The 234859-nt window shown below is 51.2% G+C and overlaps 9 protein-coding genes and 2 long non-coding RNA genes across 15 annotated transcripts; 2 read left to right on the forward strand and 9 right to left on the reverse strand.

The window, feature by feature from the left end:
- Nucleotides 1-6097: 6097 nt before the first annotated feature.
- Nucleotides 6098-8412, forward strand: LOC119257020 (uncharacterized). Its single transcript, XR_005127960.1, has 3 exons — nt 6098-6177; nt 6592-6661; nt 7950-8412. It is a non-coding gene; the product is annotated as an uncharacterized LOC119257020 (long non-coding RNA).
- Nucleotides 8413-11872: 3460 nt separating this feature from the next.
- Nucleotides 11873-52974, reverse strand: CCDC25 (coiled-coil domain containing 25). 2 transcript variants are annotated; one of them, XM_054701076.1, is made up of 10 exons: nt 52870-52974; nt 48534-48581; nt 44503-44542; nt 39967-40018; nt 34652-34727; nt 31661-31764; nt 31159-31361; nt 30416-30461; nt 13699-13868; nt 11873-12286 (listed from the first exon to the last, which is right to left on the reverse strand). In XM_054701076.1, the coding sequence occupies exons 1-10, from the start codon at nt 52895-52897 to the stop codon at nt 12259-12261; spliced, it is 795 nt and encodes a 264-aa protein (XP_054557051.1). In that variant the 5' UTR covers nt 52898-52974; the 3' UTR covers nt 11873-12258. The 2 variants fall into 2 exon arrangements, with proteins under 2 accessions (XP_054557051.1, XP_037382402.1); XM_037526505.2 differs by lacking the exons at nt 11873-12286; nt 13699-13868 and adding an exon at nt 24960-25766.
- Nucleotides 52975-56005: 3031 nt separating this feature from the next.
- ESCO2 (establishment of sister chromatid cohesion N-acetyltransferase 2) lies at nt 56006-69733 on the forward strand. Of its 2 annotated transcripts, none has more exons than XM_037526509.2 (11): nt 56006-56048; nt 57042-57110; nt 57849-58671; nt 60026-60119; nt 61692-61749; nt 62236-62362; nt 63323-63454; nt 64750-64839; nt 65539-65682; nt 67491-67666; nt 68238-69733. In XM_037526509.2, exons 2-11 carry the CDS (start codon nt 57058-57060, stop codon nt 68368-68370), a joined length of 1830 nt encoding a protein of 609 aa, XP_037382406.1. In that variant the 5' UTR covers nt 56006-56048; nt 57042-57057; the 3' UTR covers nt 68371-69733. The 2 variants fall into 2 exon arrangements, with proteins under 2 accessions (XP_037382406.1, XP_037382407.1); XM_037526510.2 differs by lacking the exon at nt 56006-56048 and adding an exon at nt 56701-56744.
- Nucleotides 64295-70287, reverse strand: LOC129146800 (uncharacterized). Its single transcript, XR_008554058.1, has 3 exons — nt 70192-70287; nt 65143-65251; nt 64295-64751 (listed from the first exon to the last, which is right to left on the reverse strand). It is a non-coding gene; the product is annotated as an uncharacterized LOC129146800 (long non-coding RNA).
- A 1138-nt stretch (nt 70288-71425) lies between these two features.
- LOC119258272 (tripartite motif-containing protein 75-like) lies at nt 71426-72820 on the reverse strand. Its single transcript, XM_037526709.1, has one exon. It carries the CDS (start codon nt 72818-72820, stop codon nt 71426-71428), a length of 1395 nt encoding a protein of 464 aa, XP_037382606.1.
- Nucleotides 72821-77684: 4864 nt separating this feature from the next.
- Nucleotides 77685-79079, reverse strand: LOC119258273 (tripartite motif-containing protein 75-like). Its single transcript, XM_037526710.1, has one exon. The coding sequence runs from the start codon at nt 79077-79079 to the stop codon at nt 77685-77687; it is 1395 nt and encodes a 464-aa protein (XP_037382607.1).
- Nucleotides 79080-89961: 10882 nt separating this feature from the next.
- LOC119258274 (tripartite motif-containing protein 60-like) lies at nt 89962-91359 on the reverse strand. Its single transcript, XM_037526711.1, has one exon. The coding sequence runs from the start codon at nt 91357-91359 to the stop codon at nt 89962-89964; it is 1398 nt and encodes a 465-aa protein (XP_037382608.1).
- Nucleotides 91360-92066: 707 nt separating this feature from the next.
- On the reverse strand, nt 92067-92308 carry LOC119257021 (DNA-directed RNA polymerases I, II, and III subunit RPABC5-like). Its single transcript, XM_037524747.2, has one exon. It carries the CDS (start codon nt 92301-92303, stop codon nt 92100-92102), a length of 204 nt encoding a protein of 67 aa, XP_037380644.1. The 5' UTR covers nt 92304-92308; the 3' UTR covers nt 92067-92099.
- A 3232-nt stretch (nt 92309-95540) lies between these two features.
- Nucleotides 95541-106682, reverse strand: PBK (PDZ binding kinase). Its single transcript, XM_037526512.2, has 8 exons — nt 106580-106682; nt 104373-104449; nt 103004-103097; nt 101429-101571; nt 100239-100408; nt 98495-98624; nt 97261-97437; nt 95541-96194 (listed from the first exon to the last, which is right to left on the reverse strand). Exons 2-8 carry the CDS (start codon nt 104428-104430, stop codon nt 95995-95997), a joined length of 972 nt encoding a protein of 323 aa, XP_037382409.1. The 5' UTR covers nt 104431-104449; nt 106580-106682; the 3' UTR covers nt 95541-95994.
- A 21420-nt stretch (nt 106683-128102) lies between these two features.
- SCARA5 (scavenger receptor class A member 5) lies at nt 128103-190820 on the reverse strand. Of its 3 annotated transcripts, XM_037526514.2 has the most exons (10): nt 190807-190820; nt 189956-190146; nt 182703-182819; nt 174896-175024; nt 150824-151498; nt 147662-147742; nt 145834-145932; nt 143726-143782; nt 131608-131802; nt 128103-130062 (listed from the first exon to the last, which is right to left on the reverse strand). In XM_037526514.2, exons 3-10 carry the CDS (start codon nt 182812-182814, stop codon nt 129926-129928), a joined length of 1485 nt encoding a protein of 494 aa, XP_037382411.1. In that variant the 5' UTR covers nt 182815-182819; nt 189956-190146; nt 190807-190820; the 3' UTR covers nt 128103-129925. The 3 variants fall into 3 exon arrangements, with proteins under 3 accessions (XP_037382411.1, XP_037382410.1, XP_054557052.1); XM_037526513.2 differs by lacking the exons at nt 189956-190146; nt 190807-190820 and adding an exon at nt 186505-186865; XM_054701077.1 differs by lacking the exons at nt 182703-182819; nt 189956-190146; nt 190807-190820 and adding an exon at nt 178546-179152.
- A 4497-nt stretch (nt 190821-195317) lies between these two features.
- NUGGC (nuclear GTPase, germinal center associated) lies at nt 195318-221479 on the reverse strand. The gene is made up of 18 exons (XM_037524748.1): nt 221437-221479; nt 218418-218522; nt 217291-217399; nt 216933-217155; nt 216313-216540; nt 214966-215175; nt 212963-213138; nt 211826-211844; nt 211478-211567; nt 207598-207703; nt 206280-206413; nt 203456-203620; nt 202553-202710; nt 201085-201223; nt 199986-200094; nt 198456-198592; nt 196550-196640; nt 195318-195499 (listed from the first exon to the last, which is right to left on the reverse strand). Exons 1-18 carry the CDS (start codon nt 221477-221479, stop codon nt 195327-195329), a joined length of 2415 nt encoding a protein of 804 aa, XP_037380645.1. The 3' UTR covers nt 195318-195326.
- Nucleotides 221480-234859: the final 13380 nt, after the last annotated feature.

Here is a 234859-nt window from a genome sequence, read left to right on the forward strand (position 1 = left end):
CGTAAGGGGGTGGAAAGGACACAGATAAAGGGAAGGGCCTGCCAAACTCTGGGCTAGTGCCCTCCGCCAAAAAAAACTTCCCAAAGAAAAGGGAAAAAAAGGCAAAGAGAAGATGAACCAGCGAGAACCTGCTCTCCTTCAACTGCGATTTTATTTAAGACTTTTTCTTTTTCAACCTCCTCATACCTCTTCCTAACCCACATGGGTGGGGGTGCAAGGTGGAGGCGGGCCAACCTCAGAGCTAACCACTGTGTTTTTTCAGAGCCGCTCAGGAGGAGAAATCTTCCCTGAAGCTCAACACAGCCCAGTCCGGGGAGGCCAGGAAGGAGGCCGCCGCGGCCCTAGAGACCTCTTCCTCCACCTGGTGAAGGGGGTGCAGGCATTGGCTTCAGAGCTCTTTAAAAACGGCGCCTACGCATTTGCTTGCTTTTCTGTGTGATACAGTTCACAGGTTTCTAAAAGGGAGGGGGCAGGGGAACGCTGGTTAAAGAGGCACCTCCCTGGAATCTGGGGTTCACAGGAAATATGTGAAACTGTTAATGACCTGAGCTAACCAGCAGGAAAGGCCTGGAAATCAGGAATGGCCCCCAGGCGCGTGTCCAAAGGCTCTGAGCGACAAATATGAGGCCCGGTTCTGGAAGTGTCAGGGCTGCTCATCTCTGGGCTTGGGGGTCCACGGGTCCCCTGGTTCTAGGCCACAGCTTGACTGGAGAGGACAGTGGGAACAGCTTTGTTTGCTCAGAATCTGGAAAGCAAAGCGGGAATGGGCTGCGAGCCAGGCCGGGGGTGGACGGTGCCCAGAACGAGGAAGTGAAACAGGAGCTGCTGATCAAAAGAGTGATTATTCCCCGCGGTTCCGCGCCAGGCGTGTGGCCCAGTGCACGCTGACAGCGCCCCGAGCTGTGTCCGCTGTGGCCTCATCATCTTCCCACACCGTGGAGGAGTGGGCAGAACAGGTTTCCCCAGGCCCTGACTTGGGACACAAAAGTCCTGTTGTGTTTGGATGTGGATGTGTGGGTGCTGAGGAGACACCTAATTGCTATTGAATCTGGGAAACCCTATGTTTGGGGGGGGCCTGGACAGGTCATCTTAAGGCCCCAGGGTCTCACACCTGGGATGGGAGAGGCCCAGGTGTGAGCTCTCAGTTCTGCTCAAACTGACGGTCTGGGTCCTCCCCAAGATCAGCTGGGACCACAGAGTGACTCAGGAACTTAGCATGAAGGACACAGACGTCTCGAGACCCGGTGTCTGTATCCTTCATCCAGAGAGACGCAGCCTGTCTGGTATTAGGTTTCCCTGGAGACTGACCTGAAGTTGCTCTGTTACTCTAGAATTGCCGGCACCTTGCTGAGCTGGACCTTCTCGAACAAACCATAGGATTACGTGCCTCCAAGCCCCACAGTGCTGGTAGCTCGGGTCGGCTTCCTCCTGTCAATCAGGCGACAGGCCAGCCTCACCTGTGCACAAGGGCCAGCCGGCCGGCACGTAGACAGGGAGACCGCACCCCCCGCGCTGTAAAAGGTGAGCATCCATTGAAACTGCAACTCTGATCCTAAACCACATGCACGTAACGATGTGTGTTCAAGATACTTACTGCAGCAATAATAGCAAAAGATTGGAAATGAACCTGACTTCCCATTAATAGGAGACTCATTACATTATGATAAACCCAGAGCTGTTCCCTGGAATCCGCCAGGATTGGTGCCAGGACCCCATAGGTGCTCAAGTCCCTAGAGACACGACCTAGCAGTCGCACACCACCTGCGCACACCCTCCCTGTAAGTTACATCACCTCTAGATCACTCAGCAACCTAATACAGTGTAAGTGCTGTGTAAGCCAGTGCTGTGCTGTACTGATTAGGGAATAATGACAAGACGTCTGTACGTGTTCAGGACAGATGCCACCCCCGCGGGCCTCACTGTGTGGGATCCCACCTGAGGCCGGTTGAGTCTGTGGACGAGGAGGGTCAACTGCATATGAGATAGAAGAAATGTGGCTGCTAAAAATTAATAAGGCCGTTCTCTCAGTAGTCCTAAGGAAAAAGTCCCAGATACACTTCAAAAGTTAAACATTGAAATAGCAAAGTGCCAAAGAGCATGTACTGTATGCTGTCGTTTGTTTGAAAAAATCTAAATCTGGCTGCTTTCACCTGCTGTGACTGTATTTGGAAGGGTCCACGCAGTTGCCTCTGGAAACCTGGAAAGGGACCCGTGGAAGAAGCAACAGGTGCAAGGAAAACCTACGTTTCTCTGAGTATTTTTTTCTTTTGGGATTTGTGAATGTGATAGCAGTTGTTTGCATTTTCAGATATAAACAGAAGGCAAGCAGCCCGTCCCCGTCAAGCAGTGTTCACATCTAATCCAGATGGGGGGCGCTTAGCCATGGTCAGGACTCGCCAGGGAGTGGGGCTTTCTAGGGGCCACATTTTTTAACCCCTCCCCCCAGCTCAATCTCTCTCCCTTAGAACTTTGGCTTCTTTTCCACCCCACATTACACATTTTTCTCTTTTTTTTCAAGCTCTCTGCTCCTTCCCTTCTGCTTGCTCTTGCCATGATATCATGCCTCGTTTCAGTGTGCTTTCCTCACATGCCAGCATTTCCAGGCTCATGGCTCACTTTCTCCTGGTCATCGCTGATGTCGGCACAGTCCCGCAGCGGCACAGGTGAGTGGCTTCTGGGAAGGCCCTCTGCTCCACTAGTCCTGCCTCCGGGGGTTCCTGTAAGTTTCAGTGCTGAATTCCCCTTTGTTACCTCGGGTTATACTTCCTCCTGACATCATCCACAGTCCCTTCTCCTGAGAACTTGTGCCCACTTCCTTGTGATTTCTGACTCCCTTTCTGCAGGTTTTAATGCCTAAAATCTCTGATCCTTTGGGTGCGTTCTTCCAGCCTCCTCTGCACTCTCCAGCCCACCCAAGTTAATCGGGTTCCTGGGGGGAGGTTATGAGAGGGACCCCACACCTGCTAAGTTGCATCAAGGCCTGTGGTCTCCTTCACCCCACATCTTCTGCACTTTATTCCCACCTCACAAGTCAGGGAACTATAGGAATTTTGACCGGGTTTCCTACTAGACATCCTTCTGGGGAGAGACCCTTGTATAGTGAAGAGCTCCGCTCTGAGCCCGAAAAGTGTTGGTTTGAATCCTTGCTCTGTTATTTACCTGCTGTGTTTTGGGCCGGTCACTGCAAATTCATTGGGGCCCAGCTTTCTTTGAAAAATAAGTCTAAGAATCCTTACTTCATAGCGTGGTAATGCAGATGAAATGAAATTTTAGTCCCTTGACTCAGAGCCAATGCTTAGGAATGTAGTTCTCCTTCCCCGGACATCGTCCAGCGTCACTCTGCAACTTCACTGCCCAGAAACGGTGCCCCAGACACGCTCACTGACATGTGTAGGGACATCTCCAACAGGTGCTGAGCCTGGTCTCCTCTCAGCTCCCAGCAGGATCAAATCACCAGAAGCCATGATTGTAACTAGAAAAGGTGGACGTCCATGAAACACAGGCATCAGCGCTCTGTGCTTGGCCACGGTTCTGTGGACTCATGTGCGGGAGCACACGCTGGAATCACAGGGACCTTCTGACCTATCTGGTTGGCAGGGTCCTCCCGAGGTCAGGGACACCAGTCAGCTCAGTGGAGTCACCACCAGCACCGGAATGGCAGCCTCTGCTCCTGGAGAGGATGTGCCTTTCAGGAAAAGCCATCCTCAGTGATAATAAATCTTCCGGTCGCAGTCATAAGGGAAAATCTTGATAAATTGGACTCTATTAAAATCAAAACCCTCTGTTCTTGAAAATCTTTAGGAAAATAAAAAGGCAAACCACAGACTGGGAGAAAATATCCATAATTCATATATTAGACAAAGGACTTGTATTCAGGAGTATAAAGAAGGTTTACAATTCAATTTGAAAAAGACTTTCAACGCCATAGAGGGGGCCAAGAGACCTCAACAGACATTTTGCAAAAGAAGACACACAAAAAGTGTTCAACCTGATTAATCATCAGGGAAATGCAAAGTAAACTACAATGAGATAATCACTAAAATGAGCCAGTTTTTAAAAACTACAGTACCAAGTGTCAATGAGGTCGTGGAGCAACTGGAACTCTTGTGTGTCATGCTATGATTGTGGAAGGGCACAGCCCCTTTGAAAAAGGTGGGAAATTTCCTGTCAACTTGAACACATACTGAATCTGTGAGCCAGCAATTCCAACACTAGGTATTCACCCAGAAGACATGAAACACATCCACACAAACACTTGCATGTGCTATTCACAGCTGGGCGGGATCCATAATAGCAAAGGAAAAATAACACAACTCAAGTGTTCATCCACAGGTCAGTGGATAAAGAAATTGTGGGAGATCATTCTCCCCAGTAACACAAGGAGCAAGCGGTCAACACGCACAATATCTTTGTTGACTCTTAATGCTGAGTGAGGGGAGGGGATACAGAAGAGCACGGACTGTATGATTCCATTTCCATGAGGTCCTGGGACACGTGAAACTACAGCTACAGAAATCAGGTGGGAGGGTCAGGCTCCCCTGACCACAAAAGAACACTAGGGAAGTTTCCAGGATGACGGAGAGGGTGTCCCGTGGATGTGTGTACATTTGTCAAAACCCATCAGGCCACGTGTACCTGGTATTGTGTATGATTTAGACCTCCATGCAGTGGGTTAGAAAAAAATCCATTTCTAGCCCCATCACCCATGCAAAACCAGCTCTCCTGCCAGGAACTCGTCTCCCCCTGCGCCAAGCTCCCCTGCCTTGGGACGCCCCAGGAGACTTCTCACCACAGGCTGTGGCAGAACTGTGTCTACGGATCATGAGCTTCTTGAAGGACTGGGGCTGGTGGAAGCAGCCGTGCAGGCTTTTGGTACCAAAACCGAGAGTCCCCAGCAGATGTGCTATTGGCCCGAGACCATGGTTACTGCTAAAGTGTTAAGGTTCCCGAGAGCTCGGGCTGAGCATCCCACCCGGGGCTGAGTATGCACAGTCAGGGTTTGTGGAAAGCTTAGAATATACGGGTTAGTGGGGATTTCCAGGCTCTTCTACTTTGGAGGCCAGAGACTTGAAGCCAGGGACAGTGGCAGATCCTAGCCCAGAGGCTGAGCTCACTGGTGTCCTGCCTTTGGCTCCAGCCTCTTCCACGCTGCTGAGTGTTCTGGAAGGCAGGGAAACAGCTTACTTCAAGCCCTACTTGAGTTTTATGGAGCAGAGTCCTCCCAAGTCCCATCCCAGGACACCCCCCCACCAACCCGCCAAGGCCTGGCCTGCTACATCCCTGCTGCTCCCTGAGTCCTCTGACGCCCAGCAGCCCCAGTTCTGCCCCGAGGCCTCACAAACCTGAGGCTGCCAGGGATTCGTCCTGACCTCTGAGGAGCAAGTTGCTGGGAAAGGGCCTTTGTGCAAACAAAACAGCCTTTGGGTTCTCCAGAGGCAGCTTGTTTTCCCCTCAGATCCAGGATAGAAAAATAACCGGTGGGTGGGAGGAAGGGGAGAGGAGAGAGAGCCGGGGAGAGACCCTGCCTCCCAGACCTGGCCTCCTCCTCGCCCGGCCTCCCTCGCCAGAACTCAGGGGGAGAGGGCGCGGGTGGGGGGCGCCTGGACATGCCCCCGGCCCCCTGGCTGCTGTCCAGACCAGGTCCAGGGGCCTGGGGAGCCAGAGGCAGCAAAGGCAGGCTTGAGAAACTGTTTCCATCCCCACCCCCAGACTTCTCTCCCTGGTGTCTCTGCCAAGGTCCCTTCTTGGGCGGAAAAAGGCCTCCTGGTCTCATTTCCACAGGGCTGCGCCGGCCTCTCTGCTCCCCGCCTGGACAAACACGCTGACCTGCTCCTCTCCCTCCCTCCCGGCCTTCCTACCAACCGGTTCCCAAACAGAGTGTTTTTCCCGCTGCAGCTCTCCCTCGCAGCCCTGCCAGGCCCCGGAGCCCAGCTGGCACCCACATGAAAGTCCTTCCTGCCCAGGACCCACACCCGCAGCCTGGCCTGGCGTCCCTGGACACGGGGCCGCGGAAACTTGGCCGCGCGACGCGCTGGGGCAGGAGGAGCCGCTGACGCCGCCACGGAGAGGGAGCCCGGCCCGGCCCCGGCCTCGGCCTGCAGCGGGCGGCACCTGCGCCTGGCGGGGAGCGCCTGAACGTGGCAAAGTGCTGGGGCAGCACTTTGTGTGGTTATGCAGGTGTGTTGTTACTGCGCGTTTCCAGAGCGTTAGCAGAAAAAGAGAAAGCTGAGAAGGCGGGGTGAGGCCCAGGGTGGAGGGGTGGGGGCTGCTGGACACACGGGTCCTGGTCTCCACGTGGTGGCGAGGCCGCTGCGGCCGCCCGGGTCCCGCTGGGTGTGACCCAGGGCAGGTCTGCAGGCAGGTGCAGCCTGGGGGAAACTGAGGCCCAGGCGAGGGGGTGGGGAGCTGGAGGGGGGCCTTCAGCTCCCTCCCAGGACTCCCGTCTTCTAAAGAACCTCTACTCCCTGCTGGAGACTCTGTTCTTCGAGTGGAATCTGGGGAAACATACACCGAATGTCAGTGCACTTATGGGGTGACTTCCATTTTTTTGCTTGGGTTTTGCTCACCTATACTTTTTAATTTTTTTTACAGGGAACAAAAGTTACTTGTGCAAAACCATAAAGGAAGACAAGAGTTTAGATGAAATGATCCATCATGGAAGGTACTTAGCCAAACAAGGGGTTGACGTCTACCAGTGGGTAAAGGTCAGATGTTATTAGCTAAAGGCAAGGAGAAGGGCAGCAGAGGAAGGAAAGAGGAGGTGAGGGAGCACCTCAAGTGCGGGGGGTGGGGGTCAAAGCAGAAGGAGCAGGAGGGAGGAGGGGCCCGTAGTGTGTGCTGGCCTCACAGTCCCTGGGGCTGCCAGGGCCCTCAAGACGCCAGCGGGGGCAGCATGGAAGCAGCAGCCACCTGCCCTTCTCCTCGCCTCCCTGCTGTCCCTTCCAACAGCTCCAAGTCCCCGGGTGGGGTCAGCTGTGGGGCGCGAGGGAGTTAACACGAGCATTTACAGGACCGTTCACGCTAATGTGGCACGTGGAGGGAAAAGGAACACATGAGCTCAACACAACAAAAATAAACTTTTGGAGTATATAACAAAAAATTTTAAATTTAAAAACCATTTACAGAATCCCTGCATGGGATTTGTTTCTAGTTTGAGGGGCTCTCTCTGTCGCTCTCTCTCTTTTCTCTCTCTCTCTCTCACACACACACACACACACACACACACACACACACCCTCCTGAGGGAGGACAGCCAAGCTGAAGATGGGAGACGGGTCTCTGCTGCCAGGAGCCCCACAGGGCGGTCAACCATCCTTGGTGACATCATGTTTTCTGAGTAGATTTTTGCTTCAAAAGCCAAAAACGAATCTGAGCTCTCAGGCCTGGCTTCTCCGGAGAGGGCAGGGCGCTCTGAACCTGGCCAAAGTGGAACTCACACCCCAGCTCATTAAGGCAGCACTCAGCAAGGGGCCTACCACCCACCTCCCCCAAAAGTCCTCACAGTGTGATCTCTCAGGGCAGAGAGAGTGCGGGCTCCGGAGGGAGCTGAAGAGGGAAGGGAGGGAGGGGCTCTCCAAGAACAGGGATGGGCTGGGGATGACCCTCCCCAGCCCAACCTGCCTCCCTCTGAGGCCCTGTCTTATTTTCAGGCTCTTGACTGACAGGAAGTCCCTGCAGGGGCTGGCAGACCCCATCGGGGAAGCAACTAGAGATCATGCTGAGGACCAAGTCATTCGGGGTCCTGGATATTAGTCACCTTGGGGGCAGTGTCTCTGAGCCAGAGGCCAGGACAAGGCTCATAGCCGGGCACACCAGCTCTGGAGCACGAGGGCCTGGTGTGTGTCCCAGCTGCGGTCACCGGAGTCCCTTGCTTGGCTTCTCTGAGTCTTACTTTCTGCATCTGAACATGACACTCCAATCATTTATTCATATATGCATTTGTTCCACAAGGTTCATCAAGCACCTACTACGTGCTGGGCACTGAGAATCCAATACAATTTTGTTCCTGTGCCAATGGAGCTTGCAGCTTAGTGGGAGCCACCAGCGCCCCCCCAGGATGTGTGTAAGCGCATAGGCCCATCCGGCAGGCAGCCTCCAGCCCTTGCCTCTTGCCTTGCTGCTCAGGTAGGAAGATGGAATTTGGAGAAACTCAACAGTCACCAAGGAAAGAACTTCAGCGATTAATTCCGGGGGTGAGCGGTGTCCAAAGAAGCTGGAAAGTCTCCTCCCACCGCCCACCCTGGGAACCCCAGACCCGAAGGAGCAGCGGGGCTCTCTGTGTCATGGAAAGCTGCCCGGTTTCCCCCAAATGCCCTCGTGTGCCCAGAGGCATGGGGTGCTGGCCCAGGAAGGCAGCCAGAAAGTCCAGCTGGGTCGTTTGCATGGCAGGCGCTGACGCCCGGCTGCAGCCAGCTCTGAGTCATGTGCCTCATCACTTGGCAAGGTCTCACCCCCTCCCGAGCCCCTCCCTTCCTGCAGGTGGTGGGTGGGGGGCCAGTGCAGCTCCCTCTGGGGCGCAGCAGTCAGGATGCCCCAGCTCAGCAAATTCACTGGTATGTGGCTGCAGAAAATCAAAGAGACTTCTCTGAGGTATGAATAATTCTCCCTCCCCTGCTCCTTCCTATAATCTTACAGCTCGGGGCCAAGAAAAATTCTCTTCAGGGAAGGAATTGAAAAAAATCTCTCTTTACATCTGCGTGTCGTTTTACACACACAGGTCCTTCATCTGTAGTATCTCAGCTATTTGAGCCTCGCCAGCACCTTTTAAGTTTGTTATTGGAGGCTGTGAATTCCGAGCCCCCTCCACCCCCAGCTCCCCTCAGAAGTGGGGGCCAGCCAATAAGGGAGGCACCAGAGCAGACTGGGCAGAAATCATCAGGCACATCGGATTTAGGGGCGCATAGAAATGTAGTTATTATTGGAAATTTAAAGCAATGAACAACTGTGCACCCATCCCCCAGGTTTTTTAAAAAATCCAAGTCTCAGCCACGCTCCTTCCAACTTCATCAGTGTCCACTCCATCCCGGCCTCCAACATGGAGCGTTTCGGAGGAAACCCGCGCCATCACCAGACACTAGTGTTCAAACTCCCCCAAAACGCTCACTCTGCATTCGGTTGTCAGGGGACCTGCGTTTCTGAATCTACAGGTTCCTGCTTCCTCTTTTTCCTTGTAAACGTTCAAGAAACCAGGTCACTTTTCCTGTAGCGCCCCCCACCTCCCCCTTCTGGATTAGGCCAGTCATATTCTCAACATCCTCCCTGCCCCAAGCGCAGCTGTGGGCCCCTGGGCGTAGAAGATGCGACTGACACGCGTCAGGAGCCGTGTGTGAAGGTGGAGTAAGTGGGAGGGAAAGTGGAAAATCAGGCTGGTTACTGCTCGTCAGGCTCCCACCGTCGGTCCCCTCCGCCTGGCCTCTGTGGGCGGCGCTAGCCCAGATTTTGTGCACAGAGGGACGACGATGAGCATAACATGGGGAGGCTCCCGCCAGCACCAGGGCAGCGGTGCCGCCAGAGACGCGGCGAACACGGTGCGGGAGGCTGCTGCTGGCAGAGGAATCCCGACGGCTGCGGCATCACTAAGTCGTGGTGATTTGGGGGCCACCATGGCATATACGGCCCGACCTTGACCGAAATGCTGTTTATACAGCACATGGCTGTGTTTCCTGTGGGCTGAGCGTTAACCTCTAGCTGTGCGCTGTGGTTTTGAGCAAGAACACCCCATCGGGGAGGCACCACTGGGAGGCACATAATGTCGCTGGTCTCCCCTTTGTGTTAGGGGACACTGATGATCACTCTCTCGGTCCACTTGTTCCGAGGGGTTGGCCGAACGTTGGCCGAATGCTAGCTCCAGGGTTGCCTCTTCCCCTGGCAGCTGCAGTTCCTCCAGAGAGAGCCTTTTCCTCCCAAGTGATATTTACCTCGAGGCCCAGTCTCTATAGCAAAGGCAGACTGAATTCTTGATCCCCTTTCTTTTTATAGTTGGGTCCCCCACTCTCTCATCCAAAGACAACCTGAGTTCTATTATTTTTATTGTGATTATGAACCACAGGTGTGAACAATTTTGATGCGTTTCAACCTATTACACTGTCCAGTCTTATTTACGGTCACAGTTCCATCTCTGGGGTCCTGCAGTTACTTCCTGCGTTCTACTGACCTGGCCTCGGTTGTCCTTTTTTTTTTTTTTTAAAGATTTACTTATTTGTACAAGCTCTCGGGTACATGCCAGAGGCGCAGGAGGGTGAAGGAATTCACCAGAGACAGTGCGGGGAGCAGAACAGGCAGACAGACCGAAAACACTGCTGGGAGGAGCAGCGGACCAGACAGGAGAGGTCTGTGGTGCCATGTGGGTATCTCCCTTGGCTGGCCAGGGATCAAACCGCGCTGCAGAGGCTGCGCTCAACCCGCTGCTTCACCGGAGAGGCCCCTCAGTTGTCTTTTGATAAATTCCTTGTTTTCATGCATAACAGAATGTTGCTGGCCTATCTTGTATATTTTGTCAGGGACCTGCAATCCAACATTCTTTAAGAAACTCTGATCTTTTTTGGTGGGAAATGATACTTGGATTTCATCATCTAGGATTTCATCACTAGGCATCCACTGGACTGGTTGACCATTATTGCCAACTCTTTTTAATGGGTAGAGCTAAGACATATATTTTAAATGTTATGTTTTTGTTTGGAATACATTTTTCAAATTTATGTAAAAGTTGTAATTAAAATACAAATAACTTTCCCTCCCTCCCAAACCATCTGAGAGCTGATTGCTGGCATGAATGTCCCATAATCCCTAAATATGTTTAGCTTCTTTCCAACGAACAAAACATTTTCTTCCATAAGAAAGTACAACAATCTAGATCAGGAAATGAAAGTGGATACGTCACTATCACGGAAGAGTTGTTGTCTTAATGATACATGATTGCATTTGCTGGTTAATGAACACACGAGCAAGGTGGGAAGAAGGACGGAGCTGACAGCGAAACCTGGCACAAAAAAACCACACAGGCCACAAAGGAAATATTCCCTCTCCAAACCCACCGTGTTCTGGGGGTGCTGGAGTGAACTTCTCCTGGGATCCAAAGGTCTAACCTGGGGGTTGAAATAGGGTGTTTTTGCAACCCACCCTCCATCTTCCAGAATTATCAGAATCAAAATACGTGGTCAAACTTCTAGTCTTCTACTGCTTAGCAGGTGAGCTATGATCTGTGTGATTTAAATTGCATTTCCTCTATTTTCAGTAAAGATCATCTTTTCACATGGCCATTTGTGTTTGACCTTTCCTGTGTCCTTAATATCCTTCGACTTCCTCATTTGGGGAGTTTTCTATTGTTTTTGGGAATAAGATACACCTGCCATATTTACTTTATGGCATGATTTGGTTATTAGTGGTACAAACGTTACAATAGCCAGAAATAAGAAGCTCTAAATGGTAAGGGCTGGGGCCTGGAAAGTGCAAGATGAGTTGGAACTTTTTTTTTTTATCCAGAAATCAGGAAAATGATCAAAGAATGATAGCTGATGTCAAAAGGGCTTAGGAACTAGCTTGAAGGGGCTCCTGCTAGGCAAATCTGGAACAATTTAAACATCAAAACTACTGATATTAGTGGAATTTGAACTACTGAATAAACTACGGAATCCACATTGGCAGAACAAACACCTGGGGGAAAGAGAAAATGTTTCCTGATAATAAGGTGCCAGATAGTAAATTCAAAAGAAAGCTGGAATTAGAAAAAAAACACTTTACAGGCAGCATAATAATTACTTAGGCTGAAAACCACAATGGATGCTAAACTAGTAGGTGAAGTGAGTTATTAAATAGAATAATTACACATTTTCAAAGATCACCATGCTTGGAACAGAGTGTAAATGTGAATCAAATATGTCAATTATTGCTACAAATATGCATAGTTACAGTGGAGCAAACTGGCAGAGCCCACCTTTAAAAACATTTATTGAAATAACATTGGCTTACGACACCATGTAAGCTTCAGGTAGACAGCACTATATTCCAACATCTGTCTACACAACATCATAATCACCGCAAAAAAGTCCAGATTTATCCACCACCACATAATTGGCAGCTTTATTGGTTTGACCCACTCTGACCCCCTCCTCCGGTAACCATCCCTCTCGTCTCAGACGCCAAGAATTTGTTTTGTGTTGTTTGTTCATTTGTTTTGTTTCTTTAATTCCATGTAAGAGTGAAATCATGAGGTGCTTGTCTTTCTCCGTCTGACTTATTTCGCTTCGCATAAGACACCATCTTAATTAAGTGATTGAAATGAACAGCACCTGGAGTGGAACAAGGCCACATCATTATGAAACCCAATGGGGGTGCAGTGAGATATTCCTGGCCCCCAAGTATATAACCTGGGTCAAATCGCAAGGAAATGTTACATAAACCCAATTGCAGAAGGTCTTACAAAGACTAATTTAACCTTTAAAAAAAAAAAAAGTCCTGGACTGTTCCAGATTGAAGGAGACTAGAGAGTCGTGCCAGCTGGGTGTGGATCCTTTGCTAGAATATCACTGGGCGACTGGTGAAATACAAATGGGAGGCCTGGAGGGAAGTTCTTTGTATTCTTGCATCTTTTCTCTAAATTGAAATTGCTAATTGAATTCTCTAATTGAAATTGCTCAAAAAAATAATAAGAGATGCAGATGTAGGTACAAATACTGAGAGAGGGAGGAGTGACTTTTCTAATTTTCTCCTACCTTTTGGACTTGGGGTCACTGAGAGCACAGAACTGCCCTTGATTTCCTTGGAAAGGTCTCCACCAGGCCCTGCTGGCACCCGGATGGCAGCCAAGCTTCAGAGGCTTGTACTTTGGGTCCCACCGACTCTGGGAACTCTATGCCAACTGAAATTTAAAATGACCACTAGGGAACTTCCTCCCTGGAAGCAGACGACATCTTGAGGTGTTCAGCTCTCCCAGGACACCAGATTGCACCTCGCACATTAACTTTCTTCTCTTTGCTCCCATCCACTCTGGCGCTGGCCTGAGAAGATCAAGCCATCTGCTGTATCTCCCGGCTGTATCCTGCTAAGGGGTGTGAGTGTCCCAACTGCTACATGCATCGTCAAAGGCTCAGATCCGTCCATGACCCCTGGTCCTCCCCTGAATTGACGCCAGCAAGTCTCAGAGGCCATTCCGGAGTCAGGCCAGTTGGCCAGTCCCTACCGCCTCGTTGGCCAGTCCCTACCGCCCTGGTTAAGACTGAACACAAGTGAGTATGTATCAGAAATCCCTCCTCGACACGGAAGATACTGCAGATTCAGTTGCTAAGGTCTTAGTTGTCCAACAAAGATCCTTAGACTGTGGCCAAAATGCTTCTTGGTAATAGGAGAGCCCTCGGTTATCTGTGCTGTGGCCAATACCACCTGCCGTCCCCGCATTAACACTTCTGGGGAAGCTGAAACTCAAGTGAACAGACCACTCGGCTAAAATGGTGACTCTTTTAGTGGGGTCTTTCTCCGACTTACTTGATTTCGGTTGGTTTGGGTCTTGGGACTGTGGCTCTGAAGTGCACAGCAAACACGGGGACTGATCCTGCTGACTATAACATAATAGCCCCTGGGGTGCTGTACACCCTCCAGAGCCCTTTGTGCATATTTCAGCCACTAACCACCCAGTAAATGATCTTCCTAAGATGGGGATGTAAGGAAAGAAGTGACAAGAATGACCAGCTTAAAGATTTCAAACCTGAAAGAGTGCTCTGTAAAAATCGCAGGGGCTGAGCAGAAACGCCATAACCCATGGACACCACGCAGAGGAGCAGATCCCGGGCGCTTGAGCGCGGTCCTGGCAGTGGTGCCGGCAACCTTGACTTCGATAACCTCTCTCAGCTGAGTGAGCGTTTGATCGGAAGGGGGCTATACAAAGAAATCACAAAAAAGAATTGTAAAAAGAAATTGAAAAAATGTAAAAAGAAAAAGACAGTAAAATTATAAAAAGACAGTCCCAAGATGGAGGTGCTTACACTCAGTCCACCAAGACTTAACATCAAAACGAACTGGTTTTCAGCTCCTCTGGCAATGTGGTCTTAACTGGTCAGTTTGGAATTTTCTGGTCAGCAGCGATGAAATAACTTCCTCCATCCCCAGAGGAAAATGAGATCATCTGCCGCCAGACCATGTGCCGGGCCCCGCAGGTAATTTACCTAGAGCCTGAAATAACTCCTTCTTCTCCCCTCTTGCCCTCTTTGTGCCAGTGAAGCTGTTCGCTTTGCTCAGCCTTTTGGAGAGTCTCTAAGTGCCTCAGGGGAGCTGCCCACCCATGACTCATTTAATAAAGCCAATTACATCTCTCAAGTGAACTCAGTTGGACTTTTGACATTTAACAAGTTTTCAGGGACAAAGAACAAGCAAGCTCGGTTCTGTCCACGCAGGGAGAGAGGGGAGAAGCGGGGACGGCCATTTCTCAGGATGGAGGTGAGGCCTGGCTGTGCGAGGCTGAGCACACAGTCAGTCCTCATTCAATGTGCCCAACAGCAAGGGGCCTCAAGGCCCAACAACACTCGCCGGCGCAGAGGAGGTGCTTGCAGGGCACATTTCTTGTTTATTGATTCCCCTGAGCTTCCTGTATTTGTGCACTGCAGGAGCAAATGTTGCATTGGCAACTTCATTGTCTCCGTTCCAAATGGCCTTTAAATAGCCCAGCCTCCTGACTCACTCAGGACTCCTGCCACGGGGGTTAAGGCCCGCGGGTTAGGGAGTAAAGACGCAGCCTTGCGCTCCTGGAACCAATCGCCAATCGCGATGTACTCTGAGAAGTGCCAACCTAGAGATCGTCACAGTCTCGGAACACGGGGAAGGAGCAGGTAACTCACACGCCGCTGGCGGGGACGGCGTCCGTGGGGTGCGCAAGGCAAGCCTTCAGGGATAAGCAGGGGCGGTCAAAAGATGAGAGGGGACCAAGGCTGCCCTCCAGAGAGGACTGAGCCACGCTGGGGCGCTGTGGACATGGTAAGAGATGCTAGCGGTCTGGGTGAGGAGGACACGGACCTCCTTTGGCCCATGAGAATCAAGAGGTGCTGAGGGCCCCCCACCCCCGTAAGTCTCCAGCCTTGCCCAGGCAGGTGGAAGAGCCCAGTTGAGGCGAATGGCCCCGTACCCTAGCGGGAGGCAGAGGCTGGGAGGAGCCTGGCCCCCAGGTGAAACCCTTTGGTTCTTCACGTGAGCAGCAGGCGCAGGTCCTCGCAGCACCTTTTATTTTGGAGCTCAGAGGGGCCAGAGAGGCATCCTGGGAAGGACCCCTATCTTCCCCTGACCACCATCCCAGCCCTTGTCAGGGCCTGCCTCTCCCTTTAGGTTTCCAGTAATGCCCAAGGGCAAAGTCCCTAGCTCTGGGGAGGGCAAGGATTGCCTCCCCCAACTGCTCCATTTCTTTCCTGTCCAGTCCGGCTGCTGCAGGGCCTCGCTGAGCCAAGGCGGCAGGAACAGCGCCTCCCACTTTGGGGCCTGGAGGGCCCAGGAGGAGGGTCACTCGTGCGCTGCTTAAAATTGGGAGGATCCCCACTTGGAGGAACCTGAAGTTGAGCAATGGGGCAAGAGTCCTCTTTAAGGAAGAGAACAGTACAGACGCAAGCTGGGATGGAGGCCCCGAAAGGGCCTATGCAATGAGGGGACCCCACCCGTCTCTGCTAAGACGCTCACTGTACCCCACGAAGGGGGTGTGGGGCCTGCAGAGAGAGAACGGCCCGGGAGGCCTGACCCCACTTCTAGACTGTGGCTCCTGGATGATCAAATCAGGGCCTGTCTCTGCCCTGACTGATCCCCAAGGCTCTAGGTTCTTTTTGCTCTGCCTCTGCTCCTCCAGGCCTCTCGCCGCCCCTGCCCTCTCCTCCGCCCGCCGCCCCTGCCCTCCCCTCCGCCCACCATTCCATGAGCAAGGCCATTTAAAGATCCCCCCAGCCCTCTGCTCTTTTTTGGGGAGCCCCACGTCACCTTCCAAGAAATGCAGTAAGCTGTATTCATGTCACCCATTAGATTATATTGGGATTTGCTATAAAATTTGAAGCTTTTTTTAAAAAATGTTGATTTTGAAAATTGTATCCATTCATCAGCTATTTCTTGAGCGCCGACTAGGAGCCGGGCACGGTTCTGGGACCGAGGTAGGGAGTTAACAAAAACCCCGGCCCCGGGGGAGTCAGGGATCAAGTCCAACACATAAATAAAAAATACATATAGCGTGGCAGTTGGTAACAAAGGCTGGAGGGGGGAGCTGCGGGGGGAGAGCCAGAAACACAAAGAAATAAAATAAAGCCAGAAACAAAACAGAAAGAAACACAAATAGGCGACAGGGCAGGGCTGGTCAAAGGCTCCGCAGCCCAGGCGGGGCACAGGCACTGGGTGGTCCCGGCCTTTTGTGTGGCCGCCGAGGAACAGCTGAGGGGCGCCTGGTGGTCTTGGGCGGGCTGAGCGGGAGAGGCTGGCGGGTGAGGGGGCTGTCCAGGTCATGCAGGCCTCGGGGGCCCCCTCCGCTCGGGCAGGGGTCCACTTGCAGGGGTGACTCCTCCGCAGCCCATGTGGGCTGAGCTTCCCAGGGAGCAGAATGTTCACGAACGCTGCGTCTCAACACTCTTGACCTCTGTGGACGTTAGTTACATGCCTTGGGCTGTGCTGGTTGCTACTTGGATTTGGAAGCCAAACATGTTTTCCTCGCCTCACACGCTTGGTCTGTTCTGGGAAAACTCATGAGCATGGCGTGGGAGGAGACCGGGCTGTTGCGAGCTCCCCTCGGGGCAGGTGCCCCTGGGCTGAACATGACACAGGCCTGCTGGCCCCAGCTGGGGGTATGCTCGGCTCTCCCCAGCTTCTGCACCCACAAAGGGAGAGCACCTTCATCACCCCACCCGGTGGGGGTGGCTCGAGCTCAGTGAGGCTGCATCTGTCCCCACACAGGCCTCCCAAGGGCGCCCTCCCCCTGCTGTCCACAGCCCCCGCCCTTGACCTGCAGGCCCCTGCTCCCCTGCACTGCCCAACCGGCTGTCCCCTCCCTGAACTTCCAGAGCTGCTGCCCCAAGGCCGCTGCATTGCAGCCAGATCACTGCCAATTTCCACCCATTCTCCACCTCCACCGTCTCTCCTTCACCAGACTGGCTTTCCCCTGTCCTCCGGGGATAAGCCGCTGCCAGTGCGTTCTATGGCCATGCAGGAAACTCTGCCTGTTCCTGCTGCAGCTCCAGACCCTTCACCTGCTGCTGTCCGCTGCTTCTCCTGTGACGTCCATCCCGTTCTGGCACGTTCATCTCTAGTGATCTGGCACTAAACGTGGATCTGGCACCCCGACTGCCAGTGCTCCCCAGCAGGGGAGCCCCACCGGAGCCTGAGTGCACCCCACAGCCTCATCCTGCTACCTTCAGCAGCAGCACGAGCCCCAGGCCACACGTCACCCTGCTCTGCGCGTCCCTCGCTCACCCTCTGCCTTTCTACCAGGACCCACTGGCCTCTCCAGACCCGTTTCCCACACCTCCCTCCTTCCATCTGAGGCCTTCCCTGGGGCTTGGGCCAGCCCCGGGTGCTGCCCTCACACAGGGCCTCACTCAGCGGGCAGAGCGGCTGCACCTGCAGCCCCGCGTCTTCCTCCCCCGGGGCCTTGTGCTGGCAGGTGGACCGAGTTATCATTCCCTGCTAAACGGACCAGTCACCAAATCCTCCTCACTCCCACTTCCTCTTGGCACCGGGCTGGCTTCTCGGAACAGTGCGCTCTTTGTTCCTGTGACTCACTCACCTTGCCCCTTCACCCCCAAATTCCTAACCCCTCTCCCGCTGCCAACTGCCAAAAGTGACCTCATCTACCACTTTCTGGAAATCAGTCACTAGGAGTTTCGTCCCTTCCCGTCTGCTCAGGACTCGCCTCCGTGTCTCCGGGGGCCCATGGCTTCCCCTCCCCGCCCACTGCTGCCCTACATGCCCAGCTGAGGGTCGCCAGGTGCTGAAGGCTGCTGAAGGGGGCACCCAAGTCTTATCTGGGAACTCTGAGGAGTCAGGGAAAGCAAGACCGGAGATCAGAAAGCATGATTCTGATTTTCCAAAGGGGAAGATGATTTCCCAAATCGGCAGGCTCGGTGAGCTCGCACCCATCTTAGCCCAGGGCCACAGTTCCAGGAGCCAGCGCGAGTCCTCTGTGCCGCATTTTAACAAGGTGGCTGGCCTGGTCCCTCAGGAGAGGACGTGATCGTTTATCCAGGTATCAAGCCAGGTGTTTCTGGTCCCAGGTGAGCAGGTGGGGAAGTAGGCCGAGGGAAAGTAAAACAGGGACTGGTAGTAGCTGGTAAGTGTGCCCCCGAGTGCCGAGTAATCCACGATGCAGCAGGGATGCTTCTAGAAGTCTGCAGAATCCCCTACCTGAGGCCTACCCTTTCTATGTTTTTCCAAAGTTTTAGGATGGCAATACGGGAGAAATGTTCACAAACAAGCAGGTAATATTTGTAAAGCGGATGATGTGAGAGGGAACAGTCAGAATTCACTCAGTCCGTACCAAGAAGAAAGCACTAACAGGGGAAATTCACTGAGAAAGAACATTGAGTGAAAGAAGCAAGTCAGAGAAAAACATCACCATCAGGTTGCATTTAGACCAAGACACAGGCCCAGTGGCGTGGTTTTGGGAAACACACACAGGGGAGAAACCGAAGGCAGCGAGGGGCAGGCCGCACAGCGGCAGGAGACGGCCGGGGACCGGGGCGGCCCGGGCGGGGGCTGTGTTACTTAGTCTGGGCAACAGGACACAGTTCTTTGTGTTACTATCCTTGAAAAGGAATACATCTTTCCACGCAGTCGTTGGGGTGTTTGTTACATTTTACAGTAAAAGGAAATAAAGGAAATAAATCTAAAATCCTAAAAAAAAATCCCCAAAGTGCCAACAGTCTAGACAACAGAACGGGTGGAGACTCGGATTCCACGGCCAGTGAGTCCAGGCAGCATTTGGAGAAGGGTCTCGACCAGGACCCCAACCAGACTGGGGAGCAGCTCTGCTGGGGGTTGAGCTGGGGCGTGACCTAGTGGTGCAAAGGGGCCGCCCTCTGTCCTCAGCCCAGCTTTTCCTGCTCATGGGGTGCGCGGGAGCGGCCTAGGTCCACGTGACAGCGGTCTTCAAACACTAAGGCTGCTCCATGGAACAGGAATTCATGGCCCGGGTGGCCCCAAAGCCTGTGAAGGGCAGACGTCAGGCTGGCTGCGCTTCCACAGTCACTTTGCAGCCGCCAAGGAGCTTTGATGACCATGGACTCCCGGCTCCGGACGCGGCGTGCTGAGGCTGGAGATCGGGTCGGTGTGGAGGGCTAGGAGAGCAGGTCTGGCCGTGGTGCACCTGCCCCGGCCCCGCCTGGGTCTGCCACACCATGAAATCATACAGTTTGATGAAACCGGAGCACGAAAGCCACAAGCTGACTCTGAACCAAGAGACTTGCTTTTCAGCATCAGCCTTGTGTCCAGACAGCCATTTGCTTGTGAAAGCTCAGGCACTGTCCTGCCACATCTTCTAAGACTTCAACTACAAAGAGCTTTGAGACCCCCCTGAAAAGCACGGATTTCCAGAGCGCCTCAAGATTCTCAGCACCGGGGTCCCCTGAATCCCGCGTTCACCCTATCTGACCACCCGCCACACTGGACTCCCGGCCAGAGGAACACAGCTGGATGGAACCTCAGCCCAGCTACTCCCTCCTGCCACCTGCTGGCCCATCCTTCAGCTCCTGTCGCTCCAGGCCACCCCTGGTGTCCACTCCAGCAGGCCTCGGTCACCCGGAGTCCCGGGGGGAGGAGCAGAGAAGGACCCTGCTATGGGGAAACCTGGGATGACTTTAGTGGCTCTGACTCAAGTAGGAAATCGTAAATTCACAGCCGGTGAGGGCGGAGGGGACCTCAGTCCTGGTTCTAGCCCAGAGCCCTCAAACTGAGGCGCTGTGGGCAACATGCAGCCCACAGAAGGGCCTGGTACAAATCTGACTTAAAAACCGGATTCATGTCATTTCCCACTGGCTCTTCCCCAGTCCCGAGGCCGAGCGCAAGCAGTTGAGTCCATCCGCATTCTAGTCCCCAGGGTCATTGTCTGGCGCGAGACCCCGCTCTCCGGCGCTGGGGTCAAGCGATAACCCCTTCAACTTGCCTCGCGGGCCTCCCCGGTGCCGCAGCGGGTTGAGCGCAGCGCTGTGAAGCTGCCCGCAGCCTCTGCAGCGCCGGTTCCATCCCGCCGGCTGGCGAGAAGCCCACATGGTGCGCGCAGACCTCTCCTGTCTCCCCGCTGCTCCCCTCAGCAGTGTATTTCAGTCAGTCTGCCTGTTCTGCTCCCCGCTCTGTCTCTGGTGAATCCTCTCACCCTCCCGCACCTCTGGCCTGTACCCCAGCTCTTGTATAAAAATAAATAAATCTTTAAAAAAAAAACAACTTGCCTCGCTTGCTTTCCCGTGGCCCCCTCTGGAGGATCCAGCTGCTGGAGGTGGGGGGCCGAGGGGATGAGTTGGAGGGGACAGAGTGAACTAGAGGGTGGGCTGACGTTTTAAATTGTGTTTGTGATTAAAGTTTTGATTTCCAAGAGAGGGGTTGTTCATTCCCATACGGAACCTGTAATTCTTGTAGGAACCGTTCTTGTGTTCGAAAGGGATGAGGAAGTCCCGGAATGTCATCTGGTCATCAAGATGTTATCCAAGGATGGGGAGGAGCAATTGGAGCCTGTTGAAGGTGATTTTCCTCCCGTCCTGAGAAGGTCAGGGCTTCCAGCAAATCAGTTAGTTATTCAGTGACTTCTATAAAACCTTATTTCCCCTGGCGAGTGTCCCTGGAGCTGAGACGAGGCTGCCCCCTGGGGGAGAGGCCGCCAAAGGCCCTCATTTCCATTCCTGCCTGACCCCTATGCCACTGGACGTAACCCCTGCTCCAGCGCTGGTCCCCAAGTCCCACTGGACGGAAGGAGGTTCAGAGCGGACAGGAGACACTTTGCAGAAAAGCAGCAGTTAGTGGGCCTCCTGGGTGGCGCAGCGGGTTGAGCGCAGGGCTGTGAAGCTGTCTGCAGCTTCTGCAGTGAGGGTTCGATTCCCGGCTGGCCAGGGAGATTCCCACATGGCGCGGCAGACCTCTCCTGCCGCCCGCTGCTCCCCTCAGCAGTGTGCTTCGGTCCTTCTGCCTGCTCTGCTCCCCGCTCTGGCTCTGGTGAATCCTCTCACCCTCCCGCGCCTCTCGTCTGAAACCCAGCTATTGTATATAAAAAAAAAAGCGGCAGTTAGAGCTGAAAACCCACCGTCTAAAGGTAAAATCTCTCCCATAAAAAACTGCACATTCTCGCCCACGAGACCTGTCCCCCGGGCCTTTCTGAAGCGTGGACGGGTCCAGGACACGAGGCTGGCGAGGAGCAGGCTGGGGGCGGGAGGGCGCATCAAAGGGACATCTGCGTCGCCCGAGGGCAGTCCTGTCCCCACCTCCTCCCCTTCCCACCGGGTACAAAGTGAGATGAAAGGAAGTCACTGCCTTGCCCTGGGTCTCTCGCACTGAGCGCAGACTTCAGGGGAACACGGCAGTTTGCTGAGATGACCGACCCGTAACTGTAACGCCGCCCCGGCAGGGGCCGACTCATCATGCTCCGGTTTCTCTCCACAACCGCCTGAGCCCCAGCGGTGGGGGTGACGCAGGGCATCTTCTCGTGGGGCCAGTGCCTCTCTCCGCCCTCCTCAGTTGACCCGTGGCCTGTCCGTCCAGGCAGGGGGCGGCAGGTTCCGCCAGCAGAGCTCAGTGCAGATCCAGAGCCTCCAATAAAAAACAGCAACACGTTGCCCCAAGAAGGGGAGCTGGGGACACTTCACCTTACACCTGCTGCTTCTTTTAAGTAGATTTTATTTTTTAGCTTCAGGTTCACTGCAAAGTGGAGAAGGGACAGGTCCCTTCCCCCAGCCTCACATCACGCAGCCCCCGACTGTGCTGTCAAGAGCCCGCCCCAGAGCAGCCCCGTCACACTCGATGACCCACGGTCACCCGTCACGGCTGACTTCAGGGTCCACGCTTCGTGTCCCTCAGCTGTGGGCTTGGACAGGCGTGTAAGTGACACCTATCTCCCGCGGCAGTCTCCCACATACTGTGCTTCCCCCCAGTCTACCCTACGGCCTATCTATACCTTCTGTTTCTGAACCCCGTGGACCTGGTCATAAAAAAAAAAATAAAATTCTTCCCGCCTTGAAAGCCCAGGACATTGCAGGGGGTGACGCCCGCAGTGGGGGTTACGGCCCCTTGGAGGGAGGAGTGACCGAGCGGAGGGGAGGCTTGTTCTCTTGCCCCCTTGAATCCCTGATCCGTGAACGTGTCTGGGCAGACGTGAGGGAAAGGAAGGAGGCGCAGGTCCCCAGGGGGCTGCCGTGCCCGCCAAGCCTTCGCTGTTACAAAGCCCTGGTCACAGCTGCTCTCAAACATGGCGGCAGGAGGCTCCCCACCAAGGCAGAAGATGGATGAAGCAGAAAAGGCCTCCTCTGGGGCTTGGGGACAGGGACGCAGACCCTCTCCTGCCTTCCTGTTGAAGAGGAAGCTGTTTGGAACCAGGGGGAATGTAAGCCCTGTCCTCTTCCGACCGTACTTCCCTTTCAAACGCTCTCCTTAAAGCCAGTCTAGTTCTGAAGCCAGGCAGAGCCTTGTCGAGACACGATCCTCAGTGGAAGGTCAACTCTTCAGTTCTGAGGGTCATGATGTAACACAGCTAAGGGCTTCACCACTGAGGCGCTCTGGGAGGCCGAGCTAGAGACGAGCACTGCCTCAAAGAACATCTTCCTCTTTACCCTTTTCAGTAATTTTAACCAGTGGGTGGTGGATTTGACCACCAGGCCAAAAACCAACTGACCAGCCCTTCGGCCGGAAGGACCCCACTTCTCATATGCATACCCCAGAAACCATAGCAAATGTTAGCCTTCTCTCTGCAAGGCGAGCAGCTGCAGCAGAAACCAGCACTCATGAGCGTGGCCGCGTCCGGGGAGGGGCGCATCAGGACACTCGTCTTTATGACCGCGGTGCTTACAGGGTGGGTGCTGTGGGAATGAAAAGCAATGCAGACTTGAGAGTTCCTTCCTCCCCCTTCTTTTATCAGCCTGCACATACTGACACTCACTCCCCGGAGCTGAGAAATAGCAAACTCCAGCGGGTGTCTGGGTTCACGTCCCGGCCTCCAGCCTTGGCTGCCCCGGCCGGTGCACATGGAGCCGAGCGGGGCACCGCAGGCAGCGTGGGAGCTCCTCAGGAAGCACGGATCTGAGCGAGGCACGGCTTATAACATCACCCACCCACGTCCTGGAACTTTCCTGCAGCTTAGGACATGTGCCAACAAGCACGAGATGACCTCAGTCTGGCCTGTCGCACTGAAGTCGTTGCCCAGAAGACAGGTCCTTCTCTCCAAGGAAGGCGGGGAAACTACCCCACAAGCAGCCCGAGGTGGGGGAGATGCGCACTAGAGGGTTGGAGAGCTGGGAATGTGACTTGGAGAATTTAGGAGGGTGGCCTTGACATTTTAAACCGGTGTACGCCATTATGAAACATTTAAGGGTTCCTGGGCCCCTCACACGACGATGAAGACAGAAGTATTTACCTGTTTACCTGTAACGCGGGGCCCGGAGCAGGCCTTCAGAAGCAGTGCAAAGTCAGAGGTGACTGCTAGAGGCCAAGTCTCCCCATTTCAGATGTTTGTGGCTGGGGGTCCAACACGAGCCCTGGTAGCCAGGGGGCAGGGCTGTCTCACTGAAGCACAGACCCTGCTTTGTCAAAGTGTGCGTCAGGGAAGGGTCACCCACTTTGACCCAGGAGACCTGGAGGCAGACGCAGCCCTGTGACCCGCTGGCTTGAGCCTATGGTGAATGAGGATTTAAAAAAAAAAAAGCTGCAGCACCCTCAAAAGCAGCACAGGGATGAGGGCCACCTGTTTCATAACCAGCAAGTTCTAAGAATTTATATAACAATGTCCTTCCTTCTAAATAAAAAAATGATACTTTTATTATATATTTTTAAATCACAGGACTCCAGGGGCTAACAATCATCACACACACGCACAGACACACACACTTTATCACTAATTTCTGGAATCATCTCCCCCGCCCCCTCTCAAAATTTGGCCTCTGAGTTATGCTCCAGGAATTTTCCGGCTCAGCTGCCTCCACCAAGTCAGGATAAATGGAAACACGAAGGTCTTCTGGCTTCACCCACAGTCCCCAAGCGCGGCGACGGGAAGGCCGTCGGCTGGAGGCCGGTCTGCTGAGTCAGCACAGTGAGATGGGACCGGCTCGGCGCAGGCTCCCGGGGAGGCCGGCTGTGCGCGGAGGGCCCCCGGCCTGCAGCCTGGTTCTCTCCTTTCACTGTTGGGTTTTGTCTCTTTCTACGGGGTTGCCTCACCTGCTGCAATAAAAGTGTGTCTTCTGTTCAGAGTCACACTGGAGGGCAGGCGGCTCGAATGAGTAGTGCCGTTATATGTTACGTCACTGAGCCTACAATTGAGAAATCTGAACTCTGGGGTTACAACTCAAGATAAATATTATTTCAGGGTAAACAAACACATTACTTGGCTGGCCAGCAGAACGCTCAATTCTTTCAAAAGCCATAACCGCATGTGGATTTCTGCTTTCTGCCATTAGCCCAAGACAGACGCCTGGTCTCTGCACCTTCACTATCACTCCGAGAGCAAGCGCTTCCCTTCCCGCTCCCCTCCTCAGCACCCAGACTGACTCCAGGGCCCAGGAGGTGAAAACACATGGCCTGGGCAATTTGGTGCTCAGTTCAAGCTGCCCAAGGCCCAACCCTGATTAACACCGACTACTTCTTTATTTATTTTTTTTATAATTATCTTTGTTTTTTGTTTTTAAAGATTTATTTATTTATTTATACAAGCACTGGGTACGGTCAGAAGCGCGGGAGGGTGAGAGAATTCACCAGAGCCAGAGCGGGGAGCAGAGCAGGCAGAAGGACCGAAGTACACTGCTGAGGGGAGCAGCGGGCGGCAGGAGAGGTCTGCGCGCCATGTGGGACCCTCCTCCGGTGGCCGGGGAGCAGCCGGGGATCGAACTGGCATTTCAGAGGCTGCGGGCAGCTTCGCAACCCAGCGCTCAACCGCTGCGCCACCGGGGAGGCCCCCGACTACTTCTTTAAACGTGTTGATACCCAGGTGGCGGCCTCGCGGGGACAGCAGGCTTGCGGGAGCTGGAAGCCAGGACAAGCAGATGACCCAGGACCTCCCTCCTGACAGACGCAGACAACACAAGGGACAGGGAATTTGAGGGCAGCAATTTTCTGAAAACACCACCGTCATCTTCCAAGTCCATGAGCCTTTCCAGTCAGGAATCGGGGTGGGGGTGACACGCACATGTAATGCTCACGATATAGTCTTAACAGAATAAAGACATTTTAAGAATATGAAACGCTTTTTAAGACATCTATTTTCAGGGGCAAACCACAGTAATAGAAATACTCTAAAGAGCTGGTTCGTTCTAAAGTCTTTTCCAAGAACAAGGGCAGCCAACTTCCAGGAGGTACCAAGACATGTTCTGGCAAAAATATTTTCACTTTCCTAAAGTTAAATGCTGTCTTCAAGTCCAACAATATTACATATATACATATATTTTGATCCTTTTCTGTCAGCAAAAAAGGGGAACAATTTTTTAAATGCCAAAACTGATTAATATTTGTGTAGAAGGAAGGTAGTTTCAGTTGTTTATAACTCAGACCACAGGTGTCATCAAAATATCAGCAACTGTCCCTAAATTCACATCTGTCAAAGGTCCTTCTCTCCACTCACATGAATTCGTCTGAATCATTGCCATCCTGAGGAAACAGAAAGTGAGAACCATAAGAGCCTTAAAAACAACTCAATTAGAACAGCAAACAATTAAAAAACAATTCAGAATTAGTCGTAACAAACAAGCCCCCTCATGCCTCACCAGAGGTCAGAAAGTACAGACAATTCCCTCATCGCATCTCCACCTTCAGTTGTAGGTGGTTCAGAAGAGCTGGAGAAGCAGCAAAATTCACTAAGCTGTCATTCTGCAGCTTGGATGACACAGCAAACGTGACGGCGACTCCGAAACCACAGAGCGAAGCCCACTGATGCCGCAGAGGAGGCCAGCATGGGTGCTTGGAGGCCGGACGCCTCCTTGAGCAGACCACAGCGTGAGGCCGAGTGAAGGCTGCCTCCGTGTCTGACCAACAACGCTGCTCCTACCCCAAGTATTTTTGGCCTTCAAGGTGGTCACCTATTTGTGACTTCACAAGATGGTTTTTTTGGACAGGAAGTCATCAGAAGGTTTCACGCAGGTGAGTTGCCAAGTCAGCTGACTTGTCAAAATCTTACATGATGGTACATGTCTAAAGGGCCTGGTTTTACAGTGTGACTCAGAAACAAGTCCTGAAGATCAAGGACAAACGTAGAGCCCAGATTCCTTTCCGAGCTACTGTACATCCCAAAAAAACACTCCAAGTGCCAGCATTCACATCTGTGAGAGTTCTGGTGCATTTGCTTGGAAGTCACAACTTTGACCTTGTGACTTGTTTCAGCCTCTCTCTCGTTCCCATTGCTCCACACCTGAGCTGTTCAGGAGTGGGGGGTGACTGTGGTACAGAGGCATGCCCGCTTCTCTCCTCCCTCACAGTTCTTATGAAGATGGGCAGGGGGAGAGGAGATACAGGTAGAAAACAATGGTTTCTGAGAAGTCTGGTGTTATCTCCAGTTTCACTCTGCAGCTTTTGCCATGCTTCTCTTCACACTGAGCACAAGACACGGAGGACTGACATGACTGTGGGAGTTAACTCAGGTTTCCACTCAGAACTATAACTGCCCTAGTGTTCTTTTTTTTTTTTTTTTTTTAAAGATTTATTTATTTATACAAGCACTGGGTATAGTCAGAAGCGCGGGAGGGTGAGAGAATTCACCGGAGCCCGAGCGGGGAGTAGAACAGGCAGACTGACGAAGTACACGGCTGAGGGGAGCAGCAGGCGGCAGGAGAGGTCTGCGCGCCATGTGGGACCCTCGCCAGTGGCCGGGGATCGAACCGGTGCTGCAGAGGCTGCGGGCAGCTTCGCAACCCAGCACTCAACCGCTGCGCCACCAGGGAGGCCCTGCCCTAGTGTTTTAAACCGAAGGCTTAGAAGCTTGAAAGAGCCGACCCATACCTTTGAGGGTGAACTTTAAACCCCAAAACACTGAGGGGAAGACAAATCTGGACTGGTGACAATGCGCTCTCGGGTCCAAAAAAGGCCGTGAGCGGGTTTGCAGGGAGTTCTTGGTGCAGGGACCTGTATTCTGGCAGGACAGTAACTTTCAACTACATGGATCTGAGCCCCGAGACACTCTCGGGATAACTAATAAATACCCTTTAGGCTCCCTTGTGAGAGGGCGTTTGTCAGCATCACTATTAGGCCTCTCATCTCCCGCTTATGGAACGATAAGGAAATGAAGGGACGGTAAACAGAACTGTGGTTCCTGATACCAAATTGAGGCAGATTAGACAAAGTGTTACAGATTGAAGACAATGATTCAACTGGAAAGCAAAAATTCAAAATTAAAACCAAGTAGGGGGTGAAAATCTGGTATTTTCGTGATGGATGTGTGTATGCGAGGTTAACATCACGTCCCACCTCACGCAAGCACCAGCCCTAACTGAGAGCCAACCCCCGCCCCGCTGGGAGCCTGGACCGCAAGGGCCTCGGGAGCCGGGGAAGGGGCAGGGCCGCCTGGGCGCTGCTCAGCTCCCGGCGCATTCAAACGCGAAGGCAGCAACAGAAACGGTTTGGAATGGTGGGACCCGGCAATGCTGCACAGGAAGACTGAAGCTGGGGCAAAATTAACCCAGACGAGTGTGGTGCTTTGAAAAGCGCGAAACCTGCTAGTGAGCTCGTCGTCTCTGTCAGAAGAGACTGAATCAGGGATGCTCAGGCAGAACGCCTGGGGCTGCCACGCCCGGGAGACCGCTGCTGGTCAGATGGCCGCCCCCCATCCCCACAGCCAGGTGAGGTGAGAGTGAAGACACGAGACAGCCATAAAAGCTACTGAGTAAAAATGGACCCTCTCAGTGAACCAGTATGAGACAATTCACCCAGCACAGTTGTCTTTACTTACTGGTAAATGGGAGCTTTCAAACAGCAACTTCTAACCATACCAAAGAAAAAAGAAATTACTTATAATGCTGCTGGAAGAAAATGTCTAAGGTAACAGGTGAACAAAACAAGCAGCATCTGTTCACAACACCCTGTTATCTGTGGGCTGGGCTCCAGTTACAACATTCAGGATTCCCGAAACTATCTGTGGTAAAAACTAGTTATAAAAAGTATCTAACTCAAGGATAATATTATCCTAAGTCTTTTTTACTGTTCCTTGCTTACATCCATCCCTGGATTTGGGTCAAAATGCTGCATGACCTTTCCAATGGAGAGGACTGGCAATGGAGAAAAGTGTTTGTTATACAAAGTCAGAAGAACAATATGACTGTGAGTTTTGCAACACGCTGTACTTGCAGCTACTATTTTGGTACAGTAAAGCAACAGCCTTGCAGGAAAATAAGCAACAGCTGAATGAGACACTCAACTTCATAAAATAAAATAATGCCTTTTCTTCTTATGCATGGGGAAAGCTGTAAGAATTCTTCCACTGAGAGAAAATAAAACACTCATTGTAAACCTTCCTCCAAAACTTGAACCTGACTCAAATGTGAAGCTCAGGAACAGGGCAGCAAATTCCAGAGGGAAAGAAAAAGCAGGGGGGTTCATTACCCTCTGGTCTGCAAATATGATTTCTTAATCCGGGAACTTTTACAGTTATCACTGTAAGACAGTGGTTGCATATATATATATACAAGTTTATAGGGGTGTGTGTATGTGACAGTGTATGTATGTATGTAACTCTGTGTGTGACTATATGTTTATACATCTAAACTCCAAAACATCCAAACTTAAAACCCCTAACAATGGGAATGAAAATCCTAACATCACAGCATTAAGTGCCAGATTTCTAATGGAAACTAGCCAGTAAACAACATAAAACTTCAACAAGCAACTGTAACCACAGCACAGATAATTAGATTTGGGGTATGTGAAAACTTCTGTTCAACTGTTAAACAATTTTAAGAACTCTGAGACCAACTTCTAGAAAGGATTTAAATACAACTCATCTTTTGGTACTGGTACTCTGTGGGAAAACAGCAACTAAGGACGGGCTTATTTAAATTTTAGAAGAGCCCCATTAGTTATGTCTCCCTTTTAATGCCAAGGAATACTCCTTAAAGAGGTCAGAGAACTGATGAGGCTTACTCAATTAGTAAATGAAAGTTTAAGCCTCTAATTCAAATTTTTAATTTAAGGCTCTATAATTACATAATGCCACTCTGGAATTTTTCAGGAATAAATTATAAACATCTCTGATTCACAAAGGAGCTTCACAAATTTAGTTATTCATAGAGCCTTACACATTTGAGAAGGATCTATATACCAAAAAAGTACCAAAAACCCTATTAACAATTGCAATTCACTAAATATGGGATTTGACTAAAAGATCTTTAAGGGACCTGAAATTCTATTAGTTGTTTTCAAGTATCTAAAGCAGTGCTGTTCCACAGTACTTTCTGTGATAATGGACATGTCCAATCTCAGCACTGTCCAATATAGCAGCCACGAACGAGCCATATGTGACTAGTGACCAAGAAACCGACTGTTAACTTAAATTTTCATTATTTTAAATTTAAATAGCTGCATGCGATTAGTAACTAGTGCACTGGACAGTACCGATCTAAAGCATCCAGTTGGTAAGCTGTACCATAAAACATGCACTACACCAAATCTATCCACCCAGCCTCAATTTTCATCAGACTTGATAGTAAGTAAATCATGACATTCCCAGACACTTCAAAATCAATCTGGGGAGACAGTACTTGTGAACAGTAAGGCCCTGAGCTAGCGCTCGCAAAATAATTAAGTGCTAAGGCCAGGGTCTTAGCACCGTAACACAGGCCACTGCTTCTCATCATGTCCGGTTCAGAGGCGCACTAAACCTGCAGGTAAGATCTAAAGGTCAATACTTGGTTTTCTTTATAGTTGAAGGTGTTAATTTTGTTTTCACACATGTATAATGTAGAATCTACAGCCACGTCAGACAGAACATTGTTAACAGGCACCTGTTAACAACCAGAAAAGAGGGCGAGAAACAAAGCAAGCCCTGGAACACTAAGGGCCCCGCCGTCTCAGCAGACGAGGCGTGACAGTCTCCTTCCACCAGGTGACCTGATTAAAAACAAACACAGGAGAAAGTCCACGGGGAGGAGGGTGATGCCCAACAGAAGTTGCCCACATGTGCGGCAGCTGCTAAATCCTGTGAAGCTGTTTCCAACATGCAAATCAATACTGGCTCAAAACTGGACAGTAACTCACTCATCACAAACTCCTGGTTTATTATTTTAAGGTACAGGAGAGCAAGAATGTAAGCATACCTGATTTGAAGACATATTCTCAACTTTCATTAATGACGAATAGCTCCTGGAGGAAAAACACATTTAAAATAAGATTATCCAGTCAGCCAATCTTTTGTGGAATTTATCTGGCACTGCTGAGGGTCATCAGCAGAAAGGCGAGAGTTGTGGATTCTGTGTATATGTGTTTAAGAGGATTCAATCCATCCCCGCGCACAAGCAATTGCAACATAAAAAGGCCCTATGATCAGCCGATGGGAGAGGAAGCATCGTTAACAGCTGGCCAAGGGCTTATTCCCGGCCACGCCATAGCACCTCCCCGCCACTCTGGGAAGCAGGTGACACGACTCCAATCTTTCTGCTGCGGGAAATGATCAACAGCCAAGAGCAGACCTGATTTGCAGCTAAGCACACTGCGGCTGTACCTATTCCCGGAAGCAAAGGAGCATATGCACCCATGTGGGCAGGGTTACCAGGGCACCCCTCTCAGAGGGAGAACTCAAACCGAGCCCGACAAGTGGGTAGGAGGCGCGAGGGGCGGGGTAGATCCAGGGAACGGGATGGCAGAGACAGAGGTGGCACTTATGACGACACTGCACAGACCAAGCCAACTCGCGTGGGGCCCTTTTCTAGCCCCCGTCAGGTTCTGCGCTGGTGTCTCTCACTCCCTCCACCGTACACGGCTTTTGAGGGTTGACCCCCGACTGGAAACGCAGAGGACACTCCTCCAGCAGGTGCGCGCGGATGGCGGAGCGGCAACACACCTGAGCTCGTCCATCTCCCTCTTCTTCTTCATCTCCTCCTTTTCTCTCCTTTTCATTTCCTGAATCTGGGCTTTCTTCTCATTCCGCTCCTCCCGGTCCCTGCACTCCTTCTCCGCGGCCAGGTCCGGGAACCGCTCTGTCTTGGTCTTTTCTAACCGGTTCAGGATCTCATTCACTTTCTTCTCCACGGTCACCATTTTCACCTTTGAGGGAGAGAGGGTGAAGTAAGAGTGAATTTTTTCTCTCCAATTCAGCACCCAACTTTTATTTTACTTGAGCTGCCACAATGTGGGGAAAATTACCATTAAAAATGTTGAACCTCTATTAGTTATAGTAAGTCTGTATTTATCATTGGCTTTCCCGCCCAGAACCGGAGAGAGGCTTTCCAGGGGCTTGGGAACCCAGCTTACTCCCCTTAAGAAAAGGTGGGTGGTGCTGGGCCCGCCACACCACAGGCACCAGGGCAGAGGAGGCCCCGCCCAGCGCGCAACAGAGCACTCACGTCCTTCTGCCTGTGAAAGCCTATCTGCCCCACATCCATGTCGGCTGTTTTCTTCAGGTTGGCCCACGGCGTATAGACCACAGTGATGTTGTTCATCTTGCAGCCTGCCAAGAGAGACCATCTCAGACGCAGGCAGGACCCCGAGTCGCCCTCCCTTACCCCCTGGCAAATGACCCCCCTCCAACAAAGACAAAGGCTCAGTAGGTCCAGGCCAGCAAGTGTTTCAAGCCACAGAATCCTCTTAAACACATACACACAGAATCCTCTTAAACACATACACATACAAAATGGTAAAGGTGACAGGTAATTCAAGCAAAGGACTACAATGGAAAAGCAGGGCCCATGAACTAGCTTCACGGACTTCTGAGACTCTCTAAAATTGAGTACAGGGCCTCCCCGGTGGCGCAGTGGTTGAGCGCTGGGTTGCGAAGCTGCCCACAGCCTCTGCAGTGCCGGTTTGATCCCCGGCCACCAACGAGGGTACCACATGGCGCGCAGACCTCTCCTGCCGCCTGCTGCTCCCCTCAGCAGTGTACTTCGTCAGTCTGCCTGCTCTGCTCCCCGCTCTGGCTCTGGTGAATTCGCTCACCCTCCCGCGCTTCTGACTATACCCAGTGCTTGTAAAAATAAATAAATCTTTAAAAAAAAAAAAAATTGAGTGCAAAATTTATTATATGTATTTCTTAAAAAAACAAAAGGACTAATGGACCAGCGTCTCAAAGGAGCTGGTACAGCCTAAGCAGCGGGACAAAGCAAAAAGTCCAGGCCTGGGACGCAAGAGGCCTACCTGCGACCCTGGCACTGCCCTGACCAGCTGTGTCACCGCAGAGACCTGGCTCTAGAGCTTCTGCCAGAACATGAGGAGAATGGACTGGTCTAGCTGACCCTTAGCCTGGGTCCAGATGGTGATGACAGGAAGGCACACAAAAGAGAAGGCAGAGGGAAGGGTACAGGCAAGTCCACAGGCGAGGGAAGAGCAAATGCCATTGGCAGGAGAGTGGAGCATGTGAAGCTAAGAGGTCCGTCGTCAGCCCAGGCCACCTTAAGTTAACACTCGACTGCACCAAGGCGGAGAAGGGGCAGAAACATGCAAGAGGTTTTAAGGTGAATATGGACAGGCCGACCAGATTCTCGGGGTACAAACACAGTGAACCCAACTCCCTGGTTCTAGGGCCTGACGGTGGTCACCAGGGAGCAAAGTGTCCTAACGGCACAGGGACCCCTGTGGAACACGCAGGACAGACGCCACAGCACACTCTTCTTCACTCCATCCCCTCCTGCTGCCTCACAGGAGGGAGACTCCAGGCCTAGCACCTCCCCCTGGGGAGTGAGGGTCACAGGGATGGCTGAGCAGGAGAGAGGGGCCATTCTGGTCACTCGCCCCTCCTCGTCTCTGTATCCTCTAGGGTCAGGAAACTCCAGAGAGGTTAAGAAGAAAGAGGCTGGACCAAGAACAGAGCGGGCAAAGGTCTTCTAACAAAGTCGCATCTGCTAGCCAGGCACATGGGGAGGGGAGATGAATGAATGAAGGTGCAACACACAAGGAAAGAAGATAATGATTGTTTTGAGTTTGATTATTTTTTTCTCCAATAACTGAAAATTTTCACTGGAAATCTTAGAAACTGTTCTGCTTGGAAAAACAGAACATCCTAGAACAAACTGAAGTTTAACGGCTCTCAGAGCTGACAACCAGTGGCTGCACAAGGTAAGACTCCGCGGGGTGGCGCGGCGCCTGGCTCACCACTAAGGCTGCCCCGCTAGGACCAGGAAGCACTGGCTGGTGGCGGGGAAGGGACAACGCTGCCCAGCTCCCGTCCGACAGTTGCCAACCCCCGGCACCCGTCAGCTACGCATCTCATCCGTGCTCACCCCGTTCCTTCTACCCTTCTGGGGCATCCTTAACTGCTAACAAACCACACGAACCCTTATTCTACCTAGACCTCGGTGCCATACCTAAAATCCAATTATTAGTTCAATTGTTCTTACAGAACACCATCTCCTGGCTCTCCTAACCCCCACCTACACCCCAATAATTGTCCTTTCTTGACCTGTAACTCACTATTAACAGATTAAGTTTTGTGCAGTAGAAGTAAGTACGCGCCGAGCTGTACAGGCTCTACCTAGAACACATCCCTACAGAACAGGCTGGCTGTTCTCAACCCTCTCTCTCAGGCACATGAGAATATCCCAGAGAAACTCACAGGTTACCTTTCCTCAATTAAACAAGAATCTCTGGGAGATGGCTCTCAAAAACAAATGATTTTGAGCCCGCGGCCTCTGCGGCGCCGGTTCGATCCCCGGCTGCTCCCCGGCCACCGGAGGAGGATCCCACATGGTGCGCAGACCTCTCCTGCCACCCGATGCTCCCCTCAGCAGTGTACTTCAGCCCTTCTGCCTGCTCTGCTCCCCGCTCTGGCTCTGGTGAATTCTCTCACCCTCCCGCGCTTCTGACTGTACCCAGTGCATGTATAAACAAAAAACAAACAAATATAATAAATAAATAAAAACATGCCTCTATAAAAAAAAAAATAAATAAATAAAAACAAATGATTTTGAAATCTTCATAATCTCAGCAAGAGAAAAAAGTACATTAGAGGAGGGACGAGAGGCAAAAGTAGCAAAGAGTGATATAGAGACTTCTGAGTTCTAGAACCTACTGACAAGTGATAAAGATCTCAAACAACATTAAAGATAAAGCCATGAGACTTATCCCTTGGTAAGTTACTAACATCAGCTATTTTCCAGAAGTCTTTCTACAAATGTTTAGGGCAAGTGGATTCAGACAATCTTCTGTCAAAGGCAAGGAAAACAGGGCACAGGAGCTGACATCAGAGGGAGGGAGGATCAGCTCTCAGTTCTTTGGCAGGCAACAGACAGAAACAGCAGCGAGGCGGAGCACAAGTCAGAGTTGGTAGCACGGCCTCTAAACCACAATGCACTTCAGACGCAGAAGTCAGGGTGAACTGTGAAGACACTTCTAGGAAAACTGACCTTGAATGCTGTTGGCCTTCACAAGGTGGGCACAGTCCATCAGCACGTCCTTGGGAATGTCCTCTATCTTCTCTCCCTGAAACAAAAATAAACCACATGCCACTATCTGTTGCCGATCAATAGGTAGCACTCCCAGGCTTTGCTCCTTAATAGGCACAACTTTATTTCAGGTAGGGGCTCTTCAATTGTAAGTCAGAACACTGAAAATGATGCTATGGGGGGGTGTTTATTTACAAGTGAAGGCAGTTATATGGAAAATACTGATAGCAAAACAGTCACTGGAATTATATCTGAGAGATTTTTTTTCTCTTTCTTCTCTCGTCCTTCTCTAGAAATCTTGAGGGAAATAGTGCCTACCTTTGACAAAGGAAGGTCTTCTCAGCTGAGGGTCCTATGACCTGAGTTTGGGGTCTCAAATTTCTGCTAGACCATCGACCCCCAGGCTCACTCAGGAAGAAAGTTCTTTGGTGCACTAGACCTAGCCATTCACCGAAAGGGAGAACTAATACGGCCTCATTTTCTCAACAGATACTGTGTCAGGGTCAAAGCTGAATAAGCAAAGCTATTCCAAGGTAAAAGTAGTTCAGAGGCAAGAGCAAGAGGAAATCAATTCAGCACTGCGGCTGCTAGGCATGGGTTACGGAAGCTTCCGTCTGGGAATGAAATGTTTGACCTAACTAATGCTTGCAATAATCGAATTTATTTTATTATACTTTGGCTTATTTTGCTTTATTTTGAAGGCTTTTTATTTAAAATGACGAGAATCTCTGACATGCATTCTGACCCACACACAAGCCGTACGGAATGTGGCACTGCTGCGGAGATCTGGCTGCAGCGATAGCAGTTCTGCCAGGCCTCGACCTCGGCCTGTGCAATTTCCTGACCATTTATAAGTTTCTGAATTCAACATCAGTCCCTGGAAGTCAGCAGTGTGAACACCAACCATGAAGCACACAGAAGCTGGTGGGCTCTATACTAAATAAATCAAAGTGAACAGTCAAAAAACAAAACAGGAGCTATTCTGGAGTACCCCACATGCCAGGCACATGGTAAACAGCCACGTGACATGCAAGCATTATCCGCCCTGAAGCTGAGGGAGGCAGAGAAGCAGCCCAGCACCCATCACGACTAAGCAGCCTCGCCAAGAGACGACCAGGATGCAGGTCAGGCTCCAACAACCGCTGCAGCTGCGGCACCTTGTGAGCCTCCTGGTCCAGCTACAAGGCCCTTCGAAGGAGCCCTTTCTTACTCCCTGTGGCTGTCAATGTTCCTAAAGCCATCTCCTCCTTTTTCGCTACTTCTAATATAAAGTGAGCAGGCCAAGAAAAAAATCATTCGTTCTAGCATTTTGCAGAAAATTACTGTAAAATTTGGAGTGCGGCGTCTTGGGAGCTCACAGTATGTAGAAGCCAGAATTCTGACTTGGGCTTTGGGGCATGTCTGTTAATGTCAGAACCCTCTAGTTAAGTGGGATTTTTCACAAGTTTTCAAAACTCAAGAAAGCATAAGAAGACTGTAGAATACCTGTATCTTCTATGGTTTGGGTTGAATTCAACAAAAAAGTCACTGCATTTAGTGCTCAATGTGTGCCAGGCATCATTCTAAGGGCCCCACGTGCCAGTTCATTTAAGCCAATGGGACGGGGTGGTGTGGTTTGGTCACTGCCACACAGCTGGTCACTGGGAGAGCCCAGGGCAAGGCCAGGGTCTGGCTGTAGACTGACCCACTTTCCTTAGTCCTACTCCACAGCGTACTTGGCACCGACTGAGCACAAAGGTCCTTGCAGCTGCTGCAGGCCATGAGCTCACGCTCCTAGGAGCACTCTGTCACCTTGAGCACACCACGTGCTTCCCAGAGAAAGCAAGCTCACACTCCTGGAAGACCAGCTCAGCCCGAGGCACTGTGAACATGGACTACCACCATTTCCATTTTCCAACAAAGCAGAACCCAGAGAAAAAAAATTTAATCTGCAAAAGGAAAATGAGTAACATCTGATGCTATTTTCTCTGAACTTAAATTATTCCAAAACATGAAGAAGCTGCCTAGGAGAAGGCCAACGTTTTGTCATCATCATTGCTCCAGCAGAGTTCATGGTCTTCATCTTTCCCTTCACGATACAAAGCCCAATAATATGCACAGTACGAGTAACGATGGCCACAATGGCCAGCCTTGCTAAGTGAACAAAGAAAATATTGGAAAAAACAAAAATTGAATAAAAATACATTAAAAAAAGAAGTAATGGGCCTCCCTGGTGGCGCAAGGGTTAAGACGCAACTTACGAAGCTATCTGCAGCCACCGCAGCACGAGTTCAATTCCTGGCCAGCCAGGGAGCTACCCACATGGCGCAGCAGACCTCTCCTGACTCGCCCTCTGCTCCCCTCAGCGGTGTACTTTGGTCAATCTGTCTTGTTCTGTTCCTCAATCTGTCTCTGGTGAATCCCCTCACACACCCCCACCTCACCGCTCCTCTGGCCTGTACCCCAGTTCTTGTATGCATAAATAAATACATCTTTGAAAAAAAAAAACCAAAAACTAGAAAAAGGAAAAAAAGTATCACAACAAAAAAAGAAAAAAATCTAAAAATACAAAGAATAAAGGAAAAAAAACAGAACCACAATGAAGTAGCAATTTATATTTATTAAAATGGTTGAAGACTACTACCATAAGATCCTAAAAAGTTGATGAAAAACCTATCTGTATCAGACAGCATTTTAAACTACCATAGCACGATCATGAAAGGCATTACAGAAATGTTTCTATCATTTGACCTAGCAATTCCATTTCTGAGAATTACCCTAGAAAAGTAATTCAAGACAGGGCCTCCCTGGTGGCGCAAGGGGTTAAGATGCAACCTATGAAGCTGTCCGCAGCCACTGCAACATGAGTTCAATCCCCCGGCCAGCCAGGGAGCTACCCACATGGCGCAGCAGACCTCTCCTGTCTCACCTGCTGCTCCCCTCAGCAGTGTATTTCAGTCAGTCTGCCTGTTCTGCTCCCCACTCTGTTTCTGGTGAATCCTCTCACCACTTGCACCTCTAGCCTACAGTTCTTGTGTGCATAAATAAATCTTTAAAAAAAAAAAAGAAAAGTAATTCAAGACAAACTCTCGTGAGGGAGCGTCATGCTGGAGCTACATTCTGTCATGCTGGAGCTACATTCTGACGGGGAGCCTGTCTACTCACTGCGGCCTATCATCTACCCCAAAAGTGCCAGTCAACACAGTAACTGAGAATAATAAAGTTTATAAAAAGTCACTTTCAAAATGGGGGATGCCATGGTGGATAGTAGATGGTCGCAGGTACCTGCCCCCCAAATGTCTGACACGCGGCAGAAAGGCGGGGTGGGGGGGGACATGAAGCAGCCCCAAGGAGCTCTGGGAAGCAGCATTCTCGCTGGAAACGCAAAGCACAATGACAACTGCACGTCACTGCAGCGTGCTGGCTGACGAGCACCACGTGCACACATTCTGGAGAGAAATGAGCAGGGGTGGTGGGCGGTGGCAGCCAGGCTTCTATCTGAGGAGAGTGACAGGAAGCAAGGCTCAAAGGGCCTCTGTAGTGAAGGTTAGTCAGACACAGCAGCACGAGCTTGTGTCTTGCTGAGTGTGGACACAGATGGAGACACTCACATCTGCGTGTACACGAACTGGCACACATGCATACCCAGCACCATCCACTGAAGGCCCAGCAGCAATGATGCCCAGATACTGGCTCCCAGATGCCATTCCCCACTGAAGGAACCAGTGTCACCTGGAGCCACCTGATTCTAGGGTCTGGGCCGGGCAGCCTCTTGGGGTACCAGAAAGCGAGGAAGTGCTCAAAAAATAGAAGGATGGAGCAAGGCAAAGGCAGGCAGGAGACAAGCTGGACCAACTCGAGCAACAAAGCAGCACAGCACAGGAAGTCCTCGATTAACGGGGACAGTCCTTGAGAAGGAGCTCTAGGCTAAGTGACAAACAAGAGCAGGTCCTCAAGTAACATAACGTCATTGCCACATGAGCCTGGATGTCTCACCCTCGACGTTACGATGGAACATTGAGTAAAACATTATTTGAAGAGCTGCTTTACTGAACTGTCTGAGTTCAGTAAAGTGAGTCTTTATTGACTCAAATAAATAGCTGAATCAATAAATGGGGGGGAGGGGAGATAAATCTTCCCGACACAAGAACTGCAAATAAACGTAGATTCTCCCCAATCCTGGAAGCGGAGCCCCGCCCCACCCCCGCCTCTGAGAGTGGGCTGGGCTCCGGGACTTGCTTCCCAGGAACAGAGTATGGAAGTGGGAGAAAAGCAGCTCCATGGGGGAAACCTGGCAAACGCTGCCCTAGCCGGGCATCAAGGTCAAGAGCATCAGTGACAGGTCTGTCAATGCCTGTGCCCCCTGACATGAAGGGCCCACACGGGCACTGCACCCCTGTGTTGTTCTTCCCCCAAACCCTGAACTCCAATCAGGAGAAAACATCAGACGAACTCACGCCGAGACTCTGCACAACACCTGACCATACCTCTCAAAGAGCCAAGGTCACGCACAAAGGGAAGGTGAGAAGCTGCCACAGACCGGAGGAGACCAGACTGGCACACGTGACGATGAAACGCAGGTGGGGCCCTGGACTGGCCCTGGGCCAGGGAGACACTGAGGGAAGCAAGTCCAGCGCTTAGCTGGCAGCAATTTATCGCATTGGTTTTCGTAGTTTTGACAAATCTACATGGTCATGTGAGCTGTTAGCAATGGGGGATTGGGCCCGGGGAACATGGGGACTCGGCACCATCTTTCTAACTTTTCTATAAATCTAAAATCATCCCAAAGCAAAATATTTTTAAAAATAAAAGGAGCCATACACACAACAAGCATAAACAGCCTGTAATCCAACTGTACAAATGAATGTAAAGACAGACTGGAAAGAACACGGGTATCCTGTCGCTAGAGAACATTCGCTCTTTCCCCTGAACCACTTTAAAGCCTCCCACAAGCCCAGCAGCAGGGGCCACGGCGTGCTCTCTGTGGGGAAGACGCGAGCGCAGCGGCGCCAGGCAACGGAAGGGAGGCAAAGCCAAGGAGACAGGCGCCAGGAGGCCCCGGCAGGACACGGTGGCGCTTCGGGCCAGAATACAGGCTCTGTCCCCGCCCAGTCTCCAAATCCCCCCAAATTTCCCTTAGCGAGTCTGCAGGTCAGGGGAGGGTGTCTCTTCATGGCTGAGTTTTAGACTTCCATACATATTTGTTACTTGAAGGAACGCCATTGCAGAAAAAAGTAGAGCCACGAGAGGATGCCCATCACTAAAGAAGTCACCAAAGCACGTTTGAATCCGGTTACCTTATGCAATCGGAGGTATACATGAGCCGAGGAGAGTTTGTCCACATGAAACCTACAAGGAATGAAAACCACTTTTAGCAAGAGATACGAGACAACCAGCTCAGGCCACTGGCACTTACTGGCATTCCTATGCGCACGTCCTCACTCAGTGCCACCCAGATGCTGGGCACCATGGAGCACAACACACAGGCACAGCCGGGCCTCCAAAAGGCCCCCTAGGAACGCCGGGAGCACTGCAGCTGTGTGAGTGTGAGGGCCAGGAGGGCGTTTCCAAGCTAGACGCAGCTATCAGCAACCAGGCACAGAACAGGGGTTGGGTGGGGCCTACAGAAGCGAAGGACTTAGAGAAAACACAGGTAACGAAATTCCAGGTGAGAAGAGAAGGGAGTGAAAGAAGCCACTGAGAGGCTGAGAGCCCGGCAGGACCAACAGGAAAAGACCTCACAGTTGGAGCAGCACCAGTTTGGAGAGAAAGAGAAGGGGCTGGAACATCCTGAGGTTCAAGCAAAGGCAAAACAATCCAAAGAGAATGTCAAGCAGAGAGTTGGGGGGGGGGCTGGAGAGGAAAGCCTCAGGACAGAAGGCAGACCAGCACAGACGGGGCCCACAGAAGGACAGCAATGACCCACGAGCCCTATACTCCGACCACAGCAGTGACCCACGCGAGAATGAGACTGGTCTGTGACACTGTCCTCAAAACACTCAGAATGCCCGCCCGGCCCACATCCGAAATTTACCTTTCATGAGGCGCCAATCACCCACCAACTTAATGAAATCTCTTCAACTTACTTCCTTTTCCACCAAACGCAACATTTAGGGATACTAGATTTTTCATAGTTACAATCCACCCAGCAAAGCCGACATCTTTCAGCACCCAGAGAAGCCCCAGCCTCACACAGGGGACAAAGGAACAGACTGTCGCTCTGAGATTCCGCTAACTTCAGTCACCTCCTCCTGAGTCCCTCCCTATCCTGTATGAGGAGTGTTGGGTAAGACCCCAAGGAGGCACCGTTACATCCCATTGTTTCTCGAGACATGTTCTTAACCCAGATGTATTTTCTGGAAGTGAAAACGGACACAGGGTGAAGTCATGTTGTCTCTAGAGCACTCTGCAATGTCACCCTGGATCGATAAAAATACTAGGCATTTTTGGCTAACAGTCTATGATGACTCAGGTTTTATTCTGATCTTGACTGAGAGCCACAAGTAGACATAACATGCTTGAATTATTTTTCTCCAAGAGATTTATTTAGGGCCTCACCAGTGGCGCAGCGGCTGACCGCTGGTCTGCGAAGCTGCCCGCAGCCTCTGCAGTACTGGTTCGATCCCCGGCTGCCAGGCGAGGATCCCACATGGCATAGTAGACCTCTCCTGTCTTGCCCGCTGCTCCCCTCAGCAGTGTATTTCGTCAGTCTGCCTGTTCTGCTCCCCACTCTGGCTCTGGTGAGTTCTCTCACCCTCACGCACTTCTGACTATACCCAGTGCTTGTATAAATAAATAACTAAATCTTTTTTTTTTTTTAAAAAAAAAAAAGATCTATTTACTCATTTACATTCAGAGATTCCTGGTTATTGTTTCCAATTTGGTACTTTCCACCAGAAAAATGTGTTTTTGGTACATCTAGAAATTACATCTCAATACCCTTTTTCAGGATGTCAGGGAAACACCACGTTAGTAAGTGAGCTCAATTGAGCGGCAGCTTCTCCACTCCAGCGTCTACTTGTTTGAAACTGGTTCTCCATTTACGACCCTTTCCTGCAGAAGCACAGGGCCTCCCCTGTAGCGGATGTTTCTTAGTGGTGTCTGATGTAGAATTCCGTCCAAAGAAATATCAAAAAAACGCAACATATAGCTAATGGAGCCGCACACGCGCGAACTGCTGGCACGCGGCCTGTCACTGCCTAGTGGACCAACTTTAGCTAGGCTCTGCAAATGGCAGAGGAGGGCAGCCGGGGGCTGTGGCTGAAATGCAAACCAAGAAAAACCAGGTCTGTGAACAAAAGTGTCGTGAGCAACTTCCATCTTCCTCCCGCCCCAAAATCAGTGCCCTTGCTGGGTGCAGACCAGAAACTCCACAGATGCACCTGGGTGGCAGGAGGACACGGGACGCAGGATGCTAGGAGCTGGGTCCTCTGCTTCCCTCGCTGAGGCAGTGAGGTACACAATTTCTATTTTTCTTTGTTTAATTAAAAGTGGATTTAGTTCCACTCTCACTAATACTAGAAAAACCCTTCACTTGGAGGTAGCCCGGGAGGTCTCCTGGAGAAAATGCAGATGCTGGTATTCAGAGAAGCGGCGGTGAAATCTGCCCTGGGATGTGGGCCCAGGAATGATTCCAGGATCTGCAGTCTATAAGCCAGAATGGATCTTGAAATTTAGGGTAATTCCAGCTTACATCAAACCTCAAATAGCTTCTTTGAAAGGTCAATCACTTCCAACAATAGTGGTTAACCTCAAGACGACTTGAGTGCCCACATGGGCATCCAGGTCATCTGTAGACACGGACTTGTAACTGACATACCAGGAGACAGTCGGCCTTGATGAAATGCAAACCCTAACCCTACAGGTGGGATATGGTAGTAAACTAGAAAATTTCTCTTCCATTTCATTTTTCCCTTAATGTCAGATAAAAGGCTGTGGCAAAGTGAATTTCATGGGACACCTGCAGATGTTACCTTTCCATGCACACACTTCTGCCTCCCACCTGACCAGGTAGAAGTTCTCAGCAGGTGACTGCATTCCAGGTACATCTCCCTGACCAGCATGGAAAGCTATGGGTTTTAAAGACAAAGGATACAATCCAGTCGGGGTGACAGGTGCTCAAAACAGAGGCCTCCCAAGTGCAGTGACTGTGAGAAAGGCCCTGGAGGCAGCAGAGAGCTACTTAGTTAGGAAGTCAGCAAGCTTGACTGCAGGTTCTTGGGCACAACTACCGGGGACCTACCAATAGCACAAAGCAGTCACTGTCCCCAGGGGCTCACTTCTAGCTGAGAGCTCTAGGAAGGCAGGTAGCACCCAATCCAGAGTCCTCAGCACAAGCAAACTGCCCACCCACACTAAGGGACCCCAAGGAGTATCCCCCCGATGATGTACTTGAATTCAGAACAGGGGCCTTTGTAATTGGAGGGGCGCAGATTTTAAAGTCTTGAAAATCCCTTCTTACCAGGGAGGCCTTCAGGAGTCCCTGCAGACTGGCCCGGGGTCTGGGCAGAGCCCACACAGGGGCAGCCCGAGTCCCTCTGTGGAGCAGTCCTTCCCAAAATGTTCAGGCTTATACCTTTTCTAAAATGCAGCAGCCGAACTGTGACTGCAGGGAAATAAGTGAAGGGTCTGGGCCCACAACCCAGAGAGAGAAGAGGTCCAGAGAAAGTCGCAACAACAGCCCAAGGAAAGAAAAGTGACTTGCGGCCCATAAGTGGCCGAGCCAAGATGGGAAGGGGGAGCAGTGACTCAGAGGTAGAGGTTGTTGGGGGCAGCCACTGCAGAGCAGAGGTGTTCTGGTGTTCTGGTTTCCCCTAGCCTTAGTCACCTATCAGAGCAACGGGGGTGGAGGGAGCAACCACCTCCCAGGGCTGTTTTGCAGTGAAATGTACCGATGAGGGAAAACAGCTCAAGGTACTCGGCAGGTGGTCATGTGCCGCATACATGGTCACTCTGACTGTCAGCAAAGCCAACAGGTCTGGACACTGATCCTCAGAGGTGGCACTTGGCAGGGGTGTTCGTAGTGAGGAGACCACATCCTGCTCAGCAGGTGGAATGAGACTCCAGAGGAGACATCGCAGGTCAGGGGGGATGGAGGGGGGCTGGGACAGAAAGCCAGCACGCTGCGTGGGAGAGCACTACAAGAAAGCAGGAGAGAAAGACCGACCGGGCGCCCACCCACTCCTAAGAGGGCCTGGTTTAGTGGTCAAGCCCATATGGCAAGATGATTTCTAAGACAATAAAACAAAACAAAACAATTTAGGTAAAGTGAAAGAACTTTTTTCTGTTAATTTGTTTTGGTTTTTGGAGTGGCTTTGTAGCAGCCTCCTTAGGAGGAGGCTGAGTGTACATATCATTATTTTTTAAATTTCCATGAATTATGTTAGAAAGAAAGGGCAAGGAGAAGCCAGAGCTAAATCCAGGAAGGAGGTAAGAAGACAAAGGACGCCAGTCCGTCTCCGAACAGCCGGGTCTGGTCAGAAGCTGTGTCTACGCGGGAACTGGGGTCTATTTTCTTCACAGATTCTTACGAAGCCCATGTAAATGCTGTGATCTCAGTAACTTATTCTGAGCAGACAAAAAGGAGGTAAAAGCCTATATTCCAGAGCTCTTTGCGCTTAGGCCTGAGATCTAAGCCAGAAGTATCATTACCAGTTTTCATGGTAATTACAAAGGGAGGGAGCTGGCAGTTACCTGTTCACTGTTGATGGCTCATAAAAATACATACCCCAAGTTCGAGTCATAGAGTCATAGAGTCATAGAGTCAGGTGGGTGGCCAAGTATAAGAAAGTAAATAATGACTCACAAAATGCAGAACCAACATTGTTACTTACCAGATATCCTCCGGCCAGCCATGCTTTATTAGATCTTCATCTACAGTGAGATACAAGGGACAGAGAACAGGTAAGGAAGACTGTCTAAGGAAGCTATTCCAGAGTTTACAGTCAGCTGGGGAGGGGAGAAATACCAGTCCTTTCCACATGTTTTTTTCTCCTTTAATGGAGAAAAATAATTCTGAGACACTTTGGATGTCTGAAAACATAGAAAAAATCATAAAAAGCTTTTACGAATATAATAACCTTTATAATTTTTTAATAAAAATACTTACAATCAAAGTTCAATTATATTTCTCTTTGAGAATAATAAACACTGACAATTCAGAGTAGCTGAGAAACTAGATGATATCTTAGGAAACTGCTTCACTGTAACGATCCATGTTTAAATAGTTTTGCAAAAGGGTCTCCCTGGAAGACACAACCTAGGAAGCTGTCCACAGCCACTGCAGCACAGAGTTGGATCCCCGGCCAGGGAGGTGACCCACATGGCGCAGCAGACCTCTCCTGTTTCGCCCGCTGCTCCCCTCAGGAGTGTATTTCAGACAGTCTGCCTGTTCTGTTCCCTACTCTGTGTCTGGTGACTCCTCTTACCCCACACACACACCTCTGGCCTGTACCCCAGTTCTTGTATGCATAAATAAATAAATCTTTTAAAAAATATAGTTTTGCAAAAAACTATGGACTGCATTTTTAGTTGTTTAAAAAAAAATCTCAAACATAAAATTCTAGAAAATTAGGGAACAAAACAAATGAGTATAAAAAGAACATAAAAATCACCTAAAATTCAAACAAAAATGAAAATAAAATCGAATAGTCAAGAGTCCAAAGTATCTATCTCTGGGGATTAGAACACAAGTACTGAGAAAGGATGAGGGCAAGTTGATGTTTTTCGTTGTGAGCATGGTTATTATCTGAATTCTTAAAACACCTGTTAGACAAAAATAAAATCTGAAAAAGTTCTTTGGAAACAATGACTACTTAGGTGTTGTATGGATAAGCTTTCCTATTGCTGACATTTGTGCTAATTATGTTTCAATAAATCTTTTTTAAAAATATATTCCTGATTATTTCCTTCAGGTATATTTCTAAAAGGTGAAGAAGTACTAGTGCAAAACGTATGTACATTTTTAAGACTAATAATACATATCACTATAGGTGATTATATTAATATACTCTAAGCCCAGGCACATTAATAATTAGTAACTAATTGTATTTAACACAAAAGCATTACTTAACATATCAGCACCAAGCTAAAGATTATAAGGCAAAGTATAGAATAACCCTAAGTACAGGGTAATTTTAAGTGTATCCAAGAAAGCATAATACACTTAACTTGAGCAAAGTCAAAGAGATGATAAATCTGGGCAAAATTTTGCAAAAAGTTTTCTTAGTAATTGTCTCTTCACAGACACCGCATGTATTCTGAAGGGCTTTCTACTTGCTTAAGTGGGAAGCTGAGCAAACAGTCAACAGGAAATCAGAAAAAGTAAAAGGAAATAATGGAAACCACTTTTCCTCAGTCAGGCATTGTTGGCTCCCTGGTGACACCTGCTGGCTGATGGAAAGCACAGACCTGACAGCCTCACAGGGCAAGTAAGTCAGCCCACCTGACCCTCATCTGAAATCTTCCAGGCCCTTAGAATTGTGAGGTGAGCGTGTGGCACCGTCCTTACAAACCAGGCTGTGTCTGACTGACCCCAACAGTTCCTGAAAGTGGGTTTCCCATTTTTGACAACAAACCACCACCACACAGCATGCTAGGAATAATCTCAATGTACATCTGTAGACCCAAATTCTACTGATAAATACCAACAATGGACATTTAAAGAATCCCACAAGCCAACCCATGCCCACCCACTCCTGAGGGAGCCTCCCAAGCGCTCCCTCCTCACACTGACTCTTTGTCCTTCCACTCGTAACAGCATTTGCTACTGATCTTCCTTTACTCCATCCATTTTTAGAAACTTTTAGAGCAGTATTAGGTTCACAGTACAGCTTGGCCCTGCTGGTTTCCGTGTGGGTGTCCACCTGCAAACGCTCACCGGCGGCTTCTGGGGACCCACCATATGGCCCCAACAAGCTCCCACAAGAAGTAAACTCAGCGGGAGAAAGAGAGGCAGGGTGGGACCGTCACTGCAGGGACTACACAAGGCCCACCCACGAGCAGCAGTGCAGACACAAATATCCATATGTGCAGCTCTGTTCAGGCGCCCCTAGGTGACCTAACTCTCAGGTTCCCATCCTTGACATGACAGGAGGCAAAGCAGACCTGGCAGGCTGGTGTCTCATCTCCCAGAGATACCTGAGTCTCGTGGCTGTGTCCTACTGCTCAACACGACACAGGGAGAGCGCACACCTGCCTCTGCGGCACGCACCAGAAGGACACCATGAGATTAGACACAGACTGGCTATGACAATGCGCGGGTTACCGGGAGACATGTATAACCCAGTCCCCACACACTGCATGCAGCCTGCTTCCCATGAAGTCACACCCAGAGTCAGAGTCGTAAGTTCATTAAAAGGAAAAACTTTAAAAATGGGAGTTGTTTTGTCTTGTTTTAATTTTCTCTTGCTAGAATGTAATAGTCTCTCGCTGAGACTGAGTCTGTGTTATGGCAACCACTGTTACTGCCAGGTGCCAGCATCTGTCTGACTTATAAATAACTATGTGTACGCAGAATACTATATACAGTGGTAACATTTATATGCCACTATACACAAACACAATTGCTGTAGTTACATATAGTTATATGTAATTACATAATTGTATGTCACTGCTATCACTACTGTGCCAACTTTTCACTCTTGGCCTAATGATTTCATGAATGTGAAATATTTCAATCTGAAAAAGAATATTATACTTGCCTCTTTTAAAGGCATATGAAGGTTACATTCAAACTATTGTCCATCTCAAGCTGTACCACAGATGCTGTGGTGAATGGGACAGCTGCCGGCTACTGAGGCCTCAAACCCTAGAGGGATCCCAGGGAGGGAGGAGGCGGCCCTGGGCAGTGAAAGAAGTTCCAGTGAAGGTAACTGGCATTTGCTGAGTGCCCGAGAACCAGGCACTTCACCCAGCCTCTTTTATTTATTTAACTTCCACCGCCGTGCAGGTTCATTCTCTCTGTGACCCCCTCCTCATACCTAGGAAACCTGAGGCTCAAAGAGATGGAGTGACACAGCCAGTCTGCCCAAGAGCTGGGGCCTTTACCTAGGTTGGCCTGACCCAAAGCTCCTTCCAAATCATCACCCACCCCAGTGAGAAGAGCAGCTGCGTTTCCAGTCTTGAAGAAGAGTGTGACTCACGCTCCCCAACTCTTCTCCCCCTCACACCCGAGACCGTGCGGTAAAGCCTCAAGAGTGCGGACAGTCTCTTCTGTCTCCCGCCTCATTTAGTCAAAAAGGCTACTTTTCCCCCAAAGCAGTGTCTTTGTTTTAAACTTTAGTTCAAATTAATTGCTGGATCAAAAAATTAATTTAGGTCAAGAATAGTTTAATGAAGTAAAACAGAAAAGGGCATAGCAAATAGTATGAGTGGTTTTTATAAATTTGTTTTAGTTATATAATTTATATAGTATGAAAAAAATGTATTTCATTCTGAAGAGAGTGGTCAACAAACTGAAAAACCAGCATGTCATGATTCCAAAAGAGTCACCTTCAGTCCCAAAAAACCATGCTAATCTTAAATGTGGCAAGATTGTGTAGAAAATGATCTTTTCAAAGTCAAAGCCACAGCTTGTTTTTATTTGAGCTAATAAATTAACACAGGTCAACTTCTGATTCACACTACCCTAAATCAAGTAACACCACAAAATTCTTTGTTTCTAATCAACAACAGGTAGGCCTGTCAGCTCAAATACTGATAAGACTCAATTCTGGAGAACTCCGCTGAAGGGTCATATTATTATAATGAGTTATTTAATAGAATCAACAGGTTACTTCAAAACTCAAATCCAACCATACGAGGGGAAAGACAATGAACACTTACCTGCTAGAAATTTCAAAATCAAATGCTTTTGGAAACTTACTTTCATATTTATCCTTTCCCATGTAAATAGTGTAAGCAGATGAATTAACTAAGACAAAAAAAAAAATAAAAACCAGTTAGATAAAATTCATCACCAACCAAACTGTTTCATGAGAAAAACAAGTGACAAGGGATTAGATTAGAGGTTGACAAAGTGGTCCATAGGAACAAATCCAGCCCTGGTTTAGGCAGTCCTCAAGCTAAGAAATATTTTTACATCTTTAAAGAGTTGGGGGGGGGTAGGTGGGAGGGAAGCAAATAATAAGCTACCAAAACTGTTGGCAGTTCACAAAATCTAAAATATTTACTATCTGGCCCAAACGGCAAGTTGCCTGACCTTATAAATAGTGACTTTCCTACTTCCTCAGGGATTTAATTTAGTGAATTGCAGTTCAGGTTTATGTACTTGCCTCTTAAGAAATTTAAAACAAAAAGCCTGAACATTTACCTCAACTATTTAAGAATAGATTCTTTTACTAAGCCCATTTTTTTTTTCATAATCCTACTTAGCCAAAATTATTTTTCTATTACCATCTTATTAACAGCTATTTAGCTACAAATTATAATGGATTCCCTACCCCATTAAGGAGAAACACAGCTCATAAACAAACTTCTAAATCAGCTGCTCCAGACCCTGATTATACAGCATTAGACTCATCCCACTAAGCTAATGGTGTGAGCAGGAGACTTGCCTTTTTTAAATATTCTCCAAGTGATTCTAATGTGAAGTCAGCACAATCCTAAATCAAATGGAATATTCTGGGTATGGCTTACCTATCAAAGGACACTTGCCTTACTGAGGCAGTGTGTCTTAACATGGCATCTTCCATCTGGAGTCAGTCTCCTAACTGGCTCAGCTACCAAAGCTCAGCTATCCAAGCTCAGCTACCAAAACTTACTACATCTGGCTCTCAACTCCTGGGGCCCTCAGTCTACACAGCCTGACAAGGGTGAGCAGGCAGGGTTCTCTCTGAGCACAGATCTAAGATTAAGTGTTCAGGAACATACTCTTTCACATATAAATCCTTCAACCTGGGCCTCCCCACACTTTCAATAATGAGAAGCTCCCCAGATTATCCATCGCAGTCGCCTCTCCTGGGGAAAGGCCCTCAGTGAGCAGTCCCAGTGACTGCAGTTCATAATTATTTAGAAGTAGCTGTTGAAAGATTTAACTTGAGAGGATGTTTGAATTGATGATTGCTGGTGGACATACCTGTCTATAGCAAGCACTTTATTAGTTGGTAAGGCCTTAGCGTAGCAAGGAATACAGGCCAGACGTGCAGAGTAAAACCAAAAAGTGTTCAGCTTCTCTGCACAACCTGGCAATACTTCAGGCGTTTACCTTTTGGTCCTATAATGTCACCTTCAGGAGTATATCCCGCAAGAGTCCACCAAGCACTGATGTTCTTTTTACAGACTAGACAGTCATTAAGACTGGATAAATACATTAGAGAACACCCAAATACAAAATGCCATGGATCCACTAAAGAGGGCAGGGGAAAAATTAAATAGAAGAGCATTTTTACATATCTATACAAAGACTCAATATGGAAGAAAAAAGGATGATTGTACATATACATGTTTACATATATTTTTAATATAAACACCCAGTTTCTTTATACATATGGAAAGACATGTATCTGTAAGTAATATTTAACTTGGTTAGCTCACTTACAAGATGGCTTTTGTAATCAGAACAAACGTAATCTTCAAAATATCTTTTTAAAAGTTGTCTAAATTATAACCCAGGAAATGGCAGATGACTGGCCAGCAGATCTGTAAAATGAGGTGACGAAGAACATAACTGCTATAAAGCCAAACTGAGAGGCATTCACAAAATAATTCTTCAACGTCAGGATGAAAGGGGAATAAAACCTAATAGGATTGTTGCAGTGTTGGTTTCTTTCCCAATTTTGATAAAGGTCTTTTAGTAAGGGAATGTCTTTGCCTTTAGAAGATAAATGCTTTTTGCTTTTTACAAAGAGCTCAGGAAAGAAATATATGGAGAGATGAAGATAAAGGGCAGAGAGAAAAAGGAAAAGAGATAAGGCAAATGTGGTAAAATGTTAGAACTTGGGGAATCTGAAAGAATACAAAGGAAATCTTTTACTATTCTTGTAAATTTTTGAAAGACTAACAGAAATTTTTAATTTTAATAGAAAATTAAAAGACGTATGATTACTGAGTGAGAAGTCTTCAGCCCCTATCTTCGGTAAAGGGATAAAGGAAAATAAGCTGAATTAGTCTAGTGCTTTTGTTATTCTCACCCAAATGACATTATTGATTAGTATAGGAGCACCTGGAGAGGGATTCAGGTGTCACAACCAACCCAATATAGAAGCACAATAATAACTGTGATTAACACAATGATATTAAATAAGATATTGAGTTATTAAAAGGTACTAAAAGTACAAATGGACTTAATGAGCCAAGTGTAGGTATTTTCTGGGTTCGTAAGTCAGATGGTCTTAAACTTGACGCTGGAAATACAGTAAGGCTAATGTTTCACTATTCCATTATGAGAAAGCACAAATAAAAATTGAACAGATTTTCAGCAGAGATACTAATCATTAAACAAAAGAAAAAACTTTCTGTAAGATTTTCTTCTCATCTGTTTAACGCAGTAAACAAGAAGTTTGTATGCAGTAAGCCAGGAGTTGGTTGAACAGTTTAGCAAGTTCTATTTAGTCATATCCTCAAGATTTCTGTATTGCAGTATGTACAGTTTCACTATTTCCATTGCTTTTCGGTTTTAAAAGGCTCACTGACATGCAGTTCTGTCAGACATGGAAGACATTTTTCCTGCACTAAGTTCTGATGTTGTAATGGAGGCCAGTGAGAAAAATAGGACCACGCATGTACTCTGCTCCACAAAGGGCACCGGTGTTAGGTATGACTAGTACTCCAAAGCATTTAGAATGGCTTTAGGGAGAACATAGCAGCCAGCAGAGCACGTTAGTACCTTTATGCTCAGCCTGTACTTCTTATCCATTGCTGGACTTGGGTGCGTGGGTATCTACGTTTTGGAGGACCCATGACTGAAGAAGCCTCAAAGAGATGCTTTCAACAAAGAGAGCAGGACAAAGATGAAAATGATGTAAGGAGCTTATAGTGATCTTTCAGACTAGTTTGAATTGTTTCTAGTAATTGTAATGAAGTGGTTAAGACAAACTGAATCTACAGAGACAGAGAAATAGCTTACTGCACACGGTGGGGCTCTAAAACTTGGCGGTGTGACAATGTGATGGAGCAGGAAGAGCCTGGGCCTGTGAGTTACCACTTTCCTGGGTGCAGTGTGCAAGTACTGCCTATTCAAACCATGATCACAACATGGGGCTGGTTCCACTTGTCTCACCATAAACAAGCAAGCAGCAAGAGTAGCAGCAGTGTACTATGAGGAAGTCAAGAAATGCCATTCATTTATTCAACAATTATTTATTAACTATTACGACCCGGCACTATTCTGGGAAATAGACCCTGTCCCTGCCCTCAAGGGGCTTACACGCTAGCTCAAGAAGACAGCATTTAGTAACATATAAGAGCGATGCCAAAGGTATACTAGGAAGTTAAGGGGGGGGGGGGTGGAGAGGCCGAAGAGGTGTATCTAAGCAATCTCTGGGCGGGCACTAGAAAGGAAGGCACTGAAAAAAGACAGGCCAGAGTTGGCATAAACAAGAAGTTAAGTGGGAGCACGTCAGAGGCAAAGGGAACATCACAAGCAGCGAAGCAAGTCCAGGGATAGCATTTTCTGGGAATGAGAAGCACCCTTCCCTTGCCTGCCAAAGAGAGATGAGAAACATCATCGCATGTCGCTTTTCAAGATCCGGGACAGCAACTCTGCCCAGCGAGCGGCTGTGTCGCCATTCCAGGGTGATTTCTTTTCTAAGCGGCCTTCCGTTGCACCCCTGGACCTACAGCCCTCTCGAGCCGGGCCAGGTGCGCTTCCGTACGGCGGAGCTGCCGGCAGGTGTGCTTCCCTCCTCAGGCTGGCTGGCTCTCGGGGCGCAGCCAGAGCTCGGGCAGGAGAGGAAACACCCAGCACAGCCGCGGGGCGGGTGCGGAGCCGCCGCCAGCCGTGCCCAGGTCCAGGTGGCGCCGGGAGGTCTGTCCGACTGCGGGCACAGCGCGGCTCCGGATGCAAAGCCGACAGAAGACGGCCCCTGCCCGCCGCCCGGGCCTGCGGGGGCCGCGGGGCGCAGGGTCGGGCCTGCGGCGGGGGCCGCGGGGGGCAGCGGCCGCCGACGAGGCGCTCTAGGACGGGTCCCGGCTCGGCGGCGGCCTGGGGGTCCCGGCTTCGGAGTCGCGCAGGAGCCCGGAGGGCCGCAGAGCCCACTCACCGCTGCTGCTGGTGAAGTAGAACACCATGATCCCGGCGGCGGCGCGCGGCGGCTGCTCCACACGCCCAGGCTCCGGACTCCTCACGCACGGAGGCCGCCGCGGGCCGGGGCTCCTCCCACACTTCCGGCCCCGACCGGAAGTCCCGCCCACTTCCGGCGGACGTCATAACCCGGCTCCGTCGGCGCCATTTTTGATCCTGGGGCGGAGGGGGCGGGGCGGGGCGGGGTCAAGGATTTGGGGAGACGGAAAGATGGCTTGGAGCTAGGCCGCTTGGTGGTGGGAAAACAGCGGGGAAACTCCCTCAGGAAATAAAAATGTCGCTTTTCAAGATCCGGGCAGATGCTGGCGGATTAGAGTCAGGAGCCCCGCTCAGTGGGCGGTCATGGCTTGAGGCTTCACCCCCAGTGATGCTCCTGGGGGCGGAAAGCTCTGGACTTTTTGCAGCCAGGCGGTCCTCGTCCTTGGCACTTGTTAGGAGCTCATTTCATTTATAAAGAATCCAAATTCCTTCACTATTCTCATTCTAGTCCCGAGCCGGAAAGGCGCCTGTTGGGCTCATTCTGGACTTCACTTTCTTCATCTGCAAAGTGAGGGTGATTAGAGCTGCTAATTAGGTTGTTTTGCTAGGCTCAAGGAAGTTTCTAGGGTTTAGAATAGTCAGCACTTGAGAGAAGTGAGTTGTTGGGGATAATCCCCAGAGGTATGCCTCGAGCAGTTTGGAGGGGGGTCTCGGTCTTCGAGTCCAATGTTTGCCATCCCTTATCTAGGAGATTGGGCAAATTCCAAACTTCCAAATATGAGAACCGTTACCACTGTGAAGTGAAAATTAACCATATGGTTGTGAAACTCCCATGGCTCTTAGCCTTGTTTCTTTTCATTTGAAACTGTTATATTGATGGAAGCTAAAAGTAAAAAATTTAGGATGGAGGCCTCATAAGACTAGAAACTGGAAATGGGGGTAAAAATAATTAACATAGTCATTAAATCAGCAATAGAAATGAAAAACCCTTAGGCCCCCAACTGCCAGTGCAGTATCAGACTGCTATAGAAAGTATCCAGAGGTGGGGGTATGGAGATTAAGGGCTATTATGAAGACTTTCTGGTCTTTATAAGCCAACCTAGTCACACCCTGCAAGTAATTAATTTAACAATAGATAACAATTCTACAATGGAATGAACCCCTCCCCAAAGAGAAGAAAAGTATACCAATATCTGCTCTAGCAAAATGCACTCTCCTCCCCAGACTGCCTACCTATAACTATGAAGGTTTTTTTTTTTTTACAAACTTTTTGCTTTGCAGCTCTTTCTGCCCATTTGTGTCTGTGCAAGCATCCTTTTCTTTCCTTCATTAATATAATAAACCTACCCTTTTGGATATAACTGCAAATGTCTCTGCCTCATGGGGGAATGCCTGTCTGTGCCACTGAAAGAGAAACGGGTAAAACTTCCCTCAGAGGTAACCCAATTGGCCCCGTTCTGTGCATAAAACACGACATCACTAGGAAGTTGACTGCATCAGTTAAGTAAATTTATTTGGAACTAAAAATATGCCAGAGGCTGTACCAGCAGGTGGAGATGAGATCATAGTGTTATAGGACAGGGAGAGGGTCAGCCCAAACCCCGCAAACCTGCCTATTCTACATGGGTTCTGCCATCCGCCGCATCAACACAAAACATATAAGACTTTAATGGGAAGGAACTTTAATAAAACTAGGAAACAATACAGGTAAGGCAAAGAGTCTAGTTTCTAAATGAAGCACCCAAAGTTACCCGTCCCCTCGTGGGTAAAAGTCCATCCAAATGGGATTGGCCCAGAGCAAAGCCCCAAAGCCTACCCCAAGTCGAAAGCACCTTCCAGTGGGGACCCACAGAAAAGGGTCAGAAACAACCAGACAAGCCCGGAAGGAAAAGAGCAAAATCAACATCAAGATAAAAACTGCCATTGTCACCTCCCCATGGGTCTCACCCACATCTGTGTCACCCAGTCTACGACCAAAAGACAAGCGCTGTTTCTTCACGTGTCTCTAGGCTCCATGCGCCTCCTCCAGGTCTCCTGGCTCCATCCTGCTTCCTTCCTCAGTCTCTTGTCCAGCTTCTCCTCTTCCTGCTCAGCTTCACCCTCCCTTGGGTGGGGCAGGGAAGCTCCCCCTTTCCTGGGGACCACCCTGTTACAATCCCCCCTTTTAATTTTTATTCCACCATATCTATGGTGGCACAGATCTCATGGTGTAATTTTAGGAGACAGTCTTTTTTTAGGGTTACAATGTGTGTAAGAGAAGCAACAATTAGTCAGCAGCATTGTCCATGAATGTCCAGTATGACAGTGGGATAGCTAACAGTGAGTGCTTTAGAAACTGCAGACTTCCAAAGCCAGAACCTAGCTATATCCTATAAATTGGAATTGTTGCCAAGCCCTCAATTTTATTCTCTGTAAAATGTGAATGATAAGACCTATCACAAAGGTTGTGGTGCGAAGGCAATGAAATAAAACAAAAACTGAAAGAATTCCTGGCACATAGTGTTACAGGGCAACCCCGATGTGAAATTCCGTGCCCTGTAATAGCAGATATTAGTGCCCTAATTAAATTTTTTAAATTTAATTTTTTTTAATTTTTAAATTTAATTTGAAAAATACAAAATGAGCTAGAAACCCAACATATTACTAGTGAGAAAGTTTAACCACCAATCTTCTTTTTCGTTGTTGCTGTTTTTTTTGTTTTTTATATTTTTTTCTTTTTTTAATCACCAATCTTCTAATATGAAAAATAACTGCTTATTTGGAAAGACCACTTTACAAAAACTTGTAACACCAAGGGTCAAGGTATACCATCTCCAGGGCAACAGCCACTTTTTCTGCCGAAAACTACATTTCCCAGAATGCACCTAACCAAGACCACAAGAATGGAGCCCGGCGCTGCCTCAGGGGATTGTGGGAAGTGTGGTTTCCTCGTGAAGAGACCCTTTGGGCTTCCAAGGGCGGGAGAGTCTTGGAGCCCTAGCCCCGGGTGGGCGGGGCCGCGGTCGGGGAGGGACCAATCACCGCGCCAGACCTTGGGGAGGTGCCGAGAAGCGGCGAATCAGGTCGCAGCGGCCTCCGCCAGGCCTGGCGCGCGAACGTTTGAATACAGTGCAGGAGCGCCTGGCTCGGCGAGCGGAGGCTGCCGGCTCCGGGGCGCGGGTAATTGCCTTTGGGGGGGTCGAGGCGTGGGGTAGGGAAGTGGGGAGTCTGGGGGGGGCCAGGAGGCTGCATGTCCAGGAAAAAGGGGAGAAGCGCTGGGCTCTGGTCGGCGGCTGGGACGGTCCCCTCCGGGCCGGGGGCTCCCTCCTGCCGACCCCCAGATGCCCCGTCTCTGCCCCGGCCTGGGTCGGGGTGGGGGTGCCCCCTCTCCGCTTCCAGCTCCAGCCCGGGCAGGTCGGCCTCCACAGGAGCTCCCTGCCGCCCTGGCCTCTCAGTTCGACCCTTCGGCTTTGAGGTCAGGCCTGTGTGGCTGTGAACGAGGACTGCTCGCCCAAGGGGGGGACGAGCTCGCCACGAGCAGCGCCCCGGGGTGGGGTTCGCTTCCTCGGCCCCGCGCCGCGGTCAGGGGGCGGGCGCCTCGCCCAGAGCCCGGCTCGTGAGACGGGAGAGGGTTGTGCTCTGCCCTTTCCTCACAGGACGTGGGGGCTGGACAGGCTGTTGATGAACCAGTGAGACCCACCACAAGATGGGGTGTGAATCACGTGCGGGGGGGATGGGAGGCCACATGAGAGCTGGGGTAGAGACAGAAAGGTCCGGGGACAGCGACCGCACAGGGACTCACGAGCAAGGGCAGTGACCAGGCAGGCTTCCCAGAAGATGGTGCTCAAACTTGGGAGGAATTCCTCCGGCTTGGGGGTAAGAAAAATTCTTCCTCCTCGGCAGAATCGTTTTCCAGCTTAAAACATGTCCCATTCCCGCTTTTTTTAATTTCTTGTTCTTAATTGCTACTGTGATGGAGTGTGTTCTTTTCTTTTTTTCCTGAATGATTTAACTATTAAAGGGGTGCTTAAAAGCAACGCTTTTCTTGAACTTTTATGGGCCATCATCTATCTGGAAACTTCTTTATTTAGAGTTTTAAAGTATAATTTTGATATAGTGATTTTTACAGTCATTTGGTGAGTTTGGTTATTATAATTTTCCTGTCTCTTTTAGGAGCTCAGTGAAGAAGATGTCAGCTTTCACCCCAAGGAAAAGGAAGCAACGTTCTTTGAACCGCGACAAGTGAGTCTCACCCTAGAGGTGCAAACACTACAAAAAAAAATTAGCTTTCTGGTCTATCCTCTATCTCTTAAATTTCCCATTCTTCTATTCTCATACTCCATATGGTTATAGTGATATTTTATATTCTAATTCTAGACTGTAACAATGTCAGCTTTCATAACTAATTATTTAGAGCCTTTGGAGGCAGAAAAGAGAAATAAAGCTATGTGTTCTCTATGGCTTGGAAATGTATGTCAAATCTTTCATTACCTTGCTCCTTTCCACTCTCCCAGTATTTAACAGTATTTTGCATACAGTAACAATTCTAGAAAGTGTGCACTAAGTACTTAGTCCATGTGATAGAAGAAAGAAATTACTCCCCACAGAACAAGACTCTCAGAGGTCAGTTTATTATATAAAATTAATCATTTAGGTGAGCAAAGTTAAAGTATATGGGTTATAATTTGTGTATGGCTAAGACAAATAGGTTTTAAAACATCTACACACATATATCAGAACTTCTTTGTAAACTGTTTTTACATAGACATTGGGACTCTCACTTCAATATTTGAATGCTTCATTTGGTAAAGACAATTTGAGAATCCTGTTAATAGATAACATGTATGGATATTTGGCTGAGAGGATGTATTGTTTTTGATATGAGTTACTACTTAGGTCTGGTTACTACTTAGCAGTAGGTTGACAGAAAATTGAAGCAAATAATGATACTTATTAATGGACTTTGTTTTTTTTGTATAGCCTGTTACCAGATAGTCCATCGAAGAAATCACTTTTGGACTTGAGTGAAAATACATTTCTATCTACTGAAGAGTACACTAGCCTAAACAGTGATAAAAATGAGGAAAAGGTGCATGGCTCTCAACAAGGTCATTTCATCTCAAGTCCACTCAAAACAACTGAGAAAAACAGATTGCCATCTGCAAACCAAGGCTCACCATTTAAATCTGCTGTGTCTACCGTATCCTTTTACAACAGAGATAAGTGGTACCTCAATCCACTGGAGAGAAAGCTGATAAAAGATTGTAGATCCGCTTCTCTAAAAGCTACTGAAGATACACCTTTACCCAGTGGGACAGAAAATAAGCAGAGAAAACCAGTCTGCTCCAAGAAGATGAACAAAAAAACACAGAAGAGTTTAACTGCCAAGCACCAACAGGGTTATAAATGCATCAAGCCTATCTTGAAGAATTCTAAAAATTCCAAGCAAAGTCGAGTGACCTATAAGCCAGTTGTAGAGAAAGAGAATAACTGTTACTCGACTGAAAATAATCTAAATGCACCTCGAGTTCTAAGCCAAAAAGTCAAACCCCCAGTTACGCTCCAGGGTGGGGCAGCGTTTTTTGTTAGTAGAAAAAAATCCTCTCTTAGAAATTTGTCTCTTGAAAATAAACTATTACTGGAACTCACCCAGAAGAATGTAGCCGAAGATTCTGATGTAGAGACTGTCAACAAAAGAAAAACTTTTGAGACAAAGCAGGTGCCCAAGTGCTTGTCACTAGAACAGGAGCTGAACTTGGAACTGCTGAGTGCAAGCAGTAAAAATGAAGAGAAGTTAATAAAGGTAAAGAAATCATCCATATACATAAACTATATAACATAGTCAAACAAAGTTATTGCTTTTATGAAGCTGAATGGTGTAAGTTAATCCCTATAAAGAATTTAGAGGCAGGGTGTCAAGATGGGACTTTTCTTCCTTGTTTGGCTTCAGAAAACCGACCAACATTTTCTTGCCATTATGGTGTCTATGTCATTAAATTCCCTCATGCATCACTCTTTTCTACCTTATTTCCTTCTCTGAGCTTAGTTTCCAGGGCCTGGATGTTGGGTTCTCAGTTGCTAGTAGTCTGAGAAGCTCAGCTTCTGTGCACCATAAATTTGTTAAATACCCACTGCTAAGATTCATCTTTCCTGAGAGTATTCTGCTCTCATTGGGAGCCACATAAGCTCTCCCCAAGTCATGGTGGAGCCCTGAGAAGTGGCAAATTGCAAGGTGCAATGAGACGATATGGTCTTGAATAGGGGTTCTGCTTAAGTGAAAGATTTCTTCTCTTCCCCAAGCTGTCTGTTGTCTGTCTCATTAATGGTGGAAGTGAAATGTGCCGGGATTTCTTCTGCTTGGCTTTTCCCACTCCCCTGCTACATGGCCCAAAAGTGGGAATTAGAAGCCTCTGTGCAATGTTCTTTTTCTCTCGTTGGCTGCCTGTTTCTAAAAACATGTGACAAAACGGCTGTTCCTTTCTACTTTGGTGGTCGCTGCGGAAGTTTTTGCCTCCCCCCCCCCCCCCATGGGACCCTCGCCTGTGGGCCTCGCAGCCCAGTGCTCAACCACTGCACCACCAGGGGAGGCCCAAGTTTTTGCCATTTTTACTAATTTTGTTAGTTCAGTTCATTATGATAAAAGGGATATTGTGGGATCTTCTTCCTTACTAGGAAATATGCTTTTTTTTTTTTTGGTCAGGGTGACCTTTTTTTTTTTTAATTTGCTTTGTTTACTCATATAAGAACTGGAGCCAGAGTTGTGGGCGATGAGAGAATTCACCAGAGCCAGAGAGGGGAGTAGTTGGGAGACAGGAGAGGTCTGTGCCATGTGGGTCAGCTCCTTAGCAGGATCGAACTCATGCCTCTGTGGCTGGCAATAGCTTGGTAGCACTGACTTTAACCCCTGTGCCACCAGGGAAGCCCTGACAAGGGTGACCTTTTACAGACTTAAATATGTGCACACTATCACTCAAACAGTTATGTGTATTTGGTATAGAGAAAATTTCCTAAAAATAGCCTGAAATTTGAGAATTTACAATCACATTATGAAATGTAGTCCACAATGAACAATGTATTTTGCCTTAGAAAAAAGATCTGTTGGGGCTCATTCACTGAATTTGAAAGTGATTTCCTTTCATTTTACTCGTTATTTTCAGAACTCATTAGCTGGAGTACTTCCTTCAAAAGAATGCAAACCTGAGGAAAGTAAGCATTTTTCTTCAGAGGATTCCGTCAGTGGCAATAAGGCAGGTAAGTAATCGAAAATTTCTCAAAGCAAGTTTATTATAGGGCTTCATTCATGTGTCAATGTGAAATTATATATACGATATTTTGGCTCTTTTTTTTTTTTAATTCAGTATTTGTACCTGTGTTTGTACCTGTGTTTCTCTCAGTGGCACTTTTCTGTGGTAAGCACTGCAGCGCATTTTGAAAGGGAGACCTTAGGCTGGAATTGAAGCAAAATACTGACGCTTCATGGCCTGGGTAGTGGCCGAGTTCTTTAAGCTCCCTAGAACTAGGTATTCTATAAAATCATCCCTACCGTACTTTTACCCCAAATAATAGGAAGATGTAGACACAATTTATTTTGTATCAAAGCCTACTAGTGAGCAGAATTGGCTGAGCCATAGAAAGGACACTGACTTGGGCATCAGGAAACTTGGGGGTTCTTCTCTAGGTCTCCCACTAACTAGCCATGTCATCTGGGGGAAGGGATCCCTAAAGGAAAGGGTTAGTTTAACTTTTAGATTCCTCTTCATCCTGAAATCCTATGGCTAATGGGTTCCTGTCACACGACATTCTCGGCACCATTGTTACTGTTAGTTTTTTAGTGTTGGCCATTCTGTTAGGTGTGAGCTGGTAGCTATGCCTGCAACTTGGCATTTCCCTAATGCCAGGTGATGCCAAGCATCTTGTCATGTGTTTATTTACCATGTGTATGTCTTTGGTGAAGTGCTGTTCAGCTCTTTGCCCATCTTTAATTGTTAGACTTAGGGGCCTCCCCGGTGGCGCAGCGGTTGAGCACTGGGTTGCGAAGCTGCCCGCGACCTCGGAGGCGCTGGTTCGATCCCCAGCTGCTCCCCGGCCACCAGAGGAGGGTCCCACATGGCGCGCAGACCTCCTGCCGCCCGCTGCTCCCCTCAGCAGTGTACTTCGGTCCTTCTGCCTGCTCTGCTCCCCGCTCTGGCTCTGGTGAATTCTCTCACCCTCCCGTGCTTCTGACTGTACCCAGTGCATGTATAAACAAAACAAAACAAACAAATAAATAAATAAAACATGCCTCTGTATAAAAAAAAAAAAAATTGTTAGACTTAAAGGTTCTTTGCATTATCTAGGTGCAAACTGTTGAACTGTGATTGCAAATATTTGCTCCCAGTCTATGGCTTGTCCTTTTATTTCTCTTTTTGCAGAACTGAAAGTTTGAACTTGATAAAGTCTAATTTGAGTACATTTTTCTTTCCTGTGTTGTGCTTTGGGTGTGAAGTGTAAAAGCTAATCACCAAACCCAAGCTTGTGTGGATTTTTCTCTTAAATTTTCTCCTGGAAGTTTTAGAGTTTTATGTAAGATGTTGACTATGTGTCCTTTGCCTCTCTGCATTGAGTCACCTTTGCCTCTGTGAAAAATCAGGTGACTGTATTGCATGGATCTGTTTCTGGGCCCTGTTCTGTCCTGTCTATCCTTTTGTCAATATCATACTGTCTTGATTACTGGTAAGTCTTAAAATCAAATAATGTTAGTATTTTTGCCTTATTGACCTTTAAAATCTAAGTTTAATCTGGAATTTATTTTATGATGTAAATCATCATTATTTCCCCTACCAGCTTCTGCTGAGTCCCTTGTCTACCCCATCTTCAGCGTGTCTTCAACCAATACAAAAAGGTAGGAGTTGATCTTACTTTAATGTTCTAGGTTTTCTTAATTATGTGAGCCCTTTGGGACTCTTTATTAGCATCTACTCATTGTCTGACACTGCAGGGATTTCTTCATACCATGTGGTAACTATTGTCCTGAGGTTTGATAAAGAAAAAAATTCAATTTTTAAGGGTGAAGGTGAAGTCAACTTGAGAAATCATGCGTGTTTGTATGTTATAGAAGTGACAGTCCCTTAGACTTGGAGTCAGAAGGGCAGGATTTGAGCCTCACCACTCTGTTCTGTACTCTTTACTTTGCTTAAGTACATACTGATCTCTTTGAAGTAGCCTCAGCTTTTTCATTGTTGCCACCTGTTACTTCAAATCATTATGGACAGAAAGCCCTAAAATTGCAAGGCGCTCTGTGGATGTTCTGTATGTATCTCTGTTTGTATTGTGATTCCCCCAATATTTAAAAATTGTTAAATGATGTTAAACAACTTTCTATTTCAAGATCTCTAGTCGAAGAACAGTCTTCTGTGGGGTCCATTGTACCCACCAACGTCTTGAAACAGATCAATACCCAGAAAAGTTCTAATGCCAGAGATACAAGTAAAGAAACAAAAGACCAGCTTGTCATTGTGAGTAACCGCCTCCCTTCCCCGGTTCTCACATGTAGGCCGTGAAGTCATTCCCCTTACCTGAGCATAGTTAAAGTGGGTTGTGGCTATATTCTGGCTTTTGCAGAAGCCAGCTTTGTTGTAGTGGCACCATTTAAAGCTAATCAAGCAGTGCTGGTCAATGGTAAAAACTTCGTAGAATACTCATAAATGAATTGTTGACGATCATTTGAAGATTAATGAGAATAGCCATATTGTATTAGACCTGAATTTGCCAAAATACAACCACAGACCAAACATGAGCTGAAAATGGTTTTTACATTTTTAAAGAGTTGCAAAAGATAATGTGACCTGCAGAGTCTAAAATATTTACTGTCTGGTCCGTTGCAGAACATGTTTGCCCACCTGTATGTTGGACAATTCAGAACCTGGTCTTTCCAGGGGCATTAAGCAATGGCCTCTAAGAGAGAGCAGAGTTACAAGCCATAACATTGAATATTCCTGAGTTCCATGGATTCCTGAATTCATCTGTGGATTTATTGAATCTTTGTTCTGTATTTTGATCAACTTTTGGGACAGAATTTTAATATTCCTAACCAATTAAAAAATACAAAATTCTTAAGGGTATTTTTGAAATAATACTTAGATCACACATTCAAGAGCTTTGTAAAGAAGTTCAACTGCTCGTCTTAGCTATAATTTTTATGATTTAATTTTATTCCTACTTAAAACCATGTGTCTAGATAAGGAATCTTGATTTTGATAGTACCATCCATTCAATCTATCAATTACTGCGTTTTTTAAATCTCACTCCCTTTTGTTTGGATACCAAGGAGGTTGTGGTAACCAGACTTTCACTTAGTATCTCACTTGTGCCAGCATCAAAGAGAAATGAGAAATTTCAGCGAGTGTGTACATGAACTCAATCTAGAGCTATTTGTGATCTGTTTAGAAAGGTTTTTTTCCTCCCCTGAATCACAGGATGCCGGTCAGAAGTATTTTGGTGCCACTATGTGTAAGTCCTGCGGCATGATCTATACGGCTTCCAACCCCGAGGACGAGCTGCAGCATGTCCAGCATCACCACAGGTTTCTGGAAGGAATCAAGTATACAGTAAGTCCAGAGTCTTTCCACTGTCCTCAGAGTTAGACTGCCTTCAAGGTCATTTCTTTTGCTTAAATATTGGAAGTCTATATATCCATAAATATTTCATCATTTGTTATATCTTTGACCTTAATAGTTGAGAATGACAGTATTGAAAAGCTACTGCTATTTCAAGCTTTCTGATAGAAAAGCAGGGCGGCCCTAGGTTGAGGGGGCACCTTGCATCCTCCCCTCTAGCTTTCTGAGCTGAGCAGTCAAGACACAAAACTCACGGCTTGAGCAGACGCCCCTCTCACTTGGTCTCACCTGTAGAGACGCCCTTCCAACACCAGCCTGTTGTTCCTCCAGATGTTCTTGTTTCCAAGCAGCGAGGTTCCACCTTTCCACTTCAAGCACATCTTGTCATTGGCCTTTGTGAATGTACCTGCTCCTCAGATGCTTCCTTTTCTCTCTCTCTTTTTTCAATTGAGGTAACATTGGTTTACATCATCGTTTGTGTTTAGAGATATAGGACCTCCCCCTCCAGGTGTTGTTACTCCACCACACTCACCACCAAGGCTCCCACAGGCCACGCATTCCTTTCCCACTTTGTTCTCACTCGTGCCAGCATCCTCTAGTAGCTGTCATTGTTCTCTCGTCAGCTCTCCAGAACTTGTTAGTTTGGCTTTATCTGACCTTTGTTTTTCTGTTTCCATATAAGTGACACCATCTGGTATGTGGCTTTCCCCTCTGACCTCTTTCACTTAGCACCTTCTCCAGCTCCGTCCATGTTGTTGCAAATGGCACGTTTATCTTTTTTGATGGCTGAATAGTATTCCATTACAGATATAGACCACATGTTCCCTTTCCGCTCGTCTGAACTGGGGAATAAGCTATTGTCATAGGGGTGCATAGACAGAGGAATCTCTGTCAAACAAGTCTCTTGAGCTCAGTACTGGTGCCCTCTTTTGAGTAAGGTGAGATGCTAAAGTCAAACTGTGCTAAGCTGCTGAAGGAAGAAAGCACATAGCCGTCGGGACCCCTCTTTCCAGTCTAGTAGGCTCTGAGTAAGCCTCCCCCAGACCTGCTTATCCCACTACCTCCCCATCCCTCACAATGCGCTGGACTTTGCCCGGTCTCCTGGGGAGGTGTCAGCCCCATGGGGACAGACAACCTGGTTTTAGGTATCTTTGCTTTAGTTGGATTTCATCCCATCATTTTTATACCATTCATTGTTTAGCTTTTGTCCTCTCCAGAAAAAATTATTTAACGGCTTGTTTTTTGTCTCTTCAGAAATTAATTTGTGATTTATTTTTCCTTTGCAGGGCTGGAAAAAAGAACGTATCGTAGCAGAGTATTGGGATGGGAAAATCGTGCTGGTCCTCCCACGTGATCCAAGTTACACCCTGAGGAAGGTGTGGAGCAGTAGCTTTCTAGTCTTTCTCCCCCTGCTCTCTCCACTCATCCCCTCTAGGAAATCAACTTGTGTGGAAGTATAAAATGCCTATAGAAAAACCCATTTTAGAGCCTCCCCGGTGGCACAGTGGTTGAGCGCTGGGTTGCGAAGCTGCCCGCAGCCTCTGCAGCACCAGTTTGATCCCCGGCTGCTCCCCGGCCACTAGAGGAGGGTCGCACATGGCGTGCAGACCTCTCCTGCCGCCCACTGCTCCCCTCAGCAGTGTATTTCGGTCCTTCTGCCTGCTCTGCTTATCTTTTACCTTCACGCACTTGTGGAAGAATCACTAGACTTTCCATTGCTAACGTGGGTGAGCCAGAATCTGTTTCTGATGCTGTTGTGACTTGTGTCTTGGGCAGGATGTGTAGCCACTGTGAACAATAAAGAAAGCAGAAACAAAATCTGTTTTGACACTTACTCCTTATGTCTCCCAAGAACCTGAATTTCTTTCTGCTGAAAGTGATCTTTAAATTGGGTACTTAAAACCCTGTTTTCCAAAAGGACAGATATATGCAACATGGTGAAATAATGGAGGGGCATAATTTTAGGAAAGAGATAAAGGAAGTTAAATGATAGTAATAAATTTTTTGTGTATTGATTCATTTTTTTTATGATGCTTTTTATAACAAGTTCACCTCTTGGTTTTTAACATCATTAGGTAGAAGATGTGCAAGAACTTGTCGATACTGAATTGGGTTTCCATCAAGTTGTTCCCAGATATCCAAACAAAACCAAGACTTTTCTCTTTATATCTGATGAAAAGAAAGTCGTTGGCTGTTTAATTGCAGAGCCCATCAAGCAGGTATGGCCCATGTTTTTTTTTAGTTATTGGTATATTTACAAGCAAAAGTAGTTGGGAAAAGTCTCGGTAAGTATTTAAGATTACTACTGTTAATTTTTTTTCCTATTAAAATATCCTTGACTTTGGATAAGTGAAATTACTTATTTCTCTTATATTTGTTTTCCTGGCATCGTATATGCAGGAGAAGTCAGTGTTTAATTCATATTCTCTCCATATCTAGACTGTATGGTGATTTTAAATAAGCAAATTTAAGAGCCCTTTTATTGAGCATATGGCTAAACACAGGTTAATGTATTTGGCAAATTAATTGTTACTTGTCCCTTAATTAGAATCTACTTTTTGCTTTTGAAATGCTTAAGAGGGTAATCTCTTTTAAGTATTGCTTCTTTAGCTAGAAAGAATTACTGTTCAATTATGTTCTTACCAAATCTATAATATCCCACATTTATGTCTCCTTTAAAATATATGTATTTATCTGCCTAATACATCTGGAAATGATGTTAATAGCATAAATTTATCTTATACCTTTTTGAAAATGCCTCCCCCCCATTTCTTTATTTTCCTGATTTTTTTTATCATATATGTACACACATATATTTTATCTTGTGTTATCAGATATCAGAGAGAAAAAAAACTGTATTGTCAGTAAAAGAGGCCAGTTTGACCTTTATTTGTTCTTTTTTTTTTTTTTTAAGATTTATTTATGCATGCCAGAGATGAGGGGGGTGCTGAAAGGATTCACCAGAGACAGAGTGGGGAGCAGAACAGGCAGATCTACTGAAATCCACTGCTGAGGGGAGCAGTGGGGGATACAGGAGAGGTCTGCTGCGCCATGTGGGTCAGCTCTCTGGGTGGGTGGCGATAGCTTCCAATGCTGAGACTTAACTCCTTGCACCACCAAGGAGGCCTACCTTTATTTGTTCTTCAAGTATATTATTTATGTAGTAATAATAACAAAATATAGCCAAACCAACTTATGCCTATTCTATTCTTAGCTCAGAACCAAAGGTTTCTTGATGATAGTTAAAATAGCTACAGTGAAGAACAGTGACTGCAGCAAATGCTGGCAAAGACACAGGGACCTGGGGGAATGTAAAATGTTAAAGACACTCCAGGGAAAAATTTGGCAGTTTCTTCATAAATTAATCATACAAGAAAGCCTCAAAATAAGGGAATTATGGAGATAGGGAACAAATTGTGTTTGCCTGGGGGTGAGGGAGGGGAAAGGTGGGTATGGTTATAAAGAGATAACAACAGGAAGGAGACTTGGTAGCTTTGTTCTGGCTGTGGTCAGGGTTGAACGCACATGTGTGATGAATCGTCATGGAACTTGCACCCAGGTGCCCAGGAATTACTTGGTTTGGGTGATGTACTATTGCTGAGGAAGTTTAACCATTGGGGGAAGCGGAGTGAAGGGTACATGGTCCTCTGTACTGTTTTCAACTTCCTCCAGCCAAAAGTTAAAAAAGGAACTTAAATGCCAACCAAATTTCATAGCTTATATGCAAAAATCTTCTTGAATGTAACCAAGTTTGTAGGTTATCATGTGCATTTTAGATGGAGAAAATGGAAGTTTGTGTACTTTACTCAAAGTCAGTCTAATTTATCCAGTTTTTTATAATCAATATAAGAAGCTTCATAATGATATGGGGGGCCCTGGAATAAGGGGATGTCAGCACCACCTTTGTTTTTTAAATATTATGACTATAAATGGGCAAAAATTCAAGAAAAATCAAAGAATTTTAACAATTTTGTGAAGATACAGTACGATTACTTTTAGATGCTTAAGTTTTTGTATATCATTGCAGGCCTTCCGTGTCCTGTCTGAACCAACTGACCCAGGATCCACTAACTCAAAAGAATGTCACAGGGCTTGGCAATGTTCAAATGTGCCAGAACCTGCAGTCTGTGGGATAAGTAGAATCTGGGTGTTCAGACTGAAGAGAAGAAAGCGCATTGCAAGACGACTGGTAGATACCCTCAGGTAAGATATAAAATAGAGTAAAAGGGATCTACACCCAGAATAGCATTTCCAGAACCTCTCCTGGCTCATGAGCCAAAGGGAATAATGTTGGTTAAGATAATTCTGTATAAATTCTCTAAATCAAAGTGAAGCTAAGACAAGTGTTGCCATTGAAAAAAATTGATGGTGGCCCTCCCCTGGTGGTACAGCGGTTGAGCACTGGGCTGTGGGACCCCGCAGCTTCTGCAGCGCCAGTTCGTTCCCCGTCCGCCGGCGTCAGATATTAGTGACTTCAGTAGCCACACTAGAGCTCATATCCATTGCTTCTTACTGTGGACCACTGGGAGTCGGCTGATGGTCTGTACGGTTCCTTTTTTCTTCCAGCAGGATTTTTTCTGGACTTAGGTTTTCTCATATATGATGTCATCATTTGACTTCCATCCCTAAATCTAAGGCATTGAGCCATTTTATCATTTAATTAAAACAATGTTGATTTAAGTGTATTTAAAGAGATTGAAATCTTAAAATAAATTCTAACGCTTAATCTGAATTTTGGTTCCATTGTTAAACCATCTTTTCCTCTTTTTTTTAGGAATTGCTTCATGTTTGGCTGTTTTCTCAGCACGAATGAAATAGCATTTTCTGACCCAACACCAGATGGCAAATTATTTGCAACCAAGTACTGCAACACCCCTAATTTCCTTGTGTACAATTTCAGTAGTTAAAGCCGATTTCACTGTTAACACAGTTACTGTGTGGAGTTGACAGCCCCGTAGCACATAATACAAACTAACACATATGAAATAAAAGACAAAAGATAAGCGGACACACACCCACACACAAACCTGCCTGGTTTTGTTCCTTATGCATTGAAAAGTCAGGGATAAGTTTGTTAACTGGGCATTTGAAGAAAGGAAAAATCTTTGAATCATATACACTGACTAGCACTTTGAAACCTTAATTGTGAAGCTTTGTAGCCACGACTGGAAAATGACTTTGCCTCCTGCTTGAGACATGATAAACCAAGTGCTTCTCCCCAGAAACAGCCTCACCCCTCTTTAGTAAAGTACACTTTAGGGTGAGGGTTATCTCGTGCACAGGCAGTGAGAAGCAGACAGGCAAAATTTCTATGCCCAAATTTTAAAGATAATTCCTAAATTTTAAACACAAAATTCTCATAGGTACTTGGCTGAGCAAGTTAATTTGATTATCTTTAGAAAGTGTTTTCAAATTCTAATTTATAACAGGAAAAGATGGTAAAGAATGTGTAAACTTTCCACATCCTTTTATGTAGAAGCAGAAGTCTATAACTTCATGTTTTAATTGTCTAAAAACTTTATAATCAAAAGCTTTGCCTGTCATCATATTTAATTAAAATTAATTGCACTACCCTCATTAATTTTTGGTGTTAGATAGGCTAATTGTGCTACATAGAGAACTTATTGCTACAATAACAAAATGAGGGCTGGTTGATTATAGCTTAATTTTTCTCCCTATTTGAAAGTACGTCTTATTCTGAGGCATCTGGAAAAGTACTGTCAAAATGTATAATAACAGAACCAAAATTAGTAAATAGATACATCTAAGCTGGTGAGCCAGAGAAAAATTGCCATGTGAGTACACCAACATATATGCTCTCGTTTGGTGTGATTCTTGGAGGGAGGCCGACTTTAAAAGGCACGTTGTGATTGTAAACCATTTCACTAATATCTGGCATTAAGACTCATTAGTTTTCCAGGCTGAAACTAGAATCTGTTCATCCGCGTTCTTTTATTTGCCTGTAGGTTAACACTGTTCCCAAATTTAAAGGCTTGAGTTCTGAAAAGAACGTGTGGAAGTGTTAAAATATGTTTATGCAAACACTTTAATGCTATTTTCTGCACTGTTGTTCCTTAAACATTGTTTTAAATATCTTATTTAAAAATTTTTATTAACATTATTTTGTTTGCTCAATGCTTTTGTGATGGATCAATTAAAATACTTATTAATACTGTCTACTCTCATATAATTAAATGCTGACTTTCTTGTTAATTATGTGGTTATAAAATTGTGGTTATAAAAAATACAGCTTGCTCTTTGAAAAGAAACAATCACCGAAGTTGGGTGGGGTAGCCTCTGTGAAAATGCCCAGCTTGCCTCCTCCACATCTTCACAGCTAAGCTACAACACAACAAAATCAGCAGTACCTGAGATAACTATCACCTGAAGCTGTGATATTTCAAACCCCTGCATTACCTCACCCCAGGGCCAAAACCAAGGCAACTGAATGTGCTCAATTATCAATGCTTATGTGCCTGAAACTTAGTCAACCGGAGCAAGTGCCCGAGTACAAGCAACAGTTCCTGACTCGCGGCCCTCTCTCAACTCCAGTCCTCAACAGCCATTGCTACATCTCGTGCTCAGCCACAGCCTGGAGGCTCAGGATGGGCGGAGCAGGCGATTCCACAAGGTACTTACAGACACCAGAGGATGCTAACGCAAAGGTCAGAGGAGGATAAGGGAAGGTGTTGTGGGAAAAAATAAATTAAAAAAAAACACACACTGACCTTGCAAGAATGCAACTCTCCAGTTCTGCGGGTCCCTGGTCTTTGGCTTCCATCTCTCTCCTCTGCTCTTTCCTTGGCTCCTGAGCCCTAGTCTCCATCAAACTCTAGCAGCTGGATGACTCGGCAGGATCTCTGTGACCCGAGCGGGCGGGGCAAAGGAGTCCTGGACCCCTCAGTGGCTTTTGCAGTCTTTTATTGGGATTTACCAGTGTAGGGTAATTGATTTTCAGGCTTTTCTGCCCTCCCGCCTTTAGGATTGATGATGGATCCTTGTGGTCCCGAATGCATGCCTGATGGCGGCACCTGGGGTAGGTTGTGGGCATGCGTAAGTGGGTACACCTGGGCTAAGGCTGGGCTTATAAGGGCGGTGTCACAGGGATACCAGGAGAACCATGAGCAGAGCGAAAAAAGAACCACAGGAGAAGCAGAGACCACCAGAGAAGGCCGGAGAGCCCAGACAGAGTGAAGACTTGCTGGGGGCTGGGAGGCCTGCCAGCCTCCCGGCTCCCCAGCACCCCTGCCTGCTGTGTACCTGGCAAATCCCAATAAAAGCCTGCAAAAGCCATCAAGGGCTCCAGGACTCCTTACCCTGTCTGCTCTGGTCATAGAGATCCTGCCCTGTGGCCATTCCTACCACTACAACCAGGTCCACAACAGGCTGGGGGGCCGGGGGGGCCAGGAGGCTGGCGGGCCTCCTAGCCCCTGGCGAATCTTCACAGCCCAGGTGAATCCCATTTACGTATGCCCACACCCCACTCCTAATGGCGGGAGGGCAGAAAAGCCTGACACTTTACTTACCCTACAATGCTCAGTGCTTGAACTTGACATTTGAGATGTCACCCCAGGTAAGCAAAACACACCCCTGAACATTGAGTTGTGTCGGGACTACTGATCACGGACACACCAGGAGGAGAAATGGTTTATTCCTCACTCTGAGGCTTTGTGGAGGGCAGGGGTCTCCTGGGCTAAAATGGTCTACAAGGAAGAGGGTCTTATATATCTGTGCCGGGGAGGGGATCGAAAACCACAGAAAGGACCTTCCGCGAGACCTTCCCCTAAGCCCAGTGAAGGAGGTTCAGATGAGCCTAACAATTTGCTCAGATGGAGATAGAGACCGGCAGGGTGAAGGAAAAACACCAGATATCAAAAATGTATTCAGATTGTATTTCTACAACGTATTTATGGAATACATTGGTCCTAAATAAATAGAACAAAAACAGAAGTTTTTAGGGGTTCAGCATTCGGTGACTAGAGTCATGGAGAATGATAAAGAATAAGGTTCAACAGAGAAATAGGGCACAAGCCTGTCTGTGAACGTGTCCCTCAGGATACACAGATGGGATCTGGTACTCAAATTGTAAAAGGAAATCTCTCCCAGCTCGTAGTCCAGGAAAACGCCAACTCGAATGCGCACTATGCGGGGATTGAGGTGTGTCCTAGTGGACCGCTGAAACTGCCAGCAGCCATTGCAGGGGGAGGGAGGTGCCAGGGCATCCCTGGGGAAAGATTCCTTGCACACACCCAGGGACCACACACCCGCGCCTCGGATGTCCACCTGCCAAAAGTGCCTGCCGGCCTCGAACCCCTGAGCGCTCAGGACAGCCTCGTGGGAGGTAAACGCCTTGGGATGAGCAACGTCGATCGGTGCCACCCTTTTGTGGGTAAAGATGGCGGATTTCCTGTCTGGTGAGATAATGAGATTGCGGTGCGCGGTCTCGGGGTCTAGAGTCAAATCCACCTGAAACTTGTCCAGGATGGTTTTCAGACCAACATATTGCAGGGACAGATTGCAAGTCTCCTCCAGGAACTGATATTGATAGGTTGCTGGGACCTCTAGCTTAAAACACCTGTTCCATTCATGCTGGATGTTTGCAGTCCCCGTCAGTAACCCCAGGTCTGTCTGCACACACTGGGCGGTGACTGCACTGAGCAGACTCTTGAGTGTGGCGCCATAGTCTGACATCTGGTTTCCACTTTCAGTGACTTTCATGTAAACATGAGACATTTCCATCAGCACCCGGGTATCAGTGGCATCCCTCTCCTTATCCAGGTAACTCTTACAGTGTGCGAATTCAAAGTACAACTCACTCCTTCGAGCTTCCACCGTCTCTCTCAGTTCCTGCGTTTTGGAGACCTGCGTGGCTAAGCCCCTCTCAGCATCTTCCACCTGCTTCCTGAGGGGCTCCAGGGAGCTCTTGAGCTTCTCCCTGTGCTGAGCAGCAGCTTGCTCCAGGGGTACCAGGGGGTGGCCCCGGTGGGGGGAGGAGGCCCCACACTGGGCACACAGCAGCTCCAGGTCCTCCTCACAGAACAGGGCCAGGGCCTGGTGGTGCTGGGCACACAGGGCCTCTTCCTCCTGCCTCTTCCTCTTGTTCCTGGCGGGGGGCAGCTGCCTCAGGAGGTCCGTCAGGGCACACAGCTGGGGGTTCCTGAGGACGTCCCTGGAGGGGCAGTGGTGCTGGCAGACGGGGCAGGGGAGGACATCCTGGAGGCCTTGCCAGCGCTGGCGGAGGCAGGGCCCACAGCAGTTGTGGCCGCAGTCCAGGGTCACCGGGTCTCGCAGGGGGTCCAGGCACACGGGGCAGCTGGCCTCTGCCTGCAGCTCAGCCAGGGAGGCGGCCAGGTCCATGGTGCTGGGGGCGTCTGTCTGAGGAGCTGCCTGAGGAAGGCCTGGCTCTGCAGGAGCGGGAGGAGAGGCGAGGCCTGGCAGCATTCTGTCTGCTGCTCACAGGCTCCCAGGAGGGTCCAGGGGCTGCAGGAGTGTGGCCGCTCAAGCTGCTGCTGCTCCTTCCAGTGATTATAGCCCCAACTCCCTCTGTGACCTCACTCAGTGGCCTGATGGAAGCTTCTATGTGGTCCTCTTCTTAGGAAAAAGTCCAGCACAAGTGTGAGTGATTTACACAGAGTAGGGAAACAGATGGAAAATGCAGCCGGCAGACAAGTGGATGGAAGATGTTCCAAGTTCCTGCAAGAAAACAAGGAGAGCGGGTGAAGAACAGACACATTAGAGAAGATAATGGACGCCCCTGACAGTACTTTTTCAGGGTTCTGTTCTACCTGCAAATACACAAGTCTCCCCAGAAAGATAACCGTAGCCTGCGGGGCGGCGGTGGATGAACTCAAAGGCTCGGCGTCAGGAGGTTCCCCTGGGAAAGATGCACAGTGGGGCATCTGCACCACACCCCGTGGTGGGGCTTGTGTCCAGGACGAGCGAGCAAGAGTGGGGCCTGACTCCCTGGGTGCGCACACGGGGTGCTGCTGGCCAAGTAATGGAAACACAGGTTAATAACAGGGTGATGCCTAGGGGGAGGCGCATCGCTGGTTTTTTGGTGTTTTTTTTTTTAAATCCCTGTTGGTTTTAAGGGGCAACAATGGTGTTACAGTTTCATTTAACAATCACCGTTTAGGAGACACAAAAAACCCACAGCTGTGGTCAGTCCTCCCCCTGCTGACTCCTGAACACACTATGCCCTACTCTGCCCCCCAGAAAATCTCCTAATTACTCCATAGGGCACCTCTGTGTCTCTGAAACAGGGGCACACAGGGCAGAGAGCAAGCAGGCAGGAGGCCGACAGAAGGATGGAGCAGCCGCCCACCTACCTAGGCTCTGGACCAGAGAGCTGCCAGCAAGCCCCGAAAGGCCAAAAACTAAAACCAAGGGCTACGGCAGGACAACACCCACACAACAGGGGCCTGTGGGCTACAGCCTAACAAGGACGGAGCTGAAGAGAGGACAGGTCACCGTCTGTGGGCCTCACCCACACACACAATTGCAAGAGACCTCAGGCTCCAGGAACATCAACCACGGGGTTTATTTTACACACGGGAAACAAAGCTCACTGTACCCACAAGTGGTGACCGCCTCACCCAGGGAGTGTCCGGGATGGTGGCCACTGGTCACCAGGAGTGCTGGACAGCACTGGCCAGGAGGGATGGCCACTACTGTCCCGCAGATGGGGTGTCAGAGACACCCAGTGTTCACAGCTTTGTGAGTTGTTGGCCCACACCAATAACAAAAACACCACCTGGTGTCTTTGAGACACCAGGCCTGGGGCCTTTGGTGCTCCTCTCAGGCCATGGCAGAGACAGGACGGGAGGCCCAGTCTCTGCAAAGGTCGTCAGCTTCTCTTCCCTCCTGGAGGTCGGCTGCTGGATGCTTCTTTACTTCTTCGGAGGCCAGGAACGAAGCCTTCCCCCTGTGTCTTCTTCCTTTGGAGGCTGGAGCTGTCTAGCTCCCTTCAGGGGCTGGTGTAGCCCCTCAGCTCCTTCCAACCCCTCCTTATATCCCTTCAGGGTGCCCCACCCACAAGTCTCATTGGACCATTAAGCAACAATCAGCTCCTAGCTCACACCTGATTGGTCCATTCCACAATCCAAGCCGTGCACTGTTGCATGTCAGTGGTGGTGCAGTGGCCTCAAGGGACAAGAAGGCAGCTAGCTGCTGGGCTCTGAGGAGCAACTGCCACGACTGACTTGTGGAGGAGGAGGGTCAAGGAGCACCACTGCTCCTGCCGCTTCCCTGCTGAGGCCACTGGGTTCTGGTAACACAGAGGGCAGCTCCTGCATCTCTAAGGCCTCCCGGGCCCTCCAGCCACACTGGTTCCCCATCCCTGCCTCACCCTGTGGGTGGGCATCCCATCAGATCTCCCTCCCCATTGGTGCTACTTGGTGGCTCACCTGGGTTTGCTCCTGAGCTCAGTGTTCAACTTGGGGCTGGGCTGGGCTGGGTGCTGGGGTGCTGTCAGGGTTCCCAAGGCTAGGGTGTTATGGGCTCCTCCTAGCACATAGCCTGGTCTCCAGGTTCCAGAACAAAGACAGAGTAGGTCTGCTCTCTGCGGACTGTTCTGTGCAGAATGTGAGGGGCTCAGCTTTATATACCCTGTAGGGTGTGTCCTTTACTCTGTAGGGTGTGTCCTCCCCCATTGGTTAGAATCCAAATCCCATCAGTTTCCTGGGGAATTTTTGGCCGCAGGGCACTACCCATCATCCTCTCTGATGCATCTTCCTGCAGGGTGTGGTCACTCTCTCCTGTCCCCCGCCCCGCCCCCTTCTCACCCTGCACTGGGTCTCCTCTCTCTGTGCTCAGCAGTGATCTGGTTTCTGGCCACTGGGTAATGAAATGGCCTCGTGTTCATCACGATGAAATGGCAGGACAGCCCTGACCTGAAGCTGTTGTTTTAATACCTCCTGACCCTTCAAGCAGGGGTGTCCAGCATGTGTGTGTGTGTGTGTGTGTGTGTGAGTGTGTGTGTGTGAGTGTGTGTGTCCACTGTCTGATTCACAAGGTCATCTTGACCTCTCCGTCCCCTCAGGCTGGTGGAAACCAGCTCTGATATCTTGGGGTGGATTCATCGGAGCACCTTCTGCGTGGAAAGTTCTACTTCAAAGTATTTAACCTACATTAAATAAAGAAGCAAATCCAAAATATGTGAAGGTTCAAGAACTGGCCTGGGTCTTCAGTGTTCTGAAAGTAAAAAAATAAAAGATTCAAGAATGTGGGACCAAATGGAGAAGTGAACACAGCAGCTTAATAAAGACATTTTCCTCCTTAATTAATATAATTACTCCATGATTTCACTTGACCCTTCCTCATTTTTAAGACATGAAAGTTTAGTATTTAGTATTTAGCAGTGGCTGGCGTGTGCTATGAGCTGCTGGGCTGCCCACCAGTGCCCGCTGCAGTGGGAACAGAACCAAGGTGGAGGCGTTAGCATGCAGTTTTGCAAAGACTGGGAAACTCCAGTTGCCTTGGATTAAGGTCCAAAGACTTGTGACAGAGCCAGAGGAAGATGCCACAAAATAGATTTCTGGGAAAGTAAGTAAAAATTTTAAGCAATTACCTGTAAATTGTAGTAGAAAATGTCCTCTCTTTCCCCTTGCTGGGACCATTATAGCCCATCAGAGACAGTAACACTCCCTTCAGGGACAATCCCTCATCAGGGACATTTATACCCCATAGAGACAGTTGCACCCCATCAGGAGAGCTGCACCCCATCAGGAGAGTTACACCTCAGCGGGAGGCCTGGGTCATTCCCCCAGGTCTGCTCAGTTCCAATCACATGTGCGTCGTTCACAGAGTCCTGGACAGGGGCTGGAGGGCAGATCACAGAACCCCACGTGCTGAAGCAAAATCTCACTGTGTGATGGACGGGACACCCTGACATGTTCTATGCAGGCTCCAGGGCCCTCCTTCCCACCCAGCAGGGAGCTGTCAGCTGCGCGCCCCTAACCCACTCTCTGCCCTGAAACCAGACCTCCAGCTTCCATCGCGGGCATTATTCACCTGTTCTGGAATCTCACCCCATGTGAGTTCTTGAGCTAGGACCTGAACCAACATCCCATCTGCGGTCCCCACCTGCAGAGAACAGCACCCCAAGAACAGAAAACACAGTGGGAGGACTTATTCATGGGGGTGGCTGTCCGTTCTGGGAATAGGATCGGGTTTTCCTTCAAACAGCTTCACTACAACCTATAGCAATTTTCCAGAAAATGCCAAATAGACTAACTTGTGAAATTTTTAAAAAAGAGAACTATCCATAAACGTGGCATTTCATGTATCAGAGCAGGGACATGAAAAGCAAGGTTCTCTTCACTCCAGCCCAGCAGCTGTCAGGCCGCCTTCAGCTTTCCACCCTGCGGCTCCTGCTCTCTCTAGGAACACTCCAGTCGCTCAAAACATATAAACACAGAAAGTTTTATTTCTAGCTTATTTTATAAAACAAATGTTCTTTCTCTATGTTGGAGATTTTTCTTCTTAGATTTCTGCCTATATAGACGAATTTCTTCTATTGATTTTAAACATTCAGCAGCTCATCGAAGCAGAGAAAATGAGCTGTACTCGTGGGAGTTTTTGAAAATTGGAGAGTGTTACGCTTCCATTTTTTGTTAATATTATGTTACAGGGAATTTGTAAGATTCCCACACCATTCCCAGGAGAAATGGGGAATCACCCTTATGATAATATAGAATTTTCAGCAATAAGGGCTAGAACAGTCTCCTTATCGCATTTGGAGAGTAAATGTATCATGCTGCTGGGATCAGAATGCTCGCGGGGTTCATGGAGACGGTGCATAGTCTGGGCCGCACTCCCTGCCCCCCCACCGCAGGAAACATGCATCCTGCTCAGTTCTCAGGCCTGGTGTCTGGGCTGCTGATGTCACAGACACACGATGGGGGGGTGCGGGGGGCAGTGTAGAAAGTTTCCTTCACTGTGAGGCTTTATTTACAGAGCAGGGGCCACTGGCCTCAAGTGGGTGACAGGGAAGAAGTCACTACATTGGGTAATTTGGAGTGAAGAGTCCTGGGGCCCCCCCCCCTCGCCCCACGCAGCCCATGAAGGCGTGTCAGGATTCCAGAGGGTGACAGAGGGTGAGACCAGGGGCAGGTGGGGAAGAGAAGACACAGCACTCCGACACCAGATGCGGACTCAGACTCTATTTCCAGCACTTCCGTGAACAGAGGGGGAACACGGGCACACACGTGTTTCTAGGGGCTCAGCACACCTGTGTGACCAGAGTCATGGCAAACGGCAAAGGAGACCGTTTAGCAGAGAAATAGGGGATGAGCCTGTCTGTGAAGGTGTCCGTCAGCGTACACAGATGGCATCTGGTACTCAAATTGTAGAAGGAAATCACTCCCAAATCATAGTCCAGGAAAACGCCAACTCGAATGCGAACCATGTGGGAGTGGAGGCGCGTCCCGGTGGGCCGCTGAAACTGCCAGCAGCCATTGCTGGGGGAAGGTGCCAGGGCATCCCTGGGGAAAGATTCCTTGCACACACCCAGGGACCACACACCCGCGCCTCGGATGTCCACCTGCCAAAAGTGCCTGCCGGCCTCGAACCCCTGAGCGCTCAGGACAGCCTCGTGGGAGGTAAAAGCCCTGGGATGAGCAACGTCGTTCGGTGCCACCCTTTCGTAGGTAAAGATGGCGGATTTCCTGTCTGGTGAGATAATGAGGTTGTGGTGCGCGGTCTCGGGGTCTAGAGTCAAATTGGCCTGGAACTTGCGGACGATGGTTTGCAGGCCGAGGTAATGTGTCGGAGGACTGAAACTCTCCTCTTCCAGTGAGAAAGAATAGGCTGTTGGGGGCTCCGGGTGAGCGCGCCTGCTCCGCTGGAGGTGGCTGCTTCTGACCCCCCTCAGTAACCCCAGGTCTGTCTGCACACACTGGGTGCTGATTTCCCAAAGCAGACTCTTGAGTGTGGCGCCGTAGTACAACCATCGTTTTCTGCTTTTAAAAGCTTTTTTGTCAACAGCTGACATTGCTCTCACAACCTGACTCTCAATAGCATGGTGCTCCTTCCCCAGGAATCTCTTAAAATATTCTAATTCAAAGTACAACTCACTCCTGCGAGCTTCCACCTTCTCTCTCAGTTCCCGTGTTTTGGAGACCTGCGTGGCTAAGCCCCTCTCAGCATCTTCCACCTGCTTCCTGAGGGGCTCCAGGGAGCTCTTGAGCTTCTCCCTGTGCTGAGCAGCAGCTTGCTCCAGGGGTACCAGGGGGTGACCCCGGTGGGGGGAGGAGGCCCCACACTGGGCACACAGCAGCTCCAGGTCCTCCTCACAGAACAGGGCCAGGGCCTGGTGGTGCTGGGCACACAGGGCCTCTTCCTCCTGCCTCTTCCTCTTGTTCCTGGCGGGGGGCAGCTGCCTCAGGAGGTCCGTCAGGGCACACAGCTGGGGGTTCCTGTGGGCATCCCCGGAGGGGCAGTGGTGCTGGCAGACGGGGCAGGGGAGGACGTCCTGGAGGCCTTGCCAGCGCTGGTGGAGGCAGGGCCCACAGCAGTTGTGGCCGCAGTCCAGGGTCACCGGGTCTCGCAGGGGGTCCAGGCACACGGGGCAGCTGGCCTCTGCCTGCAGCTCAGCCAGGGAGGCGGCCAGGTCCATGGTGCTGGGGGCGTCTGTCTGAGGAGCCGCCTGAGGAGGGCCTGGCTCTGCAGGAGCAGGAGGAGAGGCGAGGACTGGCAGCCTCCCCTCGGCTGCTCACAGGCTCCCAGGAGGGTCCAGGTGCTGCAGGGAATGCGGCCGCTCAAGCGGCTGCTGCTCCTTCTGTTAGGGGGAAGTGATGTCCTGAGTTAATCCCATACAGGCTTTGTGGACTCCACCCCCACTCCAGACTAAAGCCATCAAAACACTGGGAAAGACAAATCCCATCACCACCAAGGGAGGGTGGCTGGGACCTGAGGGTGGAGTTGGGCAGCCAGGTTGGATATAAAAACCAAACACGTGGGCCTTGGGGTCGCTGTCTGGCGATCGCTCGCCTCCTGGCTTCACCGCTCCTGGCTCGCATCCAGCTCTCAGAGCGCCATTTTGGGATTCCAGATGGGCGGATCGGGTAGGACTTATTTAAAACTTTGTCTCCCACTTTTCTCCCTGAGCTGTACCTTTCCCCATTTCCTCTTCTCTTGTAAATAAATCTTTTATGAACCTTTCGCGTGTGTCTGCAGTAGAGCATTGATAAGTCCTTTTAAGCACGCGGGTGAGGACCCACAGTCAGGCACCCCGTTTTGTTTCGGGGTTGCTTTACAACAGTTTGGCGCCCAGCGTGGTTTCCAAGTTACACCCGCGGTGGACCAGCCCAAAGTAACATTCCTTGCGTTGGTCACCATAAGCGCACTAGTTCTGCAGGACTCGCAGTGTAATATTTGTCTTAAGTCCTGAAAAGTCTGTTTTTTTCCCTGTGCGTACAGCCCTTGTGGGTGCGTTTTGACTCAAATATGGCCTCAACCATGAGCCTGTACAGTTTCATCCCTAGCCTGAGTTCTTTCAGTTTCCTTCCGGCCTTGAATTTGAGTAGCCTTCTTCCATTAAATATCACCACCAGTTTCATTAATGTAAATAATTTGATGAAGCCTGGTGTATGGCACGTGATTTTACTACTGTATACACACATGGGTGGTTTACAAGCCATCCCTTTACAGTCTGTGCTTCTGGGTGGTTTTTTGGTAATATGTGTAAGCGCCATTTGCTACATTCTTGTTTCTGTGAGAGGTAGATGTTCTACTTCACATACTGAGAATGTGCAACAACACATTCAGGCTCTTCACTTAGCCATGCAACAACAAATTCAGGCTTTTAAAGTGGCCATACAACAACAAAATCAGGCCTTTGATTTAACTATTAAGTGCATGAGGGATGAGAACCGTAACATCTTTGAGTCAGTTTATAAAAGCGTACAAGATCAAGCCTTTAAAAGTATGCAGGACGGGATAGAGGCCGCCCTCCATAAATTGGATATGGCGGAGGCTCGGCTTATGGCACAGAGAAAGGATAGACCTTCCCCTTTCCATGAGGACTGCCAGCGAGCAGAGTTAGAAGAGGAGGAGCATCATATTTTAAATACTTTAAATACATCAGGACAAAATCCTCTTCCACGTGACAAGGCCCCTCCCGTGCAGACCCCTGAGGCTGCACAGCCTCCACTGCCCTCTGGGGAGGACACTAAAATGGCGTCTCCTCCCCACACTAGACTCGGCACCCACTTTGGCAGGAAGGATCACCCTGAGGCAGGACAGTTTCCCCTTCACCAGATGCCAATGGGCGGCTTAAATGAACATGGGAGACCTGCTGGGTACTTTTGGTCGCACCATCCGTTCAGTGCTGCGGACCTCCTAAATTGGAGGAGCTCTGTTCCCTCGTACCGGCAGGCTCCTCAGAGGATGGCGAACTTGTTTGCCTCTATCTTTGTCTCCCACCGCCCTAGCTGGGCAGATATACAGTCCATGCTGCATACTTTATTAACGCTGGGTGAGCAGAGGATGGTATTCAGGAAAGCCAGGGAGGAGGCTGACCGTCTCCACCAACAGGATAGGCAGTCCCCAGAGCCGGAGGTTGTTGTCCCAGAGAGAGATCCTGGATAGGGCCCTAACAATGGAGGAATGGCGATGTTGGATCTGTATAAAAAATGTTTATTGGTAGGACTGCAGCAGGGGATCCCCAAACAAAAAAACTTTAACAAAATATTGCAACTCGAGCAAGGAGCTAATGAGGATCTGTCAGAGTTCCTTGAGAGGATTATTCAAACTTACACTAACCACACGGATATAAACCCAGATGCCCCAGAAAATGCTCGTCTGATCACTATGGCTTTCATTACCCATAGTGCCCCAGACATAAAGAAAAAGTTAGCTAAGTTGGACGGCGTCACAGAGATGAGTCCGTCCCAGGTAGTGGACCTGGCATTTAGGGTTTATAATAATAGAGAGGACAGGAGACCGAAACCTGCAACTGTTTTCTTACAAAGAGAACACAGAACAGGGTTTCAGGGAAACAATAATGGACAGAGACGTGAACCCCTAGGAAGAAATCAGTGTGCTTTCTGTAGGGAAGAGGGACATTGGAAGTACAGTTGTCCCAGGTTACAGGGAAGTGGCAGATACAATAATTATAGAAGGAAGGATAGAAGACAGAGAACCCCAAGATATGATGATTCACGTAGGGGTTACAGGAGGGAATATAGAAGGAGCACACAGAACCAGGAACCAAGGAGAGAGGAAAGAAGACAAATGTTAGCACAGAGTAGAGGCTCAGATGATGACAGGGAATACAGAGAGAGAAGGAATCGAGGGTAGAGCCTCAGGTGAAGATAGAAGGGTAGAGCCTCAGGTGAAGATAGAAGGGAATACAGACAGAGTAGAGGGAATCTAGAGCCAAGTGCAGAGGAAAGGAGAAAAATGATAGTTCACGGAGAAAGTTCAGATGCAGAATAGGGGTGCCCGGGGGCTCCACTAGATCTAGAGAAGCCCATTAGAATAACCCCCTCAGAGCCCCGGGTAACACTCACTGTGGGGGATCGTCTCATTGATTTCTTGGTGGACACTGGAGCGACATACTCAGTTTTGAATTCAAAATTAACTAAAATGAGCAAAGAGACTGCAGCAGTCACTGGGATTACGGGAAGGCCACAACAAAAAGCCTTCCTGCAACCTTTGGAGTGCCGGCTGGGCACCACACAGCTCCAGCACAGCTTCCTATACATGGAAGAGTGTCCAATCCCTCTACTTGGTCGCAATCTTTTAAGTAAGCTCAACGCACGAATTATATTCTCACCAAAACATCAGAGGTTTCACCTACAGGTGCCTCCAGAGCATGCTCTGCGGTTCCAGATGTTACTTACTCAAGATGTTCCACCAAAAGGTGAAATTTTACCTCCAGAAATTGTTGAAAGAGTAAGAAAATGGGTATGGGCTGATGGAACCCCAGGACGTATGAAAAATGCTGAGCCTGTAAAGATAGAAGTGATAGAGGGGAGCAGAACCCCGAGGAGGAAACAATACCCCTTAAAGGAGGAGGCCTTGAGGGGAATTGAGCCAGTATTGAAAAGGTTCCTTCAATCTGGACTCTCTCGGCCCTGCCGCTCACCGTACAACACTCCGATGCTGCCAGTGAAGAAACCCCATACAGGCGAGAACCGTTTAGTCCAAGATTTAAGGGCCATGAATGACATTGTTCGAGATTTACATCCCACCGTGCCTAATCCCTACACCTTATTAACTGCCATACCTGGTGACTTGGGGTGGTTTTCGGTATTAGACCTGAAGGATGCCTTTTTCTGTATCCCAATAGATGTCCAGGATCAACCGCTTTTTGCCTTCGAGTGGCAAGACCCTAAGTCCAAGAGCACTCTCCAGTATTGCTGGACTGTGCTTCCACAGGGGTTTAAGAACTCCCCAACTATTTTTGGGGAAATACTGGCCAGGGATCTCAGGAAGGTTCAATTAAACCAGGGCGTCTTGTTGCAATACGTAGATGATTTATTGATTGCAAGTCCAGACTACAAATCTTGTCTGGAAAATACCATAGTGGTAGTGAACCACCTGGCAGAATGTGACTATAAGGTGTCACCCCAAAAGGCACAGATCTGTAAACAAACGGTGACGTATTTGGGGTTTGAAATTAGGAAAGGCAGACGGAGCTTAATGACAGAAAGGAAACAAGTAATTTCAGCCCTTAAAGTCCCCAGCAACCGGCGACAGTTGCGTGGATTTTTGGGTATGGCTGGGTTTTGCAGGATTTGGATTCCTAACTTTGGATTAATAGCAAAACCCTTGTATGACGCTCTCAAAGGCCTGGACTCTGAACCTTTGTCTTGGACCTCAGAATGTCAAAAGGCCTTTGAAGAAATAAAAGTAAAGTTGATCTCAGCACCAGCATTAGGTCTTCCAGATCTTAGGAAGCCATTCAAACTTTATGTACATGAGAGACAGGGTGTTGGCCTAGGAGTACTAATCCAATTGTTGGGACCAGAAATGCAGCCCGTTGATATCTGTCCAAACAATTGGACCACACCACTAAGGGATGGCCTCCATGTTTGCATGCAGTAGCTGCCACTTGTGACCTCCTACATGAGGCAGAGAAGTTTACATTGGGTCAGCCCATCACTGTGTGTGTGCCACATCAGGTCTTGACATTGCTGGAGCAGAAGGGTGGACTTTGGTTGACTGCCGGGCGAATGGGAAAGTATCAAGCAGCTCTGTTGGACAATCCTAAGGTGAAGCTGCAGGTTTCTAATTCCCTGAATCCCGCCACACTGCTTCCAAGCAATGCAGATGGACCTGAGGATGATACTTTAATCCACAACTGTTTAGAAACCATAGACACAGTGTATGCCAGCCGACCAGATCTAACGGACCAGCCTCTGCCAGACCCAGAGTGGGAGCTATTTACAGATGGCAGCAGCTTCATGGACCAAGGCCGTCGATGTGCTGGATATGCAGTGGTGACGCTCCAGAACACCGTGGAGGCCAAGGCTCTTCCGGCAGGTACATCAGCGCAAAAAGCTGAATTAATAGCCCTGACCCGTGCCTTGGAACTCTCAAAAGGTAAAAGAGTCAATATATTTACTGACTCCAAGTACTCTTTTATGATTCTCCACATGCATGGGGCCAAAAGGAGCGGGGACTTCTTACTGCCAGTCACAAGGACGTCAAACACCCATTAGAAATCCTGGCCCTGTTAAAGGCAGTAGCTTTACCATCAGCTGTTGCCGTGATGCACTGTCCTGGCCACCAAAAGGGTGGGTCTGACATGGCAAAGGGCAACAGGGCAGCCGATCGGGTAGCTAAGGCCGCTGCCCGTTCTTCCCATTCTGCCCTCCAGGGTGCACTCATCCCTCTTGTGGACCTGACTCAGTATGCTCCCGAATACACCGAGCGGGATGAGGAGAGAGCTCGTGCGTGGGGATTTACTGAGTTTGACCCCAGCTCCACTTGGAGAGTAAACTCCCATGGGGTGATCCTCCTCCCGGAGGCCCTGGTATATCCGGTGCGAAAACATCTTCACGAAGGATCTCACTATGGGAGAGATGCCTTATTAGAAACAGTGCGCCCATATTTGAAGGGCTCGTATTTACACAAAATAGCACAACGGATCACCAGAGGTTGTGAATTATGTGCCAGGAATAACCCCAAGACTAACTCCCACCCTAAAGCCATTGGGGTTCAATATCGGGGCAAGTGTCCTTTTGAGGACTGGCAGGTGGACTTCACACAAATGCCTAGAACAACAGGCAACTTCAAATACCTGTTGGTTTTTGTCGGCACGTTCTCGGGATGGGTGGAAGCATTTCCCACAAAGACGGAAAAAGCTTCCGAGGTTGCCAAACAGCTACTGAAAGAGATAATTCCTCGCTTTGGGTTGCCGGACTCTATCCAGAGTGATAATGGGCCGGCATGTGTCTCTGACGTCACCCATGCAGTGAGCAGTGCGTTACAGATCAACTGGAAATTGCATGCTGCATGGAGACCGCAGTCTTCCGGGCAAACAGAAAAGATGGACCACACCTTGAAGAAAACCTTGGCAAAACTGTGCCAAGAAACACAACTTCGTTGGGACCAGGTACTATCCCTTGCCCTCCTCCGCATAAGAGTGGCACCTAGAAGTGGGCTACAATGAAGCCCCTTTGAGATTGTGTTTGGAAGACCTTTTCAGGCCTCAGTTCTGAAAGCCAGTCCGGAAATAACACAAGATTGCCAGATCACGCAATATGTGAAACACATCCAGGAGGTTCTGGCAGTGATTCATAACTTTGCAACCTCAAGGATCTCTATGCCTCCTGATCAACCATTGCATCCCTTCAGACCTGGAGATCAGGTCTTACTGAAGACCTGGCAGAGCGGGGATGCTCAAAACCAGCTGTCAGAAAAATGGACTGGTCCCTATGATGTCTTGTTGAGCACACATACTTCTCTGAAACTTGCAGGCATAAAACCCTGGGTACATCATTCCAGAGTTAAGAAAGCCCCAGGAGGAACTGACCCAGAGACGAAGTCCCATTGGTCTTGTGAACCCATTGAGGACTTGAGATATTTGTTTAAGAAACAGACAAAAACTTGAACATTACTGACTTCTTTTCCAGGTATTGTTGCAGGATACCCAAGGACTCATTTTTTTTCTGAAGAAACCCTGAGAAAACTAACATGCTCTAACCAATCTTCTTCCTTTCAAAGTTTAGGAGACGTGAAATAACATCTAGGATCATGCATATGCTGCCAGTATTTTTTTTTTTACACAGAAAGGCGTTCAATCTTGATTTTGGTGTTTCTTTTTAACTTTTGTTTTTAACTTTGAGATTTTTTTCTCTGCTTTTTTTTTTGTTACTTTGGCCTATGAGTGAAACTGCAGTTGTATGAGATATCCCACGCGTGATACATGGTACCTAAAGAGCTCTTTGTGTCTATATGTTGTATGTCTGTATGTCCTTTCCTTGTGTCCTTGTCTTGACCTCCAGTGGTTGACAAATTGGTACACATGGTGCCCAAAGACATTGGAAAAAAAAAAAGTCTCCAGTTATGAGAAAAACTAAAGGTTATGGTTTGATTGTCAACATTGTGCTACTGAACTAAGCCGGTGCCTTAATAGAGATTGAACATTGTTGTTTCTGTTATTTTTATGATATTTATGGCAAAGCTTCCCAGAAATCTAAATTTAAGAACAAATTTGGTAGCCTGTCATTTGGCTGATGCAAGGAAATTTTGTGGAACCTCAGTAGAGCTCCTGAGACACTCCACAAAGTTTCTCCCTTTCCTCCTGGGAAAGGCATTAGATGAATTTGTTCTATTTGGCTCACCTAGTGAAGTAAAACTAGAAGGGAAGCATTGTCACTTGGGAAATCGGGTAACACCATGACCTGATATGGATGTAAATTGTCAATGATGATTGTCACCTTGTAATATTGTATACTTCAATTGCTTAATATCTACAGGAATTGTTTCTGGAAATATAGGGAGAAAAGGTCTCAACAGATTCCTATTGATGGAACTGTTGAGAGTAAAACTTTCCTACTAAGGACTGAATAGACTTGGAAATACACCTGACATTTACTAAGTTTTCCTTGACATAATACTGATGATTTTTTTGCATTTTGTTCTAAATCCACAAAGTTTTCTTGTTTTGGTGACCAGGATCTGCAGCAAGGTTGTAATTTTTTTTTCTTTTTTTCCAACAAAGCTAACTTGTGTTTACATTTTCTCTCCCCTTGATACCAACACAGCATAAAAATAGTGGTAGTAATCTTTTACTACTTATCTCAGAGTCTGTTTTTGCATAACTTCCATAGGGATTTTGTTTAAACTGAAAAAATTGGACATAAGTTTCATTGTGTGGCTTTGAGTGGAGTTCTTCCAGAAAGTTGAAACAGGGCTGAACCAAGAAGAGGAGAACCTGTTTGCTTTGTTGGTAGGGCTCCAGAGACCTCCAAAGAAGGTGAGGAAGCTGCCTCCATTGGCAGGACTGGACAACCCGGCCAATGAAAAGTCCCTGGTACCCTCGAGAAGAGGAAAGCCCAGGTGGAGTCTGATGAGACCAACTTGTTCCAGAAGCCTACACAGACCGGATGTCAACAGTTTGCTCTGAGTCCTATATGGAGTATTCCAACGAAGCCAGCTAAAAATTGCTGCTTAGTTATTCTGCCCTGTGATTTTATGCAAAAATAGGCAATATGGTTTATTTATTTATTTATTTTTTTAATAGAGGCATGCTTTATTTATTTGTTTGCTGGTTTGTTTGTTTGTTTTGTTTATACAAGCACTGGGTACAGTCAGAACCGCGGGAGGGTGAGAGAATTCACCAGAGCCAGAGCGGGGAGCAGAGCAGGCAGAAGGACCGAAGCACACTGCTGAGGGGAGCAGCGGGCGGCAGGAGAGGTCTGCGCGCCATGTGGGACCCTCCTCCGGTGGCCGGGGAGCAGCCGGGGATCGAACCGGCGCCACAGAGGCCGCGGGCAGCTTCGCAACCCAGCGCTCAACTGCTGCGCCACCGGGAAGGCCCGGCAATATGGTTTAAAAGTGGATTTAGTTTGCAAACTTTTGCTATGCTGTTAAAAATAAATTTGGGATCAAGGTTGAGAGAATTTGTTTTCACATAAGTTGAACCATTTTAAGATTTTTTTCCTGTGATTTTTGAGATATCTGCTGTCTTGTTCTGGCTAATGCCTCCAGATGTTTTCTTTCGGCTGGGACTGATGAACTGGTTTTCCAGGAATGGAGGACTTTTGCTTTCCACAATGAACACTACCTGGAGGGATTCGTTTTCTTTCAGACTGGAACCCTGGAAAATTTTCATCTGAGACTGTATCCCAGCATCCATATGTTTGATCTTCATCACCATGGAAATGGTGGCAAAAAGTGAAAGGGGGGAATTGTTAGGGGGAAATGATGTCCTGAGCTAATCCCATACAGGCTTTGTGGACTCCACCCCACTCCAGACTAAAGCCATCAAGACACTGGGAAAGACAAATCCCATCACCACCAAGGGAGGGTGGCTGGGACCTGAGGGTGGAGTTGGGCAGCCAGGTTGGGTATAAAAACCAAGCACGTGGGCCTTGGGGGTGATATCACCTGCCTCCTGGCTCCTGGCTGGCGGCAGCTCTCAGAGCACCATTTTGGGATTCCAGGTGGGCGGATCGGGTAGGACTCATTTAAAACTTTGTCTCCCACTTTTCTCCCTGAGCTGTACCTTTCCCCATTTCCTCTTCCCTTGTCAATAAACCTTTTATGGACCTTTCGCGTGTGCCTGCAGTAGAGCATGGATAAGTCCTTTTAAGCGCGCGGGTGAGGACCCACAGTCAGGCACCCCGTTTTGTATCGGGGTGCTCTACAACAATTCCAGTGACTCTGCAGCCCCAGCACCCTCTGCTCGTGGCCTCGGTGGCCTGCTGGAAGCTTCTGTGGGTCTTCTCGGAACCTCAGGGCGCAAGCTGGACGGAACCTGAAAGACAGCGACCCCCGTCAGGTCCAGGGCGGTTCTCACCACACTCCCCCCGCGCAGGGACGGCGAGGGCTGGGGCCGGGCCTGGCTCCCCACGCGCCCGGGCGGGGCTCCGGCTCCGGCGAGAACCCCCAGTCGCAGCCCTTCCCGGGCCCTCCTGGCCGGGCGGAGCCGGAGCCCGAGCCGGGCGGGCACCCAGCGCGCCGGCGGGACGGAGCCGCCCCTGCAGGTCCGCCCGGCCGCGGCTCCGTCGCGCCCCGCCCCGGCGTCCTGTCCCGCCGCGGCCCCCGACGTCCCTCTCGGGGCTCCCGGACACTCGCCCTGCGCCGAGGCGCCGCCCGGCCGCGCGCGGCGGGGTCGCCCTCACCTGTCGGGGTGCGCCCGCGACGCTCTGCTCGGGGCGGGGGGCGCGGGGTCCCCGGCGGGGCGCCCGGGCTCCCCCAGGCTGCCGAGCCGCAGCCGGCGCCCGCGCGGGCCGGGCGGGGAGGGGGGGCGCGCCGTGCCGGGAGGGGCCGGGCCGCCTCGTCCGCCGCGGGCGGGTCTCCCGGGCCGGGATCCGCCCCAGGACCCTCCCGACGCCGCCCTCCCTGCGGGCGGGTCCCGGCCCGGGCGCCCCGCCCTCCCCACCCGCGCCCGATCTCCCGGCGCAGCCCGGCCCGGCCGCGCCCTGGCGGGGGGTTCGGCTCCTCCCGGCCGCCAGCCCCGCCCGCGCCCCCCGGGACCGGGGCCTTTGTGTTCCCAGACTCTGTCCTGGTCTGTGTTTTCGGGGTCCACAAGCTCATGGTTTCTGAAGACAAAAGAAAATGGTGTGTCTTATGCTAATTGGAACAGAAAATTTGACCCCATATCCTGGGATCAGAACGTCCCCAGAATTCCTGAGATGACACATATTCAGGTCACCGTCGCCCCACACAGGGAACATGCACCCCACTCAACTGGGTTCTGGTGCCAGAACTGCTGATGCCACGAATGCACCAAGGGGCCTCCCTGGGGGTGAAGAGTTTAAGTCTCAGCGCTGTCATCACTGTGGCCTGGTTCAATGCCTGGCCAGGGAGCTACCCACATGGCGCAGCAGACCTCTCCTGTCTCGCCCACTGCTCCCCGCAGCAGGGGATTCAGTAGACCTGGCTGTTCTGCTCCCCGCTCTGTCTCGTGAATCCTCTCAACCCCACACCTCTGGCCTGCACCCCAGTTCTTCTATGCAAAAAAAGAGAAAAAACAACCCACCAGGAGGGGAGAGGGTTTCTTTCTCACTGTAAGGCTTTGTGTGGAGGGCAGGGACTTGCTGGGCTAGAATGGTGAAGGGAGTGAGTCACAGGACTGAATACTTGGCAGGGAGGGTAGAGGGCTTCACGGGCAGGGCCTTCCCACTGGGTAACCCCTCTGAGCCCATGAGGGAGCATCAGGTTTCCTGACAATTTACTCAGGTGGGGGTAGGAGGTAAGCACTGGGGGAGAGCCCAGGAGGAGAGAAGACACGAGCCCTCAGACATGAAATGTGGAATCAGACTCTTTATTTCCAGCACTTTCCTCAAACCGAAGAACATGAACATGTTTACAGCAGTTCAGCTCTCATCTGTGACTAGAGTCATGGAAAATGATGAAGAACAAGGTCCGAGGGAGAAATAGGGGATGAGCCTGTCTGTGAAGGTGCCCGTCAGCGTACACAGATGGGATCTGGTACTCAAACTGTAAAAGGAAATCTCTCCCAACTCGTAGTCCAGGAAAACGCCAACTCGAAGTTTTGCTGCCACAGGGGAGTGGAGGCGTGTCCCGGTGGGCCGCTGAAACTGCCAGCAGCCATTGCAGGGGGAGGGAGGTGCCAGGGCATCCCTGGGGAAAGATTCCTTGCACACACCCAGGGACCACACACCCGCGCCTCGGATGTCCACCTGCCAAAAGTGCCTGCCGGCCTCGAACCCCTGAGCGCTCAGGACAGCCTCACGGGAGGTAAACGCCTTGGGATGAGCAACGTCGTTCGGTGCCACCCTTTCGTAGGTAAAGATGGCGGATTTCCTGTCTCGTGAGATAATGAGGTTGTGGTGCGCGGTCTCGGGGTCTAGAGTCAAATCCACCTGAAACGTGTCCATGATGTTTTGCAGACCAATGTAATGTGGGGAGAGACTAAAAGTCATCTTGCATTTGTATGAATAGGCTGCTGGGGCCTCTAGGTTAGCGTACCTGCTCCACTGGAGGTGGCTGCTTCTGACCCCCCTCAGTAACCCCAGGTCTGTCTGCACACACTGGGTGCTGATTTCCCGAAGCAGACTCTTGAGTGTGGCGCCGTAGTCTGACATCTGGTTTCTGCCTTCAGTGACTTTCATGTAAACATGAGACATTTCCATCAGCACCCGGGTATCAGTGGCATCCCTCTCCTTATCCAGGTAACTCTTACAGTGTGCGAATTCAAAGTACAACTCACTCATTCGAGCTTCCACCGTTTCTCTCAGTTCCTGCGTTTTGGAGACCTGCGTGGCTAAGCCCCTCTCAGCATCTTCCACCTGCTTCCTGAGGGGCTCCAGGGAGCTCTTGAGCTTCTCCCTGTGCTGAGCAGCAGCTTGCTCCAGGGGTACCAGGGGGTGGCCCCGGTGGGGGGAGGAGGCCCCACACTGGGCACACAGCAGCTCCAGGTCCTCCTCACAGAACAGGGCCAGGGCCTGGTGGTGCTGGACACACAGGGCCTCCTCCTCCTGCCTCCTGCCCTGGCTGCTAGAGGAGGGCAGCTGCCTCAGGAGGTCCGTCAGGGCACACAGCTGGGGGTTCCTGTGGGCATCCCTGGAGGGGCAGTGGTGCTGGCAGATGGGGCAGGGGAGGACGTCCTGAAGGCTTTGCCAGCGCTGGCGGAGGCAGGGCCCACAGCAGTTGTGGCCGCAGTCGAGGGTGACCGGGTCTCGCAGGGGGTCCAGGCACACGGGGCAGCTGGCCTCTGCCTGCAGCTCATCCAGGAAGGCGGCCAGGGCCATGGTGCTGGGGGCGTCTGTCTGAGGAGCTGCCTGAGGAAGGCCTGGCTCTGCAGGAGCGGAAGGGAGAGAGAGGAGAGAACTGGCAGCCTTTCCTCTGCTGCTCACAAGCTCCCAGGAGGGTCCAGGGGCTGCAGGGAATGTGGCCGCTCAAGCTGCTTCTGCTCCTTCCGGTGACTCTGCAGCAGCAACTGTTGGAGTTGCAGCCCCAACACCCTCTGGTTCTAGTGCTGTTCTAGTCTTTACTCTCCAACCTGAAATTAAACCTTCACTGTAGTCTTATTTCTGGGAAAATTTCGAGATGGAAATTATAGACAATGGACAGAAATTAAAGTTTTAGAACACGGACACTGGCTAGAAGTTTCCATGTTCCTGACAGCAAATGAGAAGGAGGTTTAGAAGGACATACACATTAAGGAGAGAACGTGCAATAGACATCACATCACTTTTTCCATAACTTTCGACCATAACTTTTTCCTAGCATTAACTACATGAAGGACCAAATTGGTAATTATAATCAATGGATCGATGATATCTGAGGATTTAAAAGGCTAATCTGATTTTTAGGAGACCATACTTCTATTTTATTATTATTATTATTATTATTTTGGTTGAGCCAGGCCTTTACTGGAAGGTTCCCTCCCCAGTGGGAGGTCGTGCCCACGGGGCTGCAGGAGGCCCCATGGCTCAGACACCCCGTCCACGGGATGGGCTCTGGGCTGGACAGGGAGGGCGGTCAGTGGTCACTTCTCCAGGGGTGCATAGTTGAGCAGCTTCTCAATCAGGTCCACGTGGGTCAGCAGCATGCGGCGGCAGCAGTAACGCTTCAGGCCCAGGCCGTCCAGGGCGTCCCCCTCGGTGTACCCGGCCTGCAGCAGCCCCAGGTAGGCGTCCCACTTGTTGCCGACGATCTTGCCGCAGGTGAAGCAGCGCACGGGGATGATCATGGCGGCGCCGCTCTAGGAGACCATACTTTTAAAATGCACAGCACGTATTTGTACACTACACCTTGTGCTGGGTAGGATTTGCTTCCCAAGAATGAGGCGTTGGGGACAGTGGGACCTGACTTCCTACATGTTCGTATGCTCCCGACTGAATAACGCAAGCGCTTGGGAAGGGAGATGTCTGATTATTAAAAGCCTACTTTTTAAAATACTGACTCATCTTTTCAATTATTTTACTAGACACTTTATTTTACAAAATATCTTTTAGGGGGCACACAAACAACACACTCAGTGGCGTCATCTCACTCTCGCCTCCTCCTGTGTACCTCCTCCGCCATCCCCTCATGGAAGGGCTTCCCCTCATTCCTCACGGAAGCAGCTTCCCTCCGCTCTATGGCCTGCTCCCCATTACAGCCTGACCTTCCAGGATGCAGGCCTCCCTGGTCACCCAGTCCCTACTAGGTTGGTATGGTGACTGGCTCACCTGTGTCCCAGAATGCACTCCCAGCAATGCTCAGCTTGGGGTTGGGGTCTGCGCAGTGCCGGGCACTCAAGGCTGCAGCGCTGGGCCTTGGGGTGCTGGGGATCCTCCTAGCAGAGCAGCCTGGTCTCCAGGTTCCAGGTCAAAGACAGTCTGCTCTCAGGGAGTGTTCTGTTCAAATTGTGAGGAAGCTCAGCTTTATATACCCCTTGAAGGCATGCCCCCCTTCCAGTCTCTCATTGGTCAGCATCCAAATCCTATCAGACTCCCAGGACACGCCTGGGTCCTGAGGACAGGTCCCATCATCCTCTCGGATGTCTTGTGCAGGGTGGGGCTCGTGCCCCTCTCCAGTGCCCCACCCTTTCTAATCCTGCACTCAATCTCATCTCTCCATAAACCCTCTTTCTCACCTTTCCATTTTCTTACAAGAAAAAAAAAATCTTGTTTTTCCCGCTGTTTGCTTGCTTTTGAGTCATGTTCTGCAGTTCTCAGCATGCTGGGGGGCCCCACCAACTGGGTTACCCTGGTCTCCAAGGTTGTCCTGTTTTGTTGCCTTACAGTTAAGCTTGGGAAACATGATGCTGATACTCATAATTGTATCATAAATAACGTAGCTGTCAGAAAGATCAGGAACTTATTTGCCTTCGAAGCCTACTGCTTGAAAACATTGTCTAAAACAACCTGTTTTGTCAGCTCCATACTAGTGCCGAATTGCTTTGAGCTTTCATGGGACAAAGCTCAGTAAACAATAACTTTTTTTTTTTGTTTAAATTTATATTTATTTATTTATTTATTTATACAAGCACTGGGTACAGTCAGAAGCGCGGGAGGGTGAGAGAATTCACCAGAGCCAGAGCGGGGAGCAGAACAGGCAGAAGGACCGAAGTACACTGCTGAGGGGAGCAGTGGGTGGCAGGAGAGGTCTGCGCGCCATGTGGGACCCTCCTCCGGTGGCCGGGGAGCAGCCGGGGATCGAACCGGCGCTGCAGAGGTCACGGGCAGCTTCGCAACCCAGCGCTCAACCGCTGCGCCAATGGGGAGGCCCAACAATAACTTTTTTATTTTAACCAAAAGTAAACTCATATTGCAGTTTAAAAAAAAGCAAAATAAAATGGAGCTGGGAAGTCATCACAGAGAAATTGTATGACCTGCCTCCTTTGAACAGGGTCAAAGACTTTTTTTTTTAGGAGATGAGTTTTTTTTTATTTAAAGATTTATTTATTTATTTATACAAGCACTGGGTAGGAGTAGGCTTTTGCAGAGGTCAGGCATTTAAGTTATAGCAAGCACTGGGTACAGTCAGAAGCGCGGGAGGGTGAGACAATTCACCAGAGCCAGAGCGGGGAGCAGAGCAGGCAGAAGGACCGAAGTACACTGCTGAGGGGAGCAGCGGGTGGCAGGAGAGGTCTGCACGCCATGCGGGACCCACCTCCGGTGGCCGGGGAGCAGCGGGGGATCGAAACGCGCTGCAGAGGCTGCGGGCACCTTCGCAACCCAGCGCTCAACCGCTGCGCCACTGGCCACTGGGGAGGCCCAGGGTCAAAGACTTTTGAACTGGGTGAAAAGCAGCTTAAGAACCATCAAGTAAAAAGTTGTTTGACAAGTCATCTGAATCATAAGGACGCGTGATAATGGACAGCTTAGCTGGAGCTATCAGTTCCCTTTTTAAACTTTCTAGAGTCAATAACCAATTACGTAGCATCAAGAACAGTTAAAGCTTCACTCTCATTTACCTTGTCTTCCTCTTTTTCTCTTATACACCAAACTTCATCACTCCATAGGATATGTAACTTTTTCACCTAAGTTTTTGCACCTCAAATTGCAATTTTTGATCCCCAATAAATGAGCTTTTAAATTGTCTCCCTAATTTTTGGGATGACGGGAGCAGACACAGGAATTGAAGTCGGAGAGGGCGCAAATCTCTCTCCGGGAGAAAGTGCCCAGTGGAGCAGGGCAGTGGGAGAGTGCAAAATGGTGCCTGCCAGGGGGTTCCCGAGAGCATCCCCGCAGGCCCGTAGGTGTGTGCTGAATTAGACGGCAGCCCTTGGTTGACATTCTGATGAGTCTTTCCCAGAAAGTCAGGGCATGTTTCAGTACTGCAGCCTGATGAGTCTGCCAGGCTTCTAAGGGGCTCTCAGTCCACTGGACTTACGTTTGTGACCCTGCTGGGTCTCAAAGCTGGATGTGCTGCGGCCTCTTCTCTCAGGGGCACATCTTAAAAGCTGAGGTGCCCATTGGAGTCCAAACCCTTTGCTCCTCAGGGAGCTCTGGGTTTTGACTTTCCTACTAATGGTGGGTGCTGTACCCTCCTACATGCTTGGAATGGGACTGTCCTCATTTGCCTGACAGGAGTTGCTCGGCTCCTTTTAAATTTTTTCCATAGGAACTTGCTCCACATGCAGCTGTAGATTTGGTGTGTCCATGGGAGGAACTGAATTCAGGATTTTTCTACCTCAACATCTTGAACCACAATCCTGATATGGTCTTGATGAAGTTTTTGTTTTATATGTTCCAGGTTCTTACCAATAATTTTTAATTCTGTATCATCCCATCAGTTTCTGTATTTTTATACCAGAACTATTAAATGCCAAGGATAAAGGTTACTGAATAAAAAATAAGAAAGTAACTTTGGCACAGAAAAATTAATAAATTAAAGCAAAACCCAAAGATATGGGGAGACCCAAGAGAGCAAGATAAGCTGTAATCAACAAATGTCTGGAAATACCCCAGGAGCTACTCTAAGCTTCCAGAGAACATATTTAATAATAAGCACATCAGCCAAGAAAGGCCAGCAAAATGTTTAATGTTTGAAACATAAACAAATATAGACTTATTTTATTCTGCGGTAAGTGCTATTTTCAGAAAAAACAATGAAAAGAATAAAGAATAAAAAGAATAAAGAATAAAATAAAAAATTATCAATCTAAAGTCATGTTAGGTACAGAATATATAGCAGTCTATTGCTAGCGTTTTAAATCTGCATGAACAACTTCAAATACTTGAGCAGCTAGATGCTTAAACGTTTTAGAAAACGCACTACATAGTAATTACACCAGAAAGTTATTCAATATTAACAAGGTGCTATGGTCCTAAAAGAGGCTTCCAAAAATCTAATAATTAAGATCATCGCAGAACTATATAAATGTGTGATGGTCAACAGAACAGTTCTCTAAGCGAGTCAGACTTGAAGTGGAGGTCTGTGACCCGAGGGAATTACGGGCTGTCCATCTCCAAAGCTTCAACAATGTGTGCGGCTGATGGACGGTCTTTAGGGTCTTCATTTGTGCACACGGAGAACAGTTCAATTACCTTCTGGTACGATTCATCCAGTTCTTCCATGTTAATAGGGGGCCGAGTTCCCAAAGCTGCGTAGTATGCTTCATCATCAAAGTCACTCTCATCAAAAGTTTTATCTGTTCGAGAGAGTTAGAGAATATAACCATTAAACAATTCACAGACTTGCTGGTAAAGCTTAGTGACGGCTCAGACTCACCCTCCGGAACAAGAACATGCCTGCAGCACACTCTCTGCCAGCCACGCGCGGTCCCTTCGATTGTCCTGCCTTGGTGTGTGGCGTATGTCAGCTAGTCATGTATTTATAGGCTGCCCACCCCTCCCACACGGTGATGGCTTTCCTATCTTTTTGAGGCAAGGGAAATTTTAAAGATAACTTTTTGTTAACTATTGATAGTGAATGACTCTGGCTGGAGGAGAAACAGGGGCAGCTGAGATAGTGGGACTTAGGCATACAATAAAAAGGAGCCAATTATTCAGGAAGCTATTGCTAAACAGACAATGTGAAAGACAAGGACAGAAAAGCCCTACAAAGGTGGTCCTGAAAATAAACTTCTGAAAAGAAGTGTAAAGACAGGCGCACATTTAAGGCAAATGGAGATGCTTATGGACGCCACCCTGTGCACCTAAAGCCTCCAGATTTCATCAAGGGCGCCTGGTACACCGGCTCTGAGAAGTCGCCTTCCTCTCCCCAGACCCATGGACACAAGGAACCCCGCGGGCCAGACTCCGCCAACTCTGCGAGGTCACTCGCCTGAGCTTTGCCAAGGGTTTGTTACCTTCCCTTTTGGCCACCAACTGAACTGTATGCTTGTATTATTGTAATATGGATTCCCCTCTGCCATAAATTCATATGCAACTGGCTTGAGTTTAAGTGAAATTTTCCAGCTCCTGGGAAGTTAGTATTCTAGAGATCCCAAACCTGGATAGAAGCTGGATTATCTCAATTTACCTCCATATCCCAGGCTACATCTCATTTATGAAATTAAACCTGAGACAGTACCAAATTGAGCATCAGTTTTAATATAATCTGTATCTCACATCACTAAATCAACTTGCACTTTAATTTTAATTTAATAGAAATATGAATCTCACACATTTTAAAATTTGCAATAAAATATGTTATAAGCTAATCTTTAGTTCAAACTGAAGCAATTAGATTTTATGTTAAATGTACAGTCATACCTTCATCGTCATCATCATCTGGAAGATTAATGTGTGGAATTGACAAAGTCAGCATTTCCCACAGAGTGAGGCCAAAAGCAAATATGTCTGCCTTATTGGTGATAACACCATTCTCCTCCAAAGCTTCCTTGGGTTTCCAAGGCTCAGTGCCAATATAATAGGCCTCAGGGTCAGTCACTGAAACAAGAAAACACTGTTAAACGGACATAAGGGCAAGTGACTAGAAATCACTAAGACAAACAAGAAACCCCAGGAAAAATGGGCAGATGACGTAACAGGTAGTTACAGTGCTGTCATCAGTGTGAGAGAAGTAGCGCTTCCACGCGCCCAGAGCTGCTCATCTGGGGAAAAGGAAAGAACCGAATCATATACTAGCTTTTCTGCCCCGGGTTATAACAGGTAAATTGGCATTTTCACTTAAAATGTAGAGTCGATTTGTGGTGGTGTTTTTTTTTTTTTTTTCCAATGAAAACACAAGTTTTCAAAATTCCAGAATTTTGATTGGGATTGAATGGAATTTGTAGATGATACATTTATTACAAAGGACATAACTCAGGAGCAGCCAGGTGAAAGAGATGCATCGGCCAGGTAGGATGTAAAGGCACAGAGCTCCCAGGCCCTTTTCGGGGCCTCCCCCAATCTCTACATGCAACCTACAAGCTCCTCAAGCATTTTTTAGATTCCTTAGAAATGTGAAGGTTTTCATTCCGATGAACACCAGATTTTTGATTTCCAGCTCTGAGGATGATGAAGGAGAACCGCTAGATACTTCTACTTTTTATAATCAGGTTTTTCTTCTGTGACTGAATATATATGGTCAGTTGTAACATTCCACCGCCTAGAAAGTGATCTCATTATTTACTCAGATAGCCTAGATCTTACTGTTGCCTACTTAGCCTACTCAAGTATTGGGAAAATTATGTTAAGAAAACCTATTTTTACTGAGTTTGGCAATTTTCTCTTTTACTCACTGGAGGTGCCAACCTGATAGCAGTTATTTAGCCTAGAGTCATGATGGTTCTATCTTTCGTAATGTACGTTCTAGACAGCATTCGCTAACCTTTTCTTTACACATATGAGTGTGAGAGAGACAGGGAAGGAGAGATCGGTTTTATTATACACTTTTATAGTTTTTGATATTTTAAGAACATGAACTTACCTATTTAAATATGGAAAAATTAGAAATTTAAAGATGGAATAAAAACACTATGTAAGAAGTTAGCCTACTACTTACCAGTCATATTTTCATCTAATGGTAGTGAGACTCCTACATCACAGATTTTAATTGTTTCAAAATCACCTTTAATAACAACATTTGAAGACTTTATGTCTCCATGAAGTAGTTTCTTTTCTTGATGTAGATACTAAAGTAATAGAAAAATAAACACATCTGAGCAAAAATACAATAAGAAAAAAAAACCTTTTAAACCAAAACAACAATTTGAACCCCCTCCTAAACTACAGGCTGTATCCACCCATCACTTCAACTTACTGGAAGCTGGAGAAGGCAGCAGCATGCGTGAACCCAGCCTGCTGTTCCTACCGTGAGCCTAAGACCCATGGGTGTCCGAGGACTTTGTAGAAAGCTCATTTTTAGTTTCAAACCCTTCTCACATACTTTACAACCAAAAGATGCCACTTCAGATTTCAAAATCTACAAGTAAAACTAACAATATTTAAAAATAATTTGGGAATCTTCAAAGGAGGCATACTTTCCTCCAATTTTTGACTCAGGGCTACATATAATTCACAAGCACCACAGGAAACACGTGTAACCGAAGATTTTGTTTTGGTTAACCCTTTCTTGGAACTGACAAGTAACGACATTTATCCACAATCAAAAAGAATCTCAGAACTGGGCCTCCCTGGTGGCGCAGCGGTTGAGCGCTGGGCTGCAAAGCTGCCCGCAGCCACTGCAGTGCCGGTTCGATCCCCGGCCACCGGTGAGGGTCCCACATTGTGCGCAGACTTCTCCAGCTGTGCCTGCTGCTCCCCTCAGCAGTGTACTTCGTAGGTCTGCCTGTTCTGTTCCCCGCTCTGGCTCTGGTGAATTCTCTCACCCTCCCACGCTTCTGACTATATCCAGTGCTTGTATGAATAAATCTTAAAAAAAAAACCAAAAACAAAAAACTCAGAACTGTTATTTGTTTATCCATCAGCGTTTGTGCATCTGTGAGCTGGGTTTAGAAATAAGGCAGAGGGCCTCACTGGTGGCGCAAGGGGTTAAGCACCGCACTATGAAGCAATCTGCAGCCTCTGCAGCGCAAGTTCGATCCCCGGCCGGCCAGGGAGCAACCCAAATGGGGCAGCAGACCTCTCCTGCCTCGTCTGCTGCTCCCCTCAGCAGTGTATTTCAGTCAGTCTGCCTGTTCTGTTCCCCACTCTGTCTCTTGTGGATCCTCTCACCCCCTGTATCTCTGGCCTGTACCCCAGCTCTTGTATGCATAAATAAATAAATCTCTTAAAAAGAAAAAAAAAAAAAAAGAGGCAGAGACCATCATTGGTATAGAACGTGGAACTCTTACTATATTTTAATTTAAAAACAATGTGTTCTACACACATACTAAAATATGAACAAGCAATTTGGACTGTTATTATGGAAGCCACTTGTGAGTCATCCAACAGTTTTCTGGAGCCACCATTACTTGTCTGTCCAAGGCAAAATAATTTGTGTCACACATTTTTTCATTTGACCTACACACGTATATTTATGACATCGAAACTTAACATCCCAAAAAGCAGTCTTTAGGAGGCAGGGTTTTAGAAGACAGGGGGTTAGGCTACACTGCCAAGAAAAATGAATAAATGTGTGCTTTTAACTGAATTAAAATAAGTATTATCAGAGACTCTACAAAGATTTTAACCTAAGGCAACTACCTCCTGCAGCAGAAAAAAATTCCACTTAGAAATTAGGAATATAAATTGTTCAGTGTCTTCAAGTGCCACAACAGTCCTTCAGAATATAAAGGTACAGGTACCTGTAACCCTCTTGCCATGTTCAAAGCAACTTTTAAAATCACAGCTGCTGGAAAAGGACCATGGTCATCTTTATTTCGTTCTTCTATTAAGTCATTCAGAGACTTTTCCCCTCCATATTCCATAGCGAGACACAGACTTCCATCACTGGCTTCAGTGAAAGCACGATAACCTTAAAGAAAGCAAGACATTTCCTTACTAGAAGAGGGGAGAACAACAGTACTAAGTGTTTTTCAAGAACATGACTGAAAACACATCTGGACAAAAACTGACAAATTATGAAAGACCTATTACATACAAAACTAATTCAGTGGGTGGAATTTACAAAGCCTTCAGTGTTGGCCAAGAGCATCACAAATTATAATATTTAGTACTCTGTGCCTCTGTAAATACAATGGCTTTACCAGCCCTCCTTCTATTTCCAATGAAAACAAGGAAATTGTCTAAAAATCATTTCACGGAGACGGGGAGGGTGAGAAGGAGGAGAAGACCACAGTGGACTACGGCGGAGGACCAGGGTGTGTTGGTGGTGGGAAAATTAGTGACCACACCCAAGGGGAGAAATCCTAAACTGTCTCAAAAAAAAAAAAAAAAAAAGGGGGCCTCCTTGGTGGTACAGGGGTTAGTTTCAGTGCTATCAAGCCATTGCTATTGCCAGACGCTGCAGCATGAGTTCGATCCCTGGCCAGGCAGCTGACACACATGGCGTAGCAGACCCCTCCTGTCTCCCCGCTGCTCCCCTCAGCAGTGTGTTTCAGTAGATCTGCCTGTCCCCACTCTGTTTCTGATGTATCCTCTCACCCCCTACCTCTGGCCTACACCCCAGTTCTTGTATACATAAATAAAAAGAAATCTTTAAAAAAATGTAATGAGGACATAAAACAATGGTACCTCATTAAAAAATAACATTAAAAAATAAGACTTAAAAGTCATTTCACGTTCTTGAATTCAAAGTTCTAACACCACAATGACTGTAGCTGTTTCTATGACATTTTAAATATATTTGAGCATCTAAAAAAAAAGTTATATTCTAATTTTTATTCCCAAATGTTCATATTAATGTGATTCTTGCCAAACTCTACCATCTCTTCATTTTTATTAGTGAAACCAATGAAGAGATCACATAAGCTGTTCTTAGATAAGTGTTTATTATATTTTACAAGACACTGCTACCAAGCAAATTTAAACTTACCCACTATGTTTGGGTGATGAAGGCTTTTCAAAATCTTTGCTTCATCAGTTAGTCTTTTTTGATACACACTCTGATGATGATCATCACACCTAGGATTAATCTTTTTCACAGCCCAAGGAGAATGAGACAAACCTCTTGGAGATCTTCAAAAACATTAATCAAAAAATATGTAGACAAATGAATAATGACAGTACATTTTAAATTACTAAAAAGAACTAAATGAAATGAAAACAAACAAACAAACAAACAAAAAAAAACCTCGATAGTAATTTGTTTAAAGACTTTTTTTTAAAGATTACCAGCACCTCTGGTGCATTTGCTCTTTAACTGGGTAAGTTCTGCAGAAATGCGAAACTCAAGAATGTATCCCCTGGTTTTCATGGAGAGCTACCATATGTCCTCAACCAAAGAAATGGCAAGAAACCAAGAAATCGTAAGACATAAAACAGAGGAAAAATGGAGGATCCAATTCACCAGGGAAGCAAAGGAAACCCCTAGGTTACCACGAAAGGAGACTGGGTGACAGAGCCGCATGCCCCGGTGTGGTACTGGCCAGGCATGAATTGTCTGGTAGTTTTCTGATTAATTCATATGCAATACAACAATTTGTATTCAAGAAGCTTTAAAAAAAAAGAAAAAAGGCAACAAAACCCCAAAAAAGATTAGCCATGAACCTGTGAATTTTTTTTTCTCAAAATGACTAAAATGACTTAATAGTTTTCAGACACTAAAGCACAACTGTTCACAAAACAAATTAGTAGCACATAAACACACAAGGGGGTGCTTAAACTACACAAAGGCCTCTGGAATACCCACTTACAGATAATAGCTACACTATCCTCAATTCATTCAGCTTGTTATTAAAGAAAGCGTTTCTATGTGGAAATAATATAAGCCTAGACAAATCTAACAGGGTTAGCTGGGTTGGAATAGTAAACTAGATTGATTCCAAAATCAAGTTAGGATGCATGTTGACATTAAATACAAAACTAGGTACAAAGTGTTAATTAAAAGAAACAACTTTAAAAATTTCTGTCTGCTGGTGTCTGTCTTATTAGCTATAATCATCTGTTCTACTGTTTCATTTCAACACAACTTGCCCACTTCATAATCATGTATTTACCCTTTTTACTCAACAGCGAATGCCAGAAGAAGTAAACACTTTACTTCTGTTAGAAGACAGGACCTGACACAGCATGTCTCCAGAGAGAAGAGGCGGCAGCCAGCGATAGCTGCCAACACTGCTGTCTCTAGGAGGTTTTCTTCGTGAGAATACTTTGTTATTTCCACACAGGAACCCATTTCTTCTACCCCTCTCCCATCCCACACAAGCCAGGAAAAATTTTGTGGTAAATTACTTCTCTTTTAGTAATCCATCAGGAAGAAGTCAGGGCAAAGTACACCAGGCAGAGCTCTGGCAAAGTCATAAAAGTTCCGAGGACTGGAACATAGCAGTTAGGTAGGCTCAGGAACAAACTCCAAGTGGAAATTTTGAATTTTCATATTCCTTTTTGTCTCTAAGTACAAAGAAACTATGGTTTCATGTAAAAAGGTTAACCTGAAGTCTTTACTCACCTTTTCATAAGGTAGACATTTACGCCAGTACCAAAGCCAAGCTTCTGCATAAATGGAGAGGCAGGAATATTTATACATGGAGTTGAACATAACGCTAAATGTCAGAAAGAGGAATGAAAAATAAAATTAGCATTTGAAAAGGCCTCTACAAATGTACCCTGACATTCCCAGTGCACTTTTGGTGGGCATTAATTGGTATGGTCTTTTCAGAGAGTAGTTTCACATCACATCACATCATATCATAATGTTAAGTGGACACTCTTAGAACAAGTCTAGATTTGGAGTTCTGTCTCATGGGATCACCGAAGCAGAAGCCAGCATACAGACTGCTTTCATATGGCTCACAAGAATTGCTTTTACATTTTTAAAGGGTTGTTAAAAATAAGGAAACTATGCAAGAGTGTCCCCTTCTGGCCTATAAAGCACGAACTATTTATTATCTGGCCCTTTGCAAAGTTGGCTGATGACTGCAAATGGAATCAATTAATACATAAAATACATCACTACCAAACTGGCTTTATCCCAGGAATGAAAAGCTAGTTTAACATTTGAAAATGAATGTGAATGTATCACATTAACAGACTAAAGATGAGAAAAATCTCATTTCAGTCAATTTTATAAAAGCTCTTGATAACGTTTAATATCCATTCATAACAACCAGAAATAAAAGAAAAATTCCTCAACCTGATGAAAATCATCTGTGAAAAATCTTCATCTAGCGTAATATTTCACTGGGAACAAGTATGACCAATCACAAGTCTTCTGCTCAAAATATACTGGCCCCACTGCCACAGGAGAGAAGAAATACAGGGGGGTAGAGGGAAGTAAAGCTATCTCTGTTTAGCCACAACAATACAACTATGCACAATATTTTAGGTATTCTATACTTAGAAAGTCAATATGCAAAAATCCATATACTAGAAATGAATATAAGATTTTTCTTGTTATTTTCTAAAAATTTTATAATTCTGGCCAATTTTGTATATGATATGAGCTAAGGATAGATTTGCTATGGATATCCAATCGCTTTATTTGTTGAGAAGATTATTCTTTATCCACTGAATTGCCTTTGAAAATATCCTTAACAAGAACAATACACACAGAAGAGGGGAAGGTAACATGGTTCCTTGATGGTTCAAACTAAGCTGATTCTTCACCAGGGAGAAGCCCAAATCTGTGAGTGTCAATAAAATTGGCCCATAGATGAGCAAACCGTGGCCTACAAAATAAGTCTTGTCTGTTAAGATCAACATTATAAACATTTATGCTAAAATTATTTGTGTAAGACATATACCAAAGACTTAAATGAAAATACTAAGACTTTCTAAAAGCAGTAACAATGAAGAGAGGTTTTAAACTGCGACCTTACCAGATTTCTTTCTTTCAGAAAATTTGCTTGGCGTCTTGAAATTACTGATTTCTTCCATTGTAGTATTACTCTAGATCCTATGACGAAAAGAAATTGAAAAGTTATATGGCACTTATAAATACAAACCTCATTCATGAAGAAAAAATTCCTATAGCAATATCACTCATTTATCATATAAACATAAAATCTGAAAACTGAAGACTGCAACAAATTTCAGTCCAATTTTATTTACAACCTAACCACATCTGAAAGAACTGGAAAAAGAATAAAACCAAAATCAGAAGGAAGACAATGGTAAAACATAAGTAAATGAAATAGAAACAAAATGATACAAAAGATCAGTGAAACCAAGTGTTGGTTCTTTGAAAGGATAGACAAAACCAATAAATTCTTCCTTAGAAGAAAAGGAGAAAACCCAAATAAAAAGAATCAGAAATAAGAGAGACAAAAGTACACCAGATACCACAGAAATACAAAGGCTCATAAGAGATTGCTATGACCATCTAAATGGACCAATTTTTGGAATCAAACATCCTTCCAAGACTAACCCAGGATGAAATTGTTTGAAGAGATCAATCACAAACACAGCAATCAAAAGAGTAATCAAAACTCTTAGAAGAAAAACCCAGGACCAGACAGCTTCACCAGTGAACTCTACCACCTTCCAAAGAAGATCTACTCTTTACCCTTCTCAAACTTTTCCAAAAGCTGAAGGAAGGAAAGAGGGAGGAAAATTCCCAAAAACATTTTACAAGGCCAATATTACCTGATCCTAAAATCAGACAAGGGCTTAGGGTATTTTAAAAAGAACAAACACTGTTTAAGAAGCTATATTAAAAAAATAAATGGGATTTGGCAAGCTAATCAAGAGTCCTGCTGGCACCAACGTCAATGACTTTAGGAACCTAAACCAGCAGGGTAGTAACGACACACACACAGGGGTACTACTGGCAAAGCTAAGGGGAAGCAAACAGCAGAAAAAGGAAAACTAAAAGAACAAGAGAAAAAAGCAAATACAACGAGAAAAGAGAAGCAAAACGGAGGAAGGAACGAGAAGTCTGATCAGATTATTTCTGAGCCCCTGCACCACTTGTTAGGGGGAAAGGATGTCCTGAGCTAATCCCATGCAGGCTTTGTGGACCCCACCCCCACTCCAGACTAAAGCCATCAGGACATTGGGAAAGACAAATCCCATCACCACAAAAGGGAGGGTGGCTGGGACCTGAGGGTGGAGTTGGGCAGCCAGGTTGGGTATAAAAACCAAACACGTGGGCCTTGGGGGGGGCTTGCTATCGCTCGCCTCCTGGCTTCACGGCTCCTGGCTGGCAGCCAGCTCTTAGAATGTCATTTTGGAATTCCAGATGGGCGGATCGGGTAGGACTCATTTAAAACTTTGTCTCCCACTTTTCTCCCTGAGCTGTACATTTCCTCATTTCCCCTTCCCTTGTAAATAAACCTTTTATGAACCTTTCGCGTGTGCCTGCAGCAGAGCATTGATAAGTCCTTTTAAGCGCGCGGGTGAGGACCCACAGTCAGGCACCCCGTTTTGTGTCGGGGTTGCTCTACAACAAACTGACGCCTTCGGGAAGATTCCCTCGGGAGAAGCACAGACCGCTCACGCCCTGATCCCGGCGCCCAGGGAGGGCGGCTGTTAAAACCCTTCTTCCACTTTTAACGAACGCCCAGTCCCCTCGCTTGAAAACTGGAAGCAACGTTAGTGGAGGAACTCGAAGAAATCTGCGCCCCTTCCCCCGCCTGGAGCCCCAGCACCGGCCACAGCCTCGGGGAGAGCCGGAGCCGGGACGCGCAGAGCAGAACCCGCAGGCTCCCAGCAGGTGCGGCCCCGAGGTGCCGCCCGACCAAGACGCCCCACCCTGGCTCTCGCTGCGCCCCGCAGTGAAGCCCCCGAAACACAACGCAGTCCGCCAGCTCGCGGGGGCCCAGCCGGGGTACCCCAGACTGCCAGGCTTCGCTTGGAGGCCCCTTTCCCCCTGAAACCCCCGCCCCAGCCCCTGACTGCGATGTGCTTTCGGGTTTGGGTCCCCAGGATGATTCCTGAAGCTACTCCCAGCGGAAAGCCCAGTTCCCGGCGCCTGCCCCCCTGAACCCCGAGCTGTCAGCGCAGCGAGCAGAGCCCAGGCCTCTGGGGGCGCTGCCCCCGCCCCCGCCCCGGCGGCGCGATCCGGGCCGAGGAAAGCCCCCCTTACCCGGGTCGTGCGGCGGAGACGCGCCCCGGTAACGAGAGGTCCGGACCACGGCCGCCTAGAAGACCCGAGCTCCCGCCGCCCCGCGCAGCGGCCCCCCCGGCGCCGTCGCCAACAGTCGCGGCCGCGGGCGCCCGCCCTCTTTCAAAACCGCGCGCGCCGTGACGTCAACGGGCCGACTACGGGGCGGCGCGAGGGACCTGCCGCGCCGAGCTCGCCCTTCGCGCTCCGGGCCGAGGCCCTGGGCCCGCCCGCCGGGTACCCGCGCGCTTCCGAGGCCAGGAAGGGGAGGGAAGGACAGGTGAGGACAAACTGACCCCGCGGCGCGGGGCGCCCCTCAGAGGAACGTCTGGCTTCAGGAGAATTTGTATGCTGGCGTTTAGAGCTGCCATGCTCCGCCAGTACACTTTGCTCGGGACTTGTAATGATTATTTATTTATTTATTTATTATTTTTATTTTTTAAAGATTTATTTATTTATGCATACAAGCGCTGGGGTGCAGCCCAGAGGTGCAGGGGATGAGAGGATCCACCAGAGACAGAGTGGGGAACAGAACAGGCAGGCTGACGAAACACACTGCTGAGGGGAGCAGCGGGGAGACAGGAGAGGTCTGCCGCGCCATGTGGGTATCTCCCTGCCCGGGGATCGAACTCGTGCTGCAGTGGCCGCAGATAGCTTCAAAGGTTGCGTCTTGTCCCCTGCGCCACCAGGGAGGCCCTGTAATTTTTTTTTAATATGAATTTTTATTAGCGTCCTTGCAACACTAACTAAAAATGAATTGGCCTAGAGCAGCGGTCACTTTTGACTGAGGAGAAAAATATTTAGAAATTTTGCTAACTTTTGTAACTGCCACATGAATGTTCATTTATTCAACAAATATGTCTAGCGCCCCTACTATGTGTCCTTTGTGTTTGGAATGCCCACCTCATAGGAGAAACTATGCTACTTACTGACAGAGGCTAAGAGGAGAAAATTTGGGATGGAGGCATGGAAAGACCAGAAACTGGAGGTGGGGGTGGAAATGAGTAACAGTCGTTAAAGCAGCTCTAGAAATGAAGTAACCTTAGGCGTCAGCTGCTGTAGCAAGTGTCAGACGCACAGAGCAGAGGTGGAGATGTGGAGGGTGAGGGCCATTTGTAGAGAGTCCCTGGTCCTGACAGAGTAACCCAGTCACACCCTCGAAGTAATTATTTAACAATAGATAAAAATTCTACAAAAGTGGGCTTCCCTGGTGGCGCAGGGGTTAAAGACAGCGCTATCAGAATGTCACCAGCCACTGTGAGAAAATAAAATGATAATAACTTTTTTTTCCTTTCTTCTTTACTGATATTACATTTGAATTCTCTTTGAGGCCAAATGGTGCTGTTGATTGACTGAGAGAGCAATGGGAACATTTAGGGGAGAAAAAAGGAGAAAAAATTAAAAAGTCAAATGTTGCATTGGGTAACACCACACTGATAAAGAAACGGGAGTCGTGGAGCAGGCTACACAATGCAGGATGCTGCTGAAGAGCAAGATCCCGGCCCTTTTTGTTGATATACAGCGTAAGGGGGAGGAGCAAAAGGAAAGGGAAGGAGATTAAAGAAAGGGGAAGAATGTAGAAGATCAGGGGTCATGAGTCAGCCCTCCAGGCACGTCTCATCTGCTTGATGACTCAGTATTGTCATTGAGATCACTCCCTAGATCCCCAGCCATGGTTTTAATCTTATCAACAAGGCATCCACTGATCAGCTTCTGGGGTCTTTTGTTATATATACATCAGTCCTCACCCCCCCCCACTCCCCCCCATATTCCCGGTTGTACCACGTGATGCATAGCCTTTCCTGCGTGATCCAGCTTTGTGCTCTTGTTTGATTTGAAAGGCATCTTGCATGTTGGGTTCCTGTACCAAACTGAACAGGTCATTTTGACCTTGCTTAAGATTTAGAACTGTAGGTAGCAAAATGGTGGCCGAACAGGCCACTTAGGAGTAGCAGACCCACAGTCAAAGTTTTGTTACATCTGTATATCCAACCAGTCAATTCGACACATCACTAGGGTACTAGGGATAGGCCAGTTGGTCTGGGAGGTGACAGAGTTGATAATTTAATGTCTTAGCAATGGTCCTTGAATCCATGTTTGCTGACTGCTATGGATTGAATATTGGTGTCAAGCCCCCCACCCCATCTATATATGGAAGTCCTGCCCTGCACTGTGATGATGTTAGGCGATGGGACCTTTGGGAGTAGTAATTAGGGTCAGATAAAGCCCTGGGGCAGGGGCTCTGGCCCAGTGGGATTAGCGTCCTTACAAGAAGAGACACTGGAGAACTCTCATGCTCACATGCACTCTCCCCTCTCCCCTTCCACTGCCAAGAGAGGAAACAATGGGAAGGCAGCTGTCTGCACACTGGAAGAGAGCCCTCTCCAGGCCTGGACCACACCAGCACCCTGACCTTGGATTTCCAGTGTCCAGAGCTATAAGAAATAGACGTCTGTCATTTAATTGTCCTGTTCGTGGTATTTTGTTATGGTTGTTAGAGCCGATTAAGACACTGACCAGCTCTGGAAGGGGTAAAACTCCAGCACTGGGATAGGGGCAGAAAAGAATGAGAAGGAAACTGAAGAGTCTCAGTCCCGCACACCTTCTAATTCTTGCATTTGCCCGTTTTCCCAAAAGTTTCTCTTTTGACTCTTAAAAGCACATGGCTCTCAAGCCCTCCATTGTTCAGCAGACTTGTTGAAAATATGGAACCACTCTATTCTCCTCCCTCTGCATTCAAATGTCCACCAACAGTAGCAAGACTATGCCAGTGGTTATTTATTTCTACAATGGAATACTCTATGGCAGTGTCACTGTTGGCAGGAACTCAGACTAACTTCATTATGTGGTGCAAAGAATCCAGACACAAAAATGTGATATTGAGTAGTTCTACTTACAGAAAGCCCAAAAACATGCAAAATAAAATCCTAGTATTTGGAAGTGCATGTTTAACTGGCAAAAAACATTTTTTATAAAAAACCCACCAGTGATGACTGTAAAAATCATGTTTCATGGTCATGTTACAGGGCAGGGAGAGGGGCAGCCCAGACCCCCCCAAACCTGCCTGCTCTAAATAGGTTCTGCCATCCGCTGCATCAACACAAAACATGAGACTTTTATGGGAAGGAACTTTAATACAACTAGGAAACAGTACAGGAAAGGCAAAGAATCTAGTTTCTAAATCAAGCACCCAGTTACCCGGCCCCTTGTGGGTAAAAGTCCACCCAAGCAGGATTAGCCCAGAGCAAGGCCCCAAAGACTGCCCCAAGTCTAAAGCATCTTCCAGTGGGGACCCACAGAAAAGGATCAGAAACAACCAGACAAGTCTGGGAGGAAAATAACAAAATCAAAATCAAGACAAAAACCGCCATTGTCACCTCCCCACGGGTCTCACCCACATCTGTATCACCCCGTCCACGACCAAAAGGCAAGCACAGTTTCTTCACGTGTCTCTCGGCTCCATGTACCTCCTCCATATCTCCTTCTGGCTCCATCCTGCTCCTTCCTTCCTCAGTCTCCTCTGCAGCTTCTTCTCTCCCTGCTCAGCTCCACCCTCCTTTGGGTGGGGCAGGAAACCTGGAACCTCCCCCTTTCCTGGGAACCCCCCTGTTACAGTCACTTTGGAGGAAGGGAACATGGCATAATTGGGGGAATAGGATGGAGGTTGACATGAGGCTTTGCTTTGATAGATTGTTCAAGTGAACATTTTGTTTTGAGTTCTTTTCTTAATTGTTGTATTTCACAATTAAGAAGATTTTTGAACAAATAAAGGAATGAGAAAAACGTGTGTGATGGACAGCCGGCGTAGGGAGTCGACCCTGGCTGTGATTTGGCTCTGCCAGTGACATGCACTCGGTGCAGTTCGGAAGAGAGTGAGATGGAGGCTCCTCCTGCCCCTTCATTTCTTTCCCCCTGCAAGCAGGGCTGTGAGGTTGGGGCACTAGTATTTGTGTTCTCGTGTGTTGAGCCAGCAGGTACATGGCAGGTTCACTATTGATTTGGGCAGGTGGATAAAGGAGAGTCCCGGAGCCCTCGGTGTATTTTTCAGTCTTTAGTGCTCTCTCTCGGGGAACCAGGCACACCAGGCAGGGAGGCTGGAGTGCAAGCAGGCGGGCACAGGCCAGGTGGGGGTGCTGGGAGGTAGGCAGGCAAGCAGCTGAGCCTCCCCGCCCCCCAAAAATCTTGATGCTCATTCTCTGACTTCTCTCTGGCTTCTCTCTTGCATGTCATCTCATGGTCTTGCCGCTTCTGTAGTCACACCACTCGTCTGCTCACTGCTGCCCCTGCTTTTATCCCAGCCTCTAGGCTCAGGTGTGCACATGTACACATGCACACACACCCCAACTCTAGGTACCCACAATCGGGCACATGTGTCCCGTGCCCACACTCCCAAGCACCTTCTGTTTTAACACTATCAAGGCCGCAGGTGATAGCCTAAGAGGCTCGTGGCATAAAAAGCCTGGTTTAATTCATTTACCCTACACCGTGTCTAGTCACTCACTTGGTGGGTGTTGAAAGACCCCTGCAGTGGTCAGTGGTGCTCTCTGGACCCCTGGATCACGGCTACAATGGGTATCCTTGAACCTGACATTCCCAGTCTGTCTTCCTGCCTGGCTGGCAATGAGCATGGTGACCCTCATACTGGGAAGACAGAGAGCAGAAGACCGGACACTGAGCATGTTCCACAAAGAAGAAAAAGGGATCAGTTGGACCTCATCACAGTGAAAAATTTGCACATGTGCATGCAAACTGAAGTGTATGTGAACATTTAGAATGCGCTTATATTCAGACACACAAGGGCTAACCTAATAAAGGGGGTCGGGGGAGATTTTGTTTTGTGAAGAGGGTGAGAAGACAAACTCCGGACCAGGAGGAATTACTGGTGAACCACATTATTTGCCAAGGATGTGTATCTGGGCTGTTACATCAGAACTCTCAAATTTGAACAGTAGAGCAAGCAAACAATCCAGTTAGAAATGGCTGAAGATGGGGCCTTCCTGGTGGTGCAGGGGTTAAAAACAGCGCTATCAAGCTATCTCCAGCCACTGCAGCAAGAGTTCTATCCGTGGCCAGGGAGCTGACCCACATGGCACAGCAGACCTCTCCTGTCTCACCCGCTGCTCCCCTCAGCAGTGTATTCAGCAGACCGGCTGTTCTACTCCCCACTCTGTCTCTGATGAATCCTCTCACCCCCCCCCCATACCTCGGGCCCACACCCCAGTTCTTGTATGCATAAATAAATAAATCTTTAAAAGAAATGGCTAAAGATGTTGTAATCGACGGGTTCGTGACCTCCAAAGACAGCAGGTTCTAATCTCTGAGATCCGTTTGCTCATTGGGAAATAGCGTGTCTGCAGATGGGGTGAAGGGGAAGGCTATTAAGCAAGGAGCCTGTCCTAGATTATCCTGCATTGCCCTGAGTGGGCCCACAATTCAGTCACGGACTCTCTGAGAGGAGGCAAAGGAGAAAGCAAAGTGAAGATGGAGAGATTCCAAGATGTTGACCTTGAAGCTGCGTCCTGGCAGCCACAAACCAAGTCCTGCCAGCGGTCTCCAGAGCTGGAGGAGCAAAGACCCGTTCTCACCTAGTTTCTCACACTCTTCATTCCGAGAGGGTCCTGCCAAGGCCAGCTGCTTCTCCCTCACGATGCTCCTGACTCGCCTACTTGTTCTAACATCTGATCTCACAAAGAAGCCACCTTGCCCTAATTTTTGTCATCTGCTTCATGGACACATGTGTGTGAAGTGGGGCTGGTAAACACTGGCCAACAAGGCATCTTATCACAGTTTGATTACACTTGGCTTCATACTCGGTGCCAGGAGGGGCAGAACGAGGGTGTGTCCGTTCAGAGGGAGTGGCGACTTTGAGCTGGAAAGGTTTGAGGATGGAAAAGAGAAAGCAGGCCTGGGAGCCTCGCACTGTGAGCAGCTCCCTACTGCTGGGGGGCGGCCAGAGGGTGTCATGTGGCCTTGGAGCAGAGGGGCAGCAGGGGCCCTGCTTGCAGCTGCTTGTGGGAAGCTGGACTCCACCAGCCTTTTCTCATCCTCCATGGCTAAAGATTTCCACTTGCAGCTGTGACTTGCTAGGAAGGGGGTTTCTGCTGGGCCTGGGAGTAAGGGACTTGGACAACAAAAAGCACTTTGGAAAACATGCTGGGATGTGAGCGGCCTGGAGCTGATGAGTTCCGTCCTCCTTTGTGGCCCAGAGAAGAGAGAAGGTGTGACAGCGAACTTGACCCTCCTCAGGGAAGCCGCCCACTTGTGGTCTCGCTGGGAGGAGGCTTCATCCTCCGAGACTGCGTAAGGTTCTGGGCTGGCCTTGACAGCTGGTCACAATTCCAGTGCCCTGATGTTTTTGCTCCATGGTGTTCTTTGCTCCGTAATTCAGCTAGAAAACATGGTCTTGATGCTTCACTTCTCAGGGTGAGTCAATACAGGGAATAACAGGCCAGAGATTTGGGTGGTGCACATTCCAGCCCTTGGACAACTCCATGAAATGTATCGGGAGGTCCTGGCGGCTCAACAGAGGGAAGCCCTCCTGCTTGCTGTATGCTGGAAACTTCCTGCCACTACGGCAACAGCATCCACTGAACAGACAGTGTGAAGAGAAAAGAAACCGGATATTCTCAAGACGTGGAGATCACAGGTTCTGGCGCTGTCCGCGTGGAAGGTAGTTAGGTGGAGGAGCTGTCCCGCAGCGCACACATGTGCCACATATTAAAGCCCATGAGGCTGAGCCATAAAAACAAGCTTGTCACCACCGCACTGCACTGAGCAGAGAGCACTTTTCCAGCCATGTGATGTACCCAGTTATCTTAATTGCTCCACAGGGCTCAGAGGGCTAGGTAGATATCAGAAAGGAGGGGCCCCCCAAGGCCCAGTACCTATGCCCCTTCACGTACCTGTTAGTATTCTCAGCACCATTCAGGCATCCTGAAGCAGAGAATAGGCTTAAACTAGGTGGGTTGCTTGTGAGAAATGACTGCTGTAGTGAACAGGAGTTATTGATTGATTCAAATTGTGAATCTGAAGTAGGTAGATTTTTTTGAGGTTCTTTCTTCCTTGTGGGTGGGAAGAAGAGGGATTGAACTTTAAGAATTGCTCGTGAGAAGCCCAGAAGTGGGCAAACTCCTGTTCACTTTCTTCCTCCTTCTCTTTCTTATTCATTTGTTCATTGAAGAAATGAGCCTGAACCAGCTGCTGGAATCAGAAAATGGAAAAATACGCAGGGCATTGCTGAGTGATGGAGACATGGACAGATGACAAACCGCAGCTTGTCATTGTGTATGTTATTCTCCATGCCGCCCTCCACTCCTGGAGGCATCTTGGCAGAGAAGCTGGGTCACCCTTGACGCCTTACTGCTCACGAGGTCAGTGTTATGACACCACTAAGTCATAGACATTTTGAGACCATTGTCATAGAAATGGTCCATTGTTAAGCAAAGCATGTGTATGTGATTGGGTATAGTGAAAGTTACACCCTGCCTCAGGGAGGGTGCACCCTGCCTCAGGGAGCACAGGGACTAGTTAACATAAGGATACACCACAATGGGGAGAGCTGGTAAGGAGAGCCTGCTGTGCTTGAGGTGAGGGCAAGGTTTCATGGACGGGGGTCTTGAAGGAGTTTGCTCGACCATCCTGATGAGTGGGCGGAAGGGGGGCGTGGGTGGAGGTAGAGTGTGTGGATCCGGGAGAAAGGATGTGGAAAAGGTGTATTCTGCAGCATGGAGGGATTACCCTCTAAATGCCAGTTAGAGCAGGTTGGTGGATAGTTATTCTACAGAGATGGCGTCATCTATATCCTGATTGATTTTCCCTCTACCTGTTCTAATCAACCTAGAGAAGGGTGTTAACATTTCTGATTATGATTGGAGATTAGTGTCTTTCTTTTAGTTCTTTAGTTTTTGCTTCATATATTTTAAACTTTAGGTGGAGGTGTACTTTTCACATTTTTTCCTGTTTTTCATCAGTATGTACATAATGTCTGTAGGGTAAGAAAAAAATGTCAGGCTTTTCTGCCCTCCCGCCATGAGGATAGATGATGGATCCTTGTCCTGAATGCATGCCTGATGGCGGCACCTGGGGTAGGGTGTGGGCAGATGTAGATTGGATTCACCTGGGCTAAGACTGGGCTTTTAAGGGCGGCGTCATGAGGATGCCAGGAGAAGCTGAAAGAGAAGCCGAGAAGCAGCAGAAGCCCAGGGAGAGAGAGAGAGAAGGTCGGAAAGCCCAGAGTGAAGACTTGCTGGGGGCTGGGAGCCTGCTGTGTACCGGGTAAATCCCAATAAAAGACCCGCAAAAACCACTGAGGACTCTGATTCCTCCTTTACCCGGTCTGCCTGGGATCAGAAAACCTGCTCAGTGTCCATTCCTGCCCCTACAATGTCCAATTGTCTCCTGGTGAGGTGAGTTATTCATGTTCAATTCCTAGATTCACTAATTTATTGGAGGTTAGAAAATGGTAATGTTAGTGTGCAGACTGAGGGGCACCCTGGAACCCCCCCAAACTTGCATGCTGGGAAGGGGTTCTGCCACCTGCCACATCGAGACAAGCCGACTCTTAGCGGGAGAGACCTTGAATCGGACCACTGTGCACGCAGAGAGAAGACAGGATAATGTTCCCCAGCGAAGCCCCCACAGTGCCCGTCCCCTCGCAGGTCAATGCTCAGCCAAACGCGGCTGGCCCGAGGCAGGCTGCTGAGGCCCTAAAACTTGCCACAAATCTGAGGCACCTTCTGGGTGGGAGACATAGGAAGGGGCAAAAGGGACGAGGTAAGTCTGGGAGGGAAGAAGCAAACCCAAAGCACAGATGAAGACCAAGGCTGCCGCCGGCGGCTCCCGCGGGTCTCTCACCCACCCGGTCCCTCCACGCGTCTGTCTCCACGTGTCTCCTTCACCGGCGTCCTCGTCCAGTGCCCCCCGGTCCTGCCCAGCTTCCCTCGCCACTCAGCTCCCCCTTCATTGGCGGGCAGGGACCACGGAAGCTCTGCACGGGGCCTCCGCTCTGGCACAGTGTATAGCTCCGTGGCAGCGACGGCTGAGTCCCGGCGGGCCTTCCCGTCCCTTGGTTGCCTTCCCAGGCCTGTCTCGCTACACCCTGTACTACAAAGGCAGAATGAACGCTTCGTCCCTTCCGCTTATCATAAATAATCCTGTAGTTCACAGAATGAATGGGTTGCCAGGCCTCCTGCAAAGGCGACCCCCTGAGGTTGCTTTCAACGTCATTCTAAAGGCTTGTGCTCGAGCAGGGCGGGTGGGTTTCAATTCAGGGCGCGGCTGTCCTTGCTGCCGTGGTGGCGGGCGTCCCCCCACCTGCTCCTGGATCTTGTTTACGGGACCTTAATAGCTGTTTGATAGCTTCCCTTTTAATTGATATGACAGGATATTTCAGACTCATCTCAAGATATTTCTAAACATACTTGGATTCAGCCATTTCTTTACCAAGCCCCCCCCGCGTGTGCCTCTCAGCAGGACGTGCTGTTTCAGGACGTCCATCCAGGATCGTGAGGGCGATGGCTTGCGCTTGGTTCTGCGTCTGGGCTACCTGCTTCTTAAGTAGACTTTGGACTAGCTCTTTCGTTTTAGCCACCCCTTCACCACTGCTTCCGAAAGCAGCTCTTGCCCCTGAGTCCCCTGCTTGTTGGGATTCTGCCGTGTTCTCCCCTCCGTGCCAGGCACTCAGCGTTTCCATGTCTGCTGAGTCACGCACACTCCCCGATCCATTTTTCCAGTTTCAAAGGTGTCCTGTTGCCCCTCCGCTGCCAGCCATCGCCGGTTTATGGCTCTGAGAGCCAACATTGCTTCATTCTGGTCTCACCAGGCCTTTGCGGGGGAGGGAAAGTAGGGACATTGATCCGATTCCTATAGTTAGCTCTGAAAGTCTCTCCTTTATCTTTGCATTCCTGGTGCTGGTAGAGGCCTGGCTACTCCCCAGGATGCCCTTTGGGGAGGGGGCCGCCCCCACTGGCCTTGCTTGTGACGAGATCGGCCAGTCCTGGACATGCTGCAGCCAGTTGTCCCTGGACGCCTTTCTCTGACTGTTTTTGCATATTCCTTGGCAATCGCCTCATCGTTAAGGTCTTAGACCCGAACCGGTGCATCCCCTAGCACCCCTGTTTCAACACATGTCTGCCTGGTCTGGGCTTTATGATTTGCCAACATCAGAACTCTCTCTTGGTGATTAGCCTGCTGCTCGGGGACTTGTCCCCAAAGCTTGACTCGGGGCCCTGACACCGGGTGGTCCCTGGTCAGCTGTCAGCTGCAGCAGAGCCCTCTGAACAAGCCTGGCTTTTAACAGGGTACCTTCGCAGACGGGAAGAAAAGCTGAGGACAGAACCACTCTAATCCCTCTACACAGCGTGAGCCGTCATCAGCCCACATCTCCTTGCTTGATGGAATCTGAGCACCACTCCTCAGCCTCAAGTCCAGGGAGAAGACTGCCCCTGGAGTCACTATTTATCTCAAAGCATTTTGTACCGTGAGCAAAAGGAGAAAAAAAAGATACTTGCAGCACCTGTTTTGGAAGGTGATTTGCTTTGTCAGTTATTCCTTATCTTCCGAATAGTGGATTTAGATTTCTCTCCTAAAGATGAGAGAAAAGAAAACTTTTGTTAATCCCCTGGGGGAGCAACATGGAGTTGAAATGGCCAAGGAGGCTCTGGTGACACATTCCACTTCCCTGCAGCGGACGCCGTGGAGGGGACACCTTGGCCGCAGAGTTTGCAATGCCGGGATCCAAGGTGACTCCTCGAGTCAGATGCGACACGTTTTCCGTGGAACTAGATTCTGATCTCCGCCGTGACTGCCCGCGGCCACGCAGTTACTGGAAGCCCACAATGCCAGCTCTTTAAGTGGCTTTGGCAAGGCCTTTGCTAGCATTTAATCACAGCAAGAAGGCTCCAGAGACTTTATTAACTGTAGAAAGAATTACAGATATTAGTCTAAGCTGGATGACGTCCAGAGCAGCTGCACGGCCCTTCAAGGAGAATTTCTCAGCACTATATTATGCTAACAGAGAAGTGTCCTGGGATTTAACCCTAATTTAAGTTAACAAGTGTTCCTTATTCTACAAAACATCTATATTCCTGAAATTTGTTGTGTAAATCTGGCCTCTCATGCCCAATCCCTGTTCAATATCTTATAATTTTTAAAAATACTTAATTTCTATTTATGGCTGAGTGTCAATGTACATACTGTTTTCTTTCAATCCCTCTTCCTTCTGCGAGTTTCTTTGGCAAGCATGTGAATAGAAGAAACGTAAATCTTAGCGGCGTCTTTATTAAAGATTTTGGTAAAATGAATATTCTCTCAGCATTCTGAATTTTTACATATTGACATTTTGGCTTCACTCAGAATGTACCAAGGGGGGAGGCCTGCCTTGCCAAGCGAGAGCCTGTTGAGCTTGTCATTTTAATTTAACTTAGAAATTTTGATGATCCCAAAATGCCATTCTTCATTGTAACAAAGTTTACACACTCTGCTGCAAAAGGAGCAAAGTAAAGGGGAATGAACGACATTTTAGATGGCTGATGTATTCAATTGAAAAGATTTTTCTTAATTCCAAGATGATGACCTTTCTTTAAGGATGCTTAGATACCCTCTCAGCTCCGAACGGCAATGGTTTGCATAGTTGCTTTCTCACAGGTGGCCAGTTGTAAGCGCAGGAATGGGCCTAGGGCAGGTTTTCTATGACCCGAGCAGACAGGGTAAGGAGGAGAGAGTCCTCGGTGGCTTTTCAGGCTTTCATTGGGATCTACCAGGTACACGGCAGGCAGAGGTGCGGGGGGGCTGGGAGGCTGGCAGGTCTTCACTATGTCTGGACTAAGCAAGTCTTCACTATGTCTGGGCTCTCCGGCGATCTCTGCTCCTCTGCTTGCTCTGCTTCTGCTGGCGTCCCCATGACACTGCCCTTAAAAGCCCAGTCTCAGCCCAGGTGAATCCCATCTACCTATGCCCACACCCTACTCCAGGTGCCGCCATCAGGCATGCATTCAGGACCACAGGGTTCCCTCATCTATCCTAATGGTGGGAGGGCAGAAAAGCCGGATACTTTTACCTTACCTACACCCATATACCAAATATTAAAAATAGACCACCCTGTAGTCTTCCAATATACACGTATATATATATATATATATATTTTTTTTTGTAAATTAACTGGTCAGCGGGACTCATAAGCATGGAAGGTGAATGGGTTTATTCCCCTTCCAAATGTATCAGCCCTCAGTGACTAAATACGGGCATGGGGAGGGGTGTTTCAGCCAAGCGTCATTCAGCTAATGAGATAACGATGCTCTTCCTCTTGAAATCATATATAAAAACAGTTCACTGCTGACATAGCTGCAGTCAGTATATTTTCCATGAACCATTACATATTGTTCCCAGTTATTCCAATGCTTGCTTTGTGTTTCTCGTTGTAAATTTTGTAGATTGCTAGTTCCCTGGGTAGTGGCTTTCCCCATGCCGTGCAACAAATTACTCAATTTAGCAGTTTTAACCAATAGACACTTAAAGTCCCACCTCTGGAAAGACATCGTGAGTTCCACAGTCTCCATTTATTCTGATTTACTTTGATTACATGTGCTGGGCTGATATCTGCAAATCTGACTTTTATGGTAAAGATTGCTTGTACGAATTCATACTTGGCGCCAGGAATGGGGGATGTTTTGGTCTGAATGTAGCCCCTCAAATTCGTGTGCTGAGACTACAGCCCTCATTGTGATGGTATTTGGAGGCAAGGTCTTTGTGTGGGTGTGTGTGTGTGGGTGGGGGGAGGAAGGGCAGATAGGTTTGGGTTAGGTCATAAGGTTAGGAGGGTGGGGTCCCGTGATGGAATTAGTGCCTTTATAAGTGAGATCTCTCACTCTCTGGGAACACAGCAGAGGCTCCGTGAGCAAGAGCACAGCAGGAGGAGGCTGTCTACAAACCAGGCGCCGGGCGCTCGGCAGACACAAATCTGCTGGTGCCTTGATCTGGAAATCTATGAGAAATAAGTGTTTATTATTCAAGTCCAGACTCTGGTATTCTGTTATAGCAGCTTAAGAGATTAAGTCAGGACATCAGAGTAGAAGCCAAATCTTTTATTCTAATTTTGTCATTTACTAGATATCTTAGTCCAAAATGCCACAGACCTGTGGCTTATTAACAGCAGAAATTTATTTCTCACAATTCTGGAGGCTGGAAGTCCAAATTTGGGGTGCAGCATGATCTGGTGAGGGCCCTCTTGTGGGTCACAGACTTCTTATGGGTCCTCTCAGGGTGGAAGGGACATGGGTGCTCTCTGGGGTCCCTTCTATAAGACCCCAACTCCTGAGGGCTCTTCCTTACCACCTGCGCACCTCCAAGAACCTCCACCTTCTAATACCATTGCATTGAGGGTTTGGGTTCCAACTTGTGGATTTTGGGGGACACAGCCTTGGGGACACAGCCTTCAGAGCACAGCACCAGCGGTGTGACTTGAGGCATTTCCCCATGCCTAATTGTGCCTCAGTTTCTTCATCAGCATAAGGGGTGTAATAACACCTGTCTTACTACCGCTGGATGGATTTTGAAAACCAATTCAGGGTGCTACTTGCTGAGGAAGCCAGCTGGGCATGATGGAGACCCCAAGTGCAAGCAGCTACCTGTGCAAGCAGTCCCCGAGCACAGCAGACAGTTGTGTGTAGACATCAAGGTGCAAGAGAGTTCTTACTAGCAACACTTTTCTGTAGAAAGTCTGCTCCTTCTCTCAAGCTATACACGTTTTGCGGTCATAAAATATTGGAGCTGGCAGGGAAACTGAAAGATCATCTCCTACAAGCCCTTCATCTCAAATGTAGGAATGCGAGTCCCAAAGAGGCTCAGCAGCTTGCCCAAGGACGCACTTTTAGCGAGTGGCAGATGGAGGGATAAAGCCCTTATCTTCTGCTTTCCGGCTGCGGAAATTTTCCACTGCCCCATGCCAGACACACACAAGTGTCAATTTCTGCATTTCTACTCATATAGCTTAGCCTTTGCTTTAAATGGTGATGTTAATGAATTCCATGAGTCAGTGCTTATTTTCCAGATTCTGCCAATTAATTGTGGTTTGGGGGTAATCCATTTCAAGGCCCTGGACTGTAAAGTGTGGCGTCAGCTGTTTTTCGAAGGTAATTTATTCCAAAACTTGGACCAATTACACCTAATGTAGTTGAGGGTTAGCTGAATTTCTCTCTAAATGTCCTTGAATTAAAATCAGTGGGCCTGATTACCCCCCGTAGCACGTTACAGAGAGTAACTGTGATGTGGGGGACTGGGGCTCTGTGGCCCCTGGGGAGAGGACCCCCTGGGGAGTGTAAAGGTCAAGTTTAAGGCCACCTGCGGTAACCTCGTGGGCCATTGTAGGGTAAAGAAAAGGTCAGGCTTTTCTGCCCTCCCACCATCAGGATAGATGATGGATCCTTGTGGTCCTGAATGCATGCCTGATGGCGGCACCTGGAGTAGGGTGTGGGCAGATGTAGATGGGATTCACCTGGGCTAAGACGGTGCTTTTAAGGGCGGCGTCACGGGGACGCCAGCAGAAGCTGAGAAAGAAGCCGAAAAGAAGTCGATGAGAGAAGCCAAAAAGCAGAAGCAGAGAAGGCCAGAGAGCCCAGAGAGAGTGCGGATTTGCTGGGGGCTAGGGGGGCTGCCGGCCCCCCAGCACCCCTGCCTGCCATATGCCTGGTGAAGCCCAATAAAAGACCTGCAAAAGCCACTGAGGACTCTGACTCCTCCTTTACCCCGTCTGCATGGGATCAGAAAACCTGCACAGCGTCCATTCCTGTCCCTTACAGCCATGAACCCTAGCGAGGGGCAGTCAGCCTTCTTTGTGATGGCAACCAGAGGTGACAGTAGGTAAAACCCACTGACCTTGACCGACAGGCCTGACCCACTGACCTTGACTCCACTTTGGCAATCTGGGGGAGTTCTACTACCTGGGAGACACCACCTTCATCTGGAAGCCAGGAATCTTCCCCAGCCAGCAGTGCAGCAAGGAGAAACAGGAAAATGTATTATGGGTGGTAGAAAATTGCCGGCTTAGCGATTGGATGATCAGATAAATCTTCAGTGGCCCTTGAGCTCATCAGAGGAGGCAGGCTAGACTCGCTCTGTGGATCTAAGAGGTGAAGCCATCAGAAAGAGTCAGAGCTGGAAAGCCTGCCTCACCCATGCAGCTGAAGGTCACAGACCAGAAATCCAGGTTTAAGGAAATGAAATTATAGTTATTTTACGCACATGGTGGTTCCTGCCTTCTCTCTGCGTGCTCGGCCTCCTCACCAGGAAAGCAAGGAGGTGGGGTGAGGTGATTTCTAACACCTTCTCCACCTGACCCCTGCAGACGTCCTGCTCCAGGGTGGGGGGTTGTGGCCAGGCAGCCCGGGGGCGCTGCCTGGGAGACAGACCCACTGAGGCTCGGCGGTCCTGCCCCAGATCTGCTGAGTGAGAACCTGCATTTGAAACAAACCCCAGGCCACGCGTGTGCAGTGGACTCAGCTGTAGAAATCCGGGCGCTGCTGACCGAGACTTCCCCGAGGCTTCGGGGCGCTTCTCTCAGTGACCTGCAGGTGGCGCCCAAGAGCCGCCGTGAGCTTTCTGCAAAGGTGCGAACCCCGCGTTTCCCTCGAGTCTTGCCTTGGGCCCTGCTCCCCTCCTGCCCAGGCTCCCTCAGCTCGTTGGCTCATTACCCAGTAAAGGTCCAGGGAGATGGACTCAAGGTGCATTAGAAGCTGCTCACGCACAGTGTCTGCTCTTCCAGAAGAGCCCTGGACTTTCTCAGCAGGAGCCTCGTGGGGAGTGAGCAAAATACCCCAAGTTCTGTTTCCTCAGAAATTCAGGCAAAGGCAGTGAAACCAGCACTGTAACAAAGTAATATAATGAAGTAGAAAGTGTTCCAACACTTATTTGTTTATTTAATCATGTATCTATGCAGGCATGTGTGTGGGGTTTTTATCAATCAGTTCCCTACAATTTTAAATTATAATGACAATTTTTCTAATACACCAGTGTTGATGTTACTATAAACATGTTATTTGTATTGGCCTCTAGATTTTGTGAAGCACTTTCAATTTAACATTTCTTTAATTTTTTTTTTTTTGGGTGTAGAAGAACTGGGGTGTAGGCCAGAGGTGCTGGGGTAAGGGGATTCACCAGAAATGAGATACACTGCTGAGGGGAGCAGCTGGTGAGAGGGAGAGGTCTGCTGCGCCATGTGGGTCAGCTCCCTGGCTGGGGATCGAACTCAGGCGGTAGCACTGAGACTTAGCCCCTACGCCACCAGGGAAGCCTCCTAACCAGTGTTTTAGCCCTCTCAGCATGAGCTGTGCACACACATGTTGATCCTGAGGTCCGAGCTTCATCCAGTAAGTTGTGAAACTAAGACTTGGATCCCGTTCCTCTGATTCCAGATTCTATAAACTGTTTTGCAAAGTAGCCACCTCAACTGTCATCGAATTTCTGCTCAATGAATGACATCGAACTATATTCACTATTGCAATTTTTTATTTGGGGATTTAACAGTTTTACCTACCAGTATTTTTCTACCAATGCAATTTACCAGCAAAATCTAATCAGTATTAGAAATGGAATTTCCGGAGACGTGGTTGGGAAGCTGCCACTGGGCACAATGCACTTTAGAAATAATAATATGCTAAAGCACCTTGAGATGGGGCTATTTCCCTAGAAAGCAAAGTCAACACTGACTTGTCCCTACTACCCTCTACACATCCCTCAGTTCTCGCTAGTGCAGAAAGGAGAGGATTTTCTTCCTTGCTCTATGTCTTCTTCCCTTTCTCAGATATTAAGCTCCTGCCCTTGGGCAGACCCACTAACAGGTGCCATGACACTGGACAACCCGTTCCCACGATCCTGGAGCTGATGGCCTCGTGGGAGAGGCCGACCCTGGACAGATCGGGGCGCTGACATGACGGGGAAGAGCAGGAACATGCAGATGGTACTAAGAGGACATACCCGAGGGAGAGCATCGGGGAGGGCTCTCCCGGAGTGAAGGACAGTAAGAGGGGAGAGGGGCAGTGGAAGGAAGAACTCCTCTGCAGGGGAGACAGCACGGGCTTGTCAAGGGCCCTCGAATCTAGAGCCCGAGATGGGCCCTGGGGACAAGAAACGGCTGGAGAGATGTTCTGGGGTCACCCTGTCAAGGGCATTATGATCCCAAGCCCAGTGCTCTGCTCCCCAGTCATTTGTGACAAGTCCATCTGTGAAAACGTTTCAGTGGGTGCGCCCTGCGGCGTTCACAGCTTAGCAGAGCTTAGACATTCACACAGGGACACACGTCTCCTTTTTTTCAAGCTTCAGGATTAAGCATAGAACTAAAAGGGAGCAGACCTCAGAGGAGCGCTGGCGCCTCCTTCTGTCCCGCGGCGATTCATTCGTGATTTTCACGCCCATATTCATTCTAATAACGCGCTCAGACTCCGGGTTTTCTGAGCCCATCACCACATCATCTGCAAATACTCAGTTTTGTTTTTTCTTTCCAATCCTCACACTTTTTATTTATTTGTTTGTTTCTCACTGTGCGGGCCCGGAGGCCTGGCACATACCGCAGACGCAGAGGTGGTGGCGTTTTGGCCACGTTTCTGCCGAGAGGGGAGGCTGGCGGGGTTCGCGCTTAGGAGTGTTTATCACAGGCTTTTGGTAACACCCTTATGCCAAGTCCCATCCACCCTAGGAGGTGCAGCAGTATTACAGTCAAATATTGACCCTCTTGTTGTTGAGATTACATAGGCTTTTTATCCTTTAATCTATTCATGTGGTGATTTGCATAAGTAGATTTTCTAAGTGAAGGCAATTTCCATTCCTAGCATAAATTCCACGCTGCACGCGGCACAGCGCAGAATGCTTTTTATATTTTGCTGCTGCTTTTTGCTGATCCACAGTGTCGAGGGTCTGCCTCTATGTCGACGGGTGGGATTGGCCTGTGATTTTCCCCTTTCCATACACTTCCAGTCTCGAGTAGTGAGTGCTTACCAGTCTCACCACCTGCAGACTCTGTTGTTTAAAATGTCATTGCACTTTCAACTTCAGGATGCTACTCTGGCCTTCAGAAATACTTGAAATGTCGTCTTCCTTTAAAAAACGCCAGGGCAGGACGCTTGTTCTTAGCGCCCCTCTGACTTGCCTCGAAGTCCCTTTTTGTGTCTTCTCTTTTTCTTCTTGATCGGGTTTGCTTCAAGCTGTCCATAATGTCTTTTTAAAGGTCCACATTCAGTTTTATTGGTCTGTGATGATGTCCACTGTGCGGACACACCCACTGACCTATCCACTCACCGATGCTGGACACTTAGGTCCTTCCAATTTTTGTGTATCACAAAATTGCTGTGAACATTTGCATGCAAATCTTTGGGTGAAACTGTGCTTTTGTTTCTCTTGGATGAAAATGCCTAGGATTGAAATGGCTGAATTTAAGGAGCTGCCAAGATATTTTCCAAGGCGGCTGTGCCATGGTCATTTCCACCAGCTCCGGTGAGAGTGATGCGGCTCTGCATTTGCTCCACGCCCTTTCCGACACAAACTTTGTCATTATTTTTGCTCTGAACAGTCCATTATCTTTTGAAAAGATTTAAATGCAGTTAAAAATATGAACCCATGAAGTGACTGTTGCCATCTAGACTTAACTTTCGTGTAGCCTGGATCAGCGGGGTGAGCAACTCAACTTTTGCGTGTCTGAAAGAACCTACATATCACCTTCGTGTTGGACAGGAGCTAGTCACTGGGTTAGCCATTCTAGGCAGGCAGGTGTTTTCTCTTTCTGTATTTGAATGATGTTGCATTTCTATATTTTCACTTACATTGTTTCTGAAGAGAAACCTGCTGATATTATTAACTCTGTTCCTGTCACATATGGTTTCTCCCTCATGGACTGCATTTAAGATTTTCTCTTTATCAGTCATTTCAGGCAATTTATTTTTATTTTTTTAAAGATTTATTTTACTTTTTATGCATATAAGAACTGGGGTGTAGGCCAGAGGTGCAGGGGGTGAGAGGATTCACCAGAGTCAGAGCGGGGAGCAGAACAGGCAGATCTACTGAAATCCACTGCTGAGGGGAGCAGCAGGGAGACAGGAGAGGTCTGCTGTGCCATGTGGGTCAGCTCCCTGGCCGGGGATGGAACTCGAACTTGTGCTGCAGTGGCTGCTGATAGCTTGATAACACTGAGACTAACTCCTGTGCCACCAGGGAGGCCCTTCAGTCAATTTAATTACAAAATACCTCGGTGTAGAGTTCCTTCATTTTACACATGCTTTAAGTTTGTTGAATTTTAAGGACCTATGGGTCTCTAATTTTCACCAAATTTGGGGAAGATTCAGCCATTATGTCCTCAAATGTTTTCTGACTTTGCCTCTTCCTTGACCTCCAATATATATGACCTCCCCTATATATGTATTTGCCATTTGATGTTTTTCTATAGTTAACTAACATTCTACTCATTTTCCCTATTTTTTTTTCTCCTTGTTTCATTTTGAATTCAAGGTCACAGAGAGAACCTTTCCTCTGCAAGGTCTTACCTATTAATAGCAGTACATTTTCAACCCATTTCAGTGTTTCTGTTTTGACTTTACTAAATGGGTAGAAAATGAATGGTGTAGGGTAAGTGATGAAATAGTCAAGCTTTTGCACCGTTGGCCTCTGTGGCTATCATCTGTGGCCTTGAATGCAAGAGGAGCTTGGGAGCATGGGTTCGGGGCACACGGGCCTGATGGTGGAAACCTGGAGCTGGTGTGGGCATGCGCGTGTGTGCACACCTGAGCCTGGAGGCTGTGGATCTAAGGGCTGCATCACTCACACAGAAAACAGCTGCAGCAGAGAACAGCTACGGGAGGATGAGTGGCTACAGAGAGGCAGGACCACGAGATCACACCAGAAAAAGCCCAAAGAGTAAAGATTCACTGGGCCTGGGAGGCCTGCAGTCTCCCACCCCTGTCCCCAGGCCCCTGCCCGCTCTAGGCCTGGTTGCCGCATTGCAATGGCTCTGGATTTTATTTCGGGGAGTCATTCTAACATAAGCCTCACTGAGGGACTGCCCCTCACCACTTGAAAGGTCCTAAGTGAAGGCACCATGTCCAAGGAGGTCGGCTGTGTTCATGGCACAACTGCCAGAATAACTCCTCGAACATTCCTTTGCTCATACAGTGGAGTCTCTCCGTCAGAAAATACCACTGCCCAGAATTGTGGGATGAGAACTTGGCAGTAGGAGAGGGTTCACACTACTTGTGAAAATATCTCTGATTCTAATTAATCTCTGGATTTGTTTATATAACAAGATCTAAGTGGATCTTCAGAAATGAGTCCTCACAAGAAGTTTCCAAAACCTTGGTGGTGGTGGTTTCTCACAAATCCAACTCCTGTCCTTTTTCCTACCCCCACCCTTCCCCTACCTGAACCCTGCCTGCCCTTTGCCTCTGCTGCCCAACACTAAGCTACTCCAGAAAGGTCTGGAAAGATGTGCTTTTAAGATACGTTTCTTAATTTTCTGGTTTGCTATGCTCGTGTGTAACTATGTCTCAGAAACACATGGAGGGGTAAGACATTGATTATAACTACATAGCTTAGGAAACAAGCACGGTATAAATAATAAAGGGCTCTTTATCTTGATTTAGGAAATGTCACCACATTGGCTATGATTAGCCTGCGCTGTGGGGGGACCTGCCTGGCATTCTTCTTCGCATAAAGTCATACAGCTCCAAATGTCAAACAACTTCCTGCTTAGTCCCATTTGTGACTCAAGAATAAATAAGTCTGTCAATTGATTTTAGAGATGGAAGAAATTATAGTCCTTTCCACGCATGCAGCCTATGGAGTGGCTTGGCTTAACTCCAGCACTTGTAGGCCCCCAAACCTGGTCCTCACAGGCAGGCAATGAGGGGAGGGCAAGAGTGGTGATGTGTAGACTCTAGAGAGGGCAGGGAAGAGAGGGCTGTCCCTCTCCATGGAGGCTGTGGACAGAATGGGGGCCCTGTCCACAGGTGGGGCATCCCCAGGTGTTTTAGGGGAGGAAAGATGGAGGTCTCCATGGTGGATGTCCAGGAGGCCAACTTTTCTCTTTTGACATCTTTTAGCAAATTGTTAAGGTCCTGACAGTAGGTGTTCCCAGGGGTGCTGGCTGTGAGCGAGTGAGTTGCCAGGATGGCACCATGACCTGGGGCATCGCACACCCTCCTTGGGTCAGGGTCTGGGAGCTCCTGGCCTCACAGATCTTGACTAACTCTGGAAAGTCTCTTACATGTGAATGGAACTTCCAAGGGCAGCAAATCCCTGAGGTGACTCCAGGAGCAATTGTCTTAGAAGGTGGGCCTCGATGTGGTTCTGTTGCTTCCAACCCTGTCCTTAGGTTGCCACATATGGCTGTGACACTCTGTTCCACCACGCTCTCAGTCTAAGTTGCCCTTCCTACTAATTGCTGCTGAAAAATGATCAGAACACCCAGATTTCAACAGTCCTCCCACAGGACTTGTCTTCTCATCAGAAAGAATGTGACAGAAGTCTTAGCAGTGACATGTTTTCAGCTTTATTGAAATTTTTTCTTACAAAAAGGCCTGATGTATTTTAGGCCAGGCCTAATTTCCTCTAGTCCCTGAAATACAGGTCCATGGTTATTTCCATGCCCTCTTAAGTAGGATTGTAAACCAGTAGACTTTTATTTTAAGGTTCAAACACTTATCGCTGTTGTTTTCATTTGATGGAAAACAAGACTTTTTTTTTCCTCCCCAAAGACCAACTTATATGGGTCCTCCTTACTGGGGCAAGTGGGTGTTTTCCAGAACCATCTTAGGAATTTATTGCATTCAATGTGACATCTCTCCACCTGTAGCATTTTCTTCTTTAAATGCAAACTTTGCGATGCGCGGAGCCAACGGGGAAGAGCGCTCTGTCTACATGCGCGCACGTGCGTGGTCGGCCCGGGACAAGAGAGGCACGGGCCCTGCGTGTTGCCTACACATAGCAATGGCAGAAAGAGTCTCTGGTCACTAGGGCATTAATGAATATCGAGTATATTGTAAGCAAAGAACAACCAACAGCACAGACTAGTTTAGGATCTTTGCTGGTCTGCATCGGAGGAGCCCCAGACAAGCTGCTGCTCACCCAGCTTGCAGGCGTGTGTGCACCCCGGGTCTGGCTGAGCCTTTTGGCTCCCTAGGTGCAGTGGGTCTGTGCGCACTTGTTGCCATGCAGCCCCAGTCCTGGAGCATGATGTGAGCGGCTCGGCCCCTTCCTCCTGTCCGAAGCAGAACATGACCTCCCGGGGGAGGGCGCGGGATGAGGACTTGCAGATTCCTGTGCCCATCCTGCTCCAGAGGTTAGAGAGAATCCATTTCCTGACACCTTGGTAGGATCCACCAGGACACATGTTCGCTTGACCCCAGGATCACACCCAAGAAGCCTGGAATGTTCTATATCATGCCCTCCTAACAATGCAGAGGACTTGACTTGAACGGTGATGCCAGGCACTGAGCGCTGGTCTCCGCTTCGCCCAGACAACCCTGTGTCGCCCTCCATACCCCCTGTGTGCCTGGCTGACCTGGGAACAAGCCGTGTCTGGTCTCGCACTCACACCTGAGCATTGTAGGTTTGTAACTCAGTCACCCGCGTGCACCGCGAGCTGCCTGCTCAAGCCCGGCCAGGCGCGCTGCGGTGGACACAGAGGTCAGTTGTTCTCAGTCTTCTGGCTTGCAGGCCAGGGCGTGGGCAGTGCCTCCAGCAGGCCGTGTGCACCCAGGCGCCACGGGGCCTGATGCGTGCGTGCTGGTCTCGCAGCACACACACATCGCCCGCCCCCTCCACGTCTGGATCGGCTCTTGTGTTTCCCTCTTGTTCCTGCAGCTGCCTCTCTAAGTCACGTCAGCAAACTAACATCGGGGGGCAGAGGCAGAGCAAAGAGGGGAACGGGAGTCTCTGGGTGTTGCCCGTGGCTGGAGAGATGTCAGGACGCTTGGCCTAACAGGTCTGGGAATGATCTGCAAAGAGAACCCTCTGGTACTCCCTCCCGTGCCTAGGGCTGCGTTTCTCTTCGACATCCTGTCAGCGTTCACGTCGAGCCACAGACGGGAGGAACGAGGCCTCGGGAGCCGGGCCGGGTGTCTAGGAGGCCAGGCAAGGGGCCCCCCCGAGTGGGTCCTGGGGTAGGGGCAGGAAGTAGACGCAGAGTGGCACCTTGGAGATGTCCACGGGGACAAGGGCAACAGGTTGCTACTGGCCCGGGAGGGGGGCGCTGCTGGGCTGGGCGAGGCAGAGCTGGTCAGGGTGACCCGAGCGATGCCCCCGCCCTGGAGAGCAGGAAGGAGGCCGGCTGCGGCCCCCAAGCTGGGGCGCCCCCCGTCAGTGTCGGCTGCACGTCACTCCCGCGTCCTCGGCGTGTCCGCAGTTCGATACCCCCCATTTGGAGAAGCTGCAGCGGAAGATGGTGTCCTCTGTGCCCTTGCAGGCGACGTCATCCATCCAGATCCTCCCGGTGCCTGTGGAGACAAGTCACGGAGGGTCTCAGCAGGAGGGCGGGGTGCTCTGCCGCGTTGGCCCTTGGCGAGGCTGTCAGGCCTTCTTGGCCATTCTCGAATCTAGAGCTTCCCACCTGCCTCCTCCCCGCCACCGAGACCTCACTGCGGTTCTCTAGGCTCAGTTTCTCCACTGCAGAATAGTAACTGCTGGGGCGATCGCAGCCTCTCCCGAGTGTCTCCTGTGCGATCTTCCTCGGTCCTCTGGCGCTAATAAACCCATCTTACGGGTGGGAAAACCGAGGCTCAGAAAGCGTTCAGTGCAAGTTGCTCACTTGTAAGTGGGCAGAGTCTGAACTCAGGCCCAAGTCCAGCCGTCTGCCAGGCCCGCACTTTATACGTGACACTGCACGGCTTTGAGCTGTGATGTCTTGTGACATTTGTTTGATGAGAGTCAGGCAGGCCTAAGCAGACGGACAGTGTCAGGCAGATTTTGGGTTGTCCCTGTGCCCCTGTTGTCCCTGTGCACAGGCAGGCCAGTGCCAGCATTACCTCCCATCTCCTGAGGCTGAGAGCAGATGGTCCCATGCTACAAGCCCAAACCTGTGCCTCGGAAGGCCAGCCCCGGGACTCAGCAGCGTTCCCAGACAGGTGATGATCCGCAGGCGTGTGCTGGGCCGCGGTAGGCAGGTCCGTGATGTGGTCAGAGGGACCTCGGCACCGCCCGCGGCCTGGGGAGGCGCCCCGCTCCCCGTGACTCCCCGTGCTGCATGGCCCTTGCCTCGCGGTGCAAAACCCACACCCGTCCACCTCCCTGTCTGCAGGGAACACGTGCAGACCAGGTTTGCTCACCTCCATGCCCCATGCAGCCTAGTCTGGCCCTCAGCTGTCTAGAAAGTGCTCAGGAAAGGGGCTTGGGGGACATGGACCTTCTGCCAGGGAAACTTCCTGTACCATCTGCAGGAAGAAGGGCTTGAACGCCTCAAAAGGAAAGCAACCCAACTGGTGAAGGCTTTGGAAATGTTGCCATCTGAGGACAAGATGCAGGAGCTGGAGCTGCTCACCTGAAGATGAACGGGGCATTGGCATGGGGCCGGGGAGACCGTGGGGGGTGAGTGAAGCAGGTGCACGCATGGAGTTGCAGAGCATGCCAAGGACAGACAAATTCGTAATAAAAGGTGACCTAACTGCTCCTCCACAGAGAAGGTGGTGTGTGGATTTGGGTCTTTAAGCCAAAAGCCTGAGCTGAAACGGCATTCTCAGGCATCTGTGCGCCTCACAGCAGAGAGAAAAAGGGACTGGCCTAAGTGGGAGGGGCCCAGACTGGACCCTGAGACCAGTGTGAGGTGGAGGGGGCCTCTGACCAGCAGGCAGGAAAAGAGAGGAAGCCGAGGCAAGGAGAGGGGGTGGCCCAGTCACGGGCCATGTCCACAGGTGGCCGGGGGACAGCAAGTGGCCGTGGCAGGGGTTGCCGGAGCGGGGCCTGGTGACAGGAGGCGGGTGGCCACGAGGGGTCTCAGGAAGGAGGCCAGTGCTGGGGATCCGGGGCTCTCCCTCCCAGCGCCTTACCTTGCCCAAACCGCGCCGTGCGGTACACCTGCTCCGCGCCGCGGAAGCCCAGCATGCGGCAGGCCACGTCGCCGTCCTTTTTGTCCCAGCCGTCGTCACACACGGTGCCCCAGCGCCGGTCGTGGTACACCTCCACGCGGCCCTCGTGCGGGCCCGAGCCGTTCACCAGCCGGATCAGCATGGCCTCCATGCCACCTGCGGGGCAGCCCGGGGTCACTGGTGCCCTGGACACAGTGGGCAGAGGCTCCCCCCCAGCGCAGGAAAGAGGGGGGGCTGCAGCCAAGGCCACACTGGCAGAGTCATGGCGACACCGTGATTTCTTCTCCCCACCTTTTACCTTTTGCTTTCTTTTTTTCAAGTATTATTTATGCATATAAGAACTGGGGGGCTCCCCAGTGGCGCAGCGGTTGAGCGCTGGGTTGCGAAGCTGCCCGCAGCCTCTGCATCGCCGGTTCGATCCCCGGCTGCTCCCCGGCCACCGGAGGAGGGTCCCACATGGCGCGCAGACCTCTCCTGCCGCCCGCTGCTCCCCTCAGCAGTGTACTTCGGTCCTTCTGCCTGCTCTGCTCCCCGCTCTGGCTCTGGTGAATTCTCTCACCCTCCCGCGCTTCTGACTGTACCAGTGCATGTATAAATAAATAAATAAATAAATCTAAAAAAAAAAAAAAAAAAAAAAAAGAACTGGGGTGCAGGCCAGAGGGAGGGAAGAGGATTCACCAGAGACAGAGCAGGAAGCAGACCAGGAGGATCTACTGAAACCCACTGCCGGCGGTTGGGGGGGCGCAGCAGGGAGACAGGGGAGGTCTGCTGCGCCATGTGGGGCAGCTCCCTGGGTACCTGCGCCTCGGCACTTGTCCCCAACTCTCAGATCCAGGGCTTCTCCCCATAAAGGAGGAGCATGGTTATTGGCCCGTGGGGTTGGCAGATGCTGCCCGCCCCCAGGGCATCAAATGATTGTGACAGTTGTCACCCCCCGGAGCCACCCAGATGGCACTTTCCTTCAAACACTGTCTCACAGGACGTGGCCCTAGTTATGACTTTTTGCCTCCTTTCCCCCACGGACGGACGGGCTCTGCGCGTGCCTCCCTTGGGAACATGCAGGCTGAGGGGTGATCTGATTATGGAGCAAACAGCCCCATCCAGGCAGCCAGGCAGCCCCAAGGGGCAGGCCCTAAAGGCCTCTCCGGCCTCCTCTACCCTGGAGCTGCGGCGGCAGGCAGACCCTTCCCAGGCCTGACGATGATGTCCCTGCAGGAACTCTCTTGGGGATCTCCGGATGACTCCACAGGACCCCCTCTCTGGTCTGACGAGGACGTCAGTGACTGTTAAGAGGTTTGGGTTTCTGTGGGCAGAGGGTTTAAACTCTGCTTTTTCCCAGCAGTTTCGGCCTCAGGGCAAAGCTTTCTCACCAAGCGACCAACCCACCAACCGCGCTAGGAAACATTCACACCCACAGCTGTGTCAGCCCCCACATAATCAGAAGCGGTGCCTGAGAGGCGGCCTGGCCTGGTTTGTGAGCCCCCTGCCTGCCCCCAAAACACTTCCTGTAAGTCCCGGGAGCTTCTTCCTCAGATGCCCACGCAGCGTGGCCCCGGGGCCATGCGGGGCCCCTGGAGATGGAGGAGGCGGCCCTCTCCGCACACGCGAGGGGAGAGGGAGGTGGACTCCTGACTGCTCCAGACTCAGGAGCCCGGGGCCGGCCCAGCAGTGGGGGGACGAAGGGGCACAGAGGTGAGGGCCCTCAGGTTTTCTTGACTACGTGGACCCCCTAACAGCTTCCCCGCCTTGACCGGCAGGCCCGGACGGCCTTGTCTGCCTCCCACCTCAGCAGCCCTGGCTCCTCCTTCCTGAGCTCCACGCCTGCCCACCTTCCCCCTGTGGGCACTGCTCCCCGTTCCGAAGGGGAGCCCCGGGAGGGGAATCTCCCACCTTTTCTCCCATTACCGGGCCCTGCCCCGCAGACGGCAGCCCGCCTGGCCTGTGGCCGCGGTGGCGAGTTGGGGACGGCGGCCACAGCGCCTGCTCTGCGGGAGGAGCCTGCCGACCTCCACGTGTTCTGAACAGGGACATTCAAAGTAGTTGGTCCCTCCCCAAACCTGAAGGCCAGTGGGGGTTTTTCTAAGTGGAGCATTTGCCCCAGTCTCTAGCCCACCGAGTCTTGTACCCCCTGCACCCCTGCTCCCCCATGGCAGGGGTGCCCTGATGCTCACGGGCCAGACCTCTGCTTCTCTGTTGCCATGGCCCCAGATGGGGCAGAGGGCCTCCCCTTTAGACAGGGAAGCGCCAGAGAAGAGCTCCTGAGGTCAAGCCCAGACCAGCACTTTGCCTTGCTGGGGGGCCCTAGGGAGACAGCTGATGTGGGGTCCCAGGGCAGGGGCCGGCGAAGGGCCAGCTGCTTCCCCACCAGGCTCTCCGGAGCATCTGTGGCCCTCATGGCTGCTTGGGCCCAGCCACGAAGCCGCCACCTCATTCCCTGACCTGCCACCACCCAGGCCGCGCCTGGGGCCACCCTCCTGCCGCGGGACCCCAGATCTCCCCCAGTCCTGACCCACTGTAAAGAGGGGGCGCTGAGGTGCAGCCGGGGTTGGAGAAGAACAAGGCATGGTGTCCCAAGAGGAAGCTTTGCCTTTGGGCGGGAGAGGGGGAGCCTTAGAACAAGCTCCCCCACGCAGATGCAGACCTGGCCCTGGCCCAGCACTCAGCCTCTTTCAGGAAGTCGCCACGCGGCCGGTCGCCACGCGCTGCATCACGGGCGCCCCTTGTGACGCCCACCCCTGGCCGGCAGCACCTCACGCGGCGAGTAAGGAGCTCGCGCGTCTTACTGAGGCCGGTCGAGGGCCCATAGCCTGAGCAAGGCTGGCGCCTCGACCGCTTGTGTGCCAGAGCAAGCTGCCGGCTGGACAAAGGAGCTCAACCCGCATCGGCCTTAAGGTCCTCTGCTCTCCCCAGGGCGCAGCTCCTGGCCCCTCAGCACATCAGGGCCCGGGGGGCCTCCGCGCAGTCCGCTCTGCTGCCAGCAGCTCCTGCTCGCTCCTGCAAGTTGGAGGCGACTTGTCAGGCGAGGCAGCTCCGGGGCGGTCCTGAGCGTGTGCTGGGGCGAGGCCACGCTGGGGCCCCGGCTCAGAGCTTCCTGCGTATGCATGTGGGGATGCCCCTCTCAGGACATCGGGCTTTGCGCTTGTTGCTTGTAAGTACAGATGGAGGAAAGCAAGGGAACCCCAGACAGGGTCTCCGGTGCCCCCCAGAGCCGCACGGCTCTGAACCCCTGTGCCCAGAGCTGGGTGGGGCCCTGGACTTGGCCTTGAGTCTCCTCTCCCGCTCGCAACGGAGTCTCTCTCCACCCCTGCCTCTGGCGAGGGCCCCGGCTCTGGGAGCCCAGCAGGGAGGGGGTGTCCGGGCAGCTCCAGTGTTTCTCATCCAGGGGTCCCCTCCTGATTTCACTCCGGCTGCTTCCGGTCTCGTGGCTGTAACTGGGACTAGGTGGGTGGACCAGCGCCCTCTTTCTCCAGCATCTGGGGGACGCGCAGGCCAGGGGGGTCTCCAGGGCAGCCTCGTGGCAAATATGACCAACTCAGAACCAGCTTCCGGGCTGGGGCTGCCTTCGAACTACCTGCTTCCTGAGGGCCACACCTGCCTCAGAGCACCCCCAAGTGCAACAAAGCGACATTCGGGGGCTACGCCAGAGAGGCGGCGAGTCCGGGAGGACAGTGACGCGAGAGAAGGTGCGCTCAGCTCCCACCCCCTGCCCGGCACTGTGCAAAGGGCCTCCCGGGGCAGCTTCTCACTTTTTCCTCCATGAATTTCTGATGATGGCCCAGAGAAGTCGAGTTATTTGCCCAGAGTCACACAGCTGCTGCAAGGTGTCCAGGGACAAGAGCAAAGGTCTTTCATCCTCAAACCACAGAGCCCAAGACAAGCAGTTCCCCGCGGCCGTCCCGGCATGGGAGTGCCTTCCCCCACCCCCGCCCCTCGCAGTCGCGGGGATCAGTGTCTCTTGTGGGAAGGGGAAACATCTTGGGCTTGAAGCAGTGGTTCCCTGTCCTGGGCTGCAGGTGACCTGGGGAGCTTTTTCGGGTACCACTGCAGGGCTGGGGGCTGGGGATTGTCTTCCCACACTTCACCGGGGCCGAGACGCGCAGCCACATGGGACAGATGCAGGGACACCTGGGCTGCACACCTGACCAGCTGTCAGGCCGGGCAGGAGGACACGAAGACTTCTGTAGGGTAAAGAAAATATCAGGCTTTTCTGCCCTCCCGCCATCAGGATAGATGAGGGATCCCTGCGGTCCTGAACGCATGCCTGATGGCGGCACCTGGAGTAGGGTGTGGGCCTAGGTAGATGGGATTCACCTGGGCTGAGACTGGGCTTTTAAGGGCGGCGTCGCGGGGACGCCAGCAGAAGCAGAAGCAACAGAACAGAACTACCAGAGAGAGAGAACCACAAAAGAGTAGAGAACAAGGCCAGGAGAAAACTCCGGAGAGCCCAGATAGAGTGAAGACTCGCTGGGGGCTGGGCGGCCTGCCAGCCTCCGGCCCCCCAGCACCCCTGCCTGCCGTGTGCCTGGTGAACCCCAACAAAAGCCTGAAAAGCAGCTGAGGGCTCCAGGACGCCTCCTTTACCCTGTCTGCTGGATCAGAAAACCTGCCCTGTGCCCCTTCCTGCCCCCTACGGGGCCCTAGAACACCCCAGAACCTGCTGGGCAGTGTCTCAGCAGGGCCCTAGGGGCCAGGGAACCGCTTCTAAAGGAGAGGAGACGGGGAACGCACAACACGAAGCATGGGGCTCTGGGGTTTGTTTATCCTGCTTCCCCACGGCCAGAGCAAAACAAGCCGGAGGGAGGGAGGTGGAGGGGAACAGAAATAAACAGGCGGCGGGGAGAGCAGCCTCTGACGCTGCAGCTGCGGAGCAGAGCCGGGATAATGCGGACCAGCTGCCCGCTCCGGAAGTCGAACTTTCCTTCTGTGAAGAAAGAGCTCCCCGTGCTCCTGAGGGGGGGCGGTGGGCTCCCCCTTTCTAGACATGACACCTCCCTTTGCCCTGACATCCATGGGAAATGGGGCGCATGTGGGAAGGACAGGAGCCATCCCACAAGCCGAAGAAGGACTTCCCGGCCAGCGCTCCTGGAGGGCAGCGCTCTGACAACGCGGCCTGGCCTGGGGGCGCCGCTCCTAAAATGCTATTTCCTAGTGGTGTTTTGCTCTTCCTTGAATCTAGTCCCTCATGCCTCTTCAAAGCACGCTTGCTAGATGCTCTCACTAGTCTTTGCAGCCCTTGGAGGGGTGGGGTGGGGGCTGCACCCCCTGCATAGGTGGGGAAGCTGAAACTCAAGGGGAGGGACTTTCTCCAGGTGACGTGGTGAAGCGGCCACCCCCGGTGTCCGGCGCTGCTGCTGCGGCGCCAGTACCGCATCTCGGATTGGGGGCCACAGGTGCTGCGGCTTTGCTGGGGACTCCGCTTTGGGGGCCACGGGTGCTGCGGCTTTGCTGGGGACTCCGCTGTGCTTGGCACTCCGGATTCCGTCCTTTTGGGTTGGGGCGCGTTCAGTCTGCGTCTTGGTGGAGCTGTTCACCGAAGCACCTGGGAATGGCCGAAACAGACATGGCACGGCCGTGGTGTGATGGAAGGTCCACAGAGGGGCGGGTTTGTCACCATCCGCTGGGCACGGCGACTCTGCACGTCCTTTGGCAGCCGGCGCTGTGCCTTGGCTGCTGTTTCTTCGCTGCCCTGCTCACTCCTGGCTGCAAGAGCGTGTGTCCCATCAGAGTAACTGAGGCGCGGTCCCTGCCTGGCCCCGAACCAGAGGCTCGCCCGGGGCAGTGGGCGGACGTGGCTCCCTCCAGAGGCGCCAGTGTCACACCTGCATCTTTGTGACTTACTGAGCGGGAGGTTGAGTCCTGCGTGTGGCTTTTGCTCCTGGGCTTCTCAGCGGGCAGGGAGGTCACCGAGTGTCGCCAGGCCATTGGGAAGAAATGCTGCCGAGCGGGGAGAAATTTGGTGGCGCAGACTCCTGCTGGGTCCCCCGATAGCCTGAGGTGGAGCGCCCTGCAGGAGGCCCTGGCGCCCACGAGGCGCCCTTCTGAGGCTGTGCAGACCCGCCGCCTTTACCGCAGGATCTCACACCGGGGACGAGGAGCCCTTCCCCGGGTCCGGCTGGAGACTCCATCTGATGCTCGCCCGCCTCACATCCCGGGAGACAGGAGCAGCCTCGAGCGCCCCTCTCCCCGTAGCTCCGTGGCCTTGGGCATGTCATTGAACCCCCCAGAGTACTTTCCTCACCTGCTGAAGGGGCCGACAATGCATCTTAGAGACTTTCTTAGAGACCTTCTCAGGCTGTGTGAGCTCAGTGATGGTGGGGGGGGGGTGTCGGGGGTGGATCTCAGTAAATAGTGTTATTTACTGTTCCCCTGAGGATCAAGGTGGGGGTGCGAGGCTCTGTGTCGAGTGCTCCCCTGGCATTGGAGTCAGGGAGGCAACCAGCCATGACCCACCGACCTCAGCACCCAGGACCTCCCGGGGCGTCTGCAGGCTTCGTCTCCTCGCTCATCTCTCTGCCATCAGAATTCGACCACAGCGCTCCTTAGAAGAGAGTTTGAAGTCCATTGCCAGGGAAGCAACTCTTCTAGATAACTGGCTCCAAGTGCACCCGGAGGGCGTTTCCATCTTCAAAAGACAGCGAGGTTCACGCAGTGGCCACGAGCGCTGAGCCAGATCCGTCCCAGATGCAGCGGGACCTCCCGGGTGTGATCTGCAGGGCCTTCTTCCAGCCTCACCCCCAGGGGCAGAGGACAGTGTGTGGGGTCACGGGGATTTAGGACAATTCCGAAGTTTGTTTGAATTGCTCTCTGAGTAAACAGCTAAACCATCGCTGGTTTTAATGCACGTCTCAACTTTAAGTGTTCTTGTATAAAACCCACATCAAAGACCCACAATTCAGCTCTTCTGTGGTTCAGGGTGTTGTTTGTGTAGAAATCTCTTGTTCACCTTCGGCCTGAGGTTTTATTACTGAAAGTTTTCTTGCAGGGCAAATCACAGAAACCGCTGCGTGTTTGTCAGGGAATCAGGAAGGGCAGCTGTGGGGGAGCTGCTGCCAGGCCCCCCTTGGGAAGGACAGACACGCGTCAGCCGAGGTGGGCAGTGCGAGCACGGAAGGCCTCCACACTCACCGTAAGATGGCCAAATGCTCGGGGACCAGCGGAAACCTCCCCTCAAGCCCACAGCCACCCCCTAGACGGACAACCAAAGAAGCAAGCCTGCCCAGGCGCCACTTACTCCCGACCCAAGCTGTGGACACTCGCTGCCCAGCTGGGCCTCGGTCAGCACACACAGCGGCCCCTGTGCAGGCCACTCAGGAAGATTTCCTCTCTGAGGTTCTGCATTCATGGATTCGACCTCTGATGCCGTGGGTTGAACCTGGGGATATGGGGTTCCTGGGGAGAGCCTGCAGCACCGGAGGGGCTTGGTGTCTGAGGGGGTGGCCCTGGAGCCAGTGCCCTGTGGCTACCGGGGCATGGCTGTAGTTAACTTCAGGGAGAGAGTCAGAAATTGAGGATTTTTAACTGTGGGGGAAATGAGTACCCCTCAGCCCCGCTTCTTAGGGTCCACACTGTATCTGGAATACCAGGCTGGGGTGTCCTGTTCGTGACCTCTTAGCTGCTCTCTAAAGCACCTCGGGGGTTTCTCCCGTTCCGCCTGTTACGAGATATGAAGGCAGCCCATCCGCGGGCTCCCCAGGTACGCGGGGCTCCCCAGGTACGCGGGGCTGAGCGTGGACTCTGGGCCAGACAGAGCTGCCTGGGACCTGGCTGTGCCCCAGGGGAGCGCCGGCGACCTCGGGTTCCTCCTCTTCTACCCCCAGGGTTCCCACATCATCTCCACAGGTGGTGCCTCCTCAGAGTCACACGGGACCCGGCTTCCTCATGGTACGGGCCGGCGTGGTCAGCCGTGTCGTAGCAGCGGCGAACTCTTCCTAGGGTGTGCTTGGCCTCCAAGTCGCAGCGTGGCTGGGATGTTAACGCCATAGTCACAGCTGAGACACAACCGTGTAAGGCGATGCGCCTTCAGTGAAAAATAGTCGGATGAGCCGCGAGGCTGTCCCCACGGGGCACGCGGACGAGGGTCTGCGGGAAGGCCCCGCTGCTCCGCCTCTCCAGACTGGGCCTCGCTGACCCCGCGCCACCTCACCCCGAGCAGACGCCGCCGGGCCCCAGCGCAGCCACAAGGCGGGGTGGGAGGAAGGGGCTTCACGGACCCCGAAGACTGTTGCAGCCTCATCCAGAGCAGAGACAGGAGCAGCAACGCGGCTCAGCGGAGGGCTGCTTGGAACCCGCCTCCCTCGTTTGCTTTGCGCTTGCACCACACACTGGGGCACCCGCTATCCCTTTCACACCCCCTCCCCTTGCTCTTGAAAGCTCACGCAGACGTTAAACACTCTTCACGTTTTCTGAGGCGGCACCGATGCCCATCAGCACGCGCCGGCTGAGAACTCCCCTGGGCGCCTTCTGCCCGTCTGTGTCCGCGGGAAACCAAGCGGAGGGACGTTCTTTAAACAGCCCGAAACTGTATCCTGCTTCGCATTCATGCTGGGGGACTGCAACTCAACCAAGTCCACGTCCCGCCCCTCGCTGCGAAAGTAGAATTTATTTTTCCTGCAGATGAGCTTCTGGGAGGGACGAGCACATCTTTCCCACTGGAGCTGTGTGTCTGTACCTTTCTTGTCCTCTGGCCAAGACTCCCCCCAAACCAAAAATTTAACGGAATGACTGATGTCACCCTGGCCTGGGAAAGAAACAAAGCAAAACCCAACAGCAGGCCCTGGCCTTCCCGTGGCACCGAGGTCAGGGGGTCCCGATTCTCGGATGGGGCCGCGCCGGCTGCAGCCGGGACCAGGGCTCTCTCCCTCTGCGCTGGTGCCGGGCAGTGGGTTGGTGGGGCGGCCTCGGGGGTGAATCCAAAGCCCCGTCCGACTCGACAGTCCTAAGACTCCCGCCCCGACGTGGGCAATCCACCGCAAGATTTTATTCTGAAAAAAACATTGTAATTGCGCTCTTCAAGGGGAACCCCTCCTGCCAGTGACCTGGAAGGGGAGCTGGTTTTCCTTGTCAGTCCCTCTAATGTGGTAACATCCCCACCTGCTGGATCGTCAGGCTTTTGCCTCTGGGTGCCTGATTGGGAGGCGCCGGTCAGGGGCCCTGGCTCAGGCAAGAGCTGGGTTGCCAAAAAAGCTTGGGGGATGCTCCTCCCCCACAGTATTAGTTTTAGAGAAGAGTAGAGCTGGGGTGCTGAGAACCCCTTCTTCCTAGCTATTAGCGCCTCCAGTGAATGACTAAGAACCCCCACCCAGGGGCACTCAGCTGTGGTCATGATTACCACACTTTCCCGAAAGATGATCCCCGCCTCTGCCCTCCAGGCTGGTCTCCGGGATCCAGTTAAAGCCCCTGGGACCTGAGTGCCTTGGAAACTACCAGGGAGTGTGAACACAGCAGGGTGGGTGGGGTTTGAGGCAGGCCAGGGTGGGGGCCACCACGTGGGACAGACAGATGTCAGCTCCCCTCAGTCTTGGGCCCTTAAAGCCCCATCTCCAGGCCAGGGACTCACTAGGGGTCGCGAGCCCACCCCACCCGTCAGGGCCGCAGCCCCAGGCTCTCATTCCAGAATTAGCCTGATGACTTGGCGATCAGCTCCCCACTCCCGGCTTCCAGAAACGGGGAGCTGGGTGGGTGGCCTCCTGGATTAGCGTCCAGCCATGCCTCCTGTCCAGGTAGCCGTCTGCCGTGTAGCCCACCTTCCACCTCCCTCCCCGCCACGGCACTGCAGGGTCCCACGGGCAGGCAGGAAGGAAAAGCCCAGAGCTTGGTGCAAGGGCTGGCCTGGGCCCCGGCTCCAGCGAGGGAGCAGCCTCCAGTGAGGGAGTAGCCTCTCAGGGCAGGAAAGAACGCCCTGGGCCCCCAAAGCGGGTGTGCGGTGCTGATGTCAGCCTCCTGCAGTCTGTCCACAGACTCTGGGGCCAAGTGGATTAGACGTCCTTCCCCTATGCTCCCCGCCCAGGCTTGGGGGGCGGCTTGAGGCTCAGTGGCCTCCCTTCCCACCCTCCACCCCTGTCTGGCCTCGGGTGCGGAGCCCAGCCCGCTGGGTCTGCAGAATCCAGGCAAAGGTGACGAAGCATCCTCGGGATTCGTCGTGACTGACAGCCGATTTAGCACTGACCTCGGCCAGCGTCCCCCTGGCATGTGGGCAGCAGTTCTGGTCACTCCCAAAGGTCATCTTTCCACAGCTCCTCCCTTCCAGTCCCAGTGGGAGTTATTTACTTCGGACAGCTAAATACCATGGTCCTCGGCTACCTTGGCAGCCTCTGTCCGGAGGCAGGCGCCGCGCAGAGCCGGAGACAGCAGCCGGGACGCGGTACCGAGCCCAGCCCACAAGATAGATGTGACTTGGCCCTGCCGCGGAGGCCCAGATCACTTCCAGACCCCTCTGGCTCCCCGGCTCCGCCCTGGCTCCCTGCAGGCCCACCAGACCTCCGCTAGCCGGACACTCCCAGTGACGCCCTGGCCGGCTCCGCAGCGGGGCTGGGGGTGCTCGGAAGACCAGGAGACACACCCACGGCTCTGTGGATGGCATCGCCTCGGGAAGGGGCCCGGGGCGCCCCAGGCAAGCCCAGGCACATTCGTCCTCAGATACCGCCATCCCTTTAGAGTGACAAAGTCCTCGATGCTTCATCACTGTCCAGAGAAAGGCACGGGCAGAGGAAGCAGGGGCCAGGTCAAGGGCCAGGGGCTTGGGAAAGCCTTTTCAGGAGTCAGGGCTGATGTCCTTGTCTAGTGGGGCGGAAGGGTCCTTGTGGAGACTTCCTGAACCCCAAGATCAGCCTCAGGGAGGTGCCTGCTCCGGGTCCGGTGTGTGACTCTGCAGTGGCATCGGTCACTGTGTGTCCACAGGGCGACCTGAGCCCGGGTCCTCGTTCCCCGCCTGTCTTCCCAGAGAGCCCAGGCTGGGGCACACGGAGACCTGCCCCCCTCACCTGCCTGGCAGCGCCCAGGCCTGCTGCGGTGCTGAGACCCAGCCAGGGGCTCTTCACTGAACTTTGCCAGGAGGCTCGTCCTCAACAAGCCCCTCCACGTAGCCCTTTGGGGATGGGGCAGGACACCCTAGAAGAGTGCCCTACACTGGCTCCCTCGTCAAGGTCTTAGAAGGGTGTCAGAAAGACACCCGTCCTGGGTCCCACCAATGAGGTCTCGTCTCACCTTTCAACCTGTGACAAAGGAGGGAACAAAGTGGGGGTCAGCCTTGCTTCGGCACCTCCCCCAGGCGGGCACCCAGGAAGCCGTGCAGGGTAACATCTGAGCTGAATTTCAGCGCGCACCTGCCATGGGGTTGCCAAGTCCAGGTGAAGCGGGTATCACATGGAACCTCAATGCCAACACCCCTGAGCCCTGACCGGCTCCTTGCGCCCTGACGTGTGCTCAGCGTGGACGCTCATGCAATTCTCCCCGTGACCCTGGGAGGTCATCTTCCCCCTGCATGGAGGGGACACAGACACCACAGAGCTGGGAGCGAGGCAGCGGGGCAGGGGAGGTGCGGGGACCCTGACCTGTTGCCTCCGAATCCCCACACTGGCCACTGCCCCCGAACCACGTCAGGACACAGGCCCTGCGCTGCCCCGGCGGAACCCTGAGGCACGTCCCGGAGGCGTCTCCAGGAAAGAGGGAGGAACCCTGTTTCCTGCCTCACCGGATGGGTGGGGCCGAGCAGCCAGGTGAAGCTGTGCAACACGGAAGCAGGGGGCTCAGGGAGATAAAGGGGGCCCTCTTGTTTCTGAGGCTTCAGGCCTCAGCGACCCTGCATTAGGCTGACCCTGTTGGGCTGGGCATTGGCCCACGAGGGGATGGGGATTTGGGGGAGTTTGCTTAGACATAAATGTCCCCATCTCTGCTCACTCCTGCTCAGGGCCACACCCCTTTCGAGCACGCGAGTCTGGGGGCCCCTCAGTGCTCCTCGGTCACATGCTAACACTCTGACACTGCAAGCCCAGCCCGTGGCTTCAGCTTCTGGACCCCCCAAATTTGGGGGGCTATACCTGAGCCAACACAGAATCCCCCGACCCCAACAGAATTGTCTTACTGGCATCTCCTGGCCGATCTCCTCGCTCTCCTTTCTCTCCTTTCAGACCTCGGTCACCTGAAAGGGAGGAACAAATAAGGCCTGGGGTGAGCAAAATGTTATCCACTGGAGACTCTTTACCCCAAGACCAGAGAAGCCCTGGCAGGACCTAGCAGCTCTGCGGGCATGGCAGGTGGGACGCGGGCAACTTTAGCCAGTTGTGGTGCCGTTGCCATCATCACCCCGGGTGGGAGCGGGGCCCGGCTGGGGTTTCCTGCCCTCCCAAGTGAAGCAGCCAGCAGCAGTGACGGCATGGCTGAAGGAGGCGGTGGTGCTTAGGAGGAAGCCAAAACAGGACATTAAATGGTCCAGTTATATGTCCACTTCCAAGGCTGCTCTCATGGGGTAGGGAGGGGGTCTTCAGTGACACAGGGAGAGGCACAGGGGACTGCATGTGAGTGAGTTAATCAGGCTTTTTACTCCATGAGCGCCTCTGTGGCTATCACCTGCGGCCTTGATCGTGTTCATGCAGAAGGCGCTTGGGAGTGTGGGCACCAGGCACGTGTGCCTGATTGTGGGCACTTGGAGCATGGGTGTGTGTGTGTGTGTGTGTGTGTGTGTGTGCATAAATGTGAACACCTGAGCCTAGAGGTGGGGCTAAAAGCCGTGGCAGTGACCGGAACAAGAGGGCAAGGAATGTGACGCTAGAAGAGAGAGAACACTCAAGAGCCCAGAGCAAGGACAGCATAAAGATTCGCCGGGGGCTGGGAAGCTGGCAAGCCTCCTGGTTCCCTGGCCCCATGCCCACCCTGAGCCTGGTTGCCCCACAACAGAGATGTACACGTCAGGTGGATGTACCACTGAGGAGGCTACAAAGCACGAGGGGGAGCGTCGGGTAAATGCGTTTGGTCAGGCTTGTACACCATTGGCCTCTGTGGCTGTCACCTGCAGCCTCGATCTTATTAACGTAGAAGGCGCGTGGGTGGGGGCACAAGTGCCTCATGACAGACACCTGAGCCTGGGTGTGTGCAAGCGTGCAAGCATGCACACCTGTGCCTAGGAGAGAGGGGATAAAAGGGCAATGCCAGCCTGGGAAGGCGGCTCAAGTTGCTGTCTGCCCGCTGGCTGGTTTCCCTGCTGACCACTGAAACCTATGAAGATGACGCCAAAGGCTCCAAAATTCTTCAAATTGCTAGAACCAACGTGAAGCTACCAGGCCTGGGATGGTTACAAAACGGGAGTTTCTAGGGAATTGTGGAGCCGCCTTGCCAGGATATGGTTAAAAGAAGAGAGGTCTTCTCCCAGCCAGCATCTCACTCTCCAAAGAAGTAAGAAGCTTCTGACATCACTCAAGACCCATTAACGGGACTGGGGGATTCTCTTCCAAGTAACCCCAGACAGATAACTGCAAATCAAAAGCCCATGACATATTGTCTGATGAAAAAGCAAGCCAGCAAGTTCCAGGGGAGAATGATTTGAGTGATCCAAATTTTGGAAAAACAAGGCAAGCATCTATGTAATGTGAATGCGCCTGGAGAAAAGTCTGGCAGGACTTGCTCCAAAGTGTGCACGGTGGTTACTCTAAGAGCTGAACCGACCGAAGGACAGGGGAGTCACTTTTCATCTTACCCTTTATAGATTGCTGTATTAATTTCTTAAACATATGCTGCTTTTGCAATCTTTTAAAATCAGTTTTTTAAAGATGTGAATCATAAAATGAAGGGAAATCTCGTCTGTTTAATCACCAGCCAGAAAGTAAAGGTTCCCAGTGATTCGAGATTAAGAGACCATCCTGGACAGGTGGGAAAGATTAAGAGAATTTGTGTTTTCACTGAAGAGTGAGGAAGCAGAGCCCAGAGAAAAAGCACCAGGTTTTCTGGTCTCCTGCAAAGACAGAAGATCTGGACCCCTTTGAAAGAAGCATGGAAGGCGGATACTGTCTACGAAGCAGATCCCCCTGACAATGAGCACATGGTGGTCTGTAGGGGAAAAAGCAGAAGAAACACTGGCTGCTGATGTGTGTCTGAGGCTGAACAACAGTTGTAAATGCTGGGGGATGGAGGGAATCTGTACGCGGGGTGGGGTGGGGTGGGGTGGGGCTCCGTGGCTGCTCTGAGGCTGGTGATTACCTTTGAACCCACGCATGCCCATCGGGCCTGTGGCACCCAGTTTCCCGTCATCACCCTTAGGGCCGGGTAGTCCTGGGGTTCCTCTCTCGCCTGGCAGACCTGGGGAGACACGAGGCAGGGTGGCATATCAGACTCAGGACTAGAAGGTCTGAGAGGTTCTGCGTGACCTTCAAGGTCTCAGCAATAGACCTCATTGCACATCCTCCCTCTTGTAGTTTCCAGATTCTTCTCAGTTGATTTAAAGACATAAAAACAGGGCCACCCTGGCGCAAGGGGTAAAGACTCAACTTATGAAGCTGGCGGACGCAGCCTCTGCAGCATGAGTTCGATCCCTACCGGCCAGGAAGCTACCCACATGGCGCAGCAGACCTCTCCTGTCTCGCGTGCTGCTCCCCTCAGCAGTGGATTTCAGTCAGTCTGCCTGTTCTCCTCCCTGCTCTGTCTCTGGTGAATTCTCTCACCACCCCCACACCTCTGGCCCGTACCCCAGTTCTTGTATGCATAAATAAATCTTAAAAAAAAAAAAGATGTAAAAACAGTGCCCAAAGGTCCACACAAGCCTTTGCCAGCAGCAACTTTCATCCAGTGTGCTGGAACCCCCTGGCATGCAGTTGCTGGTGAGGGAGGGAGGTGCGCCAACCCCAGGGGTGCCCCTGTACCGCTATGTTGGAGAGTAAAATTTGGCAATTTTTTTTTTGAGGACTCTATAGCCAGTTGCTGTTCTAGATGCTTTTCACTAAGTATCCCATTTAATCCTCATAATACACTGAGGCCAGTATTATTTCACTATGTTACACATGAAGAAGCTGAGGCCCAGAGAGGTTACAGAACCTGCCCACGACCACACAGCAGAGAACAGTGGAAGCAGAATCTGAGTCTGGAAGTTCTTGGTGGGTTGGCTTTTTCTCATGCTGGATGAAAAGGGCTGACTGGTAGGAGGAGGCTGAAATCACTTTCTATCCTGTTTAAGAAAAGGACAAGAAGGCACGGAGGGCAGAGGCGGTGGGGTGGCTGGCCCGCCACCGGGTCAGGCCCCAGTCCGGGCCCCAGGCTCCAGGCCGCCTACACGTCACCATGGAGATCCAGAGTCAACACATCACCTGGAGAGGCCCTGGCCCCGGAGGCCTGACCTAAGCCCACAGCTATCTCTGCAGAGCAGAGCGCGCTAATGAACTGATGAATTGATCTTTCCGGCCTGAACGTTCAGTTGGTTTTCTTTGGCGTTTCCCATGACTTGGAGGAACCTGTCTCCAAGTAATTATCCCTCCAGTGCTAACGTCAGCTGCTGGAAGCGGACGGGTGGTCCGGGCAAGTGGCAGGGCCTGGAGAAGGGCTGATGGATTTCTTTTTTCCTCCCTAATGTGACACATCTGTTCCCGGAGCCCAAAGCTGCCCCCGCCTCCCCAGAATTCTGCATCTGAACCCTCCGCAGGGTACGCCCGGGCGCCTCATCCCTCATTGAATAAGGCAGAAAACAGGGTCCCAAGACCCTGGAGCCCCAGGGCTCCTCAGTTCTGAGTTTAGGGAGCTCCCCTGTGAGGGGAGGCCACGAGCAGGGTGGGACGTGGCTGCAGGGAGCTGGTGGCTGCAAGCCTCCATGGACCTCTTCAGATCTGGTACTTTCCATGAGAAACAATTTGCTCCATCTTGTAGCTACACCAAAACGCTACCAGCCTCGTAATAGCACTGGGCATCCTAAGCCAAGTTGGTTGGGAACCCCTCCAGGGAACCCATCTTTCATACAATCAGAAACCAGAGGATCGGGGTGAAATGGACTCCCCTCCCATTCCTGGTAAGCCCAGGGCCCTCCTGGAACCTTCTCTATTACCTCGAAGTCCAGGCAATCCAGGGATTCCAGGCTCGCCTTCCTTCCCTTCACTCCCCTGATCACCTTTGGGGCCTGGAGGTCCTGAAAGTAGAACAGACAGCACCAGGGTTAGATGGCTGCTTTCCAGAACAGGCCACCTGCCAGGGAGACAAAAACTCCATCCCAAAGAGAGGGTCAGCGTTATGCTGTGGAAGCACCCAGGGTACCACCTGGTCCAGCTCTGTGTTTGGGGACCAGGGGGGACCAGGGAGAGCTTCTGGAAGAAGTGATCTCCAAGGTGAAACAAGGCAGCTGTGTAAAGGAGTGGGTGTGTAATAGACAATGTTCATGCCCCCCCCCCGGATATATTGCAGCTCTGATCCCCAGTGGGATGGTATTTGAGGTGGGCCTTTGGGAGGTGATTAGGTTTAATGAGATTACAAGGGTGGCCCCCCAGAATGGGGTTAGTGCCCTTAGGAGAAAGAGGGCTCTTTCTCTCTCTCTCTCTCTCTGAGTTTCTCCCTCATGTAAGGACGCAGGAGAAGATGACCCTCTGCAAGCCAGGAAGGGCTCGCACCGGAAACTGACCACACTGGCCCCCATCTCAGAGGCCCAGCCTCCAGAACTGAGGGGTGCGACTACAAGCCAAGGAACACCCAGGATCGCCACCCACCAGGAGCAGTTGGGAAGGGGCATGGAGGACTCTCCCCTGGTGTCCTCAGAGGAGCCACGGCTCTGGGGACCAGGACTGGGGGGGCGCTGGTCTGCTGATGTGGCTGCCCAGTTCAGCCGTGGCCGCTCCCAGCAGGGCAGCGATGCTTGTGCAATCGCTACTTGAAAGAAAGAGCAGATGAGCTCAGAGGGCGTGAACACGCGCACGAGGCCCAGGCGGCCAAGATCGCGATGTGCTGGCACATCCCAGAAGCTGGCATGTCCCAAGCCCCTGACCCAAGTTGACAGCTGCGATGGCCAAGCGCGGGGAGAACGTCACGAACAGTGTCCCGGGCACGAGGACGCTCAAGGGCTGCGGGCTCTGCTCCTCTTTTCAGAGAAGACGGTAAAGTGGACCCCGACTTCCACACAATGGGGTGGAGGCAGGGGAGGTGTCTGAGGGGACCCAGCCCAGCAGAGGCAGAGGGAAGAAGCCAGTGAAATGACTCAGGACACTGTTCCCAGTCCCGGCACCCCCCGGCCAGGTCAGGCAGCAGCGCCGGGGATGGGGAGAGGGGCCGCTTGCTGTGCTCCGGGAACTGTAGCAGCTGACTCTCCTCCCCTGGACCCCGCCCCCCGTCCTCCCCCATCACTCCTCATGACCCTCTCCCCACCTGGCTCCCCGGGCATCAGGAATTGAGAGGATCAGGGATGCAGTGGACCCCACACCCCAATCTATTCTATTCCCTCTGAGGTGGGGTGACGAGTGGATCTTCCCGGGACTCACTCTGGCCAGGGGTGGGGGCTGCCCCAGAATGAGCCCGAGGCTCAGGCATCAGGGTGGCTGAGGTCACTTGGAAGGGAGGGTCTAGCGAGGCCCTGGAGTGACCTGGTTCACGTCCTGGTGCTGAGCTCAGCGAAAACTCCTTCCTCAGGCATCTGCAGGGGGTGCGAGCAGATGCCATGACACAATGGACGCCAGCGGACCGGACACCAGGAGTGGACACCACCCCTGACACCTGCCCCCCATTCGTCATAGTGCTTCGTCAACTCTTCAAGGATTGTGGGGTGTGCTTACCCTAAAAGCACCTGAACTCAGCTGCCGGCTGGGCTTTCAGGGAGAGGCGGGTGTGGAAACCTGCTGCACAGGCGTAGAGCTTTCCAGAGACAAGACTAACCCAGAGATGATGCCTCAGTCACATGCTCACACCTGGCAGGTGCTGCCGAGCCTAAAGTGTGGCGTGTGGAGCCCCTGGGACCTGCTGCCAGGCACTGCCTGGACCAAGCGCATCTTCAAACCCTGCTGCCCGTGGTCCTGTGCCCTTGGGGACTGGCTAACTCATTTTCTCAGGAATCCAGGCTAAAAATCTCAAACTTGCTTTGAGTCCTTCTTTTCTCTTACCCCCCCCCTCCGGTTTGTCATCGAGGCTCCTTCCTGTCCTGTCTCTACCTCCTTCCTCGCCAGGCCCAGCCTATGGGGCGCAGGATGCCCTCCAGTCTCTTTAAAGACCTCCTTGTCTCAGGGGGTCTCTCCAACCCACACAGGGCCCGGCTAACCCTACTCATCTCTGCAGCACCAAACCAACTCCGAATCCGGGGCCCTCCCAGTGCCATGGGGCCAAGGACCCACTGTGAAGACCCTGCAGCTCATGCCCCCCCATCCCTTCTGCAAACTCATAGTCAGACATTCCCCCCTCAGCAGAGCCTTCTCCTCGCTGTGTCCCCAAAAGTCAGCCAGATCCTCACAAATCCCGTCCCCTGAGCCCTGCCGCTCGCCTTCACGCACACCCTTCCAGTCTCAGAGCACCTGGGGGAGCCCCGAATCTCAGAGCTGGGGGAGTCCTTCACTGAGCACGCACTCCTCCCAGGAGCATCACTGAGCTGGCCAGGTCCCCCCGGCCACTATGCTCGTCAGCACTGTCCCTCACCCACCTGCGGTCACCCAGGAGGACAGGCCTCACTGCAGAGCCCGACCCCCACTGTCCACGCCCTGGGGTCAGCCGCTCCCGGCACTAGCGGGGACGCAGAATGACTTCCGGGCAATCGTAGAAGCAGTTAGGGTGCTGGTGGACCCCGGTCCCCAGCGATCATTTTAACTTTGGGACATTGTCACTATCACCCTTTCCTGGCTGGGACTGGGGGGCGGGGAGGTGTCTCTGCTGCATCACCAGAACCGCCCAGCCTCACTCCGGGAGAAGCCTGGTGCTTGCAAGGCCCCAGGTACCTCCTGGCACTGCGCCCTGTGTTGGCGCCTCGTCGGCTGGTCTCCTGGGCTAATGGCCGGGTAAGTATCCGGCGGTTCTTGGGGAGCCACGGTGGGTTTTGAGCAGGGGTGATGCGGGAAGGGGTCTGTCACAAAGGGCCCCTCCCACCAGGCAGCCAGAGGAATGGGGGCTGGGGGGCAGCTGGGGTGGAGAGAGCCAGGCTCTATCTGTGGGACACAAGAGGACACACCCGAGAGCCCACAGGGGGGCCATCCTATGTGAGCTATTTCTAAAAGCAGCGCTGGGTGGGCGGGAGAGGGGCAGGTACCTTTGGCCAGGGAGAGGTTCCTCAGCGCGACGGAGTGCTCCCAGTCCTTGAGGCGCAGGTCCTCCGTGACGGTGTTGAGCACGGCCAGCTCCTGCTTGAGCTGCCGCTCCAGGCCCAGGTGCACCAGCCGCATGCGGCGCGCGTCCTCGCTGGCGTTGCTCACCAACACCTGCAGGTCCTGCAGCCGCGTGCCGTGCAGCGCCACGTCGTAGGACAGGCTGTGGTTGAGGCCGCGCAGGGTGCCGCCCACGTCGGCCAGCTCGTCGCCCAGGACGCCCACCCTGCGCGCCAGCCCGTCCAGCAGGCCCGCGTGGCGCCGCAGCAGCAGCTGGCTGCGGTTGCTCTCCACCTGCAGCTGGTAGAGCTCCAGCTGCGCCGCGTCGCTCTGCTGGCCCGTGCGGTCGCGCAGCAGGGCCACCGCCTGCTCCGTCTGCGCCGCCTGCGCCTGCAGCCCCCACAGCGCGCCCTCCAGTCGCTGCACCGCGCCCGCCAGCGCCAGCAGCGAGTCCGACTGGTTCTGCAGCGAGTCCTGCGCCTTCCACACTTGCTCCGTGAGGTCCGCCTGCAGCGGAGTCTGCAGCAGCCGCAGCTGCAAGTCCCGGAAGCTCTCGTTCAGCCGGTTCACGTTCCGAGTCAGGGCCTTCAGGTCGTCGGGGGAGCTCCGGGGCCTGGACACTGCAGGGGAGGCAGAGGGGAGAGATGAGCGCGGGGTGGGGAGGTCCCGGGTGCCAAGGCGCAGAGCCCGGGGTGCAGTGGGTGCTCAGTAAGCCACGGATAAATGGAAAGCAGAGGTGGCTGCAGGTGGATCGCAGGCCTTTACTAGATCGCAGGCACTGGGCTCGGCCCGTGGGCCCCAAACTTCTCTGCCCCTTAGAATCACCTGGGAGGGTCCATCTGCAGAAACGGTGATGGACAGAGATGTTGGAATTTTTCAGAGTCCCAGGTCATTCCTGGGTGCAGATGAGTTTGGCAGCCCCTGCACTCATCCAACCAGAATATTTGAGGGTAACCTATGTGACACCCCAGTTTTTGCATGTTAAAAGTGACGGGATGTTTGGCAGATTCATGTGGTTCCTTCCACACTGTTATCCTCTGAACTTCAGGAGGCCGGTACCTCTCTGCTCCCCTTTAGCAGAGATAGTGAGGCCACTGCCGTTGTAAATTCTGTTTTTTTTTTTTAAAGATTATTTATTTATTTATTCACACATACAAGAACCAGGGTATAGGCCAGATGTACGGGGCGGGGGTGGTGGTGGTGGTGGTGGTGAGAGGATTCACCAGAGACAGGGAGCAGAACAGGCAGACTGACTGAAATACACTGCTGAGGGGAGCAGCAGGCGAGCCGGGAGAGGTCTGCGGCGCCATGTGGGTAGCTCCCTGGCCAGCCGGAATTGAACCAGCACTGCAGAGGCTGCAGACAGATTCACATCGCTGCGCTCAACCATCAGCACCACCAGGGAAGCCCTGTAAATTCTGATTTTAAAGTTGTGAATGGCAACAAGGAGGATTTAAATTCCAGGGCTGCTTAAAGGCTGCTTTTGCCCAGACATGCAGAGGCGACACTGTGAGTGGGCAATTTCCCTTGGTGCCTTCAGTCCATCCTTCCCTGGTCCGCATGCCCACCTGGTGCCTGGGTCACGGTGGTCACTAGCCTGGCCCATCAGCCACCTCCTCTCAGAAGCACCAGCTCTCAGACCCCTTCTTTTGGGCTCAGAAACCAAAACTTCTCCTGATGGTGAAGGCTGAAAACCAGCCACTCCTCCCAGGAGTTCATTTGGGTCTTTTAGGGCTGTTCATTGCACAGCCAATATTAACATAAGTCCAGACAAAAGAGAGAGAAGATTCCCCCACAATCCCACAACCTCCAGCAAAACTGGTGTACCTGTCTGGTTTTCCAGCTCCATCCATACACGCACCCGTCTTCACAATGCGCACCCTGGTTTTTTTTAACCTAATAATAGTAGTTATTATTGTTCATGTTTATGCAAACAGCTCACTTATCTCTCTGCCTGGTGTAACTACTTTTAATGTGATTTAATTATTCCAAATAATAATAATTATGTTAGTGTTATTTTATAAACATTTCCCCAACCTTCTCTCTGGTTTTATGATTAGAATGTGGATGGATGCATTACAACTGATCCACCCTCCTGCTGCTCAATATTTTTTAATCAATTGTGGTAAATAAATGCAGAGTTTGAAAACTTTCCTGACAATAAGTCCCCAGTGATTGGATTTGTAGGTGGAAAATACAGATAATTTTTATGATTCTTGCAAAGTCCAGTCAAATCACTTTCCAAAAAATGTAATACTGATGTATAGCTACATTGCAGATTTGGTAACTGCAATGTTTCAGTGTGACCTCAGCCACTGAGTATGACTAAGGTTATGCTGTTAAACTTCACAGATATGAAACAGTACCTCGTTTGTTTTTTATGTTAGTATATTTGCATTATTTAAGGAAACTTTTCAAGGCAAGGTACTGGCTCAAGGAATAAAAGATCTCTTAGTTACCCTTGTTAATCAAAACAGAAATGTTTTGGAGGGTAAATACTCTGGGCATCCAATTGTTGTACTAGCCTGGAGCAGCCTCCCTTTCTGGGGATCACTTACCCACCCCAGAAATGAATGATCTCCTTTCAGCAGTCACAGTGTGTTCTCAGCTCACACACCACCGCCACCCACCCGCTTCCCCCATGTAATTCCTTCCAGATGTTTGCTGTCCTCAGCAGGGAACAATTCTTCCTTGAGTGTGACTCTCTTAATTCATGTTTATGCAAGTGGTTCATTTATCTCTCTGCCTGGCATATCTACTTCAATGTGCTCAAGTTATTCTTCAACTTGAATGCTTTCACAAAGAGAGAAATCAATCATAGAGGGACGGTAAACACTGGCATTTCCCTCGCTTTTACTGTGTGCCAGGCAAACTGGGCTAAGAGATGAACCAGGACATGATGCTCAGTCTTCCCAGGGGCTACACAGGTCACCCCCCAACCCAAGGGCCAGTCACTGAGAGATGGATGGAAGGATGGCCTGGCTGCCCCCACCAGGAACCCCTGGTGACCCACGTTTACTTCTGTGGACAAACTGTAAGGTCCTATAAGTGAAAAGGTTTGCTCAAGAACTCGGATCAAGCTGGTTGTTCTTCCTAGAATGCCTCGTCTTTCCTTCCTTAACTCCTTGTGTGGAGCATCCTTCCGTCCACACCTCTTCCAGGAAGCCCTCTTGGAGCCTTCTTTACTCCCAGTTGTATCAAGATTTTGCTTCTCTCTCTTCTAGGCAGTCTCTCTCTTCTTGCATCAAATGCAAGGTCAAGAGCTAATACTTGCCGGTCTGTCCCATCACCCCAAAATCCCCAGGGGGCGAGGCTCCTTATCATTTGCATACAGCAAGTACCTGTTCAAAGAGCTGAGTGTACGAAGTGCTGGCAGAATTTAAAACAAAAGCACCATGTCTTTTAGTATAACTTAAAGCTGGGGTGTCACAGTGGGTTGAATGCCCTCTCCCCGACAATCCATGCCCACGTGGAGCTTCAGAGTGTGACCTCATTATAGATCATGCTCCTGTAGATGGGATCAGCAGGATGACATCTTATTGCCCAGGGTTCTTATACAAAGGGGCGTGCAGGGCTGGGTGGTGCAGCCCCAGCCACCACAGCGTAGGCACCTCGCGTGGACAGCGCCTCCTCTAGGCTGAGCTGAGAGAGGGCCCAGGCTTCCGGCCTCCGGGACAGTGAGCAAGGGCGTGTGCCTTCTGGGCTCGCAGTCCCCCAGCTAGTCTTGCTTTTTTCTCGCAAACACAGGAAGACGACGCCATGTCCAAGGCTCAACAGGGCCTTGGCGTCAGGAACAGGCCTGAGCAGGACAGGGAGGGAGCACGCCCAAGTCCAGCTGAGCAGCGGTGATGGAGGAGCGGTCCAGAGTGGGGTTCCCTAGGGGGGCGAAGGGGGCTGCCATGTACTGGATGTTTGCATCCCCCCCATGCCCAGGGGATGGTGTCTGGTGGGGTCCCGGAAAGGTCAGTAGGCTTCCATGAGGCGTGAGGGAGAGACCTCCAGGAGGGATCGGCCCCTCGTGAGAAGAGACCAGGTCTTCCTCCTCCGGGCATGTGAGCACAGGGCAGGCGCCGTCTGCAAGCCAAGAAATCAGACCCGGGCCTTGCTGGACCGTGAGGTGGACTTCCAGCCTCCAGAACCCGAGATGCGAGCAGGTTGTTTGAGCCCCAGTCCCTGGAGCTTTGACAGAGCAGAGCCTGAGCCGACTGAGAAAGAGATCAAGGGGGTGTCTGGGTGCAACAGCAGAGCCTGCGGGCAGGTGGGTCTCCATGGCCGGGTGGGTGTCAGCAGAAGGCCCACAGGCGAGGCAGGGCACCCCAGCCACTGGAGCAGGGTGCAAGGGGTGGCCTCCAGGAGAAGGGCTGGGGGGAGCAGTGAGGGTGACATCTGTGGCCTAAAGGACAAAGGGACAGCTGAGTCTGAGTTGTGGGGGGCTCAGGATCCCACACCTGGATGGCAGCCTCCTGGGTCAGGGAGATCCCCCAGAACCCTCGGCCAGCAAGGGCACCACTGGATTCCAGACCTGCCTGGTGGCCACATCCCTTCCCACCAGAAGGGGGCGAGTGGGGGCCGTGGGTGGCCCAGACCCTGCTGGGCTGCATGTGGGTCTGGGGAAGGACCTAAGGCTGGGAAATGAAGCAGGTGGGGGAGGCAAGTGCTGGGGTCACTCATGAGGAGCAGCGGGAGGCAGAGGCCAGCCAGACTCTTTGCACACGGCCCACAGATTCCCCGCCGTGGCCCACACATTCCCCACCCTGTCAATCTGGAGGGACTCCGGGCCACGGCAGGTGGTGTGCACATGGGACCCCCAATGCCTTCTTGCGGTGCCTTTTTTCAGCTGAGAGACGAGAAAAGCAGCCAGGCCTGGGCCTGGGGGCAGCGTCCAGCACACGGCAGAGGAGGGGGACGGCCTGCCCGCCGGAGCAGGACCTCACCGCGCGTGGCCTGGGCCTCAGGGGAAGCCCTGCCTCCGTGGGAGCAGCTGGGGCACAAACCTCTCCCTGACAGACACTTCTCCCCGCCGCCCCGCAGCGCCCAGAGAGGAGGGCAGGACCGAGCGCCGTGGTCCCGGCACAGACCAACTCAGAGGCGCGCCTCGGGTCTGCTGCCCTCCCTCTGCCCCCGCTGCCGCCCAGCATCGCTCCTTGCAGCAAGCACCAGCCCGTGCTGGACGCTGAGGTCCGTGACAGCCCAGCCACGCCGAGGAGGCCCTTCCTTCTCCGCACACCGCCCGCCTCCCTCTCCCGCCTGCTCTTCGCGTCTTCGCAGCTGCCCACCCCGGCCGCCGGGCACCGTTGGCGCGTCTGCACGGCCACCCGGCAGGTTGTGCGTGGGCTAGCGGGGCCGAGGGGCGAGCCTTCCCCACGAGGCCGCGGCCACGTCCCAAGGGAGAAACTGCACAGAACAGGATCCCGTTTTCCAACTCCTCTGACACGTGCCCAGTGTTCCCTGGGAGAAGAAAACCCGAACCTAGCACCAGGACTCTCTGGCGCAGCTGCCACGGTGCCCCGAGCGAACCCTCCTCAGCTGCTGGGCGTGGTGGTCTCTGTGTTTCTGTGGGTGGTGTCCGTGGTGGGACACTCTAAGCAGGAGCAGGAGGAGGGCGGGGTTGCCAGCGTCCGGCAGACGGCAGAGGGCCAGAGCTGCGGCTGCTGGGACGACAAGGGGCACCTTGAGAGGCAGGCAGAGAAGGGGACGGGCAGGGGCGGCTGCCGGGAGCCGGAGGGTGAGGGAGAAACGGGCTTTAGCGCTGATCGCAGGGGCGTCTGGTGACACGAAAACCCCAGCCCCGTGGAATCAAGCCGCAGGGTCATCCTGCAGCGAAGAAGTCAAGCTCAAAGCGACCGACGTGGAGCCGGTCGTGGGCGGGGCTCGGGGAAGAGGCACAGAAGCTGTGGGCTGCAGGGTCTGGCCTCAGCGGGACTCACGCTGGCTAGCGCCCTGCTAGGTTCCCGCCTGCGCCTCAGGTACCCCAAGCCTGCAGGCCCCTAGTCCCCCACCCTGTCCTTATCAAGACCAGATCTGGGGGCCCGCTGCCCGCCTGTCCCATCACCCCAGAATCCCCGGGAGGTGAGGTTCCTTATTTGCTTACACAAGTACCTGTTCAAAGAACTGAGTGTGCAAAGTGCTGGCGGAACTGAAAACAAAAGCACCATTTCTTTCAGAATAACTTAAAGCTGGGTATCACAGCGGGAAAAAGCCCAAACATGCCCGGGGTGTGTGTGTTGGGGGGTCTCATGGTGATGTCATCGTCAGGTGCAGTGATAAAGGTGCTGCTTGGGGTTCTAAGCTGCACCTGGATTCGCCCTCCAAGCGCCAGGCCTCGGGCAGGCGGGGCTAGGGGCCCCCGACGAGCAGGTGTTGGGCTGCTGCTGCTGTTGTCTCTTGGCTTTCATCCGTTTCTTTTGGTTTTTAATTTGTTGGTTTGGGTTGTGTTTTCGAAAGCACAGTAGGTGGGGTGCGTCTGGGTGGGCAGCAGACGGGGCTTCCGCAGCAGAAGGACCTCATCTCACAGGCTGGAGGCGGAGGCCTGGGCCCTTGCATGGTCTTCCCTGTGTGTCCTCGTCTCCTCTCTTTGTGGGGCACAAGTCCCAGTGGACGGGGCCCGGCCTAGTGACCTCACTGCGCTGCGGTCATCTCTGTAAAGGCCTTGCCACAGGACAGTCACGTTCTGCGGTCCCAGCGCTGGACTTCGGCAGCTTTGAAGATGTGACTCAAGGCACAACAGTGGCCCCTGAGGGCCTTTACTGGGGATTCACGGGAGGCAGTGGGGTGGGGAGGAAAGGATGATGCAGTGGTTTGAAACACGCTCGGTCCTGGGCGTGCCAGCGGCCAGGCCCCACGAGCCCTGCGCGGCCCTGTCTTAGGTTCTTCTGTGTCCGCTGGGCCGGTGCCGCCTGGGGACGTGGCCAAGCACAGCCACGAGCACCGGTGGGGACTTTTGTTTCTGTCCTTCCTGTCCACAGAGGGCTGGGTGCTTGCCGGCCGCCCCGCGTGGCCGCCAGGGCCTCCTGTCTCTAGGGTGCCTTCCTGGGTTTCTCCTCTGTCTCCTCCTGTGGCCGTGCCTGACTGACCATTTCATGAAAGAACACAGAGATGCTCACACGTGTAGCCTCGGTGGGGCGAGCCCAGAGCTTGCCCCTGACGGCAGCCTGGCCAGTGGTGAATCCCGACTCACCTGGGGCTGCTGCCCCGCCCCTGCAGTCCACGCGCCTTCCGGGCAGCGGCCGCCTCCCTCTCTCCAGGCTGCCTCCAGCCCCAGTCCCGTGAGGCCAGCTCTGCAATCAGCGAGGAGGCCAGCGTGTTTCTCTGTTTCCATCTTCTGGACAAGTTGTTCCATAAGTGCTTGTTTTCAAATAGCTCAGCGAGGTCCCTGGGGCACCACATGGCTTGGGGCGGGAGCAGTGGGAGGCGTCCCGTTGGCTGCTTCCCCGCGAGCCTGTCCGGGAGTGCTCTGGAAAGGATTCTCACTAGTGACAAGGAGGGGATGGCGCCAGGCTCGGCAGGAGTCAAGGCACCTATTGGGCTTCCCCTGCCAGAAGGTGGGGCTTGCAGCCCACGCGGCAGATGGCTCGCACCCCCTGCTTCACAAGGCGGACCCGCGCCTGGACCCACAGGTGCTTTGCCCTGAACGTGACCTTAGCAGTCGCTCTGCATTTTCAGAGGAGGAAATGAAGGCTGAGAAAAGTGATAAGACACGTCCCAGGTCCTCTGGACGGTTGGTGGCAGGACAAGGATAAGCGCTCATTTTCTGAAGCCCAATTCGCCTCTTGCCACCATTCTGCACTGCTGTCGAGAAGGCCAGAACTGGGTGCCCATCTCTCCACTCTCTCCCATCCGTCCTTTCTTCCTCTCTCCCTCCCTCTCCCTCCCCTGCTGTCCTGTGAATCATCACTGATAATCATGCAAAAGCATTTCCACCCAAACATGTAGAGTGTTTCAATTAAAAGCATTGACACTCAGTAAGAATTATTTTGAAGGCTGTTTGGTCCCCAGAGGGTCTTGCATTATTAAGTAGGATATCTTTAGTGTTGCAAAAATATTTAGCATTGCAAAAGAGTCACATGAAACTGTGCCATCACCCATCCCATTGCAGTGTTATGTGGGTTCAGAGCCTGTTCTACAAAAGGGAAAATAATTTAATGACAACTTTTAATGCAGCGTAATAAAAAAAACACCCTGCATGCATCTCTTGTTTACTGTCTTACAGAAACTGAGAGCTTTGTGTGACGTGTAGATTATCAAAAGGAAATGAATTTTAGCATTTCATGACTCTTAAGAATTGGACCCTTAGCTATAAATCAGAAAGGAAGGAATATTGAATTTAGAGTCCCAGAATTTTGACAGCTTAACTTGTTGCTTGTGGACATGGGAATTCTTTTTAGAGTCTCCCCCTTTTGACCCCAAAATAGAATTAGCAACGTCTCTATCTGGGGTTTTTGTGAAGACTAAAGAGTAAATGCTACCGAGCACTTACTCTGGCCAGGTGCTGTGCTGCAAGCTTTGGGCAGCTCTTATCTCATTTGAGGAAATCAAACAAGTAGGAAGAAAGCCCAGTGTCTGCTGCAAAACCCTCTTCAAACTCACAGACTGGTTGTCGCGTGCACTTGCTCAGCCTCGCCCCTCTGCGGGGTCGGACAGCCGCGTGGGCACTAATGTTCCCGGTGGGAATCCAAACAGCTGTCGAGGGCTTTGCATTTTACAAAGCTCTGTTGTGCTCACTGTCTAACCATAGACCCTCGACCAGCCCTGAATCCCGTTGTATTTGGCACAGAACTGAGGGGAATGGGTTTCCCACCAGCAGGTGCCAGCCAGGCCTTGAGTGAGACCCGCTCCTGGGCTCTACACCAGGGAGCATCCTGGGCACATCTGTCCCTCCTCCTCCCTGGGGGTGACTTTCCAGTCACCTGAACACACACCCTCTTAGCCCCTGGGGACCTCCACCATGGCTCCCCCTATGACCTGGTAATCATTTGGAATTTCCAAAGGAATCCAGAGCACTGGTGCCCCCTTCTCATCACCAGTACTAAGGGAGCCAGTGCATCCACATGAGGGGACCTGCTCCCCTGCAGTGTATGGTCCCCTCTGGCCATCCTCCTCCTCGTGACTCTCCTTGGGCTGCGCCTGAATTGTTGTCGTCCTGTGTACACTTTGCCATCAGACACCCAGGTGTCTAGGCGTGCTTGCCACGTCTGCACTCAGCAGTGACACACCCTGTAGCTGCACCACCCTGGCTTTGCCTCTGGGACTGCAGACGCTGCTGAGGAATTGGTGGACTTGGTTCATGCTCCTGTTCTCTGTATACACCAGAAACCAAAGGTTCACCTCCCTCAGCCTGTACACCATACCTCTATTAACTTTGCAATTTTTGGTGGGCAGCCATACTTACTCTTATAGCTAACCTCAAACAGAAAACCTTGTTTTAAAACTTGCCCTCGAGCTCCTTATCTCTACACAATCACACAGCACCTCGTGCTCATCCACTTTCATTCTAGAGTCCTGGCTTCTCTCTGGGGTTCAGGCTCAATGTGGACTTGGATTTTGCATTCCATTGAATTGAATGCATATCTCCGTGAACCGCAAAGATAAACATGCTCTCTGGGACTGAACTACAGTCAACAAAATTTATCAAGCCCGCACAATGCGTAAAGTAGTAAGTCGGGTATACAAAGACATCAACAGTAACTAAATAAGATGTGTTGGTCGACTGTAGGCCTTGGGAAGATAGGAATTAGGCCTTCCACTTTCTTGGTGACCCCAAAGCACCCCATGGGAGTGAGCATATAGTAGATGCTTAGTAAATATCTGATTGGTGTCACGTAGGTAAATAGACAAAAGGCCGAGTCAACTCTCCCTTAGGAGTTGCTACAACTAACAATCAAATGAATGCAAAACTCTATGAGATGATCAGTTAGCAATGAAATGAAAATGAAAACAAAAAATGAAATCACTCTAAGGCTCAGTGTTATTAAGGTTCACTCTAAGGGGCCAGTGTTATTGATATATCTGGCTGGCAAGACCCTGGTGAAAATTTGTGTGTTTATACACTACTGCTGACAGTGTGAAATGCTTTTGGAAAGCAGTTTGGCAACAAGTATCAAGAATCATAAAAATGTTCATATGCATTGTTCAATAATCTCACCCCTGGGAATTTACCCTAGAAATAGCCAAAAGAAGATAAATGCCATACATAAAGAAATTCATTGCACTCTTATCTGTGACAGCGAAGAACTGGAGATGTCACAAGTGAGCCGTTCACGAATAATGAAATCACGGGACATCATCTAGTTGGGCTTCAATAAGGCTCTAAAAACAAGAGGTTTACAATGGAACAGCGTGGAACATGCAGACGCCACACTCTTCAGCAAACACATACAAACACGCACACGGGATTACAAGAAAACTACAATTGTTGAAAATAATTGATTTTAGAGTGGCAGAATTATGCGTAATTTTGATTGTTTCCCGATGGGATGGTTATGTTTGCACAATATAAAGAATTTAAAGCACATATCTATGGAAGGAAGGTGAAAAGGGTTGTGTTACAGGTTAACCATGTCCCTACCCCGACCCCATCTATATCTCTGTTTTTTAGATTTATTTATTCATGCATACAAGCACTGGGATACAGGCCAGAGGCGGGAGAGTGAGAGGATTCACCAGAGACAGAGCTGGGAACAGAACAGACAGGCTGACTGAAGTACACTGCTGAGGGGAGCAGCAGGGAGGAGACAGGAGAGGTCTGCTGTGCCATGTGGGAATCTCCCTGACCGCCCGGGAATCGAACCTGTGCTGCATAGGCTGCGCACAGCTTCACAGTGCTACGCTCAACCCGCTGCACCACCGGGGAGGCCCCCATCTATATTTTAAACCCTAACGTCTTCGAGTGTTGACCCTTTTTTAAGAGAGTCTTTAAAGCAGTGATTAATTTAGCGGCAGGCTGTGGGCAGGTGGGCGGAGGCTGGGGACGATGAACAGGTGCTGGAGGCAGGTGGTGGGGATGGTCTACAGCCATGTACATAATGCCCTGAACTTGCACTTGAAGATGGCCGAGGGCAGTGTTGGGGTGTGATATAGGTGCAGGCATCACAGATGGAGCTCTGCCACAAGAGAAACATTTCAAAGGGGACCTGAGGGAGGCGCTGGGGTGGGGTAGGAGCAGGAAGAGGGACTAAGACTCTGGCTGGGACTGGGGACTGACCCCTGGGGGTGGGTGGCGGCTTGGGGAGCGCCTGGCTGATCCCAGCACACGCTCCGGTCGAGCATGACTCAAGCTCAGCCCAGTCCCACCCAAGGTCAGATGCTAGATGGGCTGCAGGGAGGCCACGTGGCCCCAGCTCAGCTTTCACAAGGGAAGTTTCAGAACCTGGCCTGGGGCCGGAGGGCTGGAATCTTCTTTCCCTTTCCCTCCATCCTCTTGGCCATCGAATACAGTGATGGGGCCGTCTGGGGTGGGCCTGCTCCTTGGGGCGGCCAGCTGGCCTTTCTGCCCTCGGGGGCAGCACGGAGCCCAGGGCCGCGTGTCCGGTGGCGGCATGTGCCTGGGGACTCGCGTCTTCAAACCGGCCACTCATGTGGGGAGGGGTGGGAACCGTGCCCAAGTCCCTCTCCAAGGAAGAAAAACAAACAGCTGGGCACAGGCGGCTCCAGCTGCGGGCCACTTTCCAAGATTGGGAGGGAAACAAATATTCCAGTCCCAGACGCCTAGTGAAATCAAAAGCAATGGGCCGCAAGAGGGAATGGGGATTTCTCCTCCATAGCCCTGGCTTTATCAAGGAAATTGAAAAATCCATCCTCAAGAGCCCACCTGTTTTACGTCGCAGTTTGCAGCGTGCCAGGATGGCCCGTTAGTGGATGTGCCGTGTCACCCGCGCTGGGAAGGCTGAGGGCATCACATCACATGACCATAAAGCTCACGCCTGCGGCCTGAGGGAACCAGGCAGGTGGGTCGGGCAGAACCAGCTTACAAGGGGATTCTTAAAAGAAAATCCCCCCACTTCCCCTCACCCCTAGATACCTCAGTTTCCCTCTCTGCTTCTTGTCCAGATGGTGGGGGCGGGGTGGGGGGCAGGGAGGTGGGACAGAGACCTTGGGAGGACTCAAGTCCCAAGCGCATTCAACCACCGCAGCCCAGGCTCCAGCTGCAGGGCATTCCTGGGGGGGTGGGGCTGGGACCCTAGATGGGGAGGGGAAGAGCTCTTGACTGAAACCAGAGGCCGACCAGCTGCCATGTCACTGCGGCTCGGGCAGCGAGGGAGTAGGGCCATGGTCGCAGAGGAGAGCTCAGCGTGGGAGGGGCCCGCAGAAGGCCGGTCCGCATGAATACCCCACTCAGCCCCAATAAACCTACGAGCCCCTTGACCACACCCCATGAAAAGAGGGGTCTGCTATTCCCCCCGTCTCCTTCCTGACTGATGCAGGGCTGGGCCTTGGGGGAAGGCAGGGCTGCGGACGTGGGTCTGGCTCCTGGAGAGCAGTGGGGGGCTGAAGGGGTGCGGGACACAAGAGGAGCCCCTGGCCCAGCCCCAGGAAAGCAGTGCTGCTGCAGAAAGATCTGGAACTGGGGTGAGCTGCCGGTGGATGGTTCACTGCTACATGTGAATGAGCAGCTGGTCCCAGCAGGTCAGGTGATGGGGGGCCCTGCAGGGTCCCGAGCAAAGCCTGCGCTCCGCTGGGTGAGACACGGGCTTCGCATCCTGACGTGGCTGGGCAAGGCCACACTGTCTGCCACCAAGCAGAGTCCCTGCAACCCAAGGAGGCCCAGAGCATCAGGGAGCGAGGGGCTTAGCCCATCCGGCTGCCCCTGCAGCTGGGGCCCCTGCAGCCTGAGGCAGCGACATGGAGTGTTGGTTGCTAAGCTGCCATATATGGGTCTTGCCCGAGAACCAGCCCTCTGAGGTGCCAGGAGTCCGTACTCTGACCTTATGTGGGGAACCTCACTCCCTCCCCACACCCCTCCTGTTCTGTCCCACGCAGTCTCATACCCATGCTTGGGGACACTGGCCTGTATGCCCAGGTCCTACCCCTTGGTCCCTCGGCCCTGCCAGTAGCTCCCAGTTGTCACACACAGGGGAGTATTACTCAGCCATTAAAAAGAAGGGCATCCTGCCATTCTCAATAACATGGATGGACCTGGAGGAAATTGTGCTAAGTAAAATAAGCCAGACACGGAAGACAAATGCTATATAGTGTCACTGATAAGTAGAATCTAAAAACAGAGAACTCATAAAAGCAGAAAGTAGAATGGTAGTTGCCAGGGATTGGGGGAAACTGGGAGGAGCTGATCAAACAGTACAGAGTTGCATTTACACAGGCTGAGTAAATTCTGGAAATGTGATATCCGGTGTGAAGACCCTCGCAGCAGCACGGCGCTGGATGCTTGAAATCTGCTGAGAGTCGATCTCGATGTTCTCACCACACACGGCCAGAATCTCAACCGTGTGGATGATGGTTACGTCCACAGCTTTATGAAGTGACTGTGGCAATCATTTCACAGTATAAGCATGTACCAAAGCCTCACGCAGTGTACCTGAACACAGACAATTTTAATTTTGTTGACTTCACCTCAACAGAGTTGGGGGGTAAGCTACAGGCAAAGAGATAAAGAGGGAAAGAGAGAGAAAGCGAGAGGTTTGAGGGGAAACTTAAAGCATTTGACGTCACTCCCAAAGAAATAGAAGTTGTGAAATAAAACTGGCAAAGCAGAACCAAGATAGGCATCAGAAAGTGGGTGCTGGGCCTGGGGGCACAACTGGGACCCTCGAGGAGGGTGCTCGGAAGACAGGACTTCTCAGGGGTGTCAGAAGTTTGGGTGCTCCAGGTCCAGATGCAAGTCCCCATCTCCCCAGAGGCGGGGACAGTGTGGAGCAGGACACTTCCCCTGGCCTGGGCTCACGGACAGCGCAGAGGTCGGGCGTACTTCCCCCCAGCACTGGTCTTATATGTCATCCGGCCTCTCCCTCATCATGTGTCCTCAGGGCCCCAGCCCAGCGCCTCCATCTGAGACAGGAGTGTCTTTGAGTCACTCCAGGATGGCTCTGTGGGCCCCACCTGACACTGGACAGGGCAGCCATGGGCCTTGGGAGGTGCTGGCCCCACGGGAGGTGGTGGTAGTAGGGGACACTCAAACCCCACGGGGGCCGTGTCCTCCGCTCAAGGGGGATCCCGTGGCTTTCTCCAAGGGCGGGTTTATCAGAACAGCAACAACATCACACACAGAACGGAAAGGGAAGAAGATGCCAACGAGCCTCCCACTCCACCGCAGTCCTGTTGGCCTCCCCAGGCCCCCCCCCCGCCATCTGCTTGCATAATTGCCCCCCAGCACACATGCACTCGGGCAGCCTGGCGCCCCGGAACGTCATTGCACAAACATCTGCCATGTTGCTCCATAGCTGTTGCTGGGATGGCTGTGGACTAGCTCTGGGTGTCGACTGCCCGTCACTGGAGTTAACCCAGCCCTATGCTGGAGTCAGGTTTTTTCCAGTTCTCAGTGGTCACGAACACCGTTGCTAGGCGCTTTGTACACAGCCGCTCCCTCCCCTGTAATCATTTCCTTGAGACCCGCGAGTAGGGTTTCGGAGCCAGAGGGGAGAAACCGCCTTCACAGACCCTGAGGGAGGCGAGCTCGCATCTGCCCGGGGATCCCCCGATCCCTGCGCCACGCCCGGGACACGAGTGCTCACGGGGACAGAGGACTGGCTGGACTCGGCCCGGAGAGACGAAGTTTTCCCAAACGCTGGCAGAGGTGACGCTGACAGCGCCACACAGACAACTGGCCAGACCCTGTGGCTGCCACAGCAGCGAGAAGAAACAGGGCGGAGGAGGCCTCCTCAGCACCTCTGCTCGGCTGGAGCCCGGGACCACCCCGTGCCCACCCCGGGCTCTGGCACTGTAGCACAGAGGGGCCATTGGGGCGCCTTCTCCACTGCCTGCAGGTGCTAAGTGGGGGGGGGGCGTCCCTGAGGTGCTGGCTCCAGGTAGCCCCGCGACATGACAGCTGAGCTCAGATCAGGGGGAACCAGAGAGAAGCAGTGAAAGGGGCCACTGAGGGGGGCCCCACGCCCCCTGACTGGAACACAGCTCCGGCTACTTCTCTTCTGGGATTTCCCGAGGATGCAGCAGTATCAGATCCCCCCAGCAGGGTGAGATGGGGATGCAGGATGCCTCCCCCTGCACCCCTCGGCTTGCTCCAGGAAGGGCTCGGGGAGTGTGGCTGTCTGAAGGCCTCAGGCCAGGCCAGCGGCTCAGGAGATGCCTCCAGTTATCCGACCTGGCCGGGCTGCCCCCTGGAAGGGCAGTTGGTGTGGAGTCTGGGGTTCTATCTCTGGGGTACTTCTCAGAGGTGGAGGGCAGGACTGAAGCTGGACTTTATCCTAACAAGACAGAACACATCTGCCAGAGGCCGCAGCGTGGCCCCTCCCATCTATGGGAGAGGAGCTGAGGCTGAGAGGGGGCCTGTGCTGGGGAACGGGGCCTGGTCCACAGACAAGGGGGCTGTGATTGGGCGCTCTTGCCCCACTCCCGGCCGGGGTCGGGGCGGGGGGCAGGTATCTGCCATCTGGTGGGCAGGGCAGCGGCGCTGGCATCAGACCCCCGGGGCCCAAGCCCTGTCATTGCCTCTGACTGCGTGATCTGGGCGAGTCATTCCAGCCACCTGGACCTGGGTGTCCTGTCAAGAAAGCAGGCGTGATCCCCACTTCTAAGTGATGTGGTGAGGGTTCAATGAACTCATCCAAACAAACCACCAAACCTCTGGGAGGGGCCGGGGCGGGGGCGCATGGCCCCCCAGCCTCACCCACCCCAAGGACGACCCTGGCTGATTAGGTGAGAAACTCGCTGCCTCCGGGGCCTGCCCACAAGTAGTTGAGACAGGTTTACACTAGAACATTCTTCATCAGTGATGTGAAATTCAGACGTATCGGGGTAAGCTGTGTTTTCCTTGGCTGACTCTGGCAGCCCTTCCGGGAGCAGTCGGAGGCGTGCAGGGAGAGAAAGCGGGCTGAGGATAGGAGGCGGGTGAGAGACGTGGGGTGCCTGGGTTTGGGTTAAGATCCCGGGGTCGATGCATGTGTCATTGATAGGGCTGGCAAGGATTGGGGAAGACACGTGTTTGGGAGGGGAAATCAAGAGTTATCTTTGCAGGTTAAGTTTCCAACTTTTACTCAGTCGCCCCGCGGGGTCGTCCAGGCAGTGGGACGTGTTAGTCTGGATCTCGGGCAGAAGTCAAAGGGGCAGACAGAAAGGGAAATTGAGGAAGGTCCCTGGCTCTTCAGTCACAGGGGGAGAGAGACTCAGGACTGAGCTAGTTACCCCATGATGGGGGAGGGGGGTGGGGCCACGAAGCCCTAAGGGTCGCTTCACTGCATTACTCGGAAGTTTGCCAAATGTTTTCTAGGGGAGCACCCACCGCGGCCCTGGTGTAAGCCAGGTGCTGCGCCAGGCACTCCTCTGTGTGCTCTCGCGTCTCTGCTGTCCTGACCGGTGATCATGATTATCCACATTTTAATAGTGTTCTTAGTGAGACTCAGGTTTAAGCAGCCCCCAAGGAGCACCCCTCACTCAGCGCTCCTGGCCCCCTTCGGGTGCTCTGTGGTTCTTTGGTGCATCCCCTGCCGTTCAGCTGGATGTTGACCTTCCTCAGCACGTCTTCTGTGTCCAGTGCAGCGCCAGGCGCAGGGTGGGCGCCCAGCAAGTCTTTGTTGTTTGGGATTTGACGCAAGAAGGCTCCAGGTCCTTGGGTGGAGACAGGCGAGGCACGAAGCCTGCAGGACCATTGCAGAACTTCCAAGAGCTTCTAACGTCGCTCCAAAAGGGCGGGGAACAAGCGCTTGTTAGCTGCTGGGCTTTCGTCCCAGTCCAAATTCAAAGCCATCGGTTAGTGACACAAGCTGCTTGACAGTTCTGGCACACGGCAGAGGACAGCGCCAGAGAGCAGAAGGGAGGGGGTTCGGGCCACGAAGAGGCAGCAGGAGGCCACGTAACTCCAGCTAGTCGTCTTTTCTCATAAATAAGACATTTCCTCTTCACAGCAAGATCTGGGGCTGCGTTCAAAGTGTCTTTAAAGTTACTTCTCATCCTGGTTCCCGGGACAGAAATCAAAGCGTCGGTAGGTCTCTTGCTATTTCCTGGATGGCAAGGGATGGTCACCTGGTTGCGGGACTCACACCGGCTTGAATCATCACCGACGAGACTTAACTGGCCGCCCTGGACTCTCCCAGGCGGTTTGCTTGGATGAGTTCATTGAATCCTCACCACATCACTTAGAAGTGGGGATCACGCCTGCTTTCTTGACAGGACACCCAGGTCCAGGTGGCTGGAATGACTCGCCCAGATCGCGCAGTCAGAGGCAATGACGGGGCTTGGGCCCCGGGGGTCTGATGCCAGCGCCGCTGCCCTGCCCACCAGATGGCAGATACCCGCCCCCCGCCCCGACCCCAGCCAGGACGTGGGGCAAGAGCCCCAATCACAGCCCCCTTGTCTGTGGACCAGGCCCCGCTTCCCAGCACAGGCCCCCTCTCAGCCTCAGCTCCTCTCCCATAGATGGCGAACGCTTCCCTGCTGCTTTGGTTGTTAGGAGGAGTGGGGGACGGTGGATTCGAAAGTTCTCTGAACACAATTCAGAGGTACAAGCTGAAAATGGGGATCAGTCATCAGTAGAAACCTGGAGGGAGCAGAGATGTTCCTGGAGCGAGCTATTTTAGGTCTGTGGTCTCCGTTACAACCACCCAGCTCTGCGTGGTGCACGGAGACAGTCACGGACAATGCGTCGATGAAGCCTGATTGGCAGGAGCAGGCCGCGCCGGATCTGGGCTCTGTCTGGGGACGGAGTCCAGCGGGATGCAGCTGATGCGTCCTGGCCCGTCCTCGCTGATCACTGCGGTTACTTGTCCGCAGACGCAGGGAGGACATTTCCACACGGAGGGGTCATGTTCCCCATTTTTCTCACCTCAGGTGTGCTTGAAAGCTTCCATCAAAGTCAAAGGCAGGGCCGGCCGCTCACCTGGAGAAGCCGGGGTGTCAAAATTCTCATCTTTCCCTCAACCCCGGAGCAGGGTGAGGCTGGTGTCCCTTCTGGGGAGAGTGTGCGAAGGCGCGCGGAGCCGGCAGGGTGGGGCCGGGAGCGCCTCGGGAGAGAGCGGGGGACGAAGGCCGGCACTGTCCCGGAGCGCCCCTGCCTCTCCTCGGCCGGCTCGTGCGGCTGGCGCGCTGGTCACGTCCCCCCGAGGCCTGTCCCTGGGACGGCCGGCTGTGGAGGGGACCTGGCTGGGACACTGGCTCGGACGGGACTGCTGACAGGAGGCTGAAAGGGAATGCTCAGTGACAGATGTCTGAATCCAGATTCAAACTGACCCGCCAGGCAGCGCTTGGCAGAAAGCAGCACGATGACATGATGCCGGGATCATTAACAAGATCTGCACCAAAGTCAGGGCAGCACCAGCACCAGCCAAACCCAGCTGCACTGGCACAGGGTGGAAGACCCTCGGGAGGCGACGTGGCCTTTGGAAGAGAAGCGGGATGGGGCCAGGTGGGGAGCGGTCGGCGGCCAAGGGCAGCGCAGTATCCTGCTGGATGCGGCGTGGTGTGTGAGAGGAGTCGCCTCCGGGAAGGCTGGTGCAGATTCCGGCTACGTCAGCCCGTGTGGTGCACAGCCGGGCACTCCGCCCTGGCCGGACCACGCAGCACGACTGGGTCTAATTCTGTTCACCACTCAGACATTCTACCTTATCCTGAAGAGTCTGGGTTAGGCCAGACATTAACTGAGCACCTACGATGTGAAGGGAGACACCGGGAGGACAAAGACCAACGAGATGCAGCGGCTTATCGTGAGGGAGTTTTCTTTCAGACGAGAAGGTAGCCGGCACATGCCGATACCGCCAATATAATGTGGCGAGTGTGAGAGCAGGACATGCAGAGGCCTCTCCAGACACTGTGGACAGGACTGGGTTTGCTCAGCCTGGGGGTTCTGACTTTTGAAGGACAACCGCAGGGACAAGGCAAGAGCTTAGTTTTGAGTTGTTCCCGCAGAGGAGCTAGAGACAGCGTGTTTGGGACGGTCAAGAGAATTCAGGCAGAAGTTTCTGTCCCTTGTGGTGATTCTTCAGGAGAAGTACAATACCTCGTCTGTCTGGGAAGTTAGGAGGGAGGTTCTGGCCAAGACGACGAAGAAAGAGGCCCCTTCCAGGACTCAGCTCCCCAGAGCCAGGAGGAGAGGCCACACGGTGCTGCTGGTCACTCGGTCCACTAAGGACTCACAGCGCCGTGACCGTCTGTGGAGCCTGAGGAGAGTCCGTCACAAGAGCCCAGGACCCCTCCCGGTCTCTGTGAGGGGTGGGCTGTGGGCACATCCTTCCCACCACACTGACCACTGTCCTTCTCTCTGGCTATAGATGAAACCACTGGGCACTCAGGCTCCCCGGGCAGGTTTCTGATCCTTTGCTCTTCTGACAGCAAAATCCCTCTGATTGTCCCAATAATGACAATAATTCTATCTAACATGTATTGCTTTTCATGGAACAAAGAGTTTTCACGTACTGATTGACCTAATCCTCACAACCACCCTGTGGCATAGGTGCCATTATCACCCCATTTTATAAATGGCGAAACTGAGGATCTGAGAGGTTAGATTATTTGCCCCAAGTGTATTGAGCCATTCAGGACACAGACTGGATTCGAAAGCCCCCACATTCTGAAAAAATACAGCTCTTCTCTCAGAATGTTTGCAAGGCACGGAGGGCTGCGTCACACTGTGACTTGTATCCTGTTCATCCATGGTGGTTTGTGACCATTGTTCAAAAACGAATATAGAATAGAATCAAAAATGTTTGTGCCTTTACCACATATTTACAGTTATTTCCCTTATAAACTGGTGGTGATGGAAAACATTTCTTCATGTAGGTCAAGGTCCAAAAGTTGAGAACCCCTGGTCTAGACCACCCAAGCATGTCACAAATGGGTACATTAAGGTTTAGACAGTGAAGTGATTTCCCCCACGATTACAGCATGTTAACACTGAGCCAGCATGATGGCCAAGTTAGTCTGACTCCTTTCACATGCTCAGTTTAACTAACTACAAAGAAAAGCAAGAGAAAGCAGGAGTAGTAACACTAGGTGGTAGTACTACTACTACAGCAGCAGTGATAACCCTAGCTGCTGCTTCTGTCACGCACACGGCCTGCCAGACACATCTCTATGTGCCTTGGATAGATTTCGCTTATTTTACTTTCGTAACAACCAAAGAGGTGGGCACAGGTATTCCTCCATTTTCAGATGAGGAGACTCAGGTTCAGAAACGTCAAGGAACCTGACCAGCGCCACACAGCTGGTAACAGAGAAGGTGGACTGCAGCCCACACAGGCTGGCCTCAGACTCTGGCGATAACCGGTCACATGGGCCTGTCTTAATGTTCCTGCAGGGGCATATGCCAAGCACAGTGCAGATAGTATGGCATTTCCTCCAACATGTTTCATTATAACGCCACTTCCAAGAACCTTTCAATGGCTTAAGGGGGGACTCACTGCGCACTCTGGTATGTGTGTTACCATAATCAGTCACACACCTCCTTCTTCTACCAGCCACATGTCCTTGGCGGGGGTTCCACATGTCTCTTATCCACAAATAAGATCCACTCCCAGGCTGCCTGTCTCGACCATTCGTTCATCCAGCCACACCCATGTTCCGGAACATCATCATGTACGTGCAGGATTGAATAGAGTGGCCAGATTTTTTTTTTAAAGACAAAACTGTATATAATACCCTCCCTTGTGCCAAAAAAACAAGGATGTCTACAAGGTCGCATGAAATGCACCCAGATAAGAACAGAGGAGAACAAAATAAGGGAAGAACAAGTTAGAGGCACTGAATGGAGCTGGAATGAGGCTAACTCAAAAGCTTGTTCTGCCTATATGCTTGGGACGGGCGTGCCACGGATCTGTCTTCAGGTTTCCCTCTTAATTACCTTCAAATTCACACATCTTACAGCGGATGACAACAGACTCTCAGTTTGCATTAATTACCTCCTTGCAATGATTTTAATTACTTTCAGATTTGCAGTTTCTTCAAGTTAAATAAAAACCTAATTCTTCAAGAAAAGCGTATCTCCTGCTGAGATTTAGACAGAAAATAATTTCTCGATGTGTCCCCTTAGCTGACACTGTATAAAGGCTGAACAACGTTCTCCACAACACCCTTAGAATAAGCCCAGGTGGCATTTCACGGTGCTGTTTCCAACACCGCATCCATCCCAAGAAAGGCCAAGGGGTGGAGCCCTTAATTCCAGGGTGAAGACGGTGCATGCAACATGCACATGTTTGAACACACAGTTCTTTGGTTGCAGAGTCGGGGACAGAGCTGCTTGGAAGAGGCGATCAAAAAGAGGTGCTGGCTGTTGGTGGGAGTGCAAACTGGTCCAACCACTATGGAGAGCTGTGTGGAGATTTCTGGACCTACTAAACATAGAGCTTCCATAGGATCCAGCAATTCCACTCCTAGGTATTTACCCAAAGGACACAGAACCATCAATTCCAAAGAGCACCTGCACGCCTATGTTTATAGCAGCACTGTTTACAATAGCTAAGCTTTGGAATCAACCCAAATGCCCAAAAATAGATGACTGGATCAAGAAGATGTGGTCCATATACACCATGGAATATTACTCAGCATTCAAAAAAGATAAACACATGCAATTTGCAGCAACATGGATGGCGCTGGAAGGGATCATGCTCAGTGAAATAAGCCAGAAAGAAAAGAAAAATACCGGATGGTCTCACTCATAGCAGGAATCTAGAAAACTTAAATAAGGGACCAGGAAAATGAATAACTATAAGAAAGTGAAAATCAAAATCAACAAACAACTATGAACCAGAGACACTCTATGGGGGGGGGGCGGGGAGGGGAGGGATTGGGGTCAAAATAAGGGGGTTGCAATTGTATGGGGAATATAAAAATAAAATATATATATATATATAAAGAGGTGCTGGGCCTGGTTGCCACTTGGTGTTCAGTTGTCCCTGGCCGAGGCCTCCCAATCTTAGAAGGCCCATAAGGACTGGCTAAGGAAGGGTGGCTACATTGGCGTTAAATTGGGAGAACATGTTCCATCCTCTTTTCTCAAACTTCCAGGATGTCTTGGTAAATCCCACTCAAGCCCCAAGTCAGGAGGAAAGCTGTAGCTCACGCTGGACGGCACAACTTCCGAGAACGCCCTCTTCTGTGCACCGCAGAGATCTGTCTCTTGGCGAAGTCTACCCCCCATCCAGTTCTGCCCTCCAGGCCACACGCACATCTGGCCTTTCCCATATGGCAGCCCTCAGACACCTGGCAAGAGCATCCATTCCCTTCTCCGAGATGCAGTGACCCTCCACCCCAGACCTCTGGAGGCCTGGCCCAAGGTCCCCGCCAGTCTAGACCCCTCCCGTCACCCTAGTTCCTATTCAGTAGAGCCATTATAACACCACAGTCCAGCTTTCCTGCTGGGCTGAAACTCTTTCCAGACATTCTGGAAATTTGCTATGGTCCTGGCTGCCAAACCCACAAAATCTAGATCCCAATCTCTCCTCACTGAGTGGCCCAAGAACATGTTCAAACCATCCTCTGACTGGACACCACCCCTGGACCGCTCGGCCAAATCACGAGCAATCTGGTTGCCATTGGCTGCCCTCAGCTCAGTGGTTGGTGGGATAGACGTCACCCCCAGGGATGTCCTCTGCCCTGAGTGTAGACACCTGAGGGCACAGGTAGCCTTGATCACCCCATCCCATCATAGGACCCAAGTGGCGATTCTCGCTAAACAGAAAGTGAGTCAAGACCAGGGAGGGCCTGGACTTCTGCCCCAGCTTTTGTAGCCAAGGGCCATTTGCAAGGCCTCGACCTTCCCACTCCTGCCCAAGAGTTGACACAGGACCCGCCCTCAGCCCGCCAAGCCAGCTCTTCCTCTAGCAGCCTCGTTCCCACGACTCCCCTCTCCACGCAACACACAGCCTTCCACCTCTGGTCACTGGCATGGACACAGTGCCCATCACAGTCCTACCAGCATTCTGCCTTCAAATGCACTTTATCTGGGCCCCCACCTTGTCCCTAGACTTGGAGATCTTGAGGGAAGCCCCCATTTAGCTGTGTCCCCAATCCTTGCATGGAGCCTGATACAAAGTAGAAAGAGCAAGTCCTCACCAGAGGTCACTCACGGGTTCTTGGAAGGTGTAACTTCAAGCAGAACAGCATATAACAAAAGCTGGTCCTTGAATAATGTCATTTTAACCAGCATCTGCTGGGGTTGTTTTTTTCTTGTTGACATTATAACAAAAAGATGTGGAACGAGAGGACAGCATTCGAGGACTCCCTTCCTTATGCAAGATGGGGAGGTTGAAAGCAATGGATCCCTTGTCCTTACTGTGTCAAACCTCCCGTCTCCCATGAGAAAGGTGCTAATTGGGCAGCCCTCCCTCTGGGTGGGAGTCAGGAGACCCCAACCAGAAATGGTGACGCTCTGTCCCCCTGCGTCAGCATCTCCATCATGGTGGGATTACAGGTGCGGGACAAGGTGGTCTTCTCAACGGTGGGTTCCCCACTTGCTCCCTCCAGGAGTTCACGAGCTCTGCTTCTTCCTCCTAGAGGACATGCTCAGAGCCCAGCCCAGCTGCGGTGGGGCAAGCCCTTCTCACTCCCACCGCTTGCCAAAGGGCAGCAGGCTGCCCTGGACCCTGGCTAGCCCCCCAGCACAGTGCCTCCCGCAAACAGCACAGACCCGCAGTGGTGTCACGCGGCGAGGTGGGGCAAGCCACCGCGGCAGCCAGCTCTCCGTCCCCAGCCTCAGAGAATTCCCAGGCTCACGGAGGCCTTGCCGACTCCTCAGAATGAGCGAGGCTGCTCGGAGCCGAGCAGGCGGAAGGGCCAGCCAGCTCCCTCCCTCCCGGTGTCCCGGTGAGAAGGCGGTCGCGGCCAGGCTCGGCCTCCCGGTCCCGTCTGCTCTCACTTCCCACCTCCTTCCACCTCCTTAGAGGCCGGAGCCGGAGGGGGGCACTTACCTGCCAAGATGAAGATGCCCACGAGGATCAGGAAGACGAGCAGGTAGAGCCCGAGGACCGCGTGCTTCAGGGCCGACAGGGAGCCCAGCTGGGTGCAGCAGCCGCCCACCCTGCGTCTGTGGCACGGTCCTGGCAGGGCCAGAGGGAGGAAGAGATGCGTGAAAAGCCAGCTCGCTCCTGCCCTGCCCTGGGCTCAGCTCTCCCCGACGTGCGTGGATGAGGGCTGGAGCTAACCCCTGGCACGAGTGTGTGCCACGCTGTGAGGACGCATGCGCTTCTGGATCGTGGCCAGCTCAGCGCCCGGCCTCCTCCCACCTCGGGGTCTCCACACTCACACCTGAAGCTCCCTGGTCCAAAACCTACCTCCGGGCCACTGCGTGCGCAGAAGGCCTGCGAGGCCGGGCCTGCTCCTTTACAAAGCAGCATCATGTCACGTGACCCAGAGCGTTTGGGGAACATGAGAAACAGGGGTTCCAGGTGGCCAGGCCCACCACGGTGCAGCACGAGCAGGGGGGGCCTGGTGGGGAAGCCAGCTGCGCGGGCGTGCGTGGTCTCGAGAGGGGCCGGAGCACCGAGGGCCCGCGGATGCCAGATCCAAACTGTTCCCCAACAGCCAGAGAGATGACGAGACCTCCCTATCCGCAAGTGCTGACAACTAGCTAAACAGACAGACAGACAGAGGCGCACACACAGGCCACGAGGGAGTGTAAACAAAGCATACTTGCACGCGGACCTGCCCCCTGCCTGCCCCCTCCGGTTTCCATTTACAGGAAGGCTTCGTGATTTTGCCTTGTGATGTTACACAAGACCCCCCAGCTTCCAGCCAAAATGGAGCCTCGACTTATTGGTGCTCGCTGCCCCTCCTGGATGGATTAACCCGAGCCCTTCAGGCGCAGATGTTAGCAGCAAACCGTGCACTTTTCAGCGGGATCCATTCAAGGAGGCGCCTCAGAGGCCTGTGCGGAGCCCAGCAAACTCACTGCCGCCGCCCGCCATGTCCATGGGCAGAGGACAGGAAGGGACGCTTGCCGCCCTGACCCAGAGGGCAGGTAAGAGGGGAAGGGAGGCATTTTCCAAGTATGCGCCCCCCTTTTATGCCACTATACCCCGTCGGGTAACCGTGTCCCTCGTGGGAAAGGTGTGGGGCCAGAACAGGCTTGACAATGGCACCAACATCACTTGTGTTCAGAAATGTTCTGAAAGCTAGTGCAATATTTGCAATTCCTTGGTAACTGGGGTTACCAAGGGAGGCTACTGCTGACCTCCGTGACCTTCAGAAGGTTTGTTGCCATGAGAGAAACGGCGGTGACCAGGTTGGCCCCCAGCTCCCCCAGGGGTACTGGTAAGTGAGGAAGCTTTACCCATTTTATTGAAGATGCTGCTTAAACAGTTAAGAAGGACTATTACATAATATTTCCTTAGAACATTGGGTACAGTTTGGAGCAAATGTTCAAGAAATACAATTCAATTATCATTGTCATCAACGTTTAAATGTTAGCAAAACTGGAAGAGTTGACCCAACTTTCCACTGACATGCAGAGTACATCTTTCTAACTCACTCTAATCTTTTTCTAGAATTTTCTATCCCTTTCCGCACACTAGACTCTATAACCATTTTGCTCCTAAATACGTATGCTTCTCGTGTAAGCATTGCATCTTTTCCTTCTTTCTTTTATTTGTTCCTTGTGACCTTCCGGTAGAATTTATTAGGAAAGCGTCTGTTACCCTGGAGAGTCAGACGGTGGCAGAACATTGTAGAAGATACAAGTACTGGTCACCTTACTGTGATGGTTGTTCCGACTCCTCTCTGCACCCTGCGTCCTCTGCAGCCACATAGCTGAATAGGTAGGAGAAAGTCACACAGCCAGCAATACTGCTAACTGAATCTTGCCTTTGTCCTTTGCAAGCGTGTTGTTGCCTCCCTGCACTATGGCACCAGTGGCCATGACAGAGTTCTGGTTTTCCCATCAGAAGAGTCATTCCCTCCTCTGCACTTGAAACTTCTATTTCATAGCAAGCAGCCACTGGTTCCAAGTCCTTTGTTAACTAACACACGCAACGCTGACCTTCCTCTAGGAGAACGTAGCTGTTATAGCAAGACTTGATCACATTACAGTAACATCACGTAAGAATTAAACACAATCTATTTTAAATGACACATAATAGAGCCTCAATAGAACTTTGCCACAAATGGTTGGACGAGCAGGACCAGGCAAGATGGTTAGAGAATAGGATTGTTGTTTTTTTTTTTTTTTCCCAATGGAAAGGGACTTTAATACAATTAGTGAGCAACACAGAAAAGGGAAAGATTATAGGTTCCAAATCAAGCACCCAAATGACCCATCCCCTTGTGGATAAATGCCCAAACAGGGTTGGCCCAAAGCAGGGCCAGTTAGAAAACAGGATTGTAAAAAGATGATTTAGGCAAAAGGCAAGTGACTAAGCCTGCCCAAAACTCACGTATTGACTTTTTCTTAACTTGGCAGGAGGATGTTAGCTGGGTCGATCATTCAGATTATTGATTGAAATTATTGATTAAAAACATTCCAAAACCTTACAATCAACAAAGCCAGGCCAAAAAATAGCTTATTTTGGGGGAAAGAAAACAATAAATAAAAGAATTATCAAGTCTTGGAAAGATATGGAGGAAGACTGGATGCTTACTGCTAAGTGAAAGAGCAATCTCAAAGGCGACCTACTGTACGAGTCCAACCACATGACAGTTCTTGAAAATGCAAAATTATGAAAATGATAAAAAGATCACTCAAGAAATACTGGCTAAATGAGAGATGAAGATTTGGCCCTTCAGATGCTCACACCTGAGGGGAAGAAGATGTGAACAGGTAACATGATACAGGTGTGAGGGTGTAGGCGTGGCATCAGAGGGGCCGAGTCCTTCTCTGCCAGGGGCAGTCCCAGGCTCTGCCTGGAGGAGGTAGCGACCCAGTAGGGCTTTGAAGGGCAGGTCTTCCTAGACAGGCTGAAACCTGTTATCTCTCTCTTCAGTTTTATGGCTGATTGACAGCTCTTGAAAACTGGGACTTTAAGAAGACAATGTTTTCTCTCCGTGATCTGAAGACAGTACCAGACAGAGCTGTCAGTTATTAAACATAATTGCTCTGTGCAGAGATGGTCACACACAGGACCCCACTATGCCAGGAGAAATGGCACAAAACAAACCAAAAAAGTCCTCCAAGATCTAGGAGAACCAAGATCACAGTTTCTCCGTCTTGTCATAACCTGCAGAAACGAGGGTGGCATCTTGGGAGATGAGGAAGCCGAGAGAAGGAGGCTTGTGGGACTGGAGAGGGTCAGACCCAAGGCTCCCAGGGAGCAGAGATGCCGAAACATATGCAACATGACTTGAGGAACAAGCCCCCAAAGCCAGCCTTTGAGACTGTCAGCGTGGGGTGTGGCTGCCGAGGGTGGGCTAGGAGCAGTCAGACAGGCGGTCCCTCCCCTAGACAGGCCCGTCCACCGGCAGCCCGCAAGGACCCCACCTGCAGAGCAGGGCCCAGGCTGCCCGACCGCAGCCACACTGTTGGCGGCTGCTTGGCACCTGCCACACCCTCTGGCATCCTCTGGATGGAGGTCAGACTCTAGGCCAGGGGCCCCAGGAGGTTGCAGGTGGTGGGGGGCTATTCTCTTACCTGAAGTCCCCCAAGAGGTTCCTACTCCAGGCTTCCCTCCAGAGCCATTTAAAACCCTGTCCTTTGCTCTTGTCCAAACCCATCTGGCTTCCCACCGACGGCACCTCCTAGGATAATTCCTTCCATCTGTCCCCTGCATTTCAGCCATCAGTTCCCACGGCCCCACCCTAGCTTCGTCACTGAACAAGCGACTCCACCTCTGAAAGCTCCAACTCTGGGAACCCGCTCTCAGGCCTGGCGCCCACCAGCCGGCTCCGGGTTGTGCAGCGACTCCCGGGTCAGAACAGGGAAGGGTGCTGGGCTCCAGGGACCTGCAGATGCAGGTCAGTCCAGGCCCTGCCTCTGACTTGACTTCGTGACTTCACCAGATGCTTCGCCTCCCTCATTGACAAGCTGGGCATGATAATATATGTCCATGTGTCCTGCTGACCCCTCCATCTTGGACTTCCAGCCTCTAGACCATGAGAAGTAAGGGTCTGTCCATCTGGTGTTGGGTGGGCAGCCCTAGCTGACAGACACCCGGTCACCGCTGACCGCCAGTGGCTTATCCCAGGGACCAGCCTGTGGGCTTTCCCCACCTTGACCTTTCGGCAGCACCGCTGCGGCCGGTCACCGCTTCCTCCGCCATGTGCCGCCAGAGCACGACACCAGACAGCAGCGAGCGCAACAGTGCCAGGAGGCGGTGCCGGACACCCAGAGGCTGCAGTCAGCTCTTCGAGACACTGGGCCGAGCTCCCCGGTGCCCCCCACAGGCGAGGTCCAACAGGCAGGGCTGGAGGCAGGCCCGAGGCTGCGTCTGTGCAGGTCTAGAGGCGCGCAGGAAGTCTGCAGACGGCTGTGAAGGTGAAAGCCCACAGAGGCCTACAAAGGTCCGGTGAATCCCTCACAGGTTGCCCACGAGATGTGTCTCTCTCTGGAGGCTGGGAGAAACGTCCTTCCTCTTTGAAGGCTAGTGCTGACTTTGAAGGTCGTCCAGCAAATCCTCCTTTTTCTCAGGAGGCCGGCTGCACACTGCCTCAAGCTGGCTCTTGCTCTGCCTTTAAGGCTCCTATCCCATAAGCCTGACGGGACCACTGTCAATCCTAAGTATCTAATTGGACTGTTTAGCACCAATCAGTTCATTTTCTGTTTTTCAATACAAATAATTAACTAACAAAGTGAGTTTGAACCTGATTGATCCATTTAACTCGTACCTGATTGGTCTATTTTAGCATCCTAGAGCCAGATCTAAAAGGGGGGACAGGCCAGCCCATCTGCACTCAGGCCAGGGCAGGCTGGCAGGCCTGTTGTCTCCAGGGACCCATGGCTGGGGCTGGTTCCTTGGGCCTGGAGAAGAAAGCAGCTGGGGTGTTGGGTAGAGAGCACCCAGGTGACCACAGAGATGGGGGGTTCACACTGCAGCCTTCCTATGTGTGTCCCCACCTCCTGAAGGGTAACTCCCTGGGGCCCAGCCCTGGGAGGCAGCCGTCCAGGCGAATGGAGTGAGTGGGACGAGGGGAAAATGGGAGAACCCCGCACGGAGCCCAGGGTCACCCGGCAGTCACCCCACTGCGCCCCGTGGATCCACACTCACGCCTGCTGAGCTTCAACAAGCAGGCTTTCGTCACCGGCCCAGGCGGGTCCCCATCTTCTGGAGGGACCCAGGGTCCAGCCTGGCCACAGCACCCCCGACCCAGGACTGCTGATTTATACAGCAGGTCTTCACGCTCTGCTCTGCCTTAGTGGAGAGCTCATCCCCCTACTCTCCGGCTCTGCTCCAGAGTCTGACTCCCCAGAAGAGGGTGGAGACCCTGTGAGGCCCAGCCAGACCCGCCCGGGAAGCCCACTGCTGCCCTTGGGTGGCTGCCTGGCCTCCACCGCGCCGGAGGAACTGGGAGACTGACTGGTGAGAAGCTAGACACGGGGCTCCCCTAGAGGAATAATTTAATTTTATGAGGACGGAAGGTCAGAATGGGGGGCTTGGGCCGACAGGCAGCCCATGGCCGGCAGCATGTGGGACACATTACCTCCCAGCTGTGAGGGGTGATGCCGGGCTAGGGAGGGGTGGAGGGCCGGGGCGGCGGAGCAGGGCTGCAATATTTTTCTGACACTAACACCTCTTCCTGGCCCTTGGAAAAGCCGCCGAGGGACCAGGCCGGCCCAACACCCCCCACACCCTCCACTGCCTCCTCCACATCCTGGCGCCAGAGGAGAGGCCCAGAGCCGCTCAGGCCGGAGGCAGGACCAGGAAGACGAGCGCCAAGGAGGGAGGAAGAGAAGCAGGGGGAGAGGGAAGGGATGCTGGGGGAGGGGCGCAGAGGAGAGGCAAGGATGGGCCGGGACAGGCAAGGATGGGCCGGGCCGGGCCTGCTGGCCCGTTTGGGTTTCTCTTCAAAGGGAGTGGGCAGTGCGGTCAGAGGAGGCGACAGCACCTCGAGGCCACTTTCTGCCGTCAGCCCTTCCACGGGCTCTGCCGCACAGGTGGGCCCAGGCCAGGGTGCGACGAAGACATGGACGCTCAGAGCTCCCTGTCCCTGGGGACGGCCCATCAATGGATGGGCCTGGACAAGGGGACAAGGAAAGAAGTGGGGTCCTGAGAGGTGGACCAGATCAGAGGTGCCCTGGAGGGAGCGGTGCCCAGAGGCTAAGGTGGACCAGGCAGGAGCTGGGCGAGGCCATGCTGGAAGGGACAGGAAGCCAGCCACCTACCCAGCCACCCCTTTCTCTCTACCTGGCAGGTGAGGGGGGTGGGGGCACAGGCAGCGGGGAGGGCGGTGGCGGGAGGAGGGGGTGGGAGGGGGGAGAGGCCGTCATTCCATGAGGTTGTTGCCTGAGTTCACCCCCAGCAGCCTGCGGACCCTGAGCTACAGCCTGAGTCCTACTGAACATCCGGCCACGTTTCTTCACCCCGGCTCCCCTGGTCTCCAGGCCCCAGGCCAAGAAGAGGCGCCTGCCCGCCTCCCACCAGCCTACCTTCCAGGGGGCTTGGAGCCCCCCAGGCAAGATCAGCAAACCGGTTCTCGGTTCTCGGACTCGGGCCCTCCCTGTCCTGCCCCACCCTCCTCTGCTTCCACCAACCTTCCTCTCCCTCCACCTGTCCCTCTCGTTACACTCCTCAGAGGCCAGGACCAAAGGAGAAGCAAAATCTTGGCAAAACAGATCAAATTTGGCTTGGCTTTGCCCAAGTCAGAGCTCACCGCTTTCCTCTTCCAAATGAAAGGGAAGGAAAACAATCCACCGGGAAGCCCACAGGCTCCAGGAGGCTGTTCTCATCCCGACGCCAACCTCCCTGCTCCTACCCCACCTGCACCTGGCGTCCAGGGGTGAAGGGGCGGGAGGCCCAGACAACTTGGAATCCAGGTTTAGAACGTATTTGTCTTGCCAACATCTATGCCAAGGACACATTCACTGATTCAGGTGTTCACTCATTCAGCAGATGCTTTGTGAGCACCTACTACGTGCCGGGGGTGGGAGATGTGGGCAAACAAAGCAGAGATTCCGGCTTCTCGGCGTGTGACTACAGCTGTCTCTACCCCGTTGTCCTCAGGTCTCTGCGAGACCCTTGTGTGAGCTCCGATCGACTCCTCTTTGAGGTAGGAACAACCCTCTTCTCTCTCACACTCACTGCACAAAGGGGTGCAGCGAGCATCTACTGAGCCCCTGCTGGGTAGGGCAGGCTGTTGGCGAGGTGCTCTGAGCTCCTTTGGAGAGGCTGCACCTGTTAAGTCCCCAAAGGTTTAGCGGAGAGCCAAAGACGCGGTGCCCTCTGGGTCTGGGGTGGGGAACTCCTTCCTGGGGTGTGAGCTGGGGCCTAAGACCCCGGGGGAGGATGTGTGCCTGGAGAGGTGTGTTCAATTCCCGCAGACCCATCAGGGAATGAACTCGGGAGCCTCGCAGAGCGGCTCTGAGCGGATTGGTCCAGGTGCCTTTGCCTCAGCCTCACACAAAGGACAGGGGGACAGAGAGGCAGGAGAGCCGTCCTCGGGTTCAGGGGTCCCCTGATGCCTTTGCAGCCCCCCAGCTCGTCTGCACAAGTGCAGGTTTTGTTGAGATGCGTGAACGTGAAAACACATTGAAAGGACCTTTCGGAGCATGAAGGTCAACGCACAGGATTCCAGTGCCGAGGTGGGGGTGTGGCCTGGACGGCGCTGGCACCCAAGCACGAGCCCCGAACTCACCGTCATCACACAGGTTCAGCTTGGACAGGCTCCTGCCGTCGAAGGGCTCCTCGAAGATGGAGCTGGAGTCGCGGTCGCTCACAGCGTGCAAGTACATGGCTTTGTTGTCCATCCCACCTGCAGCGGGGAGAGGAAGGACAGTGTGGGTGGGCGCAGGAACCATCAGTAGAACACGGCCCCCACAGCCGAGCCCCTGAGCCCCAACCCAGACCCTCTCACTGGCAGTGCCCAGTCCTCAGGCCCCGACCCCGTCCCAGTCCTCGGTGCCTGGGAAGGCCTTAGGGCCTGCCGTGGGCCCCGCGCCTTCCCTTCAGCAGCTCCAGGTAGGGCTGGAGCCCAGTGATGGCACCTCCTCCTGACTCAGCAGAGGGGGTTCTGCGCCCCGGAGCCCTGGGCACCTCAGAGAGACCTGGGTAGAGACAGCTTCTGTGCTGCGTGGCAGTAAGGAAACTGGGCACTACGTGGGCCTGGGGCCAGCACAGCTGAGGGCACAGCTCCTCCCAACCCGCCCCAGCAGCCGTGGCCGAAGGAGCTGGTCAGCAGAACCACAGCAGGACCTGCGGTGGGGTCCTCCAGACACCAAGATCCAGGCAGCCTCAGGCCGGGGTGGGGCGGGGGGCCGTGCTGGATGGGCTGCTGAGGCTCAGGTTGGGGTTTCCAGTCTTCCTGGCACCTATTTAGACTTGGGACACGAGCCGTCCTGTGTGCACCTGTGTGTGCTATGCTGTCCGGTTTGTGACACGTGCACATGCCCCACGGATGTGACGCGTGATGGAAAGACACGCCCATCACGGGGGCTGCCTGGCTGGGGGGTCGTGCTTGCTATACTTTCTGGGCTCGCCATGAGGCACCTGCACTCTCCATATCACACAGAATATCCATTTCCCAGGCGGGCTGCAGAGAGCTGGCTGACACCAGGCACCAGGGATCTTCCTCACGTGTGCGCTCAGTGGTCTCGCAAGTCCCTCTCCTTCCAGAGCGCCTCCGGCCACAGTGTCACTTGACTTCTGCTTCTGACCTTTGACCTTCTGGACACTGAACCGCCCATCCCCCAAATTCACTCTTAAAAAAGTGGATTCTGTGCAAGACAAAAGGCCCAGGGAGGGGGGACGGGAGACAGACCCAGGGGCCACTACCGGGCAGGAGGACAGGCCACTGGCTAGAGGGGCAGCGGGCAGTGCCCCCACACGGGTGGGAGGTGAGGCGCTGGCACTGTTCCCGCAAACAGTCGGGAAGGAGGGGCTGGCGGCTGGCTCGGCAGGCAGACCGGAGACAAACCCCTATTTTCACGACTTGATACTGGCCTGCAGAGACCTCGGGCTCAGGCTGAGAGAGGCCGCAGCTGGCCTGTTGCTGTGTAGCTGGCTTCCGATGGCCAGCGGGCCGGGCCAGGCTTCTGCTCCTCTCTCTCCAGTGCTGAGATGCCACACCCCCGTCCATGTGTGCACGCGTGAGCTCACACAGCACACGCTCACGCGCTCCACCAGGGTGTTCCCAGGCTCTGAGGCCTTTCTTCCAGCCTGAGCGGGGGAGGGCTCCGCCTGGCCAGCGTCTCCCCTCCCTGCCCCGGGGGTTCCCCGGAGCCCCAGGATAGCTTCCACCCAGCTTCTCCAAGTGCTGGAGTCCGCTTTAGTCTCCACCAAGCCCTCCGCCCAGGCAGGCAGCTGCTCGGCGCAGGGACCCTCGCTGCGTCACGAGCCCCGAGCCTGTGTGCGGTCCCCTCCCTCTGGCCTCGCTCCTGCGCTGGGGAGCCACGGGGGAAGCAGTGTCTCTTCTGCCAGAGGCAACAGGCGCTGCTCCCCAGAGTGGGTGCAGGGCTGGAGGGCGTGTGCCAGCCAGGGAGGTGTGGAGGCGCTTGGCCAGGTGAGCCCCATCCTTATCCACCTTCCCCTCCCCCCTCTGCTGCTCAGCCTGGGCAGGAGCCAGAAGGTGGGGCTTGCTATCTGGAATGCGTCTACTGGGCGGCCCCTCCTCTGCCCCCACCCCTCAGCTGGTGGGGCGAAGCCCCTGGAGCCTGATGGGGAGAGGGGCTGGGCCGAGCAGGAGGCCAGATGTGAGCCAGAGGAGACTGGAAACGCACAGGCAACTCTGCTCACAAGTTTGTTACTTGAGACTGAAACCCAAGAATGTTCGTCTGCTCCAGGTTTTATTGGGGGCTGCTTTTCTGTCGTGGGGCGTGGGGGCAGGGATTTGTACCCTTCCACCTCGGGTGGTAGAGCCTTTGGGTCACATCTGTGCACTTGAGCAAAGTACGGTTAGCTGCTGAGGGCAGTGATAACGGAGCTGAGCCCCTTGTGCATCTGTGCACGCTCGTGTGTACACGTGTGTGAGTGCATAGGTGTGCATGCATGCACAGGTGCACAGGGAATGTGGCATCTCATTACTTGAAGAGACACGCGGTATGGACCCAGTGCACCCGCACCCCTGTCCTCCCCAGGAGTTCTATGCGGGGCGGGGGCATCAATCCATCACCCCATTTTACAGAAAAGCCACCCGGGGCCCCAGGAGTGAAGAACCAGTGGGTGTCAGCGGGCTGAGGCACAAGGACAAAGCACCCTGCTCCGGCGCTGGCCCAGCCACAGGGGTCATCCAGGGAGTCTGTGTCTGTCCCTCCAGCCACCACCGTTAGGGTTCAAGACCAGCCGGGTGGGGGTACAAAGAGACCTCCCAAGGGCTTGAAGCAAGGACAGGGTAGACCCCAAGTGGCGGCTCCCAAGCCGGGCTTCTGTATCAGGCAAAGTGTGGGGCCATCCTGGAGCAGAGAGGACTTGTCAGCTGAGTCGCTCATCCTCCCACAGAGATGCCCCGGCAGCTCCCGGCCTGCCTGCAGGGGGTGGGGTGCTCAGGGGACACCAGCTCTGTCCTGGCTCTGCTCCTGATTACTCGGCCCAATCAGCCACAGGTTCCTCATCTCTGTGCAGGGATGCCCTCAGGTGCCCACCTCTGGGCACTGCCAGCCTGCCTGAGAGGTGCGTGCAGGGGCCTTTGGACCAGGGCTCACAGGGCGCTGGTGGTGCAGACTGAGGAGGATCAACAGCACCCAGCATCGACTTGGGGGGACCTCCAGGTTTCTAGGGCCTCCCTCCTGCCTCAGCAGTCCCAGGAACGATGCCGGTGCGTGTTCCTTTTGTACAAAGCAATCGCTGAACCCGACCCAACTCCCCAAGTCCTTCTCTGGGCAGTTGCAGGACCCCATTCAGCCCTCCTGCTCTGGGGGAGGCACCAGCCCCACTTGCTGCTGCAGAGACGTGTCTCTGGATTCCAGCAGCTGATTCTGCGGGGCTCAGAGTTTTTCTTTGGCTCACTGACTTCAAGCTCATCAGAACCAAGTGAAAATCACCTGCATGTGAGTGAGAGCATCGCTAAGCCGGTTTTCAGAGTTTTTCCCTCTGACTGTGTCTACTTGACCTGAATCATAACCAAAGCTGCGGAGCTGTCGATGACCGGGAAATAGGTTCTCCCTCCATCTGCTCCTCCCCGGGGCATGCACGCACGTGCACGCCCTCCGCGCAGGTGGAGGGACTGTCACTGTATCTGTACCATGCGCTCTTGAGCTGTGACACAAGCCAGGCTCATTGCCACTAAGGCATAGCTTTCTCCAGCACCCCAAGTGCAGGCAGCTGGGTGGGGCCCCACAGACCCTGGGCTCACAGCTGGGAACTTCCCGGCCGGTCACCACCTCCATGATCTGCAGCCTGAGGATGCACCCGCAGGCCCGGCTCCACCCTCCACATCCCAGGGTCCTGCAGCTGCCTTGGGAGCCCATGCCCAGCCGCCAGGACAGAGTGATGCCCAGACTCACCTGTGTGCCCTGCTGAGGTCTGTCCCCTCAGTTCCCGGCATTTGCCATGGTGACAGGAGAACTGGCTGTTGCCCCCACTCAGAGACCCCGGCAGTCCCTTGGAGCCTGTCCCCACAGCCAGTCAGATCCAGATGGACTCATAGAAAGAGGCTGCTGGGGTGCCTGGACTCCTCTCAGGGGTCACTTCTCCAGCAGGACCAGGTCAGGAGGCAGGACCCAATGTGGTGTCCAAGTGGGGGCCGTGGGCTGGGAGTCCCTGGCTTGGTGCCTCGCGTCGGTCAGCCCCCGGGCTGTGCTCCGAGATGTTCTGTGAAGGCACCAGCAGCTCTGCTAGGTGCTGACTGAGATGGGAACTGCAGCTGCTCTGGCCGCCCAGCTTTATAAATAAAAAGTTCTTGGAGCAATTGCCGAGGCTCCCCTGGGGCTGGAACGCGCACCCCCCTCTGCCGGCCAACCTCAGCATTGCAGGCACCTCCCGAGCAGCCAAGCCAGCCTTCTCGGCCTTGGGACTGGCGCTCACACTACAGGCCCTGCTCAAAATGCTTTTTTGGAAAGCTTCTAGGGAGAATGGCAGCTAGACCTGGCTTAGGGGCCATGCAAGAAAATCAAGTGGGTGAGCTTATTTGCAAGACGGGTTGGCATTGCTCGAGTCATTCACCGAACCTGGTGTGGAATGACTTAATGTGTTTTCCTTAAGCCACACCAGCCCTCCGGGGCCCAGGCTGAGGGTGGTCAGAGGGTGCTCCCTGAGTGCTGAAGTTACTTCGCAGAGTCACACTCAGCGCCACTCAGGAGGGTAGAGGAGTCAGACGGGCTCGCCGTTCTGGGGGCCAGGGGCTAGGGAGCTCCGGTGGAGGAGGAGAGGCTGACAGGGGCAGACCTGTAAATCGAAGCACGCCCGATTACATTTTAAGAAGAGGAAGTTGCCCAGATGTCAGGGAGTCTTGCGTTCAGATTGCGGGGTAGTGACAGGAAGGAATCAGGAAAATTCCAAAAGCAGTTTGAGCTGCCCTGTCTGCTTAGAGCTCCCAAGGACCCAGCGCTGGAGGTGCTCGTGGGACGCTCCCGTCTGTGGATTAGCGATTCAGCCTCCATCCTTGTGGGGCAGACCTCATACGTGGGGGCACTCTGCCAAGGCTCAGCGAACCCCGAGTGCAGCTGCCAACCCGCAGCTGAGTCAGAAATGTCTTCGTCATTTTCAGAGATGGCTCCTCCTGACTGGCCGGGAGGCAGCTCCAACGCAAGGCTGCAAGGCTGCTTTTTACAGAGGGGGAGGCCGCGATGACATGATGATGGTGACGAGCAGGAGAGGCAGGAGGTAAAGGAAACATCTCTTTACAGGATAGACCATGTGCCAGTCGATTAAGTGACTCTCGACAGCAGCCCTGGGAGTAGGTGCTGCTGTTGCTCCCATGTCACAGAGACAGAGCAGTCTAGTAACCTGGCCAACACTTACCGGTACCTCTTTTCTCCAGTGGAGCACACGATCCTGTGTTAATGTTGAGAACTTTTGGGTTTCTTTTTTATGCATATCTTTAATTTTTCATTTCTTTTTTTTTTTTCTTTTTTAAGATTTATTTATTTATTTATACAAGCACTGGGCACAGTCAGAAGCGCGGGAGGGTGAGAGAATTCACCAGAGCCAGAGCGGGGAGCAGAGCAGGCAGAAGGACCGAAGTACACTGCTGAGGGGAGCAGCGGGCGGCAGGAGAGGTCTGCGCGCCATGTGGGACCCTCCTCCGGTGGCCGGGGAGCAGCCGGGGATCGAACCAGCGCTGCCAAGGCTGTGGGCAGCTTCGCAACCCAGCGCTCAACCACTGCGCCACCGGGGAGGGCCTCTTTTTTCTTTTTAATTAAAAAAATTTTACTTGTGCTGAAGTACACATCAAGCAAACTTTTTCATCAAAACTGCTTTTTAGGGTCCAGTTCAAGAGTCGCATAGATTCATGTATTTTCCTCAACACTCCCCACCAGCCTGCTCTGGAATTCTTCCTGTTTGCAGAACAGAAACTTATTCCAGTTAAAGAACAACGCCACACTCTCCGACTCCCGCGAGTCCCCATTCTAATTCCTGTCTCTGTAAGATCGTCTAGGTACACCTGCTGTCTTCACTCATGGCCCGCTCCACAAAAACTATATTCTTTACGTTTACCTTCTGTATTTTCTTTTTTATTCATTTGTAACCTGGTTCATGTGAAATAAAAATGCAAGTAAAAATTTGCATCATCTTTGCTCCAACACAGATTCCCTTGGAGCCCCTTATTTTGCGACCCACGTTGGGTACCTAGATCATCGAGTTAGAAGGAGACCTGGGCAAACAGATTCTGTGGTGCAGTGGTTAAAAGCAGCACTATCAAGCTATTGCCAGCCATTGCAGCACAAGTCTGATCCCCAGGGAGCTACCCACATGGCGCAGCAGACCTCTTCTGTCTTGCCCGCTGCTCCCCTCAGCACTGTACTTCGGTCTATCTGCCTGTTCTGTTCCCCGCTCTGTCCCTGGTGAATCCTCTCACCTCCCACACCTCTGGCCTACACCCCAGTTCTTGTATGCATAAATAAATAAAACTTTAAAAAATAAAATATATTTTGATCATGGTTCACCAACCAGCATTTTTTAAAATTGTGGTATAATGGACACACAGCGTTATTATACCAGTTGCAGGTGTCCGGCATAGATCTGACATTTATTTACATGGTGAAATGTTCACCCCAGCCAAGTCTCCTGATCATCCATTGCCACACTTAGTTACTATTTTACTTGCGAGGAGAATTTGTAAGACTGACTCAGCAACTCTCCAGTGTGTTAGGCAGGATTAACCACAGCCACCCTGCTGAACACCCCAGCCCCAGGAGTACTGATTTTACAGCCGGAGCTGGTGCCTTCTCATCCCCTTCACACATTCTACCCCACCTGTTTCCTCCACCTCTGGCCTCCACCAGTCAGTTCTCAGTATCCATGAAGTCAAGAGTCCGCACTTGGCACGGTCTCCCCATGCAGCAGCACAGCCCAGCATGTAAGGTTCTGGGCACCCGGCACAGCATTCATTCCTTGCTCAAGGTCAGAGGCTACCTGTGGCCCCTGCTCACCTCCCCATCCGGTTTTCTTCGGCCTGAACTCCCCCCATCCCCCTCGGCACATAGGCCAGCTCCTGCTCACCCCCAGCCACATCTGCCTCACCAGACCCTGCCCACTGCACCCTCTCCTCTACCACCCCCAGGCCCTCCAAACCCTCCCTCCAGGACCAGACCAGGCCCAGCCCCTCCCCGAAGCCTCGTCCACAGACTGGCCTCCTGGTCTCTCCCAGCTCCTGCGCTAGGGGCTGCTCCACCTGCCCGCAGCCTGAACCAAGAGCCCCTGGTTGCTCCGAGCTCACCGAGGCCAGCGCTCATGTGTCTCCCCCAAGCACCGAGCCTGGGAAAGGCCCAGAGCAGATGGTAGATCAATGCTTACAAGCTGGTGACCTGGATAGTCTGCTTCAGAGACGTCGCATGGAGAGAAGACTGGATTCCAACACAGGACGCTCAGCACGACTCTCGGCTCCAAGCCCCCGAGCTCTGGCTGTGAGCAAGTCACAGCAGGCCTCTTCGGGATTTTTCTTCCCGTCTGTTAAACTGGGTTACTACTTCCAGGCCTTCCCATTCCTATTATGAGGGAGAGTGATGTTTAAAACGCTAAAGCACTTTACAAACATTAGCCATTGTTATTATTTCACAGTTGACAGGGCTGACAGATAGCAGATGTCCTTGGGATGTGACTCTTTCTCCAGTGTCCAGGTGCCGACAGCTGGCTCTGTGTCTGAGACAGTGGAAGCAAGAGCCTCCACTCTGTGGAGTTCCCTGCTCCTCATTTATCTCCCCCAACAATCAGCTTCCTCTCTACTGACTTGGCTCATTTTCCAGAAGATGCGGGGATGATGGATTCCTCGAGACAGCCCAGGTTTTCTGATTCTGGCCCAGGGTTTCGGACAGCAGAGGCAGGCTCCCTCCCCGGTCTGTGCATTAGGCCAGAGCCCAAGAGTTGGTTTGCCCAGATGTCTTTCAAACTCAATGACTCAGGGTACCCAAAATGGGTCACAAAATAAGGAGCTCCAAGGAAATCTGTCTTGGAGCAAAGATGATGCAAATTTTATTTGAGAATTGGATGATGAAATACTTTTAATACAAGCACATTGTGATTGGTGGCCCAACATGTTCATTCAAGTGAATCCCAAGAAACTTCGCAAAACAGGGTGAGAATTTGGGCCCAAACTCAGAAGAGATTTGGTGGGACCAGGGTGAAATAACGATGCTGGAAAAACTTACCTGTCCACATGCAGGAGGTGGGACACCAGGCTCCTCAGGGGCACATGAGACACAGCCTAAGACTTTAGGTGGCTGTCAGGTTGATGTAGCTCAGCAAGGGCTGAGAGAAATAGCACTTTTAAAACCTAGGTTTGATTAATAGAAGCACAGCGAGCAGAAAAATGGAGGGGAGAGAGCTCCTGCAGTCTGGATGAGCTCACACCTGTGGAGTAGGTGTAGTTCTAGGAAAGAGGGTGCCCATTGAGGTGGCCGGGAACTTAGAGGTCCACAGGTTAGAGGAAAGGGCAGTGTCCAGCTCAGAGAAGAAGCTACTCCCAAGAACAGCACTTCCACTGCCCGGTCTATCAAGGGCTGTTCTGGGGAGTTGGGTTTCCGTGAGCTGTCCTGGAGAGCAGGCAGCCTTCCGCTCGAGCCGCTGGAGCCCCAGGTCACAACGAGCTGTCTGGGCTGAGAGTCCTGCTGCCGGCGGGGCTCTCCCACACTTTGTTTAACTGGAGCCTGGGGAGCCCGTGCCCGACAGGGGTACGGCTAAGGAGGTCTTGTCTGTCAGGCAGCTGGTGGCACCCTGTGGGTCCTGAGACGGCTCCCTGTCTAAGGGAGTCTTTACAAGAACAATTTCTCCACCTTGATGAAGAGTAACTCAAAACTGACTGCCACTTGGATTGCTTTGGCTGGGGGAGAGAAAGAACATTCCATGCATGCTTTTAATATTAAGAACCAAGAACAGGAAATATTATGTTCAATAAACATAGTAAGTCATAATAATAAAGATATTTTGGCTGCGTAAGATGCCAGGAAAAGAGAAAAAAAGGAAAAAAGATGAAGAGAAGTTGGGGGGAAACATGGCAGTACAAAAGAGGCAAGCAAGGCAAATAAGTGAAAAAGGAGAAGGCGGAGGAAAGGGTAGAAAAGGATAATTTTTTTCTTTTTTTCTCGTCCACCCTGAAGCGTGATGCACGTCATGGTAGTGCAAGATGGAGGTTTTCTTGTTTCAATTTGGAGTTTACATTTATCAAAGATATGTGTGTGCATTTTCAATAATCTTTTTGAACAATCCAATAATTCCACGAAGCTTTCATAAAGGCAACCTATCACTCATCTCTCATTCCCATCAACTAATTCTATGGGCACCCATAGTCAACCTTTCAGCTGTTACTTTTTATGATTTTTCATTTCTAAATAGCAAAGTTATACTCTATTTCTTGATCCCCCCCCTTTTATGCATATCCCACCCCTACGATGGGGTGTTACCATTATTTTACGTCCTACCCGCACACATTTCTTTTCCCATCCTCCCAGTGCAGCATGCCATACAAATGCTACTCACAGATCAGCCATAGAATGTATTTTTTCTACAACATTCTGTTTGCTTTGGAGTTCATAGTTCTCTTATGTTACCATTTGTGTAGTCTTCTATTTCTTTATCACTAGTTCTTTTCCAACACCCCCTAATGCCCCACACCATTTGGACCATTCTCCTCCAGTTATATTCAGACATGTTAGGTATGCTACTGATTTATATTTCTGTAGTTACCTCCCCTAAACTTTCTGCTTTGCCTCATATTGGACCAATTGCTCTCTACACTTAGTTTCTGGCCATTATCCCCAGATTTTTCTTTACCGTTATCCTAGAACTTCTCTATGATTTTATCTAGGCTTGGAGCCTCTGTGTTTTTATTGTCTTCCCTTACTCGTTCTTAATTTACTTCCTTGTTTTGGTGGAGGACATTTATCATGAAACACTTTTTTTTTTTTAAAAAAGATTTATTTATTTATTTATACAAGAACCTGGGTACAACCCAGATATGCAGGAGGTTGAGAGGATCCAACAGAGACAGAGCGGGGAGCAGAGCAGGCAGAAGGACTGAAGTACAGTGCTGAGGGGAGCAGTGGGAGCGGCAGGAGAGGTCTGCGCGCCATGTGGGACCCTTGCTGGTGGCTGGGGATCGAACTGGCGCTGCAGAGGCTGCGGGCAGCTTCGGGGCGCGGCGCTTAAGTGCCTGCGCCACCAGGGGAGGATATCATGACACACTTTTATGGGGACCTTGAAGATATGAAAATATCTATACCTTTATCCTCATCCTTGATGGATAGTTTGTCTGGCCATAAAATTCTAGGAGGCACTTACCATCTCATTAGTCTCAGTAGGTTGTAACAATGTACTGTATGTTCTTTATTTCCCACAAACTTGAAAGTTTGTAAACAGTTGAATATACAAAAACACATTCTTCTTGTAAAAAATCAAACCATAGAGAAGAGCACAGGGTAAAAAGTCCCTCCTTTCCACATTCTCTTCTCCCTCACTTCCTTCCTTCCTCCCATGATCACTACTGTGTGTTTGATGTATTTATTTCTAGGCATTTTCCTCATTTACCTATGTATTTGTAGAATTGTAGAAATATACAATTTTGGGGGTTTTTGTCTTAGTTTGCCCATGTGATCACATATTGGGATGTCATCCCATGTGATAACATACTGACAAACTGGATATGTTATTCTGTAACTTTTTTTTTTCACTCTACAGTATATCTTAGGTCTATTTTCAGGCCAGCACATGAGCCGTGAAACCATGCCTTATCATTCTTTTTAACACGTGCATAGTATTTTGTAGTAGGGATGTGAACAAACATAGCTCATCCTGTAAGCTAAGCATGTCAACCAGCAGGTCAGCCGCTGCTCAGCCTCGAGGCTGAGGAGGTCGACCAGCACGCCGGCCCCAACTCAGACTGGAATGAGGGAGTCGACCAGCAGTCCGGCCACAGCTCAGCTGTGAGCTCAGTGTCAATGGACAGTCTGGCCCAAGCTCAGGCTAAGAGCTCTGGGTAGACCGATGGTCCATCCCCAGCTCAGCCTGGTGGCTGAGGGGGTCACCTGGGAGTCCAGCCCCAGCTCAGCCTGGAGGCCAATGGTGATGAACGGCAGTCCTGCCCCTGCTGAGGCTGGAGGCTGAGGGCATCGACTTCGAGTCTGGCCCAAGCTCAAGGAGGAAGCTGACGGTGTCAACCAGTAGTCTGGCCCCAACTCAGGCTGGAGGCTGAGTGGGTCGACCATCAGTACTGCCAAGGGTCTGCCTGGAAGCTGAGGGAGTCTCCAGGAAGTCCACCACCAGGTCAGACGTGAGGATGAGGGTCGACCAGGAGTCTGGCCATAGCTTGGCCGGGAGGCTGAGGAAGTTGACAGAAATTCTGGCTCAGCTCAGCCTAGTGGCTGAGGGAATCGAAAAGCAGAATTTTTTTTTGTCTTGTGAGTCTGTCACCTCAAGGAAAACAAGTGACATTATTTGTTGCCAATGATAATTAGCTTTTAGGGGGAAAATTGGAACTCTGTAGGACCATCAGCTTAAGACTTCAAGACTTCTCTGATGAACTTGGTGGAGATATTACTTATATGCACTTGTGGTAAAATATAAAGGAATGTGTCAATATCCGGGAGACCTGCTGAACTCACTGAACAAATATTTTCAAAATGATTAGTGCATCAAGCCTTAAAACCAAATATTGGTATGCCATCTGTCCCCGACTGGAGGAGAAAATGTATTTTAATTCAAGAGGGTATGAAAAAGTTCACCGATCCCACAAATGCAGACTGCAACTAACCTTGAAGAAAATGCCATTTGTGAAGATTGTACTAGCAGAGAGTAATCTCCAGAAATTATCTGCAATGGCTGTTGGCTGTAAGCGCTGTGTTCTAACTTTCCTATCTGTGTGAGACTGACTTTCCTTCCTACCTATTAACCAAATCTCTATGGCCGCAGATTGACTCAGAAACAGATAAAAGAATCCAGCTGTCTTCTACTAGGCCAGAGAATAAAGAGATTTGCAAGAGTGTAAAGTAACATCACTCTTCTCAATCAAATTTTTTGGAAGATATTTCTTTTTAATAAAAATACATTATTTATGTTCACATGTAATGTGCTTTTTTACTTTGAATGAATTAGTAGATATTTTTAAATGGTCTCAGCTTTCATTTTGAATACAGTAAGTGCCAATAGATGTAAAACCCCCATAAGCAATATCTCTTTAGGTTCTCAATTACTTTGAAGAGTGTAGGATCCTGAGATTGAAGAGTTTGAGAAAAGTATACCCTTCAATGACCTCCTGAAAAGGAATAACGCCAAGCCTTTCTCCTGGCTCTCATGCCCGTATTGTCTCCACGACGCAAGGCTACCTCCCTTCCCATAAGTCTCATTAACAGTAGGAAATACAATTGTCCCTACAACTTGATTTTGCAATGGTCCCCCTCTTTCCCATAACATCTTTGGGAATAATTTAGATAATTGTCTTTGGTGTAGCAGCATTTTCTTGTCCTCAAAGCTCTAGAAATCCATTTGGGATTCCAGATGACTCGCTTTGGCAACAGAATAAAAAAATAAAAACCACGTGCTCAGCAATCAGATTATGCCAGACGGAACAAGAGATTGAATTTTATAAACTCTTAAGCCCATCCAGTTGGGAGATGTTCTTTATTAGATTTTTTTTATAACAGAAGTCATTCTGATTCTTTGGCTCCAGGCTTGTTTTTCATCCGCTCGAGGTTAAGCTCCAAGAATTAAGTTGCTGTTTGTGGGGGGAAGGCTTGCTGGGGGACATTCTCATAAGGAAGTCTTGCATGCCTCTCCGCAGTGCGGCGTTCTCTGCGACCTCCCTCAGGCTCCGGTGGAGCTTGTCCATCTCCTTGTATTCGCTTTTGACGTCTACAGGACAGTGGAAAAAAATGTAGCAGCAGTTAGTATCCTTTTCAGAAGTGCCCCTGGGAAACAGATCCCTGAGAAGCCAGCAGTGACCTGGGTCACTTGTTCCAGCATGTGAGCTGCGGTGGCACCGAGAGCTCAGAATCCAACCTTGTGCTTTTATAAACCACCCGATCTAATTGGTTTTATCTCAACATATGAGTCGCTCTCTCAAGAAACACATGCCTCCCCATGAAAAGGTCTGGAAGTCTCTGGTTCTCACAAAGGGTCTCCAAGAGGAATCAGAGCGCAACACACACGAACCCTTCCTAAGTCTTCGCCCTCCCCCAGCCCTCTCCTCCCAGCAGCCCCCATCGAGGTGCCTTTGCTCTGTTTTGGCATCTCAGGCTTTTTATCCCATGCTCTGCAATTAAATTGTATCCTGTGAAAGTTATTTTTATATGTCAGGTTTTTGGGGCCATAGGGCCCCAATATTTGATCAAAATTATCTTGGATGTTTCTGTGCCTATATGTGGATGGGATTTACATTTACATCAGTGGACCTTGAGTAAAGCAGATTATCCTTCACAATGTGGTGGGCCTTGTCCAATCAGGTGAAGACCCGAATAGAAGAGAAGGCCCATCCATGGGAAGACCTCGATGAAGGTCATGAGCAAGTCTAATAGACTGTAGCTATTTGAATTTCTGATCGTAACCAGGCTGCTCTGAACAACCTCATCCATGTGCCATCCTGCCCACATATGACAATAGCATGGCAGAAATACCAGAAGGACCACTGGAGACAGCAGGGTAGAGTGTGGATTTGAATTTGCTGCTTTCCAGTTCTGGGGACATTATCTGAGCACATTTCTGCAATAACAAAATGGCACAATGGCGTCCAGCTCGCAGGACCGAAGGCAGGTGTGGCGGAGGGGACCGCAGAGCCCAGCCTCAGGTAGGCCGGCGCTCAGCACAGGGCGTCTCAGTCCTCTCCAGTCCTGCCCTGGAAATTCTCCCTGACTTAATGTCTCTAGGTCCAGTCAAGAGCAACCACAGCGAGGGGTGTCGCATTACCTGCCAGCTCCTTGTAGAGACCATCCCCCTGGGACGCAGCGAGGGTCAGCATGGTAGCGACGCTGCCCTTCACCCGCTCCGTGATCCCATTCTGTGCAACAAGGGACAGTCATGCTGTTAGGAGGACCTGGACCCAGGACAAGTGCTTATGGAAGACAGCCCACCCCACCCCAGCCAGGGAGGGCACACACGGGCCGCCAAGATCAAAGCCACGTCCAAGGCATGAGACAGATGCCCACAAGCCACCAGGTCAGCATCCCTGATTTCCCCCACCTGTCTCTTCCCGCTTCCTGCCTTGCAAGGCTCATGGGGGTTGGGCCCTGGTACTGAATCAGGGGCTTATGCGGAGGCATGGAGGCAGGGGGCAGGGGGCAGCCAATGCAGCAACAAGAGGAAACGTGCCACTGACTGTTCCACTGTTCTGTCCCACACAGGACACATGTTCAGGGGGCACCTGTGCATGCAGCACACACCTGACATACCTGTCAGGAACCGCACCTGACATGCTTCTTCCCAGCTGGCTGAGAAATGTCTTCCAGCTACTCCCAGTCCTTCTATAACTACAACCACTGTCCCTCTCCTAAGGTGTCTCATCTCTCTTGGAAAAAATATCTGAGTCTTTCCTCTTGCCAGACAGAGCCTAGTTTTGAACATGACTTTCTGACTCAAAGACTTCAGCTTCGTCTTCAACACAAGAGCCATAAGCACTAGTCACCCGGACCTTCAGGGTTCTGAGTCCCTGTAGGACCAGGGTATGGGCACTGTGGTCTTGCCAGTTTCACCCACTCATTGACGGTCCAGCCGGACGCGGTCAAAGCACTCATCCTTGTTGGTGGAATTGCTTTCTTAGGCAACTTAGGGCCAATTTCCATATGTCCAGTGGGAACTGGGTCCTGTAGCGTTTGGCTGATTTTCTGCCTGTATTTGTAGACAGAAACCAAACTGTTCCCAGCAAATGAGGCACCTCGTAGCCAATTCCAAGAGACACCGGCTTCACAATGTGGAGAAAGCCGTTTGCAGGGGAGGGAGTGAGGGGCGGGGAGAAGAAGCAGGTGGAGGGTTTCAGGAATGGTTGGTTCAGAGGTGGCATGAAGTGGCAACTTGCCAGTCTCCGCAGCAGGTTGGAAGAGGATCAGAAGGGCCAGGATGGAGGTAGAAGAATCTGGAAACTCACACGGCCAGGGAGGGCCCACAGTGGTTTGCACTATGACAAAGGATTGATATGACCAGGGGAGGGGGTCAGGCCAAGAGCTGAGACACAACAGTTTGAGGGAACTTAGGAACTGTCTTCAGAGATAGACAGGTCAAGCCCGAGCCTCTGCAAGGCGCCAGACAGAGTTCTGCAAATTGACTGGCATCTCCTTACTGATGTAGACATTTCACTCACTAAAAAATCTGTGTTGAGATTACACTGTTGTTGGGGACACGGAAGCCAGGTTCCCTGACCCCAAATCCTAGCTCTGCCACTGACTAGTTGGGGGACCTGGGAACACAGCCCCCACTCTCTGCCTGTGTTTTCTTACCCATGAGAGAACAGAGATGGGACCCGCCTCACAGACTGGCTGGGGTTTAACGAGTTAAGGAATGTGCAGGCCTGAGGACCGCATCCTGACGCCCCCGTGTTCTACCGATGACTTGTGAAAAGGGAAAGAAACAGGAGGGGCTGGTGGATTCCATTTCTGCTGTCACAACCGGAGGGGAGCCCGACACCGGCCGGGGTATAGAGGAAGAATTTTGGGTGCCCACTGGGCCCCTCCCACCCTTGTGGGCACTGGGGGTCCCACCTGGCAGAAGGCATCAGCCTGTGTGAGCCCAAATGACTCCTGCTAACTCCCGTCTGCACCCACTTCCTCCACGCCCCCGGGAGCCCCCGCGGGACTGGCGGCCAGAGAGTGGGTGTCGATACCTTGAGCTGCAGGAACTGGTGCTGCATCCTCTCCTGGGCCCTCTCGAACATGCCCTCGGCCACCTGCCGGTCCACCCCACGTCTGAGGACGGCCTTCATCCGCTCACAGGCTTTTTTGCCAGTGATCTGAGCTGCCTCTGGCAGAAATGACAGCAGTCACACCACAGCAAGGACAGCTGAGAAGCCCTTAGCATCAGGACGAGACACATATTTATACATATAAATGTCTCTAGCTAGACTGTAGCTCACACGGGCACACGACATTGTCTCTAATATAGAGACATGATGCCGCGATGCGTGATGCCGTACCTGCGACTATGGTATTGCAGGGTAAGGTAAAAATATCCGGCTTTTCTGCCCTCCCGCCATTAGGATAGATGAGGGAACCCTGCGGTCCTGAACGCATGCCTGATGGCGGCACCTGGAGTAGGGGGTGGGCCTAGGTAGATGGGATTCACCTGGGCTGAGACTGGGCTCTTAAGGGTGGCGTCACGGGGACGCCAGCAGAAGCCGGGAGAAGAAGCAGAGAAGCCGAGAGCAGAGAAGCCGAGAGAAGGCCGGAGAGCCCAGAAAGAGTGAAGACTTTCTGGGGCCTTGGAGGCCTGGCAGCCTCCCGGCCCCCCAGTGCCCCGGCCTGCCTTGTACCTGGTGAATCCCAATAAAAGCCTGAAAAGCCACTGAGGACTCCAGGACGCCTTCTTTACCCGGTCTGCTGGATCAGAAAATCTCCTCAGCGTCCTTCCTGCCTCTACAGGTATGAATGTATAACACACGCATGTGTATAAACACAGGACACACATGTGAGCGGCCACACATCGGGAATGACAGGGACACGTTCTGAGAACACGTAGCCGGGCCATGTTGCCGTGGTGGGACCGTCTGGAGACGCAAAGGCACAAAGCCACATGCCAGGGTCCAGTAGAGAGGCCACCATTGTGCGCACGGCCTGTCGCTGCCTGGATGCCGCTTTGTGGCACTGACTGTATACACGGACACGTATGCCTGCTCAGGTCAGCATGGGTGCCAGTAGGCACAGACGCGCTCATTTCTGTAAACACACTATGTAACACCATTTTCCACAAGAGTGGAAAATTCAATAAAATGAGACAAAAATATATTCTCAATATCTAGATCCTCGCTATCACTCAGAAAATCCAATGAGTGGATTAAGCAGCTCACACGATTCCAAACCCCCCTCCCCCATAACACTGGGATTGCCCCAAGCAGAAGCAGCTGGAAGGTGAGTTTACAGACCCTGAAGAGCAGGAATGAGTGCTGGTCCGTGAGGTTGAGCCTAATGAGCTGGGCGGCAGCGGGGGGAGAAGCAAGGTGTCCTTGGTTCCCAGGGCAAAGTGTGGATGGAAAGGGCTGGAAAACACACCCCTGCAACTATTTGGCCTTGATATGGAGCAAGAGCGCTCCAGGGCTGGGGACTGCGGAGGACAGGCTCTTGAGGGCAGGAGGGGTGGAAAGGAGGGGCAGGAGCTGGCAGGCAGGGCCCCGGCAAGCAGCACGCCTCCACGCCCACACCTTCGTAACAGGGCTTCAGGTCGTTCTGGACGGAGGTGGCGAGAGACTCGTAGACCCTCCTCTTCCTCCTGAGGATGTGTCCCTCCAGGCCGCCCAGGATGGCGCTTATCTAGAATCCACAGCAACAAAAGGTCCCCATGACCACCCTCCCGGAAGCAGGCAGGGACCCGGGGGCCTCCAATTCCTCATGTCCCACAGGCACGAGCTTGGGGTTAAGCACCTGTAGAACCTGGGCCCCACCAGCCACTCCTGAGATGCTTGTGGGGCAAAGACAGGTGCGTGCAAGGTGCTGGGATCTTCGAGGTGGGGAGAGGCCAGGCTGCCCAGGCTATTTCTGCAGAGCAGCCACGTAATTGGGGCTGGCGCCATGGAGAGACTATCTGTGCCTCCCCCATTCATATTTTGCACTGCTAACCCCTAGGTGATGGGGTGGGGTGCTGTGGGTGGTGACTCTGTCAGGAGGAAGGAGCCCTCGTGAATGGGGCGAGTGCCCTTTGAGAAGACGCCAGCGAGGCCTCCATCCTTCCCGCCTTGTGGCGGGGCTGGGAGACAAGCGGCTGTCAGCCAGGAAGCTGGGCCCGGACACCAAGCCTGCCAGCGCCTGACCCCAGACTTCTCCAGAACTGGAGAAATAAATTTCTGCTTATAAGACACCGGGTGTGTGGTATTTGGTAGCAGCAGCCAGAACCCACTAAGCAAGTCATGAGGACTCAAACTGAAACACGAGCTGCAAGAAAAGTGACTCTAAAGCTTAGCTGCTTTGGATAAAATTTCACAATATTGGCAAACACAGCAGAGAGGTTGGTGAAAACGTTACAAGTAGATTCAAAATTTGTGCATCTAAGAATTCTTTGAAGATGCTTCCTGGGAACCAAGGACAAGCTGAGCACGGACTCTCGGTGCTGGGGGCGGCACCTCTCAGGCCAGATTGTGCCCCCTCCCGCCCCCGTAGGCGGTAGTCCTGGCACCTGCCCTGTGCCATGTCCAGACCCTGGACACTCCAGGGGACAAGCAGGGGGAGACAGGAAACCCCCCTTTCCTGCTGGGGAGACATCCACTCCCCAGACTCACCGCTTTCTTCACTTTGTAAGGATCTTACCTCCTGGATCAGGAAACTTCTTTTGCAGTGATCATATTTCCAGCCATTTCTTATCCCAATTTCCGTCATCTTCTCCTGCAGAGAGTGCTTGAAAGCATCTATGTGAGGCATCAGGGCCAAGCCAGTGGTCTTCCCAGCACTGCAGAAGAAGGCAAAGCCAAAGGTTAAGAGGCGGCAGGGGTCCTGTGGGGCTAGAACAGACCAGCCGGGGTCCTGTGGTCATGTTTAGGGGAATAAGATCCAACATCTCGCAAACTCCTCTGGTGTGCCAGGCCCGTGGCATCAAAGCCTACAGTCAGCTCAATGATGTTCATTTTCCAGAGGAGAGAACTGAGTTCAGAGAGGGTTTCTAAGGCGCCCCATGCCACACAGCAACCCAGTGGCAGAAGCAGCTCTGGATTCTGACCTGTTTAATGGCAAAACAAATAGTCTTTCTGCTGCCCCCAGGTGTTTCCTCTTGAAAGGGTGGGATTTGAACTATACCTTCAAAGGTGGGTGAGCAGCAGGGGAGTGAGGAGAAGTTAGCATCTCCCAAGAGGACACACGTGAGGGGAGCTTCAGGATATCCCAGGAGTGAGGAGCAGCAAGTGCACAGGAGAGGCCGGCACGTCCACCCTGCTGCTGCCCGGACACACTGTGTCCTCCGAATCTCAGGGGGATCTCATGCGGACTAGACAGGGCGTGGGGAGGATGGAGGCAGAGTGGATGGCTCGGCGCCTGCTTTGCTCGGTTGCTCCCTGCTCCCTACCAGGCTGGCGAAGGTTAGGGCTGACTGGGTGACAGTGGGGAGATGGGGACCGCCGGCTGGACGCAGGTCGAGTCTCCCCTATGGACTTGTGATCGGAGTGAGGGTGGGCGTAGGTGGAATGGCATGCTCCCTGATGTAGTTAGAAGATGGTTGCAGGAAGGGGAGAATGATGCCAGCAGTCGCAAGTGGAACCCAGAGGTGCAGGGGACAGGCTGGGGGGACAGGCTGGAGGCAGCTCCACTGATGGGGAAAGGATCTGAGGCCAGGGAAAGGCACACCATGCCCCCCAGCTCATGTCTGCTGTGCGTGCGCAGAGTGCAGTCGTCTTCCCTGGCCCACCGATCCTTCGTGCATTCAAGGGAACTTATGCAGGCTGTGTGTTTGCTTAACTCCACACTCTCCAACCAAAATACCCTGTCCTGGGCTCAGGTCCATGAGAAAAATTTATCCCCAGCTGCATGTATGAGATACTTGAAAAATAACGGGAATCATAATATTAGCCTGAAAGCAACATCTCCATCCACACTCCAGGTCACCATGGGTAATTATTGAGTAAACAAAACCGAAAGGCTTTTGCATCTTGCCAAAGACCAAGCTTCCCTCCTCGAGTTGCAGGCTGCTCTTTGCTCTTCCAGATGCAACATGCAAATGCTCACAGTGAGAGCAGCCCGATGTTCTGCAGATATTTGTTCACAAGGAGCCTCGCGAAAGATCCTTTACCTGAAAATGCCTCCAAAAAGAGGGTCAATTTGGTCATAGATGGGCTGAGTGATGGCTTCGTTCAGATCGATCCTCGCCAGAGTCCGGGAGGCGTAGACGCCATTCTTCAGGCAAACGGCTTTCAGGGTCTGGTGGAAGCCCTGGTTGCCTCTGCTCCGCTGGGTAATGACACCATTGGGTGGCAATCAGGAGGCAGGAACTAGACAGTGCTAGAACCCCACTGCCTTTAGCCAAAGGCTGATACCAAGAGCCTCAGGGAAGGAAGACAGGCCACACGCATCTTTAAAGGTGTGGCTGAGTCTGCTGTGGAAGCCCCCTTCCCTGGATGCTCTGTCATGACAGCTCTGCAGGTAATACAACAAAGGAGCAAAGTAATCCAGCAGACCTCTCCTCCACCGCCTCCTCTCGCACTTTCCAGGCCTTGGAAGCCCCATATAACTAAGTTCATCCACCGTATGTAATAAGTATAACAAGGAGCACCTCAAGTAAGAGGCTGCAAGATGACCCGTTACTGTGTAATCTCACTGATCCTCACACCAGCCCTGCAGGGTGGGCAGGACAAGTGCTGAGCCCCCCCATTTACAGAAGTAAATTTCATCCAACCTAAATGGGCTTAGGGTCTCGTCCAGGGCCGCACAGGGTGTTGGTGGAGCTGCGCCCCACACCATATCCTCAGATCCTAATTTCCAACTCAGTTTTGATTAAGCCACAAGCTCTCTCCTGCTTCCCCCCAACACGCAGCTGACTAACTCCTGCTAGGCACTCTCCCGAGGACAACTTCCGTGCTGTTCTGCTCTCTTACAGCACTTTGCATCCTTCAAAAGCAACAGGGTAGTGAAAAAAGAGCTTGGGATCAGGCAGGCCTCACCAAATCAGGGGTTCTCCCTGCAAAGGGTCACTCACCACCAGGCAGGCCCCGAGGATCCGTCGGTAGGAGGCCCTGGCCAGCCTGACCCCCTCCTGCAGGGGCTGCTGGAGGCGGGAGAAGCACTGGTCCACGGCCTTCTCCAGCTGCTGGATTTCCTCTTCCACGAATCTCCGCAGGCTACTCAGGTGCAAGTGTTCATTCTAGGGACGAGGGCTAGAAGGAGCACGAGGCCATCCCCCCCCAGACACCCCCTCCCCACACTGGGCTTTCTGTACATACAACCCACTGCAGCTTGAGCCAGTCAGCCTCAGGAGATGCCACCTAATGATCCCAGCAATGCATGCTCAGTGCACAGATCTCCTTAGGCTTGGTGGGATTACAAAACAGAACCAACATGCCTCCTGCAAATCACCTGGGGTGTATCAGGCTATTTGGGGGGAGGGTAATTATCCCCCCCAAATCCAATTGTTATTAAGACAGATTTTTCTAATGTCATCCGAATGAACAATGATTTAATGAGCTTTGCACAAAGTGGTTGAGGCCACTTGAGTGGCTTTTCAAACTTTAATGCGCAAACACACCACAGGGAAAGCTTTGCTAGAATCTTTGGGTCTGGGGTTCTGCATTTCTAGCAAGCATCCAGGGGTGCTGATCTTCTGGGTCCTGAACCCTGCTTTGAAGAGCAAAGCTACAGGACACAAAAATGAAGACAGGGTCTCTTCTTCAAAGGAAAAAGTAGTCTAGTCCAGGAGAAAAATATCTTCAAATCCAGATGACCCCTGAATAAAATTTGGGAGTTCGGGGTGCCAACCTAACCACGGTCCAAAACCTTTTTTTAAAAAATCTTCCCCAAAAAGATCAATCGCGCACATTTTTAGGCTTGATTTTTTTCAGAATGCAAAGGCCCTGACAAAATTCTTGCCTTCCAACTTCCTATCAAAGAACTAAGACCAAGACCGATATCCGAGGCCAAGGAATTCGGAGGAATGCTGCTGGCAAGCCCAGCCCAGGGCGCCAAGCAGCCCCCGCCGGTGGTCCCTGGCGCTGAGCCCGCGCTGGGCCTGGCCCGAGCGGCTGCACCTCCGCAGAGACCGGCATGCGGGCAGGCGCTCGAGTTTGATTGCAAAATGCCTTGACCTTGTGTTCATAAAATAAGCCAACCACACACGGCACCACATCTGATTCCTTTTCCATCAGCACTTCCAAAAGCAATCTTTTGCTGGGCAGAGAGGCAACTTTCACCCTGAAGAACTTTTTCGGGAAGTGAGAAGATCAAACCCTTCCCCAGTGTCTCAGAGGACAAAAGTCCAGTTAGAAAAGCTCAGATTCCAGGAGGGTTTTTTCTCCTCTCTCACAGGACAAGACCAAGATGGGGCATAAGAAAAAAATGAAAAAGAATGAACTTTGCTCTATGTCACTTCCACGCAGAATTTCTCAAGGGCGGGTGTTTGACCCTCGCGGTCAGTGCAGACCAGCTGCAGGGCCTGGCTGACCTTCTGCATGGAAGCCGGGTCCCTCCCAGGCCAACCCGAGCTCACGTTCCCAAGTCTGGGGACCCCTGCCACTCTCAGAGCTCGGCTGGCAGCTTTCCTGCCCTTCCCCGTTCTGCGTGTCAGCAACTTCCACGTGCAAATGTGATGGGTGCGAGCAAGTGTGCAAAGAGACACCAAGCCAATGGAGACATGCCAGGGCCATTTACCAGGCTGTCGGAAAAGTCACGATGCGCTTGAAAATACGTCATGACTTTTCCAACAACCCACTATTTCGTGCTCGCGGCAGCAGTGGCGTTGACACTGTGATCTGCAGGGACTCGAAGGCAGGCAGAGGGTGGGGAGGCACTACTGTGGAAACGGGGGTGGCTCTAGAGGAGCCCTAACTGGAGGCCATGCTGAGGGTGGGGCAGGCCGTTGGGGGACTAGCCGGAGCTTCTCACGTCATCATCAGTGCAGGCACTGGGCCTTCCTGGTGGACTCTGAGCTGGGCACGGGGACAGAGGGTGGGGAAGCTGCAGGTTATTAGCTGGGCTCCTGCCACTTGGGGGCCAATCTTTACAGCAGTTGTTGCTGAGCTCCCTGGGTTGTTACTGGAGCCGGTTGTGGGGTGAGGGGGGAGTTGGGGCGCCCCAGGGAGGGAGCTGAGAGTTATGGGTCAGAGTTGGTTTTATACATGTCCTGCCCATCTGCAATGGACTGAACCAACCCTCGCAAAGAAGCAACACAGTAGGTGAATGATTCCAGGAGCAGATTTTTCTCCAAAACTCTCTTAAGCCTCTGCCGGAGCCACTTACCCTCTTATTCTAGGGTAAAAAAAAAACCATCCACCAAAGAGAGAACCTTCTCCATGGCTGTGAGAAAGTCACCGGCTGTGAAAGTCACTGGTCACTCAGAGGCCTGTGCTCTAGACCACGGAGACAAACGTTTAAACTTCGCTGCAAATCGCCCTAGTTTCCTCCCGATCACTCGTCTGAGGTCCTGTGAGGCGGGTTCCTTGGACTGACCACATACACCCGCCTCTGTGGGAGAACCGGGAATCATCTGCCTTCGCCGGCAGCAAACAAATCCCTCCTGTAAACACACCCCGCCGGTTGGTCTCCAGAGGCCCGCCGGCACGGGGACTGCGCTCACATCGTCCTCTGCACCTGTCTGTCCCCATAAAATGTCATTCCTTTCTTTCCAACCCAGGGGTGGCCATCTTAAGCCTCTCTCTTTCTGTCCTCTTTTGCTTCTCTGAGCTTAGTCTCTGCCTTTGATTTGAAACAAAAAAAACATCCCAGTGAATCTGCTAACTTGGTCCAAGGGAAGGCGCGTCATGCCCACCCGCGGGCGGGGTGGCGGAGCCCCGAGGTCAGGAAGCCCGTACCGGCGGGGTGTCCGTGGAGCTGAGGCTGTCTGTGAGGAGCAACAAGCCAAAGGCTTCAGTCACATATGTGGTCACCCTCCTCCTCTTCTTGTCCAAGAGCCTTTTCCTGATGGATTCTCTTAACTTGGGGATTTCTGCAATTCACAGGCAGCACACATGTAAGGGTTCAAAGTCAACAGAAGTGGACAGAGCAGGATGGCAGAGTGAAGCGGCTACACTTAGGGTCCAGCGTGGGGCGGGTGGCTCTCTAGGACAGTCACCCTTGTCTAGGATCAGCGGGACTGAACAGGGGTTCAGGAGGTGAAGACTAATGTACATAGCCGTGGAGCACAGCTTTGTAGTAGCAGAAGTGCCAGCGGACCTTAAGAACTGGCTCTTCCCTTTGCGTTGGGACTCACCTGTGTGGTGCGACCCAAGATGCTCCATGTCTGAGACTCAGCTCTTGGGTCCTCCTAGATCTTTCTATCTACACCAAATAACCCTCCATATCAAAACAATTCAGGCGTGCATCGCAAGGAACCCGGCTGGGATTCCAGATGAGAAACTTCCCTTTGCTCTCACACTTTGTGAATGAGCGGATGACTGACGTCATCCTGCTTTCCCCCCATTACCCCATAAGCGGAAGTGTTTTCTGGACTATGCCTTCACCTGTTTCATGTCGACGGTTCCTTCTGTCCCCACTGAGACAGTCCCCAGCTTGGGAACATTTCACACCTTTACGCCCCCCCATTCACACACACCTAGCGAGAGGCGGCCTTTCAAACCCATTTGCAGCTCAGACCAACGTCACACCGGGACCCCATGCACTCAGCCAGCTTTCAGCCAGGACGACAGTCGCTCAGAGGTCTGGGTGCTCTGAGCTTTGGTCCTGCTGACACATGGTGTGCCCCCGCCGTGTTGGCGCTGTGAGTTTTGCACAGGGCGTGGTGTCTGCTACTTGTCTGGAGTTTAAGTTCTTTGAAGAAAGGGGCTACGTGGTCTCCTTTCCCCTCTGCACAGTGAGCGGACCGTAGCTCCTCTGGCAATGTTCCCAATACCAGAGCCGGGGCGGGGGGCGGGGATGAGGACCCCTAAGCCATATGCGGAGGCAGAGATGACCCCATCTCTGCCTGCCCTTTATGACTGGGGGTAGATTTGGGGGAGAGAGGAACTGTGGTCCCGGGCACCAAACAAGACAGAGAGAAAAACAGATTTGTAGAGCGCTCTAGAGACCGTGGCAAGGAGGCGATGTGGCTCAGAATGTTCTAGAAAGGGGAATTCAGAGTGCCAAGTTCAATCGAGCCCTTCAGTGATGGAGAGAAACACAGACATAAGGTACCTGTTTCCTCCTCGCTGAGGAGAGCCTGCTGCCAGTACTCCTGGGCGCTGACCGTGTACACCAGCGGGGAGGCGTCCAGGACTTTGGCATCGGTGGGCAGTTTTGTCTGCGGTGAGAGAGGCAGACCCTCAACCACGGCCAGGGAGACAGCATGGGCCTCGAGGCCGTGACAAGTTGCTATTATCTGTGAGAGACCCACAGGGCCGAGGTCTGTCCACCCGGGAGCCCTCGGTGCCCGCCTCACCAGGCTAGACGGAGTGAGCAGGACCTTGCTCCTGAGAGTGAAACACACCAGCGCTAGCAGGAAGTGGAAAGAGAAGACAGTTCCAGACTGTGCTCAGAGGCTCAGAGCCAGGGGATACCAGGATCTGGTTTGGGGACAAGAAGCACGTCTGGCGATGATGTGCCAGCCCCTGAGCAGCCTCCTCAGCAAGAGTCCAAGTATTTATACCGTGGCCATCGGCGGCCACTCTCAAGACTTCTTCCATTTAATTAATTTATTTTTTAGCAGAGAGCTGATGGCTAAGCATTTAGCAGCGCCACACAGCATGGTGCTGGCACCGGTGCCATAAAAGTGCCAGTTGCTTAGCCAGCTGGTTAATGAAGAATCACACACTTTAAATGTCGAGTGATGTCTAAGCAAATGGATGGTTTTCAAAGTCAGGAAATTAAGGCTCCTATAGAATGTCTTGATAGTGATCAGGAAAGAGCAGACCTACATAAATAGTGTTGGCAGCTTTCATTCCCCCAATGCAAAGAGAAAGACCACATGGAGTGTGTGTGCGTGTGTGCGTGGTTATGGGGCAGGGAGGAGGAAGGAATAGAGCGTGTCCACCTCTTTCTCACACAGATCCAGAGCTCTGAGCGTCCACTGAGAGGGCTGAGGGGCCACCGCTCCGGCAGATTGAAGCCCGAGCTTTTGAGGCTGGAATTGAGATGCAGGGAGAGGCTCCCCAGGAGCCCCCAAACTCCACACTGCACATCCCAGGTGAAGTTGTAGGAAAAATCTACCAAGGCTTTTTTTCCCCTCCTGATAGAATTTTGACTCTAGGAAAAAGGCTTCCAGAAAGTTTAAACTATTTTCTACCAGGAGATAAAAGTAACATTAAATTAAAATTAAACAGATTTAAAACAGTTCGAGAAATTCTTGGAGGATGTCTGGCTGTGTCTAAGAGTGGGCAACCTTTAAAATCTTGCTCTCAGTTTTGCAGATGTTTGCTAAAAAATATGGAACATTAGTTAGCATTGAAGCTTGTTACCACAGAGGCATTTTTTATAGCGTTGATGAAATGACTACATATCGTTTGCACATCCAGGTTCATATTATTGTGAAAGTGGTAGAACTGTCACAGCTGGAGGGTGGGCTGAGAGGTAAGTAGATGCTCAGCAAATTATCCTGTAGACAGGCTAGTCTCTAGCATACACCCAAGATCCGCCATGACAACACAGGCGGCGACCTCACTACATCGACCAAGGGTCCTTGGAGACCGTGACCGTCATATGAAGTAACAAAACCGGGTTCTCAAATAATGTCGTTTTTGTTGCATATCAGCCAGGGTGTTTTGTTTTTTTTCTTCTCATCAACATTATAACAAACTGATGTAGAATGAGGACCTGTTGTATTCAACTTCTGCCTTGTATTTTCTATGAGTTAAAATTAAATTTGTTCCCAATATTGTCCAGATTTCACAATAACTCATAATCACATGGCTTCTGCCCACGGAGGTGGAGGTGTGCAAACCCCCAAGGCACTGGGCCTTCGCGGTCAGAACAGTCACCCTGCCGCGGCCTTCCCAGGCCCCAGCTCCTACACACGGATCCACCACGTCTATTATCAGTAAGTGTTGCTGTGAATTGTGTATGGAGGTATTTTTTGTTTCGGCTTCCAAAGATATTACAATAAAATGCTTATAAAATGCATGAAACTTCACTGCCAACGGGAATAACTCAAGAGAATAAGAACAGCTTTCTGAGTTATTGCCTCATTAGAAGCAGCTTCGAGAACTAGTTGGGAGAAGAGCTTGGCTCCAGTGTGAAGTCCGATTACACTGAACTAGAAACAAAAGCTTTGAAACTCGGATTCCATGTTGTGCAACAGCCATTTTCTGCATCAACACAACTGAAGTCAAACTACAGAAAGCAGTCGCCTGGAGAGCTGGACACCGGCCGTATTTTTCACTATGCAACCAGCTCTGAAGATTTAGTTTCCACAAAACCACATCATCGATCACATTACTTACTCTGTTATCACTTCTGTTGTTACACCTATGTCTTATCTTAAAATTGCTTTCAAGGTTTTTGATAGATAGGGCTTTTAAAAATTTTTTATGGAAGTGACATTGGTTCATAGCATTATGTAAGTTTCCGGTGAACAGAGTTATAATTTGACACCTGAACCCACTATATCACAATCCCCATCAAAAATGGTTTCCATGGTTTCAGTTTTCGTTGCCTACACTGCAATAGCAAGGAATTTCATGTTAATGCCTAGTTTCCTGACAGAGCAATAAAAATAATTGAAGAAAATACCAAGATTCCCATAGAATGATGACTCAAACTTGAAAATACAGCTGTGCCCTCAACCCCTGCATGCAGGCCCTGCTGAGCTGCCCAGAACCACCATCTGTTCACCAAAGAAGGCGGCCTGTCCCGACCAGCTGGCCTCTCCTCAAGGCCCTCTCTTCTACTTCTTCACCTGCTACAGACTACAGACTTTACAGCTCTGCTCAGGAGACCAAGTTCCCTGACCCTCAACCCCACACTGCTCCCCGGCTGCCAGTGTGACTGGAGGCCCCCTCCTGTGTTCCCACGTGCGCTGCCTTCCTCTGGCCAAGCACACCTTCACCTGTATGGGACTCGCTCCCTTGACCTGGACCGATGTCTCAGGAGACCACACGCTCCTTCAGTCCCACCAACCATCACGGGAAGTACATATTCCGATTACCCTTTTTTTACAGATGAGGAAATGAAGGCTCAGAGAGGTAAGGCACTTGCCTCTGGTCACAAGGTTACTGACCAGTAGAGCTAAGTCTTTATGGTCTCCAAATCTTTGCCCTTGCTTACCACACAGGACCAAACAGACTTTTGTTTCTCAAAAATCTGAGTAACTGAATGACAGAGGAGTGGATTAAGAAGATGTGGTATTTGGGGCCTCCCGGTGATGCAGCAGGTTAAGTGCAGCGCTGTGAAGCTGTCCGCAGCCTCTGCAACGCGGGTTTGTTTCCTGGACAGCCAGGGAGCTGACCCACATGGCGCACAGACCTCTCCTATCTCGTCCGCTGCTCCCCTAACAGTGTATTTTGGTCCTTCTGCCTGTTCTGTTCCCCATTCTGTCTCTGGTGAATCCTCTCACTTTCCCATGCCTCTGGCCTGTACCCCAGTTCTTGTGTATAAAAATAAATAAATCTATATTTAAAAAAGATATGGTATTTATACATGATGGAATACTACTTAGCCATAAAAAAATGAAATGTTGCCATTTGCAACAACATGGAACTGGAGGGGATGATGCTTAGTGAAATGAGTCAGAAGGAGAAAGACAAATACTGGACAGTTTCATTCACGTGTGGAATATAAAGAAACAAAGCAAAGGAACAGATGAAAACAAACCCTTGAAATTTAACTGCAGAACTGAGGCTACCAGGAGGGGTGAGTGGGATAGGGACCAATGGGGGACAGGGCTCAATGAACTAGGGTGGGGAATTTGGGTGGTGGGTGGCAGGTATGGGATGGTAACATAGATTGGAAGAGGTGTGAATCCTTGCCATAGGTCATGCGGTGCTGTAAACCAACGTTACCACAATTTAAAAGGATACAATTAAAAAATAAAAATAAAACCAATCTGAGTGGCTGAAAAACACATGGGGGTCTGTTAACTCACCTTTAGTTTTTCCTTGAGAATTTTACTCTTCTGTAGTTTTATCATTTCATTTCTTTCTAATACAGCCTCTCGCTTTCTTTGAACGGCTTGCTAGATAGTGAAAAAATACAATAAGAGCATGGCAAACGGCTGAGGGCCATCAAGAATGGTGCTAGGAGTCACCACTTCTTCAGTGTGGGCAGCCAAATAGGCAGGTATTAAATTACAGAATATTCATCATATAAACAGGCATTATTTAAAAATACCCCGTCCACAATATGTCCAACATCGTCAAGACACGGACTCCATGTTCTTGTGATTTTTTGCATGTGAATTACACGTCCACAAAACTAAAAAGTAAATACTTACATGTCCCACTTTTCTTTCCCTGAAATGAAATCAGAAAAGCGTGACAATTACTAAGCTGTGATGATGCATCATGGCCGTCTCTGCCGTCCGGCGTCAGGGCCAAGGGTCACCCGGAGGCCTCTGCCTGGGCCCTTTCTGAGGCCCAGGTGCTCTCCTTTCCTATCCTTCTCCAGGGCTTGTTTGACAGTCTTATTCCTCCGTGTTTCTGCATCCTCACCAGCCCTGTCACTCTGCGTTCCTTGGCTCTTTGCTCTTCCTCTCCTAGGACCTGTAGCCCTTCTCAAAATGGTGACCCCAAGACTAGGTAGGGCACATGCAGCCCCATCGCAGTGCCAGGACACGTTTGGTACGTTTGACTGGACTCTGATAGCTTCAGGGTGGGCACGGACAAGGGAGCTGTGAGACAGGATGCAGCTGTGGAATTTGGGGTTGCGGCAATTGGGGGTGGGGAACAAAGCTGCAACTCCAACCTTGACCACGAGGGCCAGAAGTTAGGAGCCAGCCTTAGCCTCTGTCTTCACCCAAGAGGGTCGCAGCCCAGCCCCACTGCCCAGGACCGTCCTGCTGATTCCTGCTGACCTGCCCTCAGGATTCATAACCCTTTCACTGCAAAGTATCCTAACAGGGAAGATAAGTTACAGTCCTTCTGGTTACAGGAGGAGCAAGATCCAGGTGGAAATGCATGTGTATTAATATCCACCAAGCTCCAACATGCTTCCTGCCATTATTTTTTGTAGACAACGGCTCTGTAAGAATACCTTTCCTTTGGCCGAAGTTCTAGAACTTGGTAAACCTGGCTACAGATTTAAAGTTTCAGAAGTAGATAAATCAGAAGCAGACTCCAATCCTTCAAAGCTGACCTGTGCAAGAGGCATAGAACGAGCCTTGAGCTATGGGGGTGTCTACACTTTCCATATCTGGGGTGGGAGAGGGGTGGGTAGGACGATCACACTGCCCAGCTGCAGGAGGCGCTATCTGCATCCCACAGCTGTGCATGGCACCCCTGCAATCCACCCAGGACATCACCCACATTTCTCCTGCACCCCAGCAGTCACTTCCCTAAGTCCTCCAGGCCCACCATGTCAGGGTCAAAGCTCTGTGGTTACAGAGCCGCACCCCCGCCGACCCGGCCAGTACCTTAGATATTCTGGCAGGTGCAGTTTGTCGGTCTTGGTGACCACCAGGGCCACGTCGCTGCAGAAACCCCGTTGGCAGGCCTTGATGCTCTCATGAAGAAGGCCTTCGTGGGCTCTTCCCCCGGAAACTCTCTCTATGTCGCTGACCACCCAGATCACTGAGCATTTGTCAATGGTCTGCGAAACATGACCACAGGGTGTCTAAGAACACAAAGGGCACCTCGGCGTAGAGGGCAGGACTCCTTCACGTACCCCTGGTCTCCCGTGCCCTGCCAGCCCCGTCCCTCACCACTCCCCACAGCACCCTCCATGCACCCACCACACTGAGCTACTTGCAGACTCTCAGACTCTACAACCTCTGCTTGATCTCACTTGCCCTTCAAGATTCTGTTAAAAGCGGGATGAGTTGACCATCCCTCCTTTGCACCCTGCAGCATCTGGACTCACCCGTCAGAGCATCTCTCACTCAATTACCACATGGGGTCAGTCCTCTTACCCCAGCCCCCACCCCAGATTGTGAGGTACTTGATGGGGAGGGGTTGTACCTTTCAGCTTGGAATCCACATCACCCCAAGCATAGCTTTTGGCCCACAGTAGAGGCTTCATAGATGTTTGTGGCATTCGTGATTGATAGAATTCACGAAACCCAGACCTCTAGTCCCAAAGCCACCACTGGCTTGTTTTACCTCAGTTGTCCTTTAGGGAAAATTATTGTTTCTCCCAAACTAGTTCTGGTGGTGCATCTACCGCAAAGCTATCACCACAGAGCATCACATTCATGTTTGTCTACCCCAGAATGTTCAGCACGCTGCCACCAAGTGGCAGCAGGGAGTCAGAGACCATGATTCAAGTTGCAAAGTTCAATGAACATGAAATTACAACTTATTATTGATAGCATAAATATTGCTTTCACTAATATGCAACTTTCATGTGACAAATGATGTGTTGCCTTATGACATTTCTCTTTTTTTCACTCGTCTCTCTCCACATAAGTGAAAAGCTGGTCTAAGTCAGGGATTGAGTTTATTTGTGGTTCCTTGGAACAATGCTTTACACATAAGGATGTGAGAAATTTGTGCCTTGCTGGTTATATCATTGGGTTGATGCTAACAGCCCAAGACTGTAAATGTACTTCTGCATCGCTATGATTTGCTTAGTAACATTTTTTCTCTATCTTATTGTAAGAATATAGTATATAACACATATAACATGCAAAATATGTGTTCGTCAACTTTTATGTTATTGGTAAGTCTTCTGGTCAATTATTAATAGCAGGCTATCCGTAATTAAGTTCGGGGGTGCCTCTAACCCTGGCATTTGTTCAAAGGTCAACTTTACTTTTTTTGCTTTATACCAATGATGATGAATGAGTGGTGATTTTGTACCCTAGGGGACATTAAGCAACATCTGGAGACATTTTCAGTGTTACAACATACGAGGAATGGCCAGGGATGTTGCTAATGATCTGGCCCCAGATGATGGCAGTGCTGAGGCTGAGGAACCCCGGCCCTCTCAGAGGGCATCAAACTTGTCTCCAGCAGTGGGTCTTTTTCAAATGAAATCTTAGGAAGCATTCCAATGGACAAGCTTGCCCTTTAAAGCTGAAATGCTCATGTTGAATGAGGAGGGGTAGAGGTTTGGAGGCCCCGACTGCTCAGCACCCCCACACTCTGCCCAGCGTCTCTTGGCTTCGTGGAGCCTTGGTGCTTGCTAGCTGGTTTCCCTGCTCTGCCCAATCTTGACCTCCCTCGCCCAGTCTGTCCTGTTTCCTTTGCTGCTGCTCCTCACACATCAAGCTCTTGTTCCTCCTACCAGAGCTGCTTCTCAAGTCCTCCTTCCCCAGCCTCTTCCTCACTGCCCTGAGGCTCAGGACATCAAAGGCAGAAGAATCTAATGCCAATAAACTCATAAAATCCCTTCAATGACAACAGAGCATTCTTTGCTGCTGAGGAGGGGGCAGAGGCCTTGAGGGAGCAGACAAGGGGTCTTAAGAGAGAGAATCACCTTTTTCCACATCTCATCCCTCTTGCTGTTGAAGTCGCCTGTGCCCGGGATGTCCACCAGCACAACCCCTTCTGGGATCAGCTCTGACTTGGGAAGCGTCACTTCCACGTATTTGATCAAGGGCCAGATCTGTGTCTCGGTGGCTCTCCCCTCCCAGCCTCTCCTCTGAGTCTGGATGTAGGGGTCCAGCTTGAGTGACAGCTCTCCTGCCTGGGGAGGGAGGAGAGGTCACACCCCCAGCCCTTCTCCCACCGCATCAAAGATGTCCTGGGTGACGGCAGGAAGCGGTGTGGGCAGCAGCCCGCGGTTCAGTCCGCGCTGACCTAGAAAAGAACTTAACTAACCCAAGAAGAAACAGTCAGTTAGCCGGGTCTCGGGACGCCACAGCTGCACCGGACACTCATTCCATCTTGCAAATTTGCTTTCAGCTCTAAAGGGATGTGTTCTAGAAGGATGCAACTTTCTAAGCGTGGGGGACAGGTCATTCTTCCTGTTTTGTTTGTGTAAACAGTTTGATTACCAGAAAGTCCCGACGATAGAAAATTGAGGGTGGTGTGGTGACTGTGCTTTCCAGATTAAAATTGAATCCAATAGCAAGCCTTCGTTTTTTAAAATCTGCCTTCTAAGTACGAAATATATCACGACCAATAAGTATTTCAGGGTGCTTTAATGAGGACGGGAGGATGGAAATCATTCTCAGCTTGTTCCTCCCAAAGCATTTCTGGGGACGGGGCCGCATTCACGCCAGCAGCTGCGCGGGGCAGCGAATCTGTCCCAGACACGCAGGGGACAGACAGCGGCTGACGTGTGGCGTCACTGTGGGCCAGGAGCATGTCAAGGGTGTTTGTGGGAAAAATCCTACTTCCCAGGGAAAGGGAGATGTGTTGGTGGCCCTTTTGAATCTACTTTTTGCTTTCGTGGTGCGAGCCGTCTAGCCGCTCAGAGGCAACGCGCGTGGGAGACCCAGGTCCACGGGCAGAAGCTGGTCTTCACGTGGCTGGGCCCCCCGCCGGCCCACCCATCTAACCGCCTCCTGACTTCTTACTGAGAAAGTGAACACAGGGGGGCTTGTTCAAGCCATGTAAGTTGTGTGTTTTTTCCCATGTGCAACCAAAATAATCCTGATTATCCTCAAGAAACTATAACTCCTCTTTCCTGTGCGCAGAAGCTCCCCCATTCCGACGTGGAAAACTCCCATGTGGGAGTCATAAGTGGCAAAAGCTAGCGTGGCCGTGGCCACTTCGGAACTGGGGCAGCTCCTTCTAGTCAATAAAGACGCTGTCCCTCGAGCAAGCCCCTGAGTGGACTCAATTGTCTGTGCTTGGTAAAACAAAGGACTGAAGTCACCTCATCGGCCTTGAGGGTGATGACCCTGCTGGCGGGGATCCTCCCTTTGGGCTTCGCCCGCAGCAGCTCCTCGTAGCTCCTCCTCTCTGCCCCGGGCCCATACAGCACCCGCAGCTTCCAGAGCGCGTCCTCCGCCGCCTCGTCCCTGCCCCACGCCGCCTCCTCTCCGCCCAGCTCCTCCGGCCCGTGCAGGAATTGAGTCAGGTTCCTCAGCTCCTCCTTCCACTCCTGCCAAGGCAGAGCAGGACACAGGTATGGAAACAGGATGGCGGCGGAGCCACTGTCCCTGCGGGGAGGTGGGGGGTCGTGGGGGGCTCCGGAATCAGGACATCAGATCATCAAATCCACCCCCACCCCTTGCTTCCTCGGAGGAAACAGGAGCCCACAGCAGGACGGGCTTGCCCCAAGGCCTCAGGCAGCGCCCCCACTGGTTCTCCTGAGCTCTCTCCTCCCCGTGCTTTCCATCCAAGGAAGGTGGGGGCTGTGTCTACAGGAACACAAGCCCCAGCTCCAGGAGAGAGGGAGACAGAAAGAAAGAGAGGGCAGGAGAAAGCAGAGGAGGGAGGGAGGGAAACAGGCAGAGAAGGGGCTGGAGGGAGGGATGGACGGGCCACGCTCACCTGCTCGGAGAGAAGGTGGATTTTGGCCTCGTACTGCTCACAGCAGCCCGAGCTCACTTGCACGATGCACGAGGTGCAGACGCTCTCTCCGGACACCGGCAGGAACATTTCTTGCTGGATGATGGCGTTGATCAGGGAGCTCTTCCCAGCCCCGCTGCTCCCAAACAGGCCGATGTAGATTGGGTCCAGCGACGGCTTTTCAGTCAAGGCGAGGAGCCTGTTTCTAGATCAGGTTTTAAATACACGCCCCCGGTGACACAACTGCCTGGTGACACCTCAGGTGGTGTCCCTGAGGTGGGCGACATAGTCACCCCAGGGGAGAGGAGGGGGCGAGAGGTCAAGGGAGCTGGGGACTCACATGAGGTACTTGACACCGTTCGGGATGCTGTCGTCCAGGAAGACGGACTGGAGGAGTTTCTGGTAAGTGCTGCTCAAAACCCTCCTGGTCCGGGACTCCAGCTTTTCATCTGAAATCAAGAGAGAGGAGGGACCTGCCAGGGGCAGGCGCGATGCCGCCACAGCAGGGCCTGCCTGCCACTGCGGAGAGGAGAGAGGAATGAACTAGAAAGCCCATTAAGTCAAATAGCAACTTCTCTGACACTACAGATAACAAAGCCGGTGCTCTGCCAGGAGCTTTAGCCTTTCTAGAGTCTTCTCTCTTATGGCCATAAAGGGGAAAAGTGCAACACGTCACAGAAACATCCACTTCAACCATCCACGGCCAACCGTCTTCATGGTCTTTGCTTTGAGCAGAAAGAGCTTGTTTTGATAACAACCCTGAGATCCAGAGACTCCGGGAGAGACATCACCATCTCCACAGAGGCCACAAGACCTTGCTCTCTGTCCACCCCGCTCCTGAATTAACCTCCTCTGCCTTTGGGCATTTTAACACATTTGGAAACGAACAGAGCCTGGTACAGCAGACCATGTCCGTTCCTCGACCCTCACACTGTTCCTCCTTCGTGGGCACACTGATATTTCATTTTGATGTTGTACGATCTCAAGTAAAGAGTAACAAAGGAAGAAGAACTGTTAAAATATCAGTTCAGATAAAATTCACCCTCGTGGTCATAGCAGCTGGCGAGGATGAAGAAGCTCGCAGCTCACCCTCCGGAAAATGATTCTGGATTTTTCGTGTGGGGTTCTCACAACCAAGATCACAGAGGCACCCTGAGTATTTTCTGGTATATCTCTTAAATACGAAGGGAAATACTTGATTGCTTAAAATGGCATGGTTTTTAATAAATGTAATCTTACGATAATATGATATGATTCCCCTACCAGAATATGTTGTTTGTTTGTTTGTTTGTTTGTTTGTTTGTTTAGTTTTGGGGGCTTTTCTTTTTTTCTTGCTACAAACAGAGGACATGTCACCCAGCTAACTATAATTGTTCATTCATTTATAAACTCACTCATTTAAAACCCTGTCCAGGGCGTGGGGTTTAGTAGGGGAGCCTGTTTTTATTGGGGGATGGGGACACTCACACTCCTTCAGGGCGCTTTGCTCGGCAGAAGGAAATGCCCGGAACCGCTGGTCTCGGTCTGATCGCCTCCTCTTTTTCGTTGGTTCTTTAATCCCATCGCTGTCAACTGAGATAAACAGGGGTTACACGAAGTGAAGGGCGCTGGGTGTGGTGTGTTTGCTGGCGCCCGCCCCTTCCAGCCGCAGGCGCCAGGCCGGCCCCGGTCCCAGCAGCCCAGGGCTTCCCCACGTCTAGCTCCAGCGCAGGCCCACCCTGTCCCCAGAAGAGAAGTTCCGTCTGGAAATCCTCAGAGGCCAACGTGGTGCAATAGTCTCCACCAAATGCCAGATTTCAGGAAAGCAAACCACCAGGGAGGGAGAAGCCCACGTGGGGGCGAGACAGGCTCAAACTGGGCAAGAGTCACCCGCTGCGGAAAGCAGAGGCCAGAAGGGCGAGACCCGGGCAAGGCTCTCCCTCTCCTTGGGCCTCAGTTTCCCCACCTGAAAGCAAGAAGAGTGACAAAAATAGCAGTAACACAAGAGTTTGGGAGTGTGGGCGCCAGCGCTCCCTCCAGAGGCTAAAATGAAGGGAATTTGCAGGGTCCCTTGCATGGGCAAGAGTAGACATCTCCCAGGATGGGTCTTCACTGCTCGGGGGCTTCATTCACTGTCAGCGATTTCCTTCGGGGTGAAGGGAGGGCCTGTGAGGCCCATCACCTGCAGGGAAGTTTCAGGAAACTCTGCTGGTGGGTGTACTTCACTGTCAGAAAGGGGGGCTGAGCTGCGTCTTTGGGGGCCAGTAGCTCCCGGGGCCGGTGTGTGCCTGAGGAAATAGATGTGGGGTGACTGGGAGACTGATCCCCAAGGGTGTGACCCTCCAAGTTGCTCTCAGAGCATCTTCCCTGAGACCCACAGAGAAGGAGCGTCACTCCCGGACCCAGCAGAAGACCGAGCTCCACTGTGGGGCTCAGGTGTGGGCTCCCCACCTGGCCCAGGTGCCCCGCCCTGTCCTTCCTTTGTCTTTAACCTGCCCTTCTGCTGCCAGCTCCTGTCCTATGGGTGCCGTGGGGCAGAGACAGGTGGTGTGTGAACCCTGGATCTCTGCCACCTCAGGCCGGGCTGAAAAGGAACCACCAAGGAAAGAAATCTTTCCTGCTAAAGGGTCGTAGCCTGGTGCAGTAAATAATCCAATGCAATTGAAAATAACAACTTTGCTTACTTGATAAACCTTTCCTTAGAGAGCTTTCCATTGAAGTTTTAGCTTATCTAAACGAGGTTACATTTTAACAAGGTCGGACAGCCGGCCAAGTTGACTTATCTCTCGAAGACCATCCCTGAATGTCCATCTTTCCCGCTTTGTCTGGGACTTTTACGGCAAATAGTGGTGCTTGCTAACCCATGTTATCAGTGTCAGACGGTTGTGTATAAAAGAAGCCCTCTGTCTCTACACGGGTGCTCAGACCTGACGGGACGGCCCGGGCCTGAGACCTCACCCATGAGTAATACAGCGTCTCCTGACCTCGCCATTCCTGAAGTACCGCTTGTTCTTCCCTTTCCTGGGTAAAACGCTAGAATTTATTTCTGCCACAGGGCCATGGGGAGCTCCTACGTGAGCCCCTTCTTTCTCAGATGTTCCGACGTCACGACTGCGCTCTGGCTCCATGTGGGCGGCACCAGACACAGTGCCCAGCGGCTCTGGCCCCTCGCTGGAGCTGGCGAGGAGGGGCCAGGAGGACAGAAGATGTGCTGGGCCTGGCCTGGGCAGCCCAGGCGGGAGAACACCTGAGGCTCTGCTACCGAGGGGTCTCGGCGTCCCAGAGTGTTCCCACAACTGCCTGTGAAAGGGTGTGCGGCCTTGCTCTGGGCTTGGTACAGCAGGAGCTCTGTGATGTGAATAACGTCGGCTAGTGCCACAGCCGCCTAAAAGTGAGGGGGAGGCCTGCAGTCCCCGCCCTGGTTTCAGCTTTGTAGGGACTGACAGTCCGTCTGATAAATGAGGGAAATTTATTTCTTAACTCAAGGTGAAGAAGTCAGATAAAACAGCTGGGCGTTAACTTTTTCTTCAATTTCTAAAATGAAAAACCTCTTGGGAAGGTGAAAGTATTCCATCTTGGATTTCTGCCATTTAAGGATTTTATGTCGAATTATAACTGGAGTGAACCGGCCTGAGCTTGGACCCCGTGGCGTGTTATTCCCTGTCATTGCTCAATCATGCCCTTGCCTTTTCCAGCATTTTCCACTGAATTAGCCTGGGAAAGCGCAGGGGCCAAAACGGCCCCTCAGCCCGCGCCTGGTGCTGCTTCTTGCTGCCACCAGGTGTCACTGGTGAGAAAGCCCCGACGGCCCCATGTGGGGTCCAGGCTGGCGGTCGAGCCAGGCCTTTGTGGGACCAGCGTTGGCCAAGCCAAACACTCAGCCACTCTTGGGGCCAAGGTGAAGGTAGGGTGCCCCGAGTGGCAGTCCCAGCCCTGTCTGAGGTGCTGGTCCCTCCCTGGCTGACCGGGGACCACTGCTTTCAGTGCCCCAACGGGAACTCGTCCCTGGGATAGAGGACATTTCTCCTCCTCCGCTCTCAAAGCGTGAGGATGTGACAGCCCCCATTTTGCATGTGGGGGTCACTTCCACCCTCATTAGGAAACGCTTGGTCCTGGGATCCAGAGCACAACACACAACCTTAGGGGGAGCATGACCCCCTCAAGACCCAACTTGCTCCCCTTCTACGGAAAGCACCAGAAACGTGTGGGGGGCTTAGCTCATCCATTCTAAGAGAGGCTACCCTCAGAACATCCCAGATGGTTTTCTGGAAACTTCTTTAAGGAAGGAAGTGGGGGCCCTCATTTAATTGCCAGACAGCCCACTACCTCTATGGATGGGAGATTTTACTTGTGGTTCAAACCATTTACACTTGCAAGGGAAACACGCCATGAGTAGCAGCTTCTGAAATAAGAGCAAGCAGCCACGGCCAGTCAGCCTCAGCCCGGGTGCCCTTGACGGTAGGACAGCAGCTCCTATCCGCTCCTTCCAGGGAGGGAAGGGGGTTACCTGGGTGTAGCTCCTGCCCCGCAAAGTCCTCGGGCTCTGCCATTTCCTGTTAGGGAATTGCCCGCGTTTGTCCACTCAGAAGAACCGGCCTGAAAATACACATGGGTGTCAGGGGCAGCAGAAATTGTCCACGCAAAAGAAAAAAAAAAAACACGTGACGGTGCTTGTGCTCTGCCCCCCAACTAGAAGCCAAGGCCCTCGGGGCAGGCTGGGCGGCTCTAATTCCTCTTTGTCCCTACACCACTGTGATTTAAATATGACAAAGATCCATGAATGACCACTGCTTTATTTGTACTAGTTGCATCTGTAGAGATTTAAACTGAGGTCTTTAAGGCAAGTCCCTCTGAAATAAGAATAAACCTCTAGCGGCCACAGTGGTGAAGGTGAGGTTACATAGCCTTTGGGCCTGAGGAGACACCTGTCCCTGCCACGAGTGCCCTGCGTCAGTGAGATGCAGCCCCAGCAGGGCCTCAGCAAGAGTCTGGGAGATGAGTGAGACATTTGACATTCCTGGGGGTCCTCTGGAGTTGTTTAGGGAAGGAGAGAAGCCATAAGTAGGTTCTCTGGACCGTCCTCGCCACCTAACCCTTCACCTCAACCAGACCCTCCCCCCCATGAAGGGCTCTGTGCAACCTGATGGTGGGGGGAGCTCTCAATCCAATTCCAGCCTGCTGGCAGGCAGGGACGGGGCACAGAGGAAGAACAGAGCCCTGTGGGGCCACAGGGCTCAGGACAGAGGGCACAGAACAGACCAGCCGGCCCCATATTCTCCCCAACTTCCTTTCTCCGGGCAGACCAGAGTCTGAACAACACGAGCAGAGGCACCCGAGGTGCTTACTTTCGTATCCCATGTTTCTGTTTGGGTCACTCTGCTGTGTATTTCAAAATCGTAGCATCTCCGGTTCTTCTGAAATATGCAAAGTCCCACCTGACCTGTCAGTTAGGGAGGCTGGGCCTCATTTACATCTTAACCCCAAATGGAAATCACAGCTCACCCGTCGGAACAGCCTCTCACGTTGGTTTGGCTGGTGGATATTAACCGACTAAACGGTTTCCGTGTTTGCAGGGTGTTGGTGGATGTGGTGTGAGCCCCTACTAGGCCCAAAGTCCTGAGCCGGCAGTCGGGGTCCTCATCTCTCTGTTCTTTTGCTTTCGAGCCCCCCTCTCAGCCCATCCCAAGCTATTTACAGTGCTCAAGGCAGGGTTTGCAGTTGAATTTCATGCATTTTAGCACATGCCGTTCCTTCTGGGAGGGGGCCCTCCCCTCTTCCTGGTGAATCTCTACTCTTTCTTTGAGACTCTCTTCTAGCATTTTCCCTTTGAAGCTCTCCTTACTCCCCATCACTACCCGCTGCTGTTCCTGTAGTCACTGCTCCCAGCACCCCTGCAGTGTAATGCTTCCTTGGCTGAAGCTAAGCTCCCTCTTCCTCGAGGTCAGGGAGGTCAGGGGCTGCATTTGTTTCATGGTTGTGTCTCTGTCATGAATGCAATGACGGACAGTAATTGCTGAATGAATGAATGGGCACGGTGATTCATGGGAATCAAATCACAGAGGGCAGAGGGGACAAAGCAAGCAGTGCTCTGACCAGCGGGCAGATCCGAGGGACCTCCGAGACACCCTACGTTCTGGCAGACAAAGACCGGGAAGAAATAGAGGAGCCGATGAACCCCAAACAAGTACCAGGCCCAGCGGACAAGAGTTGTTGCCCTATGAACACTAGGACTCAGGCCCTTCCGTCCGAGAGGGAAGCGGATGATAGCAAGAATTCAGCGAGAAGCAGGGGTGTTCACCAGATTCTGGAATGCGGGCAGAGCTCTGGGCTTCCTTCGGGGTCCCGGGAACTTGGGTTCATTTCTGACTTCATCAGTAAATCAACGGTAGCGACCGGCCGGGGCTGTTACAGCTCTCCAGGGCGGACGCTCTTGATCCAGCAGGGACACCAAAGCCTGTGCCCCCCCACCCCTGCCAACCTCTGGCACCAGCACAGGAGCAGTTGGGACTCAGCCGAAACACGGAGCAACTGGAAATCTGAGACGAGTGTTGGTGAATTCAGCTTCTTTCAGTTCCCAGACTGTCAGGGAGGGATCATTTGACAAACTAAATACTGGGAAAAGGAGACTGATTTACAAAAACGCTGGGGAGGTAGGATGAAGTAAACACTAAGCACTTAAAGAAGAAAACTTATTTTAAAAATTCTCAGTTAATGGAGGAGGTGGGTGATACGCTGCAGACACGCAGTCCATGGCCACTGGCTCCAACGAGATGATGCCGTGGGCCTGGCTGGCACTGGGCCGCTTATCCAGCGTAGAAGCTTCCAGCTTTGGAGCCTCCAATCGAAGGAGCTGGGGGACTCAGGTGAGACCTTCGTCACCCTGGGCTTTAGTTTTCCCTCCTATAAACAGAAAATGGAACTGGCCCTGAAGGGCAGGTGTTCTAGGATTCGTTGGAGGCTAAAGGAATGAAAGTTCTCATTTTGAAATGTCACCTGTCATGGAAACCAAGACTGAGCCAGGGTCCGGGGCTCCTGAGTGATCAAACCAACACAACTGAGACTAATGTGATCTCAGGTTCCTTTTGCTTTAAGGATTAAAGACCCTGGTGCAGAGCCCGTCCTCAAATTATGTGGGGGTCTACTTTCCCCCCAAGGGAAGCAGTAGCGATGGGGGTACACTATGTGAGAGTTTGCTTTCTGTGCAGAAACAATGACCAATGGTCCAAATTCACCGCTCACACAGGCAAGGCTTTCAAGTGTGGTTTATTTCACCTGAGTTTCAGCTATGCGGTTAGCACTTGAGTTTCGCTTTTAGTACTTATTTACATTCATGCAGGCTGAGCCTAAGAATAGCATCTTTTAAATGAGACTGCATATTTAGCTAGCTATAGGGAGGTTGCACGTAACGGGTTTCCTGTTAAATAATTGTGACTTTTGACCGTTATTCTCCACTCTCCCTTTCTTGTGTGTTTGCTTCTTGTCTTTTTTCCTTAAAATAAATTTTTAAGATTTATTTATTTATGCATACAAGAACTAGGGTACAGGCCAGAGATGTGGGGGGTGAGAGGATTCACCAGAGACAGAATGGGGAGCAGGACAGGCAGATGACTGAAAGACACTGCTGAGGGGAGCAGCGGGAGACAGGAGAGGTCTGCTGTGCCATATGTGGGTCAGCTCCCTGGCCAGCTGGGGATTGAACTCAAGCTGCAGCAGCTGCGGACAGCTTCACAGTGCTGTGTTTAACCCCTTGCGCCCCTAGGGAGGCCATTGTCTTTTTTTTTTTTTTTTAAGGAAAATAAGAGGTGACACATATGGAATAATCATTGTTATGCTAGAGCAGCTTCACAGCATGGAATTACATCTAGAATGTTCTCAAACTCCTTTATAGACATGGACACTGAGCCCCATGGGAGGAACTTGACCAAGGTCAGGTAGTGACTCCAGGCTCAGGGTCCTCTTCCTTCCACCAGGAAGCCTCTAGCAGGTATGTTTAAGCCAATTCACTGGAGCATATGGGTAGAAGGATGGAGGGAGAAGGGCCTACAAATGAGGGGCTCCCTCAGATACATGAAGAAAGCACTTGGCAATGAACCCTACTGAGGAAGAAAGAGTAGCAACTTGATCAAGGTGTGCATAGGGACTGGTGCTGAAGCTGCTGCCGGTGTCTGCTACAACGGTCTGTGTCTGCTGCGGAGCTGAATGTGGTTATTGAGAACAACAAACCTGCCCTGGCCCAGCTTTCTCCGTTAGTGAGACTCTCACCTCTCCCACTTTACCTCACACCTTCAACCCTTGTTTTTTGTTTATTTCTGCACCCCTCCTTCCCCAAAAGCAAACCTAAAATTTTAAATGCTTAAATGAGTGAAATTCCTTTCAGGGGCATTTTGATCCTTAATTTTGACTAATTTTTCACCCCTGGATAAATGGGGTACAGTGTTAGGTACACACGAACGCTGAATAAATATTTGTTGAATGAATGAAGTGTGTTATAAATATATCCTGATGGTAAGATTCATAATGCCAGGAATTATATTCACTCATTCATTCATTCCACAAGTATTTGTTGAGTGTCTCCTCCCAACGCGTGCCTGGCAGTCTTCTAGGTGCTGGGGAGGCATCGGGGAACAGGGTGCACTCGCTGTATAAAAAGCTCTGAGAAGCAGTAGATGAATACAGCCAAGTGGCAGGTTACAAAATCAACATACAAAAATCCACAGCTTTTTTATATACAACCAACAAATAAGCAGCTAATGAAATCAAGACAATAACTTCACTTATAATGGCTTTAAAGTAAGTGCCTCAGAATGAATCCCAGGAGGTGAGGGACCTGTGAATGAGAACCAAGAGCCGTTGCTAAGGGACTTAGTAGTAGTGACCTAGGAGACTGTCCAAGCTCAGGGTGGGGAGTCACTGGACTCTAAATGGCCACCCTACCCAAAACAATGCAGAATTTTAATGCAATCTCATCAAAATGCCAGCAATATCTTTCAAAGAAATTGAACCAAAAAAACTGAAGTTTATATGGACCCACAAAACCCCTTGAACAGCAAAATCAATATTGGGAAAAAGGAGAAAAACAGAGGGAGTTTGCAGGAATTATGTAGGGAATTATGTAGGCAGTAGGGAAAACAAATCAGAAAAAGCCAGTGGACAATGATAAATACCACAAGTTCTGATATTAGGGCCTGGGGAGACCAGGACAAGGAGATATGGGGTGGGGAAGTTTTTTTTTTAATTGAAAAAATTGCTCATTCAATCTTATAACAGAGCTCAGGGCGATCACTCCAAGGCTGCATGGCAGAGATGCGGGTGGCTGACCCAGGCATGGGCGGGGAGGTGGCAAGAAGGAGGCTTACCCAGGATGCTTGCTGTCGGGTTGGTGGGCATGAAAAAGGGGTAGGCATGATGCTAAAATTATCAGTTTGATCAGCATTATGAGGATTTGACATTTATTAGCCTGTAGGAAGGAAGAGCAGGGGACTGTGAGGGAAGGGTGTTAAGAGTCAATTTGGGGCAAGTAAAAAAATCTGGGTGAATTCAGAGTCATTCAAATTGAAAATTTAAAAAATAAAGATAAATATTGAGCTCAGTTTTAAAAATTGTACATGGCAGAGGAAGGAAAATCTGATCTAGTCAGAGGAATCCTCAAAAAACAGTTACTTCCCTAGGAAAGACTAGAAGAATACGGTCCAGAGGGCATTTCAGATTGAGTCAGTCTGTGTCCTCCATGTGGAAAACCCTGTGTCCTCCATGAAGGAAAACTCCAGGGACATCAGTATTTTGCACAAAGTCACAGAATCAGTGGAAGAAAAATGAAAATAAAAAAGTGGCCGGCGTCTGCACGCACAGGGCTTGTATTCCAGGCTGAGGGCCCCTCCTGGGCTGCCTCAGAGTCTGCAGTCAGAATGCCTGAGTTTCTGGCTCCTGCTCCCATATTTCAATCACCCAACCTCTCTGGGCCTCCGCGTGTAAAACGAGAATGTAAAATGCATGTCTATGGGGTTCATCCGAGGATTAAGTGCCACAGTTCATGCAGAGTTGCTCTGCAGACACTCAGCAGCTGCACAGATGTTGTTTGCTTTTAGAATATTGGTGGAGACCGTTGCACTAGAAATCACTCCTAGTATCACCTGGGCCAAGTCTTGGGAGGACAAAGCTGCTTAACTAAGAAAATGACTCCCGTTCTTGTTCCTGTTGATGGTTATTCTGTCTTCCCTGAGGAGTCTTTAGTAAAGTCTCCCCCTTCCCCCCACAAAGGGCAGTGAGTTGGGGACCAAAATGGGAGGAAGCAAGTCCCAGTACAATGGTAGAATGTTGACATCTCTCAGACATCTTTCTTTTACATGTTAAGTATCTCTGGTGTTGGTATCATTCCCAAACTACCTTGCTGGACACAGCACAGTTCTTCCAAACTAGGTGAGTCCCACAGAAGCAATTTAACATATTAGCCCAGAAACAAAAATAAAGCAAGGACCTTTAAATCCCTAAGGAAACGAGTTATGTGTTAAGCATAAACACATCAGCTGACAGGTCCACAACCCACGTCAGACTCCGGCCCACAGAGGCAGATGCAGTAGAAGAGGTAGCGGGAGGACACGATTTTCTCTCTCCCCCCACCCCAGGTGAGTAGCTGTATAAAATAAGCAGATATTTTCATAACGTCCTTCATCAGATTCCAACAGAATGAATTTGAATCTTCTCATGTTGCTCCCCTAAGCACGCCAAGGGTAATGAGGCGTGAGATGACATTAATACCTCCCCCATCGGCGCCTGCAATCACTGTTTTCTTTGGGGAGGAATGATTAGTGACTTGCCTAAAATCATACCATTAGGGACTCAAAATAAAACCCAGTTCAGTAGATTTTTAGTTCGTTGGCCTTTACATAGTCTTAAATTTCATTTAAACAAATAAGAAAGCAAAATTCACTTTCCTTCAACATATAACTGACTTCAAGAAAATCAAGAGAGGGAAAAGAGACAAATGTCTCATAGGAAATGCTTCATGCAGATAATCCATCTTCAAGGAGAGGGGCTTGTACAGAACTCCTGCCCTAAGTGGGCTTCACAGAGACACTTCTGTTCAAAGAAGACGAGGAGCTTGCCAGTGGAGAAACTAGACAAACACTGCCTCAGCCAGGTGATCACGGTCAATACCAGTGACCACAGGTCATGCTGATGACACAGACCCCGGAGGTGATAAGATGAGGATGACCCCAGGCTCTATATTCCTCCCCCAGGCCCATAATTCCATTCTAATCATGAGAAAAATGGGTGCATTTCAAGTGTTGCCTCCCCTAAACCAACAAGGTCCTCAAAAACGAGGGAAGTCTGAGAAACTGTCACAGCTAAGAAGAGCCTCAGGAGAAAGGACAACTAAACGCCACATGACGGCCTGCAACAGAAAACCACAGTGATATAAACGAAGAAAACCTGAATAAAGGATAGCCTTTTGTTAACCATAATGCTATAAATAATGATTTATTAATTATAACAAGTGTGCCATACAAATGTAAGATAAGAGGGAAAGTTGGGGTGGGTTATTTGGAGACTATATTGTGCTGTTTTCTGTAAATCTAAAGTCTATTTGTTTAAAAAGTCAGTGACAAATTATAGCAAAAATGACAGAAGAGACACAACTTACCAGATGCCACGCTTTCTGCCTTGGCCCCAGGAGCAGCACAGGAGATGCTGCAGCTTTCTTGGCTGGTATGATATTGGGACCAGCTGAGGCATATAGGCCTTTGCAGCCACGGTCACAAACCACATTTACACAGCAGAAGTGAAAGTCATTTGCCAGCAGCTGCTATTTATGACAATCTCCTCCCTCAAAAATTGATTCGTTCTATTTCCTCCTTTCATTTAAATTTAAATTGTATGTGTTGAGGATCTTATATCCTTCTTTGCCCAATTTGATAAGCAGGCAGATATTAACCATTTTTTCCTTTTAAAATAAATTGCAGCTTTTTTTTTTTTCTTTGAAGGTGGAAGTTACTAGGTTAGATCTGGCTTGCTTGAGCAGATGGAAAATGCCACAGATCCAAGTGAGGCCCAGCCCCCGATACAAGACAACTGGGAGAGAGGGAGCATAGGAGATGGCGAAGAAAAACTGATTCTTGATACAAAGACTTGAAATTCACTCAAAGCCAAACAATTTTCAGTTGCTTAGTTGTAGAAATGACCATCATATACAGCTTTCAATAACTTTCTGAAATTTAAATTTAACATCTGCATTAGAAAAAAAAAGCATTTTTTTTAAGATTTATTTATTTATGCATACAAGAACAGGGGTAACTGCCAGAGGTGTGGGAGGGTGAGAGGATTCACCAGAGACAGAGTGGGGAGCAGAACAGGCAGATCCACTGAAATACACTGCTGAGGGGAGCAGCGGGCGAGGCAGAAGAGGTCTGCTGTGCCATGTGGGTAGCTCCCTGGCCAGCCAGGGATCGAACCCCTGCCATGCTGCAGTGGCTACAGATAGCTTCGTAGTGCTGTGATTTAACCCCTTGTGCCACCAAGGAGGCCCCCAAAGCTAATGTTTTTGAAGTCCTGTCCCAGCACTTTTTGTTCGGTCTGGTAGCCCGAACAAACTCATCAAGTTCAGGGAAAAGGCAGGTTTTTTCAACCTTTAGCTTCAGGTTGTGTTTGATCTTCAAAGGTGGACTCTGCCTTTCCTGGGATAACCCTCAACAACTTGAGGTATGTTTTTAGTCTAAATTGGGAACCCAGGAGGCAAAGAGGTCAAAAAGAATTGAAGATAAATATTTAGACTTTCGTCTTAAAAGCTGCTTTGAACTTTTGGCAAGACAGTGTGCCGCATCCAGTACAAAGTTCAGAAGGAATGACACGGGTGTGAGGCCATTACCAGGGCTGGCCTCGCGCTCGTCTGCCTTGGACTCTGTCACGTGCTTAGCTCGCCCTCTGCTGGCTATTTCGTTGCTACAACAGTTAGCGCTTTTTTTTTTTTTTTTAAAGATTTATTTGTTTGTTTGTTTATACAAGCACTGGGTACAGTCAGAAGCACGGGAGGGTGAGAGAATTCACCAGAACCAGAGTGGGGAACAGAGCAGGCAAACAAATGACGTACACTGCTGAGGGGAGCTGCGGGCGCGGCAGTAGAGGCCTGTTGCGCCATGTGGGACCCTTGCCGTTGGCCAGGGATAGAACCGGTGCTGCAGAGGCTGCGGACAGCTTCACAGCACTGCGTTCAACCTCTGCGCCCCCAGGGAGGCCCATTAACACTATTCTTAATCAGAGGTGTTGCTTAAGTACTAAAATTAATTCTGGGCATAAAGCTGGCTGAGTGCAGGATGATAGGCCCTGACACCTGAATACTAGAAGTCTGGGCCAGCCAGTCGGCTGAACTGCCGTTGGACTCACTGGGATATTGGAGCAAGCAGACCTTTCACAGAGCCCCACTGTCGGGGCCAGCTGGCGTGCCGGATGGGTTCATTGTTGATTTGGGCAAATGGAAACGAATCTTGGAGCTTTTGGTCTCTTTAACATGTCTTTAATGCTAAGTCAGGAGACTGGATACACAGGCAGAGGAGCAGGCAGGGAAGCAGGCGTGAGGGAGGCCAGGAGGCAGGCAGCACTCAAGCCTGGAGATGTCCATGCTCTCTCTGGCTTTTTCCTCTCGCCCAGGCACTCATCTCTCTCCCCTTTTCGCCCTTTCGGTCCAGGCGTCCACATTTATATGCGCCCTGAGCTCTCTGGCTTTTAAGTCTGGGTGTCTGTAATCACAGGCACACATGTCCCGAGCTCACGCTCTGAAGTGCTAACACACTTGTGATAACTGTGATAATGTGATAACACATTATCACACGTGGGTAATGCAACCTGGGAGGAAAACAAAGCTACAGGTGGCAGCTGCAGAGGCTCACGGCTAAGGCAAACAAGAGCCTGAGTTACTCCATTTTTTTTCTTTTTTCTTTAGATTTATTTATTTAAACAAGAACTGGGGTACAGGCCAGAGGCGCGGCAGGAAGAGAGAATTCACCAGAAACAGAGCGGGGAGCAGAACAGGCAGAAGACCGAAAACATTGCTGAGGGGAGCAGCGCTGCACTCAGCCCGCTGTGCCACCGGGGAGGCCCCGAGTTACTCCATTTTCCTGACACCCAGCAGGCCACCCAGTCACTGCGAGACCCTGCATGGGTGTGCTCTTTTCCGTCCTGTTCATGGATGAGCTGTTGTTACTGAGCTTATGGCCTTGCTAACACAGAGACCGATACCGTGATAGCAGGAAAAGAGGAAAAGCTTTATTGCAAATGGTTGGCAAGGAGGTAGGTGACCGACTCGCCTCTACCTCCCCGACTAAGAAAGGGAATAGGTGTGCGGGACCAGGGTTGAACAAAGGAGTTAATTTTATTGACGAAGGAGCAGGTTGGGAGCAAAGAAGTGTGGATTCAGCTGACGGTTCATTGGCCAGTCACGGGGCAGTTCACACATGGAGAGGTGTGAAGAGGCTTTTTGTCAGATAACTGGAATTTTGAATTTCTGTTGGTGGGGCCCTTCACCTTCGGGTAGCCCCCTTCTCTGTGTTAGTGTCTGTCCTCCACTCAGCCTGGGACTCAGCTCAAGGTTAGTCCCTAAGCCTCCAGGCTCTGCTGTGTCTGTAAAATCATGTCTCCAAGACAAGTTTAGGTGAGGTTTCCCCCCCCCCCATTGGTGCCCTAGTTAAATTGTGCTCAATTTAACTAGTTAGCTTCAGTTATACGATCTGTGTGCCCATCAAAAGGTAATCCCGCTTCTTGGGCACCAGATTCACCCCTCGCCCGGCAGGATTATAGCTTTCTCTTCGTTGGTTGAAATTTCACTCTGCTGGATTATTGCAATCAGCATGCAAACTTTCTATTAATTTTCCATGTTAACAAATGCTCCCTTTGACCCTTTTCCCTGCCAGCTGCTACCTCACTTTTCCAGGCTTTATGACAAAACCCCTCAAAAGAGTTGTCCGAACTCACTGTCTCCAATTCTTCTCCTCTCCCTCATAAACCTACTCCAGTCAAGCCTTCACTTCTACCATTCCGTGACCATGTTTGTGTCAAAGTCCCCAAGGCTACCGGTTGATTTCCACCTCTCCTCTCACTCCACCCACCAGCAACGCGCAAGCCGGTAGCTCGGCCTCCTCCACACGCTTCCCGCACTCGGCTTCCCGGTGACCACGCTCGCCTCGTTTTCTGTCCACCTCCCTGGAGCCATCTCCTCAGCCTCCTTTGCGGGCTCCTCCTCTTCTGCCCAACCTGTTAATCACAGAGTGCCCCGATTCTTGGTCTTTGATCTCTTCTCTTTCCTTTCCACAGTCACCCTGTTTCACAGTTTCACATTTCACCAATGGGCCTACAACTCTCAGTCGGTATCTCCAGTCCCAACTGCTTTCATTAGGTGTCCCAACACGTCAGAAAGTGAGCCGCATCTTCACTCTGCCGATGTCTTCTTCATTCCTGCTAATGGCAGCTCGGTGATTCCAGCCTCTTCATCTAAAAGCTCTGGGGCCACCCTTGACGTTGACGTCTGCTTTCTCTCCTATCCCACGTCTGCTGATTCAAGTCACGATCACTTGTGATTTCATTCACTGGATCCCATACTTCGCTACACACTGGAATCACTCGAGGATATTTTAAATATATCACTAATACCTTGCTCCCACTTCTTGACATTCTGATTTAACTGGTGTGGGATAGGACCTGGGCACTGGGATTTTTCACTAACCCCTGGGAATCACTGGCATGGGTATAACAGTCACTGACCTGACCTCCTTGCCTCTGCCTTCTCCCCCACAGTCTATTCCCAACAAAGCAAATAATACTTTGAAATTGTGTATCAGATATCTCTGCTACACACTCCAATGGCTCCCACTGCCACTCAGTGAAAGTTGCGATGGTTACAAGGTTTTACATGAGCTGCACTGTCCCCCGCCTTACCCCATCACTTCTCTGACACACACATCCCTTCACTCACTGCTCCACTGACACTGCCCTCCTTGAAGGCACCAGTGTCCCTCATGTTATGACCTGTGCGCTGTTCCTTCTACCTGGAATACTCTTTCCCCAGAGAGCTGCATCTCAAGTATTAGCTCAAATATCACCTTCTCATAACCCCTATTTAACATTTGCAACTATATTAACCACCTCTCTCTTTCTCCTGTATGGGGTAAAAGTGATGAGGTGGATGATGGCGTCTTTAGATAAGACTGGGGAAAGAGGGGGCCTCCCGATGGCGCAGCGGGCTGAGCGCTGGGCTGTGAAGCTGTCCGCAGCCTCTGCAGTGCCGGTTCGATTCCCGGCCAGACAGAGAGATTCCCACATGGCATGGCAGACCTCTCCTGCCTCGCCTGCTGCTCTCCCCAGCAGTGTTTTCGCCTGCCTGTTCTGCTTCCCGCTCTGGTGAATTCTCTCACTCTCCTGTGCCTCTGGCCTGTACCCCGGTTCTTGTATACATAAACCCTTAAAAAAAAAAAAGAGTGGGGAAAGAGCAGATTTGGAGTAAAAATAGAGCCCTGAAATATTGTCTGAAATGCACATTAGATCCCGGTTCTAACAAGATGTCAGATAGGGATGAACTTGGGGCTGGACTATAAGAATGGGAGTAGATGGCGTTTAAAGCCATGGTACTTTGGAGAAAGAAAAAGCTGAGAAGCAAACCCTGTGTACACCAAGTTCTGAGGTGAGTCAAAGTCCACCAAAGAGATTGAGAAAAAGTAGACAGAGTGAGAGCAAAAGGCAATGTCATGAACAACTTTCAAAAATGATAATTTCTGTCAGTTGGTACCAGTGTGACAGTAAGATAAAGACAAATAAGCACTGCTGAACTTTGCATGATGGAAATCACAAGGCTTGACCAGGACAGTTTGCTCTTGGTGGTGTGGTCAAAGACCTGGAGCTATGGCCATTCTAGTGGGAAGAAGGAACTGCAAACAGCACATATTCCTGTCTTCGTATGCTAAGAAGAGTGGTTTTTAATTTCTGGCTCATGAATAGGTTTCAAGAAAACATACCCCCAAGTCCAGCCACCAAACTGCCAAAATGTGGGCTTAGGCATGCTTGTCTGGGGACCCCCCCACAGCACGGGTGATGGAAATAGCAGGCGTCCTTCATCTGAGACCTTGGGGACTGCTGGCCCTCTAGTGTCACTTGGTTCCCGCCAGGTCTCTGCCGGGTCCTGGCGCCCCACCACTCCAATGGGCAGTATTGTCATTTTTGGAGTCTGTGGGTTTGGATTGCAGGGTCCGTGGGTTCACTCTGGAAAAGATGTCACCAGAGCTCCCATTTCAGCGACATATGGAGAGTTTCCTAGCGAGTTTCTTCACGAGACAGAGACATTAGTTATAATTTAAGGGCAGCTTTATTAGGGAAGGGATAAAACAGTTAAAGACACCTGCATAGACACCAGCAGGCAGGAAGAGCTGCCCCAGAAGGGACAGGTTTGCTGAGACAGGCCTGCATGGTTGCAGGTGGGCGGCCTTGACGGGTCACGGGCAGGCAGGAGGCTGCTGCCCTGCAGAGGGAGAGAGTTGGTGAGAAGAGGCACCTGCAGAGGCACAGGCGGGCAGTGGGCGTGCTGCCCCAGCCTGCAGAGACTCTACCAATATAGTCCTCTTCTGTGTGGGAGGGGCCACCCCTTGCGCGCTGTCGGTGGGTTGCTGGTTTGGGGTAACTACGTGGAATTTGAAAGGGACCAGAGAGTCTACAGTGGCTCAACTCCACATCTTCACGCTCGGGCCTGTGCTCCGGGCAGCAGTCTGAGTCCTCTTGGATGTCACGCTGTGTAATCCCGGCGTCCACGCCTGGGGATACTGGTTCCCGCAGCTGCGCGACGGTTAAGCTAATCTCTTCGGCCCCCACCTCCTTGGGGGAGCCGGTTCCTGGCCTGGCGGCGCCTCCTTTTTAGTGTTTTTCCTGCTCCTGTCCTCCACGGGCAGCACCCGGCTTCC

Source organism: Talpa occidentalis, unplaced genomic scaffold (genome assembly GCF_014898055.3).
Source record: "Talpa occidentalis isolate TD23 unplaced genomic scaffold, MPIMG_talOcc4v2.1 talOcc4.4, whole genome shotgun sequence".
Taxonomy (NCBI): domain Eukaryota; kingdom Metazoa; phylum Chordata; class Mammalia; order Eulipotyphla; family Talpidae; genus Talpa; species Talpa occidentalis.

Coding starts and splice junctions, on each gene's coding strand:
- CCDC25 (XM_054701076.1), bottom strand. CDS start 52,897: ATGGTGTTCTACTTCACCAGCAGCAGCG. Junction 31,362..31,660: donor GCTTTCACAGGCAGAAGGAC/GTGAGTGCTCTG, acceptor TCTCCCTCAAAG/GTGAAAATGGTGACCGTGGA. Junction 30,462..31,158: donor AGGGAGATGGACGAGCTCAG/GTGTGTTGCCGC, acceptor TTTTTCCTCCAG/GAGCTATTCGTCATTAATGA.
- ESCO2 (XM_037526509.2), top strand. CDS start 57,058: ATGTCAGCTTTCACCCCAAGGAAAAGGAAGCAACGTTCTTTGAACCGC. Junction 61,750..62,235: donor TCTTCAACCAATACAAAAAG/GTAGGAGTTGAT, acceptor TTCTATTTCAAG/ATCTCTAGTCGAAGAACAGT. Junction 62,363..63,322: donor CAAAAGACCAGCTTGTCATT/GTGAGTAACCGC, acceptor CCTGAATCACAG/GATGCCGGTCAGAAGTATTT.
- LOC119258272 (XM_037526709.1), bottom strand. CDS start 72,820: ATGGACCTGGCCGCCTCCCTGGCTGAGCTGCAGGCAGAGGCCAGCTGC.
- LOC119258273 (XM_037526710.1), bottom strand. CDS start 79,079: ATGGACCTGGCCGCCTCCCTGGCTGAGCTGCAGGCAGAGGCCAGCTGC.
- LOC119258274 (XM_037526711.1), bottom strand. CDS start 91,359: ATGGCCCTGGCCGCCTTCCTGGATGAGCTGCAGGCAGAGGCCAGCTGC.
- LOC119257021 (XM_037524747.2), bottom strand. CDS start 92,303: ATGATCATCCCCGTGCGCTGCTTCACCTGCGGCAAGATCGTCGGCAAC.
- PBK (XM_037526512.2), bottom strand. CDS start 104,430: ATGGAAGAAATCAGTAATTTCAAGACGCCAAGCAAATTTTCTGAAAGA. Junction 101,572..103,003: donor AATGTCTACCTTATGAAAAG/GTGAGTAAAGAC, acceptor ATGTTTTTGAAG/ATCTCCAAGAGGTTTGTCTC. Junction 96,195..97,260: donor AGATGATGATGACGATGAAG/GTATGACTGTAC, acceptor TCTCTCGAACAG/ATAAAACTTTTGATGAGAGT.
- SCARA5 (XM_054701077.1), bottom strand. CDS start 178,693: ATGGCTGAAATGCAGGGGACAGATGGAAGGAATTATCCTAGGAGGTGC. Junction 147,743..150,823: donor GAACCTCTCCCTGGCCAAAG/GTACCTGCCCCT, acceptor TTCTACTTTCAG/GACCTCCAGGCCCCAAAGGT. Junction 143,783..145,833: donor GGGCATGCGTGGGTTCAAAG/GTAATCACCAGC, acceptor CCTCCCTTTCAG/GTGACCGAGGTCTGAAAGGA.
- NUGGC (XM_037524748.1), bottom strand. CDS start 221,479: ATGGCAGAGCCCGAGGACTTTGCGGGGCAGGAGCTACACCCAG. Junction 217,156..217,290: donor AACGGTGTCAAGTACCTCAT/GTGAGTCCCCAG, acceptor AACCTGATCTAG/AAACAGGCTCCTCGCCTTGA. Junction 203,621..206,279: donor GCTCCACGGACACCCCGCCG/GTACGGGCTTCC, acceptor CCTCGTCCCTAG/AATGAACACTTGCACCTGAG.